The sequence below is a fragment of the Eublepharis macularius genome, chromosome 14 (assembly GCF_028583425.1).
Source record: "Eublepharis macularius isolate TG4126 chromosome 14, MPM_Emac_v1.0, whole genome shotgun sequence".
Classification (NCBI taxonomy): domain Eukaryota; kingdom Metazoa; phylum Chordata; class Lepidosauria; order Squamata; family Eublepharidae; genus Eublepharis; species Eublepharis macularius.
Genome location: NC_072803.1, coordinates 60,393,427 through 60,653,256, shown reverse-complemented (window position 1 = coordinate 60,653,256; position 259,830 = coordinate 60,393,427). Strand labels below are relative to the sequence as shown.

Sequence of the window (259,830 nt, the reverse complement as noted above, 5' to 3'; positions counted from 1 at the left end):
TGAGAATGACCCCCAAATGGACAGTCCTGCCTTCTCTGTCCCGTTTTTGTCTCACTTCCTTCCCAAGAGTTCAGGGCAGGATTGTCAAGCCTCAGGTGGGGCCTCCCGTTCTCTTGGAGGAAATGGCAGCTTCAGCAGGTGGACCCTATGTAAGGTTGCCAGCTCTGGGTGGGGAAATTCCTGGAGATTTTGTGGGTGGAGCCTGGGGAGGGCATGCTGGGTGAAGGGGCAGGAGCTCAGCAAGATGTGAGACCACAGAGTCCACCTAGCCATTTCCTCTGGGCAAATGATCTCCGTAGTCTGGAAATCAGTGGTAATTCTGGGATATCTCCAGGGCTCACCTGGAGGTTGGCAGCTCTAACTCTATGGCGTTATACTCCCTGAGCTCCTTCCTTCCCCAAACCCAGCCCTCCCCAGGATCCACCCCCAAATCTCCAGGAATTTCCCAACCCAGAGTTGGCACCGCTAGTTCAGGGCTTACTTACTCTCCACTCCTTTGACTGGCTGCCCCTGCTAGCTGAGCTCCTGAAAGTTGAACTGCCGGGAGCTGAACCAGGGCCCTTGAGCAGGTTTACCACTACCATTGAAGTAGACACAGACTCACACCTCAAGGGCCAGGCATGGCCATGTCCATTACCGGGAAAATGTCTGGTCGGTTGCTGTCCCGTGGTGACCAGGAGCAACGAGAGCCAAGCAAGCCCATCTAAGCTCCCAGTGGTGTAGGCCATATTGGCATCACCTGATCCACCCAGTAAGGGGCTGACCTCAAGCATTCTTGAAAGGGTAATTTACCCAAGAAGCTGATTTCACAAGGTTTGTTAGTCTTTTGGACAGTCTGTTGTTTCGGATGCCAGAGAGAGCCCTGCAGCCTTCTTCAGAATGCTAAAGTGCCTGCTGCTCGTGGACTTACACATTCCTACATTAAATATAATTAACACTTTAAAAACAGGGTCCCTTTGAAAGATTCGAAATGTTTTTAATCAATGAACGCTATCTATTGATTGACTAAATATTGCAGATGACTGCGAGGCAGAGACACCAGATGTGGAAAACAGTTTCAGGTAGGGAGCCCTGTCGGTGTAGAAGAGCAGGAATTCAGTCCAGCGGCACCTTAGCGACCTGTAACAAAGGGCGAAACGTGGGAGTACAACAAAGACTAGAACAAAAGGACTGCCAGTATAGGTTATGCAAAACCACTCTATGAAAACTCATATATATATTTAAAGTGCGAAAGTGCTCAAAACATACAACAGAAATATATTTTGCATAACCTATACTGGGAGTCCTTTTGTTCTAGTCCCGCATCTTAGAGACCAACAAGATTTGTCAAGGGACAAGTTCAGGGTTTTTGTTTTTGGAGACTCATAGCTCCCTTCTGCAGATGCAGGAAGGAGCGGAGATCCCTGAGCCTTTGACTCCCCACACCCTTGAAAAATCTTGTCGGTCTTCAAAGCGTTCGGGGGACTTCAATCGAGGCATGGAAATAGTTTTGATCCCAGAAACCAGCACTGGAGGGCAGCAGAGAACTGCGAATGTTAAAAGCGACTCGAAAGGCTCCGTTGCCAGGAGTAAAGATGGTCCTCTCAGGCGTCTCCCTTTCTCTTGCCTGGGTAGGGACGTCTAATTATGCCCAAACCCATCATGGCTGCTGCGCCGACTGGCTGGAGCGCATCTCTCCAGTCACCCCAAAGCGACGGCGTTAACGACACTCGGCATACAATTCCGGATCCCGAGCGAAAGGGAGTGGTTTGGGGCAGCCACCGTTGCCACGAAACCGGAGAAGACGCCACACAGGGTCGATATCCGAGTGCTTCCCGTCCCCTCACGAGAGGAGAGTCTCACCTGCCCCGTCTTTAGGCCGCCCTCCTCCTGCTTTCGACCCCCGCCTCCCCAATCAAGGGGCGTTCGAATGGAAACGGGAAGTGATGTTTAGGCTCGGGACTCGGCTCCTCTGTCTCTACGTTGCCAGGAGTTGATATGGCGAAAACGAAGGCAAAAGATTGGGAAGGCTCGGAGGGTTCCAGTAGCCAAGATGGCGGAGGCGGAGCTGCACCAGGGTGGGAGGGGGGCGGCGAGGGCGACAGGGACCTGGTGGCTTCGTGGGACACCATCACCACCGACCCCGATACATGAGGTGAAGGCAGGGGCTTTTCCGAGGCCGTGCGCGGGGCCTTAGTGCACCCCCCCCCCCGGGGAGCGTGGTCCGTTTAAACCTCACAACAGCCCTGCTGAGTAGCCCAGGCTGAGAAAGGAGGACTCTCTGCCCAAGAACACCCACCAAGCGTCAGGGCGGACTGGGAATTTGAACCCAGGTCTCCCCGCCCAGCCCTACCTGGAACTCTAACCACTTAGGGTTGCCAGCTCCAGGTTAGGAAATTCCTGGAGATTTGGGAGGTGGGGCCTGTAGGGGACTTATTTGGGGGGAAGGAAGGATGTCTGCAGGATACAATGCCGTAGAGTCCCCCTCCAGAGCAGCCATTTTCTCCAGAGGAAATTATTTTGGTGGCCTGGAGACCAACTGTAGTTCTGGGGATCTCCAGCCACTACCTGGAGGTTGGCAACCCTAAGTGGTTAGAGTTCCAGGGCTGGGCGGGGAGACCTGGGTTCAAATTCCCACTCCACCCTGAAGCTTGGTGGGTGTTCTAGGGCAGAGAATCCTCCTTTCTCAGCCTGGGCTTCTCTGCAGGGTTGTTGTGAAGTTTAAACGGGACCCCTTTTGGAACTGCTGGTGCTGACAGGGCTGGTTGGAGTGGCACTCCTCTCTCTGTTCCAGGGTAGAGTGTGCCTGCCCGTTTGTGCTAGGGTTGCCAACTTTTAGGTAGAAAAGAGTCCAGTAGCTCCTTTAAGACTAACCAACTTTATTGTGGCATAAGCTTTTAAGAACCACAGCTCTCTTCATCAAATGCATCTGATGAAGATTGCTGTGGTTCTCTAAAGCTTATGCCACAATAAAGTTGGTTAGTCTTAAAGGAGCTTCTGGACTCTTATTATTTTGCAACTACAGACTAACGTGGCTCACTCCTCTGGATCTATAACCTTTAGGTAGTGGCTGGAGACTTCTCAGAATTACAGCTGATTTCCAGGCCACTGAGATCAGTTCCCCTGGAGAAAAGGGCTGCTTTGGAAGGTGGACTCTATGGGGTTATACCCCACTGAGGTCCCTCCCCTCCCCAAACCCTGCCCTCTCCAGGCTCCACCCCCAAAATCTCCAGGAATTTCCCAGCCTGGACCTGGCAACCCTGTGAATCATGTACATGCACAGGCAAGCAAGAGGGCATGGCGTTCTTAGAAGGGGCATTGGAGATGCCCAGGATCTCCTAGAACCTGGAGCCCAGCCCCGGTGGCAGCCTTTCCCTGTGCCTGAGGTCCAGAGCCATAGACGGCTTTCAGAGGGGATGATTTCAAGGAGCGGAGGTCTGTTGGTGGCTACAAGCCACGGTTCCTGCAAGGAATCTCCGCATCCAAAGGTGCTCAGCCTCTGGGCACCTGTGCTGTGAAGCAGCATTAATGACTATGGTTGGCCACTGGGTGGGACAGGATACTGGACTAGATGGCCCGCTGGTCTGATCCAGCAGGGCTCTTCCTTAGATTCTGTGGTGCTTCTCAGAGTAAAGCAGTGATACTCACACAACTCTTTGACATGCCACCTATGGCTCTTCTGAGCACTGTTCCCCAATATGGCACCTACCCTATATTTCAGGGAACTGGGGGTGGTGGTTGGCAATTGGTTCTTTAATGGATACCACCAGATGAATGGAAAAGCTGTAAGCCCCCTGCGGAGCAGGCCTCACACGAGGGATGGATGGAAGGAGATGGCTCTTTTGGCTGCTGGTGACTGTCAGTGTGGCTTTCTATGACCCAGGGCTTTTTTTCTGGGAAATGAGGTGGGGGAACTCGGGGGAACACAGGAGCGCGCTATGGCGTCACTTTGGGTCAGCTGGAACAAGGGGGGAGTTTTTTAAAGTTTAAATCCCCCTTGGCCAAAATGGTCATGTGGCCGGTGGCCCCGCCCCCTGATCTCCAGACAGAGGGGAGTTTAGATTGCTCTCCGTGCCACTGCATGGAGGGCGATCTAAACTCCCCTCTGTCTGGAGATCGGGGCGGGGCTACCGGCCATGTGACCATTTTCAAGAGGGGCTGGAACTCTGTTCCACCGCATTCCTGCTGAAAAAAAGCCCTGCTATGACCCATGGAATTAGTGTCACTGGAGTAGTGGTTCTGTTTAACTATCACAGTGAATAGTGAAATGGCTGGCCTCTTCCATGGGCCAGTTTGGTGTAGTGGTTAAGAGTGCGGGACTCTAATCTGGAGAGCTGGGTTTGATTCCCCACTCCTCCACTTGAGTGGGTGACGTTGGGTGACTTTGGGCTAGTTACAGTTCTCTGGAGCTCTCTCAGCCCCACCCACCTCACAGGGTGTTTTGTTGTGGGGATAATAATAACACACTTTGTAAACCGCTCTGAGTGGGCATTAAGTTGTCCTGAAGGGCGGTATATAAATCGATTATTATTATTATTATTATTATTATTATTATTATTATTATTATTATTTCTCTATTCTTCACAAACCGGTGACCACTGCTGGGTTTTCTGGCGATGATTTCTCTAAACTAATCATGCGGTGTAAAGAACCTCTTTGTAGTGTCTTTCTTGAACCTACAGCAGTTATCAATTTTATTGGATCTAATGAAAGATTTTTGTGTATGCTGTTCATAATTTTATTACAGAATTCTATTTATGGCTGGTTTTAGTTATCTACCTTTTTTTTGGAAAGTAAAAAAACCCCATAAACGTTAAGCAACATATAGTTTTAGAAATAGAAAATTTTATTGTGGGTGACTGAAATGTTGCAGGATCTTTGTTTAGAGTGTGGTCTTTTCTATTCCTCAGCAGGGGCCAGGGTACACGTATCGGCAGTGAGAAACTTGTGGTGTCCACGGCTGGTTAGAGGACACGGTGAACAAGCTGGTCTGCATGAAAGCTTTGAAAACCAGGCGAGGCTTCAAGTTCCTGTGGGCAGGGCTGGATCGAGGGGGGGGCAGGGGGGGTAGTCTGCCCCCGGCGCAGCCAGGGAGGGGGCACCGGGAGCAGCTGCCAGCTGCCAGGAGCGCACGGGCGGCAGCCCGGGCACCCTCGCAGCCTCCCACACTGCCTTTCGCCTGCCCCGCAGGACAGGGCAGGGCAGGCAAAAGGCAGCACAGCCATCTGCGCCATTCGCCTGCCCCGCAGGACCTGCATGATGATGTCACCGAAATGATGTCATCACACAGTGCCGGGAGCGCACGTGTGCACCGCGCGCATGCGAGCGGTCAGACTAGGGTTGCCCTGGGCACCGGCAACCCTAGATCCGGCCCTGCCTGTGGGGTAACTGCGTTGATTTCTTACAGCAAAGTTTTGTTATGACAGCTAACAGATGTGTTGGGGTATCAGTTTTTGTGGTCTGGACTCTGGAGCTCTGTTCATCTGAGATGCTGGAATTCACACTCTTTTGTTGGCAGATTATATGTATATAAGCAGGCCCCTCCAAGGATTTGGGGAGGGGGCTCATTTTTCCCTCCTCACTGTTTCCTCTTTCTCTTCCCTGAGCCTCTCTTCCTGCTTCCTTCTGTAGCACAGTGGTTAAGTGGTTGGCCTGTGCATCAGGACTCTGCCAGTTCAAATCCCATGACTGCCGTGAGCTCTGTAGGTGGCCTTGAGTAAGCCCCTCCTCTCAGCTCAGCTCCCCACCTGTATTGTGAGGATAATGACAACACTGACTTTGTTCACCACTCTGAGTGGGACACTATTCTGTCTATATATAAGCATTATTATTATTATTATTATTATTATTTTCCACCCACCAGCGAACCAACTTTCATCTGCCTCCACAGTATGGGAAAACTATTGCCAAGCGTTGCTGGCCTCCGGGCATAGCCCAGTTGCTCAGAAGGGAACTTGCTAGGGCTTGTGGAGGACCCTCAGGTTCCCCGATATCCCCCTTCCCATTATTTCCTCTTTCCTACCTCCTGACAACCTCCATTTCCTCACCTTTCCTTGCTTCCTTCTCTTCCACCTGCCAACCAACCTCACTTTTTATCTAGCCTGCATATTCAACGATATTTATTTATTATTAATTTACTTCATTTATATCCAGCCTTTCTTTACAATTGGATCCCAAAGCAGCTTGCATCATTTTATCCTCATGACGACCCTGTGAGATATGTTACGGGCCTAAAGTCGCCCTGTGAGCTTCACTGGCAGAGGTATGATTCAAACCTGGACCTTCCAGATCTTAGTCTGAGACTCTGACCACTGCACAACACTGGATTTCATGGGGTGGCGGCTGTTGGACACTAGGAAGCAGCCTGTGCAGGGTAAGCTGCACAAGTTGCATGGTAGCAAGTTGCCCTGTGCTTGCTGATAGGCCCTGCACCAAAGAGTCCTCCCACAAAGGCCAAAACAGCCTTGGAAAATGCCCTGTCACCTCCCCATGCCTTTTACTGACAGAAACCAAGGCTAGAAGGCTGGCAAAACTGTTGTGGTAGCCTAGCAATGGCCACTGAGGGCATTGGTTTCTTAAAGCTACAGGAGCTGCTTCCAGTATTTTGGGATTTTTAACACCTTTTTTTTTTTAGATTTTTCTGCAAACTTGGAATGTGTTTCAGATTTGTAGAAAGATCTGCCTTGTCTTTTCATGGCTCTAGTTTCCTGATTTACGTATCCACAGGCAAAGCTCACCTCTTTCCAAGAAAAACACTGTAATTGTTGACAGCAGTTGTAATTCTGTTCACTTTTTACCTTTGCTATGCCAGCTTAACACCTGCAGAGAAATTAAACCTTCTTGATTAAGTGCTAAGTGCATAGAATCAAACTAGCTCATAAGTTTTAATTCGGTAGTTTATCAGTTGATAGCATTGAGAACTTTTTGGCTGTTAACTTCCTTGCATGCTTTGCTTGGCCTTCAGCCTGTATTTGAAAAACCAAACAAACAGTTGTACATTCAGTCAGAGAATGAGTGCCAGGCGCCCTCAGGTTTGTGTGTTCCCTCTTGCTTTTTTTGTGCAGTGCGAAGGCAGAAAACTGGCCGCTTTGAAACAAGCCACAGTTTGGTTGTTGTGGGTTTTCCGGGCTGTATTGCCGTGGTCTTGGCATTGTAGTTCCTGACGTTTCGCCAGCAGCTGTGGCTGGCATCTTCAGAGGTGTAGCACCAGAGGTGTAGCTTTTGGTGCTCGTTCTCCGGCCGTGAAAGCCTTCGACAATACATCAAGCCACAGTTTGCTAGGATGAACTGTGGTTTCTTCTCTTGCCTTGTTTTCCTGTCCAAGCTAGGACATTTTCAGTATCTGCACCATGGGAGTACACAAACCTGAGGACCTTCACTCAGTGGGTTGTGGTTGATTTGTGAATGCCGTTTGTGGGTTGTCTCTGCTTTCGGGATGTGGGAGTGTTTAATGGCCAGCGCTCCAGTCTGCCATGGTCTGTGCCAAAACCTCTCATAGCTTCCCTTTAAGATGGGTGAAATACTGTGTTTTGTAAGAACATGTGCTAGTGTAACAGCCTTTTAAAATCACTTGATAGTTGGCACAATGGAGCTTCAGTTGTACAAACATGATCATTTGGGATGGAGCTTTTATGGCTTTCTCTGTTTTTGCTCTGTTTTAATACCCGCCATGGTATACATAAACACTGTTTGCAGAGATGGTGGAGAGATTGCTGGTGCAGGGGGAAGCTTGATTTGAGGGTTCTCTTAGAGCCAAACTACACAAGATGCCTGACATGTGTCGGGTTATAATAATAATAGTAACAACAACAACATATGACTTACATATCACCCTTCAGGATGACTTAACACCCACTCAGAGCAGTTTACAAAGTATGTTATCATTATCCCCACAACAACAAACACCCTGTGAGGTGGGCGGGGCTGAGAGAGCTCTAGAGAGCTGTGACTATGGGGAATCAAACTTGGCTCTCCAGATTAGAGTCCCGTGCTCCTAACCACTACACCAAACTGGCTCTCACCAAACTGGGTTCTTGCAAGTTTACCTGGTTAGTGTAGTTGGCGGCAGGACGGGAGGGAAAGAGTCAGCAAGGGGAGCCCGAAGCGGCTGGGCTGTTTTTCTGCATATGTAGGGAGTCCTTTGAGTACGTAGAATCCCCTTCCTCATCTGTTGGTGGCCCCGTTACACTGTTGTTGTGATTCCTGGGGGGGGGGGGGGGCTGGCCTCGTTCCTATTTGGATATAGTGACCTAGATTTTAATACGTGTGTTAAAAATGTATGCTGTTTTAGTAAACACTCATTTAAATACCTGCTTTCTATGCTGCCTCTAGTAATTTTTTCAGAATGTCAGCATACATGTATGTGTCCCAAAGTGACTAGTTGCATGTTTCTAATAAAAATACATAGTTTTAAAACAACAATATATCAAAAGCATTGGGAGCCTAGGATAGTAATACTTTAATATGAGGCTTTAAAGGTTCAGAAAACACACACGTTATCTTGTGAATCTGACAACAGATATGATTAGCCACATATATGTGAGAAGGAGTTAAGTGGCTTGCTAAGGCCAAATGCTGCCTTTGTGTGCAGAGATGAACCAGGGACTTCTGAGTTGTAATTCAGTTTCTTAGCCACTGTGCTACACCAGCTATGAAAACGGAGCAAGAGTCCTGTGAGGTCTTAAGGAGTGAAAGATTTACTGTACCACATGCTTTCTTAGACTCTGTGCTGATGCCACAAGGCTTTAAGCACTTCCATTCATTGAGGTGACGTGGGGCCGATATTTGACAGTTCCCTTTCCCTCTCCCTGCAGACTTCCATTTCTCCCTGCGTGCCGTTCCAAGGGTCCACTAGCCCCCAAGAGCAAAATTTAAGGGTTGTGTATTTGCCACTGTGATGCTTGCATGACTCAGAATCTGTACCAGTGAAGTGAATATTAATTTCATCAGACCCCCCGACACACACACACACACACACAACACCCCAAACCCAGAGAGGACATCTGTGGATTAGAACTAACTTTAACATCATCTTTCCTCTATGAATCTTCCTGGAGCAGAGAACAAAGTCAGTGTATTATTATCCCCACAATACAGCTGAGGAGCTGGGCTGTGAGTTGTGGCTTCCCCAAGGCCACTACCAAGGAAGCCCCACTGAATCCCATGGGACTTGCTTCAGAGTCAACCTACAGAGGTTTATGCTGCTGTAGCTCTCCAACAAAAAGGGCAATCCTGTGTGTAAATCCCGTGCCATTCTTATTTCCCAGAAGCTGCAGAGAATTGCAGCCCTGTCAGATAAAAGGTTGGATCCAGACGAAATTGGGAATGTCCCTGCCTCCGGTGTCAGTCTCACAGCCAGCCCCCTGTCGTCCAGGAGTAGCACTTTGTAGAGATGAAGGGGGGGGGGGGCCGGGAAATGCAGGGAAGTTCAGTTCTGCTGTTGAAAAATGTAGTCTGGATCCAACTCAATCCTTTAGGCTGATTTTTAAAAAAATAATAATAAAAGCTGTGATGTTACTTGGTGGCTGGATTCGGGTAACAGAAGTGCTGGTGATTTTTTTGTGTTTTGCAGAGGTGAAGATCGGTGGAGGATGAGCTCACCATGAGAGACCAGCTGCAAGAAGGAGACCTGATTAGTGTATCCTCCCTTGGACTAGCTGTGGCTCGGTGGGGGAGTGCATGCAGTGTGTGTGTGTGTGCGTGCGCACGTGAACATGCACAAAAGGCCTCATGTTCAGGCTCCGGCCTCTCCAGTTTAAGGATCTCGGACAGCCAGTACTGAGAGAGACAATTCTCTGCTTGCAACCCAGGGGAGCTGCTTCCAAATCTGAGCAGGCAGTGCTAAGCTGACGGACCTTCCTTAAAGCGGCTTCACAGACTAATTTCATGTCACTCAGGAGGAAGCACAGGAGACTTATCAACAAAGGCTTGTTCTCATCTTGCGGCATTCTTGTTTTTCCTTTCCCTAGCTGTGATTGTTCAGAATTGGGAATACATTACCATGGAGGAGTTACCAAATAATGTGTCATAGATGTGCATTTGACAAAGAGAGCTGTGGTTGCCAAGACCACAGCCTTACAGCCCGGAAAATCTACAACAACTGAGAGCTGTGGTTCTCGAAAGCTTATGCTACAATGAAGTTGGTTAGTCTTAAAGATGCTGCTGGGCTTTTTACTGTTTTGCAAATAATGTGTGAGCACCCTTTAAGGCTGGTCGTGGTACTGGAGTTTGCCTTAGCAGTGGTAGAGGGCCCTAGGAATGGATGGATGTCCCCTGGGGGATGGAGGCAGGCCTCCCTCTGAGGCTGCCTCAGTCAGGGGCTTTAGGGGCATGAGGTGTTCAGAGGTGGTTTGTCTCTGTGTCGCAACCCTGGACTTCCTTGTTGTCTCCCATCCAAGTACTAACCAGGGCTGACCCTGCTGGGCTTCCAAATCTGATGAGATCAGGCTAGCCTTGGGCCATCCCAGCTTGAATGGCTGGGGGTGTTTGGGCAGCGCAGATGTTGAGCCTTTCATTTCCTTAAGTGGCTCTGACAGGCAGAGGTCCAGGCCGTGTCCCCTGATGGGGCGCTATCACTGCATACTCTTAGTCTGAAATACGGGAAGGTAAGTGAGCTTTTTAATTGCTTGCTGGAATTGGGTAGCTGGGACGGCCTCTGAATGCTGATAGGTACTTGGGTGCTTTTTAAAAAAGAAAAATCACTATTGGATATCAATAACAATTCCCAGAGAAGAAACTGTGTTAATAATCACAATAACTGTGCTTATATACTGCTCTTCTAGACAAATTAGTGCCTCACCCAGAGCGGTGAACAAGTTAGTGTTATTGTTATCCCCACAATGCAGCTGAGGAGCTGGGGCTGAGAGGAGGGGCTTCCCCAAGGCCACCTACTGAGCTCATGGCAGGAGTGGGATTCGAACCAGTAGAGTGCTAATTCACACCTGAAACACCTTTTGAACAGTTATCTTACTGGGCTCTGATTCAGGCGCCAACACCTGACACACCTCAGCCAGTGCAGTGTAGTGGTTAAAAATCTGGCAGATCCGGTTTCGAATCCCTACTCTGCCACAGAACCTTGCTGAGTGACCTTGGACCGGCCATGTACTCTCAGCCTAACCCACCTCACAGGGTCGTTGTGAGGAGAATGATGTTTGCCGCTTTGGGTCCCCATGAAGGGGGAGAAAGATGGGATAAAAATGAAGTAAAAATCCCAGTCAGCAACCAGTTCTTGCTTCTGCTGCCAAGTTCCTCTGACCCCCACCCTTTCCCTAAGATTCACATTATGGGATTGGAGAGGTCTTGGGTTTCATTTTCCAGCACAGGTTGCAGTTAGAGATTATCCTGTGCAGGATATTAATACTTAAAAGATGAAGGCAAAGAAGGAAGGGTGGTTGGAGGGCGGGAGGGTTTGAGCCTGGCTAAACAGAGCAGCTCAATCACAGCTTTCCTCCTCCGGAAGGGGCACACATTTCGGTGAATGCAATCCGAGTACCATTTCGTGCTCATCATAAGTGCTGTCGTGTTCGTCCTCTTTAGAGCACTTCATAGGCATGAACCAGTACCACAACAACAAAAAGGCATCAGGAAGGACTGGCACACGTACTGAATACAGAGGTCCCTCTTCTCAAAACATGAACAACAGTCAACAATTCAGCAAGTAAATATATTAAGCTGTAAACCAATTTCATGCAAAGTGCTAACATTCTAAGTAGCAATAAATATATTTTCTCAAATTACATACAAATAATACAAAGCATTAATATATACACATACTCCCATCGGCTGTTAGAGTAAAGAATTGCACGTAACCAGTATCATCTAATCATAACGCGCCCGGAAGGATAAGGCTGTGTGAGTCTCTTCAGAATGCAAGTCCCTTTCCAAGGTCCGTGGTGTTAACAGTAAGATAAGCGATATGTTTTCCAAGTCTCAAAGAATGTAACCCTCAATTCAACGATGCTGTATAAAGTTGGTGTGGAAAATATCCTGCTTTTATTCAAGATGTTTAATTAGCCCAACAAAACGCCAGCAGGAATTGTTTCGCTTATTCCAAGCTTTCTCAGGGGCTGTAACTCTGTATGAATAAACAATATACACAGGACTCTATCAGTTGTTCTATAAAACTCCACCCTCCTTCATTACCAAATGCATAGGGTATACTCACAATCAAGTTCACACATCTAGGTTTCAGACGTGCATGGAAGGAATGCAACGGCTACAATGTCCATACCACCCTATAGTACCTGCCCTCTTTATATCACAGCTAATTACCACATTATATGCTAACAATTCTGGTCTTAAAGGAAACAAGACAAATCAAGCTCACTATTCAAGCCTTTTGGAATTAAAGTGTCCAGGTGGAATATCCAAAACATTTCTCTCTGTAACAACTGAGTCCCCGTGAATATACCTTCCCTATTTCTGACCACTTCTAGTATAGTAAATTTTATGTCAACTTCTGTATGGTGGGCCTGGATGAAGTGGGCAGTCAAGGGTGCCTCCATGTTCTGTCTTCTTATCTTAGATTGATGTTCTTGAATGCGTATCCGCACTGCTTGTGAGGTGCTCCCAATGTAATATTTCTTACATGGGCACACCAGCTTTGAGGATTACATTCTTTGAGACTTGGAAAACATATCACTTATCTTACTGTGAACACCACGGACCTTGGAAAGGGACTTGCATTCTGAAGAGACTCACACAGCCTTATCCTTCAGGGCGCGTTATGATTAGATGATACTGGTTATGTGCAATCTTCCACCTCTGAAACAGCATCACGGCTCTGGTTGTGAAAAAGCTGACGCTCTACAACACCAGCGTCCTCTACTGCTACGAGGCGTCCCTGCCTCATCAGGCAGTGGCTTCAGTCAGTGGTTTGTTGGCCTTTGTCTGGGCAGGAGAAGGCCTCACTGGCTCAATGACATGCTTGCACACGCACACACACGTCTGCCTTTCAAGCAGAGCACAACAGCTACTTCAAAAGGGACTGCCCTGTTTTGAGATAGGGGGCCCTTGCAGCGTACGGGGCATTGCCGCCTTGGCAGTTTTTCGTGCAAGGTGTAAGCTTGTAATCCTCACAACTTGCACAACCTCCACAAATGCCCAGGAACAAAAATGGTAAGAGATCTGAAGATTCTTCCCCATTTTTGCAACTAGTAATCTGTGCAGTAACTTAGGTCAGTTCCAGTGTCCCCGTGTAAAAACTCTGTCCCAAGGAGCACGTCAAAAGCTGGCTTATGTTGAGCCAGCCTGAGGGTCCGTCTGCTACTATCTGCTTCCGGTGGCAAGCGTTCTCCAGTGGGGGAGATGCTTCCCAGTCCTCCCTACCCCCTGAGATCCTTCTGCTGGAGAGGCTGGGGACTGAGCCTGGTCACTTCTGCATGTTGATCAAGTGCTTGCCCCCCCCCCCCCCGGTAGAATATGTTCGCCAAGAAGGTCCCGGCGTCTCCGTTGTATAAACTTCTTGAACTGCCTCCTGCTATGGCAGCTCCTTGGCATGGTTAGCTCTGACGGGCAGTGGCTCTCCAAGGTCTCAGGCAAGAGGCTTTCCTAGCTCTGCAATGGGATGTTTTTTAACTGGAGAAGGTGGAGCTGAACCTGGGATGTTTGCATGTCAAGATTGTACAGCAGCCTTTTAAATGTTACCAATTAGCATAAAAGATAAGACACTGAAGGACTGGCAAAGACAAATCAATTTTAATAACTCTTGTAGTGCAGAATCTTACTGTTCCTTTGACCCTGTTATCCCCCCTCTTTTTTCTGTACCCCTCTTTATTCTGAAAAAAATTAAAAAAATAATTAAAAAAAGATTGTACAGCAGCCCACCTTCTGCTGTCTAAAAAGATTTGAAGCTCTCAGTTTTTCCCAAGTTTCTTTTGTTCATTAAACAACCACCACCACCACCACCTCATTTATAGCCCATCTTTCTCACTGAGATGCAAGGCAGATTGCAAAATGTGAAAAGCAATTCACACAGCACGGACTTCCAATAAAAATGCAGTAGGACCAGGGTTACAGAGCTGGAAAACCATGCAGCAAAAACCTGTCTCGACACATGACATACCATACTGACGAAACGGTAGAGGACATTGCAGTAAAAAAGGAGGTGATAAATACAATAAACTGAGCAGTTGAGTAGACTACAATACTATCCCTTATAGAAGCAAATTCTTGAGCTATTCTGTTGTACCGTGGTTGTAATTGTAGACAATTTCATGGGTATGGGGGGCTTTGAGCAGTCCACAAGCCGCTTGCTTTTGTCTGCTGTAGCTAATAAGTGGAGGGTTGCCAGCTCCAAGTTGGGAAATTCCTGGAGATCTGGGGGGTGAAACCTGGAGAAAGTGGGGTTTGGGGAGGGAAAGGACCTGGGCATGACATAATTCCATAGAGTTCACCCCAAAAGCAGCCATTTTCTCCAGGAGAACTGATCTCTGTGGCCTGGAGACCAGTTGTAATTCCGGGAGATCTCCAGCCACTACCTGGAGGCTGGCAACCCTAAATAAGTGGAGCCCTGTTACAGAATAATTCATTCCTAATTAGAGGTTGGAGTTCTCCAAATGACCAGATTTATTGTAGGAAATGTAGGCGTCCTGGTCTTGCAGCTGTAATGGAGAGCCAAGCTGTAAAACCAGGATGCCTACATTTCCCATCAAAACTTGAGGGAAGCTGACAAGTGTCCAACCTGTGTCAGGCGTCACTTGTAGCTTGGCTCTAAGATTTCTCATCAGGAAGCTTGCTTGCCCGGCTGCCTCCCTTCCCTCCTGCGCTCTCCATTTCTCAGCAGTGTAACAGTAGAGGAGGGCTTTCACCATGCATTCTGCAGTTATGAGAAGCCTTGCTGGGGGCGGGGGGGGGCGGGAACAGCCTCTGGAAAAAACTTGTTTTTTTCCTCTTCAAACATAAAAAGGGCAAAACTGTGGTCAGGAACTTCACAGCGCCACTTGCTTAGGTAATGATTTGATCATTTTCAGGGGAGGGTGTTTAAAAAATTCCTTTTTGGCATGAGATTTTTAAACGGCATGTAAGAGATCCCATACTAGACAGAAGATTCTTCAAAAGCAAGAGGAACTCTCGGACAATTTTCCACACCATGGAATGTTTGGAAGAAGCTGGACCGTGCCGAGGAAGAGAGCCACCGCTGCCTTGGGGAACCCTTTGGGTCATTTCCTGCCTCCCCTTTTGCAATCATCCCTCTAGCTCCAGGAGTCTCTGCCAAGTCTGAAGCACTACCTCCTCCATCACCTCTGGCTTGAGAAGGTCCTTGATCTACAAGTTTATATATAACTTGTATATATATATATAAAGAGGATGGCATAAGTCTTGGCAACACACTCCATGAAAGCAGACCCAAAATTGGTAGAGGTCTGTAGATGGCTTGGAAGTGCCCTCGTCATGTTAACTCCAAGCACATATTTTCTCCTCCTGTACATAAGTCCTGAGGGGAGAAAAAAAACCCTCTAAACCTTTTCTGGATGTTGGACGCTAGCCAAGAATGGTGTCAATTGGCTAGCAGCTGTAATGTAACCAACTCAGGGTAACTGTTTTTCAAATTTACTTGGAAGTTTCATTTTTAATCAATGGACAATTTTTAAAAGCCCAAGTTTTAAAAGGCAGACAGCCAACATAAAGCAAAGGGGGGACAAACTGAAGGCTGTATCAGCATTTGATTTGTTGATATATGCGCATGCAACTTGTGCAGCGGAGCCACATTCAAGTTCACAAGTGAAATACCAGCTGTGAGCATTGTTAAGATGCTACGTAATGACATGACGCTGTTCATTCATACTATTTGGACTTCACACCAAACATTCATCCTCCTTACAGGAGAATGCAAAACTGCCATTGATCACATGCTGTCAACATTTGCATGTAGTCCGGAGTGGGGTGAGGGGTTCAAATAAATCTGGGGCTATTATAGATTTGAATCACACACACTCAAGTTATACATATGTGTTTTTGTAAACTTTGTATGACCTTTAATGTAGTTCACTAGCAGGTTATAGGGAAATACAGATGTCTTTATCTTTGGCAACCAATTAAAAGTAGCTGGAAAAGAGCAGATAATTGTTTTTAATTACTAGAAAAGACTAACTGTGATATGTTAATCAAGTTTGTAGCAGCCTCAAAGCTTTATAAGAAACTAATCAGAATAAGTGTGCACTGATGTCATAGGTTAGCTTTAGCAAAACATCACGTGATGAAAAATATGAAGAACCAGCTAGATTTAGGACCAATTATACTTTTATATTAGTGTCACATTCTTTCTCTCTCTATCATTGCTCATATGGCTATCACTTTACATAGAAGAGTGTCACATGTTAAAGGTCTTTCAGATTTATCTATAGATAGCAAATGTCAATGAGTATAAATAGATGCAAGGAATTAGGGTTTTGATGAAGGAAATCTCGCTCAGAAAATTTTAGGTAAGAAATGTATGCATCTGTGTGTCTATAAAAATTCCAATACATTTCATAGTTAATTATGATTTCATTTTAGATCCCTTATATTTATATTTAGATCACTTATATTTAGTTTTGATTGAGAAATGTTAAGAGATTTAATTCTCATTGCAGGCATAATTTCATTACTAGTAGGATTCTGTTAAACCTGCATTTATCTTTTAATATTCTGCTGAAATAAAAAGAAGTCTCAGTGTACACCGATGGGAAGGAATTAAACAAGAAGAATCCATATACATATTTTGTACTAAGAAATGGGTTTTCTGAAGAGAACTTTGTTGTTAGACCCTTTTTTGGAGTCCATTGAAGCCGTCCAGTTTCAGAAATAAATCTGGTCATTTGGAGAACTCCAACCTCTAATTAGGAATGGATAAATTATTCTGTGACAGGGCTCCACTTATTTAGGGTTGCCAGCCTCCAGGTAGTGGCTGGAGATCTCCCGGAATTACAACTGGTCTCCAGGCCACAGAGATCAGTTCTCCTGGAGAAAATGGCTGCTTTTGGGGTGAACTCTATGGAATTATGTCATGCCCAGGTCCTTTCCCTCCCCAAACCCCACTTTCTCCAGGTTTCACCCCCCAGATCTCCAGGAATTTCCCAACTTGGAGCTGGCAACCGTACACTTATTAGCTACAGCAGACAAAAGCAAGCGGCTTGTGGACTACTCAAAGCATTCCCGATTCCTCTAAGAGCCAAGCTACATGTGATACCTGACACAGGTTGGACACTTGTCAGCTTCCCTCAAGTTTTGATGGGAAATGTAGGCATCCTGGTCTTGCAGCTGTAATGGAGAACCAAGCTGTTTAACTAAATTCTGTTTAACTGAAACTAAGAAGAAACTTGATTCTTGTCTAGCAGGTTATTTTTCAGTAAAAGAAATACGCTTTACACTAAGAATTTATTTGTGGCTTTTGATGAAGCTGTGAGCCTTGCGAAACGGGACAATTTAGCCAGGCAAACCCGTTGCCAATCTCCCGCCGGGAGCAGCTAGCGGGAGAGTGTGGGCACTCCCCTGTCTTCTTGATTTGACTCCCGGCATTTGTGAATAAAGCTTTGGTTTGCAGCAGCGGTCTTTTGGCGTGTCCTTAGTGTGCCTTTGCCTTGTATAATAGCATAGTACCAGAGCTTCACAAAAGTGTTTGAAAAAAGCGAAGCATGTTGATGCCTAAAACTGATGAAGTGAATTTCAAAATGTAACATTTATTGAAGAGATTTTTAAAAGGAAAAGATTGTAGTGCAAAAAATAAAGTGAAAAATATGTACAGCCTTATTTTTCTACTGAAGGACCTCTTTGTAGACCTCATTGGTGGTTTCCCCCCACTTTGGACCCCCACTTTGAGGAGAAGCTTGTGGGCTTGGAAGGCAGAAGGGTTGAGCTTGTTGAGGAACTCCACAGGGTAGTGGACCGCATCATCCATTTGCACCACTGAGTCCACAGATCTGTACTCCATTTCTGCCCCTTCGAGGGGGTTTCATTACTGATGGCAGCCTTGTCGTTCTTGGGGGTCAGAATGGCACGCTTGCACAGCCCATCCATGGACTTCTTTGTGATAGTGATGGTATCAGGGTATATCGTGGCTGTTAGGTCTGCTGGGGTCGTCACTACTGTGCCCAGGCCTGCAGGGATGGTCACCTTTCCCTTGGACTCAGGACTTGCTGGTACTTGCCCACTGCTGCTCAGTGCACTGCAGGAGTACGATGTGCATATTTCTTTGCTGCATCTCTAAGTTGCTTCCTTCTTTTAGCATCGGTATATCTTGCACAACAACTGCAAGGAGGCTTCTTGGGGGCAGTAAGAGGTGATGGCTGCAAGAGGTGTGAGATGGAGTTGGACTGAGGGAGGGGTGGTATGGTGGGCCCTTCGGCAGATTCATGTGAGAGGTTCACATTGAAATTACCCCTAGAAAGGTCGCACATCATCTCCCTGTGAACATTTAAAAACTCAGCTGCCATACTGACTTTTATATAAAATCCCTTTTCAGGAGTCTTGTACTGTCTTTCTTCAACTGTCTGCAGTTTCCTTGACCTAATTTTTACCTCAGAACACAGTTCTACAGCTAACCCCTCAGAACACAGTTCCACAGCTGACCCATCAGCCTGCCAGCCACACAGGAAAGTCGGGCCTCACAGGGAGATTGGCAACCCTAGAGGGGAGGTGTACCTCAGGACACATTCAATGAGCAGAACCACAAGTGACAAAAGGCACAGATTGGACACTTGTCAGCTTCCCTCAAGTTTTGATGGGAAATGTAGGCATCCTGGTCTCACAGCTTCACTCTCTGACTGCTGTCCAATTGCCTTTTCAACTGTCACTTGTCCAACATTCCGCCAAGCTGCCTACATTTCCCATCAAAACTTGAGGGAAGCTGACAAGTGTCCAATCTGTGCCTTTTGTCACTTGTGGTTCTGCTCTATGACTGGGAGTGCATGTGTCCTGCATAGTGTTTAGAATGTTGGGATGATGACCAATCAAGGCTGCATATGCAAATGACCTCAGGGCAGAGTGTCTGAGTTGGCAGTTGGTGGGGGGGAGGGGGATGAGCAGCCTCCCAGCCATACAGGGAAGCTGTATCCCTATGAGAAAACACATTTTACCCTTTTTTTACCCCCTTAGGGAGCAAATTTCTTAAAATCCCTTCTTAGTGAGCCTCTACACCACAAAAGGAACGTCCTCCCCAAATTTCACGCTTCTAGGTCCAGGGGTTTGGGCTGGGCGTTGATGAGTCAGTCAGGACACTTGTCTTTAGATAGATAGATAGATATGATATTTATATGTTTATTTTTATAAATTACATTTATATGTATTACTATGTACATGTATGTATTGTATAAATTTTACAGTTTATACTGAATATTATTAAAAACATCAAATATAGCTCATGTTGTCATCCTTGGACTATGATTTAATATTTATACAGCAATATAATGCTTAACATTCTTTAGATTTTTATTTACATTATTTTTAGTCCATCTTTCTCATGAGGTCTCATGGCAGCTTATACAGAGCAAGTCAATACAATCAACAGGACAGGACATCCAATAAACAATGCAGGAACTTGCTATTAAATTCAAATCTAGGGACTGGCAGCAAAAGGTAATGTGGCTAGATCAGTTAGGTGAAGCTCTGCTTGTCACCCCCCCCCCCCAGCATTCACCCCACTGTACTCCCTCCAGAATGTTGCCCTTGTTTCATCCTGTCTTATCTAGTTTCCCTTCAAGACAATTGTTTAAAATTGTGTGTTTCGATGTTCATGTGTCGACTATTCCCTAAGCAGAGCGCATGTCTAGAAATTTCACTGGATGTCTGTATTAGACATGGGCACGAACAGAAAACCCCCCGAACATGGTGTTCTTTGTTTGTTGCCATCCACAAACAACGAACAATGAACACTGACGAACATGATCCTGTCACGAACATGTTCGTTGTTCGTTGTTTGTGGGGGCCAGCAGGCTCTCCTCCAGCCATCAAGATCCCTACTGCACCACTCCCAGAAACCCTACCTAAGCAGGCAGCAGGAAATGTACCAATAATAAATAATAGCTTGGCCCCAGAGCCTGGCAGCAGCCCTGGAACTTGAAGGGGTAGATCCTTACTGCACCACTCCTAGAAACCCTACTTGAGCAGGCAGCAGGAAAGGTACCAATAATAAATAATAGCATGGCCTCAGAGCCTGGCAGCAGCCCTGGTACCTGAAGGGGTACATCCCTATCCCACCACACACAAAGAAAATTCAAGCTCCAATGCACTCACCCTGTCTCTCTAACAGCAGCTGTCTCTCCCTGAAAGCCAGAGCCGGGAGCCCCCCTCACCTCTGGTCTTTTTCTCTTGTAACAAATTTGGAGTTCCAGTCCACACTTGGAAGGAAGACCTGCCTATCAAGCTAAATTGGGCTTAGATTGGGGTTTCCAGGGCAACAGCAGGAGTTCAGACAGAGTTCACACAATCTCTGCCTGAGTTGCCAAGGGAATTGATTGCAGGTGCCAGACTGTCTGGCTTGACGAACAGCAACAAAGGAGGCTTGCAACGACCACCTGTTCCTTTAGACTGGGGCCTCATGAACAGCTTGTTTGCGAACAGCAGATTGGGATGTTCGTGGCTTTTTTTAGTTTGTATTGCTGTTCGTGCCCATCTCTAGTCTGCATGTGCGAGTGTCCGTTGCCATCATCACACAGTCACCAGCGCAGAGTGCCATTTTTGGTCTGTTTCTGCTTCTCTCTCCCATATTGCTTCCTCGTTTTTTCCCCTCACTACATGCAGATGGCGCTCAGTGGGCCTCTTTGTGAGATATTTCACCATTCCTCTTCTGCCTCTGGCACTGCGTGAGCTTTCTTCTCACTCAAGTTGTTGTTTCTCCAGCTGTATCTCTCTGTTCCTCAAGTTGTGTTCATGTGGAGTTGCTGAATGCTCCTCTTGGGACCCGGCATGACTCTCTGCAACAGGATGGGGCTCATTGTAATCTTGCACTGCACCCCTGGGGGACTGCAGGGTGGCAAAACTGTTCTGGTTCAAGGCATCTTCCTGTTGCTTTGGTTTCGACTTGGAAATCTCCTTCTCGTGAGATTGAAAATATCAGTTTATGATATCTGTTTTCAGCACAGATTAGCACAAAGCTGAAGTCAGTTCTAGTTCCAGTTCTGCGCCTGGTCTCCTCAGGAGTCAGTCACTTGGCCTGCTGGCCTTTGAAGGAGCTGGAGCCAGAACACGGGGTTTGCGCTTAGTTAACCAGCAGGTCCAGCAATGCAGCTCTTTCAAGCCTCAGCCCAAACAGGCTGAGGGGTGATCTGGCTCAGCTGTATTGTTAGCAGGTGTTGGAGCTCAGGAGGCCAGGTTTCGTTCGGGCCAGGATCCTGCAAAGAAGCTTTTCCTTGGTGCTCAGTTCTGCGTCTGCAGGGAGATGTCTCGCTGCCAGCTTTGCACTTCGCCTCCTTTGTGCCATCTTTGTCTGGGCCCTTTGCCACCACTGTTCCTGCGCGGTGGGAGGTCATCCTGAGGGACTATGGGCCCTAGTTCATGTCCTGCTTGGTGGGGGCCTCGTGGTGATCTCTGAGACAGGGGGCAAAGACTCACTTCTTGCAGGTTCTGGTGGGGTTGCCTCTGGTGCTGTTGGGGCATGGTCGACCAGTGCCTTGCTTGCAGGCTCTGGCAGGGTGGTCTCTGGCATTGCTGGCCTCTGCAACACCAGGCCTGTCCTGACCCTACTGGTCCTCAGGCTCTTCCTCTGAGCCCTAGATGTCTGAGTCACTGACCTGGTCAGAGGGGGCAATGACAGTTCCTAATTCCTAATTCTTTATTTGCAGATCCAGACACAAATGTTGGGGGAAATTAAAAAGTTCTGCACCTCACAATAAGGTTTGGAGGAGCACATATCATACACCTCCATGTTCAAGGGACCCAGCATTGGCCCTCCAAGTGGACCTATGCTGGGCCCTGCTGCCAAGCCCATTTCTTGTGTTAACAGTTTTAAAGTAGGGTACTCCCAGGACAAATGCACAGGCAGAGAGGGGGTAAGATGCACCCCAAACAATCTTTGGATCACCCCAAATCACACAGCCCCATACTCCAGAGACTTTCCCCTCCAAGAAGACATGAGCTGGTACCAATTCAAAGGCTGGTTCTGGATTGAAGTGCTCTTATTTGGGCTGCCACCAAACAGCTTGCATTGTGAAAGAACTGGAATGGCTCCATGGCCTCTGCACCCCAAAATTAGGCTTAGACCCACCCCCATATACACCCCACAGTCAGGGGGCTCTGCCCTCCAGGTGGACCTATGGGGCTTCCTGCACCAAAGCCCAGGAACTGGGCTAACATGCTCCAAAGTGGGCTGCACAAGCAGAAAGAAGGGAAGCTGTACCCCTAAACATTTAATAGACAAGTAGGATGCAGACAAGAGACTTTAAGCACTTCAGCCTGATGAAACATTCTGGCAAACTTTAAAGCAGGTTTATGAGGCTTTTAGTTTTGGATTTTGCTTTGGATCAACATGGCTACCTGCAGTTACCGGGGAGCCCTATTTAAACGACCCAGAGCTCCCCCATGCCCATCAGAGAATGCTGGTGGATTCTTACTCCCTCTTTTAGGATAATATTTGTCACTCATCACATATTGACAGGAAAGTATCAATACTTCCTTGCTCCAACAGGCATTAACAGTGACTTAATTTTCCAAGTCAAATCTCAGAGCCTCATGCAAGACTCATTCATTGGGAGTCCCTATCCTGGATGCCGAGCAGCAAAATAGAACCCAGCTTGTTCCTGGCAGAAACATGAAAAGAGCTAATTGCTCCATGACACATACTCAAATGATCTTCGTTTTTGCCTTTTTGCAGCAATACATCTTGCTGTGTTTTCATTTAGCCATAAAAAAGATAAAGGAAGGAAAGAAGAAATCCATTCCCTATAGTAAAATCGATGTCAGGAAAACAAATTTATAAAGCATTGAGGCAAAGAGACGTATGATTACCTGTCTGTTGATTGCTTGGTTGAAGTACGCAAGAACTTTTCATTTCTAAAGGATGCTACCATGCTGGCCCTGTGAAGTCAAGATTCCTTTTCCGCTCTTGGCACATGGCAGCATGAGAAGCTAAATAAATCAAATCTTGTGCGTTTTATTGCCACTTTTATTGGGCTCTGGAGCTATTTTAGTGTCACGTTACATGTGTTGCCTGCTTGCACTAATAAAGATGGAGAACATTTTTATGCTTGCAAAAGTCTTTTTCTAGGCTCTTTAAAGTTTGGAAGACTTTGCGCAGCCAAGACCTGTGCTAGATTAATGATCATGCTAAGCAAGCTACAGAGCAGAGCTCTGGCCAAGTTGGAGTTCTTGCTGGCAGTGGGACACAGTTGAAATGAAACCCTGTCCTCAAGTCATAGTTGATCTATGGCGACCTCTGGTGGGGTTTTCATGGCAGGAGACTAACAAATTATCAAGGCATTAATTAAAATGGAGAATACCCACAAGTTGGTCTTTCTGTTACTATTTCTTGCAGTTTAGTACATGGAAGATGCTAGAAGGTGGGGGCACTATGTAGGGGCTATATTCTTAACAGCAGAATATCTCTCACTCTCCGCCATCCTTGGATGTTGTCACACAGTTCTCAATATTAAAGGGAAACATTGTTTTCTACAAAACAAAACAACCCAGTTATAATCTGGGACATTTTTGAGGGGGACCAAGGGCAAAAGTAGTACAATGAAATGACCAGGGCTTTTTTTTCTGGGAAAAGAGGTGGTGGAACTCAGTGGGTTGCCCTTGGAGAAAATGGTCACATGGCTGGTGGCCCCGCCCCCTGATCGCCAGACAGAGGGGAGTTGAGATTGCCCTGCACGCTGCCGAGCGGCACGGAGGGCAATCTCAACTCCCCTCTGTCTGGAGATCGGGGCGGGGCCACCAGCCATGTGACCACTTTCAAGAGGTTCTGGAATTCCATTCTACCACGTTCCTGCTGAAAAAAAGCCCTGGAAATGACAGAACAAACAATAAGATCTTATTTCTGTTTGTGTTTTGGGCCTATTGCTTCCTTTTTTTAAAAAGATTTTTTATCGCTTCCTATGTCCTTGCAATGAAAGCAGCCTGTCTTCTGCCTGAAAGCAGTCTCTGTTGCTTAACCTGATGGTTGCAAAACTGCTGCAAAGCTTCTTGAAACTGTTAGTGTTGATAAAGTAATGGAGAATTTACCATTTAGAGACATTCTCTTATATTTGACGAAGTAGCTGGCTATTTGTTACCTTGTTCTAAGATCAGATGCACTTAATAGGATTACTGTCTCTGGCTAGAGGAATTCTGGGAAATTTGGGTGGAGTGTGAGGTGGGGAAGAGAGCTCACCAATGATATGATGCCCAGCCCCAAAGGCTGCCTCTTCCATCTTTTCCCCTTCCAGGGAGGCCAGTCACTTCTTCGCATCAAAATTCAAATTTCTCACCTCCTCACCCTTGCCTTTTTCTCCCATCTTAGGTCACTTGTAGACTTCTGTGTGCATGTATTCTGTATATTATACTAACCTTTCAGTGCTAAATATTTGAGCTAGTACAACTGGCTGCTATCTTTTAAAAACCCTCTTCAGTGAAGAAGAACCCACCCAGAAAACCCATAGGAATGCCAGCCAGCAGCAGCTCCGTTCCCCAACTGCTTTCTGGTCTTCTGTATTTGCAGATTTTTCTTTTAGCGGTGATGGTATGTAAGGCCTCTTCTCTTCCTGCTGCCACTTGCTGGGGTGGTGGCAAACTTGCCAGAGCCCCTGCCATGAATATGAGACCATTCTAGTTGTATCTGAAGAAGCAAAGCTCATACCCTACCCAAATTTTGCTAGCCTTATAGGTGGACTTGTGAACTTTTCCACTTAGGATTGCACTGTAAATTAGGAATAGCTCGGTAGACCAGGGCCACTTAAAGCCCTCACTTGGGGTCAGCAGTGAGAGACCCACCACGTTGGCACAGAGCTGTATTGACCCATGGCTGGACTCCTAGGCTTTCAGGTATTTTTGGCCCCAATCTTTCACCCCACTACAGCTGACAGCCTGAGCCTGGCATGGTGCAGTGATTGAGAGCCAGTTTGTAGTGGTTAAGAGCGCAGGACTCTAATCTGAAGCACCGGGTTTGACTCCCCTCTCCTCCACTAGAAGCCGGCTGGGTGACCTCGGGTCAGTCACAGCTTCTCAGAGCTCTCTCAGCCCCACCCACCCCACAGGGTGTTTTGTTGTAGGGATAATAATGACATATTTGTAAACCACTCTGAGTGGGCATTAAGTTGTCCTGAAGGGTGGTATATAATTATTATTATTATTATTATTATTATTATTATTATTATTATTATTATTATTATTATGGTAGATACTACCATAATACATAGCCCTATGTACTGAATAAGTGACTAAAGTAAGGTGAATACAATTTGTATTATTTATTAAAATATGTAATTTATGGATAATTGTTTAAATATAGATCCAGGGGAGTTAGCCTTTAGTCTGTAGTAGCAAAATAGAAGAGCCCACTAGCACCTTTAAGACTAACCAACTTTACTGTAGCATAAGCTTTCGAGTGGCTTAAGTTTTCATGCATCTGACGAAGAGACCTGTGGTTCTCGAAAGCTTATGCTATAGTAAAGTTGGTTAGTCTTAAAGGTGCTACAGGACTCTTTTCTATTTTGTTTTCATATAAGAGACAATTTGTTTCACTTCAATAAGGAAGCAGTTAATTGTCTTATTAATAGAGATTATATAAGAGAATCAACGAATTGTAACGTATGTGCCTCAGCAAAAAAAAAACCTGACGGCCGCCTAGTCCCTGCGGGGCCCCTGGGCTTCAGCCGCGTCAGCCTTAGGAGTAACGCGGCCCTGCCTCTGCAACCAGGGCAAGGAGCAGGAGGGCACCAGGCGCTGCCGCCTGACCAGCCGCGGTCCGCGGCCTCGCTCGCTTCTGCGCCCGGCGGCACTTCCGCACCGCAGAGCCGCCCTCAGGGGCAGGCCCAGGCGGAGGCGGCCCGGCCTCCCGCGCCCCGGTCGCTTAGCAACAGCCCCGCCCGTCCCTGCGTGCCCCGCCCCTCGTCGCGGAGGGGCGGGGCCAGGCCGCCGGGTTCCCTTCCCGTCATGGCCGCCGGGCGGGCGCTGCTGCTCTCCTGGCCGCCGCCGCTTTAGGGGCCCGCCTGCCTCTCACGGGACGGCGCCGGGCGCGCTGAGCTGCGCCTCCGCGGGAGGGCGCGGAAACCGGGCGGGCGGGAGGCCTTGCTGCTGGGGGCCGTCCCCGTCGCCCGGGCCTGCTCTGACGGCTGTCCCCTCACAGGGGCAGAAGACGAGGGCGGCGAGGAGGGGCTCTCCCTCCCCTCGGGCGGCCCTTCCCTTCCCAGCAGCCCGGGGCGCCCTCAGAGGGCCTGCCGTGCCGTGTGTGCTCCCCCCTCCCCGGTCCAGGCTGAGCCCCCCCCTTCCCTCTGGCACTCTGGGGGCAGTTTCGACCCCCCCCCCCGTATTATTCGGATTTCTTCCCTTTGTGGTGTGCGGTAGTCTGCTTGGTGTTTTCAGTCTTCCTGTCCCTTCTACCCCCACCCCGCTCCTTTTAGGTTTGAGGATTTTGATTTTAAGAGAAATTTAATCTCCATCCCCCTTTCCATCCCTCTCCTTTTTCTTATTATAATTTAAAAAGGGGTGTGTGGGGGGGGGCCGTTTCTCTCTTTTCTTCCCTCCTCCCCTGCCAGGGTTTAGGATTTTGATTTCCACGCAGCTCAGTATTGTTTTATTTGGCCATTCCAATTTCCGTTTTAGTATGAATTTTATTTTTAAACTGGAGGTTGGTGCACTTTTTTGTCTCGCCCTTTCCCCATCCTCCATTAGACCTGCAAGCCTTTATTCCTTCCCCCCAAGGGAGCTCTAATTTGCACAGACGTTCTCCTTGTGGGAGTCCTGACCCATCTTCTCATTATTTGGGGTTTGTGTGTTGTGTACTTTTCAGAGTCCTGTTCTTCTGCACCGTACTGTACCCCTTGGGTGAAATTTCAGTTCTTTGACGGCCCTTCTTCTCTGGTGTCATGCATCCTTTATGACTTATTTTTCTCTTTCTGGCTCTTTCTCTCCCTTTTCTTCCCTTGTGTCCCTAAACACAATGCACACAGCCCACTCTGATTCCCTCTCTTCTATCCTTGTTGATTCAAGCTGGAGCAGGCCTCTGCAGTCCTTCCTCTCATTTCAGAGGTGAGTGCACACCCTGGCCTTAGAAAATAAGTTTTGATTCTCTGGATGGTAGGACTTTGTAGGTGTCTTTGTGCCTTCCTTGTTTCTGCTACTGGAGTGATCCAAAGCATCTACTTTCAAGGAACCCCTCCCCCCCAAGAAAGCCTCTCTAACACTAATCTGGAATGAAGCCAGCTCAGTCACCGCACCTGGATCACTTCTGGCTGCTGTGCAGAAATCTTCCTCCTGGAGAACAGATTTGGACTAAGCACCTCCTTCCATCCAGGAGTTGTGAATATCCTGCGTCAGGTGCCGTTGGTGCCATTTATGTGACCAGTAAGGAGCAGGGCAAGGGGGTGTTTATCTAAGCCTCACACTGGTGCAACCGCTACTTGCTATTTGCTGGGACACTTTAATGACTCTTTATGTTTCCTTTTTCAAAATGACTCCCAGATGTTCGACTTCCCATTTTACTTCCTCCGGAACATCAGAAAAGTGTTAGTGGCAAGCGTGACAGGACGCTTGCTATGGGACAAAGAGAATTTGGGTGAGACTGAGCTCCACCAAAACATTTGCTACCTGTCAGACCCTGTATGGAGCCTTAGAAAGTGTGAATTCTTCATGCCTTTGTTTTTGTTTTGGATAAAAACTCTGGCACGTGTTTCTTGCATTTGAATAATACTTGAAGCCAAATGTTTGTCAGTTTGGCCTGTGATGGGTAAATGCTACGCAGAAAAAAAGAGAATCTGAATACCAGCTTACAAAAAGATGTCCATGCCCTAAATGACCTGTATGTAGTTTGCTTCTTGGTGTAAGATGAGCTAGTACTGGTTTTCCCTGTGGAAGATTAAAGACAAGAACGTTAAAAAAAACCTTTTGGATATCTTTTCAGCTACTAAGTGAAACTTTTAATTCATTATTTGCCAAATGAACGTTAATTGTTTCATCATGGAACAAGTATTGTGCACCGGAACTGTGCCTTGAGCGATCTTGTTTTGCCGGGCACAACACATCTCCTGTGAAGCTTGCTGCCAGTCTTGAAGATCGGTGTCTTGTTGTCTTGAGGATACTTGCCTTTCCATACTTTATGGGTCAGCAGCCTGGAAAAGTTCTTGGGGACCAACGGAGGCCAAGTCTGCCTGCCCTGCACTTTATCAAAGGAGCTGGGAAGAAGGAAACATCCAGGCATGGGGGGCCTCACTGTAATGTCTTCCTAGAACATGGTAAGAAATACAGTTTTTGTTTGCTATTTTCTAGGCATGGAAAAATGCCTCTTAATATTTCTCAAGGCTGTATTTTTCAAGTGTGTGTTTGTGAAGGGCTGTCAAGCTTAGCAAAATCTATTAACTGAACAACTAAGGAAGATTGTTGGCACTTGAGATCTTTGGATAGGTGAAAGTTGTATGAATGGATGTGCTCTTTGAAAGTGATGTAAGAAACTACATGATATGCTTGAGGAGATTCGAGTGACAAATCCTGGTGGAGGACTTGATGAAAACATAACGCATGTGTTACAAGTAGGTACAGGAGGGCATTTCCATCATTTTCATTTGTATTTCCAATCCTGTGAAACAATATGTTACAGTGCAGGAGAAAAAAAAATACCTAGAGTGATGATGTCTGGATGTCCTCTCTTCAGGGGACCCTCCGTGCATGGTCGTATGTGCCAAGAAACCCATCGAACCCTTGCTTGCTGCAGAAGATTTAGTGGGACATTTTGGGGTTCACACAGAGTTCATGTGCAGAACTAGCCAGGCCTGGTGGGCAGCACCACGAATGACAAGTACACAGTGAAGGAGAAGATGCATGATGTAGGACAAGCTGGTCCCGTGTTAGGATTAGGAGGCATACAATCCAGGCACCTTCCTGAAACTAAGCAGGCCTAGGTCTGGTTAGTTGCCTGGATGTCTGACTGTGGAAACCATGCACATGCCACCTGGATTTCCATAATGGAGGAAAGCTAGGCCATTAAAATAATTAGTGTTTAAAAACTGAGAGAGGCTTACCTGTCATTATTGATCTTCTAGTTAAGGGGAGGGGGGCGGATCAGCCCCTGCAGGCCTCAAGTTTCCCCTGGAATGCAGTTTGGAAAATACTGGTTGAGATTCTAATCGGAGGGGGGGCGGGAAGTGTGAGTAACTAGAACTTTTTAAGAAGAAGTGAATTAGATTTAAAAGTGTGCTGATTAAAGTGAGGAATTGTGTCTGTAGAATGCTAAGCAGGTTTTGATGTAGTGTTTTCATGCTTCTGTGAGGAGGGATTTTTTCCCTACAAAGGTTATCTGAACTCCTTGCGACACTGCTTGAAAAAGTTTAAGCACGTGGCTTGTGAGATGGCTTCTTGAATCGGCCCGACATAACTGCTGGTCAGTGCAGCCTTTCCGCCCACTTCCCCATGTCCTGATTACTGGCCCGCTCTTTCTGTCTGTGAAGGCATCAAGACTGGGATGTGGCTGATGCTGGATTCTGAATGGGACGGATTCTTGGGAGGGGACTGTGAAAACTTCCTGGTTATGTACTGTGGCAAGGAAGGTTTGGATAGTTGGTGGAGACGCTGCATGGCCTATCTAACTGATTGGCATACTGGGAAGGATTTTTCCCCCAACTGTCTTGGTGGATAGGGCTTGGGAGTTCAGTGAAAGTCACACTTGATGTGATGGGGGTGGGTTCACACTTGCCACCCTGTTCACATCTAAAGGTGGGGCGAGTGTATTTAAAAACAAAACAAAAATAAAGTCCCTATTTGAAAGGAGCTAAACTTAGTTCTGCTTGGAATTGTGGAGCGCTCCTGCCAGTTGGTGTGAGGACAGAACTGAACTGGAAAGACTAATGGTCTGAGTTGATGTATGTTCATAAATCCCGATAGTACTTTAAAACTCCCATGGACTGATAATGGCTGCCAGTTTAGCCTCTGAAAACATGCATTCCTCTTAAGCTGGCTAGATTTTTCAGCTCATGGCAGTCCTTGAAACGTGAACCACCGAAAGATGAGTTTCTGAAACATTCATCTGATTCCCAGAATCTCTTCCAAAGTTGTTCCTGATGAAGATACGCCTAGAACTTGAGATGCACATTAGACTGAGTAGCTCCCAAAGGCTTTCTGAAATGTGTGTCTTGGTGAAGCAGGCACGTTTATTTGTCATTCTTAAGTTGTGCCTGTGTGTGTATCAAGAGGTACTTCAGTGATAAGAAAGTTCTGTTGAAAGCAACTTTTCTTTCGTCCTGTGCATATTTTGAATTGTCGGAAGACAAATGCATGCTGCTACAATGTCTTTTTCAGGATGCAGTAAAACTAATAATAATAAAAAGTGTTTATATATCATTGAGACATGTTCAGACTCTTACGTATTTTGCATACATCATCTTATTTCTTACAACAATATTGTAAAGTTGGTCAGTATTATAACCTCCCACTTCAGACTGAGAGTACCTTTTTTTAGGGCCACCTGGAGAACCTGTGACAGACGTGAGATTTGAATTGGGGTCTTCCTGGTTCACAGCTCAGTTTTGATCCTAAGATCATTTTTGAATTGCTGAAGAGGGCAGCTAACTCCTGTATCAATATAACATGGAGATACAGCATATGCCTATGCTGCACTGGTATAAACTTGGCCAACATAGAGGCTGCATCAGAGTGTGCTGGGGGAAGAGTGGGACAATTGACACCCCAAGTTCCCCTATTCCCCTAATGCTATGCTGGCCCCAAAAGGTGATGCAGTATTCCTACTGAACTCACTGGGAGTGGAAATCAAATCTCTCCATTCCCTGCCTGCTACATCTGCACAGCCTGATGTGGCCTTAAAACATTGACTAAGTCTGCAGCCTCTTGCTGCACACCTAATCACTGCATAAACCCAGTGATGGCTCCCATATCTCAGGTGATAGGGTACAGAGGATGAGGCTGTGTGTGTCTGGCCTTATGCCATACCTATCTGGAATACACAAATGGTAACTTTGGAGACTCTAGAGAAAGGACTCTTTGCACAAACAGCCAAAAATGAGAACACACATTATTACAGAATGTGGTTAATTCCGCCCTGCTCAGGACCTGTACAGGGCTTTCACTTCAAGACCACAAACACCAAATTGGATTGTCCGCTCCACGTACAGATAAGCAACACTTTGCCCCCCACACATTGTATATTGACTCAACAATCCTTTCTCCCTGGTAGTGCTTCCCACACAAGGTAAGTGTGCACAGTGCAGTAAGGGGGTCCCAGGGGAGTTATGTGAGCAGTATACCACTGTGATGGTGTGATGTCATGTTGGCGTAATCTCATGTGCAAGTAGTGTATGAAACGAAGGGCGCAATGACATTTCCAAGTGACTGGCCAACAGTAAGAGTGGTTGGAATGAACTAGCTGCTAAACTACTGGACTCTTTTTGATTTTGCTACTACAGACTAACACAGCTAACTCCTCTGAACCTTTACAGAAGCAAACTGATCTCCATATCAGAAGGAGCTGTTTGCATCTCCATATCAGAAGGAGTTGTTTGCATCTACTTCGCCCTCCCCTCTCCTCCTCTATATCGGACCAGTTTCTTTTGGCCCTCCATGCATCTGACGAAGAGAACTGTGATTCTCGAAAGCTTATGCTACAATAAAGTTGGTTAGTCTTAAAGGTGCTACTGGACTCTTTTTGATTTTGCTACTACAGACTAACACGGCTAACTCCTCTGGCTCATGACACTGTTATCCTCACAGGATTAGAGCCCCAAGGAGCAACATTATCAGAAATTGCACAGAAGATACTTGTGCACCTCCCTACAAGAGGTGGCTAAATATTGGTTTGGTGACTGCACTGTCTTGCGCCCAACCAGTGAATTCCAGAGTATGAGAAACATCAAGGGGGGGGGGGAAGGTGCAATAAACACTTGGAGCGTTTAGGTGGTGCCACTCTGGTAAATCCATAACGCCACTATACGCAGGTTGCCTGTGCTCACGTTCTTATGGTTGCTACTGCTGAACATTATTCATTGCTGTTTGTCTGCCTCTCTTGGCTTTTTTTCCAGATAGCCCTTCAACAGGAATAGAGGGGATAATAGAGTGCCAACCATTTGATGGGTTGACAGCATGAGCCATAGCTGTAGTGACTGTTATGCATCTAGCTACTCTGCTGTGGAGTTTGCCAATTCTCTTGCCTTAAGTGGGTTCCTGCACCATTCTGAGCTGCTTAACAAACAATTATTTGACCAGCACGGTTGTAACCTGTTGTGCTCATACAGTGATAGAAATAGCTCTACCTGTGCATCTGCAATCTGTTAGTGCCGCTTTCAAAAGTACAGGAGTCTTTCTAGCCCAAGAGCTGGCATCCCGATGCATTCGACACTTTCAGAATTCTATTCCTGATACTATTGTAAATGTCTGGATTTGTTTCAGAGCTGTCTCTTTGTAGCGGGAATATGGATTAAACCACAGGATACTCTAGTTATACACGTGTATTCTAGTGAACTGCATATGAACTTTAAAGTCGATTGTTAGCAGATTGTGTAACAACACATGTTCCTTTTATCTTTTGACAACGGATTAAAAGTAGTTGGACAAAGATAGATTAATTAATTGCTCACTGAACTTTTGTCTACTTTTAAAGATTTATGAAGTTTATCATGCACCTGCACTATACCATCACATTTGGCTTTGGTAGATTGTCATATGATTGAAAATCTGCAGAATCACCTGCCTCTAAGACCAATCATATTGTTATTTATTGTCACACGTGAAAGAACTTAGATATGTCTTTTATAGATAGCACATGTCAATTGGTATAGAAGATGTCACCCAGATAAGAGATTAGGATTTTGATGAAGGAAATCTCGTGAAAAAGAGTAAAGTCAGGAATATGTGTACCTCTGTGTGTGTCTCCTGAAAATCCAACGCATTTCATAGAAGACTGGCATATGATGTGATTTTAAATCATTACTAGCTCTAATTGAGACATGTTAACAGATTTAGTTTTAATTGCATGCCTTTATTCATCATCATTGGTTTCATTTTTAATTTTTTTTTATTCATTAACATAATAATAAACAACAGTAAACATTAAATGTTAAACAGTGAATATAAAAGGTAATGTTGCAGAATAACAAAAAAGTTGATTACAAATATGTTTCAACAACAAAATACAGTGGTTTTCAATCTTTACAACTAGAAGTAATATATAGGTTTCTTTTGAAGTAAATTTGCTTGTGGAACTAACGATCCAAAATTTTTTGGTATAGATGATTTGGGGGATTTGCTTCTGCCCTGTCTATATAGCCTAAAAAATGCCACCATTTTTTGTAGAAATTGGACGTGGGTGAGGTGCTGGCTAAATTTTCTGTTATTTTGTCTATGATAAGTTGGTCCCATACTTTAGAGAACCAGTAGGAGATTGGTGGTGGTGTTTGTTTCTTCCAAAAGTAAGCTATTGAAGATTTTGCTATAGTTAATAAATTGTTGATTAACTCTTTCTGTGAAGATGGTACGTTTCGATTTTGCCAAAGATTTAAAAAGATTAGTAGGGGATCTAATGGTATATCATAATTCGTTATTAGTTTTATTTGTTTTAATATTTCTATCCAGAATGCATTTATTATAGGGCATTGCCACCAATCATTGGTTTCATTTTAATAAGCCATTATATTTTAGTATTTTGCTTAATTTGAAAAGTTAGTTTATTTTAATAAACTATAAAAGGAAGTCTCTGCATGTCTTGGTGGAAAGGGTTAACAGAAAGAACTCATGAATAAATTGTACAAAGAGGCAGCTGCTCTATAAGAAATACCTGCCTTTAGGTCTAATTTGAAGCTTTTGAGCTCACCAGAATTTGATATAAATCATGAGAACTGGGCAGTTTAGAGCTTAAATGAGGCACAGGTACCATTACAGCTTTGTTTCAGGGATCTGCCCCCACTTCCTGCTTGTTGCTAACCCCAGCTGTTTTCAGAATGGGACCTGCACTTGGAGAGGGCAAGAGGGGATCCCCCAGTGTCTACAGAACTGCGCTCTAGCCAGGGGGAGGGGGCGTGCTCCTTAGTATTCCCAGTCCCCTGATCAGTGCTGCCGTGATAAACCATGCAGGCTACTTTATGGGCTGGGGAGATGGATAACGAGGAACGGGTACCAGCAGGCAGTGCTAATTAACCCCATGAATGCAGCAGAGGGAAGCGTGCCTGGGAAGAAGCTAAGCAAAACAAAAAGATCCTGGCCAGCCAACCAGTAATTGGGACCGGTGGTGCAAAAGTTGGGCTTGAGGCTCCTGCTGGGGCTGTCTGATAGCTAGCCCCATTTGGGGCTTAAGATTTGGGGGACTACTGTACATCAAGCCTTCGTTATTCCACAGCCATGTGCCTTTCTCTGCCTTTGTTCCTGCCCTGGTATATATGTCTGGTGTGGGCAGAAGGGCCAGTTGAGACTCCCACGTGCCCATATGTGTGCCCAGTTGGCTGTGTGGTAAGAAGAAAGCTGGATTCTAGTTCTACTGCCTCCTGCTCTTCAGCTGCTGCTGGAATTGGATCTTGCTGAAAATGAGTTTTGCCCCGTCCCCTGTAGTAGTAGGACTCAGGCTAGGACCCCCTGTTTCCTCAACAGTGCTTTTCTGTAACTGTGAAGTTACAGTTATTACATCTTTGCTAAAAATTTATCTCAAGGGAACGTGTGAGCGCATATGGTATTGGAGCAGCTCCAGGGGTTCCTAGATGATTTATCTGCCCTTGGTGCATTTTAATTTGCTTCAACCACATGTTTAGAATTGGTTTTGCTTTAGTTACAATGGTGGGCGATCTTCATTGAGAACAAGACAGAGAACAGTCCTCCCTATTAGATACCGTTAGATTATCTGTGGCTTTTGATACGTTGACCAAAGAGCTACCCAGTTAATGGCCCCACCGAGCCCATCTTTCTCTGAAGCTACTAGGAAACTCGCAGAGTCACTGGGGAGGTTCTCAAAACCTGCCAGAGCCAACTGGAAACCAATAAGATCTATCGGTCTCCCAGGTCAGACTGCTGAGCTGTTGCAGAGGTGGTAGGGACGTGTTCTGTGAATGTTACCTTGTGGCTCCTGGTGTTGCTTACCTCGGGTCCCTGCTGCTTTGCAAAAAGTTGCTCCTGAAGACCACCTTCTCCCTCTTCCCCCTGCCCCAAGCCTGTGATAAAGCGTAGCAAGACTGTACTCACGAGGATGTGACAATTTTGTGTATTCTGTAAATGGATAAGGTTCAGTGTCCTAAATGAGTGACACCAATTTATTTATTTTATTGATCGCTCACCTTTCTTGCTGCGTTTCAAGGTGGATTACCAAGTGTAAGACCGTGCAATCAAATAGCATGAGACATCCAACAAGCAATGCAGTATCACTAGGATCACAAACATTAAAACAGTGCAAAAAAATCAGACATAGTATGCCATAACCACTGTCAGCAAAAAAGCCCTAGAATTACGAAGAAACAAAACAATGAAGTAAAAGTAAGATAAACAGTGAATTTGACTGCAGTTCTGTTCCTTTTATTAAATAACCCTCCATTCTGTTATACTACAGACTTACTCCCTTGATAGAAATGCTCTCCTGAACAACAATAACAACAAGTATTAGTCAACAAGTATCAATAACAACCATATTGAAGTGTGGAAATAGCTTTCTTCAGAGTTCAGGCCTTATCGTGCATCGATGAATCTACTCAGGAGAGAAATCTCAAAAGTTCTAAGAATCTGGAAGAAACTTGCATTTAAAAAAATCACCTTGTCAAATATCAAAGAAAAGAGAAAACGCAGAAGGGCTTTTCCCAGGGGTCTTGAGGGGGTGAAAGGCTGGCATCTTTCAAGGGCAGTGGAAGGGAGAGATATTGATATTGATATTGGTATTAATTTTGGATTTTTAAACCACCTTGAACCATATGCAATAGTGGGGTATAAATGCTTTAATAAAAGTAACTCAGCGGATGTCACACGTACGGGGTTGGGGAACAGAAGAATAGTTTCTAGACCTGTGTTAACATTTTCACAAGCATTGCATTAGTTACTGGAGGAAGTTTCCTCGCTTTGAATTTTACAGTGTGCCTGAGGAATGCGGTTGGACATTATGTAGTAGTATGCAGCAGCCACATTCTGCAGATGTTAGTCAGAATCTTGAGCGTGGCTAAAGAAACCTTTGTATTTGGACATGTTGGAAGGGGAGAAGTAGGTGAGTCAGTAGGTGACGGGGAGGGGAGTGGGACTGTGGCTCAGTAGCAGAATACATGTTTATTCTGACAGACGCTCAGCTGGGGATTCATCCAATATGGTGGCTTCATTTTTCAAGGCATCTCAGCCCCTCCCCACTTGTGTGTTTTGGACCCCAACCTAGCGATCACGGTGGCAGACAAGAGTGCTGGATTCCATCTTCCTGCTTTTATAACGCTTTGGCGTAAAAACACGGCATGATCTCAGCAAGATTCAACATCTTGATCCAAGCTGTGGCTTGATCATCTAACAAGAAAAGGCAGATGGGAACTTCTCCCCCCACTCCATTTTACTAAACTGATGACCTCCAGTCAGGAAAGCTGTGCACAGTTGCAAGGGAAAACAGCTTCTATAGTGTTCCTCTCCATATGCTTGTGGAACATCTTTGTGCCTTAATTGAAAAGGGTGGGTGTGGGTTGTGGGGAAGAAACGTATATGACTTGAAAGGGAACAGTGAGGCCCATACATTTGTTAAGGGAGGAGCAATAGTTTAGCCTCGCTTATCCGTATGAGGAAAACTCTCTCCCTTTATAATTGTTTTTAGTGGATGTCGTCCTCGAGTGCAGCTTGTTAGCTGGGAGAGAGCATCTCTAAGCAAAGTTGCACCCATCTGACCATTGACTTCAGTGGACTTAGAAGGGAGTATCTCTACTTAGTAAAACTGCATGGCTGCATGTGGGTTTGTTTGCCTCTCTGTTTTATGGTTCTTTGTACTCTAATATACAAGCAGAGAGCAAAAGCTTGGTCTGGTTGCTCTTCTTTGCACCTGCTCCAATTTGTCCACATCCTTTTTGAAATGGAACCCCCAGAACTGCACACAATACTCCAAGTGGGGCCTGACCAACACAGTATGTAGTAGGACAGTGACATCCTGTGATTTAGATGTTGATGCACCCAAGATTGTGCTTGCCTTTTTTGCTGCTGCATCACGCTGACAGCTCATATTTAGCTTCCCATCTGCCTGTATTCCAAGATCCTGTTCATACACACTGCCACCCAGAAGTGTATCTCTCACCCAGTATGCATGCTTTGCCATTTTGTTACCCAGGTGGAGAACCTGCCACTTATCCATGTTAAAGCTCATCTTCTTCAAATCTGCCCACTTTCCCAGTGTGTGCAGATTTCATTGAATTCGATCCCTGCCTTCAAGGGTGATTGCTATTCCTCTCAATTTAGTGTCATCTGCAGATTTAATGAGTAATCCCTTCACATCCTCATCCAGATCATTTATAAAAATATTGAAAAGCCCTGGGCCCAGAACTGAGCTCTGTGGCCCTCCACTGGACACCTCCCTCCAATCAAACATGATGGAACTGACAGCTACTCTTTGGATGCAGTTACCCAGCCAGTTCCCTATCCATCTACTATCCTAGAGTCCAGTCCACCTGTTCACCCATAAGAACATCATGAAGAACCTTGTCAAAAACTTTACTGAAATTCAGATAAACGACATCAACAGCATTCCTGCAATCCAGTAAGCCTTTCAGTCATAGAAGGAGATGAGGTTGGTCTGGCATGATCTGTTCAGGAGAAATCCGGGCTGACTTCCCCGTATCACCATGTTGTTAATACCTGTTCCAGTATCTTCCCTTGGACAGAAGTCGGGCTGACTGGCATGTAGTTCTCAGAATCATCCTTTCCCCCTTTCCTGAAGATTGTGGTGACTTTTGCCGTCCTCCAGTCTTCCGGCACATCCCCTGTCCTCCAAGAGGCCTGGAAGATGATAGACAAAGGGTCTGCAAGCTCTTTTGAAAGTTCTTTAAACACTCTTGGTGCACCCATCTGGCCTAGGGGACTTGTACGCATCCAGTGCAGCTAGGTGCTCCTCCACAGCTTCTCTGCCCATGTCAACCAGCAGCCCTGAAGCCATGCTTTGCCTGCTACTGTCCCTAGGTGGGCCTGTTCTCTTCTTCAGGGAGAAAACTGAGGAAAAGTGATTTTTTAAAAAGGTGCTGCCCAGTCACTGCTGACACGTGTTATGTCTGTGCAGAATCAAAAACTCCTGTTCTGCTTCTCGTGCCCCCCCCTCTTCCTTTCCCCCAGGAGCTGATTGGCCTGTCTGCTGGTAGCCACTCCCACCCTTCCTCAGCTCTCTGAACTCCTTTTCCGCCATTTTTATCAGTAAAGCAAAGTAAGGGTCATAAGGCTGCTTCTCCATTCGCTTCCTCCCAGATATGCATGTACGCTATTCCCCCCCCCCCCCCAAGCCAGGAACAAGTCCTGAGAGCTGCTCTAGCACAGTGGTTAAATGGTTCGGCTGCACAGTGGTTAAGTGGTTCGGCAGCACTCTGCTGGTTCGAATCTCACTACTTCCGTGAGCTCAGTAGGAGGCCTTGGGTCAACCACTCCTCTCAGCCCCAGCTCCCCAGCTGTTTTGTGGGGATAATAGTAACACTAACTTGTTCATTGCTCTGGGTGATGCACTAATCTGTATAGAAGAGCAGTATATAAGTGCAGTTATTGTTATCATCACCATCACTACCATCATCATCATTCGAATTATCTTAAACTGCTGCTGCTGCTATTATTATTATGTTTCTGCTTATTCCCTCCTGGCTTTAAAAGCCAGGAAAAGGTTAAATGGCTGTTTTTCCCTCCCGCCTTCCAGGTGTGTTTGAGGCTTTTCCTACTGCCATTTGGAGGCTTTGCCTAATGCCTCCCCTATTTCCTTCCCTTCCCCTGGATAAAGCAAAGTTACATGTATTGAAAACACTTGCTGTTAAATAGGCTGCAGGCAGATCATGAAATATAAAAGTATGGTTTTACATCAACATACAGTTTGTCCTTTTGGTTTTAGTTGTTTGTTACAATCCGGGTGAACAGGCATGATACCTCTGGTGTTGAACTCTGTCCCCATAAAACTCTAGTCAGCAACTTGCTTGGTCTCGGGTAGGATGGTGGTGTGGTCCAGGGTCCTATCTGCCTGCTCCAAAGCTCTGTGTGATATAAGAGGGCTTTCCTGAGTTCTGTGCAATTCCTTGAGACGCCAGGGGAGGAGGGCTCAGTGTGCTACTGAGCTTCCTTGCCTTTACCATTGCAAGTAGAGTGGTAAAGTACATTCGGAAAAGTTGGGCTGTACTGCTCTTCCTGGTTTTGAAGATGCCTTTCAAATAAGAAAAGCACTTTAAAAATTCCAAATTGCCAGTGAAGCTGGTTCTTTAGAACCCAACTCACATGACCATCTTTTAAAAATAAAGATCCAGAGGAGTTAGCTGTGTTAGTCTGTAGTTGCAAAATAGAAAGAGTCCAGTAGCACCTTTAAGACTAACCAACTTTATTGTAGCATAAGCTTTCAAGAACCACAGCTTGCTTTGTCAGATGCATTTATCTGATGCATGCATCTGATGAAGAAAGCTATGGTTCTCGAAAGTTTACGCTACAATAAAGTTGGTTAGTCTTAAAACTGCTACTGGACTCTGTTACAATGTTTAAAATAAAGCATTCTAACTTGAGAGTTAACAACAACAGCAACAGTGTGCTTATATGTCATCCTCCTGGACAGATTAGTGCCAAGGTCAGTGTTATTATTGTCCCCACAATACAGCTGGAGTGAGAGGTGTGGCTTATCCAACACCTCCTACAGAATTCATGGTAGTAGCGGGAGTCGAACCAGCAGAGTGCTACTTTGGAGCCCAGCCACTTAACCACTATGCTATAGCAGCTCTCTGTTGAATCCTAGCAGCAAATGCCAGCTCCCTTTTGTTCATGACATGAATGAGTTTAGCTTTTCTTTGCATTTGAGCATTATCTCCTTCCCTCCCCCCCCCCCAGCCCCCAAATCAAGGCCAGATACTTCCTGGTTTGGAAAAAATTGGTAGTTGGGCCTCTTTAACAAACTGCAGTTTGTTTCTTACCTACAAACTGGAATTCCAAACCACACTTTAATTGTTGTTTAGAATATAAGTTTGTAGGCAAGAAAGAAACTGCTGTTTGTTAAAGCAATCCTATAAGAATTCCTTATAGGTGATCCTGGGGCTTGCACAGAGAGTAATTTTTTGGGGGACAGGTGTTCCAGGAGCAACTCCTGCCCCTGGTCATGAGAAGGTCTTACAGAAATGTGGTGGGATGGGGGAGATTGGGGGAAAGCTTCTTCACACTCTTTAAAGACCAAATACGTAGGAAATGAGTGCACGGGGAATGCACTTCTTTCAGAGGGAAAGTAGAATGAGTGGGGAGTTCTGAGTTGCCAGGGCATTGTTTGGAGGAGAAAGCAGTTGTCTTGTTCATGAGCAACTTTCAAAACAGCTTCAGAAATCCCAGGGTCAGGCTTGTGTGTGTGGTATGGATGGGAGTTGCATTATTCACCTATGGCATTATGCATGCTGTCCAATAAGTGCTCTGGCAACTGTACATCTGCAGAATGGGGGGAATTGTGAGGAGTGCTTATCTGCAATTTGAATGCTGAATTACCTTCTCCAGGAATGCCACCAGGAAGAAAGGCAGCTGCCGCCCCAGTTCAGAAAGAATGACACAAGCATTCATTCTCAACAGAAGTTTGTGCAAAGCCTGACTTTCTGCTGGGCCCAGCTTAGTTTTTGTCCAGCACAGGATGTGGAGAAGACATCTCCCTGCTGCTCCTGTGAAATGCTGAGCTCATGTTTTCTTGTAGCTGAAGGCTGAGTTCAAGGTTCCACCGCCTGGTCTGGAATCCATGTCTTACTTGGCAGACAGTGGTCTAGTTCTGAGAGGGGGTAGCTCCCACTTCTTGTTCGGTACTGAAGATCACTCTGTTGTGCTCTCTCAACCTAGCCTCCCTCACAGGATGGTGGTTGTGAGCAGGGCTTTTTTTCTGGGAAAAGAGGTGGTGGAACTCAGTGGGTTGCCCTCGGAGAAAATGGTTACATGGCCGGTGGCCCCGCCCCCTGATCTCCAGACAGAGGGGAGTTGAGATTGCCCTCCGCGCCGAGCGGCGCGGAGGGCAATCTGAACTCCCCTCTGTCTGGAGATCAGGGGGCGGGGCCACCAGCCATGTGACCATTTTCAAGAGGTTCCGGAACTCCGTTCCCCAGCGTTCCCCCTGAAAAAAAGCCCTGGTTGTGAGTATAAAATGGGGAGTCAGGGGAGAACCACATGTGCCATCTGGAGGTCCTTGGAAGAAGGACAAGATGAAAACCCTCTAGCTAGATAGACAACTACCAACCATTTAATGGCAAGGGGCAGGAATGAGCCCGCGGTGGATAGTAGCCCAAATGTTGAGCGCTGGCTGGTGTTTTGAGGTACTAGGATGGGAGGAAGATGTGGAGGAAGCTTGTGTGCTCAGCATCAAGCGATGCTGGGAAGGGAAGCAAGGGAGGAGGAGATAATGGGAGCTGCCAGCTTGATGGTACGCAGGTTGACCTGAGATTGTGAAATAATCACAAGTTTATTTATTTCTTTTTAAAACTTCATTTATACTCTGGTTTTGTCCCCAGTGAGGACCCAGAGTAGCTCACACCTTTCCATTTTATTCTCACCATAACCCTATGAATATGTGACTAGCCCAAAGTCACCCAACGAACTTCCATGGAAGAACGGGGATTCAAACCTGAGTCCACTAGATCCTAGTTTGACACTCTAACCTCTCCCTTAGGCTGGTGAGCTAATGTTTTCCAGAAGGAGCAGGGAAGTTTACTCTCTCAAGGAAATCTGTGAACTTATAACCACCGCTGGGTCCTGGTGAATATTTTCTAAATCTCAAGAGTTTCTGAACCAAATGAGAACTGAGTTGATGCAATCCATTTACTGTGGTGGTGCTGTTGGATTTAAAGCAGATGGAATGTAAAGGAAATGGGCAGTCTTCTTAAGAAGTAATTCTAGAATCGTGCAACGTAATCCTAAGCAGAGTCGCAGCCTTCAAAGGGCACTGATTCAGGAGGATTCCGTTGTTAGTTCACTGTGATGCACTTGTTTGTGTTACGATGGCATAACAATTAAAGCAGCTTTGCTTTTTGGCTGCTCACCTGTGCTTTTCACCTGTCCTGGTGTGTTTGTGTGAGCGTGTGACTTTTTGTTCTCTAATTGGATGAAGAAGCTTGCAGGTCTTGCGGATGGCTTATGCTCTACTTCTTCCAGGGCAGCATTTGTCTGTTTCACCAAGCGGCAATATCTTGCTTGCAAATCACGTTTTCTATAAAACCAGGGTTGTTCAAGGATTTTTGTTGCTCCAAGCAAGGCTTAACTGTTGCTGCCTCCTGTGCTACAGCCAGTTGGGGCCAAGCCAAGCTCCTGTCATGCCAGGGGTAAGCTGCGAGCTGAGACCCTTTGTGTTGTGCCACCCCCAGAAATTGCTCGGGTGGCTTGGTTGGAGAACCAGCTTTGCTGAAAGCCGTTGCTTTGGCTGATGAAGGCGTTTGAGAAGGGCTGTGGCTCAGTAGCAGAACGTCTGGTGTTTGGTGTGCAGAAAGTCTGACGTTCAATCCCTGGCACCTCCAAGTAAAAGGATTAGGTGATTGGCGAGGTGGAAGATCTTTTCGAGACCCTTGAGAGCCACTGCCAGTCTGGGAAGACAGTACTGACTTTGAGGGACCAAAGGCCTGACTCAGTATGGCAGTTTCATGCGTTGTTATGTGCTTGATAGGGTCTATGCACATTCTCACAATATTTATAACCGTTAGTGGTCCTTGAGAGATCTAGTTATGAGGTATCTAGAAAACTGCTCTACTTCCTTTATCTTGTACACATACCCTCACCCTACTAACTTACTGTGCTTCCTCTGTATGATTTCCTACTGATGGGGAAGGAAGCACAAATACGGAGTTCTACCTTTCCCTCCTGTGAAACTTGAGCATTGCTGCAAGTGAAAGTGACAGGGGCGGAGTGTGTGTGTTTCCCACACTTCCAGGTATTTCATGACTGATTTATGCAGTTTAACACCAGCAAAAAACCCCTTCCATTTATGCTGGGGGTTCCAAGCTTCTCTGGAAGACCTTGCCTGCTGCTGGAGTGTTGGTTGACTTCTAGGTCTCTCTCTCTGTTCACACAGGTTACAGCCCCCCCCCCCTCCAAAATGGCTTAAGTCTTGCATAAACCAGAAATACAAATGCATAATTTTGAAAGCACACGTTGAAGTGTTCATTTGTGTTGTGTTTTATTAATTTGGGAACCCAACGCAGCATACATCTTTCTTCTCTCCTTTATTTTATCCTCTCAACAGCCCTGTGAGGTAGGTTAGGCTGAGGGAGAAAGTGACCAGCCCGAGGTCATTGAACGTGCTTCCATGGCCTAGTGTGGATCTCACTCTGGGCCTCCCAGATCCCAGTCTGACACTCTGACCGCTATACCACACCAGTAACGTGCATTGATTTTCTTTGAGTTTCTAGACACTAATGCTGAAGTAAGGTTTTATTAGCCTTTAATATGTCCCAAGACTTGTTTATTTTTGCTACAACTTTTAAATGTTGCTGCCTCTCTATAATTATTGGACATCTCTAAGTTATTGCTTGTGGTTTGCAATTTCATGCCTTTCTTCAGAGATAAATATGAGATGTTCCTTGGGGATGGGGGAAGGTTCTCTCCCCCCCCTTATCACACCATTTGAGTCTGCTGTAAGCTCAGCTGTCACCCAAACAGGTAATCTGTCACAGCTGGCCATAGTGTGTGAAGGGGAACTTGCCGTACTGTGGGTTCTGTGCTACTGGGGAGCCACAGTTGTGCATGTTTCAGCCTCTTTGATTTTCTTACAGTATCAGACTCCATGTATCTCATGATTGACTGCTTCTCACTAATCTAGTTTTTCTATGATCCATAATTCAAAACAGGATGACGTGTGTTTTGATTCACAACTGTCCCTGGGTGAGGTAAGTTCTGATCAATAAATAATAATAGGAGCGCACATTTGCACCCTGCACATTTGCCTTACAACATGTTCCAGAATTTTCTGCTATGTGCAGGCTCCCTGAAAGTAGAAAGTGGAAAAGTCATCACTTTGCATTACTAGAGAAAAATCCGGTTAACAGTTCTCCCCCTCCCTTTTTTTTTTTTGTAGACAGAACAGTCAATGGAATTAGTAGGCGTGGTGGTAGAATTCATTCTCCCAGGAATGGACATTGCGCTTTCCCTCTTCCTCGAAGTATTTGGAATTCACATCTTAGGAGGGCAGGACAAGTTTCTGGAAAGAATTCTTTTTATGCTGGCGGAAGTTGCATGCTTTCTGAAAGTCATCTGGGCTGATGGTGATATGTTTAATGAGCCAGCCCCTGTGCCACCTGTTGAATTCCTGATTTCATTAATTTAGTCTGCCACGGCCTGTCATTAAGGAGATGACACAGGACAGGCAACAGTAGATTTTAATTTTTTTGTTTAAGGTTTTGCTTTCCATTAAAAAACACATCTCTGAAAACTTGCATTATGTTTTGTTGACCACTAGATGTCTTCACTGAATCTTTATATGAAGAATGAAAGTTAGTTCCTTCTCTTTTAAACTGCATGTTTGGAGCCTTTTAATGAGAGGAACTTGCCGGTTCAGGAAAAGCAAATGGGACTATTTTGGATTAACTGAAGGCCTGAATTGGGAAGTGAATGGTATAAAATTCTCCATCTCTTACTTTGTATTCATGCTGGAACTAGGAATTGGAGTAAATGTGGAACGGTCACGAAAACCACAGATGAGTGTCTCTTCCGCTCCTCTCCTCTATGTATGCTGAATGTGTGGAAGTTTTGTTGTCCCCACAAGCAGCAACCAACGAAAGCAGAGCATGGTGACCATGCTGCACATGGGGTATGCCAGGATGTTAAAGACAAGGAAAGAAGTCGTGCTGTTTAACTTCCGTGAAAAACTGTATCAGTCATTTGTCCCCTCAAGATGAACAACTGGACCAACACTCATTTCCAAACACAAAGGGAGCTGGAGGATCCTGTTGATTGATCTAGTATGTTTTTATTCTGCCCCCTCAAGAAACTCAAGATGGCATACGTGATTCTGCTGTCACTATTTTATCCTCACAACAACCTCGTGAACTAGGTTAGGCCGAGACAGAAATGACTGCTCTACGATCAGGCGTCAGTCTATGCTCCATGGTTGCCCTTGGCTGGCCGCTACAAGGCTAACACTTACCCTGTAGGCTGAGGGTAGATTTGACCCCTGACAACGTATTTGCTTCTCTACACTATAGCTTTCTGAATTCTTGCATAGTCTTGACATGCAAGCCAATAATCAGACTGTGAGATCTAGTGACTTCTTTTATTTGCTCAAGTGTTTCTGATTCTTTAGGGGTTTTATGGTCTCTTAAAGCTCATCTTCCCCCCCCCCCCTAAGAATCTTCTGCAGTGTTATCAAATGCCTGTACACAAAAAAAAGTTAAAACTCGTCTCTGTAACCACGAGGAGTTGAACCTTCTTTCTTTTTGTACCCGAAGCGGAGGGACTGTCCGGTTCTCTTTAAAAGCTGGCTGGACAGGCGTATATACACCTGGTAAGAATGTTGCTCTCCCCTGTTTACCAGACAGCCCACAGTAATGATGAGTTCTTCGACTATTTTTAAAAATGTCTTTCTGATGATGAATATCCCTCTTGACGTTACCTGCTCTTAGTGATTGAACTTCCTCATCTCTGGTTGGCAGACAGCTATGATTCTCCCTGTGCATCAATTTAAGTACATCTTTCTCCATTAAAAAGTCTAAAATCTCGCATGCTGTGCAAATGCTTTTACCTGACCACCTTTGTTTTTTGTCTCCCTCCCCTCCCCCAAAGATACTATTGGTCTGCTCTGTAAATGTATCCCCTCTACATTTGTCAGTACTGATCTTATTTTGGCAAGCTTGTATTTAAATGGTCAAAAAATGTTTGTGTGTGTGTTTCAAAGAGAATGCAGTGTTATCAAATGCTTGTACAAAATCTATTATTTTGGGAATTGCAGTTGTGGTGTATAGTTTAAATTGTTCAAATTTGACGTCTTGTGTATTGAGCGTTATTTAAAGCTTTCCCTCTGGCTGTTTTGAAAATGTCTTCTTGATGAGAAATCTCTCTCTTGATGTGGCCTAATTAGAAGCCAGTGTAAGGTTTCTTAATTAAGGGCAGTGTTAACCGTTGAAACAAGTGAAAAGAGTCACTATCTGTTTTGTTCTTTCTGTAAAATGTGATAAACTTTTCCAGAGATGTATCTTGAGAGAGCTGCTTCTCTGTATTGCTTTTAAAGTGATGGCACGTTTTGGTGTGGAAAGAGCAGGGTTTTTTTCTGGGAAAAGAGATGGCGGAACTCAGTGGGTTGCCAGCACAGGGGGCAGCTCCTGGTGGGAGGTGGTGCCCCTGGTACCACATGCGCACATGCAAAGTGTGCACATGTTCCCGGGACCGCACAATCACGTCACTTTGGGTCAGCTGGAACAAGAGGGGAGTTTTTAAAAATTTAAATCACCCTTGGCGAAAACAGTCACATGGCCGGTGGCCCCACCCCCTGATCTCCAGACAGAAGGGAGTTTAGATCGCTGTCTGCTCTGCTCGGCACGGAGGGCGATCTGAACTCCCCTCTGTCTGGAGATCAGGGGGCGGGGCCACCGGCCATGTGACCATTTTCAAGAGGTGCTGGAACTCTGTTCCACAGCATTCTGTCTGAAAAAAAAGCCCCGGGAAAGAGAGATGTGCCTCCTTGCATGATAGTCACAATGGAACTAAAGATGATATATTTGTAAGTCTGTTGGGGGCAGAGCTAATCGAATGATGTCCTGTCAGTGCAGGGAAAGGAGGTAGCTTTGTTGAGTAGCTGTTTATTTCTGGAATACAGTGGCCTTGAAATATGTAAAAATGTAGACAAAGTCCCAAAACAGTGCAGCAGTTTGCAAAAGGGGATGTTGTGTAGCTCATGATCGATGATAGCATGGCCCTAGCCAGTCGAAACGGCACAGATTACCACATTAAATGTGCGGGCAGTGAGGATGCTGTCTAGAGTATGGTCCTGGCCTCCTTTAATCATTTACCAAAAATTTGCCCAAGAGCCTGTCAGATGAGGGCAGAGATGTAGCTGCTTTTGCTTCCAAGCGATCACCCCCAGAGCTGTAGTAGGGTAAGGCTGGGGGAATGATTACTGAGGGCTATGAAGGCTAGACTGTTTCTCTTGAAACTGAGGCTATGATATTCAGACCCTGCCAAATTACACCCGACCCTGTATTTCATATGTACTCTCAATGGCTTAATTGAGGCCCCCATAATAAACGCTGTGATTAGTAAACATAATGTTACCATAAACACTGTGGTGGGTCATCATAGAAAAGGAGATTGCCCCTCTTTGCTCTTTGTAAAGCCCGTTAAGCATTTGGGTTCTCCCTCTTCTCTGCTGTGGTGCAGTTGAATGAACGTATTTGCCAGATGGGATCTTCGTGAAGTGCACCCTGAGGGGGCGGAAGATGCTTACAGCCTTTTTGGACCCACAGTTGAAACCGAGCGATGCTATCCGTGTAACGGATTTTTTAATCTATTTCTAACTAAGGCTTCCGCTGTCTCAGACTAAAGATTTGTCTTTACTCTTGGATAGCTTTAGCACTTAGTTAAGACCTGCAAAACAGAACTAGCTTTTTAAACAAGGCTTCTTATCAGTACAAATTATTTATAGGATTCTTCTTGCAAAACTTTTCCCCATCAAGACACAGAAAATCCTTTTAGAGCGTATTTATTTTATTGAAATACGCTCTAGTTTTTTTAAAGAAGCTAGCTAACAAAACATATATGATTATTAATATAAATCCTACAAAGATGGAACACAGAAAAGCAATAAGAATTAGGGTTGCTAACATTTCCTAATTAACTCTAAAACAATCAAAATTTCTATGAAATGCATTAAGATTCCCATAGCAACGATAAGATTCTCACCTAGGTCTCCATGAGATTTTTTTCGGTCAGAACTCTGACATACCATCTGAGCTGGCATTTTTATATGTTATATGCAAAAATCTAAGGTGTTTTTCATGTGATCGCATAGATAAACTATGATTGGTTTAAGGCTTAATTAATTATTCTTATTTTCTACTGTATAACATTCTAATTAGCCGAAAAGTGACGTTATATCCAACTTGCAAAATAAAACCATAAATCTGTGAAAAATGACAGGAAGACTTAAGTGAGTAGATCAGCATTGGACAGTCTATGATTGGAGGACATTAATCTAGTTACTGTCCACTACTTTTAATTAGCTGTCACAAATAAAAGCACACCTGTGTTGTTATTCAGCAAATTAGAAAAAATTACAACAGAGTTCATGGAGAGTTCAAAAAGTTCACTAGAATACATGTGTGTTGCTGCTTAGTATAAGGTGCTATAATCCTATTATCTGTGACATCTGTTCTCATTCAACAAGCCCCTTCCGTTCCACAGCATATCAAATTAGAATAATAATAGTTAGATTTTTGGTGTGTACTGCTGGCTCTCAGCACTTTTGTGTAATTGTGTCTGCTGCTCTTATTAGCAGTTACATCTCTGCACAGTCCAGGCAGCATGAACTTCTGCTGCCAAACTGCTGACGAAGCAGCGGGCAAATGTCGTTTGATGGCATTTAGGATCTGGAAGAGAAGGATGGCTTTGCATCGCCTTTGTCACACTACTGGAAGTTAAAAAATAGTCGGCCCTGTGTTTTCCTGGCATGTGAAAATTTTAGGGACTTCAAACTTATGTTCTACTCATTGCAGTAAGTAACAATAAGAGAAGACTTTTAGTTCTGCATTACATATTAGTAATTTGCTGTGCATTTGGATATCAGGGCAATTAAATCTGGGCACAAATACTGTTTGTTGCACTTCTCACTCACGTAACTTGAGATGATAAGTACAAACTAAAAAGAATTCCAAGACCCATCCACCACACTCCCTGGTTGAGATTATCTTCCTGAAATGCCAGCCTAGAAACAACCACCCCTCAATCTGGATGATATTTTAAAAAAGATCAACCCATGAGCTGCTGGTTTTCAGCTAAGGTATGTCTGTAACTCCAAATTAGGAATCTAGGCTCTTTACAAATCTGGGTGATGTTTATCTCCTGGTATGATGCATTTTTAAGGCTGCTAGCCGATTTTTGAGTCATCTAGCCATACAGACGTGGTGCTGTCCTAGTCAGAGTGAGTCAGAGGAAAGATAGTGAGGAATGCTGTTTTTTGGGTAAGAACAGGTTTTGTGGCTAAAAACAAGAGGGCTTGCAAAGTATCAGTTGTCATGAAAGGAAACATTAGTTGCTGGCTTTCATTTTTTTTTAACCTTTAGGAAGAATCTTTTCCACATTGATTTGTTTGCCAAGGAGCTCTTGTACATTGCAAAGGGTTCTGGGGCCATGCAGGCATTTCTCATGGTGATGCTGACCGGGCCCTCTGGGCTTTGTGACCAAGTGCCCAACCTAGAAGTCAGCCAGAGCTCTTGTGCAGCTGTATGTTGCAGCTGTATGTTCAGCTCTTGTGCAGCTGTATGTTGCTGGTGGTGGTGGTGGTAATGATTGTCTTTCAGGGAAGCTTCTCTGCCAGCACCGGCCTTCTGATGGAGAGGAATCCCTGGCTAAGCTTCGAGGGAAATCACCTTCTGAAGCTATACTGTATCTCCACCTTGCTTTTGAGGACTAAAGAATCTGCTCACCCTCCCTTCTGCTTATTTGAGCAGCTTGGCATCAGCTACAGAAGGCATACAAGCATTGTCGTTGTGCTTAGTTCACTGTCGAGATGGTGACTTATTTATATCGCTGGTATTTTCACGTACTTATTACCCAAGCCTGGCATTCGAGCTGTTTTCTAGAAGTATAGCTTCAAAATGTTTCCCCCATGATGAAGTGCCCTTTGGTGGGGTTGGGATGACTGAGGATTGAAGCCAGCCAATCAGGCATTTGTATGTTTCAATTATTAATATGGTATGCTTTGATTACTTTCAAACTGAAATTGCTAGCAGCTGAATTTTTAAAATGCACCTTTTTTTTTTAAGTACAGTGGACTAAAGTGAACTGAACTGCTTAAGGTAAAGGCCAAGCTTGTCAATTTGGAAGCATGTTATAAGTTTATGTAAACTGCTTTGGTTTTGTCCAGGAATTACATTCATCACAGTTCTGCACACACAAGTGTTAGTGCTAAATTGCTTCAAGCTGAGGAATCATGTGTGAATCTGCATCAGCATTCCTGTAGCCTGGTGTGCAGATGCCTCAGTTTGGTGTAGTGGTTAGGAGCAGCAGCAGGACTCTAATCTGGAGAGCCAGGTTTGATTCCCTACTTCTCCGTTTGAAGCCAGCTGGGTGATCTTGGTCAGTCACAGCTCTCTTGGAGCTCTCTCAGCCCCACCCACCTCACAGGGTGGTTATTGTTGTGGGGATAATAATAACATACTTTGTAAATGGTTCTGAGTGGGTGTTAAGTTGTCCTGAAGGGTGGTATATAAATTGAATGTTGTTGGTGTTATCAGAGGCAGCCTGAGGTGGCAGGTTCTTTCTGGTAGAATTGGAGGCAGACAGGACTGATGGGTCCACCGGGAAATTTTCCTGTGCTAACCTCATGAGTGGAATCTGTGCAAAGACGAGCTCACATCTTTCACAGTAACATCTACGAAGTTTAAATTTTGATATCAACCCTGCGAGTTGGTTTACATGCAACACAAATGGGAAAATGGGTGGGAGGGCAGATCTTTAAAGCTGTTGTTGGGCTTTTTTGTTTGTCTCTAGCTGTGTGGGTGAGCATGTGGCAGACAGAAGTGCCTGGTTTGTTGTTTGGTAAAATCAGATAAGAAAGATTTCCCCCGCTCTTTTTCTTCCTCTTGTCTCTGTGCCCCCCTCCCCAGCATGGCTTTTCTGCTGTGCAGACCTTACACATGAAAAATGCTGGACAGAAGATAGATTGATGGTTATTGTGGGTTTTCCGGGCTGTATTGCCGTGGTCTTGCTCTGTCTTTTGGTGCTACACCTCTGAAGATGCCAGCCACAGCTGCTGGCAAAACGTCAGGAACTACAATGCCAAGACCATGGCAATACAGCCCGGAAAACCCACAACAACCATCGTTCTCCGGCCGTGAAAGCCTTCGACAATACATAGAAGATAGATTGCATTTAATTTTTCTTTAATTCCTTTATCTAGCACAAGCTTAATCATAATTCTACCCCTCCTTGGGGCCTGCCTTGGAGTGAACTTTCCTTCCTAATGAAGTACATTCTACCTGATGAAGTAAATTCTAGCATGTTGTGTACCCTGAACAGGAGTTTTTCTTCCATACACAAATGTATTGGGGGCTAGCTACATGTAACACACAAATGTAGTACAGCGGTTAAAATGTCAGGCTGGGATCTGGGAAACTCCTGGGCTGTTTCCACACGGCTTACCTTGTTCCGGAAAACAGCGAAATCTTTCGAGAAGACGCTGATATCACGTCTTCTCGCGCAATTTCGTGCAAGATTTCGCTGTTTTCCAGAACAAGGTAAGCTGTGTGGAAACGGCCCTGGTTAGAATCCCCGCTCTGTCTTTGACATTTTGCTGGGGGGGGGGGGCACGCTTTGGCCAGTCACACATTCTCAGCCTAACTTACCCTCACAGGGTTGTTGTGAGGATGAAATGGAGAAGTGAAGGATGTCAGCCACTTTGGGTCCCCATTGGAGAGGAAGGTGGGGTATAAACAAAGTTAATAAACAATCTACATAAGGTAATATTGATATTGTTTTTCTTAAAAGGGCTTGAAAGGCAGAATTAGAAGTGGAGAAAAGGTGGGTGCCTAATGCTTTCCTTCCTCAATGTTTGCCTTCTCCATATTGTACTCCCCTTCCGTGGGTTTCAAAGTACAAGTTTGCTTGGGTATTGTAAGCCCAGTGGGGTGTTGCAAACAAGGAAAGGGGTAAGCATCTTTTTTCTTCTCGCTTCTCCATTCCATATTCCTGCCTACTGAAGCTGCTGTGCTTAAAAAAAAAACTCACATAAACACAAACAAACACAGCTCTATTGCATTGAGACTACCTTATGGATACTGAGCTGTCTAATTTGCACCTATTAAAATAAAAATTCTGTAACGGAGTGTCCACTGCCCCACCTGAATCTGATAAAAACTGAATAAAGTTTGGAGTTATTGCATGTGTTACCATGCCAGGGATACATCTGTGCTCTACATATGTGTCACTGTGATTGAGACCCATTTTTCCTATATTAGCTTAACACATGCTCCCCTTTATAAACTTAATTTCTATTTTCACTCTCCTCAGACTCTCAGTATTCATTCCAAGCTTGTAGAAGCACCTTCGACTTTGTTGAAGATCCTGTATAGACATCTGTGTGGGCCCCTGCCTGGATTGAGGGTGTTCCTTTTAGCCAGGTGTAGAATTAAGCCAGCAGCTCCATAATGCAGGAGCAGGAGAAGGGTCCCCAAACGGGCACTGAAATAGTTTAATAAAAGGAACCCCTTTGCTGCCTCTCGCTCCTGGGCTGCAAAGTTGCTGGCTTAGTTCTACACCTGGCGAAAAGGAACACCCTCAGTCTGGACAGTGACTCATACAGATGTTTGCAGTGGATCTTTCACGAAGTCAAAGTGCTTCTACAAGATGGGAAGGAATATTGACAGTCCGGAGAGCCAGATTCGGGACCAGTAGCATCTTAAAGACCAACTAGATTACCAGGGTATGAGCTTTCAAGAGTCAAGGCTTCCTTTGACTGTTGGTTACAGGGCAAGCGGTAGGAGTATAAATTTTTTTTAAAAAGATGTTCTTCCCAGGTTTTGAAAGAGAGGAGAAGGAAAGGGTTGAAGAGTAATCAGGTATGAGCCTAGTTGAAGAGGAGGAGTGGGTAGTTCAGGGTCCTGAGAAAACTTCAAAAGAATTTAAGGAAGAGGAGGTTGGAGGTGGTATGTGTGGGGTGGAGTTCTTGCTCCTAGCGGTAGCTTTGGCAGGCAGGTCCAAGTCTTAATTAGACCAATCTGAAGCAAGAACCTTCTGGTGGGAAATTATGTTGAGCACATTATTTCCATGGCAGTGGCTGGCGAAGCAAGTTTCTTTCGTGGATAAAGGCAAACTAATCAATGAGGAAAAGATCCTTGTGGCACAGAGTGGTAAGCTGCAGTACTGCAGCCCAAGCTCTGCTCACGACCTGAGTTCGATCCTGGCAGGAGCCGGGTTCAGGTAGCCGGCTCAAGGTTGACTCAGCCTTCCATCCTTCCGAGGTTGGTAAAATGAGTACTCAGTTTCCTGGGGGTAAAGTGTAGATGACTGGGGAAGGCAATGGCAAACCACCCCGTAACAAAAAGTCTGCCAAGAAAACGTCGTGATGTGATGTCCCCCTGTGGGTCAGTAATGACTTGGTGCTTACACAGAGGACTACCTTTACCTTTACCTAATCAATGAGAGGACTCGACAAACATACTGATGTTCAGCTGCTGGGTAGATTTGGCCTTTCCTGGAGACTGAGCTTAAACTACACGAGACAAATTTCACGAGGATGCTCAAGTGAAGGGAGATGCAATTTTAGCCTCAGAGGGTTTGTTAATTTCCTCTTTGCCTCCCCCAAGGCTCTGTCAATTGTTAACAAATCCTCTGAAAAGGGATCTTTGCTGGCTGTGTAGTGAGGTGAAATTAACAAACCCTCTGAGGAGTGATCTTTGCAGGCTCTGTAGAGAGAGGTTAAATTCAAACTATGCTTCCCAGATAACATTGCGTCTCCCTTCATTTGAAGGACCTTGTGTAATTTGTCACGTGTAGTTTAGCTCTCAGTCTACTCCAGTTAACACGAGTCATTTAGGTTCTGTCTTTCTTACTCTTTCTTTTGTTGTGCAAATGGACAGAAGCCCTGTTTTTGTCTCACTGTGAGGTCTTAGTTCTTCTAGTTGCTTCATCCAAACTCATTCACACAGATCTCTTGTAAGGCTTCACACACAGTTAGCCTCTTTCTCTAGGCTCTATATTTCTCTCACAGAGAACCCATCAGACAGCACACAGCTAGCCTGTTTTCACTCTCAATTCTTTCTCTCTCAGGCGCACACACAGTTTGCCTGCTTCAAATAGAGTGAATATATAGTCTCACAGACACACTCAGTTCAGGCTTCCACTCAGGTTGCCTTTCCCTCACAAATACATGAACACCCTCAGGCTGCACACAGCTCGCCTCTCTTGCCCTAACTGAACCTTTTTCTCTCCCTCAATAACTGAAAACTGCCTTCACTCCGCCCACTCTCTGTCATCAACCAATCATATCACTCACTCATCTCTCTCACCCCCACTCTTCACCTATCTCACCAAACATTTAAAGACGCATGCACCCATTTCTTGAAATCATTACAAATCCCCCCCCTTCTCCTTTAAGCGGAACACCTCTCTTTTCCAGAAGAGTGGTGTGCAGCTTTCTCCGGCTTAGGGAATGTTTTATTGTCTCTGCAGTTCCAGTTAAGTCCACTTCTCACTCTTCTGTGGTTTTTGGTTTAAAGTCTTGGGTTTCTTTAACTTGTGTTCCTCCTCTGCTGGGGTGTCATCTTCCTCTCTGGGATGCTCCACTGCTGGGCTGAGGTCATCTCGGCTTTGGCCTTCTCTACTAGGTCATTGTTTGCTTCTTCTGGTTGTTTCTCTATCAATATTCTGTTCTTTCCTAAACAGTCTATTTCTTTCTTGCGAACAGGGTTTGAGCTCAGTTCTTTACATACTCTCTTCATGTTTGATGCACTGGGTGACTCATTTAAAAGGCTAGCATCCTTCAAGAAGTTTCCTAACTCTTTATACTGTTTTTTGCACAAGCTGAGCTTTTCTAGTACTTTCCATTTGTCTTCAATCAGTTCAGCAACTTTACTATCAAGTTGCTTCTCTCCTCCAACATAAAGTCTGTTTCTAATTGACTGATAGCTTCTGTACGTTAGTAGAAAGACAATTAAAAAGGCAACAACGGCAAAATAAATCACCATTTCTAAATGCTGCATTTTTTGTTGCCGTTTTCTAGGGCTTTCTGCAGCCTTTGGTTTTCTATATCCAAACCTTGGTAACTGACTTCTAAACGTTTAGCCTTCTTAAAAGAGGTTTTCATAAGCTCTAGACTTTTCTGAGGCTGTTGTTTCTCACTTTCCAGTTCTTTGTTTTCTAATTGTAACTGGGCCATCTTGAGGTTCATACTCTTCACAGATTCAACTGTTCTGAGTTCTAAATTCTCTTCATCAATTTGTGTATTCTGTTTCTCTAAGGACTCTAGTTGAAATCTGAGGTTTCTCTGGCTAGTTAGAGTCTTTTTTTGGCATTCTGTTTCCTATATCCAGATAAGAGTTTTCTTGCTGTGACGTATCTATTTTTTCACAAATTAGCTTTAGGTTAGTAACCCTTTTCTGTAACAACTCATTTTCCCCAGCCATCACATTGGGGTGGGAGTGTGAGAGAGAGAAACCAAAATGGAGGCATGCAGTCAAAAGTACCGTGCGCCAGATCCTTGAGCTGCCTCGCCCACTAACTTTGTGTACATTTTAAAAAGCAACGGGGATCAGAGTGAATCCTGCTGGACCCTGGAGCAGGTAAACTGCAAGCTTGAAAGGATAATTGTATATGTCTGACAGATGTGCAGAATGCTTGTTGTCCCTCATTCTCCAAATGATGTGGCATGTTGATATTTCTGTAGTATGTGGAACATCCGAAATACTCAGTGTATTCTGACTTCACTATATTGTACTCATGTCTGTCCTACCACACTCTGTGTCTGCCTTGGGACCTGTTACCAGATAATGTTTCTTACTTGGAACATAATGCCCAGTCATGCAGGGCCCCCAGTTTTGGATTGGGACTATGACGTGTGAAGAGGAGCGGGTTAAGCCTCTCCCCTGCATTGTTTCCTGCCTGAAAACGGCCTCTAGGAGCTGTTGTTTGCCCTATGGGGGAAACTTGTGTGTAGTTCGTGAGTATACATGTAGCTCATCAGTACACATAAATGTTCCCAACAGGGCAAACAACAACAACAACAACAACAACAACATTCAATTTATATTACCCCCCCCCTTTCAGGACAACTTAACACCCACTCATAGTGGTTTACAAAGTATGTTGTTATTATCCCTACAACAATCACCCTGTGAGGTGGCTGGGGCTGAGAGAGTTCCAAGAAGCTGTGACTGACCCAAGGTCACCCACTTCCCTTTAGTATGCTATGGTTGCCTGGCCTGCCAAATATGTAGGTTTCTAATCTTCTTATGATGGGGTTCTATGATTCCATATAGTTATGTCACTTTCTGATATCAATACATGGCTGACCTGAACAGTAATGAGGAAAGATGCAAAATTAAGAGGAGCTCTGCTAGATCACATCAGAGGTCTAGCTTGCCTGGTTTCCTGCTTCATGCAGTGACTGACCAGATCCCCAATAAGTCCTACCAGGAGGGGTGAAGAGGCTGAAGCCTCCCCTTCTTGCTGCCTTCCACCAACCGGTATTCAGGGAACACTGACTCCAGTATGAGGTTTTTCCTTATGGCTACTGATAGATCTATCCTCCATTTATTTGTCTATTCCCCTTGTGCAAATACATCCTTTGGCAGTGAGTTCCACAAGTTGTGTTATGGGATTAGTACTTCTTTTTGTCTGCCCTTCATTTACTGCCCATCAGCTTCATTGATATGGGGTGGAGAGAAGCATTTCTTTTGATTCCTCCCTCCAAGCCAAGGGTATATTTGAAGAGCAATTGTGTCTTACTGTTTTTTGACCCAAGGGAACACCAGTTCAGTGGCCAGAGCTTGTTCCAGAGCAGTAGCTGTCTCATTGTTCCAGGCTAATTAGCAAATCACTGCTTTGGCTGCCAGTTGCCGAACAGTAGGAGGTTTTTAGATTCTTCTTCTTGATGTGTGGTTGCACACAGATCCTGTCGTTCTGGATTTGTAATTGAGTCTCTTAGCGCCTAAGCTATGCTGGATCACAATTTACATCAGTTAAATAGCTTTTGGGGGGAGGACAACCCCCGTTATGTTTGTATCTGTTCTAATTTGGATCTCCCAGTGGCTGCTTTGTAGTTGAAAGCATTTCCTGCTGATTTCAGCAGTTGCCTTTTGCCTGGATCTTCTGCAGCCACCTTAGAGATGACTTACCTGCCTATTGTGTTAGCTAGGGCAAATATGGGACACTAGAACCAACACTGTGCTCTTTTCCCCCCTTTTGGCTTCACTTTTGCAGATGGGATTCCCGGGTGTGTGGAGCTGTTCTTCTAGTGGTGGTGCTTTCCTCCGGAGCAAGCCTTCTACTCTTTTAAGAATGATAGAATCATAGGGTTGGAAGGGATCTCTAGGGTCATCTAGTCCAACCCCCTGCACAATGAGGAACTTCACAACTAACCCTCCCCCCCCCAACTGCCCCAGTGACCCCTGCTCCATGCCCAGGACATGTTGAAACACCTCCAGGATCCCTAGCCAAACTGGCCTGTGGAAAATTGCTACCCGACCCCAAGGTGGCAATTGGCATTACCCTGGGCGTGTAAAAAGAGCCACGAAAAGCAAGCACTGATGCAACCCCTTCTGCCCTTCCCCTCACGATCTGCCCAGGTTCACAGAATCAGCATTGCTAAGAGACTCTTCTGCCAGAGGAAAGTGCTGTCATTAGTGGGAAAGAACTGGAGGACCATCCATTCCATTACTTTTGTTCTTTCTAGTGTTGTGGTGAGAATGTTGGACCCAGGTTCATTGGAGTCACCTAGGCTCCAAGGGTCAGTTCCTGGGTTTGACAAAAGGGTTGATCACCTTGATCGGTAGCTGCCGGGGTGTGTGAAAGGAAATGCAAAACATGTTCTAGCACTGCACAAAAGGGATAGTTTGTCAGTGAATTCCACCAGAGCTAAGTTGATGGATTTTAGGTGGGGACTGTACTTTCTCAGGAACAACTGTATAAATTTATGAATGTCATTTGATTAGCTCCTCAATCAAGGACAGGAGATTTCATCACGGAAGAAGGGAAAGGAATGTGTTAAGTGGGAGTGACTCTGCGAGACCTTTGTTGAGCTGGACTCCTATGGGGCCAGAGGGACTGCAAGTCCAATCACCTCTTAATCACGCAGCATTCCATGCATGCCGTGTTCTCCTGGGTGGGACTCAGGCTCTCTGGTGGCAATACAGCAGCCATTTTAAATCCAGAGGCCTGGTGATATTTTAATATCACAAGCAGCCATATTAAAATGGCTATTAAAATGGCGGAGGCCGGGCCGACCGCTTACAGGAGACGGCCATGAAACAACGGAGTAACACAGTTGTATGGCCTTGTGTACATGAGACAAGTCTCATATCAATATATATGATGTACTAAGGCCCAAGAGCAGAGTTAGGGATAGAATTCAAAGATGGATGTAATGGTGGAGGGCAAAAAGATAATCATATGTATGAGAAACTTGTAATTGTTAATTTTACATAGCCTTTGTTCAGATAAGAGTTAGCAAGAATGAACTATTTATATATATTTTAAGAAGATGTTTTAAATATGGATAATCTTGTCTGGTATTTGGAGTTATAAGATAGTAAGTTAGCCAAGAATGTGTGTGCCTTTAAAGCGGGACAGACAGCTGTTGTTAGGAGAAGGTCCTGAAACCCTATAAATATGTCAAGCTGAATTGATGGGGAGCTTCTTCCTAGAAGGGGCTCCTTGCCTGTGACCTCCTTATCTTTGGGTAAGATACTTTTTTGGACTTACGTAATCACTCTCCTTCAATGATCTTTGTATTTGTTATAATGGATGGTATGAATTTCTGTTGATTGAGTTGATTGGTATTAAGTATGTAAAATAATCACGTTGTAATAATAAAGGCTTAGAATGGAAAAATCTGTGGTTGTATTACTTGTGTACTGTACCTGGCAGAGAACCTACAACATTATCTCTGGTGTTCCTCTTGCCAGGAGTGAAATTATTTGATATAGGATAGCTTACTAAATGCTCAGGGCTTTTTAATTGCATGCCTGCATCTGAATCAGTACAAAAAAGAAAATACAAAAAAAGAGAGAGAAAATACAACCGTGAGGACTATGTATACATTAACAAAGAACAGTAAACTTAAGTCTTATTACAAAAGTCATTTATGTATCAAAAGTTATAAGTAAAGTGTGATTACATTCATTTTATTACAACAGCCTATAGAATGATATCACAGTTCCATTAATCCAAACCATGTGTAGTCTCCAAAAGTAAAAAAAAATGCTAAAGTCCTTCAAGAAGTACATCCAAAGGAATATCTACTGCATAGCTCTACCCTGTATTCCAGCTCTGTTTCAAATAGTATGTCCATTATATTTAACTAATCTTTATCTGTGAGGCAAGAGGTGAAGTATATACTTAATGAAGACGTGTAGTGTATTATCCAACGGCAGCTCCGTAGCCTGACAGGGAACCAGTTTGAATGCCCTATTTCAGAAGTCCTTTTTTCAAAGTTATGGTCGCTTAAACAAAAGCCTCATTACCACTCTAAATATAAATATTATAACCAGCAATATTATATCCAAATAGAGTCGACTCAAAACACCCAATTACCAAACATAATGCTTACAAATGCTCTTCCAGTTTACAGTCTTTCCAAAAGCAGCTTGAATACACAATTAAAGAGACTGGTCCTTTTATCCCAAGTCACCTGCTATTACGGCATCAAGAGACTGTGAATTAAAGTGATACCAACAAATTAAAGGAAACTGCCATTTGTATATACTTTTCAAGCATAGCTGCCTTTTGTACATGAATCATAAAAAACAAGAGTGATCTATATACATACTAAGGCCCTGTGGAAAAACAGTATTTAACTTAAAGGTCCAATAAGCCTCTTGCTTAAGAAGTTCCTTTCCACAAACCGGGGTTTTCACCTAAGGGTTGTCCAACTGTATCGGGTTCCCACTCTGTCTTGGAACCCTTGTCTAAATATTTGGATTTTAAGAGGATTTGTTTTTAAAACTATATGTGAAAGAATTGCCATCTTATTTAAATCCAGAGGAGTTAGCCGTGTTAGTCTGTAGTAGCAAAATAAAAAAGAGTCCAGTACTCTTTTTTATCATCTTATTTAAAGGATACCAAAGATTTTATTTTGAAATTTGAAGGAACCCGTCTTGCTAAAAAGGCCATCTTTTTAACAGTGGACATGACCACACTTTACACTAGCATCCCCCATGAAGAAGCACACTCCATGGTAGAGTCTGCATTAAATTTCTGGAACATATCTGACCCTCCTACAGGTTTTCTGCTGTCTCTATTAGACATTATTTTGAAGAAGATGTACTTCTTTTAGGACTTTAGCAGCTTTTAAAAACCTTTAGAGACTACTGAGACACATTCTATAGGCTGTTGTTATAAAATGAATGTAATCACTCTTGAGTGCTGTTGGAATGGATGGAGGCAGGGCTTTTTTTCAGGGGGAACACGGGGGAACGGAGTTCCGGAACCTCTTGAAAATGGTCACATGGCTGGTGGCCCCGCCCCCTGATCTCCAGACAGAGGGGAGTTGAGATAGCCCTCTGCGCCGCCGAGCGGCGCAGAGGGCAATCTCAACTCCCCTCTGTCTGGAGATCAGGGGGCGGGGCCACCAGCCATGTGACCATTTTCTCCGAGAGCAACCCACTGAGTTCCACCACCTCTTTTCCCAGAAAAAAAGCCCTGGATGGAGGGTTCCACAGATAAGGTGCCACCACCCAAAAAGTTCCCGTCTCTGGTAGCCCTCCACCATACAAAGGCGATGAAGATCTTATTGGTTGGACAAAATTGTGTAGGAATGGATGTCCTGGTCCCAGGCTGTATTAGGACTTGATAGGTTTAAACCAGCACTTTAAATTGTACCTTGAATTGTATCTTGAGCGGCAGTACCCAGCACTGGCAAAATCTGGTCATTCCTGCTTCTTCCAGTTAAATAACCTCACAGCTGTCATTTGGACCTGTTGAAGTTTCAGTTTGCATAATGCCTTCGGGCAGGGATCCCCGATGTTTTTGAGCCTGCGGGCACATTTGGAATTCTTTCTTAACACAATGTGTAGCCTCAGCAACAAAATGGCTGCCACAAAATGGTTGTTGCAGGAGATGGAGCACGCCACAAAATGAGTGCTGCAGCTTACCTTCAGTCACACAGTGAAGATCCTTGTGCTGTGGAAGCAGCTTCTGCCAAAGCAGTGTTTTTAAAAATCTGTACAGTCAATCTAATCTCCAATTGGCAATCAGAAGCCATGCTTAGCGAAAGCTCCCCCTACCCCCATGCACTTTCTACAAACATTTGGCAGGCACTGGGAAAAGTGTTGGCAGGCACAATGGTGCCCACAGGCACCATGTTGGAGATCTCTGCCTCAGGGTAATCTTGCCTGGAAGTTACTAGGGTATGGATAACTGTGGACAGTTATGCATTGCTTGATTCATACTCTGATTTTACTTTTGACTTCCTCATGGATTTGGAAAGAACAAAAATAAACTATCATGGTTTGGGGAGGGCAGGAAGGGTTACATCAGTGCTTAGTTCTCGTGGCCCCTTCTTACATGCCAAGGGTAATGCCCAGGGCTTTTTTTTTGGGAAAAGAGGTGGTGGAACTCAGTGGGCTGCCCTCGGAGAAAATGGTCACATGGCTGGTGGCCCCGCCCCCTGATCTCCTGACAGAGGGGAGTTGAGATTGCCCTCCGCGCCATGTGGCGCAGAGGGCAATCTCAACTCCCCTCTGTCTGGAGATCAGGGGGCGGGGCCACCAGCCATGTGACCATTTTCAAGAGGTTCCGGAACTCCGTTCCCCCGCATTCCCCCTGAAAAAAAGCCCTGGTAATGCCTATCGCCACCTTGGGGTCAGGTAGCAATTTTCCCCAGGGCAGCTTGGCTGGGGATCCTGATGGTGTTTTGCCATCTTCTGGGCATGGAGCAAGGATGTGTATGGGCGGAGGAGATATTTGTGAATTTCCTGCATTGTGCAGAGGGTTGGACTAGATGACTATAGAGGTTCCTTCCAACCCTAGGATTCCGTGATTGGATCCCATGCATCTGCTCTGCTAATTTGAGCAAAGAGCCTCCCACTGTTGCCAAGAGGAATCGGTGGAAGTTTCCTTGCAGCCATGAAATCAGCATCATTAATGAAACAGATCAGTGGGATCAAACCCCTTGTATTCTTTTGAGGAGTAGCTTGTTTCCATTATTCGTTTTAGTAAAGTCACTTCTTAGCTTCAAGGAGATGTCACAACAGTGAGATTGCTTATTCCATACTCTGAAAGGGGTTTCTTGACTGCCTGTTGGCTGGCGTCTTTGGGAATATGTTCTGGAACTACCCCTAGAAGAACACCTTTCTGTTTTATTTATATGAAGGAAATGGTAAAACATATGGTTTCTGTTACAAAGTTAGCCTTTTGGCCCAGGAGTATTGACCAAAGTTGTTTCCTTAACTTCTCTGTGTGGTTCGATCATATCCTCTAGGTAAAGTTCAAAGAGTCAGGCTGAAAAAATCATGTTGCATTTCACCATTAAAAAGCCTAGATTTGAAAGCCTGTATTTTGCTTTCAGATTTCCATTATACTGGATGAGTCTTTGATTTGTACTTTGTTCTTTCCAGTTGGTGAGACTTGACCCATGGCTCACTGTAAGGACGGCAGTGTTACTGCAGCATTTTAATGTAGGACAGCCACTTGGAAGCTCTGTGACAGGCACTTTTTCTGTATTTGCTCCGTTGATTTTTAGAAAGGACCAACTGCAAAAATGGAACATATTCTATCAGCTGTTTCTTATTGCCTGCCACCAATACAGCGCCGAATGGCCCAATTGGAAAGAAGCTGATCTAGATGCTGAAGCAATACAAAAATTAGCTGGCTCATTTTCAGTGAAATCATTTGGTACCTGCTTTAAAGAGGGACATCTTCAGACATTCCTCATCTACAAATTAACTTTTAAGAGGTCCCAGAGGAATATCCTTTCCTCTTTACAGAGGTCAGTACCTTATCATATGCTTTCGTCTGGCCCACACAGCAGCCCTGCGATTATAAAACTGTTCCTGAATTGTACCATGATAGGTGATAGTTTGCATGGTTGAATGTGCCTCCCATGTTAGAGACGAGGGTACCTAGCTTTCTCCCTCATTTATATGTGTAGTGATTCCCCCCCCCCCCCGCTCATGGAGAGTACATTCACACATGTGATTCGTCCACCTTGAAGTGATGTAATCCAGGAACAGTTTTATCACCTCCTCTGCAACAACTTTATCTCCTTCTCTGCTTTGCATAAAGTGTGCTGTAGATTTTTTTTCCAGAGAAAAAGGGGTAGGAGGAAGAAGCCGCCTTGAATGTTCCCTTTGGGCTTTGGTACTTTGGTTCGTGCTGGCTGGTGTGTTTTGTACCTCATGTCTAGGGATATTTTATCATCTTCCTTCCTGTTCCATGCAATTACCATTTATTTTATCTTCAAGCAGCAGCCGTAGCAATAAATTTTTTAGGAAATTCGTTCCCACCCTTTATTAAGCCCTACATAATAGCTTCCTCAGCTCACTCATACATTCATTAAGAAGAATTAAATGAGTGCTGGCAGCCATTAGCAGAGAGCTAATAACCTCGCTGCAGGAAGGTGCAGCAGATTGGAATAAATGAACAGGAGCAAAAACAAATGCAATAACTTCATGGAATTATGCACAACTAATTTGCTCCTTTTTAAAAAAAACACACAAAATGACTGATTTACATGGATTTAGCACTTGTGAAAAGAGCTGGATTGACAGCCCTTGAAGACCAGTGTTGACTCCTGTCAAAACAGGTGCACAAACCTGAGAACAGGCCAGGAGTTGCCAGTATTTCTCTATAACAACAGGTTTCATCCATGCCACAGGGCTGCCATTTTAGGCATCTTATATCTGCTCATTTAGCTCACAGCTGAGTCTGTCACAAAAACAGTAGTCGTTTTGTGTGAGATGTGTGTGTGTTGTAATGTGCTCATTTATTCTCTGTGAATTAGAGCATAGATGCCAATGTGTTTTCTGCCTGTTGCATGCAGGATTCTCAGCACATTGTAGCATTGGGCCACTTTAAACATGGTACCAATGTGAAGAGTGGTGTGGTAGGGGAAGGTGAATGCCACATTAACAGTTTGAGCAAGAGAGCTCTGTTTATGTTGTAGATCCAGAGGAGTTAGCCGTGTTAGTCTGTAGTTGCAAAATAGTGGAGTCCAGTAGCGCCTTTAAGACTAACCAACTTTATTGTAGCATGAGCTTTTGAGAACCACAGCTCTCTTCATCAGGTGAACTATGCATCTGACGAAGAGAGTTGTGGTTCTCAAAAGCTTATGCTACAACAAAGTTGGTTAGTCTTAAAGGCGCTACTGGACTCTACTATTTCGATTAGAGAGGACTCTTTTGTTTCTCATTGGGATAAACTTATAGAGCAACAACTTCAGTTCCTTAATCTTTCCTTGGACTCCATTCAGTCAGCAGACAGGAAGCTATAAGTATGATTAAGAAAGGTTTATTTAGGTATGATTATAATAGCACAATTTATAGAGTATGACATGTTTGCTGTACTCAGCTTCTTGGTATTCTTCCATCTGGTCAACTTCCTGATTGTTGTTCATATCTGACTGTTCCTCGGTATAGGCATGAGATACTTACACTGGGCATTATGGAAGGACATCTGCAGCTTGAGAGTCTTGCCAGTTTTGAACCACACAAAAGGTTATCTTTGGAAGGAAGTAGTTTAGTAGCTAAGAAGAACAGCTTGAGTTGGTCAAGAGCAACCAGAAAGAAGAAGAACCGGAACAGAAGCTTTAGCTTTCATTTCTATTTTAAGGAGCTTTGTGAGATTTTGTTAGTTGTTCTTTGAGAGTTGTTGGCTAGCTTGTTCATAGAGGGTGGTGCTTATAGTGCCTGAAGAAGTGAACTGTTGCATTGTGCTTTGTGATTGAGGGCCCATTTGGATATTACTGTGGTTGGAGGAGAGCCAGCACCACACACGTTGCCTTTCTGCACTGCTGGGGTAGCGCCAGAAGCCGTGAACCAAATGGGAGGAGTACCCAGCACAGCTCCTTTCATGCTAGTGTCTTGTCTCTTCTGCTGTGGTTTAAAGGGCCTCTGTTCCTGTCATTTTTGGTGTGTGGGTGAAATGCCTCTTAGGAGCTTGGGTCTACGTACCCTACCCTTTTACCTCACTCTCATTCTATCCCTAGGTAAGGATAAGAGGGGGATTTTGAACCCTGGTAGGAGACTTGCATGCTGTCTACTAAACTACTCGGGCTCTCAAACTATAAGAAACAGGAACCTGGGGTTTATAGGGAAGAAGTTATTTTCAGCATGGTATACAAATCACTTGTTCTAAGATGTCTCGTTACTGCATGTCTTTTTTCAACCCACAGTTAGAAAACTAGTGAAGTCTAGATCGGGACCTGCAAGGATGGAGGGGAGGGGTTCATTTCCCCCTTCTCTGCATTCTCCATCTGGCCATCACGGCCTGCGCTTAGCTGCCCTTGCTAGTGTTCACATATCATAATTTGGGGCAATTCAAAATGCCACCTGAACACCGGTGGGTTACTTAATGCATCTCCAGGTGCTTCCTGTAATATTTTTTGAAGGCTTCACTCCAAAGTTTGCTTCCTCATTTAAAAAAAAAACCTTGGATTTTTCTGCAAACTGGGGGATTCTCATGAGTGATACTGTGGGCTGACTATCTTCAAGGTATATCTGCAAGGGAACAGCTCTTCGCTGTCATAGATAGTGATGCTCTTATTGTTTTAAAGACACATTGATCCAATCCAGAGGAGTTAGCCGTGTTAGTCTGTAGTAGCAAAATAGTAAAGAGTCCAGTAGCACCTTTAAGACTAACCAACTTTGTCGTAGCATAAACTTTCGAGAACCACAGCTCTGATGAAGAGAGCTGTGGTTCTCAAAAGCTTATGCTATGATAAAGTTGGTTAGTCTTAAAGGTGCTACTGAACTCTTTACTATTGAGCCAATCTGATTTGTTACATAGGTCTGTCTGTCTGTCTGTCTGTGATGTTTCTATTCTGCCTCTTCAGCATCTTGCTTGAGATGGCTTACAGATACAATTAAAATAATAAATAAATCAAGCTGATGAGACAATAAGGTTCAGGCTAGACAAGACTGGGTCCTTCTTTGTGCAACACATAATTATGGAACTCGCTGCTGTAAGATGTGGTGGTAGACCAACCAGTAACTTTGGATGGCTTTGAAGGGGTTAGGCAAATGTGTGAATGGTAGGATTATTGACAGATACTGATAAATGAAGCTTCCATGTTTAAAGCAATGACCTGTGCATAGTGGTTGCAGGGAGAGGACTTGGCCCTTTCTCATGGATTTTCCAGTTGACTTCTGAGGAAACCAGAATGGTGGACGAGGTGAACTTTTTGGCTTGGATTCTAAGGATTGCTTGAGAGTGGATTTCTCCACTGTGGATTGTGTTCCTCTAGTACTAGGTGCTTCTTTGGTTTATTGAAAGGCACTAGTTTGGTTTATTCTTTGGCACTTCTTTGGTTTATTGAAAGGCACTAAAATCGGGGAGTTGGAATGCTTAGTGTTGGGGAAAAACATAGACGTTGTGGGCATTACAGAAACTTGGTGGGATGAGGAAAATCAGTGGGATACAGCAATTCCTGGATATAAATTATATTGTAAGGATAGGGAGGGAAGGGTTGGAGGTGGGGTGGCTCTGTATGTCAGAGAGGGTATACAGTCCAGTAAGATTGAGAAGGTAAGAGAATTAGATTCGCTTCTAGAAATGCTATGGATTAAAATAGTGGGCCCAAAAGGAAACTTAACTCTAGGAGTTTATCGCCCGCTGGATCAAAAAAAGAGAGGATGATTGTAACATGATGAAGGAAATAAGGATAGCAGCTAGACGAAATAACTGTGTAGTAAATAGGTGATTTCAATTACCCACACATTGATCGGGCCAACCTGTGTTCAAGTCGGGAGAAAGAGACTGAGTTTCTAGACACTCTCAGTGACTGTGCTGTGGAGCAGATGGTTGCAGAACCTACCAGGGGAGAGGCGACCCTGGACTCGGTCCTAAGTAATGCCCAAGATCTGGTGAGAGACGTAAAAGTGGTTGCGCTGCTTGGGAACAGTGACCATAATGTTATTGAGTTCAGCATTTGCATAAATAGGGCATTGCCCAAAAAGACCAACACAACCACTTTTAACTTTAATATAGGGGTAACTTCTCTGAGATGAAGGGGCATGTGAAGAAGAAACTGAAAGGAAAGGTCAAAAGGGTCAAAACCCTTGGGGAAGCTTGGAGACTATTTAAAACTACAATCCTAGAAGCTTTGATAAAATATATACCGCAGGGTAGGAAAGGCACACATAGGTATTTAAAAAGGCCTGCATGGTTAACAAACAAAGTAAAGGAAGCTATAAAAGGTAAGAAGTCTTCCTTTAAAAGGTAGAAAGCAAGTTGGAGTGAGGTATATAAAAGGGAACACAGGCTGTGGCAAAGAAAATGCAAGTCTGTGATTGGGCAGGCAAAAAGGGACTATGAGGAACACATTGCAAAAAATATAAAGACCAACAATAAACATTTCTTCAAATATATTAGAAACAGGAAACCAGCCAGGGAGGCAGTGGGACCCCTGGATGATCAGGGGGTAAAAGGATTACTGAAGGACAATAGAGAAATGGCTGAGAAGCTAAATGCATTTTTTGCCTCTGTCTTCACTGTACAAGATGAGAGATGCTTTCCCACTCCAGAACCGCTGATTTTGGGAGGAGTGTTGAAAGACCTGAGTCAGGTTGAGGTGACGAGAGAGGAGGTCCTACAACTGATCGACAATTTAAAAACTAATAAATCACCAGGCCTGGATGGCATACATCCAAGATTTCTGAAAGAACTCAAATGTGAACTTGTGGATCTCCTGACAAAGATATGTAACCTTTCATTAACATATGCCTGCATTCCTGAGGACTGGAAGGTAGCTAATCTCACCCCCATCTTTAAAGAGGGTTCCAGAGGAGATCCAGGAAAATTACAGGCCAGTCAGTCTAATGTCATTGCCGGGTACGTTGGTGGAAACTGTTATTAAAGAAAGAATTAGTAGGCACATTGATGAACAAAAGCAATTGAGGAAGACTCAGCATGGGTTCTGTAAGGGAAGATCTTGTCTCATGAGCTTGTTAGAGTTCTTTGAGGGAGAGAACAAACATGTGGACAAGGGGGAACCAATAGATATTGTCTGCCTGGACTTCCAGAAAGCTTTTGATAAAGTTCCTCATCAAAGGCTGCTAAGTAAGCTCAGTAGTCTTGGGATAAAAGGACAAGTCCTCTTGTGGATCAAAAACTGGCTAATGAATAGGAAACAGAGAGTGAGTATAAAATGGGCAATATTCACAGTGGAGGGTGGTAAGCAGTGGGGTACCGCAGGGTTCAGTATTGTGTCCTGTGCTTTTTAACTTGTTCATTAATGATTTGGAGTTGGGAGTAAGCTGTGAAGTGGCTAAGTTTGTGTATGACACTAAATTGTTCAGCGTGGTGAGAACCAGGGAGGATTGTGAGGCACTCCAAAGAGATCTGTCGAGGCTGGGCGAGTGGGTGTCAACGTGGCAAATAAGGTTCAGTGTGGCCAAGTGCAAAGTAATGCCAGTTGGGGCCCAAAATTCAAAATATAAATACACAATGATGGGGTCCAAACTGGTGGAGACTGACCAAGAGAGAGATCTTGGAGTTGTGGTAGATAACTCGCTGAAAATGTCGATACAGTGTGCTATAGCAATAAAAAAGGCCAACGCTGTGCTGGGGATTATTAGGAAGGGAATTGAAAACAAATCAGCTAGTATCATAATGCCCCTGTATAAATCAGTGGTATGGCCTCATTTAGAATACTGTGTACAATTCTGGTCACCACACCTCAAAAAAGATGATATAGCACTGGAAAAAGTGCAGAAAAGGGCAACTAGAATGATTAAAGGGACGGAACACTTCCCCTATGAAGAAAGATTAAAGGGCTTGGGGCTCTTTAGCTTGGAGAAACGACGACTGAGGGGTGACATGAAAGAGGTTTACAAGATTATGCATGGGATAGAGAAGGTAGAGAAAGAAGTATTTTTCTCCCTTTCTCACAATACAAGAACTCGTGGGCACTCAATGAAATTTCTGAGCAGTTGAGTTAGAACAGATAAAAGGAAGTACTTCTTCACCCAAAGGATGATTAACACATGGAATTCACTGCCTCAGGAGGTGGTGGCAGCTTCAAGCATGGACGACTTCCAGAGGAGATTGGATAAACATATGGAGCAGTGGTCCCTCAGTGGCTATTAGCCACAAGGTATAGATGGAACTCTCTGTCTAGGGCAGTGATGCTCTATATTCTTGGTGTTTGGGGGGGGCAATCAGTGGGAGGGCTTCTAGTGTCCCTTCCCCACTGGCAAACCTCCTGGTTTTTTGGCCACTATGTGACACAGAGTGTTGGATTGGATGGGCCATTGGTCTGATCCAACATGGCTTCTCTTATGTTCTAGTTCTGAATGAGCAAATATTGGAAGCAAGACTTAGAATTCAGCCATTGATGTGATTCAGGGCCTTTTCGGTCCTGGCTCCAACCTGGTGGAACGCTCTGTCTAAAGAGACTAGGGCCCGGCCGGATTTGTTATCTTTCTGCCAGGCCTGCAAGATGGAGCTGTTCCACCAGGCGTATGGTTGACGCTGTTTGGGCCTCTCCACCGGGTGACTAGAAGAAAACATACCTTGTAAACCGCTCTGAGGGGGCATTAAATTGTCCTGAAGGGCAGTATATAAATCAAATGTTGTTGTTGTTGTTGTTTTCACGGATGAAATCACAAAGTTGGATGTTCCAGTCCTCCCCACCGTGAAGGGGAGCAGTAGAGGAGGGAGCGCATTAATTCATGTGAGCTTGAGCATATTCCTGATTTCTCCATGAGGATAGTTGCAGTGAGAAATAAGGTTAAAGATGCTGCTTGCTACAAATCTGGTGTTTATTTGAGAAAGGTTTGTTTCAGCCCTGTGTGTAGTGAATTGTGTTGTAATCATAGATATTTTTGGATGCTGGTCCTTCTAAAGAACTCCTAATTGTAGTGTTCAATGCATTTGGAAATGAGCCTGCGTGAAGTGCTTTAAGAGTCCAGGAGGCTGTTGAGGAACAAGGGCGAAGCGTGCAGTGCATCTCCCCCCTCCCCATTCTCAGCTTTCTCCTAACCTTTACTTTAAAAATAAAAACTAAAGTACAAAGCAACTGCTGAAGCTTGCTAAGGATGTTTTTATGGCCAGCGTCTCATAAATGGAAGTACTGACAACCTCAATTTCCTTTCGCTTCTCTTCCTGTGTTCGGGGTCTCGATTCAGAAGTAATTCAGGCTCCGAAGATGAGTTTGTGTGTGTAGGTTTTGTTGTCTTTGCCGCATCGTTGCTGGCCTTATTTGAAGCACTCACGGATCTGAGAACAATGACACAATAATTGCCGCTATTGAGCAAGACTTGCAGTATTGAAGCTTCTGCCTGGGTCACTATGTTTGATTGATATTTTAATTTGTTTTTTTGGCAGATGAAAGATAATGAAAATTGGTTTGTGGCTGAAAGCAGCTACCCTGGGGAATATTTAATTTTTTTTTATTATTCCTTTACCCCCTTTCCCAATACGTGCTGTTTCCCCTTCTTAAGCTTTTACATGTAGTTTCTTAACAGTGTGTATCGCATTAAGATAGTTAATATATGTAAGTCATTTCACTCTTCAGTGCGCTGTTAATATATTCATAAGTAACTTCCTTTAAGAGGTGATTCTATAGATTTTTATTTTTCCTTCCCAGTTAATGTACATTGAGTTGGAGGGGGGACTTGGAAATTCACATCCCGCTACTGCTATGAGCTCAGTAGGTGGCCTTCGGTAAACCGCTCCTCTCGGGCTCTGAGTGGGGCACAATCTGTTTAGAAGAGCCCTGTATAAGCACTCAAAAAGAGTCCAGTTAACACCTTTAAGACTAACCAATTTTATTGTAGCATAAGCTTTCGAGAATCAAGTTCTCTTTGTCAGATGCTCCTGGACTCTTTTTGATTTTGCTACCACAGCTAACTCCTCTGCATCTGTATAAGCACTTTTGTTGTTGCTATTGTTGTTATTGTTATGTATGAAAACTAGCCAGGCCAACTTCTTACAAAGGAAGGGGTGCTGGTAGGGACCAGGAGAGGCTAGGATGGTCTGTAGCACTTGAGGCTGTGGCTGTTTTTGTGTGTATTGCTTGCCCTTTGGTGCTGCTGGGAAGTGGGCTTTTTTCCTGCTCTCCCCCCCCCCCCCAGCATCATGGTGGATTCATAAACTTCCTGGGGTTTCCATGGCTTTTCTCAGATCTTTCCTAAATCTACTTTGCTGTGAAGTTTTAGGAGAGATCTCAGAACCACTCTTGGCAAATTGTTAAAAACCATGTGCCAGTTCTCTCCAGAGGAAATGTCGGCCAGACACTCACCCTAAGCCATCCTATCCAGGCTACATAGAGCAAAGTTGTGAGCTATGTTTGCTTTTAACTGATTCTCAAAGCTGTCTAGATTGGTGGTCAAGCTGACCACTACGATAGCAGAGCTCTGGATCAGACCTCCCATTTATGGGTCTTGCTGAGCTATACGTGGGTGCAGTGCAATATGACTGCTTTTCAGTTTGTGATGGTTTAAAAGCATTACTAGGCCACCTGTGGCACATGTAGCAGAAGTGGCACTGTTAAGGGGTTTCACCCCCACCCTCCTTGTAGGAGAAGCATTCCTTTTGACACATGGAAACTGAGAGTCTCTTTGTTCGAAACCAATGCATTAACTACTACTGAACCAAAGGGCTGTACTGAGAAGACTAGTCTCTCCTTTAGTGTATCTCTCCACAGAGAAGCCAGAAGTTTATTGTTTATTTATTCCAGGTGTCAAGTGAAAACCGTGCATCCCAGCCAAAGATCACTCAGAGTTATTTTTTTTATTATTTTTATTTAAAATCTAGCTTAATTTTACACTTGAAATTAATAAATACAAAACAATCACAGTGATACAAAAAGCACTTGCATATGTCAATGAGACCAGAATAGAAAAGCATGCATGTCATTTCTTATCCTATCTATCTTAAATTTAATAGATAAAATACAATTTCTATGATTCTTGCCTCCAAGTACTTCCAGAATTATTCAATAGTCTTACACAGGGCTTTTTTTCTGGGAAAAGAGGTGGTGGAACTCAGTGGGTTGCCCTCGGAGAAAATGGTCACATGGCTGGTGGCCCCGCCCCTGATCTCCATACAGAGGGGAGTTGAGATTGCCTTCCACGCTGCAGCGCAGAGGGTAATCTGAACTCCCCTCTGTCTGGAGATCAGGGGGCGGGGCCACCAGCCATGTGACCATTTTCAAGAGGTTCCGGAACTCCATTCCACCGTGTTCCAGTTGAAAAAAAGCCCTGGTCTTACACAACCCAAGTCTGAGAGATTCAGAGGTGTGGCTACCTTATATTGGCCCAATTTTGTAAAACTCACCTGACTGCATTAAAAACATTTAATTTGTTCTCTTAGGCAGAGTGAGGTTATATGCTTCTGAGCATAGGAGGAAAATCCCATAGAAATAGTGGTTCCAAACTGGTGGTCTGTTTGTTTAAGATTTTTTTCTGGCCATTTCCCCATTTGTTCATAGTTACCTCTCTCAAGGATGTGTCAGCGACAACATTGCTGGAACAGCGAGAAACAAACACAGTTTTGAAATCTGAGGGCTGCTCCTCTATGCCATTAACAGGCAGGGCCTGTGATAGCCTAGATGGCAGAGGTTTGTGCCGTGCCTGAGACACAGGCCCAGCTGTGGCGTAGAGGCAGGCTTGGTTTGCTATCTGCTGAGCTAGGGAACCAACCAGAGCTAAACCATAGGACTGGACTGTTTGTGACATATTAAGCCATGCCCAGGTGCTGCAGGGGAGTTTGGGGTTTGCTTTTTGCTTGGGAGAGTACCGGGAACTGGTGAGGACCTGGCTGGCCACAGTGTGTTTGGCATGGTGGGTCACAAGTTTTGCTGACCTGCAATGTGCTGGGCCACATTGTGGTACATATACTGCAGTGTACCCTAGTAGAGAGGCACTGACTTGGGGCACACTTGCCAGAAAATGTTGGCCACCATGAGTTTAAGGGGTGAGCTGACTTGAGAATCTGAAGGCAAGCTGTTGGCTGATCTGGGGAACGAAGGATGGGCAGCCTGAAGATAGCTCTGACTGTGCCTGTCGATTGAGTTGCTTGGCCAGAATCAGCAGCTGTATAAGACCGGGTGGAACCCTGTCGGCCCTTCTGAGCTGCAATACTGTCCATGGGCCAATCAATAAACAGCAGAGACCATGCTGCAGTTCTTTCATTTGGGAAGCTATAGAAGTGGTAGAGGACCTAAGGTGCCTGGTTCCTGGTAGCTGAGGACCTGATTTGAGAGCCCTTGCCTCTTTCAGACTAGTTACCAAGTAGAATAGATAGCACAAATGGAAAATGAATTAAATTCACATGCATTTTGAGATTTTGGTAAGAGCCCAGTGATTCCTAATGAGAAGCGGTTCCCCCTGTTCTTTCCCATGCAGCACTATCTCATATGCACTCTTGACATTTGATCTGGCAAAGAGACATCCTTGAAAGCAGACGGCGGCTTGTTAATGGGTTTCCATCTGCATTCCTGGCCCATGCTCACATTTAAATAAATGGTACAGGTGCAGATTGCAGAACCTGGCAAGTTTCTAAAAACCCTTTACCATTTTGTCATTAAATTACAGAGGGAGATTGCAGTGGGTCAAGTGGCTTACTGGGCTTCTCAGCTAGGTAGAGATGTATAAAGAACAGAATATACGTATATATTCTTCCCACGTACAGGTGACATTCTCACTTATTTTACAAAATCAGTTGCCTTCCAAGTGCTAAAACAGAGCACCTAATGACTATTCTGATGCCTAATACATAGAAAATATTCGATTACATTCAGATATCATGGTTAAACTGACATGTACACAAATCTGGACTTGCATGTCTCCTTCCCTTCATTCCAGTGACCCATGATGTTTGAATGCCGGCATGTGGCTTAACTGGATTTATTCACACACCCCTCTGGAGCCTAGGATTTTAAGGCTGCAATCTTATGCATGCATACCTGAGTACGCTTCGTTGAATAAAGTAGGATTTTACTTTTGAGTAAACATACAGAAAATAAAGCTGGAAGCTAGAGTTTAACACTGGCGTAGGATGGCCGTTTACTGGGGAAAATAACTCTAGCTAATCCTCCACATGTATTGATACTTCAAGGGTAACTGAAAATGGATTCTTTTGTATTGCTGTGCTTGAGAAGGGAGGGGGATGTATGTGTGTGCAAGTGCAACAACTACTTGGATTTGGGTACACATCAGTTTAATGTTGGTTAAGAGTGATGTCTGAATGCCATCTTAGTCTACAAATGCAGTCTACCATGAATTTTTGCAAGTCATAGTGTCCTTTTTTTTTCCTGGCTCAAAAGCTTGCTATTTTGCCAAACACTTTTTCTTTGTTCTATTTTTAAAAATTATTTCTATCTTTCCCTTCCATTGAAAAGATCACCTGGGACAGTCAGAAAACAGCAACAACCCCATAGAAGAAAGAGCATACCAAATTTGCTCAAGCACATATCAAAGGCAAGAGATTTAGGACACAAAGGCTCTCTGAAGGAGAACCATTGTAGTTATGATGGTGGAACCCTGGTAACGGGGTCAACAAACCTCTCTGGATTCAGTAAACATCTTGCTACAAACTTCAGTTAGTGAACTAGTCACAGGAAGGCCTCCAGTAATGACCTGAGAAAGTTCTTATAGGAGCAGGCAATTCTTCAGAGATCTTGTGTGTACGTTTATTTTTTACTTAGGTAAGGTAAAGGTAGTCCCCTGTGCAAGCATCGAGTCATTACTGACTCATGGGGGGGATGTCACATCACGACGTTTTCTTGGCAGACTTCTTACGGGGTAGTTTGCCATTGCCTTCCCCAGTTATCTACACTTTACCCCCAGGAAACTGGATATTCATTTTACCGACCTTGGAAGGATGGAAGGCTGAGTCAACCTTGAGCTGGTTACCTGAACCCGGCTTCCGCTGGGATCGAACTCAGGTTGTGAGCAAAGCTTGGGCTGCAGTACTGCAGCTTACCACTCTGCGCCACGGGGCTTTTACTTAACTGTGTTTATAGTCCACGTTTCTCAAGGCAATTATACAGTGTAAATCCATGTGATCAATAAGATGTGACATCTGTTAAGCAAGGTGCCAGGAATAGGATTAGAAAGGGTTAGATTCAGAATGCAGATACAATGCAGAAAAATGGTATTGTGTCATGGTAGAAAAACAGTATAACATCAGTAGTTACACCTTCTTTATAGAATTCCATTGACAAGAACTTCTTTCCCTTCTCCCTCTACCTTTTCTGGACCTGTTCAGGAGAATTCCCGCTTTGGTATGAATCCCGGGCCCTCTTGCACCCCCCTGAATCAATCTGTCTGCAATACTGTTTGACGACCTGCCCTTGGAAAGAGTGGAGTCTTAAACTGGGTTTCCATGGAGATCACTGCATTCAAAAAAGTAAATCAATTGGCACAACTCAATTCCAGCCATTACTTTGGGGAGTAGATGGGTTTGTGTAATCCCAGACCTCATGCCAGGGGAATAGTTGATCCCAGGCTGCTCTGCAGAATTTGTAAGGATCCCAGGAACCACATATTTGGATAACTGGCTTAACAGTCTGTGGCCAAGGCGTCCTTTGATACTCTGAGAAATTGTGATCATATCGAAAAGGGAGTTTATTCTGCTTCCAAGCTCTTTAGAGGATTTTAGAGGCCAAAACTTTGAATGGTCGGAGACTGTGAGCAGCCAGCAGAGATGCTTTGCACATGGAATATCCCAGGTTCAATCCATAGCATCTCCCAGCTATTATGTGTTGGAAAAGGCCATTCTCTGCCTGAGATTATGGAGAGCTGCTACCTGTTGGAACAGACAGTATTGTATTAGGTAGATCAGTTATCTGACTTCACATGAGGCAGCTTCCTAAGCTCATAAAAGATGCTGGAACTCTTTGCATGTTGGAAGTATTGCATAAGAATTAATGTCTCTCTGAAATTTAAAGCATTGAAAAAATGTATGCGCTGTCAGGTATCTCTTGTGGCATCTGCAGACTACTACAGCAGTGATGCAGCTTGAACTGATAGGATTCTCTTCTGATGGGAAATGAAATGTTACGTCTGGAGAGCTTTTGCTTCACTTTGCTATGTTCCTGTTTTAACTTTAAATGTCTGGTGCTGCTGATCTGGTGAGAGCTATTCCTGGTGGTGAACGGTTGTTGAAGAGACAGCCAAAACTGTTGCTGATAGCAGGCTGCCGTGCTCTTTTCCCACGCAGTTGGAGAAGGAGGTGTTAGGGTAGCCCAGCTTTTTAAAATGCTGTTCTGCAGAAACTCTTCCCAGACGTCTTTGGGGCAGCCTTTTCTCAGCGGCAGAGCACACCGTTTGCATGCAGAAGGGTCCAGGTTTAATCAAGTTCAAAGGATTTCCAAGAGCAGATATGGGGTTCTGAGGAGCTATTCCCCTTACGGCAGTGCTTTCCTCTGATGCAAGCAGACTTCTGTTAGCCATTAGCAGAATGGATCTGTGGGATCCGAGTCTGACTTCTTAACTCAAGTCTTTCAAGAACTGCTTCCGGTCAGAGTAGACAGCATGAGACAGACGGGCCAGCGGTCTGAGTCACTACATGGCAGCTTCATATGTTGATTACAGACATTACGATTGATGCGGTACAACTTCTGCACACGCACCCCTTCACCCAAACAGTGCTTGTGATAAAGAAACCAATTTTGTTATACTCCTGGCTTATATTGATGTTTGATTCCTCTCTGCCTCCATATATTTGTCTGTCTTCATCTGTGAGTTGCTCTGGATTCCTCCTTACTGTTTTTCCTCCTACTCTCCCTTCGTCATGCTCATCCTCTGCCCTCCTCCAAACATAATAGAAAATCCTGTAAATACTGACTTGTCTGGTCCTGACTCCTGACCCACTGGATAAAGACGCAGACCCTCGATGATGTTCTGCTTCTGTGTTTTGATTTTTAATACTGAGTTTTTAAACCATCAGCGTCGCCTTGCTTGTGTCAAACCTCATTCTGGTGTTTTAGTTGCTATCAGTCTAAGTGTTTTATGCATTCAGATGTTTTGGAGACGGTGAGTTTCTTTTCTTTGAATCCACAGAACTGGGAATTTTCTTGAGCCTTTTAGTCCCAAGGGCTCTGCTGTCGCTCATGTTTACATTTTGCCATCCGTTTTGCAGCATTCACATCTTGGCACAGTTTGTTCTGGTTTTCTGTTTGTTTTTGAAGGGCAACAGCAAAATTCATTGCCAGTGTGTTCAGTCTTCTGCCCAGTTCCTGGTTAACAAACTCATTTTGAGGAGAATAAAGCTGACGGCCGGGCTCACCAGGTGACATGGTCCGTAACATGGCTTTACGGTCATTGCTGCCTTTTTTAAAGGTCATATTTTCCTTCGGGCATAAGGTTCTGTGGTGCCTTCCCCAGGAGTGGGCTGTCTTTTCCTGTTAGGCTTCTAGTTGTCTGTTTTATTCCCATATGTGCTGTTGTAGTGGGAACACAGCAGATCTGCTTCTCGCAAAATGCTCAGAAAACCATTTTTGTGTCTGTGGTCCTCTCCCCCAGCAGAAATGATGGCTTTGTACTTGATCTAAAAGCAAATATTGGCAAGATCTCTGACTTCAAGCCACAGGCTGCATTTAATTGCAACAAGCTGCAAGTTAATTGTGACTGTACAACAGCGCAGATTTTTGCTTGCTCACATGAAGCCTTCATTCCTTTTATCTCCCATTGTGCTCTGGGAACATCCTGGCTTGATTAAACTCTAGTTGATCGCAATGCCTGAATGCAGGCTGCAGGGCAAATTGAAGTCTTATTCCCCGTAAACTAAGATCCTTCATACATTTTAGAATCCGGATTTGTGAACTTCAATCCCCCTCATTGGCTACATTTGGTTGTCACAGTGAATTGGAGCTTGATCAGACTGAGAAATGTTGCATTGAGCTCTGTTCACAAAAGGAGGAGGGAGGAGAAAAAAATGTGCAGAGCAGAGCACCAGAGGTTCGTCGTCATTCTTTTGTGCAGTCCCACATTGGGACTGCGCATGCGTGCAGGCCTGCGAACAGGAGAAGTTTTTCAGAGCTACTTTATAGATATACTTTATAATGCAGAAAAACTCCGCAGTTATGGGACAGAATGCCGGCTAATACCCCATTTCGAAATCTTCAGACTGTGACCTTGTGCTTTGTAGCTTCAAACTGTGACCTTGTGCCCTCTTATTCCTTGTTTAGTGAATTTCTTAATTGAACAGTCAGCTCTTCAGCTTACAAAAAGGACACCTGACCTACCAGGAAATTCCATTTCTAGGATCTTCAGTCATTGTTAAAGGCAGAACCCTTAGCCCGCATCCATAAACATCAATAAAAGGAAGCAGTGGTTCAGTGATAGAACTTGCATGGAGAAGGTCCATGGCTCAGTCCCTAACATCTACAGCTGTAGGAGTGTAGGAGGCTAGGAAGGAAATCCCAGAGAGCTTCTGTTAGTCACTGTGGACAGTATTGGCCTTGATAAGTCAGATGGTCTGAATCAGCTTCGTGTGTTCGCTTTTGTTTTAACTGTGTGTGCGGGAGGGGGCATAGAAAGCCCACCTTTCATAGTTTGTCCTTTGACATGGGGACTGGGAGTTTGTCTCTGGCTTTCTGACAGATTTTGGAGACAATTTCAAGGCTGGATCTGAGAAGTGACCAGGATCCCACAATGTGTGCACAACTGCATAGGAGAATATTGGGATTCACGAGGTTGCCAGATCAACTTATACTGGGCCATAGCCTTTTTAAAGATGGGCACATCCACTTACATTCCTCAGCTGTAGCTTCCCCAGTCTGCTTTATGAGGGGAGGTGACATGGGCCTACCTTGAGAGCCAGTGTAGTATACTGGTTCAAGTGTCAGTCTAGGATCTAGGAAGACCCTGATTTGGATCCCCACTCTGCCATGGAAGCTTGCTGGGTGACCTTGGGATCCATCAAACACTTTCAGCCCAGCCTATCTCACAGGGTAATTGTGAGGATAAAGTAGAGGAGAGGAGAGCCTGGGTCCTTTTCGCACTGAAACTTTAAAGTGTTTCAGTATTTGTTCTGCTTCCCGTGTTTGCTGGAGTTTCACACTTGCATGGTAGTTATGGGATGCAATACTGATGTTTGTCCACAGTATCCCTGATTTTCCCCCCCTGTGGACATACGGTGATTTTATTTTGAAGCCTCTGCCAAGTTGCATGTGGCCTAATTAATGTCAGTGCCAACTCTGTACTCCCCGTCTGCTTCTCTTCTCCCCCCTCTCCTTTTCCCCGGGAATAGATTGGTCTGTGTGGAATTAACCACTCCCACCCTCCTCAGCTCTCTGAACTTCTTTTCCACCATTTTTATCAGTAAAGAAAGGTAAGGGTCATAAGGCTGCTTCTCTGTTAGCTTCCTTCCTCCTGGGTATGCACGCAATCTCTTATTTTTTTTCCAAAGCCTGGAATGATTCCTAACGTTGCTGCTTATTCCCTGCTGGCTTTAAAAGCCAGGAAAGGGTTAAATGGTTGCATTTCCCATCCTCCCTTGGGGTATGCCCACACACTTTTTTTCAAAGGCAAGAATGAGTTGTAATGTTGTAACATTGTAACATTGCTGTACATTCCTCCTGGCTTTAAAAGCCAGGAAAGAATTAAATGACTGCTTTCCCGTCCCTCCCAGGCATGTTTTAGGCTTTGCCAAAGAGTAAAAAAACCCAAGAGTTTTGCACAGCACTTTGGAAACAAAGTGGCAGGGACGCTGCCAGGAGGGAATAAAACAGCAGCATTTTAACCTTTTTCTGGCTTGGTTTAAAAAAGAAATAAATGAGAGTGGAACAAGCACTAAAAGTACATGTTTTCCACTAGAACTCTACCACCAATTTCCACTCCAGTGGGCAGGGGACAGCCCAATCAGCAAATACACGGGAGGATGGGTTCCAACATTGCAACATTACTATGCTGGCTCAAAGTTTTTTTTTTAAAGTGTAATGTGAATGGCAATGCCCTGAAAGCCCGAAACTGCACCGAGGCTTCAAAACCAGTCTAAAATGAAAAACAAGACACCAAATTAAAACTGCCTTGGACAGTGTGGAACATGAGTGTGCCATGCTGAAGCCATTGCGATCACAGCGAATGGTCATAAATGGTGGGTAAATCTTAAACAAGATCCAAAATTCCTGGGAGCAGGCCAAATATCTCTTGGTAGAGGAAAGCTAGATGTCAGAGGCTTTCACTGCAAAACTTGATAAGCTTTTTGGCATCCTAAATTGCAAGTGCAAAATTGTTCTCTGCAGTGAATTGGGCTGCCCCGCAGATGCTGGTTGCAAAAAAAGGAGTTCACATTAACTGTGCATGCCCTAAGGAGATGAAGATCCCTGCGAATGAACTTGCTTTCATTAAAGGTCAGAGAGACAAGACTGGTTCTATTGGACCACATCAGATGGGCTTTCCACGTCTCCCTGAGCGCATCAGACAAGTCAAAAAGCAGAACCAGCAAGATGATGAGAGAAGAAGGCTTTCTGAATATAAGCAGAGAAGTAAGCAGGACGTTTCAATACCATCAAATGAAGTAATTCTTACAGATGATGAAAAGGAAGAACAAATAGCTGATGCTCAAGATGGAAAGGAATGTATGAAGCGACATTAGACTTACCAACTACGCCTTCCACTTCAAATAAAAAGGCAGAACACAACACATTAGAAATACGTAATGTTGCTATGCAGAGCATCAGATATGGTGTTGGCCTTCATGCCACAGCTGCCATCACAACTGCAGCCTTTATAGATGCTTGCTTGATCACTGAAGAAGACAAGAGATTTGTAGTTGATCACGATAAAGTCAAGAGGGCCCAAGAGAAAGTTAGGAAATCCCCGGATCAGCAATTTGATGATCTTTTTAGGAAGGGTGAAATTGACTGCTTCTTATTTGATGGCCATCGAGATACAACTAAAGTTATGCTGAAAGAAGACAATTCAGATCAGCATTTCCCCATCATTATCAAAGAAGAGCATTATTATGTGTGTAGTGAGCCAGGTGGAAGATATCGCTACCACTTCACTCTGGAGAAAGGCTGATAGATTTCATAAAAAAGAAGGGCATTGATAAAAGCCTGCAGGCCATTGGCGGTGATTCTACAAATGTTAACACTGGCTGGGAGGGTGGTATCATGCATTGGGTAGAGGTCATGCTTTGCCGTAAGCTGATATGGTTGGTTTGTGCCCGCCGCACCAACGAGTTACCCCTGCGACACTTGATCACAACACTAGTTAGGAAGAAATTGTCTAACAACAAGCGGACAGGTAAAATAGGCAAGATGCTAGACATTGCTACAGAACTTGAAATCGATCCTTCATTCCCCAAACTCTCCATAGGAGAGACTCTTATTTCACTGACTGATAGTGTTGTAAAGGATCTCTCAACTGATCAAGCGTATGGGTATAGAATAACACAGGCCATAAGCATAGGAGAACTTGAAATTGGTCAGCCATTCAGAGTGGTTGACGACAGCAAACAGGGTTTGCCACATATGGGTTTCAAAACAGGGTCTTATAGGCAAAACTCTCAACAACTTAAGACTGATAGTGGAATACATCGTTGGTGTATTCCCCTGATGGTTCAAGATCAAAGTAAAACACTCTTGGGTGGAAGGCCCATGCCACACCTGGTTTCAGCTGTGGCTACTTAGGCTTACAAAGAAGGCTGTAGTGGATGCTGTTTTGCCAGCCATCCAATACTCAGCATGCTGTGCATTCAGCGAAATGATAATCCAGACACTCTTGTGCCCCAATGGCAGTGAGGAGAGCAGTTTTCAAAAGGTTGTTGACTTGAGAGGTGGAGATGATGACACACTGGGAGATCTTTCTGTACATTCCAGGAAGACATCTTCCATCAATCCCAGCACTTCTTCCCTGTTGGAGATGATAGACTGGTCTGACGGGGTTTATGAACCTCCTTTGACATGCAAGCTGACGACAGCTGAAGTTGATGAACTTCTTTACTTCAGCTGTCGTCTGTTTGCATGTCAAAGGAGATTCGTACAAGCCCATGCAAGCTCCACAGTGGCCCTGTCATGGTCAGTCTGTAGAGAGGTGTGTGAAACAAGTCACAGGGGCAGCAGGCAGGGTGTATACACATGAGGAACGTGAGGACTATATTAGAGGCCAAGAAGCAAATCGGCAGCTGATGTCCAAGAATGAATCAAAGCAAGACTTGATGAAACTGGTTGTTTGAATATTTTTAACTGATGTCATTACTTTCTCATGTTGTTTTATGATTACAGGGATATGTTTTATGTGTAATAGGATAGATTTTATGCAGAGAAATTTTTTTTATAGTATTACCTGACTTTTCCAGAAGCTAAAATTATTATATGTTGTTTTCTGAGAGTGCCCTGACCTGGATAGCCCAAGAGAGCCTGATCTTGTCAGATCTCAGAAGCTAAGCAGAGTTGGTCTTGGTTAGTAATTAGATGGGAGACCTCCAATGAAGACCAGGGTTGCAGAGGCAGGCAATGCCAAACCACCTCCGTTAGTCCCTTGCCATGAAAACTGCACCAGGGGTTGCCATAAATCAGCTGTGGGCATGATTCCATTTCATTTCTCTGAGAGCTGTGCATGTGCATTTTACTCAAACTTAGATTTACCAGGCTAAATGTTGTCCAATAAAAAAAATTGCAGATTTGAATTCTTGACATCAAAAAACTTATTTGTAAACTCCCTTACTAAAACATTTTGTGAAAATTAATTTTCAAGCCCCCCAAATGACACGCCCTACTGGGTCATGTTTGGCTTGAAGGGATTACAAGCAGGCATGGGCACAAACAGCATTATGAATGGAAAAAACCCATGAACAGCCCGTTTGTCTGTTCGTGAACAAGCCTTTCGTGAGGCCTCATTCTAAACGAACAAGTGGTCGTTTCAAGCCTCTTTCGTTGCCTTTGTCAGCCATTCATCAAGCCAGACAGTCTGGCACCTTTCGATCAATTCCCCTGGCAACGGCAGGGACTGAACTCTGTCTGAACTCGTTCTGGCTTTCTTTCTGGCTTTAACTCTTCAAAGTACTTCCAGCAGAGAGTCCCGTTTTTGCCACTGTGAAGAGAAAATGTCAGCAAAGGGGGGGACCCATGGATCATGCCTTTCCCGGGGTGCAATCTTTCTGAAACTTGGGGGGGGGGGGCGGGTCTTCGGAGGACAGTGAGAACTATGTCCCCTGCAAAGTTGGTGGGTATTGGACATTGGGAAGGTCAGTTTGTAGCCCCTCAAAGTAGCTTCCAACAGAGAGTCCTGTTTTTGCCACTGTGAAGAGAAAATGACAGCAAAGGGGGAGATCCATGCATCATGCCTTTCCTGGGATGCAGTCTCTCTGAAACTTGGGGGGGGGGTCTTTGGAGGACACTGAGGACTATGTCACCTGCAAATTTGGTGGGTATTGGACATTGGGAAGGTCAGTTTGTGGGGTGTTTAAAGGGCCCTGCCCCTTGCACATGGCAGGAAAGGGCCCTTTAAGCTATCAGCTGACAGGCAGCAGGGGGGAATCCCCTCTGCCACCTGCCAGCTGATAGTTTAAAGCAGGGGTCCCCAACCTTTTGGCACATGGGGGCCGCATTAGAGTGCCCAGTGCCTAAAGAGGGCCACAGCTTAACTCAAAATGCAACAAAATTGCAGGGTGATAGCAGCAAATAAGCAGGTTAGAGGGCCGCACAGAAAGAGCTTAGGGGCCGCATGTGGCCCATGGGCCGCAGGTTGGGTACCCCTGGTTTAAAGGGGTCTTTAAAGGACCACGAACAACGAACATGTTTGTGAACAGGGTCATGTTCGTTACTGTTCGTTATTCATTGTTCGTGGATGGCAATGAACAACGAACAGCTTGTTCGGGGTTTTTTCCCCGTTCGTGCCCATGTCTAGTTACAAGTTGCACATTTTTCATGAAGACTCACTCTGATTACTTGGAGTCTTTCACTTTTTTTCTGTAGTCTTAATTTTGACCCAATTTTAAACATGTTGCTGGTGGGCAAGAATATTTTACTCGTGATGTTTCATGCACCTGGCATCTTGCTTAAACTTGGCTGTTTTACTTGCACTGGAATCCCATAGGCCAGGGGTTAGTTGCACAGGTATCCCAAAATAGCACATGTAGCAGCTCTATATAAACAAGGCACCGGGCATCTACAAGATCACATGAGCAAGTTGGTCTTGTCTGAGGGCATCAAACTTAACTCTGATATGCAAACTGGAAGAGGTTAAGCAGGATTGATGACCAGACTGGTGGGGAAAGCAGGCTGAGATTTGCCATGGTTGCACTGAGGCCCGTTGTGTTTGCTCTGGCCAGCCACAAGTGGCTTCCTGGGGGCAAGGGTTTTTATGTGGTCTTCAAGTGCTGAGCAGAACAATAGCAGCGTAGGCACAGACCATCTCGCCTGCACCAAGTTTCCCAGGACTTTGGAGACCCTTCATCCCACAAGGTTTGCAAAGTCAAGCAGTATACAAAAGAGTTGGCATGTGGTGGTAGTTGCTTAGGAATGTGACCCTGATGCATAAAACAAGCTGATTCCAGGCATAACTTGGCCTAGACTGTCCTCTTGTGGCTTATTAATTGGCTGGGTTTGAGAGCTATGGAGATTTAGAAGGGCATATTATGTAATGAAATGTATCATGAGAATGAGCTTCATCTATTTAGTCAGAGATTGCCCTTTGGTGCGGAAAGGTAGTGAACTCTTTTTTTAAACAAAAGAGACTATGGATCAGCTTCCGAAAGATGTCCTTCAGAACGCTGTGGGAAGATGTCCCCGTGTTCAGAGCAGTCGTAAAATAGTAGGCAAGCTTGCTAGTTCCAAGGAGTCTTTGGGCTGGCTGCACAGTTAAAAAGGGGTGGGAGTAGGGATCAGGGCACGATGGAAAAGCTCAAAGCCTCTAGTTAGTAGCTTTCTTGAAATGGAGGCATGGAGGTGCTGCAGACTAAAAGAGATTAGATAATAATGCAAGCTACAAAACAACTCTCAAAACAGGCGCCAAAGGCATTTTGCCTGTGGGGAAGTAAATAAATGGCCACACTCTGTTACCAGAACTGCTTTTTATTATAAGGGGGAAATTAGCTTAGCAGTCTGTAACTTAAAATAAGCGCGGATCTTAACCTATGTTTACGGAGGTCCCGATCCCAGACACTCTAGTGTAAAAGAGGCAGACTACAAATAGGTTCAAACACGTGTATTGTCTAACAATGTGGCGTAAGCCTGAACTTGCACAAGCATACAAGAAACACACAAGATCTAGGAAATACAGAGTATGAAATACAGAGACGTTCGCATTAGCTGGTTCCCAACGATGATAGGGGGAATACTCACTTATCCTGAAGCGAAGCAGAGACACAACAGCAAGGGGGGTGGCCCAATGCCAGCACTGGAACCACAGACGGACAGCAAGGAGGTCTGGATAGGGAATGGCCTGAGCCACGGACAGCAAGGGGGGGGTCTGGATAGGAATGGCCTAAGCCACAGACAGCGAGGGGTTCTGGATGGGAATGGCCTAAGCACCGAGTGGTCTGAGAGACCAGTTTAAATACCCCAAAACGTACCCTGGGGCTGGTGCTGTACTTGGTGGCTCTCACAGATTAAAACAAAGGGTCTAATGGGCTACTGAATGGCTTGGATGGGCCACTTTGGTAATCAGATCGTGATAAGTGACACCTCAGGAAGAGGGGACAAAAGAGGGTGGGGGAAATCCAAGTGGGCTGAAAGGATGTTCCAGCGGACAGGGCTTGTCCTGATGTCATCAGCTCTGGAATGCAGAGGTTTCTTTGAGATGCATTCTCTAAGTGCTTGGGATGGTCGGCACTTAGTTCCTTCTCCGGGGCGGCTCCTAAGATATGCAGAGCGGGGCGAGGTACTCTCGCTGCGGACGTGGTGTGCCCGCTTCGCCGAAATGGCTTCCCAAAGCAGTCTTCCTCTCAGGGTCTTCTGGCTGCCTGAGAACATGGATGCCGGCTGGGCATAGCTGGGGCTGGTTAGCAGGCTGCCCGGTAGCGAGGGCAAGTTCGGCGGCCGGCTCGCGGGAGGCTCCAGGCGGGAACTGACCAGGGAGCGCCTAGCCAGGCTCGCTGGAGGTTTCCCCGGCAGGCGCCCGGCTGCTAGCAGCGGCTTGGGCCCATATGAGGCAGGCTTCCATGGAGGCAGCGGAAACAACACTTTAAAACACAGTCCAAATCAGGGAACAGGCACGGTCCGTGGCAGATGGCAATGCAGGCACGGGGCATACTTGTAACACAGTCCAAACACACACTGGAAATCCAGATACAGGTTAGGGCAGGGTTGCCCAGAAAGAGAGTCCTTTGTGCAGTTATCCAAACATGGAGTCAGTAAACTACACAGTCTATAGCAGCAGCAAGGCAATTGACACGCAGGCAGGAAACTGACACGTGTATCAGAACACACACGTGCAAAGTAATCTTTGTGCAGCAGTGAAACAGTAATGCAGGAAACTTTAACATAGTTCATGGCAGGCCTTAAAGCAGGGGAGGGGGCCTACTTGGCAACAACTCTTCCTGAAAATTTAAATGATAGCATTTAATCAGATCCTTCCTCAACACTAATTGGGAGAGTTGGGTTCTTTTTGGGGGGGGCGGTAAATTTTTATTTAAACAATAAACAGTAAGCATAAAAGATTAAAAAAACACAACCATCTAAAAAACCACACTAACAGTACATATAAACAAGACCAAACAAACAGGACAAGTTACTACTACTACTAATAAAAACACAACTTAGAAAGATAGGAAAGAGAAAAAAAAAGAAAAAAGAACTAAATTACAAGCTGAGTTCTGATTTTCTCCACGATAAATATATATCATTTTCAAAGTCTCACTTATTCTGTGTTAAACGTAAGAGTCCTCTTGTTTGTATTATTCAAGATTCTTAATCCAAATAGCATGAAATCATTGTTATCTATTTCACGTTTCCATTCAGCCAAAAATGTAGATGATGTCTTTTCTCTAATCAGTGAAGCAAATTTTGCCATTGGTCAGTGGAAGAGATGGGTTCTGTGTGAGGTAGGGAGTACATGAAAAGCATGTTGGTCCTTTTATTTTAATAGTTGGAGATTAATTTTATGTGAAGGTGTGAGACCTGCTCTGTTTGGGCCTCCCCCAGTCCCAAAATCATATCTTGCAACAAGTAGCAATTTAATTCCTATCATACGTTTTAGCAGTTTGACTTTCTTAATTCTGGAAATGTTTCTTATTCTGATTTTAACATACCCTTCAGCAGAGCAGCTTTCTCTTATGCAGAATGAAAATGTTTTGTTTCAAAGAAGCTTTTTGCTCTCTAAAATCCCATGAAGGAATGGGAATTCTCCTTTCAAGAAAAGGTTAGGTACTTCTGTTTGGCGCTTACAACACCACCTCTGGAGTTGCATAAGTTATGAGATCTACTGGTTTATCGCCTTAGGCAAGTCTTTGGACCACCTTGTACATTACTGAACTCAGCTGGAACACTGAATAAAAACGGCAGGGAACTAGTCAAGAATCACAAGCCCTTTCTAAGTAGTACAGAATCAAGGGAAACAAAAACAATTTGTGCGTGTGTGCACATGCATGCCGGGGTGGGATGTGTGTGTCTTCCCCATATTTCGTGTGAAGCCACTTCATAGTGAATTGAATCATTGGTCCACCAGGTTGAGATTTGGTCATGGTTCTTGGGTGAAAGTCTTTCCCTAAGATCCTTTTGGAGATGTTGAGGACTGAACTTAGGATCTTCTAAATGCACATATATCCCTCTCCTTTTACTTAAGACGATGTGTACCAGAGCATACAGAAAGCCTAATCTCATCAAACGACCAAACCACAAGGTAGAGCTCAGTAGACAGAACTTTTCCAAGAACACCAGGATAGGGCGGGCGGGGGAGAGGGAAGGCAAGCTGAGTATCTAATTTAGCTTGAGAGCAAGAATGTGTTTTTGTGCTGTCCCATCTTTTAGTGCCATTTCTACTCTGTTTGTGATGCCCCTCCAGTTAATCAATACTTCTATCAAAAGTATGTTTGGGCTTCATGCTACACACAATGATTTTCAAACTCTTCAATATTGTATCATTTATGGAGGACACATTGTCAAGAAATGTTGTGGCACTAAATATTTTATCAGTCTGCCAGTGTTTGTTCCAGAGTGCTAGATGAAATCGTAGTTGGTGTCCTGAGGAGCTCTTTGTCAGTGTCTGATGGTTTGATTGTGGTGGAGAGGTTGCTCCAGAAGAGATTGATGCTATATAAGTGTGACCTTTCTATTTTAACCTCTTTGCCTGACTTTTTGCAGGGCAGTAAAATATGAGAGCCTGATCTTATCCTACTACTGCCATGAGCTTCGTGGGTGGTCTTGGGTAAGCCACTCCTCTCAGCCTCGGCTTCCCAGTTGTATTGTGGGGATAATAATAACACTAACTTGTTCACCGCTCTGGGTGAGACACTAATCTGTCTAGAAGAGCACTATATAAGCGCAGTTGTTCTTGTTATCTGGTCAGAACATGGAAGCTAAAAAGAGCCACAGTTAGTACTTGGCTCGGAGACCAGCAAGAGGAAGGCAATGGCAAACCACTTCTGCTAATCTGTTGTCTTGAAACTCTATGGTCCTTGTGTCACCACGAATCAGCTGCAAGTTAACACCACACAATTATTATTCACATATGAGAACTGCTACTCAAGAAGCACCTTTCAGTTGAAGCTGATTACTTCAAGCGGGCCCCAGTCATATTTTACCCATGCCATTGACTTTGCAGTAACAGTAGACCCTCTCTCAGGGTGTTTTCCCGTGGTGGTTTACGGAGGCAGCTATTCATCTAGTAATATAATATGACCTTTCTGGGCACGGTAATTGAAAGAATAGTTGCAGGACAACCTCAGGTCTGCCCTAGACCCCTTTCAGACTGAGCTAGGAGATTGAAACGGTGTTTGTGATTTAGATTATGTCCGTTTTGAAAATAGATAAAGGCCGTGGCTTTTTGTTACTGTATTCAGTTCATTGACACCTTTTGATAAGGTAGACCAAAGCATTGTATTGTAGGAGTGGGCATCAAGGAATGTGCTTTAGCCTTGTTGAACTGAGTACAGATTGGACTTGGAGAGCTGCTATTTGAGGGCCAGTTGTCATCACTTTGGGACTTGTCTTGTGGGGTCCCACAAGGCTTGGTTTTATCCCTCAGGCTGTTTAAGTAAAGATTAAAGCTCCCAGGAGAGGTCATATATGGAGTCAGGTGTTATGAATATGTTGGTGGCACTCAGCTCTATATTTCTTTGTCCAAATGGTCCTGTGCTGCTGTAGAGGTCCTGAGGCAGTGTCTGGCAGCGCATGTTAAATAGTTAAAGATGAACCAACTGAAACTGAATGCATGGAGATGAAACCAGTCAGACAGGTGGAGGTTTTCGAGGATGTTGTGCTTCCTACATTCAATGGGATTCAGCTGACCCCACTGATTCAGTTAAGAGCCTGCTGGAAAAGAAAGTTAATTCAGCTGCAAAAATTGCTTTCTTTCATCTTCATTTAGCCCAGAGGATACTTTGACCTATTTGTCCTGGGCACACAGATCCATGCCACGATAACCTCACAACTAAACTACCGTATTGCATTCTACATGGGCCTGCCCTTGAGGATGATGCAGAAACTACAGCTGCATTATTACATATTACAGCTCAATCACTGTGAGAAGTTAGGGAGATAATGCACATTATATCAATCCTACAGTTGCTCTGTGAGCTACGAATTAATTAACAGGTTCAATTCAAGGTGCTGGTCAGGGCCGGATCTAGGGTTGCTGGCGCCAAGGGCACCCCTAGTCTGACCCCCTTGCACGCGTGCACAGTGTGCGTGTGCCCCTGGCGCTGCATGATGATGTCATTTCGGGGACATCATCACTCAGGGCAGAGCTGCAGAGGCAGCTTGTGGGGCTGGGAAGCCTCCCGTGCCATTCGCCTCCCCGCAGGAGAATGGTGTGGGCGGCCTTGCAGCCCCCCACGCTGCCTTTCGCCTGCCCCATAGGACTGGGGACAGCTGGCTGCCCCCTGTCCTGCAGGGCAGGCAAATGGTGCTGGCGGCTGTGCTGCCTTTTGCCTGCCCTGCAGGACAGGGGCGAATGGTGCGGCCGGCCGCACTGCCTTTTGCCTGCCCTGCAGGACAGGGAGTGCACGGCAAGCCAGCCACCCCCTGTCCCGTGGGGCAGGCGAAAGGCAGCGCGGGGGGGGGGGGGCTGTGAGGCTACCCGCGCTGCCGCCAGTGCGCTCCGGCAGCTGGCAGCTGCTCCTGGCGCCCCGTCCCTGGCGGCACCAGGGGCAGACTACCCCCCCTGCCCCCCTCGATCTGGCCCTGGTGCTGGTTATCACCTGCAAGGCCCTTTGTGGTCTGAAACCCATATATCTATAGGATTGTCTCTTTCAGTGTACTCCACAGCAGCAGTACTCTTCTTCTGACCAAAACCCTATGAAGGTGCTACTTTGCAAATGGGTAAGATTGACAGCTGTCTGTACCCAGGCGGTCTCTATTATCATGGCTCTCAGATGGTGGAATGGCCTACCTAATGAGGTCAGGAGAGTGCCCATGCTTTTATCTTTCTGCAGAATGTGTAAAACAGGAAGTGGTCAAGAAGGTATTTTTATAATGGGTAATAAGGTATCTTTGCAGATTGGTGAAATTGTCAGCTGTCTGTACCCAAGGTCTGATGAGGTCAGGAAAGTTCCCATGCTTTTATCATTTAGCAGAACAGGTAAAATGGAACTGGTCAGGAGGGCGTTTCTATAATGGAGATTTTTTTTTTAATGTCTGTGAAATTTAGTCAGTTTTCATTACTTTGTTCCTCTATATGGACGATTCTATTTATTGCATTGTTCCAGAGGGGTAGCCGTGTTAGTTTGTTGTAGCAATATAAAACAGAAGTCCAGTGGCACCTTGAAGACTTGCAACATTTATCCAAGCATGAGCTTTTGTGAGTCACATCTCACAGTGCGCTCTGAGTCACGAAAGCTTATGCAGACATAGTTCGTCTTCAAGGTGCCACTGGATTTTTACGTTGTATTGTTCACCAATTTTCAATCCACCTCTGTCACATGATTTGGTTGTATTATGCTATTTTTAGGGGATTGATATCTAATTTTGTCACCCAGTCCCATTTACTTTTTTTTTATGTTCTCTGTTGCATAGTGTTCTTATTGCGTTGTTTTAAATTGTGTAATACACCTTGAGCCTCAGTGACAAAGATGGACTATAAATAAAGTAAGTACATTAATAGTTAATAGGTACCCTGTCTGCTGGTATTATTATTATTAGCAGCAAATTTTACTGGTGGATCAGTCACCTGGATTTTCGTTCTGGGGATGGGAAGAACATCTTGTTTGCTGTATATAAAAACAGATCCAGAAGAGTTAGCCGTGTTAGTCTGTAGTAGCAAAATCAAAAAGAGTCCAGTAGCACCTTTAAGACTAACCAATTTTATTGTAGCATAAGCTTTCGAGAATCACAGTTCTCTTCGTCAGATGCATACATCTGATGAAGAGAACTGTGATTCTCGAAAGCTTATCTACAATAAAATTGGTTAGTCTTAAAGGTGCTACTGGACTCTTTTTGATTTTGTATATAAAAACAATACCTTTGAGGGTGTGTCAGCTGTGCAGCAAGCAGGCAAGTTCCTTAGCTCAGCCCCACCCCGGAGTGGCAGTCTACCAGTTATAAATGTTCATCCATGAAAGCCACCCTCCTAAACTGGGGGTGGTGGTGGTGGTCCCCCACTGCAGATGTAACTAACAGCTGTTGGAACTGTTCTTGGGACAATGCAGGGCCTTCACTGTAGCAGCTCCAAGTGTCCCGCTGTTAGTGGTTTTGACAGAAACACGGAGCCTTTTCCCATAGCTATTTGGGGAGATTTTGTTGGTTATTTAGGCTTTATTCCCATTACTGCTGTGCTTTGGGTGCCCAGCTTTGATTTCTGGCTTCACAAGGCATTTGGAAAGGAGTGGGGAACTAATCTGCTTCTACCAAGGGGCATGGCTGTGGCTAGAACTAGACTCAGGGCTGCCCCGCAAGGCAGCATTGAGAGGCAACAACCAGGTATGGGAGAGCTGGAGATGCCAGATGTCAGCCGAAGTCAGCAATGGCCAAATCGGGAGTGATGGGATGCGCATCCCACAGTGCTGGAAGTAAACCGCTGCCAGGAGCAGGAGATGTGAACAGCCCAGGAGTAGCAGTGCAGCTGAAGGGTGAAGAGAGGGAGGAGGAGCTTGGAAGTGGCTTCTCTTCCCATGCAGCACCCAAAGCCCTGAATGCACAGCGGGAGAGGTGGAGCAGTCTGGGAGGGGAAGCCCCCATCCCTTCTCCACAAACACAAGGACTCCCAGAGGGGGTACTTGTGTGAGGCAAAGAAGGCATTTCTGCCAAAAATTACACAGATTTCAGAAGTCTCGGGGGGGGGGGGGCAACCAGGTGCCCAAGAAAGGGAAGAGTGATGGGATAGGGTAGATTCAGGCTACATGCCTGGTGTGTGTCCTTTGTCCCCATCTATAGGGTTGCAACAGGCAGCCTAACTACTTTGCCCAGTAATGTCTAGCTAAACAAAATGCATGATGCAGCGTTATTGTTCTGTGACTTCTCATCCTTTTCTCTAGCACCCCGATAGCATGTCATGTATTTTGTGTCATTTCTGCATGTTACTGGGGGAGGAAGAGAGCAAGAAGTGGGGTGGTTGGAGGGTTGGTGGCAATCCCATGTTGGTGGCAATGTCTAGTTCCAACCTTGTCCTGTTGCGAGATGGTTCTGGGCAGTTGGGTGCCTGTGATGTGGTGGTTGGGGAGGTACCAGGGAGAATTCGCCTGTTGTTGTTTCTTGGTGGAACTCTTGGGATCCTGTGAACAGGAACTCTTGAAATCTTATGCTGGATTTGGGGAGTGCGTGGTGGTCAAATAAAGCTTTTTGTCTAGTTATGGGAAACCTTCAAGCAAGTGGGTTCTTAACATTTTTGAAGTCAGGATATTGCGCGTTATGACTGTGTTAGGAACTGAATGGTTATGCCAGCAGGAAATGGCTTCCTATAGCATGTTAAATACAGTGTGGTGCCTTATGAATGGAAACTTGAGTTGGAACAGAAGTTGTTTATGTATGGGTTGATGATAGGAGCAGATGCTGGAACTTGCACAATCCATGCTGTGTTGTGAGGCAAGCCCTGGAAATGGGGACTTCTTGTGAGCTTGGATGTATTAAAATCCCAAGTGATAACAACCAGTGCAGAGTTGGGATCATCCCAACTTTTACTATGCGATGTGTGTAGAACTTAGTTTGAAATGTCAAAGTGCTCATTTCCAGAATTGCAATTTTTGACTTTACCACATGGTGGCATCCTTCCAAAAATTATTGAGAACATTGTGGGCTGAGGACAAGCGTGAATTGAAACATTTGTAATAGGGCAAAGGGGTTGTTTTAAGAGTTGCAGAAATTAACTATGTATCATGTTTACAATCCCAAGAATTTAAGCTGTGTTTACTTTTATGTCTTAAGTTCAAAGGACTAAGGGTTTACAGTGCTGTGGTCAGTAGCATCAGAAAACAGCAAGATATATCTGAAAGAATTTATTATAAATGATAACGGACTTATTTCCTCAATGGGTGGCAGGATGAATTGGTTTCAGGTTATAATTGGATGGCCAGGTTACCTAAATCAGAATTGTTCTGCTTACCCATGTAGTCACAGGTCTAGTTCATCGTCGAGTCTTTTGTGCAGGTACACATGGAAACTGCGCATGCAGAGCTTGGCCTGCACATGCGCAGTTCCCATTTGTGCCTGCACAGAAAAACACTCGATGAACAACAGTTAAAGGTAGGTGCGACCACGTTTCCTCCTTCCAGCAGGTTGGCACAGGAGGGCCCATGGCTCAGTGGCAGAGCATCTGGCATTTCCAGTTAAAAGGATCAGGTAGCAGGTGATGTGAAAGAGCTCTGCCGGGGACTCTGGAGAGCAGCTGCCAGTCTAAGTGCACGACACGTGGTGGGCCCAGTGGTCTGATTCAGCATAGCAGTTTCACGGCATGCACGGTTCTCCCATCCTCCATTTTACCCTCACAAAACCAGTCCCGTGAAGCACATTAAGCTGAGAAACTGTCTAGCCCACGACCACCTCTTGACCTTCCTGGCAGACGAGTGGGGATTTGAAATTAGTCTCCCCGGTTCTAGCCCTCAAACACATTTGATCCCCAGCCTTAGGCTTCGTCGTAAGATCCAACATTCCGAACTCCCAACATTTGCACTTCTTGCTTAGGTGCTGCAGCTGAACCGTCCATTCAGTAACATCTGAGGAAGCGCAGGAAGCGAAGAGGATGGGATAGGTGGGGAGACAAGGAAAGGCTGAGATAAAGTATGGTAAAGTTTAGGAATGTCCCACACTGGCAGTGGGCAAGAGTGGCCACCCAGATGGAAGTAAGGCTTTTGAAGAACCACATGCTAGAAGTGAAGGGTGGGACTCCTTCCTCGTTTCCAGAAAGATCCAGGTCTGAATCTTCAGCTTGCTGTGAAGCCTGGCTTTCTGGATGCTGTCCTAGGTGTAGGGAGGCAGGTCTGATTCCTGTTACCAGGGCTTCTTTTCTGGGAAAAGAGGTGGTGGAACTCAGTGGGTTGCCCTCGGAGAAAATGGCCACATGGCTGGTGGCCCCGACCCCTGATCTCCAGGCAGAGGGGAGTTGAGATTGCCCTCCGCGCCACATGGCATGGAGGGCAATCTCAACTCCCCTCTGTCTGGAGATCAGGGGGCGGGGCCACCGGCCATGTGACCATTTTCAAGAGGTTCCGGAACTCCATTCCACTGCATTCCAGCTGAAAAAAAGCCCTGCCTGTTACAACCACTGACTTGTTGGGAGGTCATGAGCAAGTCAGTTTTTCTTCCAGCCTCCCCCTCCCATTTGTAAAGTAGGCATGTCAGCACCCTCCTTTCTGGGATAAATGCACAAAGGAAATGTTACTTGTCCTTTCTGGGTTGGGGCAAGCATCTGCCATGATTATAATGTAAGCCCTTCGGTTTCCCTCTTCTGTTTTCCACTGAAATGTAGGTGCATCTGACTCACCTGAATTTTCCAAGGGTTTTGATGCTCCCAGAGTTCTCCCTGTTTAGTCCTGGCCATATTGTTTTAAACCTGCAATTGCTCTCTCCCCTACCTTTCCTAACTCCTGTGTCCATGGCAAATCTTCCCTGTCTCCTTAGCGCGGTGATATCGTTTGGCCTGAGCAGTTGCCAGGTGAACGAAAGCCGATCTAGGGCCGGGAGCGAGTGGAAATAATGTGGCTCAAGACATGTGTGCTCAATTTGTACAGATGAGTCAAGGGGCAGCCATGGCAACCAGCAATAACAGAGGAAAAGAAACTGGAAAAGCAGCCACAGCAAGGGCCTCATTTTTTAATAGCGCCGTGTCCATGATACAAAATGGCTTGGATATTTTCCGTAGCGTCTCCTTCCCTGTGCCATCTTGATTTCCCCCTAAATCACAGGATCGGGTGGCTCCTTGGCCCACTCAAAAGTGGGGGAAGCTGTTTTCCCTTGGGTGGACAGTCATGACCGCAGAGTCATTTTCACTCCCAGAGTGATTTTCACTCCATGCAAACACGACACTATGTAATATGCTTTACGCCCGAGAGCAGAACAGTCTGCTTCCTAAACTTGGGGCATGAGGAAGGGTTGCCAGTCTCCTGGAGATTTAGGGGTAGGGCCTTGGAAGGGTGGAGTTTGGAGAGGGAAGGGCGTTCAGCAGGGATGTGATGCCGTAGAGTCCACTCTCTGAAGCTACCATTTTCTCCAGGGGAACTCATGTCAGTAGTCTGGAGATCAGTTGTAATTCTGGGAAATCTCCAGCCAGCATCTGGAGATTAACAACCCAAGCAATAATCCCCGTAACAACACTTTACCTACTACCAATCGATGTTCTTCATTCTTCACACAAGTGCAAATGCAACAGTATAACTATTTATGATTATCATACACAAGCCCCTAGTCCCGAGCAAAGAAAACTCAATACAATGTTTCAATGTTTGCAAATTTACAGAACAGAGAACAGAACATCATATACATAAACATATAGGAGGTTATTCACAAATAACAATCTTCTGTTATGTCCCAATATCTTAGGGAAAACAATATATAGTCCCATTGTATTGAGGTTTCTTTGCCCAGGACTAGGGACTTGTGTATGATAAACATACGTAGTTACACTGTTGCATTTGCACTTGTGTGAAGAACATTGATTGGTAGTAGGTAAAGTGATGTTGCGGGGATTATTGCTTTGGTTGTTATTCCCTACCTGTAACTGCCTTCTGTATTGTTAACCATCTGGAGACTGGCAACCTTAGGCATGAGAGTGTATGCTTGCGGTTGACATACAAATATAAATCTGAACGTTTCCATCTGGGAGCTCTGTTCTGTCTGTAAAAACTCTGGATAGGATGAATGTATTTAGCACAAAGTAGAGTGAAGACAAAAACCCATTGAGATTCTTTTGCTGAGCTTGAAATTATCATTGTTCGGTGAATGAAATTCACTTGAACGAGTTTAAGAGCTTTGTAATTTGGGTACAAAAAATGAAAATTGTATTTCTTTATTCAAGATTTGGTTGTTTTTTCTTTTGATGATGAAACAAGTGACTGAAATTTTATATCCTTTTGCATTTGTGTTTTTGGCTGCATGACTGTCCCTGTTTCCTTCCACCCCTCATATTGGTTTCAGTCCTAGAGCAGATATTTTAGTTGTTGTTATCTCTATTTGTTATAGTCCACCAGATGCTCAGGCTGGAATTTTTGGTCCTTCACCAACTTGGATTATTATTGCTGTTGTTATCATTAATTTTATTTATAGTCCTCCTTTCTCGCTGAGACTCAAGGCGAATTACACAGTGCAAGAAAAATACGATCAATGGCTGAGATATCCAATGAACATGCAATAGGGTTTGGATATCAGAAGTTTGAAAACAGAGCTTAAAAACTCTCTCTTGTTTTCTGCAAAAGGAATTAAAGCTCTTTCCATGGCCCAAAGGAGTCAAGAGTGCAAGGAAGTTTTTGAGCACTGAAAGTACCTATTGTCAGGCTTGAGGAATCTGGACCCTAAAACACTTGGCATGGTGTCATACTTACGGAAGTCTTTGATGCTGTTAACTGTTGGTGGTTTCTCCGCTGGTGTGGCAGCCTCTTGGTTAGCGCAGCTGGCCCAAAACATGGTCGTGTAGCAAGTCATGCCCTTAAGTTGGTTCTCTGTTTTGATTCAGGAATATGGAGAGGGAATTTTGTTATTATTATTATTATTATTACTAGCAAAAGAGCAGGTTACTGCAATTATAAATACATTTGAAAAACATAATAAAAACAACATTAAAATTAATACAGAACACAGTTCCCAGATAGCGATGAATACATCCCACCCCTGCAACCATGCACAGGGGCTGGGGACAGGAAAGGGAGGGAACAGTCGTTAGTCTCCACACGATCAACTTGTGTAGGGACCAAGATTCCCCCACCCTCCATGAACTAATTATTGCCTGGTGAAATTTAGACTGCCGTAAAACGATACTTGCAAAAAAAAATGATGCATGTTTAAGAAACTTTTGATTAAAGAATGGTTTAAGAAAGTTTGACAAATGGTAAAAATGGTCTAATTGAGCAAAAGTGGACATTTAAACTCATTAAAACTCATGACAAACAGAATCAAATGCAGGCTAGAGCACACACTGTTCTGCGTCCGTGATCATGGGAAGGCACCGTTGTGGTTTCCACACCAAGCTGCCTGGTGGTTCTTTTTCCATCTCCATCTGGCCCCTGGGTAATTCTAAAGCTCACTGTGACTCACCTGTTGGGCACTTCGTGTGGATAAGATGATTCAGATGCATTGGGATATGGATTCCTCTGCTCTAGCAGGTCACTCTTAGGATGTCAGCAGAGCACAGGATAGTCCATTGATCAGCTGGAGCAGCCAGAAGATGTGTTCAGGTTGCTTGGAGAAGTGTGCCCAGCTGTCTGCATTACTGGACCATTCTCCCTTGGCTTATGACAGCTGGCTGAAGGGGGCTGCCTTGCCGCGTTCGGCAGGTCAGCTAATGCTTCCCTATTGCAAAGGCTGGTTCCATCTGTTTTGAAAGAGGCAGTTGTGGTGAGAGCCCATCTTCTGCAGATGAGTGGCAGGGCAGGGCTGTGGCTGTTGCATGGCTGCCTGCCTGCCTGCGAGCTGCTGGGCAAAATGGTGCTGGGCTATATCAACCTTTGGCCAAATCCCTCAAGACAGGTTTTTGGTTCTTATTCAAGGGAGCCCCGGGAAAATCAGAAGCTTGCTGGGGGGCCAGCTGCTCTGTGAGCAAAGTGTTTGCCTTGAGTGAGTCTAGGAAGCCCCTTGAGAAGGCCGAAATCTAAAGGCTGCCCAGGCAAAAATCCAGGCCTGGCCTGGAAGCATTCACACGATCAGTGAGAGCTGATAGTCTGCTTATAGGATGGAGCCTTGCCTGGAGACTGGGTGGGGACAGCACTGTCCCTTTCCCCTCCGCAGGGTGCCTGCCGTCTGGGATGGCCCGGCTTAATTTGCTGCTTGGTGGCCAACAGTTGACTGGAAATGTTTTCAAGCTGTGCAGGAGCGCAAGCCTGCTTGCGTCATCCCAAAAAGGCAATGAGTCAACCCCTGGGAGTTCACGAGGGCCTCGGACAGAAAACTTGGCATCCGAAGGGGAGGGAGTCTTAAAGATACAGTGATCTCTGCTTAGGGGAATGTCACAGATTGTTCTTGGTGAATGAGTGTTTTGCACTTGTCGTTTCCAAAAAGGAAAGGGGATCTCCTTGCTAAGTGACACTTCAGAGCAGAGCTGGAAGCTTAGGAGGGAATTGAAACTTTGGGTCGTCCAGTTGATATTTCTGAATCAGAAATCTTTAAGAATTCTTTGTGTGTGTGTGTGTGTGTTGGCACGTAAAAGAAACATCTTATTCTGAGGTTGTGGAAAGGTGTTTGTACAGCTAACTTATCCGCCTCTTCTGCCGTGTGTAACTTTTTCATCCTTCTGTCCAGTTCGAGACTCTGTCCTCAGCGTTTTGTATGGCTGTTCTGAGATGGTAGGTTATGACAGGGAGATAAGTGTTGCCTGCCCTGCAAGAGAAAACTGACACGGAGATGTATTTTTAGGCAAAAAGCAAAGGTTTGTCAGTCGTACTGGTTTTGAAACAGCACAGATGCCAGATTGCCCTTTGGGGTTTTAGTGATGTCTTCCACTTGACTGATTTGATGTATTCCTCAACATGTTTTTGAGGGTTTTTTATCCTACTTATTTATTAGTTATAACATTTTTGTCCCGCCTGTCCTCCAAAGAGCTCCACTCACTCCATTTTAATTCAACAACAGCCCTATGAGGTGGGTTAGACTGAGAGACAGTGACCAATACAATGCATATAGTTACCTAGTAATAAGTGGGGGATTTGAATCTGGGTCTCTTTGATCTAGCCCAGCTTTCTAACCATTAAACCACATCACAGGAGAATTGGTCAGACTTATGATACCTTTTGTACAGGCTGCAAGATCTAATCAATATGTTAACCAGTTATGTTAACCTGTTAAAAAGTGAGAGTTGATGGAATGGTGGGTGCCATTTTAATCTACAGTTTTAGCGAGGGTGGCTGTGAGTTAAGTATACTGTCGTTTCTCTTTTGTGGCTATTTTGCTTCTGGTGTTTTGTTGCATCATGTTTCGAAGTGGTCTTTTTAACAGTAGCTGGTAACATTTAATAAAAGCTAGCTCACATTTTCATTACAACTTCAAAGGTGTTGAGATTTGCCTAATATGCACATTTATTGTGCCAGCTAATTAATCAATTTATTGGCTAAAAGCTCTGCATTTTGGAAGAGCAGTGAAATGATGTTCGTGACTGATAGGGTGGAAGTGGGGGAAGACTTGCGGTTGTTGATTCCCAGAGATCTTAGATCTAAACTGTAGGGTAATAACCTGGACCTAGCTCTGCCTGGACCTAGGGCAATATTGTCTGGTTTGGCTGAATGGGCACAGTTTAAAGAAAGGGCATAGGGCTATTCCTGCATGCTGATCACTGAAATCCCATTGACGTTGCCCAAGGCAGTCTTGACAGGCTGGGCCACAGCTGAAAGTAGGAAGGGACGTGGCAACAGGTGCTGCCCCATCCACATTTATCTAGCCGTGGCTTTTGTCTCCCGTGCCCCAGCTGGGAGGATTTAAAAAACAGCAACAACACTATGGAAAATATGCAAAATTGCTATTTAAGTGAAGTGAAAAGTGTAAAAGTCCAAGCTTTCAGCCAGGAATTCCCAGGTTCAAGTGTTACCGTGACTATATTTTCACAAGATGGTCTCTGACATCTCTCTCTCTCTCTCTCTCTCTCTCTCTCTCTCTCTCTCTCTCTCTCTCTCTCTCTCTCTCTCTCTCTCTCTCTCTCTCAGTCTTTGGCATGACAAAGTTATAGAGTTCTTGCAAGCATTTTGAATGTTCAAAAGCTTAACTGTTAGACAAGAATCCTGATGACATCTATACAAGTAAATGAAAGGCACAGTAGCCAGACATCCCTTTTTAAAAAAAACTTAGATACTCTGTGCTGGGAGGAGGTGATTGAGAGTTGGGGAGCAGCAAGGAAGAGAGGTTTGTGACACTTTCTCTTCTACAAAGGGAAAAGTGGACTTTAAATGTTATTAAATAAATAAATAATTTCCATTTCTGTGCTTCCAAGAACCCTAAGCAGCATTTTATTTATGAAAATCTCTAATTTGAGTGTGAGAGCATATTTAAAAATCTGGGCAGGCATGATTTAGAGTGAGCAAATGGCTGGTGAGGAGAGATTGAAGTGCTCTTTCTCCATTGCCCCTTCTGCACTCGTGAGTTGCCCCCTCTCAAATGGGTTTTTCATGAAGGAGAGAGAGGTGTTTGCATGTAATGTGGTGGTGACCTCCTGTCCATAAAGCAAACTAGATTTTGTTACGTTGTACCCTCATGGTTTGGCATTTTGATAGGCAATGCTTAGATCTGTGTGGTGTGTGTGTATATAAGATGGCTTTCAGCTCTAAAAATGTGCCAACTGTATAAATCTAAAATAAAAAGGGTATGCTTTTGGCCTCTGTGTTTCAAACAGTTTTGGTGAAAACAAAAGAATCACAGCTTTCATTTTCACCATCATCTTGCTCTTGATTTTCAGAATGATGAATAAGTCCCCTTTTGAAGCCACTGCCTTTGATTACAGCCCCAACTGCCCAAGTGAACCATACTGAAATACTTGTGCTGTTAATTGGGCATTATCGGCTCTGTGTCACACCATGGAAAGGCCGTAGGTTGCCAGTTGGAAATCCAGCTAATGAGGGAAGGTCTTGGCAAAATGACTTTTCTCTGGTTTAAAGTGGTATGCGCTGATTTGAGGTGCCTAACCACTGTCATTTGGATCTTTCAGTATCTCCATTTCATGAGCATATTTTCTAAGAGATTCTGTGCCAGTAATTCTCGAACGATGTGCAGGGAGAAAGTTCTTTACACACCATGGAAAGTAAGCTAAACGATTAAAAGGCTCCTGCCAGTCAAAAAAGCTCGTACACAAGATGCTGCCTGCTGCATCTCTGCATAATTCTCTTCTCTGGCTTGGTCTTGTTCCACTGCACATCCATTGGCCTTGGTAATGTTGTGCCTGGCTCATTCAGTCAAACCCACTTGGAAAATCACTTGTGATGCAGAGATGTGTTAGAATCTGCCTGTTCATCGCTGCGTCTGTATTCTCCCCCCTCCCCCCGCCTCTGCTGGGGACAAGAAGTTTTACCCAGGGCTTTTTTTCTGGGAAAAGAGATGGTGGAACTGAGGACTGCACAATGACGTCACTTTGGGTCAGCTGGAACAAGGGGGAGGGTTAAAGTTTAAATCACCCTTGGTGAAAATGGTCACATGGCCACTGGCCCCACCCCCTGATCTCCAGACAGAGGGGAGTTTAGATCGCCCTCCGCACCGCAGCACAGAGGGCGATCTAAACTCCCCTCTGTCTGGAGATCAGGGGGCGGGGCCACCGGCCATGTGACCATTTTCAAGAGGTGCAGGAACTCCGTTCCACTGTGTTCCAGCTGAAAAAAAGCCCTGGTTTTACCCCATCTTCATATTAGTTGTGTTTGGCTCATTCAGTCAGTCCTAATGCAGAACTTTGGCGATGTTACTTCCCTTCTGAGGAGGATGCTCATCTTCATGATTCACTGCTCTGGGCTTCTCTATGGCTTTAGAACAGTATCTCTGGTAGAAACACAGGGGGTTGACTTCTCTTGAGATGAGGGATACTTAATAATTAGTGGCAGTTCTGGAAAAAATGCCCTTTAGGTTTGGCACTTCTGTAGCCCCTTGCTTGTAGTCCATCTACTAGTCAATCTTCGACGGTGTCAAAAAGCCCTCTTTAAAAAGCTTCCTTTCGTACTCTTTCCAGCAGCAGTGGTTTTAGGGCCCTGAGTAAAAGTCAAGGATGGGATAGAGTTAGGGCTGCCACACCCCTTTTATTCCCACCTCACTTCGTGAACAGGAATACATGGTGTGGTGAAATGCCTTTGCCAACCTTTGCAGCCTTAAAGGATAATTCGTGGGTTTGCATTCTGTACTGATTTAGAGATCATATCAGACTCTTTCCTGGTCAGCTGGAGTAAAGATGGGGGGCAGGAAGCAAGTGCATATGAATTGCTTTTGTTGGACAGAGCCATACGATACTATAGAAATGCAGATGACCCTGGCCAGGAGGACAATGGGCGTCCCGAGTCACACCTAAACTATACAGTCCATGAGGCCAAGGCAAGAGGGGACCTTTCAGCAGACAGTAAAAAAATCCAGCCAGCACCTGTAAGACTAACCAACTTTATCGAGGAGTAAGGTTTTGAGAATCATAGCTCTCTTTGTCAGATGCATGAGCTAAAGAAAATAGAAGTATTTTGAAGTAGTTTAAAGTAGTAGAAGTAGTTTAAAGGTTTAAAGTTGGTTAGTCTTAAAGGTGCCGCTGGACTTTTTACTATTTTACAACTACAGACTAACACGGCTAACTCCTCTGGATCTTTTAGCAGCCAGGAAGAGAAGGACAGTCTGCTGGGGTGGGGTGGGGAAGGCAGAATAAAATTTTACATCTTACTGAAGAAAAGGCTGTTTTTACATACCTTCAGAAGGAGGAAGAAGTCAGTCTTAGCTCAAGTCAGCAGCACATGAGCACATCGTCTTGAGGAAACGGGATGGTTCCAACATATTGAAACCCAGATAGCAAATGCGATTTTGATTTTGAAGTGTCTATCTCCCATTAACATTAGAGAGGTAAGTTATTAGACCAAGGGACAGGAGGAAGCATTCAAGGTACTTCTATTTTCTTTAGCTCATTCTGTTGTATTTACCCACAGTGTGTGCTTTTAATTTACTTCATTAAAATACTTTTGATTTTAAATGTGGTCAAGCTGATTTCTGTGCACCACATTTAACCTCATTTGGTCATGTTTACCAGAAGCAGAAGGGGGGCGGAGATACTAAATTAGTGCTGTATTTAAGTGACCTAAAAGAGAAAAGAGCTCAGGCTAATTCAAGCCTCTTCGAATTGGTTTGCTGATGGTGGCAGAAGCCTGAGCTGGGGGGAGTGGAGGAAAAAGGAGACTTTTTGGCAGATGAGAGGCAGGAGACCCTGGAAAATCAAAAAGAGTCCAGTAGCACCTTTAAGACTAACCAACTTTATTGTAGTATAAGCTTTCGAGAATCACAGTTCTCTTCGTCAGATGCATGGAGGGCAAGAAGAAACTGGTCAGATATATAGGTGGAGAGGGGAGGGTGGAGTAGATGCAAACCGTAGCTTCTGATATGGAGATCAGTTTGCTTCTGTTAAGGAAGTCAGTTACTTCTGATAATGAGATAACCATTCATAGTCTCTATTCAATCCCAGCTTGACTGAGTCAAATTTACATATGAATTCCAATTCAGCAGCTGGGTTAGCTGAGTGACCTCCTCATTCCGGTGATGCAGAAATGGTTGCTTCTGAAGCTTCCCTCGCCAGACAGGGGAATGATTTATCCAGGGACTTGGCAGCCACAAGGTTTTCAAAGGCTCACCAACAACTTTGCCCACTGTCGGTCACACAAAGAGGAGTAGGAAAGAGGCAACGTCAGGATCTGCTCCAGTGACCTCTTGCTCCCTCGTTCTTGGCTGGCAGAACTGCAGGTGCTGGCCAGCAATAAGATGGTAGGGGGTGCTGCACGGCACAGCCATCTTGCTTGGCTGCCCAGGGCAGGGCTGGCTGATCGAGCAGGAAACTGGGTGCAACCCCCCCTCCCTCTTGCTTGGCTCTTGGATCTGTAGGTCCTGGGTAGGATAAGGCCAAGTGAGGCAGGCCAGTGAGCGAGGGAGGGAGGGAGCAAGCAGGTAGAGTGCCTCTCTGTCGCTCCCTCCCTCGTGCTTGGTATTGGTTGGCTGCAAGAGAGAGCTTTGCTGTCTTCTCTTGAGTTGCAGTTGCAATAGCAGCGGCCGCACAATGGTCACCCCCTATGTAATGGACTCTCTTATCCACACCGCTGAACGGCGCGGAGGCCAATCTCAACTCCCCTCTGCCTGGAGATCAGGGGGCGGGGCCACCAGCCATGTGACCATTTTCTCCGAGGGCAACCCACTGAGTTCCACCACCTCTTTTCCCAGAAAAAAGCCCTGCTTACCACTAAGCTGAGACTGAATTGAGACCCAGGGAGCTTCTGAACAGCAGGGAGCCAGAGTCGATTATTGTGTACTTTCCTGAGTGCACATAAAAAGCTTTCAGGTCCATTTAAACCCTGCTGTTGTCCTCTGTGACAGGTGAGCCCACCTTGGGCTCACCTTCTTCTCCTTCCCCCCTCCCCCCGCACATTATGCTTGCTAGGAGCTGACTCAGATACGTTAGTTTATCACGTCGGGGTGCCGTTTAATGGCAAAGGCTGATAATGCAAAGTATATGATACCAGACACCTTTCCGATTGTATCCTTGGCTTGAAATTGAGAGCAAGCCTAACTTTGACTCTTTGAATTGTAGCTGGGGATTGTCAGGCTGAGGCAACACAACAAATCTATGACCTTGAATATTTTCTTGCTAATATTTGCAAGTGAGAAGTTATCCCTCTTCCTCTCCCAAATCATTTACATTGGAATAGTCAATATTCTTAAATCTCTGAACTTTCATAGTCTCTCAAGTCAACATACGTGTTTTGTTTGTTTTCAAATCTCTTCGGTGCCACTTCTGGCCTGAGCATGTCGTTTGTTTGTTTGGTTGCTGGAGTTTCAAAGCTGTTCTTTCTACATATTTATGACGGTCTAATTTTAATTAGCCGCTGTTTTTGAAAGCAGGGGCTCATGTGGCTCAGATCATCTGATCCGCTGGCACTGGGAGCCAACCCAGTCACCAGAGACCAGCCTCCTCTCCCTTTTGGCAAAATGTTGCCTAGCTGCTGCCTCCTTTGTATTTTTGTATTTTAAAAAAAGCTGTACTGAGGTGGTGATGAAGGAAATGCCTTTTAACCATTCAATGAGAATTCATTCTTTAAAACCTTGAGTTACTGAATGTCTTGTTGGCCTTTGTGGAATTCACAACATGTGGGTTTGACCGTAGATCTCGGTTAGCGGAACCCTGTCCTGACTCTTTAATGTTAAGTAGTGAAATACCATCACCCGGCAATTGCTGAAGAGTTGGTTGTAAGCATCTAGCACCAGATGGCACCAGCCCCTTCAGTACATCTGTTTTCACTTAATGTGCTCTCTTTAAACAAAACCCTGTTCCTGGAAGTGGTTTCGAAATAAGCTGTTCTCCCTGTAGCTTTTTGCCTTCTCTTTTGCTTATGAGCGGAGAAAGGGGCTCTGGAAGGATTACGCTACATGTGGAATCTGTGCTGGGAAAGCATTGGAGGATGTTAGCACAGTTCCAATGATGCTGTGTTGCTGTTCTGATGACCACATTGCACCTTTACAGCAGAAGGTATCCAGAGCAGCTGAGTGGCAAGTTGCACCTGCCGTGTGGATCCCTTGGGGCATCCCTCTGTGGGAACTTCCACCACCTTCTCACTTGTATTTTTAAGATTCCCAGTCTGGGGCAGGACAGCTGGGGGGAAGATGTGAAATTCTAGGAAGGTCGAGAATTCTGAAGCCGGCAGGGCCTTCTCTGGTGCCCCATTAGCAAGACTTGGGCAAGTATGTGGGACATTAATAATAATGCTCGATTTATATACCGCCCTTCAGGACAGCTTAATGCCCACTTGCAGCGGTTTACAAAGTGTGTTATTATTATCCCCACAACAAAACACCCTGTGAGGTGGGTGGGGCTGAGAGAGCTCCTACAAGCTGTGACTGACCCAAGGTCACCAGCTGGCTTCAAGTGGAGGAGAGGGGAATCAAAGCCGATTCTCCAGATTAGAGTCCCGCCGCTCTTAACCACTCCACCAAACTTCTGGCACAGCAATGTGGGGTGAATTTAGTTATTTAATTCATTTTTACACTATCCTACAGCCATAGTTCAGTAAAGCAACAGGACAAGCAGTGAATGATATTAAAACAATGTAATAGTGACAATCAAACCCAGGTAAACTTCAAAATAACAGCAGATGAAAACCTCAATATAGAGAGAGAGAAATGAAAATTAGCAGCAGTAAAATTCAGCAGTAAAACCTTAAAAACAAGCAAAAAGCTGGTTAAATAAAACCAGGATCAGTAAAACTTACAACAAAGCTAAGCAGTAAAAGTCTGAGACCACAAAGCTAGCCTCATTTTGATGCCCTTCCCCTGCTGCCTCCCTGTAGCATTCTAGTGCCTTTATGTGCCACCTGGATTTTCATTGGTTTTCAGAAGGTCTGGATTTTCCTGGTCCTACCTACACAGCAGACATTTTCCATGCTCCCATAGCAGCCATACGTACCCCGATGCCACCAGGGAGCTGTTTTGAGGTTGTAATTAGGGGTGTGCACCAAGAAAGTTTCCATTTCCGTTTCAATTCCAGGGGTTCCAGAATCATTCCGTTCCATTAGTAGTTTGTTCCAGCTGGACCGGTGCTGGCTTAAAACGGATCCATTTGGTTTCTTTCGTTTTGGTCCCTAGCATGCATGTTGGCCACACGTGCACAATCACACTCTGTTCTTCTCAAGGAGGTGAGGTGGGGAAACGAAACTCCGAGGCAGCTGTTTTCACACTTAACCAAAACCAGCATCAACCATTAGTCCCTCTCCTAGTCAAAACCATTGATCCACTGTGTTTTTCCTCAAGCACAATAACATACAGCAACAACAACAACAGGCCCATAGAAGGCGAGTGTTGGTGAGTGGAATAGCGGGGCATTCCCAAGTAAGATAGTGCTCCACCCAGTGCAGTCCAGCAACATTAAAAACAAGCCTGCTTCATGTTCACTTTTTTCCTTTTCTGTAGTGCTGATTTTATTTTATTTTATTTGGCTTCTATTCCACCCTCCCTGCAAGTGGGCTCAGGATGGATCACACCATTTAAAACACAATTCATTATTAAATACAGTTCCATAAAACACATAAAAGCATTATAAAATCATACAAAAATTACAGTAGACATACTACCTTTGCATTCTGCTGCTGCCTGTTGGTTTCATGTTTCTTTGTGCTTTGTTCCCACAATGAGGGGCAAATCCTTTTGATGTTCAGCATTCTGCAGCAAAACAGGGCATTCTCCCTGCCCATCTTCTCCATTGCCCAAGTGAAGGCAGGCAGGCAGGTAGGCAGGCATACAGAACGATTGGCTGAATTCTATCCCCCCCTCCCAACACAACAGATCTAAGTTTTCATTTTGCTGTGTGGGTAGGCAGGTTTGTTTTCGAAAGGGAGGAATTACACATCTGCCATTTGACTCAGAAAAAGAGACCCCTGAAAGACTATAGAAACAGTCATAGACAGGTCTACTTAGATGTAAGTTTCATGTTATTCAATAATGCTTAGTCCCAGGGAAACGTCTTTCAAATTGCAGCATGTGATTGAAGACTCCTTTCCAAACGTTTCCAAAGATGATAGGGAAGGGGAGGGGGGCTCGCCTTGCAAGTACTGGATTGGCAAGTAGGGAGACCCATTTCCCAGGCAGCTTTGGGGTGTGGGGTGGGGAGATGCACTCACGGCTCAACCATTGGTCTCATTCCTCCTCCCCACCAACAGAGTTAATTAATAATGTGCAGTCTCTCTTTCCTTGGAATCTTTTCAGGAAAACAAGTGAACCTGGTACCTTCCTGCCATTGGAAGGCACGACCTGAAACACACAAACTTTTTAATGGGAGAGACTTGTTACAATATAGTTTCCCGGATTTGATTCAGCATTCCAGAAGCTACTTTAACAAGCTGAACCAGCAAGTTCTGTTTGTAATTTCAGCTCTTTTTTCCCATTATGAACACCCCTCGTGTTAATTAGCATGTTGATATAATGGTATATTGGTATGCCAGTTGCAGTATCTGGAAGCCCCCTTGCTGCTACGCTGCATTGGCAGATGCGACAGCAGGGCTTCCCAAGGAAAGTGCTGCTATGTGGAAAAGACTCAAGAATCTTTTTACCAAATCTTACCATTGAAGCTGCCAGATCTATAGTGATAGAGTGTGGAGTGCTCACTGTCATATCGGGCTGATCTGGAAAGAAACAATGCTGCCCTGAGCATAGTTTTAGGGAAAGGGTAGAGGTGTCTGATTTACTTTCTTCATGCTATTGGTGGGTTAGTGTTTCAGTCCCCCGGATCCCTGTGGGGAGGGGCCATGGCTGAGTGCTAGAGCACTTGTTTTACATGCAGAAAAACCCAGGCTCAGTGCCTTCGTTGCAAATTAAAGGGTCAGGTAGTCAGTGATGTAAAAGACTTCTAGCTGAAACCCTGGAAAGCCGCTACCACTTGGAGTAGAAAATACTGAGCTCGACCTAGTATAAGGCAGCACCAGGGCTTTTTTTCAGGGGGAACGCGGTGGAACGGAGTTCCGGAACCTCTTGAAAATGGTCACATGGCTGGTGGCCCCACCCCCTGACCTCCAGACAGAGGGGAGTTTAGATTGCCCTCCGCGCCATGTGGCGCGGAGGGCAATCTAAACTCCCCGCTGTCTGGAGGCCAGGGGGTGGGGCCACCAGCCATGTGACCATTTTCTCTGAGGGCAACCCACTGAGTTCCACCACCTCTTTTCCCAGAAAAAAAGCCCTGGGCAGCACCATATGTCCAGGTTGCTGCACACAACCGTAGCTAAGATCTCCATGCTTCTTTGCTGGCTCAAGTTGGGTTGGTGGAGTCCAACAAAGAATATGTTTAGATGTAATCAAGAGTTCAAGATTTTTGAAGAAACATTGCCAAAAGTTAACTTTGTAGATGAATTTTTCATTAGTACTTAGCTTATAGCACTGCATATCGTACGTATTCTCCATCGGTTGTAGGCATTATCCTGCTTTTCCTGTATTGTTTTATACTGAGGTAATATTGTTTTCTGCGTTGTTTGATATATCATGTCTAATTCTTTACGTTTTGTTTCAGACTCTTTAGTCCTAGTCCTATTACATTACTTAGTAGATACTTCTACCTACTGATTATATTGAGAAAGGTGGACTTTAAGTAAAGCAAATAAAATAAAGTCAAATTAGTTTTTTGCTTTTTAATGTATATACAAGTGATATGATCCCTTACATTCAAAAATCAGCATCTCACACGTACACTGGCTGGATATGAAATCCCTGTCCTTCTCTATGCAGACGATACAGTGCTGCTATCCAGAACACAAGGTATTAAATGTGTCATTCAGGGCTTTTTTCCTGGGGAATGAAGTGGGGGGACTCTCACCTGGGGCAACTCCCGGGAGGAGGTTTTGTGCCGCTCCTGGGACTGCATGATGATGTCTCTTCCGGGAAATGATGTCATCATGCAGGTTTGGCTGCCACGGGAGCACTCCTGTGCTCTATGGGGGGGGGGTTGATTCGGCCTGGAACGGGCTGCTCTGCTGCGGGGGAGCACTCCCCTGCCTGGCAGTGGCTGGATCTGGGCCATTTTGAGCCCGTATTGTGACAAAACAGGCCCCAAACGGCTCAATTCAGCCTGGAACAGGCTGTTGCCAAACGGGAGAGTGCTCCCCCACAGGGTAACAGCCCTAACCTGGCCGTTTATGGCCCGATTCAGGCCGTTCTGGGCCCAAACTGGGACAAAACGGGCCAGAAGTGGCCCAGATCCACCTGGAACAGGCTGCTGTCACACGGGAGAGCTTTCCCCTGCCGGGCTGCTGCCTGATCCTGGCTGTTTTGGGCCCAATCCTGGCCCTTTTGGGCCTGAATTGAGCCCAAAAGGGCCAAAAGGGGTCCAAAATGGCCAGGATTGGGCAGCTGCTGGGTGGGGGAGTGTTCCCCCACCCAGCACAGGCCCAATCCAGGCCATTTCAGGCCTGATTCTGGCAACTCCCGGGAGGAGGTGTTGTGCCTCTCAATACATGCCAGACTCCTGGGACTGCATGATGATGTCACTTCCATGAAGTGATGTCAGCACGCAGGCGTGGCCACCCCAGAATCGCTCCTGTGCTCCGGGGGGGGGGGAGGTCCAATTTGGCCCCAAAAGGGCTGCACCGCCACGGAGGAGCACTCCTCGCCTGGCAGTGGCCGGATCTGGGCCATTTCGGGCCTAAATTGGGATAAAAAGGGCCCCAAACGGCCCAGATCAGCCTGTTACGGCAAGGATCAGGCTCAAAATGGCCCGGATTGGGCCTCCAAACTGGCCTGGAACGGGCTGCTGCTGGGCAGGGGAACCCTCCCTCGCCCAGCAGCGTCCTGATCCTGGCTGGTTCGGCCCTGATCCAGGCCATTTTGGGCCCTCAATGGACCCAAAATGGGTGAAACAGCCTGGATCGTGGCCGAAACAGCCCAGAACAAGCTGCTGCCGGATGGGGGAACCCTCCCCGCCCAGCACCGTCCCGATCCTGGCTGTTTTGGCCTAAATGGGCCCCAAATGGCCAGAACAACCCAGATCGGGGACACATTGGCCTGGAATGGGCCGTTGCCGGGTAGGGGAACCTTCCCCTGCCCTGCAGGAGCCCGATCTGGGCCCAGAATAGTCTATTTTAAAAATATCTATGTGACACCAGTCATGTGGGTATTTTAAAGAGTTGCTGGAGCGCCATTCTGGGGTGTTCTGGCTCAAAAAAAGCCCTGGTGTTATTGATTACTGTACTCATGAGGGGCTTTCTTTAAACTATAATAAATCAAAAATAATGGTCTTCTCAAAAAAGCCCTGTTCTAGTTGGAGGACATGGACCCTTAAAGGAGAACTGTCACAGGCAGGGGGGCGGTGAAGCTCTCTGCAGGCTGCCACCACTCTGGTGCAGGTTTCCTCTGAAGGGCCCAGAGCGCTCAGCCGACCCCTTTTGTCCACTCTTTCCCAGAAGGTTTTACGTTATGCGTGACTGTATGAGCCATGAGGACTTGGGCAGAATAATAAGCAACTTTATTTAAAGGGTTTAGTAATAACTGGTGTTCAAAACTTTGTAGAATAAAGAGAACAGTAAAGGTAAGTGAACAAACAAAACAGCCTAATGTGCCTAATTAGACTGTTCCTAGCTGTCTCCTGGTGATTAGTTTTAAACTGTCTCGCCCCTTCTGGATGAGGAATCCCTCCATCTACAGCAGCCTCTTCTCAGCTCTGCTCCTTAGCAGTGAACCCCCTCCCACTGTGGGCAAGGCCTTTTATCCCTTCTCAGGCACCACCCCCTACTTCTCTGTTGTAGCAGTTTTTCCTTCCGTATACCCATTACCCAATCACAGGGGACCTGGGAAATGTAGGCCCTGTAGTCAATCTGGTACAGGCTTCCCCGGAGCCACTAGGCCGCCCTGCGTAGGCCCAGGCACACAATAAGGACAAATAGCGCAAATAACTCTTTTTAATTACTTGGAAATGGTATTTATCCATAATTTTTTTCTGGAGACCCCACATTCGTACAGCAATGGAAATCGCTAGAACCAGAAAAAGCTCTCTTAAGGTTCTTTTACTCAAAAGGTGGCCAATATATACCATGGCTATTACTACCTTTAATGCTAAAATAATCCCCCAGATTTTATTTGGGGCTGGCATCTGGCTAAGCAAAGTCTCTGAATCCTTGGACTATATGCTCCATCTATTCTTACATTGGTTGGCAGGAGAACAGTAGCTGCATTGCTAGAACCTTCCTTAGAGCAGAATTCGCACAACTCTCCTTCCAGTCTAGGGCCTGGATTGCTGCCTTCAAATTGAGACTGAAGACTTTCTGTTGGGCACCCAGTGCCCAAGGGAAGACAGCTATAGAAGTACATTGGGAAGATATATAGGTAATAGACTCAAATTGCTTGGTCTCCCTCACAACGCTTAACAACGCAAATTATCAAAATAGTAAAGAGTCCAGTAGCACCTTTAAGACCAACCAACTGTATTGTAGCATAAGCTTTCGAGAGCTACTACTCTCTTCGTCAGATGCTTTCGAGAGCTGTGGCTCTCAAAAGCTTATGCTACAATAAAGTTGGTTAGTCTTAAAGGTAATACTGGACTCTTTACTATTTTGCTACTACAGACTAACACAGCTAACTCCTCTGGACAAATTATCAAGAACCAATGAACCTGATTAGGTCGAGGGTGGCCAGTCTTGACCGGGCCAGCACATTAGCCTGTGCAAGACGGGTATGCTTCGCCCTTTCCTCCCCTCTCATGACCCTTCCTCCAAATGAGAGATTCTTTACAACCCCTAGCCATAAACGTGCCTTCATGCTTGCCATACTTTCCTGACAATAAACAAAGCAGTACCCAAAGAAGATACTAGGGCTTATCTGAGCTACCACATTGACTAGGGGTCAGCATAGGCTATGTGCAAGTGCTCTGCTACTGACAGGGAACTGAGGCACCAGATCAGGGTGTTGGAACCTTGAGGGGAAAAGACATGAAGTTATGCCCACCTGAATAATCTGATTGATTTATTCACAAAATTTATATCCTACCTTTCTGCCCTCATCAGGACCACTAAAGTGGCTAACAGATTAAAAACATATGTAATAAAAACTCAAATTAAAACAATTAAAACAAAAATGCATCATTAAAGCAATTAAAACCTAGCTAAAATACATATACAAAAGCATAAAAACGACATTTAAAACATAGGGTAGGAAGGAGGGATCACTGAAGGAATGGCGAGTGGAACAAAAAAGTCTTCACCTGCTGGTGGAAGTTGGCAACAGAAGGGGACAGGGGAGTCTCTCTGGGGAGAGAGGTCTCAGAGTGTTGGTGCCGCGACCGAGAAGGCGCTCTCCCAAGTGACCATTTGTCTAGTCTCAGGAAGTGGGGGCACGCAAAGAAGGGGCTTGGAAGATGACCGTAGTGATTGGGTAGGTTCAGGGCTCATTTTGAGGGGGAACGTGCAGGAACGCAGTTCCGGTAGTTCCCCAAAGAGGTCACATGTCAGGTGGCCCCGCCCACCTGACTCTTGGCCATTTTGGGCCTGTTTTGGCCTGGATTGGGGCTGAAACAGCCCGGATTGGGCCTCTGATGGGTGGTGGATCATTCTCCTGCTCAGCAGCGGCCTGATTCTGACCATTCTGGGCCCCTTTTTGGCCATTTTCAGCCCCTTTTTGCCATTTTGGGCCCAATTTCAGCTCTAAATGGCCAAGATTGGGTCCAAAACAGCCGGGATAGGTGATGTCAGGGGGTGTGGCATACGCAAATCAGTTATGCTAATGACACATTTCAGGTGATGTCAAGGGGTGTGGCATATGCTAATGAGTTAGATAATGAGTTATGCTAATGAGTTCCTCCAGCTCTTTTTCTACAAAATGACCCCTGCGTAGGTTTGCTTTACAAACTCAAGGTGAGATTCTCAGAATGATTTCAGAAGTTTTTGCCATCCAGTGGGCTCTTTGATTTCCTTCCCTTCCTGCAGATGGATCGTGTCATATTGCAACACAGGTCTTGAAGCTCCTCACAGTTTTAAAAGCTGTTTGCTATACAGCAAGAGGGTTTGTGTGTGTGTGTTTTCGCACGTGCACATGTCTTTGTGTGTATGTTTTGAGAAACACAAGTATGAAACCATCTTAGGTATGTGCATTACTCTTCCTCCTGGCTCTAGCATGTTGCCTTCATAGATGTTCAGAAAGCTGCAAGCAGATAGGTTTTTTTAATTTTTCTACACATGGAAGGTGTGTTTGTCATAGTGAATATCTGTAATGAAAAATATCTATATAATAGCCAGACATGTAGGCCAAAATATTCAGAGCCCTGGGACAATCCTGAAGGGTTGGCTGTTACTGGGCCATGTTTCCATGGAATATTTGGCTGATCATTGTCAAAGACAAATCTCTCAATCCACAAATACACCCAGGCATATTTAGCTGTGAAGTTTTATTAAGAATCATACACACAGAACTTGTATGAAAAGAGAGGTGCAGGAGTCAGCTGTGATCCCCAGCAGAATTCAGAGTTATGCAAAAAGGGTTGTTGTGGTCTGATAGCGTTCAAGGCCGGGCAGCTTAGTGATGGGAAAGGTAGGAGTGCAGGCTGGGGAGCAGGGAAGGCCAAGTAGCTTGACAAAATAGCTCAGTTTGAAAGACGCAAGGCCTATGGTGGAGCGATTGCTTATGTGACGGTCACTTGGTATCAGTAGTGCAAGATTTTGGAGTTTGTGGCTGTAGTGGTTGCAGTCTCCTGTTTTTGCCACAGAGAGCAGCAGTTCATGAGCTGGAACCCTTTGGAGGCATGTTGGTTTAGCAGCAAAGGGGAATGGGTCATCTGGAATTCCTCCACACTTTCAGTCCCCTGGCAGCAGCCTAAGGGGTCAGGCATACCCCATAGGCATGATTATAGCAACATTAGGATTTTCTTTGCAACCCTGAGGCCTCCAGTCTTTTCTAATTATAATTCCACAAGGCTAGTGGTAACCATCGATCATCTGTGGTGGAGCTGCCCAGCGTTCTAATGCACAAGATCTGTTATGGAGCAATCCGCTCTGCAAACATCTCTCTGGATGGCTTGAAATTTTGTGAAACGTTCACTTGCCTCAGATTTTTAAAAAATGTGCAGTTACTTAAGTATGTGAATGGTTTCTTCCTTTTATTTCTTTGGGCTGTGTACGTAAATAGAATCTCATCTATGGCTTGAAAGGGCTTTCCTGCTTTAAATTTGTTTGTCGTTTCATGCTCAGCTGAGTGTCCCCCCTCCCTTTGCTTGTTCCTCGTTATTTTTGCCCGCACTTGAGGGGGTTGGCCTTAGGGCAGGCTTTTGAAATGGGGTCATCCGACACCCTTCATAAATCTTCTCTAAGAAGTTCTGGGGTTGAATATCTCACATGTGGAATGTCCTTTGCTGCCATCTTCCCTTTTTATTAAAATGAAGAACCAACATTTATAGGGAAATCTAGGCTTGCGGCTTAACTGAAGAGCAACCAGCCTTTAACCTTGGATTTCCTCATATATACTCTCTTTTTTCTAGTGGTTAGTAGTGACTACTAAAGCCCCTCCCCCCATGTTTCTTGTGCGGTGGAAATCTACGTTTCACTCCACTTGGGGTGTGTCGAAAAGCCCCTTATTGTTTAAAACAAGGTTTTTTGTCACTTTAGGAGATGCGGTATAAAATAAACATTGGTATTCACGCTCAAGATGAGCCATTACTTCCTGAATCCAAAGATAGCATGGAGCTCCGGACTCCTTTGGTGTAAGGTAAAGCTGTGCTCTGTAATTTGTCTAGACACCTGAGGGAAGGACATGCTTTTGTTTTCATGGATACAGTAAGAAAATAATTCTTGGCTGCTCAGAGATTAGGGCACTGTATTTTTGAAGCTATTTTATGGCTCATTCTCCATGAAAAAGTAAGTGGTGATTCAGGACCCCAAGGAAGCAATTTTCTTGACACAAGTCAATGCTTGTGGGTGGTTTTTTTTTCCCGTCTGCGTTTTTTTGTGGTTAAATTGAACGTGGCCCACAGTCACCCGCCGGCTTTAGCTCCAATGCACACCATCCCAAGCAGTTTAATGCTCTGCACTGGGCTGGAAATTAAGGCAGAAGCCTTTCACGTAGAATGACTTGCTGGCACTATTCTCAACTCAAGATGGCGTATTTTAATCTCCGTTTATATGCAAGCTTTGGAAGAGAAGCCTGGAACCTCTTGAAGATTTAAGAATCTGAATATTTTCTCAGCTGTTTGTAAGTCAAGAGAGGCAGCTTCGATTAAGAGAGGGGTGTCCTGCAGAGATTGGGGCATCTAGCCAAGGTTAGGCAGAGTTGAGCAGGAGGGGAACTGGTTGAGCCCAGGGGCCGCGTTACACATTATGCTTTTTAAAGTTAAAATGTGAAGTCAGGTGGCAACCAACTCATGGTGACACCGTGAAGTTCCACCTCATGGGGTTTTCAGAGCAAGGGATGAGCAAGGTGATTTGCCATTGCCTTCCTGTGCATAGGAGCCCCACCCTCAGGGGCGGCGCAAGGGTTTTTGGCGCTCGTGGCCGGGCGCCCCCCCCCACGCGCGTGCAAGTGCGTGCATTCTGGCCTGCGTAATGACGTCATGTGTGACGTCATCACAGGAGCGCGCGCCCACCACCAGCCCAATCGGTGCAGCGGGTGGCTCTGACGGCGCGCGGGTGGCCTCCGAGCTCTCCCGCTTGGTTGCCTGCGCTGCCGCAGATGCCTGCCTGCGGCGGCTGCGCCCGGCCAGGGGCGTGTGCTGGTGGCCGCGGCGGTGCAGGGCGGGAGGGATAGGAGGCTGCAGCTCTGTGGCACGCGCTCCCGCCCCCCACACCTCCTCCGGTGCTCCCTCTGGCACCCCTCGCCTGAGGCCACCGCCTACCTGGCCTCAATGGGTGCACCGGCCCTGCCCACCCTTCCTTTGTGGCCTCTCATCCAAGTACCAACCGTGCTTAGTTTCCAAGCTCCGACAAAAATCAGACTAGTCTAGGTTATGAGGCCTGTAACATTTCACTTTTTAGGCGTACACTTGAGACACCACTTAAGTGAAAACCCCATTTTTATAAGTGTCAGGTATCCAATGTATTTTATTTTTTGAGATGCCCATTGGTTCCCCCCCCCCTTTGGCAGCAGTGTTGTTTTTCTACAGAGGGCCAAAAGTGGTGACCTGCTTAGGCCACTAAAAATGGTTTTCAGGTGGCATCTGAAGTTTAACATGTTGTGCAGACTGCATAAGGAGGGCATTTTAATGCTTATGTGCACAAAGCCAAACTTGAATTCTGATCTAAATTGGCAAGCAGCGTCATACAAGAAAGCGGTCTGCTTCCTGTATGGACATCAGGGAGGCTGGAGGGAGTGCCGCTCCTGCAAGTGTGGAAGCCTGTCTAGCACCCCACCCTGAACTGCTTTTCCACTCCAGGCTGTTATTTTCTGAACTCAATCGCTGTTTTGCACACGTGAAACAAAAATGCCTTGTTCTCAGATGACTCAGTGTAAGAGCATAGAGAGCTATCTATGGGCCCAACTGGGCCATTTTTCTACATGAACCTCATTAAATAACGGGGAGCTCTGCAGGAGCAAAGAGATGAGGCTTGAGAAGGAGTGAGCTCCCCAGCCGATTGTGCTCCAGGCTAACTTGTAGAGGGTTTTGGGGGTGGGTGGGTGGAGGATTTCAACCCCCAAGTACTAAAGTCTTAAACTGGCCCTTTGGTTGTAGATATGTGGAGGTAATTTTCTGCTAAAGGGGTCGTATTGTCTGTGGATGTGCGATAATGTGGTTGGAATCCAGCTTGTCACAGTTGCGTTGAAGTCTCTGCAATACTGCAGGCAAATGAAAAAAATTAGGTTAGTCCTTGAAAAGTCTATTTTCATGCTTTCTGCTCTCACACTCTAGATGATAAAAGTTCAGCTGTTCATCATCAGCTATCTTTACAACTTGCAGAACTGTTTTTAAATGAACTCGTGCATGCTACAGAATGTGTGCATTGAGTTTTCAAAATGATGTAATTCTGGACTGAGGCTCACAGACAGTTGATAAGTGAAGGCGGCTTTAAATCATAGCCTATATTGTTGGGGAACAGGTTTAACTCATGCTGGGCTGCCAAAGGGGGCAGGGGGGGATCTAGAGGGACAAAATTCTAGTCACCCATGAGGCATATAGAGTCAGGCAAAACTTGTGATTTGTTTTCATGGGGTGATTGGAATAGGGGTCAGAGTTGCCAGGTCCCTCTCACCTCCCACTGGGAGGGTAGGGACACCTGGCCCTCACCTTCTGCCGTCCAAAGCGTGTGCACACCCTGGGGCTGATGCAGTGACATCACTTCTGGATGTGATGTCACCGTGCTGGCCGCATGAGCACTCCTGCGCTCTGCACAGGGCTGATCAGCCCATTTGGTGCCTAAATTGGTCCCAAACGAAGCACAGTAATGCTTTGGTGCAGGAAGTGATGTCGCTGCGCCTGTTAGGAGCGCATGTATGGCGCATGTTCCAGAGGTGCCTGCTGGTGGTGGGCAAGCTCTGGTTGTTTGCAACCTCCCACCGATCTCTGGGCAATCGGCGGCAGTAGTGGGTACCTGGGAACCCTAGGGGTCTGGTTGGTGAAAGGTGGCCCAGAGACAATCCCTACCCCATAGCTTTCAGTGGCCCTGGCCCCACGTGTTTCAGGATGGTATGTGTAGGGTCTTAAACATTTGGGTGAGTCTCACTGAGTCTGATATAAGGAAGTGTCTTGTAGTATCTTAAAAACAAAATACATTTGTTGTGGAGTACGCTTTTTTAAAGCCAGAGCACGTTTCATCAGATGCAAGTCACACTGATTCTGACGCAGCTTAGATATAAACAACTGTGTTTGAGTACTCTGCAGCTATAAGCTGAAGTTACATTAGTCATCATGAGAAGCTGGAGTTGGTATAAACCATGTAATGGTACCTGTAATAGTTTGTGCAACAACATCTGATTCATCTACCAGATCTAAGTAACAGATCCTTGGGTGCGAGTAAATCCCAGGCTTGTCTGCTTCTTGTCCCTACTCCATCTTGTTTTAAGTAGAACATCCTCTTTATATTGCCAAATGGCCCGGAAGAGTGGTGTTGTTCAGGTAGTGGCTTGTGAATGCAGATGTTGCAATAAATCGCCATTTGTCCTAACTGTGAACAAACCAACTGCAAACCCTAGTTTGCGATCCTGGTTTGGTGCTAGCTAAAAGGTGTTCTGGATTGTTTGCATTCAGATGTTACAATGCGTTTGGTTTATGATCAGGCAGCAGCTGATCTGATGCTGTTGGATATGAAACGGCCAGGAGACATTGCTGAGAACATCAAAGTTGCTCCTAAGATTTCTGTTGGGAGAGCAAGTCCCTTAAGTATGTGGCTCTTCAGCCATGTAAAAGTTTAAAGACAAGAAGCATCATCTCGAATCAAGCCTAGAAATGTTTAGGTAACCAGGTGAGCAGTTTTAAAATAGGCCTGATATGGTGGAACAACATATATGCTCCAGTCAACAGAGAAGCTGCTGTATTTACAGTTGAAGTTCCTGAGCTGTCTTCAAGGGACGCCCTACGTAGTGTTCGTTACTGTGGTTCAGCCTCTAAGTTCGGGTGCATGAATCACTTGGGACAGGAAGGAGCCGTGTGTTCTCATGTGTCCTCCTGCCCCTTGCTCCCCCTGTTCACCTCACACAGCAGTATACAGATCTCGCTTTATTTTCCATCTGAATGCAAAGAGGTAATAAAAGTGCTGTGAACCTGTGTCTGGAGACGGTGAAAGACTGGATGAGAGTCAATAAATTAAATTTTAATCCAAACATAACTGCAGTGCTATGAGTGGTGAGTAACACTGAATTAGGAGTATGTATTATGCCCAGGGATTTTTTTCTGGGAAAAGAGGTGGTAGAACTCAGTGGGTTGCCCTCGGAGAAAAGGGTCACATGGCTGGTGGCCCCGCCCCCTGATCTCCAGACAGAAGGGAGTTTAGTTTGGCCTCCGTGCCGCTCAGCGGCGCGGAGGGCAATCTCAACTCCCCTCTGTCTGGAGATCAGGGGGCGGGGCCACCAGCCATGTGACCATTTTCAAGAGGTTCCCACTTCTGTAGAAAATAGTACTCTGGCTTTCAGGCGTGGTTGCCAGTCTTCCTCCCTAAGCAAGTTTAACACTAGTAACTTCTAGGTGGGGGTACTTTGCATCCAGGGCTTTTTTTCTGAGGAAAGAGGTTGGGGGAACTCTCACCCGGGGCAACTCCCGGGAGGAGATGGTGTGGCTCTCACTACATGCATGCACGCTCCTGGGTCCGCACTGTGATGTCACTTCCAGGAAGTGATGTCATCATGCAGGCTGTGGCCGCCCCGGGAGCGCTCCTGTGCTCCATGGGGGCCCCGATTTGGCCCAGATAAGGCTAAATTCTGCCTGGATAGGGCCTGAATTGGCCCAGAACAGGCCGCTGAACCACAGTGGAGCACTTCACTGCCCAGCAGCGGCTGGATCCGGGCCATTTCGGGCCCAAATTGGGCCAAAACAGACCTGAAACAGCCCAGATCAGCCTGGAACGGGTTGCTGCCACATGGGAGAGCACTCCTCCACCCAGCAGCGGACCGAACCTGGCCGTTGAGGGCCCAATCCTGGACATGTTGGGCCCAAATTAGCCCCAAACCGGCCCTGATCGACCTGAGAATGGCTGCTCTTGCATGAGAGAGCACTCCACTGCCTGGCAGCAGTTCAAACCTGGCCATTTAGGGCCGGACTCTGGCCGTTTAGGGCCCAAATTGGGCCAAAACGGGCCTGAATTGGCCTGGAACAAGCTGCTGCCACATTGGAGAGCACTCCCTTGCTGAGCAGTGGCCACTTGGGGCCTGATCCTGGCCATTTGGGGCCAAAATGGGCCCCAAATGGCCAGGACTGAGCCTGAAACAGCCAGGATTCTGTCGCTTCTGGGCAGAGGAGTGTTCCCCCACCCGGCAGAGGCCTAATCCTGGCCATTCGGGACCCAATCCTGGCCGTGTTGGCCCCGATCTGGGCTGTTTCGGGCCCTAAATGGGCCCAAATGGCCAAAACGGACTTGAAACAGCCTGGATCAGGCTCGAGTCGGCCTGGAACGGGCCACTTGTGGGTGGAGGAACCCTCCCGCCTGGTAGTGGCCCGATCCAGGCCATTTCGGGCCCAAACCGGGCCCAAACAGGCCCCAAATGGCCAAAACAGGCCATTAAAAAATATTTTAAAGAGGTGTCGGAATGCTGTTCCAGGGCGTTCTGACTCAAAAAAAGCCCTGTGTGTATCCCTTCGTTTTGGTTTGGAGGAGCAAAAGCAAGCTACAGACTTGCATGCTCCCCTCCTGCCTGTAATTGAGGTTTCGCTTCAGGTTTTTTGTTTTGCACTAACCACATTTTGCCATTAAGTCTGAAGTGCAGCATGCAGCTGGTTCATGATCCTCTGTACAGATCTTTTCATTCTTCTTTGCCCTTCATCGTATTGTATAAAAAATGAAGAAGAAGAAAGAAAAAATAATGAAAAGTGGGTCAAAAGGCCATGCAGTGCAGCGGATGCAGCTGCAAAATGCAAAAAATGGTCCTTTGCAGCAGCTGTAATTGATGATAACTGAAGTTTATGTTCATCTCCTTAACACCTGTACTGAATTAAGAGAGATGCCCGCTCTGTTACAGAGCCCTTCTGTGATGCGCTTATTTCCTTATCATCCCTTGATGTGATATAGCTGTCCATGGCCTTTTGCTGTCTATGTAGAAGAGTTTAGTCTCTGTGGAAAATAATTGGCAACATTCAGGCTGCATTCAGACGTCACAGGCAGCTGCACCCAAGGAAAAAGGTGCATGAATCTTGCTTGTTGCCAGGCGTGTGTGAGCGTGCCTTGCGCCCCCGCCCCCTTGCTGAGAACTGTTGTTAAACCCTAAATCCAGCTTCCTATGATGTAAGAATGACAGGCATGCAGGTTAACTGGAATTAGTTTTCTCCCTAGTAACTGGGATTCTAAACCTGCATCTACATATAATGTCTGAATACAGCCTCAAAAATCTGTGGACTGAACATTTCAGGCGACCAGGACACTCTGTTGCTAACTTGAAAGTCATCATTCTTCAACAAAGTATCTTCAAAGCGAGACTTCAGTGAAGAATTAGAATTCATCAAAGGCTTGACTGTGTTAAACAGAGACGGCACCTTTCTTAGTCACTACAGGTGTTAAGTGGATTAACGTAAACTTAGTTATCACCACTTACAGCTTCTGAAGGGTAACTGTCTTTTTCTTGTATACATTTGAATGTCACAAAAATGATACCAACTTTATGTTGCATTTCATGACTTTTTAACCCACTCTTCACAATTCCACCCCCCTTTCCCTCTGCTGTGTCTTCTGTTAAGTAAGATCTTGCTTTGTGCATCTGACAAAGTGCATTCTAGCCTACTGCTGTTTATGCTTCGCTGTATCTGGTAGAGCTTAGAGTGCCGCAAAACTATTTTCTTTTGGCTGTAGCCATGTAACTCTGCTGGTGTCCAGATGGGGCCAGGCTTGTGTGGTTTCCCTGTCACTGCTGTGGCCGCTGATTTCCTCGCTTGGCCTGCCCTGGTGTCCTGGAATTGGTCATCCCCCCTTCCCGAGCCTTCAGTCTTTTAAGGGTTTTTTAATGGCAATTGAGTATCTTTATATTGATATAACAATGGGTGTACCAGGTTCTGTGAATCCCCAGCTTTCGTTTTCTTTAAAGTAAGTATCTAGCCAGTTGTTGCAGAGATATGCCTTTCCCCTTATATCTCTGCAACAAAAGGAGTTATTGACTTACATTTAAAAAAAAATGAAAGCTGGGGATTCACAGAACCTGGTACGCACATGTTTATAAGGTTACATTGATATAATGAAGTATTATAAAAAATGATTATAAAAAAAGGTGGGGGAAAGAAATGGCCTCAGTGTGCACAGGGTCACCTAAAATGGCTGCTGCGTGCTCTAGAAATTCTGAATTTTCCTAACCACGTGGCAATGCCCAAACTTTACTGCAAAATTTTGCAAAATTTCGCAGCAAAGTGGGTGTGAGAAAAATCAGAGAAAAGCCAGGGAAGTGCACAAATGCACCATGATGCGGTGGAAAGGCAAGGAAAAAAACCACTTTCCAGCAGCATTGAACCCAGGGCAAATAACGCATGGAGAAATGGCTTCTGCTATCCTTCTGGAAATAGCATTGTGTGCATCAACTGATCTCTTCTGTGTTTTCTTGACTTTCAGTTCCACTGTGTAACACATTTCCCCCTCCCAATTCCCCATTTCTGTGGTACACTGAATGTGTCTGAAAATTAAGAATCGTATTACACCGAAGGCCTCCCCTTTCTTCCATTCCGGCGGTGTGTGGGGATTTCCATGAGATCTATGCAGGCATTGACCATATGTCTTCCAAGCATATCCTGGTTGGGTCCCATTCTGGTGACTCAGCACTGCTCTTGAGTTTTGAGACATTCACAACATTCATTTGGGGTTGTCTGCATTCACATAAGTTTGGACATTCACTGTAGCACATGTGTATTCCTAGGCTATGCACCTAAAACCCCTCACCCCGAGGAAAAGTTAATCTGCGATCATTTTCCTTATTTGAGAGAAAAAGCAGCGTGTATTTATTGAACTGGTAGCTGAAACAGAACTTAACTCAGGGTCCTTTTTCTTTTGTTTGCCGTCTTCTGTTGTCGGTCTCCTGGTGTACCACGTGATTGAAATCACAAGAGGATTCTGGTAGACAAAAGCCATCCGTTGTACAGGGAAAGTGTGGAAAACAAAACCTTCTTTCTTGTGCTACTACTTTGTGTTTGAGGGCTCAGAGCAGGCTGAATTGATTAAAAAGATCTTTTTCTACCTTGGAACTTGCATTCCTCAGAGCTTCTGGTGGGCAGCTGCTTCGTTGCCCCAAGTCTGCTCAGGAAAGGGGAACTTGCCTCTTTTGCCGTTTACCTTTGTTGGTGGTAAAGGAGCTGCAGCTTCCCTCAGATTTTCCCCTCTTAACCACCAGCTGAGCAGCATCCCCAACCAGAATGAAAGACAGGGCCGTCTGCCACCCAGCACGAGTCCTTAAATACTTGCATTGTCTCTTCTCAACGGATTTTTAATTTTTTTTTAAATTTCAAAGCACTTGAAGGACAAATGAATGCAGGCAGGTCTGTTGAACTGGAAACCACTTCTTGCCTGTGGAATATTCATTTTGTGAAAGTAGGAGTTATGATTTCAAAGATCAGTCTTGGCCTGGGAAATAGGTTTTGTTTTTGTTTTGAATCTAAGGCTTGGGGAACGATCCTTCAAATGATGCCCTAGGGCAGAATGGTTCATACTTCCAAGGGGCAGTCCTCTGACCAGGCATTTATATAATGCCTGTCAAGTGTTCAAAGCACTTCATGTACCTTAATCTGGTATTCTAAAAATAGTTCTGTAAGGTAGGCCAGAATTATTATAACCATCAATTGTGTCTGGGAAGATATCCCACTCTGTAAGGCACACGTGTTCAGCTTTGGAACCGGGACAGCTATCCCAGGAGAATCTGATAATGGTACATTGGGAATTTGGGTTTAATCAACCATGCTATAGGGGAGAGATTTGGCATACATCCCCCCAACCCATTTTCTCCTCCTCCTAAGATTCTTTAAGTCTTTTTGCAGCATAAATAGTCTTTGAGGTATTGGGGGGGGGGGGTTGGAGAACAGGGGATTATTCTGGATCTGAAGAAGCTCTTTCCTCTCCAATTCACTGCCCCTAAAAGTCACTTGAAGTTGTGAAGGTGGTCCTGTTTAGCTGGTCAGGGCCACCCACTATGCTATCAGTGAGGGAGGGTCAGAGTGCTGCTTCCAGCAGGCCACCCACTAAGTTTGTGGCGAAGGTCTGGGGATCCAAGACTTGTACCGGGCACCACCAGGGTACCCCTAGTAGGCCACCCAGGACTGTGTGCATTTGAGCTCTCTTCAGGCACTGTGTGGGCAGCACAAGGGATCTACAACGTGGCCTTCCTGCTGTTGCTGGCTGGGCTAAGCTCCAGCTTGGAGCCCCCCAGCTCCTGACGGCAAAGAACCAACATGGAAGAGCCACACACTCCGGGTCTGCTTCCTGTTACAGCGTTCAGGGCCTCAGCCCAATTCTGCCATTGAGATTGGTTCCGGGATTCCCCAAATACCCTCCCACGTTGTCCAGGTAACACAGACACATTGTTGTACTTTCTGGGGCTGGGCAGTCAGCGCTATGCCCCCATTTGAAGGTTCCTGTTCCAGGCTTTATCACTCCCCTTCCCCGTGGCGGCCACTCTCCCGCACTTCCCCACCTGCCTGGAGATGCTCAGGCCGATGCCTTGAGTCGTGAGCCAGCCACCAGCAACAGCTCTCGGCTGGATTCTTCTTTCCCAGCCAAATGTTTTGTTTTGTTAACCTTTGGGACAAACAGATGGTAATTAAATATGGGTTGGGAAGGGAAAGAAAACTCCGGCTTTTGATTTATTCCCTAATAATTTTGCAGCTGCTATTTGGGACCCAGCCGGGGCGAGCAGGCGGTTTTTATTGCAGACAGTTTGGTTGAAATGCATTTGCGAAGTTTGCTGGAGAGAATCAATGGCTGCATGCAGTTTCTTTCCAGGACCCCAGAAATCTCGGCTCCTCCTCTTTCAACTTGTATCCCTGCTGGGTCTAGTATACTTGGTGCAGCAGTTCAGCATACTTGCCTTTCCCCCTTTCCTTTTCTCTTTCTTCTATTCTGCCCTCTGCTCAGATGTAATTTGATCCCACAGGCCTGGTTCTGGGCTTTGGGGAGGACTTGTAGTAACTCTTTCCTTCCCAACGAGAGTGGAGTAGTAGTTCTCTTTAAATCCTGCTGCTACACCCTGCTCCTTAACATTGGAGCCGGTCTCCTTAAAGAAACATGGGCTGCTGTGGGTAGCTCAGACATCACCCACCCTTTTGGGCTCTTTGCATCCTTCCTTAACAGATGTGGTTCTTCCTAGAGTAACACCCACAAAAATGGATATCACGCAACCCCTCCCCTCTCCAGGAGCTTGCAGTCAAAATCAGGCAAATGGATACAGAGGCAGCCGCGTGGGGCAATTATAGGCATAGGCTGGAAAGTTCAGGAATTCTTCTCCAACCAAGAATTTGCTTTAAAAGAATATATTAATTTTTTCAAACACAACAAAAAACCCACGATCTAAACCACATACATAACATAATATTACATATAAGAACAAAGAAAGGAGCATGTAATACAACTTAAAAAAAGGATTAAGTAAAAAAGGGAAGAAAAATAAGAAAGAAAAAAATAAAAAAGAAAACAGGCAATGTTGAATCAAACTGTTAATGGAGAACTTTTCAAATTTATCTTGCAAAATATAAAACATAGGAAATTTTTTTAATGGCATATGAGAGGTTTTTTCCCTCAAAACATTTCTCCGTATACTACGAGTCTAATCTCTTTTCCATCGCTTGAGGAAGTGTTCAGATAGATGTTGGTATTGGGTACTGTTCTGATCCGTATGTGAAATGAAGTCTTGCCATGTTTCATAAAAATCTGACATCCAAACAAGAATTTGTAAATCCAAAGGGTGGGTAAACTGATGCTGGCTGGAAGGTTTTAATTAAAAAGGAGTGAATCGGGGCTTTTTTTCAGGGGGAACGCGGGGGAACGGAGTTCCGGAACCTCTTGAAAATGGTCACATGGCTGGTGGCCCTGCCCCCTGATCTCCAGACAGAGGGGAGTTGAGATTGCCTTCTGCGCCGCCAAGCGGCGCAGAGGGTAATCTCAACTCCCCTCTGTCTGGAGATCAGGGGGTGGGGCCACCAGCCATGTGACCCTTTTCTCCAAGGGCAACCCACTGAGTTCCACCACCTCTTTTCCCAGAAAAAAAGCCCTGGAGTGAATAGTAACAGCCGTTGGAGAGAGATAGTAGGGAGGGAGGAGCTAAGTGCCTCTTCATATGTGCCAAGGTTAGCATGTTGGAGAAAGACTGAGGAGACCCAAGTTCAAATCCCCGCTGTCATGGGAGCTTATTGGGTGACCCTGGGCCCGTCACTTGCTCTCATTCTGGCACATCTTCTGAAGTGCTTGTTGTGTGGATGAAACGCAAGAGGGGAGAACTACACACAGTGCCTGGAAAGGCAGGATAAAAACGTGATATCCAAAAAGATTAGTCCGGTGCACATGAAATGTGGAAGGTGGAAGGCTTACTTGCTAATCCTGAGAACTGGAAAGTCAAGCAAAGAAATTTCCTTCCTGCTCCAAAGGCTTTTGGCTTGTCCAGCTGCTCATGGAGACCGTAAAATATGCTTGGCCATCCTGGAACTTCCGGCCATCCTCAGCTGAGGTGTGAGGGCTTGTGATTGGCCTTGGTAGGAAACGACCGTAAGTGGCTGCATCAGTCCATGCAGAAACCCAACATGAGAACAAAATCTGTGTACTGCTCTTCATTAGGCCCACCCAAATTTACAAAATATTGTGCAAACTTTCAATCTCTTCATCAGGCTGGATGTCACAAAAATTAAAAGAATAGAATGATGGGAAGTAGAGTTTTCAGGCCATAATGTTAAGATCTGTCCTTACAAATCAGAAGTATGAGGAGATGGGCTGTGGCTTAGCAGCAGAGCCCCTGCTTGGAGGGCAGCACTTCCCAGAGTCGTTCTCTGCCACCTCTCCCCGGCAAACGCCTGTCTCCCTGAGACTTCGGACAGCCACTACCAAGGAGAATAGAAGGTACCGAGAGAGATGGATCAACAGTTGAGATTCAGCTCAAGGCAGCTTTGCATGTGTTCATTTTCTGGCTCAGATGTGCTTATGTCACCAAGAAGGCCAATGCCTGCCTATCAACCTGTGCTTGTTGGGGCTGGCTGACTCTTGCTTCAGCTCCTGTCCATTCCTTGAATTGTTGAACTGCTAGCCTGGGGAGATGTTGATGGATGCTTTGTACTGGTCTGCTCTGTCCTGTTGGTCTTAATCATCAGCCTTAATCATCTGTCTGTGTGTCTGAATTCTCCTGTTGAGGTTCTTCTCCTGCATGGAAACCTGAAGGCTCACGTCAGTGTTAACCAGCACTACGAAAATGCACAGAGCAGTGGTCTTCTCGATGCCTGGGCTGTGGTGGCTAAGGTGGGCCAGGAAACTAGCAGGTGATCTTAGCAAAGCCGCCCTGTGTCAGCCCCTATCGCATACAATATGGGCTAATAATACTGATCAGCCTTACTGGGATTGTAAGGATTTCAACAGGATAATGTATGTGAAGTACTTGGAATGTGAATAGACTGAATTAGATGTATGGTGATACACAGGGGCCTAGGAACTTTGGTTGTTACTGGACAGGGAGAGACAGTATGGCATAATGGTTGTGAGAATAAAACGAAGGAGAGGAGAATTGTGTAGGGCTTCCAGGTCCCTCGGTGGGGGCAGGGGATCCCCTCCTCCCAACCTGTGCCCCCCACCTCCACTCACCTGGCCAGCTGGGGGGAAAGGCCCAGGGAACGGGAGGCAAAAAACCTCCTGGACCAGCGCACAGTGGGCACGCTCCCACTGGGCACGATGACGTCACTTCCTTAAGTGATGTCATCATGTATGGCAGCTGGCATGCTCCCACGCTTCATAGGGGCCAATTTGGGCCCTTGTGAAATGCAGGAGCATGTCCACTGCCGGGCACAATGATGTCACTTAAGGAAGTGATGTCATTGCGCCTGGTGGGAGCCCACGCACACAAAGAGTGCATACGGGGAACTCAGCCATGGTAAGTGCCAGGTTCCTTCCCCCCCCCCCCCCACACACACCAGGAGGGAAAGGGAACCTGGCAACCCGGGAATTGTGTAATCCACTTGATGTATTCTCCCACTGGGGAGAAAGGTATGATATCAGTGAAGTCAATGAACAAAAAGATAGTTGCAGGGGGAGAGGGGGACAGTTTGCAGGGCAGAAGTGGTGGGAAGGAATGCATAATCCTTCCTCCTGACCTCTTCTCTCTTAAACTTGACAAATGTGCATGGAGTGTTGGTGGTTGTGAAATGGCCAGCCGTTTGGCACCCAGTCATAATTTGATGCCACCTTGAACCAGCTTGGAGGCCAACATCCACTGTTCTTTTAGGTTTGTATGCCAAGTACAGCCGTTGCTCTTAATGGCTGGTTTATAAAACTTGAAAACTGTACAATCACCAGCTCTCTACCTTCCCCTCCTGTGACTAGTAAACTGCATGTATGGTGAGATGCAACTTGCTGCTTTTTGTGCAGTGTAGTTGCGTGGCAAGCTGGGAAAGTGTAAGCGTTTGGAGGGATTCAAGAACCATGAGATACGGGGTTTGCATGGTGTCAGGGAGCCACGATTCTAATTGGAAAGCAATTATATTCAGCAGCAGTGCTAAGGTGGTTTTAACTGGTAGAATATGTCTCTCTGCCAATTTTTTAACCCCCAAATTACAGCTAGTAAAGTTTGAGCTTTTTCAGTGATTTTTACGGGATGGCATAAGTGAAGTTGCAGTGAATAATAAATTAGATAGTACAAATTTTAAGGAGTGTGGGTTCCCTGGACCTGACTTGTTTTCTCTGTAGTCACGCAGGAGCTGCAGTAAAGACTCTCTTGAAGAGCCACGGGGGTGGGGGGGGGGCCTGATTCTGCTCATGATTCCTGCCTGCCCCCTGCTTTATTTTCCCAATCATATGTGGCCCCATGGGGAGTTGTTTGCCCCATTTTGGAGCTTCATGTATTTTAATTACTGCAAAAGGTGGGGCAGATTACTACCCGTGAATGCCTTTTTAAGAAGGTGCATTGTGAGAACTTTTTCTCCCTCCCCCATAATACCAGAAGTTGGGAGGCGAATCAGTTTCACAGGCGATAGATTTAGGATGGACAGAAGGAAACATTAAGCAAGGTTGTAAAACAAGCTTTATACCCTGGATTCAAATCTTTGTGATAATGGAACCAGAGGCTGTCTTGACACATTTATAATGTTGATACTTGGTGGCTGCCATATTTGGTCAAGTGACTAGATGGTGCATAGATACCCTCTAGGCAACCCGTTCCTATCCTTATACATCCAACTTTTTACTTTAGTTCAAGAGTTGGATGAGCTCAGCTGCTGTTGAAATGGATTCGCTACATGGCAGTGCTGACTTAGCGGCATTCCGTCAACAATTCTGCTAACGTGTTTATGATGACATTCACTCATCTGCTGTTTCAGGGGGATTTTATCCATTTCAGTTTTGGCTGGGAGCACAGCATCCTCCCGGGGCTTTCGTTCCACGACTGGCATTATCTTCCTGATAGTGCCACTCACTACCAGGCACTGATTAACGGAGGAAGTCTGTCTCCAGCTTGCTGTGCTCAAGGGTTTCTCAAAGTCATCTGGTTGAACATTCTTGGAGACAGACTGCCAGACGCGATGAACTCTTGGTACCATCCAGAAAAGGCAGTACTTCTGGTTCTTATTATCCTGAGCTTTTCATGTAGAGCAAGTGATCAAACCAGTGCAGGTTACAAAATCACGTGTACTGTGGGAAACACAAGTGGATTTGTTCTCCAAGCAGGATTGATTTGAGTCAAGAAGACATCACTTCTGAGGTCCTAGCTGGCTTGCTCTTTAATTGAGAAAGGCTGATTCCGCACACCTTGGATAATGCACTTTCAATGCACTTTATCAATCGTTTGAGGTGGATTTTTTGTTCCGCACACAAAAAAATCCGTTCCAGATGATCTATAAAGAGGATTGGAAGTGCATTATCCAACGTGTGCGGAATCACTCATTAGTAGGTTTAACTTGGGTTAAACTTCACTTTATGTGGGAGAGCCATGATCCTCCAAAGCCGCTTTATACCAAAACATCTCTTCTGACTGACACCAGCTCTTCAGGGGCTCTGGCAAAGAAAGGTCTTGGCCAGCCCCTGCCCCTTGAGGTCTTTCCAATTGGAGTTTGAGCCTGAGACCTTCTGCGTACAAAGCAGGTGCTCTTCCACAGCCTTCCTGTGGCTCGAGCCACAGCCCGTCCATCACTAGACTGGAACACCACATTTATTTAACGATAAGAAACAGCCCCTGTGACTGGTTGGGTCCTGCTGCGCTGGGGCAGAGAACGGTAAATCCTTTCTATTGTGCTGTTTCTTATAAATCACCTTTCCTCAAGCTGCTGCTGACTAGGGAAAAAAGTGGGGGAACAGTCTGTCTTTCTTTCCTGCTGGGGCTGATAGTTCAGAATAACAGCTTCAGGGTTGAGCTGGTTTTTGTTAGGTCAGTGGTGCCAAAGCTGTGGCTGTGCATGGACACACACCCATCCTTTTTAATATTAAAGAAAACATTCGGCGTTTCAACCACGGATCTCCCACATAATGTGTAGTTTGACCCTCAGTGCCTTAGGTAAAGATTTGTGGATTCAGTTTTAAGAAACGGTAAGAGCATATTATTTAGGTTGAGCATTTTTGTGTTGAACTCAGATGTAAATACTGGGTCATTTTAAAAGAAAACCCAATACAACTGCTTTAAAAAGTCAATTGAATATTTTAAAGTCTACTTTTCTTCTCCCTGTTTAACTCTACATGCTTTATGCATACATACCTACTTAGCTGCGTGTGTGTGTGTGTGTGTGTGTGTACAGCAATTACTAGATAACTTGGAGACAGTGTCCTGTCCTTGTGCAGAGTGTGCCTTTCTGATCCTAAACCAGGGCCTGGTTAACTACAGGCTGCCTCTTGCCTCCAAAACAATTCTGTCTGGCCCTGTCTGTATCTGAAGAAGGGAGCTGTGGCTCATGAAAGCTCATACCCTGCCACAAATTTTGTAAGTCTTATAGGTGCTACTGGACTCTTGCTCTTTTCTGCTGTCTGGCCCTGATTGTGTTTCGTCATGCATTCTGGAGTGGCCAAGGGCCAGAGCTGGAGCAGTGTAATGGCTAAGAGCTGTATTCAGCAAGAGCTCCAAATCTCACCTTTGCCACAATTTGTGAGGTAGCCTTCAGCAAACCTCTCTAAGCCTCAACCTGCAATCTGCAATATGGGGGTAATAATACTGGCCTACTCTACGTGTGATCTGCTGTGAACACTGAAAGTGCTACATAAATGCTAAGTATTACTGGCTGTTTTTGTTAACCTTCCTCTTGATGAGATTCTTCAGCAAGCGCGTTTGTTCCTCAGCCGTCTCTCTCCCTCCCCCACCTGCAATAGCAAACCTTATAACTTCTGAGTGCAGGCCGTCTTCGTCTTTCTCCTAGATCATGTAATTCTGTAGAGCTTCATGTGCATAGCCATGTTGGTCTGCTGTAGAAGAGCAGAATTCGAGTGCAGTAGCACCTTAAAGTCCCAACAAGATCTCCAGAATATAAGCTTTTGAGAGAGCTTCGACTCCCGAAAGCCACTGCCCTGGAGCTCTCGTTGAACCTTGAATCTTGTCTTTTCTATGGAACTTGACTCATCCAAATGGGTAGTGGCGTACTTTGACTTCCAAGCTAGTGTCTGGAAAATTAGTGGACCCCAACAATGTAGAGTCTAGCTGTCCATGTCCTGAAAGGCATTTTAAGAGGGCACCTTTGGATCAGTCACACAGCTAATGTCTCTGTGGCTGAATGAATTATAAAACGGACTAGGGAGAATCTGAATATATCCTGTGGCCAAGAGACCAGATGGAAATATCTGCCTTCTTGTAAAGGAAAACTGAAAACTAAAATTGACCCACCCATTTCTAAATTTTCTCATTTGCTTTTCAAGCCATGGAAACATAATGTTCCGCCTTGGTATCTGTCCTAATTTTGCAAAGTTCAGAAAAGAAGCTGGCATTCAAATCAGAAGCTGTTCAAATAATTAGGCCTTCTTACTAATTCCTGTGGCATTCAGTGAGTTAATCTTTGTTGTTCATCTGCCCCCATTAGTGCTCAAGAGAGCCACTCTTAGTAATCCCATTTAGTAATTCCACTGGAATTCTCCTGGAATGCCGCGTTCTGGCCCCTGCAGTTCTGGAGACGCTTCATGCTATTGAAAGCAGAAGAGTCCAGAATTGCTCAGTTCCAGCTCTTGTGACACTCACGATAATATGACTACATTGCAGTTTCCCAGAACTGCCTTCCCATCAGAAGTGGGCTGCAAGTGTCCTGTGCTATACTACAGAACCCTTGGTTCTTGTTTAAATGGTCTTGCTCCTTGCCCCCCTTTTTGCTTATCCCTGTCTCTTGGTGAAAGCGTTGCAGTAAATTCATTTGTGACAGAAAGTATGACAACCATTTTAAGTCTAGGAATAATGCACTCATCGTGTTTTAGGGATTTATTTTATTTTTATATCCTGCTTTTCTCTCCAATGGGGACCTAAAGCAGCTTACATCATTCTCCTCTCCTCCATCCCTGTGAGGTAGGTTAGGCTAAGAGTACATGCCTGGCGCTAGGGAGCCAATTTGGTGTAACGGTTAAGAGCAGCAGGACTCTAATCTGGACAGCCAGGTTTGATTCCTCACTCCACTCTGAGTGAGTGTTAAGTTGCCCTGAAGGGCGTGATATAAATTGATTGTTGTTGTTGTTGTTGTTGTTAAGGCCACCCAGTAAGTTTCCATAGCAGAGTGAGGTATCAAACCTGGGTCTCCCAGGTCCTAGTCATTCACTCTAGCCACAACACCACACTACTCACACTGGAACGAGTGTTTCATTGCCTCAAAGGTTATAGATCTAAGTGGCAGCCAACTAGTCCTGACCTTTTTTGCCCATGGATGAGGCTTGCCATTGGGTGGTTGTGGCAGTAGATAGAAAAGGAGAGAATGAATTAGGTGGACAGTAATTTGCTTCTTGGGAGCAGCAAAAATAAAGAAAGATGGAGGGCTTGATGTCCTTTATGGAGAAGCAAGGGAGGGTCAGACAGAGATCTAATGTGGTGATAATGGTTGGAGTATCAGACTAGGAAAGGGAAGACCTGCGTACAAACCCCTTCTTCATCAGCATGGAACTCATTAGGTGATCTCTGGCTGGTCACACACTCTCAGCTTAACCCTCTTGGCAAAGATGCTGTTAAGGATAAAATGGATGAGAAATTAACTATATACATTGCCTCGGGTTTCTTGAAGGAAGGCCGTTCTCACACATCTTACCTGCCTGCGGAACATCGCGCGAAAGACCCGGAAGACAGCATCTTCTCACGCGAAATCGCTCCAGGAAGACACTGTTATCCGGGAGTTTTGTGTGAAATCGCGCAAAACTCCCGGATAATAGCGTCTTCCTGGCGCTATCTCGCGCGAGAAGATGCTGTCTTTCAGGTCTTTCGCGCGATGTTCCGCAGGCAGGCAAGATGTGTGAGAACGGCCGAAGTCTAACATTCTGATCACTGCAACACACTGGCCTTGGCCTCTGTGTTCTCTTCATTGGCCCCAGGGCCCCCGCATGGGGGGTACATTTTACTGGGGCCTGGAGGTCCTGAGTGGTCTGGCCCAGGCTGCAGTCTCTATTACCATGACAAAACAATTGAGGATAAACTGTATACTATGCCTGAGGATATTTATAGAACCTTATTTCCTTGTGTTTCTGTTATCCAGTTCTTTGAGATTTGCTGGAGCCAATCAGAGGCAGTATTAGAGCAGCAGTCTCAAGCTGAACCGCTGAGCCCCCAGGGTCTTTTCTAGCAAGAATTGCCAGTTCCAGAGTTCCTTTTGCACAGGCAGGAGGGAGGGAGGGAGAGAGGGAAGGATCTCATTCCCCCAGTGAGTGCAGGGGATCCCCCACTCCCCGCTCCCACTGTTCACTACCTCTCACCTGGCTTGTGGGGAGGGGAAAGGGGCAGAAACAGGCTCGGGAGCCCTGTAGCGTCTTCCCATGCTCTCCGGAGCACTCTGGAGTGTGAGCACAAGGTAAATCCTCCTGGCATGCCCTCCCGGTAGCCTCCATCCCCCAGTTTCAATCCTGAGGGACCTGGAACACCAGAGCCCGGTGGGAAGGGCAAAGCAAAGTACTGCAAGGAGACAGCGGGAGCAAGTGCTGCTGCTTCTTTTGGTGGGGTCTTCAAGCCCAAAAAATGTGAGAAAGTGTCTAATTCACTCACAGACACACACTCTGTGCTGCCATGTCTGTTGGTGGCTATAACTACTAACCCCGAAGCCAGAAAGAAACGTGAGGAGGTAAAAGAAAGGGGACAAAAAGAAACCAAATCTGTGCTCCAGTTTTCAAACCAGACAAAGCCTTTCTGCAGTCAAGCAACAATATAGTCGCTGGAGAAGCAGAACAAAATCAAGAGGAAAGTTATTTTGATACAGTGTTTGAGCCTGTGGCAGCTCATTTCCAGTGAAGTGTGCCCTGTGGTTTTCTTGCACGCTACCAGTGACTGTGGAAGAAGCAGAAAGAAGCCTCAGCAAACTAGTACTCATCAGAATTGTAGGTGTTCTGCCATAGAGCAAGAATGGTTAAGCCACCCAGCCATTTTGTCTACTGAGTGTGAACTTGCAAGAGAAAATGACTTTAGGGGGCTACCGCATGAGTTTGCAATGAAAAAGGCCAGAAAAATAAAGCTTTAATTAGCCTAATCTTTGCAGCCATTCGATATTTTTAAAAAGACATTGGCAGGAGAATCCCTTTTTAGTCACCAAAAAAACTACAAAATATTTGCCAGACTTGTAGGATTCTCAGATTGGGTGTTCTTATTAAACAAAGGTTGCAGAGTTGCAAAAGTGGTCATTTTTCAGACATGCTCCATAAGAGAGAGAGAGAGAGAGAGAGAGAGAGAGAGAGAGAGAGAGAGAGAGACTTTGCCCATGTACAGGCCGGCACCTGCCAGCGACCCTGTTCAGATGAGTGAAGTAGCCGTGGAGGGACATAAGGAGTGAGGGATATGGGATGAGGGATTGTGTTGGTGTGGAGATCAGGGGGCGGGGCCACCAGCCATGTGACCATTTTCAAGTCACATGTTGGTGTGGAGGGGGTAAGGTCACCAGCTTCCAGGTGGGGCTGGGAGATCTCCAGACTACAGAGATCAGTTTCCCAGAAGGTAACGGCTGCTTTGGAGGATGGAGTGTCAGGTATCGCACCCCACTGAAGTCCCCTCCCCTCTCCAAACCCCTGCCTCCCCAAGCCCCACGCCCCAAATCTCCAGGAATTTCCCAGCCTGGTGTTGACAACCCTGGCCGGGGGGGGGGGGGGGCTATTTTACAAGTTTGTATTGGGACCAAAAAAATTGCTTGGAGCCTTACTAGGCTTACAGGTCAACTGTAGTGTAGTGTTTCACCGTGTGGATTAGGTAGTGTACATAGGTACACTAATCTAATCCAGCAGGGCTCTTTTTATGTAAGAACGATAATTAGAACATAGGAACATAGTGCTGGAATGTGCACCCCAAGGTCATCTAGTCCAACCCCCTGCACAATCCAGGACATTCACAGCTATCTTCCCTCCTCACCTCTCCCAGTGACTCCTGCTCTAATAGGGGTCACTGTGGGAGGTGGGAGGGGGGAGATAGCTGATCTGTGACTGATGAGGGGAGTTAGCTGATCTGTGCCTGATGAGGAGAGATAGCTGATCTGTGACTGATTTGTGGATTAGGGATACAGAATTGCTTAGAGTTAGGGAAGTCCAGCTTTACCACTAGAATGAACTGCACTTGGTGTATGAAACCAGGAAGCATCAAAGCCAGAGCCCCTTGGAATAGCTGTCAAAAGTAGCACATCTGCCATTTGAGGTCCTGCAGGGCTCGTACTGCCTTGAGATGCAGTTTTCCACTTGTGCCTTTGCAAAATGAAGCCTTGCCCAGAGTTGGGGCATGTGTCTTGGCGCATGCAAGGTCCCCGGTTCAGTTCCTAAGGTCTCCCTAGTTGAAAGGTTCTTGGATAGCAGAACTGGGAAAGGCCTTGCGTGGAGGCTGCTGGTGGGCAGAACATACAGTATATGGAGCAGTGGGCCACTTCCTGTGAGTTAGAGACCAGGGGCCTCTTAGTTTCTTGACTTTCATGAGAGCCAGTGTTGTCTAATTTTAGAGCATATAGAACAAGTCCTCTCTTCTGGTCTGTGCATTGTCCAGTAAATGAGCACCAAGTTTAACATGCTTAGCAAGAACAGCACCATGGTGGTGCTGGGTACCCAGGCACCAATCCTGTCTCTTCTCCGTCAGCAGCGGCAGCATCTGTTCTTCAAAGGAAAGCAGATAGACCTTCTACATTCACAGGCTGCATCTGTGCTGCCTCTGAGTTTTGAGACCTTAGGGAGGCTTTCTCGGGGAGTCTTCTGAGCCAGCAGGCAAAGGAGGAGGATCCCTCCCCCAGAGGGGTTCCAGAGAGCCGGTGGCATCCCGAGCAAAGTCCCCTGCTTGACCCTGAGCCACGGGCAGGCGGAACAACGAGGGGTTAAGTGTGCAGGGGGCGTTCCTGGCGTTCCTGATGTCATGAAGTCAGACAAGCAGAGCCTGAAGGGGGCCCTTTGTTGGCACTTCAACAGTGAGCAGCCTCTGCCTGCAAGGAGTGCCTTTCGGAGCTTGGGCTGGGGGTCGGGTGGGCAAGTCTTGAAGCCCCAGCTCTTAAGGAACCGGTCCCGTCTCTTCTAATTTATTTACTGGGGCGGGGTGGGGGAGGCGGATTCGTCCTCCCTGTGTTAAGCAAGAACTTTGAAGAAGAATGTCCCCAAAGCCTTAAGTTACATTTTGGAGCGGGAGAGGGGGAGAGAGAGAGCATGGAGCGTGTCAAAAATGGATGATCTGCTGCTTTGGCCGAAGTGCAGCGAAGGGTTTTTAGGAAGGCTGGCTTTGTAGGCTTTTCCTAACGGGAGAAACTTTGTGTGCGAAGTTTTCAGAAGAGGAGGAGGGGAGGCCGAGTGCGAAACCAAGGGCATTGCTCCAGCAAATGAAAATGTTGGAGATTTGCCTGAAATTAGTGGGTTGCAAGTCGAAGAAAGGACTCTCCTCATCCTCCAGCTGCTATTTGGAAGGTAAGTTCAGCGTTGGGGCTTTGGAGACAGACTTGGGGGGGGGAGTGCAGGAGGGCTGTGCCTGGAGGCCCTGCAGCTGGATTTCATGCCTGGAGTCCCCATGCTTAGGCCTTGAATACATTGTGACTTCACATTGTTTGGGAGCTGAATGGAGACCCTTCTGCTGTGTCCCCGTACCCCAAAGTTTGCCTGTGTTTGACTGTTTTCCATCCTGAAATGGGGGCCGGGAGGAAATTGGTGCTCTAGGTGGGACCAGGGTGTCTGCCAACCCAGGTGATTTTTATTAACTACGATACACAAAATGTGTGCCTGATTCTTCCATTTATGGTTGGAAAATATCTAGAGGTCTTACTGCCGATCCATTAAACAAAACCATATCTGCGTGGCTCAGCTTTCCGTTTGTGCCTAGACCAGGATTCGACTTTCTTTGAGAAGAGAAAGATGAAGCAGTAAGGGCCTTCAGAAAGAAATGAGCCTTAGTTTCAGAAAGAGATTTGCATTAAATTCTCCCCAAAGAAATCTAACTAATACAGAAAGAGTTTTGTGTTTGTATATCTTTGGGTTTCGGGGTTTTCTTTGTGGCTTTCTTTTTGTTATGGGTATTCTCTTATATTTTAAAGCTCTCTTGTGGTGTTCATCTTCCCACACTCTGGATTTCTTGCTGTGTGTGCCTTTTTGTGGGTGACCTTCAAAGTCCCATGAGAGAGAGGGAGGTAGGGAGGGAGTAGGGTCTGTTGAATATATAGCAATTCAAGGAAGAATTGGTAATATAATGACGGTCCTGAGTTCAGAATCCTAGAGGACAAAACTCAGTTTTGTTTCTGCCACAGAATTTCCATTTGAACTTGGGCAAGTTACTTAATCCCATTGTCCCACTTCCCTATTTCTGCAGTGGACAATATTATATATTTTCCCTCTATATTTTCTACTGGCAGCCTTTTCTTGTGGCAATGTTCAGTTCTTTCAGGCCGGCCATAGATTTCTTTTTTTTTTTTTCACGACTTCAGACAGTAAGTTGGCAGAGACCCTGGATGCCGCTCATTTGCAAACATCACGTGCACCAGAAGCTCTACTCATTTTGTCAGTTTAGCAAGCGGAAATGGGTGCACGTGACTGACTTGAACCAGTCATAAGTATCTGTTGTGTGAGTGATGAAGTTTGGCCGGCAAATTGTCCTCTAATATGTAACTTCGGAATTATGTTCTGCTTATAAATTTTTGTAACTTGCTTTTTTGGATGCGTTTGTTGTTGAATTGTAATGTGAATATGAAAAAAAACAGCAGTAAGGTTCTTTTCTCGCCATGGAGATTTGGGTTCAAATCCCCACTCGATCATAAAGCTCATTTTGTGACTTTGGGTCTCTCAGCCTCACAGGGCTGTTGTGAAGATAAAAAGGAGAGGAGAACCCACGTGCACCACCTTGGAGTACAGGCAGGATAAAATGGGATAGAACTTCCATCTTTTCAGTTTTGCTTTAAGCAGCAGCAGCACTATATTGTCAAACAGTTAAGGCTTAAAAAGTACAGGAAAGACCAAACTACATCGGTAATTGGAGCTGGGGGGAAAATACCTAATGTTCTTAGACGCCAGAATCAAAAGAAGCCTAGAGAAAACTTTTAGGCAGTCGGATTGAGGAAATCCCAAGCATCTAGGAATGCAAAGCTGATGCCTAAATATGCCCTAGATAGCGGGATAAAGTGTTCTGACACTCCCCCCTCCCATTATAGATGCAACAGGAAAACATTTTCCGATATTAGAAAAAATTATGTACTCTGTATTTTTGTGGGAGGAGTTGCTTTGAGGAAGGGGTGGAGAATGGCAAGCGAGAATCCCTTCCTCAGTCCTGCAGTGTGTGTCCCTGTTCACATAGCTGCAAAGAGAGCTAGTGTGGTGTTGTGTCAGACTATGAAAGAGCCAGGTTCGAATCCCCGCTGGAAGCTTGCTGGGCAACCTTGGGCCAAGATACACACTCTTAAGCCTAATCTTAGGGTTGTCCTGAGGATAAAATGGAGGAATGTTCTAAGCCTCTTTGAGTCCCCATTGGGGAGAGAAGTGGGGTATAAATGAAGTCAAGAAATAGCCATACAGTGGGGCAAGCAGCCAGGCTCCTCAAGCGGTTGGTTTAGCCAGAGCTCCCACCACTTGTCAATCCCCAGTATATTGGATGTGAGGGTTTGTGAGTGAAACAGTTTCACAGTTTTAAGTTTTCATCAAAAAATGCATCCGCCTTGACAAAAGGAGTTTGGGCCTCTCCTCATTGTCTTGGGAAGGGGGAGTTCATAATGCCTTTGGGCCACTGCTGCTTACTACATATGTCTTCCCCCTCCATGCCTGTTTGGGGTTCTGAGGCTTATATGCGTTTAAAAATATATAGTGAAAGTTTTGATTTGGCAAATGGATTGTTATGTTTGTGTTAAATGATTGTATTATACATTATCTTCATTGGTAAAAAAGGTAAAGGTAGTCAGTCCCCTGTACAAACACCAAGTCATTCCTGACTCATGGGGGGACGTCGCATCACGACATTTTCTTGGCAGACTTTTTACGGGGTGGTTTGCCATTGCCTTCCCCAGTCATCTACACTTTACCCCCAGGAAACTGGGTACTCATTTTGCCAACCTCGGAAGGATGGAAGGATGAGTCAACCTTGAGCCGGCTACCTGAACCTGGCTTCCGCCGGGATCGAACTCAGGTCGTGTGAGCAGAGCTTGGGCTGCAGTACTGCAGCTTACCACTCTGCGCCACAGGGCTCTTATCTTCATTGGTAGGTAGTTCATAATAGTTGAATTGATGTTTTAGATGTTTATGATCTGATAGGTAATTTTTAGCTTTATTAATCATATGGATTAATGACTGTGTTATATTTGTTTATCTGAATTTATTATAGCTGTATTTTACAGGTTAAATGTTTTTTAAAAAATATAGTGAAAGTTAAAACCCACAGAGAATAATGTAGCCGCAGGAACAGCTTATCAGCACTAATAAAATAAACAGCCATGGCTTTTTGAAAAAGGTAAGTCTTTGCCTCCTAAATGGGAGCAGAAGGGATGCCAGCTGGCCTACTCGAGGAAAAGTGTTCTTTAGAACAGAAGTTGCCACTTTATTGTGGTCACCCTCTGGGACAGATCAGGAGGCAGGATGACATTTCTAAGAGATCTCCGAAAGAGGCAGCTTCTCTGTATGCTTTTATTTCTTTACAGACATCTTGGAGAGCTGTTAATGCTCTTCAGGGGCTGAATTTCTCGTTTTCAGTTGTCGATCTTTAGTGCAGCAAGCTAGGGCCAAGTTCAGTCAGGGCTACAAAGTTAAATAAAGCCCAGTGTTTTAAATGCGGGCTCCTTCCCTTGTGGCAGTAATGCTCTGCAACAGATGGCCCCACTTTCTGAAATTTGTTGGAAGGCTTCTTGTCTACTAGCTACAGGACCTTTTTTGCGGCAGCGCTCAGACTTCGGAATACCTCCCCCCAGTCGCATTTGTCAGCTTGTAGTTTCTTTTAGTGGCCAGTTTTAAAAGTTTTTATTCACTCAGACCTTTGTTAGTGTTGGAGTGCTTTTTTTTTACAGCTTTCTTACTGAGGACTCTAGTTTTTGTATTTTTATTATAATAGGTCCAAACTGTGTTAAAGTTTTTGGCCACAACTTGCCTTCGAGGCCTGGATTGGGTAGAAAAGGAGGCTATAAACATTTTGGTTAATTAAAACCACGTGAGCCAGGAAGGGCCATGCAACAGCATCTGATTTGCATGCCAATGGTTCAGTCCTTGGCACCTGAAAGTCCTCAAGTAGCAGGTATTGTGGAGGGCCTTCCTTGGCTGGAGACGTTGGAGATCAGCTGCCTATCAGAGTAGGCAGTGTCGGACTAGATGGACCAGTGGCCTTTTTGTGTGTGAGAGGAGGCTTCAGATTAAGCTCTCACACCTCCTGCAGTTGCCAAAACAGAGAACTCTGCCCTCCGGTTGTCACGGGTGAGATCCATGAGCTGCTGGCTCAGTTCACTGTGATACGATAACCGTCTGAGGAGGTGATATGATAACCATCTTCAAGTACTTGAAGGGTTGTCACATGGTGCGGCGTTGTTTCCGCTGCCCCAGAAGGTCAGACCAGAACAAAGGGGTTGAAATGAAATCAAAAGAGTTTTCAGAACTTCCTGATAGAGCGGTCCCTCAGTGGAACAGGCTTCCTCGGGAGGTGGTGGGCTCTCCTCCTTTGGAGGATTTTAAGCAGAGGCTAGATGGCCACCTGACAGCAATGCAGATTCTGTGAACCTGGGCAGATCGTGAGAGGGAGGGCAGGAAGCATTACATCAGCGCTTAGTTCTCGTGGCCCCTTCTTACATGCCCGGGGTAAGGCTGGTCAGCACTTTGGGGTCAGGAAGCAATTTTCCCCAGTCCAGTTTGGCTAGGGATCCTGATGGGGTTTTGGCATCTTCTGGGCATGGAGTAAGGGGCACTGTGTGTGCGGTGGGGGTGGGGAGAGGTATTTGGGTATTTCCTGCATTTTGCAGGGGGTTGATGACGCCAGAGGTCCCTTCCAGCGCTGTGATTCTGTGATTCTAAGTAAGCTCCTGAGTGAAGTGAGAGCCTGGGAAGAAGGCCTGAAACCTTCTGCGAGACTGCTGTGACGAGCATGCATGTTTAGCGTGTCTTGTGGCACCAGGAGCTGCCTGCAAGTACTGCTTTGGACAAGCCCTGGCTCTCCTGCATCAAGCAGCAGTTACCCTCGACAAGCAGCTGAGTGTATCTACTTGCCCCGGAACCAGCAAGCCCTGCAGGATTGTGTTTTTCAGGTCATCCTCTAAATATATATTTACTCTAGATAAGCCCTTGGGATTTGGGGATAGAACTTAAGGCATCTATATCATTTGATTGAAATTAAGATTCTGGTGCTGGGGGTAAAACTGGGGTGCAAGGCTGCTGATTCTCACATTTGAGGGCTCAGCCAGGGACTGTCTGGAACCAGGAGCCCCATGGTTTAAAGCTGGGGCCTACTGCCTGTGTGTATTCTGACTTCAGGGCCCTCTTCAGACATAGAGATGAAAAGAAAAGCACAGCTTCGGTTCTTCCTTGGCAGGCCAAATGAAACTGGTCTTTTCACCTCCTGTCCCTTGGCTGTGTCCCCTGCCTTTTCTTTCTGGAACGTGGGCTGTTGCATCAACACATAACAGTGACAACCATATTGATACTCCCTTTGTTGCACCCAGTCCAGTGTGGGTTATAAAACTGCATGCGACAGAAGGGAGCTTTAGCGCTGTGCAATAACCCGTTCAAAACAGAGCTGCCTTCAGAGATCAAGTGCCACCGCTACACCTCAAGAATTTTGTCTGTTACTGACTGTCGGAGATAGTTGACCTGATAAGGTTTAGCAGCCAAGCATCTGCCAGAGTAAATTACCCGTGCTTTAGTCTGAGACCACTTACTGAGCCTTCGTCCTGCATTGTCTACTCCAGGGCAGAAATCTCATTGCCTCTTCTCCTTTCGTTGCATCTGTGTGCGTTTGGTTATGCTGCATCGCTGGGTATGTCGCCAGGTTTGCTGGCCTGACAACCACTTAGAGGAAATTTTTAAAGAGACAAAACTCCGTAACAGAAAAAAAATAACTGGTAGGGGAGGGAGGAAGGACACCATCAGTCAAGTGGGGGAAACTCAGTTGAGCGTAGCATCTTGGATAACATACCTTTCTCAGATGTCTAACTGATGACCTCTCCTAATGGAAGTATTTCATCTGTGACATCATGACGTAAATATAACTCTTCTCCTTTCCTTCAAGCAGCAATTTTTGCAGAAAATCTGTCTACTGACTCAGTTTTGGGCTAGCTTGGGTTGTGTGGTATTCCTTCAAGACTTGGTGTTTTTGCTGAAGGCTTCAAGTGTTTTCAGTGCATTCATTCATTTTGGGGGAGGGGCATGCACAGTACATACTTTGTATGGAGAAGGCTCCGGGTTCAGCCCCTGGCATGTCCAGCTAAAATGGCCTCGGGTAATAATACTGGGGAAACCTCTGTTGAGATCCTGGGGAGCCATTAGTTAGTAGAGACAATACTGAGCTCGATGGACCCGTGATCTGTCCTGGTATAGGGAAGCTTCCGATGTTCTGATGATGTTTCTGTGTTTGCTCACAGTTGCCAGGTGTCATGGAGATTATGTTCTTAAACCTGCAATACGTGCAGTTGCACTGCATTATAAGCACTGTAGTCTTAAGCATGTCTTATGCGCTTTGTCTTCTCACATATTTCACCCTATATTTCAAATATTTGCAGTTAAGGTGACCTGTTCTTAAAATTGTATAGGTACTGTTCACTCTAGGTTTTGCCTGCTATTGCAGGAGGAGATGCAAAAGGATTAAAATGTTGCAAGCATACGCTGTTCTGACTGATGTGAACATGAAACAGCAAAAACGTTCTGGCCCAGGACTGCAAACTTATGGAAGTAATTTGGGGAGAGCGGAAGACAAGATTCAGAATTGCTAGAATCTTGGTTTTGCGTGTTTTGATTGCTAATTCTGATGACAAATCTGGTATCCAAGTACCAAGCACCTAGCTAGAATATTAGTCTGGGGATGGCTGACTGCAAGTATCTATTAAAGAGGCCAGGGGCTGGGGGCCTGACTGCTTGGCTCCCTTTATCTCACTCTTTGAGCTATCAAAGAGAATGTTATTGTTGCCTCTCTTTAGATGTTCTCTTTATAGCATTAGACTATTACTATATATTTTTACAAACAATGCTAATTGTAGAGAGAGTTTTAATGGTGGTTAATGCTACACATCTGTTTCATCTGTGCTTTAACTGGTATTTTCATGCTATATATTATTCTATTCTTATAACCTTCAGAACAGAAGTGAGCCCCGCTCAGCTAAGGAAGGGTGGAGTGAGGACCAGTGGTAGTACTTTGACCAAATCCTCAACCCTGCTCACTAAATAGTTTTGCCCATCATTGAGCCTTGTGTGTGTTATGTGCCGTCAAGTTACCTCCGACCTATGGCAACCCTATGAATGAAAGACCTTTAAAATGTTCCATCATTAACAGAATTGCTCAGATCCTGCAAACTGGAGAACGTGGCTTCTTTTATTGAGTCAAGCCATCTCGTTCTAGGCCTCCCTCTTTTCCTACTGCCTTCCACTTTTCCTAGCATTATTGACTTTTCCATAGTCTTGTCTTCTCATGATGTGACCAAAGTGCGATAGCCTCAGTTTTATTGTTTTAGCTTCTAAGAAGAATTCAGGCTTGATTTCATCTTATTTGTCTTTTTGGCCGTGCATAGTATCTGCAAAACTCTCTTCCTCCAGCACCACATTTCAAATAAATCAATTTTCTTCCTGTCAGTTTTCTTCACCGACCAGCTTTCATATCCATACATAGTAATGGGGAATACTGTAGTTTGGATTATTTTGATCTTGGTTCCCAGAGAGACATCTTTATCTTTAAGGATCTTCTCTAGCTCCCTCACAGAGAAGGTATTTTGCAGGCATGCTGTTAGACCATGTGGAGTATTTCCACAAAGTGCTTGTACTTTTCTCTTTGGAGCAATTCACACTCTTAGAACCCAAAATATTTTCATTGTTATTAAACTTGTTTTAGGGTTGTGCAAATATGCCATTTTTCACTTGTTTTTGTTTTCATGCTATGTTTTGTCCCTCCTGTTTTCGTTGCTGTCTTCCTTTTTATTTTATGTCATTTTTAAAAACACTATGCACAGTTTCAACAGAAAAACAGACATCAATTTTACTGTCTAATATCTTAGTACTGAGAAATCATTAAAGAACCTCCAACTTTTGAATCAGACCAAAATTGTGTAGTGTAGTAGTTCAGAGTGTCAGACTAGGATCTGGGAGACACAAGTATAAATCTCCACACTCCCGTGGAAGCTTGCTGGGTGACCTTAGGTGAGTCATACACACTCAGCCTATTCTACCTCACAGGGTTGTTGTGAAAATAAAACGGAAAATAAATAACAAAGTAATGAAATTCAGTAATGTCCTCTTCGCATCTAGAAGTTGCAGACTTGATAGTTGAACAGTGAGCATGGGAAGAACGAGATTTGGATAACAAAGCTGCATTTTCCCAATTCACGTTTTTTTCTGATATGCTCCCTGCTTGGAGGGGGCGGGGGGAAGCGAAGGAATATAAAACCAAACTTTAATTTGTAGTTGAACGTCATTAAAGAGCACATCATGTTGGAGGCAGAGCTGGAGTCAGCGATGGCCGTGCCCAGATCCATACCTGGCAAGTGTTTTCTGAATCCCAGGGGCTCTGAGGTTACTCACTGGAGCATCGAGTTCAGGAGGCAGAAGGTATTGCTCTGCGGGCCGATCATGAGGAAGGACAAAATGCCAGGCTTTCCCTCTTTCTGCCAGGCTTGTCCAATCCAGAAACTTTGCACTGACTGCCATTCATCGAAGCTGATACTGTGCTTTGGTGTCTGAAGAGGGTTCTAAGGCCGGAACACACACAGTTCCAGGCGGTCAGTCCAGTAGCCCAAATTTCAGGCCACGAGATTCCCCAATTCAAGCCTTAAAGTTTCCCAACATTCCAGTGGCAGAACTTCTTAATTAAAAGCCTAGCAGATACCCACTGTAGAGAGAGAGTTAAACAGGAGGGACGCCAGGGGTAAGAGGATACCTTTTCTTTCTTTCTTTCTCTTCCACCTCTTCAAAAACCATGCCTGGTTATGAAATAAAATGCAGAACTCCCCAGCCTTATCAGACTGTTCTGCAGGCAGAAATGAGAAGCAGAAAGGGCCGTGAATTGCTAAAATATGAGCTTGCATACCAAGCAAGGTCTGTAACTGTTCAAGTATCTGGCACTCCAGTTCTATAAATCAGCTGTAGTTCCAGCAGTGTAAACAGTGACTTTTGCCACTGAAGCTGAACTGTCTTACTCAACTGCGTTCCTGACAGTGTGACTTGATCCAGCAAATTGAATCACCCAAGACCAATTTCAATCACTGATTTAAAATTTTAAAATGTCCATTTTTAAAAAATACTCCCTAAATAAAATGTGTGTCCTAAGCTGTCATTATAACCATAGCAGTAGGCTTGAAACAGTTAATATTTTTGCTATTTCACGGTGTACAGTGCATTGCTTGTTTTTACATAATGTAATATTCTTGACTCCAAATAAGATCTATCCTCCAACCTGCAGCCGCAACAAACATTAACAAAAGGCAAAAAGTGACTTCAAAAGTCAGGGGGATTCGCATGCTTGCTTATAAGGGCGACGTCGCACAAAACTCGCACGAGAAAACGCGATATTTCGCGTTTTCCCCGGCACGATCCGAAACGTGGCGCGACGTCCCGGGTGCAGGTAAGCCGTTTGGAAACGGCCCTTAATTCTGTGCTGTGTTTTTGAGACCTCTGTGGTTGTCATCCTCCACTTCCAGTCATTTATGCTTAAGAATCTGTTAATCTACAGGTTCTGTTTTGACACAAAAAGATAAATCAGCAGCAGGAAATTCTTACTGGGCGAAACATTTGCATGCAGGCCTTAATTTTTTTTTTAAAATTACCGTTTGGTTCTGCTGTTATAGTTAGTTCCGGAAATCTATATACGACTGTCTGTTCAAGCTGTCGGCCAAATAGTATTTGTATGGAGAATTATATGCAAGATTTGAAGCTAAAGTCTTATAAGATGTTTTCAGATTTTTAATTACTTAAGTGGAACTAGATACCATCCTGGACACAGGGCTGCCAGTAAAATTGGCAGCCAGGTGTAGAAGCCCTCCTTTCCCTTCAACAAACATTACAGGTGGGAGGGCTGTAACACATTTTCGGTAGCTGCCCTGTTGTGAGGAGCTTAACTACAGTAAAGCCTAGGCTGTGTTTTGGGGTTGTATTACTCTGTGTTTCCTCACCAGTGGCAGCCAGTGAAGTGGGGAGAGAAACACACGGTGGGGAGCTTATTGTGTGGCTGCTCCTTTTGGCAGACAGCCAACATTTCATTGACTAGTTCTGTCCAGAGAGAAGCTATGCATGGAGCTGGGCTTTAAAGGTACACCTTTGAAGTTCCGCTAGAGAATGCATTTGGGGAGCTGGGTGTCACATCCTCTTTGCTGGCTTCATAGTACCCGTTTGTAAGCACGACTGGGGCTTATTGAACTCTCCGTTTGTTGCTTCAGCAGGCTAAGTTCCTTCCCTTTCTTCCCACTTGATTCCACCTGGCAAATATTAGCTTAAGAAGCAGGAAGGACCAAATGTTTGGCAGCTGCAGTCCATCTACTATCCTTCTCCTCCTTGCCAGTTTGGGGAGCCCCTTGAAAAGACAAAAACGAGAAGGTTCGGTGGGTGGGTACCGTGTGCTCTCAAACAAACCATATTCACACGTCCCAAATGGGGATAAAACAATCTTGCTATTTTTCAAGACCCTGGTTTTAAAAAATATATATCTTCCTTAAAGCAAAAAAAAAGTTTTGAAAAAGAAAAATCTATCCTAGTAAAAGTTCACTCAGATAAAAATGGAGTGTGTGTGTGTTTGCGGGGGGGAGGGGGGGGCGCTATTCAGCAATACTAGTAAAACCTTTTCTTTGTAAAGTCACAAGAAAAGAACTTCATTTTACTCGTGGACATCAGTGTTTGTGGACAGTGTCTTATTGCAGTAAACTTGGAAGGGTCCCGCATAAGCAGCAGCCCAGAGATCCTGCTGCAGTTCTTGGAGTCACTTCTTTGTGTATGTTGCCATTTATCGAGCTGGATTCTGTTCCCAGTACAGTTTTGGCTAACTGTGAGAGGTTTTTCCTTCCTCGATGATGTCTTAGGTTCCGAGCAGATGACAGGATATTCTCCAATTCCAAACACACACATTTGGTAGCATGTCAAAAAATAGTGCCAATAAATGTAATTATTCAAGTTTGTACCAGGCTATTTGATGATACACATTTGACAATTATGTACATTAGCATTCAATATTAATTTTGAATGTGATTTAAAAAGCATTCAGAGTCAAGACCAGGGCTTTTTCCAAGCTGGAACGCGGTGGAACGGAGTTCCAGCACCTCTTGAAAATGGTCACATGGCCGGTGGCCCCGCCCCCTGATCTCCAGACAGAGGGGAGCTGAGATTGCCCTCCGCGCCGCTCCAGTGCGGAGGGCAATCTAAACTCCCCTCTGTGTGGAGATCAGGGGGCGGGGCCACCGGCCATGTGACCATTTTTGCAGAGGGTGATTTAAACTTTAAAAAACTCCCCCCTTGTTCCAGCTGACCTAAAGTGACGTCATTATGCAGTCCTGAGTTCTACCAGCGAGTTCCACCACCTCTTTCCCCAGAAAAAAAGCCCTGGTCAAGACCATTTTAAAAAATAAGGTCTTAAAAATGAAGGCTCTTATATGCAGCCTTGCAGGTGAGCCCAAAAGGCTACTGGCTCACAGAGTTCTTTCCCAGAGCACCACCTGATGCCTACCTAAGCACCTTTCCTTTCTAGCCCAGGCTTCTGTTCCTCCATTTCCACTACCTCCAGCCATCTGAAGGTCTCTGGGACCCTCAGATAATAGTTGCCCTTTCTCCCTTGCTTCCCTTTATGCAGGGCAGCAGCAAATTGGCCACTGAACTTACTGGTTGGTGGCTAGGAGCAAGCCAAACCCTGGCAGCTCCAGAACCGCCATAAGGGCACTTGGCTTGAACCTTGCCAGTGAAAGACTAGCTACCTGAAGCCACCCCTGTCAGAGTCTTCCTCAAAAAGCCATCCTGTGTACAACTTGCATCTTGTTTCTCCTGACACCTACCCCCTCTTCTTTTTGTTTGTTCTATCCATGGCAGATTATAAATTGTGTTTTATTTTATGACTTGCTGCTTGTATTGCTCTAAAGTGCTGTATTAGTTATCACAATAGTCATTATTATTAGTTACAACAAGTGGGGACCCTCAGGCACTTGCGGGGGCATCTCGTTTCCTCCTCAACAACAACAACATTTGATTTATATACTGCCCTTCAGGACGACTTAACACCACTCAGAGTGGTTTACAAAGTATGCTATTATCCTGTGAGGTGGGTGGGGCTGAGAGAGCTCCGGAGAGCTGTGACTGACCCAAGGTCACCCAGCTGGCTTCAAGTGGAGGAGTGAGGAATCAAACCCGGTTCTCCAGATTAGAGTCCTACGCTCTTAACCACTACACCAAACTGGCTCTCTCATGTCCTCTTTCCCTTCCTTCCCCCCATAGCCTCTTCCGCTTTTCCTGCTTCCTTCTCTCCTTCTCCCCACCCTCCCACCTGTCTTCACCTTTCCCTCCCAGCAGCCTCTCCCCTGTGGCCCAGTTGCATGGTGCGGGCTGAGCTGGCCCTGTTGTATGGTGGGGAATCTGCAAGGTGTTTTAGGGGGTACTTCACTTTTCCCTGTATCCCCTTCCCCACCCTATTTCCTCCATATGCTCACCTTTCCCTACATCCTTCTCTCCTTCAAACCCACTAAACAACTTACCTTTTATCTGCCCCATTCTCATCTATATTTCTTAGTGTACCTCATTTCTCCACGATGGGGACCCAAAGCAGCTTACATCATACTTCTTGCCTCCATATTATCCTCACAACATCCCTGAGAGGTAGGTTAGGCTGAGAGTATGTGCCTGGATCAAAGTCACCCAGTGAGCTTCCACAGCAGAATGGGAATTTGAACCTGGATCTCCTGGATCATACTCTGCAACTCTAAGCACTACACTACATTGGCTTGCAGGGCGGGGGATGCTGTTGAACAGTAGCAAGCTGCTGGGCCTGAGTAGTCATGCAAGTCACATGGTATCAAGTCCCCCAGTGGTTTCTCCTGGGCCTGGCCCCAGTGAATCCTCCCTCGAAGGTCAAAAGACATCTACCCCTTCCTCATGCCTTTTACTGAGAGAAACCAAGCTTGTAGTTCAGGTAAACTGTTATGGTTGCCTAGCAACAGCCACTGAAGGCATCTGTTTAAAGCTACAGGTGCTCCTTTTATCATGTTGGGATTTTTATCCTCCCATTGTATTTTTTTTTTTTTTAGGATTTCAGATTTTTCTGCAAACCTGGGGCATTTTTCAGGCATGTAGGAAGATCTGCCTTTTCTGTTCATGGCTCCAGTCTCCAGATTTAAGTATCCTCAGGTCCGGGCTGCTTGGCAATCGGTGTATAAGATGAGCAGTTTTCTTGGGCGTAAAAGGGATAAAATCTAACCAGTTCCCTTCCACCTTATGGAAGTTTGCCTAAAGGCTGCTGGTGACCCTGGTGAATGGCTGTTTCCAAGCCAGTGATAAATACACAATCCTGACAGAATAAAGTACCTTAAAGAAATTTGGATTTCAACAGGAATGTGAAACAAATACTTACCATTGAAGGTCAGGGATGAGGGAGAACATCCAAGCTTGTTTGTGGCTGGATCATGGCCATGAATATTCCTTTCCCTTATTTATTTACTCAAAGGATTTGAGCCTCACCTCTTTGCCAAAATGTCTACTAGAGGCAGCTAACAAAAGATAGAACATCCAAGAACAAAACCTGTAAAATCCATGTAATGAAGCATCAACTGATAGCATTGAAAAATCAGTCGCCTACAGCATCAGGTGGAAAGTAACATTTTGGGAGGAGTTCTGGAGGAAGGACACACAGCCACTAAACCAAAGCCCTATGTGAAGAACCTGGTTTCAGTCTGGCATCTGAAGAAGACCAAGTTTTATTTGCTGGTTTGAAGTATTTTTATGCTACCTCTCCATCAAAGTGTCCAAGGCAATATACAAAATAAAAATCATCAATCCAACAACAGTACAACCCTAAGACTATAATAGACACTGAATGCCATGAGGGAGGTAGCGCAAGGGGTATAAGAACATCGCATGAAGGCCTCGGAGGTGGAGGGGCGGACCCGGGAGTCAGGGGCTGGGAGACTGAATTGGGCTACACTGCATAGAAATAAACTGACTCCCTACAATGAGGGGAGGTGTCTCAAAACCACACTATTGCCTTATCTCAGGTATCAAATATTTCCCATTTTGACGTTCACCACTAGGTCTGTTCCCTATGCCCTGAGAGATGTACGGTGGAGAGCCTACCATCAGTTCTTTAAGTAGGGCCTACTACCTTCAGAGCCCACAGAGACCAACAGCAGTGCCCAAGGGTAATCTGCAGGAATTTGACCCAAGATGCCCTCAAAACTATCCCCCGCACCCTTAAGGAATGCGTAGCTGCAAAAAAGCAATGGGCAGGGGTAGCCAGGGTGTTGAGGTGGCCATTTCTGATCTTTCAGACGTGGGAGACTATAGTCTCTTTAGAACCCAAGGAATACAGGAACCCCGGATGGAAACGGAGATCAGAAGGGAGGGAATGGGATTTCCTGGGAAAGAAGATGAGTCTTCGTAAGGTTTCCTGGTCCATAGTTCGCCTAGTGAACCTCATCTTTATCAGCAGTGTCATGAAAAGATATGGGGGAAAAGAGGTACCCCTTTCAGACACGGTACGCCACGTCACCACATATTTGGCTATAATACAGAGGTGGTAAAAAAAGGGGTCAAAGGCTAAAGTGTGGCTGAGTAGATGGCAGTGGTACAGGGAAGTAAACCCCCCTGTTCATTGAGAAGTGTTCTATTGTAATCTTGTCCCATAATTTTTCCGGGGTAACTCTGTATTATAACCTTGTATTCGAATCCTTTTAGGTGTTTAAAGTGTTTTGAAGTGGGTTTATAATGTTCTTACAATGTTTTCATAATGTTTCTATAATGTTCTTATACTGTAGATTTTTCAGGGTGTTTTAAGTGATTTTGACAGATGTTTGAAGTGTGTGTAAATAATAATTCTGTAATGTTATTAACTTTGTGGATTGTAATCATTTAATCTTTCAGTCTTCTGAACTGTAAATATGTTTTGTATGTCGAAAGGATTTCTTTAATAAAAATCGTATTTTCCTTTAAAAAGATATTTTTACCTAAAACGATAACAGATTTCAAATGTTGGTACCAGACTGGTTGCATTGGTGATGGAGGTGCTTTCCGTAGTCAAGGGGCTACTTCAGAAAAGTGCATGTCTTTGGCCATCTACTTCATGTGGGGCAGAAACAGCACAGAAGGTTTTAATTGTCGGGCAAGGTTTTGGGGGACAAACGGTCCCTTAAGCACCTTGATTCCAGACAATATATGACTTATAAAGGTAATGCCCACCACTATCAGTTGTGCCTCAAAGTGAGTTAGTACTCTGTACTACTTTAAGAATCGGCAAGGTAAATTCTCTTTAAGTGTGGCCCAATCCTATCTTTTTCTTGTACTGGGAAGAGAGATTTGCTTTAAAGAACCCCAAATCATAGAGTAAATTTTTCAAATTTTTGTTTATTTTGCATAGAATTTAACTGATTTGCAGTCTTGATTCTGATCTGGATACTTATAGACTATTTTGGAAGATACTGGGAATCAGGGCTTTTTTTCCTGGAAAAAGAGGTGGTGGAACTCAGTGGGTTGCCCTTGGAGAAAATGGTCACGTGGCCAGTGGCCCCGCCCCCTGATCTCCAGACAGAGGGGAGTTGAGATTGCCCTCCGCGCCGCTCGGCACACTCCCCTCTGCCTGGAGATCAGGGGGCGGGGCCACTGGCCATGTGACCATTTTCAAGAGGTTCTGGAACTCCATTCCACCATGTTCCTGCTGAAAAAAAACCCTACTGGGAATAAGCAACTTGGCAAATTGTGCTGGAAATACCTGAAAGCTACAAGGGAGAGACATGCAGAGTCATTTTTCACATCATCCAATCTCAGCAGACACAGAATTGCCGCAAATGATGCCATTAAAGAGAAAGTGAGTCCTGAGTTTCCCTAAGTATATCTGCGCCATATATGCATTTTCAGAGGTTTGTCTGTCACCCAGCCCTGTTAGACAGGGCTACACTTAAATGCCTGAAAAGGCCCTCCGATATAGAAAGACACCGACCCCCTCCCCTGATCTGGGTTGGCAGTGCTTGCATGTTTTCTCAGTGATCGTGAGGGCTAGTATCTTGATTTTTTTTAAAAAAAGAACACGTCAGTGGTCACAAGACAGTGCTGCCTTTGTAAGTAGCTACTGCAGCCCAAACACAAAGCAAAAGAGCCTTTGTAAAAGAGAAAGCAGCCAGGTGTGTGTTGCGTATCCTCCACGATTCTTTTCCAGTTTAGCCTGCCAAAGCAGACCTCTGCTGTGCTTGGATCCTGACTTTGTACTGGCTGGTTATTTCCCCATTGTGTCTAGCCTCTTACTCTTGGATAAAGGTTTGGCCATCATTTTAACAACCCTGAGTTGTGATGAAATAGGAAACAGAGTTTCCTGAGGATATGCGTTTGTCTTTGATCCCACACTCCGTTCATCTCCTGTGAAAAAGTTGCCTGCCTGCACAGCCTCTTTTTTTTCAAAAGAAAAGCTAGTGCTCTGTCATGTTTAGAAATGATAAAATTAGGTGATGTTTTTGTGGCATGTTCTTGCACACATGCACCGTGAACATGCATGGTTTTCGTTTACCTCCAAGAGAGAACATGATCTCTTAAAACAGATACACTTTGAAAAAAACAAATACCCTTTGTAAACTGCTGAGCTATCCCAGCTTCCATGAAGAAGCTTACCTGTTTCTTGTGGGCTCAGAACTGGAATTGGGGGGCAGGTTACAAGTCTCCTTGTTGTTGTTGTCAGAGGGTTAGATCCTGTGGCCATCTCCCACCGAGACTTTCTCCAACAGAGAAAGACTTTTCCCAGTGGAGGAATTTGACAGAAGGGAGTTGTAGGATCCAAACTGCAGATATATGATAATGGGAAATTATGCCCTTAAGGCTTGGGGGGTTGGCCTTTGGATCCTAGTTTTTATGCTGGCTTATGCATTCTGCATATGCAGGCTTGGGTGATATACATATATACATGCTGGAGTTCTACAAGCAGGCCAAAATGGTCCATATTATTATTATTATTATTATTATTATTATTACTACTACTACTACTACTACTACTACTACTACTACTACTACTACTACTACAACAATAAAAGTCGTCCTTCGGGACAACTTAATGCCTACTCAGAGCGGTTTACAAAGGGTGTTGTTATTATCCCCACAACAACAATCCCCCTGTGAGGTGGGTGGGACTGAGAGAGCTCTGAGAGAGCTGTGACTGACCCGAGGTCACCCAGCTGGCTTCAAGCAGAGGAGTGGGGAATCAAACCCGGCTCTCCAGATTAGAGTCCTGCACTCTTAACCACTACACCAAACTGGCTTGAATTCTATTTCTTTTTCTTTTTAAAGCAAGTTTCTAATTCTGATGGTTGCATAAAATAGTTGTAGGAATGAAGATGAATGATGAAATAATGCCTGATAAATGGTCAGAAGCCAGAAGGGCTGGGTGTAGCACTTCAGATCAGTGCCCCTGCCCACAGTTATCAGAACTCAAATCGTTTTTATGCTGTTGTTTTGTAACTGTGGTACATTTAGGTCTCTTTGCTGCTTGTTTTTATTTTATTTATAGACCACCTTTCTCACCAAGATGGCGAGACCCAAGACCAATTACACAGAGCAAGTCAATATACTCAACAACTAGGATATTCAATAAACAAAATACAATATGATCAACAGCTAGGACACACCGCGAACAAATACAATAGGGTATGGGTTGCAGAAATTTGAAAACAAGCATAAATCCAAACCCAGAGATGAAAGTGTAAGTAATTAAACATGGCGTCTTTAATGAAGCGGAAACAACCGCTGGCCCGCTCACCTGCCCACGTGGCATCCTGTGCGCCTGGAGAGTGGCTGGCTGGCTGCCCAGCCCTCCCAGCCTCTTGTGCACCAGTGGTGATGTCACTCCCGAAGTGACATCATCACGCTAGGGCCAGGAGTATATGTGCGTGCCATGCACACACATGAAAGAATTTAAAAATAAGCGGCAGAGCCCCATTCAGTTGGGTGGGGGTGTGATCTGGTGACCCTAGTGTGGAGAGAGTTCAGTGTAAAGAAAAATGTTTTTTAAAAGCCTTGTTACATTGTTGTGCATGGTGGGAAGGGAGGGGTGCAAATTCCCAGCAATGGAAGCGCTAGCTGGAAAAAGGGTCTTTGAATTCCAGCCTTTGCCTGTTGCTGCATGGGCTTGTGCTGGGAGCTCATGTTGCATAATGACTGGGAAGCCCGCAGCAGATCCAATACAGCTTTTGCCACAATCTCATTAATTGGCCCAGGCAACTCCCCCCTCCCATAATTGCTAGGTACCCCTATCCTCCTGGTTGCTAGGTCCTCTTATCCTCCTGGTTGCTAGGTCCTCTTATCCTCCTGGTTGCTAGGTCCCCTTATCCTCCTAGCAGGAGGGGGAGACCTAGCGCCCACCTTCCACGCGCACATGCTCCCGGGATGATGTCACTTCTAGGAAGTGACATCATTGTGCAGGGGCTGGGAGTGCACACTCGCATCACAGCGGTCTGATTTGGGCCCCAAACAATGTATAATTCACTTATGGCATTCAAAGCCCCAGGATACAATGATGGCTATAGACTTGGGCGACTTTAAAAGGAGAGCAGAGGACAGGACCAAAAAGAGGCATGCCTCTGAATACTAAACAGTTGTTGAGGGACAACAAACAGAGCATTTGCTTGGCCACTGTGGAAATCAGGATCCTGGTTTAGGTGTGCCTCCAAGTTGGATCCAGCAGATCATATAGAGCCAGATAGCTGGTTCTCACAAAGAACAGGATAAGGGGAAGAAGAAAAAAAGTCTCAGCAGAAGTCTTTGCCCTGTACTTACTTGATAGTACTAGTTAATCTGAAGTGTAAATCTTAAATCCTGTCGGTCAGGATTTAAGGATCCCAGGCTCCCCAGTGAATTGTCTGAAAAAAGTACTTCCCATCGTAAATCTACTGACAGTCAACCTCACAGGGTACCTAGAACAATGAGAGAGGGAGAATTTTTTTTCTTTCAGTTTCTTTCTCTGATAGGATGAAATTAATTCGCTGCCCAGGTAATATTAACCCAATTGAGAGGTTGCAAGTTCAGGGTGCCTCTCTTCAGTTAGTATCATGAAATTACTGTTTTTCCTCCATTAGAGTTGTGGTGGTGTATGTGTGTTTCGGTGTGTCCTTGGGTTGTGTAAGCAAAGCCCTTAAGGGGCAGCAGCGGAAACAGCAGGGCTACATTAGGATGTATGCCTACGCTTTTGAAGCCTATGTTGCGAGGAAGTGATGGTGATAGCCACAGGCCATAGCTGTGATTGTTGGTCCTGAACAGCAGGCAGATTTCCCTTACTGTTTTCCAGCTCTGCATTTAAGTTAATATGGATGAGCTCACAGCTTAGTACAGAGGGGAAGGTCTTCTTATTCAAGAATCTTCCTGTTATCTATGAGTGACATCTTGTAGTTCTGGAGAGAGAAGTCCCAAAAGCAAAATCGCAATTTGGCAAGCTCCAACAAATGGCAGTTACACGAAAAGACTGTCCTTTATCTCCAAGTTAGCATTTATCATATAACACTTTAGAGGTCAAACAGTATCTCAGCAATCCATAAATAGCCATTTGGGATAGGCCAGTGTTGTTGTCCTTCCATGTGGCAGATTTTATTCATTTAGAAAATGTAAATATTACCTCTCCAGAGTGCTTCTTGAGGGGGTTCACAAAAGTAAAAACATTACAATAAAATCAGTGGGAAAAATTCAGCAGCCCAAAACAATATCCACAATATCCACTGTAACTCACTCTACGCTGGGCTACCCCTGGGCCTGATCCGGAAACTACAACTGGTCCAGAATGCGGCGGCACGGGTCCTGACTGGTATATCCTACCAGCCACATATCACACCTGTCCTGCGCCAGCTGCACTGGCTTCCGGTTGAATTCCGAATCAGGTTCAAAGTGTTGGTTCTTACCTTTAAAGCCCTGAGCGGGTTGGGACCGGCATATCTTCGGGACCGCCTCTCCCTGTATGTTCCCCGGAGATTGCTTCGATCAGCGAATAAATATTTACTTGTGGTCCCCGGCCCTAAGGAAGCCCGCCTCGCTTCAACCAGGGCCAGGGCCTTTTCAGTCCTGGCCCCAGCCTGGTGGAACGCTCTGTCAATGGAAACCCGGGCCCAGCGGGACATATTATCATTCTGCTGGGCCTGTAAGACAGAGCTGTTCCGCCAGGCTTGGTGATTGAAGGGGGCGGTGCCATGTCGGCCTCCCACCTTTGGGGTGGGGAAGGTTCTCCCCACCACTGCACCTTGTTAATTTGTTTTATTATTTGTATATTGATTTTAGTTTTTGTTTTTATCGATTTTAACTGTTCACCGCCCAGAGCCCCTGGGGATGGGCGGTATATAAATTGAAAAAATAAATAAAAATAAATAAATAAAACAGTCCTGAAGCTAGAAGCATAAAATAGCTTTACAAGATGAAATCTCTCAGTTAAAAACATGGATAAAATGAAATATTTTGAGCTGGTGCCTAAAAGGCTTTAAAGTAGGTGCCAGGCAAGACTCAAGGGGGGGGAGCAATACTGAAGGTGAGGTGCCACCACCAAAAAGCCCTATCTCTGGTCACGACCCACCTTACCTCTGCAGGGGGGCCATGGAAAGCAAGGTGGTGGTGGTGGTGGTTGAAGGCGGAGGAGACTGAGGTGCTTAAGTCCATGGCAGAGTGAGGATTTGAACCTGGTTCTCCCAGAGCTTAGTCTGATACTAACCACAACACCACACTGGCTGTCTTGAAACTGGCTCTGTCTTGATGGCACATTTCTTCCTGGAAGTGAACAAGAAAAGGCACCACGTGGTAACAGCAAATGCAAAAAACTGCGGTAATATCAAAGTCAAGGTACTGAAAACACTTAAGCAATTATATACAAAACCTTTATGACTAGTGACACACAATAAGGGATCACACAACACAGTCACAAGTTCTCCAAACAGTTCAATAACGTGACAACGGACAATTCTTCCTTCAGTCTCTTGAGGGGATCCCAGAAGCCGCAGGCAGGCGGGGAAGCCAACTCCCTGGCTGAAGATCCTCCAGTGGAGAGACAAGACGTGCTGTGAGAAGGTCGCAGCTATCAACAGCTCAACAGGGCGCAAGCTGGACTCCTGTTTCGGTGTTTGAACGAGTATCTGGGTTACCCATTTGGAATTTGAGAGGAGAATTTTGCCCTTGTGGAATTTGTCTTGGGAATCAATTATGAATATGTTTGCTGGTAGTCAACACTCTTGAAAAAGCAACACCGAAACAGGAAGGAAGAATTGTCCGTTGTCACGTTATTGAACTGTTCGGAGAACTTGTGACACTGTTGTGTGATCCCTTATTGTGTGTTACTAGTTATAAAGGTTTCGTATATAATCGCTTAAGTGTTTTCAGTACCTTGACTCTGATATTACCGCAGTAGGTTGTTTTTTTTGCGGTACATTGCTTTCTGGCAATGAAAACACACTATTCCTCCTTTCCTATTTAGTTCAGGAATGTTCTGCCTTGCAAGGCTGGCTTTAAACGGCTGAGTTTTCTCCGAGTTATCCCAAACTTTGTTTTTCTTTCTTTTTTTTTGAAAGTTTTTAAATTATTTTTTAATATCTAACATAAAAAAAACTACAAAAGACTACAAAAGTATAAGGGGGGAGGGGGAAAAAAGGGAAGGGAGGACTGGGAAAAGGGAAAATCAACATACAAACAACAAACACTACACTACAGGTCTTGTATTCCCTTCATGCTGCAATTTTTCTTAAAAGTTAACTTTCTAATATGCTATCAGATTGGTAGGTCTTATACAATACAGATTATATTCAGGATCAGGACTTCTTCCCCCCCCCCCTTGCGTCTCGGTCTCAATTCTCTCTGCGCAGCTGGAGCAGCTGCGCCCGCTCTTTCCAAACTTTGTTTTTCTTGATGGGGGGGCAAGTAGAGATTCTCCCCTTCTGTCTCAATCCATTAAAGTGGCAGCCTCGTCAACCATCTTTAACTTTTCATCTTCTCTCCTTCTCCTGCCATTTAACATTCAATAGAAGATGGGAGCGCTGTCATCTCGGTATGACACGTGTGTTGGGGGATGTCTTGTGGCTCTGCAGATAGCTTTATGATGTACGTTTGTAAAAGAGTGTCTAGTAGAGAAAGGAACAAACGGAGTAAGGTAGAAGATGGTAACAATAACCCAGAATAAACAGTCTGATTTATACAAGCAGAGGCAGAGACCAAGACGGACTGGGCAGGCTGAGAAGAATTGTTGTGGTCTTGCGTTGCTTTTAACCTGCCATTGTTGGTTCTACTCCAGGGCTTATAGTTATCTATGATGCAGCAAGATGTAGGCTGTCCCCAAAGGAATGTGCGTGTGTGCGCGTGTGGGTTTCTTTTCCAAGCGAGATTGGAATGTGGTGATCTAAAGAATTTGGCTCTCCTGTTTGGAACCGATACTCTCTGCAGAAGGAAGCAAGGGCAAAAAAGTTGGTTTTGAGATGGGTGGATATGGTATGGAGAGGCCGGTTACCAAGTTTAGGAGGGGGCAGCGGAGCCAAGCAAAGATGATCTCTGAAGCAGTGGACAGGCAGCTGTTTGGAGTTGTTCCCTGCTCCTCTGGCTAAATACACAAGGAAATCAGTTGCAGGCCTCAGGCTCCCTGACTTCTGCCTAACCCTCTCATTTCTCTCAACCCACATAGAAGGAAAAGCCCCATCCAAGACACCCTGCGTGAATTTGAATAGGAAGTCTGTCCTGGTCTTGGACACTGAAGGTACTAACATGAAGAAAGGTGCAGGATAAAGGGTATGAACCTAAGATCTGCTTACAATCTCACTGTGTGGCAAGGGGGTTAAAAATCCCTGATTGCTTTATGCTGAATTCTTGATGGAGGATTGCATTTTTCATGGAGAGGGTTTCCTCTATTCTGTATAGAATAGATCAAAGGATCATGGAAGGAGCCTAATAGACCATCTAGTTCAACTCCATGCAGGTAATGCTAAACTAAACCATCCTTTCCAGACAGTTGCCCAGCCTCTGTTTGAAGATCTCCAGCAAGGAAGACCCTACTGCCCAGGCAGGTCAGTTAAAATAACAGAATCACAGAGTTGGAAGGGGCCATACAGACCTTCTAGTCCAACCCCTTGCCCAATACAGGATGAGCCTAAAGCATCCCTGACAAATATTCATCCAGCCTCTTCTCGAAAACTGCCAGTGAAGGGGAGCTCACCCACCACCCTAGGCAGCTGATTCCACCTTTGAACTACTCTGACCGTGAAAAAGTTCTTCCTAATATCCAGCCGGTACCTTTCTGCATGTAATTTAAGCCCATTGCTTCAAGTCCTACCCTCTGCTGCCAACTGGAACAGCTGCTTGCCCTCCTCCAAATGACAGCCTTTCAAATACTTAAAGAGAGCAATCATGTCCCCCCTCAATCTCCTCTTCTGTAAACGAAACATTCCCAAGGCCCTCAGCCTTTCCTCGTAGGGCTCAGTCTCCAGACCCCTGATCATCCTCATCACTCTCTTCTGCACCCTCTCAATTTTGTCCACATCCTTTTTGACATGAGGCCTCCAGAACTGCACACGATACTCCAGGTGTGGCCTGACCAAGGCAGTATAGAGAGTGGCTATGACCTCCTGCGATTTCGATGCAGTGGCCCTTTTGATACAACCCAAGACTGAGTTTGCCTTTTTTGCCACCGCATCACACTGACTGCTCATATTTAGTTCACAGTCCACTCTTACCCCAAGATCCCTTTTTCATACACAGCTACCCAGAAATATATCCCCCATCCAGTATTTGTGCTTCCCATTTTTGTGGCCCAGATGTATGTAATACTGTGCACTTATCTATGTTGAATTGCATCCTGTTCACAACTGCCCACTTCTCCAGAGTATTCAGGTCTTGTTGCTGTGTTGTTTGCCAAGGACCCAGAAGAAAACCAAAGAATCGAGAACAGCAAGCTTCAAGGCCAGTAGCACCTTGAAGACCAGCACAATTTTCAGTTTTCAGGAGTCAAAGCTTTGACCCTCAAGAGTGCTTTGACTCTTGAAAGCTTATATCCTGAAAATCTTGTTGGTCGTCATGGTGCTACTGGACTTGAATCTTGCTGTTCTACTGCTGACCCACACGGCTAACCACGTGAAACTACCAAGAAGTAACTGTGACCTTGTATTGGCACTAGTAACTACTAGTGGTCCCTGGCTCCAGGGAGGCTCGACTGGCCTCGACCAGAGCCAGGGCGTTCTGGGTCCTGGCTTCAACCTGGTGGAACTCTCTGTCTGTAGATACTTGGGCCCACCAAGATCTTTTATCCTTTCGGCAGACCTGTAATACAGAGATATTCCGCCAGACATATGGTTGAAGCCGGTCTTGTGTCTATGTGGTGAGCTTCCCTACCGGTCTCCTGTGTAGGGGGGAGGGAGAACTGTATGAGTCATCATCTGACCAGAATGGCTGTTTCCTCCTTCCTTCCCTCTCTTCCCCCCTTCTCCCGTTCACTATCAGCAGGAGTGGATGATATGGACTGCTATCTTGGAAACTGTATTTTACTGTATTTTATGGTTGTTATCAGGGCTTTTTTTCAGCAGGAACGCAGTGGAACAGAGTTCCGGAACCTCTTGAAAATGGTCACATGGCTGGTGGCCCCACCCCCCGATCGCCAGACAGAGGGGAGTTGAGATTGCCCTCTGCACTGCCGAGTGGCGCGGAGGGCAATCTCAACTCCCCTCTGTCTGGCGATCGGGGGGCGGGGCCACCAGCCATGTGACCATTTTCTCCAAGGGCAACCCACTGAGTTCCACCACCTCTTTTCCCAGAAAAAAAGCCCTGATTGTTATGATTTTATTGTGATTTTAAATGTACTTATACTCTGCTGTAACCCGCCCTGAGCCCATACGTGGGGAGGGAGGGCTAGAAATCAAACAACAACAACAATAAACAACTGATCTAGAGTCTCACAAGACTTGCTTTCAGGCTGGAAGTTCATGCTAAACAAAACGGGGGAGCTTCCTTGTGCACATTGTGGAGGGTGCAGACAGAGTACCCATATTTTAAATAATACAATGTATTGGCTCAAAGCAGAGCTGTGATATTTATCCATCTCCCTTAGTCTCGCAAGACAGAGCCAGTGATCTAGAGCAGATCTGCAGGACTTGATGTCAAATATTGAGCTTATACTAAAACCTTCCAGAGAAGTCCTACCTATTGATGAAGCTGATGTTGTCACTCAAAGATTTCAGACTATGAGCTAGCAGGCCTTGAGATCATGGGGCATGCCCACCCCAGTGAGATAAAAAAGATGCTGCTGTGGGGAAATTGTCTTCCTAGATTTCCATGCTGTAGCTTTGCTGTTCCCTTGAAACTTTGGCAGCCCCCCCCCCCCCGCCACAGCCTCATCTTATGGTCTGAAAAGAGAACAAATAAGTTCACCTAGCCCCCCTCTCCACTTCAGTTTTGACGTAAGCATGGACCAAGCATGAGAGGAAGGTCGTAGCAGCAGGGCTTTTTTTCAGCAGGAACGCGGTGGAACGGAGTTCCGGCACCTCTTGAAAATGGTCACATGGCCGGTGCCCCCCCCCCTGATCTCCAGACAGAGGGGAGTTTAGATAGCCCTCCGCGCAGTGGTGCAGAGGGCTATCTAAACTCCCCTCTGTCTGGAGATCAGGGGGCAGGGCCACCGGCCATGTGACCATTTTTGCCAAGGGCAATTTAAACTTTAAAAAACTCCCCCCTTGTTCCAGCTGACCCAAAGTGATGTCATTGTGCGGTCTTGAGTTCCACCACTGAGTTCCACCACCTCTTTTCCCAGAAAAAAATCCCTGTGTAGCAGCATATAGCGATTCAGGAACTGGCTTGAGTTAGTTAATGGCTCTTCTCAATCATACAGTGCAGTTGGAGGAGATAGCTTTGGACATCTGGTCTTTCTGTTTAATTGTCCCTGCTGGCAAACCTTTTCCTTTCTGATTGAGGTTACATGATGTCTCACTGTGTACAGTTTACTGTATGTTCTGTGTTTGGTGTGTGGGGGGGAGCAGTTTTTCATCACAGCGGTACTCCTTGCTGAGCTTGTACCTCCACTCCATCAAGCTGTTTGCTGTCTGTTTATTCCAGGTGTTTACCCAGCTGACGATGTAGCTTTTGGGGGGGGGGGGGCTCCAGTCTCTATGGCGCCTCTCGCTCGATAAGAGAGCTTTAATGGGCTCGACAAGATCAAAAGCATTCTTCATGGCAAAATGATTAATCAGCTTAATTTTCTCCAAGTGGTTTTTCTGTTTCTTCCATAATTGTCGCCATTAAAGCATGGCAGGGATGACGAAATGCATAATCTGTGGGCACAAAGGGGAAGGGGGACTGAATCTCTATAATGCATTTAAAGTCTTAATTGTTTTATGGCCTTCAGGCATCTTTTCGGAGAACTTTTGCCTTGGTGTATAAACACTCTTTGTCTGTCTTGGATAGCTCCCAGTGGCAATTTAAGTAACCAAAATTGTTGCCCAAAGCATTCTGTAGTTGCACAGAAGTATGTACTTGGGCTGAAGAACAGCTCTCAGATCTCTGATTCCCCATCCTTTTCTGCGTACAGCACAAATTCCTTTCCCCTCCTAGAAGCTTATGCCCTAACTAGGCATGCTATGTGTTAGAATGTGGGTCTGTCCCACAGCTGTAAATCAAGGGAGGAGAGATGTGGAAAACTTAAAGCAGAGGAGTAGCGGGCAGGAAATAACCTCGGGCCCTCCTCCCTCTGCCCACTGTGGGTTACCCATGCAGCCTTCTTCCTAGCCGTGCCCCACTCTACAGTCTCACTCACCACTTCTATGCAATTTCACCCCTCCCCTTTAAAGGACCCCTATCCCCGTTTTAGAGCTGTGTGCAGCTTAGACCCATGTTCTAAGGCAAGATATGTCGCAATCAGTGGTTCCTTGGGGTAAGTTTAATTTTCTGTTTGCAGTACAGATAAGAGCATGTCTGAAGTTTGCAGCATCCTAGGTTCATTCAAGTGCATGTGCGGGGGGCAGGGGGAGTGACCAGTTCACAGAAATTAATGCAGAGGCAGACTTGCTTGTCCAGGTGGGTTGCATTTAGATGAAAGTGATGCATTAGGGCAAGGAGCGAAGTGACCGATAAAAGTTGCAGGATGACGCGTGGTGGGGGAAGCCATTTGGTCTGCTTTGGGAAAGTTCCTGAAGATATCCGTCTGCCCTGAGTGTGGAAATTCCAAAGGAAAAAATGAGTGGGTAGGCAGGCTAGATAAGGAAACTTTTTTTGTGCAATGCAGCGGAAAAGAGAGAGCCCCAGACAGCAGCTCTGTCTAAGCATTTGTGTGCTTGTGTGTGTGAGTGTGGGAGGGAGAATTTAATTCTGACAAAGGTACAGATAATTGGAAAGATAAGCGTCCTGCTGGATTGGACCAGTGGTCCATCCAACATCCCGTCCCTATAGTGCCCCTGGAAGACGAACAAGAGGATGCTGAGGACGAAGACTCCCTGTGCTGCTCCCCCCCCGCAAGTATCTGGTATCCAAAGATACATTGTCTCTAAATATGGACATTTCTTTAAGTCATCATGACTACCCATTGATGGACCTCTTTTCCTCCATGAGTTTTATCTAATCAGATTTTAATCTTAAAGCTATCGTCTACCACATTTTATAGCAGCGAGTTCTGGCTGGCATCTTCTGTCATTGGGTGACCTGGAGTTATAAGAAAGGGAGGAAAATGTCGATCTCCAATTTCTCCACGCCATACTTCACTTTCATAAACCTCTATCATGTTGTCCTCCTCCAACTCCCCAGTTGTCTTTTTCCCCCCTCAAACTAAAAATCCCCGAATTCGTTAGCTTTTTCTCAGAGCATTTTCTCCCCTGTTGCCAGGCTATCGATGTCTAAGAATGCAATTCAGAACTGAAGTAGGATAGGGCGATTGTGAGATTTTTTTAAAAAAATAGGCGTGACAAATAGCAGCACATTTGTCACATTCCGTGAGGAGGCAGCACAGTGAGGTAGAGGCAGCAATACAGGATGGGCTTGGCTGGCTCGCAGCTCCCAGTGGCAGAGGCAGCGATGGCCTTGCCTCTGGGCCCAGGTTGCTGCATGCCAAGGCCAAGTCAAGCAAGGACTTGGCTCAGATCCAGCCGGTGGCAAGACAGTCCCAGGAGAGGCTAGTATCCCGGGCCGGAGAAACCGAGTATCTTGAACCAGCCCTCTGTCAAAACAGAAGATAACTGAAGACACATGCTGGTCTCTTAATCTGAGACGCGTGTTTTTTCCTGAAACAAAAGTGTTCATCCTGGTATAAAGGACCCCAGCAGGGACACGGGAATACCCCTGTGGCATTTTGCTACCACATGTGGCAGGGAGTAGGCGCTCCTGGTTATTGATTCCAGATGTTTGGGAGACTGGAGGTGGGAAGGGCACTCTTGCCTCTGTGGTGGCACGCAAGTCTGGAACAAGGATGTCACATCATGCCATGCATCTTGACTGCAACAGCTGCCCGTTCTTGCTCTCTTCCTGTGAGAGTCCCCAAAAACTCAGAAGTGCTTGGGCTGCGTCCCACTCCCTGTAGCTTCATTCCGCCCCCCCCCCCCCCCGTTTTAGCACCGCATCTCATTAACTCCATTTTCCCCACACTGCTTCTCCTAACTAAGCCATACAGCTTTGTGTGCGTGCATGTGCACATGTGTGCACATATATGTGTGTGTGTATCCTGACCTGTCCTGAAGATTTAGGGCAGGGGTACTCTGCAGCTCACAGGCAGCCACATTTGCAGTTAGCAGCAACCAAAAAGGGCCACATTTACTTATTTATATTATTTATGTTTCGCCTTTCTCACTGAGACTCAAGGTGGATTACACAGTGTGCATCAGTACAGTCAATTCCAAAGACATTTCAATAAACATGTAATAGGGTACATGAGGGTGTGTGTGCATGCGCAAATTTGCAAAGATTTAAACCAGCAGAAATCCAATACGGAGTTCAAGAAATGCTATAACAGAGCATAAGCAGTTCTAAGACTGACATATTAAACAGCATAGGAACTACCCTGTAGGATCATACTTAACAGCAATAATAGTAAAGTCTATAGTCTATCATACTTACAGCAGTAGTAGTAAAGTCTGTAATCACTCCCTGTCCTTTTACTGATGCAACTTTTTGAGACTGCTTCCTTACCTTACAGCCCTCCTATCTGAGTAAAAAACGCTCTTGTGTAATTCAGTTTTGCATAGTTTGCGGAAAGCCAGGAGAGCGGGAGCTTTCCTGACCTCTTCAGGTAGGCTATTCCATAAAGTGGGGTCACCATAGAGAATGCACGTGTACGGGCGGCTGTCAATTTGCCTGTGTGCAAGGAGGCACCTACATAGGACACTGTTCAGATGGACAAAGCTGCCATGGTAGAACGTAGGGGGAGAGGTGGTCCTGGAGATATACTGGGCCAAGGCTGTGAAGAGCTTTGTATGTGATAGCCAATTCCTTGAATTGAGCCTGGTAACTGATGGGTGATCCAATGGAGTGACTGCAGAACGTGGAATAGCTTCCAGTAATAGCTGAGCTGCAGCATTCTGCACCAAAGGAAGTCTCCGAGTTAACTTTGAGGGGGAGACTTGTGTGCAGTACATCTACCCTGGCACAAAGCCCGGTTTCTTAGGAATCCGACTGCCAACCACAAGCCCCACCAGGCCAAGGCCTTGCCCACTTTCCTGAAACGTGGGGCAGATGCCCAGACTGGGCAGTGGTGTTCAGAAGCACCACAAGTGGCTCGTCAAAGGCCGCATGTGGTTCCTGAGCCAGTGAGTGAATATCACTGATTTAGGATACAGCTGACAAGCGAGACTGGCCAAAAGACTGCGCTACAGAAGTCCCTCGTTGAAGTCTTGGCTCTGCCATGAACTCTTCCTCAGCTCCGCACAGCTGCAGTATGGTGGATAATAAAGCTGGCCTACCTTACAAAGTTGATGTAAGGCTTGGAACAAGATTTTGGCTTCATTTAGACATGATAAACTTCAGTTGAACCAAACTTGGCATTGTCCAGCACAATCATAGTTTGTTTGCAGTCCTTGCGCGTGCCTCTTTTTCTTCCCCTCTCCTTTAGCATCAAGTGCTAGATTCGACACCTCCCTGTTTGATCAAACTGTAACATCTAAATGCAGGTGCCTGAGGGAAGTGAAGATTCTTGACTCCCTATGAACTGAGCATCTAACCCTCCTTTTAATCCCAGTTTTGAATCCCAGTTTTGAATCTCTGTTTGTAGGGAGTAAGACTCCAGCTTGCCTGATCTTCTTCTGCATTCGGATGTCCTAGTGGATTAGGACATGATCGAAATGGGGAAGTTTTCAGTTCTGCATACAGAGAGAGAGAAACAGGAGCACTGAGGGTGGTGCAGAAGCACTGCAGCCAAGATACCATGGCAGGCAAAGCCGTCTTTAACTGCAGTTTTTTTGTGACATCTGAATGCAGCGCATGTATACAAAGCATTTGAATGCACTATACAAATGCACAGTAATATCCTTCATGTTCTGCCCTCATGAAAAGGGGGCAATGTTAAAAATGGGACCTGCAGTGGGTTCTGTACGAGACAAAAGAAAAGTTGGGTTAGGTTGGGTTGGGTAGCTCTTGGAGCAGGGAGGAGGTAGTAAATGAAAATGTTAGTAGTAACCAGTAGACACTGCCCCACGTGAAGAACTGTAGCAGAAGGAGGCACTGGAGGGAGCAATTCCAGGCTACACCTGGAGCCTGCCTGCCTGCCTGCCGGCCAGCAGTGCCTTTGTCTGGCTCCCTCAGGTGGCAGCTGATGTTGTATGGTCACTGTGGCAGGGCAGGGGCTCAGTTCCTGGAATGATGGTGTGGAGCTTTACTATACAGATGGAACAATAGGGGATTCTTAAATTTTAATCAATGGCAGATGTGCTTAAAATGATATGCTTAAAAAAAAACCGTTTCTAACAAAAGATTTTTTGTTTAGAAAAAGGACTTCAAAGTTATAGTAGATTGGAGATGGGGGGGAAGGAGAAGAAAATATCAGATGGTAATAATTGAGAGTTAAGCTTCTTTCTCCGCCCGCCACTTTTCTTTTCCAGAAGCCCTTCAGAGGCCAGTAGCGTCCGAATTTGAGCCCCAAGGACTGAGTGAAGCTGCCCGCTGGAACTCCAAGGAAAATCTTCTTTCCAGCCCCGGTGAAAACGACCCCAACCTTTTTGTTGCCCTCTATGATTTTGTTGCAAGCGGGGACAACACTCTCAGTATCACTAAAGGTAAGAGCATGTACAAGTGGAAACCTTGGATCTGGAGTGTGAATTACCCTGAAAGCAATGGATAATTATTGTTTGTTTGTTGAAATGCCCCCCCTTTTATGAGCCCACATTAAATAATTTTTAAGTGTAAGATTATTTAATAAAATCTTAAACCTACCATCAGTAACAACACAATATCCCTCACCCCCAGTACACATTTTTTTTTTGAAAATTTTTTTTATTGGGTTAGGATCATATATTTACACATCACAATCAATTTTCCCATTTCCCAATTTCTAACCCCCTCCCTTTCCCCCCCCTTTTTTGTTGACTTCCAACAGTTTTCCAACCCTTTGTCCCTTTTCCCTTACTCTTTACATATTCCTCTATCTAATCAAATGTATATTCTCCTTTTATTCTAAGCAATACTTCTTTAACTATTTTTAATACTCTGTACCCATAATGGATAAACAATTTATCCCATAATTCCGTTTTCAAATATTTCTATATAACGTAAACTATATAAACTATATAAGCCATACAATCATATAAATCAACCAACTTAACTTATACTCTATATATTATTCATTCTCTCTTCTTCTTTCTGTTTTAGTTATATTTGTTTACATTAATATTTTATATATGATGTCAATCAATTTGACTCATATATACCTTCATAGTAACATATTCAATTTGGTACATTGTACAAAATCAGAAAGAAAATATTATTAGTTAGTCAAACCTTATAGTTAACCCTTATAATTAATTATTTTCTATCAATATTCTATTTATTATTCTATATATATCAATCTAATAACATAATTGCTTAGAGATTCATTTTTATGTCGTCTCCCCCCTGGTAAAGTCACCCCCCTCTACATTTTATTATCCTTCAATAGTTCTCAAACTGCCACAGTTCTCCTCCCACCTCCCATTTCTTCTCCAAATATTGCTTCAGCTTCTCCCAATCTGTGTTAAACTGTCCTGGGTCCAGATTTCTCAGTTTTCTTGTACCCCCAGTACACATTGAATCCCAAGAGCCTTTCTGAAAATAGAGGTTTTACACAGCTTTTTAATACCCTGGGAAGGAATTCTTCAGGTGGGCTTCCCTGGGACGGGAGTTCTAAAGGCAGGATGGAACAAATGAAAAGCATCTAAACAATATCGCCCCCACCCCCTGCCAGGCAGGCAGAGCAAAGTTGTTCATAAGGCCCCAAGAAGAGAGGAAAGGTAAGGAAAGAAGCCCTAGAGGGACACAGGAGTCTTCCGCTGGCCAAGAACACTGAGTGGGACTTGAAGTTCTGGAGGAGGAGGAGTGTCTCTTTAAAAGATTAAAGTTCTTACCCCAAGATTTAAAGCTAGATCAAATTTAATGTTTGTAGTTCATCTCAAGAGTCCAGCCTATAGTTTTAAAATGCCATGTATGGTTAAATATAAATTTTATTATGGTAGAAGCTGCTATTACAAATTGAAATTGGGTGCAGGTGGAGATCATGCAAGTTGTCATCGGAATGAATGATGGGAATATATAGTTTCAAATGGTATCTACATACATTCAATTAAAACGAAGCAAGCATCATTCAGTACAATAATTTCTCTTTGACAGAAGACCTTTTATTTGCTCTCAGAAACACAGCACTTTTTTGCTACAAAAACTGCTAAGGCAGCAGCCTTCTGATCGGTGCTGAGCTCAGAATCCAGTTTTTGAAAGGTTGCTGTAGAAAATAGAACCTTCTTTGGTTATTGCAATCTAGGGGTGTGCAGCGGGGAAATATTCAGTTTTCCCGCTTTGGGCTTACCTGAAGCAGGAAAATGATCTGGAATAACCCAAAACACGAGGTGGCAAGCTGCTTTGGGTTCAGGTTGTCGAAAATCGCTTCGGTATGCTTCGTAATTATTCGGAACATACCGAAGTGAGATTCCTACCTCCCCCCTGAGCCCCCCTTCCCCCAACCCCACTTACCTTTGGAAGGCCAGAGCAGGCGCCTCTGCCGCCACCGCGGCCAGCAGGGCGGCGGGGAAGGCTGCAGCCGAACCTCTGCCCCCCGTGCCGCTGCTTTGGCCTCTGTGGCGACTGGCAGGGCAACAGCGAACGCCAGTGCCTGCACTGCCCACACCGCCGCTTTGGCCTCTGTGGCAGCTGGCAGGGCAGCAGCAAACGCCGGTGTCTGCGCCACCCAAGCCACCGCAGAGGCCGAAGTGGCGGCGAGCAGGGCAGCAGCGAACGCTGGCGCCTGCGCCGGCTGCGCTGCCGCTTTGGCCTCTGGGAAGGCCACTGCTTCCACCACCAGAAGGATGCCCCAGGTAACTGGGGTGGTGATGGGAGGGTGGGCACCCTTTAAAAAGGCCCCAAAGCTTCCTGAAGCAATCCTAATTGCTTTGGGAAGCTTAGATTTGGTATTTCTGAATCAGGGCCATCATACTGGCCCCAATTCAGAAATACCAAATCTTTACGAATTGGGCCTGGTTCGGGTTTTTTTTCCGAACCGGGAACCCAAAGTGCACACCCGTACTTCAGTCCTCTGAATTCATCTGTGCAACCAAAGCGCTGTTGGATTGAGCTTGTTTCTCTTGCAGCTTTCAGACTACAAAGCATGCCTTGACCCAACCTCTTACAAAACCAAGTGCGTGTCTTTCTGGACATATGGTCCTTTTGCTTGACCTGCTTAATGCTTATGGGAAGCTGGTTGGCAGATATGTGATGGACAGTGCCATCCCGTGCAGAATTACTGCCGTCTAAGAATATTAGTTTCAGTGGGCTTAAACTGGAGAACATTGCAAACGTCCTCTAATAGTGGAATCCTAAGCAGAGTTACTCCAGTCTAAGCCCATTAATGGGCTTAGACTGGAGTAACTGTGCTTAGGATTCCACTGTATGACTCTTTATCAGGAGGCAGTTGCAAAGACCCATGCATCTGCCAGCTGTGCCTTAATAGTGTGTGTAGAGAAAAGTAACATTAAAGCATCTTGCCATTGTCCACATCATTGAAATTCACGCATGCTTTCCCTATGTGTGCACAGGCACATTTAGATGATTTGTTTTCCCTCTTTCCTTTAAACAGACCGTAAGTGGCTTAGAATAAAATCGATAAACACTAAAATACATTAAAACCACAAAAATAATAATTAATAACAGAGTAACAATTGCAGCGCACAAATCCAGAGAGGAAATAAGCATTTTTTGTCTCTGAGATTACATTTTTTCTGTTTTCTAACACTTTTAATAGTTATTGCTGTGGTCTGATTTTTGTAGTTTTCATTAGATATGGAAGGCTTGGGAAAGAAAAAATCAGGTTGAAAAAACCCTTCTCCTGGTTTTTTTTTTTTTTTTTTGTCTTTCAGCACTTTTTCTGGTTTTCCAACGGAAGAGTTGGAAACTTCAGGGGGCTTGTGTATTTGCACACACACTCACAAGCTCCAATTAACTATTTTCTCTTTTAAAATGAGTGAGATACAGGGTTAGAACACTTAAATGTATAACATGTAGATTCTTATATAAAACATCCTACAGTATTTGCTGCTACAGACCAGCAGTCCCCAACCTTTTTGAGCCTGTGGGTGCCTTTGGAATTCTGACGCAAGGTGGAGTGAACAACCACAAAATGGCAGCCACACAAATTTCAGGAAGTGAGGATATGCATAAGTCTAATAGTAACTCTTCAACATTTTAGGCAGAAGCTCTGCTTTCTAAGTTGCTTTTTAAAATGAACATACTGTTTTAAAATATTTTCTTACATACGCACCGCTTACCTTCAGTCATGCAGTGAAGATCCTTTGCTGTAGTGGCAGCTGCTGCCAAAGCAACATTTAAAAAAAATCTGCCCAGAGAATCATCTCTTCCGTGGCCATTGAAAAATCCTGCTGGATAAAAGCCCCAACTGGCCCTGTCCACTTTCTAAAAACACTTGGCAGGCCCAAGAAAAGGTATTGGTGGGTACCGTGGCGGGAGGCCCTGCTGTAGTTGTATGCATTTTCAAGACTCATGTGTGACTTTTGTTTGCAGTTAATTTGCAATGGTGTGTACAATGACAAGCTATCAAAGAGTTTAGTTTTCTCAATGCTATAAAGTTTAACTCATTATCCAAATATGCTACAACAACCCAAAATGCTGCTTGAATGACATTTTTCTTGTTGTCTTAACCTGTTGTGACTGTGTATGAGATTGTTTCTGTCTAATACGCTTCCTTTTGTTTGCTACAACATTTATCTTTTCTATTTTTAGCTATTGTTTTTTCCTGCTTCTCAGATGCATGTGCTTCAGAGATACATGTGCTAAGGTAGCATAGGCTACAGCAGTTTGCAGCTCTCTCTTTAGTGTTGTTCTTTAGTGATGCAGTTTTTCTTGTAGGATTAGATGTCAAATTTATGGTATGTGGCCATAGGCCTTTTACTTACAGCTCTCAAATTTTAAAAATTCTAAAATTATATCTGGCAATAAAAATTCACATCCAGACACAGAAATTACATTTCATTTCAACACACTGCTTTTTAAAGAACCACATTTGCTCTAATTTTTCTTGTAGAATTCAAAGGAGTGTACACTTTTGCATTTCATAAATATGCCAAATAGCACAGTTAAGTATGATGAGCAAGTTATAAATGATGCATTTTATGTTGTTAAAGCAGTGAAGTAAGTTTAGATTTGATAAGAAAGGAAGTATTCCATATACTGCCAACGCTTCGTCATCTAGCCCTTGATTATCCAGAACTCTCCGTTAACTATCATTGTCCAGAGGGTGAGCTCCTCCTGTTCACCCACTGTACCCCTGCACCTGCAGGCATGTACCCCACTCGTGCCTTGCCAGCCTGTCACTTGATGCCTCCAGCTGTTTGCTGAGCTGCTAACATCTGGTGTTGTCAGCGGACAAACTCAGGTATCTCCTTCCAGCTCAGCCTACCTTGTGCTATTGCAGACCACCTCTGCCAGGGGGCTCTTAGACAGCTGGCCTGCCTTCCTGCCTGCTACAGAAGGTGGGGGGGAGGGGAAGGGTCCCATTAGGTGCGGGGGGGGGGCTGCCACCAAAGCATTCCCAAGGCTTGGTGGCTGCAGATTCTTCTGGATAGGAGGTGGGGCAGTGCAATAAGCTCGAAAATCCAGCACATTTCGTGAACTGGCAACCGCTGTTGCTTTTGAGTGCCAGATAACAAAGGTTTTACTGTATTCCCCCTACACTTGTTCTCACCACAAGAAAAACCTGGAAAAATGTTTTCTCCCCATGGCTGCAAAATCTCCAGAAATTGTACTTCTCTAGTTTTAATGTATTAGTTTTATTGTCATTCTGATTCCTTGTATGTTGCATTGGAAATGTACCTGTAGGCACACAAAGAAATATTGATTATGACCTTTTCTTTAATGGGCAGGTGAAAAACTTCGTGTCTTGGGCTACAATCATAATGGAGAATGGTGTGAAGCCCAAACCAAGAATGGTCAAGGCTGGGTTCCAAGCAATTACATTACCCCTGTGAACAGCTTGGAGAAGCACTCTTGGTACCATGGGCCGGTTTCACGGAATGCTGCCGAGTACCTCCTCAGCAGTGGAATCAACGGCAGCTTTCTGGTGCGGGAGAGCGAGAGCAGCCCAGGGCAGAGATCAATCTCCCTGCGGTACGAGGGAAGGGTTTACCACTACAGGATAAACACTGCATCTGATGGGAAGGTGAGCACTGAACCCTTGCTGGCTTTCAACTAATAAGCTGAAGCTCCAGCCCAAACAAGCTTTTATCCTCTTGCCACACATATCTGTGTGTTGCTAGCTGGGTCAAATAAGGCCAAATTCATCATCCAAACTTAATTTATGTTTTCACTGTGTGCTGGAACACATTTTAAAGAATATATATACAACAAAGGCCTAGATCCTGTTGACGGAGGCTGGTATGACTGCGCCGCAAGCTGTCTACATATTTTTAGCCTTCCTTTTCTGCATGGGGCTCAGGGTGCCATTCATGGTTCTCCCCACCCTCATTGTAACCCACAACAACCCTGTGAGGTAGAGCAAGCTCCCCATTACACACTGCTGTGTGGTAGTCACCCTATCTTTTAAATAAACAGAGCTCTACAGTTCAACATCTAAAGGCAGATTATGCAAATGAAACCATTCTCCCTCAGCATTGAGAATGTGGATTTTTAAAAATATAATGTGCATTTTTACAGAACCTGGGAGCGTTTGTCTTTCGCTTTTTGCGGTGTAGGATTTCTGTAGTCCCCCTCTCTAGTGAATCAGATCCTCTTTCTGCACCGTGAAGTTAACAGTGTTGCTTTCCAGACTGATTAGCAGCAGACAGGCAAATGCTTGGGACCCAGTGCCACCATAGACATAAGTCAGCATACTCTACGGGACATTAGCTGCAAGATGTCCCACCATGTGTCGCCTGTTGAAGCTTTGCTGCTGGGGGTGTGGGGTAAGAGGGGTGGCTGGGTTGTACCCCAGCAGTGCCATTTATTCCGGGGAACACTCAAGCAGTGCTAAGGTAATCAGTTTAGATTTGCGCTAAGCAGGTTAATAGCTTCCCTTTCCCCAGAGCTGTTGTAATCGGCGTTTCTGAGAATAGATACTGACAAGGAGAATTCATTAAAGCAAACAGCCAGTGGCCTACCTTGAGAAATATATCTATAAAATAACAAGAAAGGAAGGCGAAGGGAACAGTGGTAGGATAATGAGGCTTACTGCAAGCAAATGAGCCTGTTTCTTGTGTTCAGGGCTGCATCATTCAGAATGGCCCTGTGTGTCCGTGTGTGTAGTCTGTCTGTGTTTAGCTGGAGGGGAGAAGGAGCAGGCAGAGCTAAAGGCTGGGTCCCTTGACTCCTACGGTCTGGGCACTTGGGGCATTTCTGACAGATGTATTGTTAGCTTGCCTGCAGAATCCACAAGTTAGGCTGAATAACGTACATCAGTGTAGATCAAGATGAGTAGTGGTGTTAGTCTGTAGAGAAGAGAAAAGAGTCCAGTAGCACCTATTAGACTAACAACATTTGTGGCAGGATAGGAGCTTTCGTGAGCCACAGCTCGCTTAGTCTGTAGAGAAGAGAAAAAAGTCCAGTAGCACCTATTAGACTAACAACATTTGTGGCAGGGTAGGAGCTTTCGTGAGCAACAGCTCACTTCTTCAGATACAGCTAGAATGTGAGTCCATCTGTCTTTATATCTTGGTCAGTGGAGTGATTACAGAAGCTGAATGATGATAGTTGGTGAATGACAGAGGCAGGCATGATAGAGACTGCTGAATTGCAACTGATAATGAAGCTCAAGACTATGCATCCATCTGGACTAAATCGAGACCTAGGCTTCCTGTCTCATTGCTGATTTCTCCACACCCACTACCCCTCTCCATACCCCACCCTATCCAATCACGCCTGCTATTATCATTCGGCTTCTGTAATCACTCCGCTGTCCAAGATATAAGGACAGATGGTCTCACATTCTAGCTGTATCTGAAGAAGTGAGCTGTGGCTCTTGAAAGCTCATACCCTACCACAAATTTTGTTAGTCTTATAGGTGCTACTGAACTCGTACATCATCATGGCACTGAAAGAAAAATGTGGGGAGAGATTGTGGAACAGCTTCCACAGCTTTTTATGGAAGGTACTCCTTGTATGTTAGCAACAATTATTTCACATTGAGCTTTCAGGGGTCATGGCCAACTTTGACAGTTTGATATGTGATGGAAAATCATACTGGGAAACCTTATGGGGTGGGGTGGGGGTGGGGGTCAAGGCTTGGCGTAAATTACACTTTGGCTAAGACTCATAGTATGATTTGCACCAAGCCTTGACTCTCCTGCCCCCAAACTGCTCCATAAAATTTTCCAGCACAATTTTCTATCAGGCAAAGTGGGGTGTGACCCACAAAAGCTCATATTGAAATAAATGTAGTTGGTCCTGGACTTCTGTTTTGTTATAACAGACTCGTGGCGGCTGTTCTTTTGCAAACTACTTGTACAGCCACAGCTGTTAACTGAGGTGTATACAGGTTGGGGGTCCATGAGGAATCCCATTGGAAGCAACGAGTTAGGAGGCACCCCCTGCCCTTCTCTCAGTCCAAACCTCTCCCTCTCTGGAGCTGCAGCAGAACAATTTCTCCGCCTCCCTCCTTCCCCTTCCTCCCTGAACTGAGAGCGGGACCACAAGTGACGCCTGACACAGGTTGGACACTTGTCAGCTTCCCTCAAGTTTTGACGGGAAATGTAGGCAGCTTGGGGGAATGTTGAACAAGTGACAGTTGAAAAGTCCATTGGACAGAGTCGGAGAGCCAAGCTTCACGACTAGGATGCCTACATTTCCCATCAAAACTTGAGGGAAGCTGACTAGTGTCCAACCTGTGTCAGGCGTCACTTGTGGTCCCGCTCTCACTCTCTGCTGCTGCCAACATTCCATGCCTCATGGACTGCCCTCGGTCCTCGCCAGGCCAGTTTGGGGGCGGGGATGTTTTTTATTTGGTTAATTTACACAGTCAGGTCCCCCCCCCCCGTATACCACAGAGGAGTCCCCCTTGAATGTGTCTTATCTGTGGGTGGGCCTGCTATGCTGCTTCCATGATTTGGTGCAAGCAAGCGACGTAGTGACAGGCAAGGGAAATAAAATGCTATGGGCTGTTTTTAGCTTCTTTCTTATTTGGCCCTTACATTCAGCCCTAGATGTAAGCTGCCAGGAAGGGGGGGGCGTTGAACGGGGCTTGCTGTAGGACAGCCCCCCTCCCCTTGAGGCAGTGGGCTTCTTCTGCTTGCTTCCCTCCAGCCCGCCAACAGACTAGGAAAGGGCGTGCAGCTGCCCCCTCTCTCCTGCAGTGTGCAGGCTCTGCCCTCCGTCTACTTTGGGGGTGCGCCCTCCCCTCTGTGGGGTGATTGGGGGCTCTTGTGTTTTCCTGTTTAGCAGGGGGGGCCCTCCTTTTAGTCATTGATCCCATTGGATTATTTTGATGATTGGCTTGGGGGGTGGCAGCTGCTTAACTATAGAGGGGACAAACCAGCCCCCCCCCCCAACAAATGGCAAAACGGGAATAATTTAGAAATTCCACACCACAAATCTCCCTCCCCTGGCTTCCCTAAACTTGAGATTTAGTGGTCATGGCTGATTATCTAATATGAAATAGTATTTTAATGACATATTTATATCGATGGAGACGAAAGCCAGCTCCCAATATTGTGTCACTCCATAGCAAAATGAAGAGGGAGACTGTGGGGTGGGACTTGATTTCTCAGTAGCTGAGCTCAGCAGGGAGGGGAACAGATCAAGCGATTACCTCAGAATATACCTCTTTGTTGCCTTCTTCATAAGGACATGGTTTCCATTCCTTTTTGTAGGGAAAAGGAGAGTACTACACGTGGGAGCTCAGCTGTTGGGAAGGCACAGTCAGCCTTCCACCCTGGACAGTGGGTATCCCAGCTCTTCGTGGCAGGCACACACTCTGTCTCTCTCTGGGTAGACTGCGCAGAAGAATACAGAGTGCTCCCCAGAGGTTCCTACAGCATAACAGTTCTCACTTTATACAAGTTTTGCTCTGCATGTGAGCAATTAATTCCCCAGAGAATGTGATGAATCGGTAGAATGATGCTGGCTAGTTTGATTTGGAGCCACCAAGGTTCATCAGCTTGCATGTTTATTATGAATTTTTCTTCTTGCCTTCCATTTCTCAGCCAGTGGGTAGACACTGAAGAGCCATGCAAATGCTGCAAATGGGATGTTACAGAAACCAATTGTGATGTGGTTTGTGGAGAGTGGCTGTTTGCGTGCGTGCGTGTGTTTTACAGGCTGTTTGGGAATGGAAATGGTGTGGCTGGTTGTTGGGAAGTGGAGCCTCTGGGCTACCATAAGAGGGACCTATCATGTTTGCATGACTTCCAGATGTTGCTTTTACTTTTTCAAGTGAGGCTGATGGGACATTTCGTGTTAATGCAGACCAGTTGGCAAAGACACTTGGCTTGGTTCGCAAGTTGTAATCCATTTGCTGGGCCTTTGCTGCTTAGACTAATGAATCCACAGGGGAGCTCTACTTTTTGTGTGGATCTGGATGTTTAGCTCTTGCAGTGCATCAGAGCTGGGATGTAAACAGCCAAACCTCAGGAGAGCTGAAGATGCAGATCCTGTCAGGAGTGGGACCAGAATTGAGATGAAACTCCGGGTAGATCCACAGGGGAGTCGCTCCAGAGGCTGAATTGATCGCAGGCCAAGATCTAATGTGCAGACCAAAGTGGAGGGAATCAAATGGTGGGCAGATGAGAAAACTGGCAGATTAGAGAGGAAGCCAGAGGAAAAGTAAGTAGCCTGATGGGCAAAGGTCTCTAGAATCAGACTTGGGAACTATTCAAGAAGTCTAAGACTGCTGTTGCCAAGAGAAGACACAGCCCTTGCCTGGGACTGTTTATGGTTATGCCAAATCAGAAAGAACCAAGAACTGCATCGTATGGCGGAGTGCGAGCCAAGTTGGAGCTTGGGGGAAGACCTTTCGCCTTAGCTGCAGAAGTCTAGGGTGACAGTGGTTGTCAGCGCTTCCAGTCTCAGATAGACCTGCCTTTCCGACCTATATGACCTCTTTACTTAGAGATCCCGTGGCCTATAGTCGTGCCATTCTTGTGCCTGCGATGGATTGGAGCCAGCAGATACGCACTTCTTCCATTTTTGCCAGAAGTTCTGGCCCTCTTTCTGTCTCTCTGTGTAAAGGCTCATCAAGTTGCAGCTGACTTAGGTCAACCCTGTGGAGTTTTCAAGCAAGAGATGCTCAGAAGTGGTTTGTCATTGACCAGGGTTGAAAACTCTTATGGGGTTGACCTAAGTCAGCTGCATTGCAACCCTGGTCTTCCTTGCTGGTCTCCCATCCAAGTGCTAACCATGGCCAAACTCATTTAGCTTCCGAGAGCAGACAAAACCAGGCTAGACTGAGCCATCCCTCCCTCTCTCTACTACTTTTCTATTTTCTGTACGTTCTTCCTGTCATTTTCAGTCTTGAGTAGCTCCCCACAAAAAGATGATGGCATGCAGGCTAGAAAGGTGCTCCTTCAGGTCCCTGCAGGACCATAAGACAAATGTGTTTTTGTCTTTTAAAAAAAAAAAAAACCCTGCCCTTGTTTAGAAAGCTTTAATGCAGTGGGAAGATACGTAATGCTTTAGAGGCCATTGATCTGAGCGAGAGCCAGCCTCCAAGGTAATAGGCACAACCTCAAAAGCATCAGAGAGAAAATCGGGCCTTTTAAGTCCTGCAAAAAACAAGGCAGTTCTGATGCTCTGAGTTTCAGAAAAGATGCTGATGACCCTCATGGGCAGAGGCCAGTGTCTCCCCATGGTCTGATTAGCCCGCAGGCTGATGAGGTTGGTAATCCCATCTCCCTACACGCACACCCCACAGTTTACAAAGGACAGGATTTCTGTTGTTCAGGTTCAGGATCTGATTAACATGCTGGAAAAGTGATAGCTTCCAGGAAGGACTGGAACTGGGTGACCTGGAACTGGGTGACTAGAACATGTACAGCTTGCATTCCTGTAGAGTCAGCGGGAGAATGCAGCTCATTGTGTGGGGGTATCTGTTCCAGTTTGTGCCATCCCTTCATTTTTCCTCTGATGGGTTCCCCCCTCCCCGAGCTTTTCTTCCCATTCCTATGTTGTAACTTCTTTCACGGTAGAGTGCAGGGCCTTTTTTCTGGGAAAAGAGGTGGAGGAACTCAGTGGGTTGCCAGCACAGGGGGCAACTCCTGGCAGGAAGTGGTGCCCCCGGTACCACATGTGTGCGCAGAAACTATGTGCACGCTCCCAGGACCGCACAATGATGTCACTTTGGGTCAGCTGGAACAAGGGGGGAGTTTTTTAAAGTTAAAATCACCCTTGGCAAAAATGGTCACATGGCCGGTAGCCCCGCCCCCTGATCTCCAGACAGAGGGGGGTTGAGATTGCCCTCCGCGCCAAGCGGCATGGAGGGCAATCTCAACTCCCCTATGTCTGGAGATCAGGAGACGGAGTCACCGGCCATGTGACCATTTTCAAGAGGTGCTGGAACTCTGTTCCACCACGTTCCAGCTGAAAAAAAGCCCTGGTAGAGTTTAATGTGCCTGGAGTTTCTGCCTCTTCTAGCCATTGAGCGTTTCTTCAACTAAGTTGTATACTGACTGTATTACGCACGGTAGGTCATGCCTATTTGCTAAGACAGCTAACTGAAACCTCCATTTATAGAAGCAATGAGAGGCCAGGTAGCTGGGGTGAGACAACAGGGAATGGCCATTGTCTCAATGACTGGCTAGCTGCTGTTGTAAATGTAACACTGGACTAGATGGATTTTTTAAAAAACTTTTAATTAAACTTTAATACATACAAACTTAATAATTTTAAAGATCAACACAAATATAACAATAAATTCAAGGTATGATAGGAAAAGGATACAATATATAACAATACAACATAACGAGTTTCTCTCCATTATATTAGGCTAAGAAAACAAGAAACAAGCAAAGTGAAAATTTAACAATGTAGTAATATCTCATGGAGAATATGATTGTTACAGTAATTTGGTTCAGTTATATTGGTTGCCATTTTCTCAATTAGAGGAGACCATTTTTCAGAAACGTTGGAACAAGGTTTGCGATTCTCTGTTGCTGTCAAGGTGTCTGAGATTTTTTTCCAGTGCCAAATATCCCCATAGCTTGTTATGCCACTTAGTTAGAGACGGTGGCTTAGGCTCTTCCCGTTCAGAAGCTTTTGCTATCTTGGCTGCAGAGAGGAGGCTAGCTTGGTGGATTTTCGGTATTTCTGAATCATGCCAAAGATTTAACAGAACAGTTATTAGATTATTTGGAACTTCGTAACCTGTGATAATTTGTATCCGACTAAAAATTTGATGCCAAAATTTCCTAATCACTGGGCAAGACCACCAGCAGTGAAGAAAGGCCCCTTGTATTTCACAAAGCTTCCAACAAAGTGATGAAATATTAGGATTTACTATTCATCTAAAAAGAATTCTGTAAGATTGAGCTTGGATATTTAGAGATTTGGAGGTGTAAGTTTCCAAGCAGCATATCTTTTTCCATTGACATAGATCCAGAGGTTAGCCATGTTAATCTGTAATTGCAAAATAGTAAAGAGTCCAGTAGCACCTTTCAGACTAACCAACTTTATTGTAGCATAAGCTTTTGAGAGCCACAGCTCTCTTCGTCAGATGCATCGTCAGCTTTCGAGAACCACAGCTCTCTTTGTCAGATGCATTGTCAGCTTTTGAGAACTACAGCTCTCTTTGTCAGATGTATCGTCAGCTTTCAAGAACCACAGCTCTTCATCAGATGCAGAGCTGTGGTTCTCGAAAGCTGACGATGCATCTGATGAAGGTTGCTGTGGTTGGTTGTTGTGGGTTTTCCGGGCTGTATTGCTGTGGTCTTGGCATTGTAGTTCCTACAATGCCAAGACCACGGCAATACAGCCCGGAAAACCCACAACAACCATCGTTCTCCGGCCGTGAAAGCCTTCGACAATACATTGCTGTGGTTCTCGAAAGTTTTTGCTACAATAAAGTTGGTTAGTCCTAAAGGTACTACTGGACTCTTTACTATATTTCCATTGAGACTCTGATAATTCAGCTTTACAATCCTTTTGCCAAGATTGTTGATATTTTAGTATATTCTTGTTAGCAATTGAAATTAAAATTGTTTATAGTTTCAGGATTATCCTTTTGTGTTGATTAGACTCTGAGTTTAAAAGAAGTTCAAAATCTGTGAGGGATCTAGATGAGAGTCCCTGTTGAATGCATGCCTGATCTGGAGCTATTCAAACCAGACCAGATGGATTTTCATCTGATTCTCCAGAGCATGTGCCTCTGTTATGGTTCCAAGATTTGGGGGCAGGTGTACATAAATACTTACGTGACTTTTATATTTAAAAAGAGCATCTGTATGTGGGGGTGATTTTGGGGTTGAATTAAATACCTCCATCAGGCAGATTGGAAAGGTACTGCCCCATCTCAAGTATGCATGAAGGCACTTGCGTTTTTTAAAAAGCTGTTACAGCTTTACTGTGGTGCTTGGAGGAATCCCTACAGCGGATACCTTAACCAGAAGGATGATCATAAAGGCCTGAAGGAACTCTGTGTAGCACAGAGGCTTGCCTTGTTTCTGCATCAGCAGGAATCCAGCAGGGGAGTGGTTTCTTGCGCCTGTGACATGGATAAAGCTCACATCTGAGAAGAGGTATGGGGGGCTGCTTCCTCCTGTTATCCCCACTCTGCCATGAAGCTCGCTGGGTGACCTGGGGCCAGTTTCTCTCTCTCTTTTTCAGCCTAACTTCTACCCCAGAGGGTTGTTGTGAGGATAAAAAGAAAAGGGAAGAATCATCTATGCTGCCCTGAGCTTCTTGGAGGAGAGGCAGGACAAAAATGCAGTGGCTGGATAGTAGTGCCTTTACTCTCCGCATATATTATACACATAGTACAGGTGGGGAGCATAGGTTGAGAAGAGAGCGGCTTGTCTAATGAGTTCAGGGCAGAGGCGAAATTTGAACCCAGGACTTCATTTCGTCATCATTCTGTATCACAGCTGCTTCAAAACTCACCTCTGTTACAAACTTGCTAAGTGTTCTTAGCAAACTTTCTTTCACTCATCTTCAGCCCTTATGGTGATAAGTGACCCACTGTATGTGACTGTTGTCCTGCTGTAGTTCTTACGGTGTGCACAAAGCACTTTGAACACTACAAGTAGTATATAAATGCAAACTAAGAGGAGCATGATTGCAAGGATGACACAGGCAGCCCTCAACCCTCTAGCATTTGTAGGAAAGGGTAACTTAGAGCAGATGGTGAATTCTTTCTTTGCCGTTGCTTCCCAGCTGTATGTCTCCTCTGAGAGCCGCTTCAACACTTTGGCTGAGCTGGTCCACCACCACTCGACGGTTGCTGATGGGCTGATCACCACTCTCCACTATCCGGCCCCCAAGCGGAACAAGCCAACCATCTACGGCGTCTCCCCAAACTATGACAAGTGGGAAATTGAGCGAACCGACATCACCATGAAGCATAAGCTGGGAGGGGGTCAGTATGGGGAGGTCTACGAAGGAGTCTGGAAGAAGTATAACCTGACGGTGGCTGTGAAGACCTTGAAGGTAGGCTCCAAAACCCCACTCTTAAGTCCCTGTCCTTCTGGTTGGATGCAGCTGCCCTTTCAAAGTATCCAGTGTTTGGTGGCAATTTTGTGTGAGCCTTACAACCCCTAGGGAAACTTTTTTTAAACATATATTTCTTCAGTACCAGACGCTAGAAATGGCTTAGCTGCCTCAGTCTTCCGCAGCTGTAGTGGGACTAGTAGCAACAAGATGGGATAAAGGCGTATAAAATGGTGGTGGGGAGAACTTTGTATATCAACCTTAACCTCCTTAGAGGAAGAGTAGTATAAAAACCATGGAAGAGTTAAAGGCCTAATCCTTCTGTTTTGTAGAGGGAGGGCTGTTCATATCCTCAAGCAAAAGTCTTTTGTGTGTGAGAGAGATTGAGAGTAGTTGACAGGGAACAGTGGAGATGAGAAGCAGTAACAGATGAGATCTTTTTCAAGGAAGTTTGGAATGAATTGTCAGGGAAATGTATATAATGTTCTGTTCAGCTATAAAGAAAACCACTTTTTCTGTGCCCAGGGAAAGAGAAGATACTTTGCTTGCGGTAGCTGATATTTGTTAAAAATGCACGTGTGTATACACACACAAACCCTGGACTGTGAAACTGATGCTCCATAGTATTGATGGATTGTGTTGTGGCTTCTAGAAGGATCGTAATGCATGTGTTGTGCCCTGAAGTCTAATCTTCCTCGTTTTACGTTCTTGTTGCTTTCATGTTTAATTTTGCTCAAAGATTTCCAAGACGCCTTTCTTTTTTTAACCTACGGAGAGACTGACACCTAGTGTTAACGATGCTGATTATAATGCATTAGAGGTGGAGAATTTTTCCCTTTTCGTGCTTCTCAAGCAGAGCAAATCTGTGACTGCAGTATGGAATTGGCTAAGAAACATGGGGTGACTGGAGGCTGGCTTTTGGTGCAAAAAATGAGGGTGTCCAGTTGGTAGTTTATTCTTTCATCAGGACAGACAAAAGGAAGTATTTCTTCATACAAGGTGGAATTGAATTTTTGTCATGGGATGTGAGGATGAACAGGAGGGGCTTTGATGAGGGATAAGACCGGTCCGTGTAGGTGCCTGCTGGCTCCTCATCGCAGCCTACCACTGAATTCCAGCTGCTGGAAGAAGCAGCAGCAGCAGAAGAGTGCTGTTCCCTTTTTTCCCTGCTCATGAGCTAGGACCAGATCTGCTGTTCGTCAGAAACAGACACGGCACTAAATGAACGTTTGCTCTGATCCGACATGGCTCTCCTTACGCTCTGAAGCTCTCTGTAATTGGCCTCTGCTGTAGATTCCTGCTACTTTTTACCATGTTAACTCCTCTTCTAAGCCTTGTCTAGATTATATACCTACCACCTTCCCAGACCAAGTGAGTGCCTCTAACAAAAAGGCAGATGAAAGCCCACCTACGATAAATACTTAGGCTTTCACATTGTTTTCTCCTTTTCTCTTCATTGCTGCTCCTCTGAGGGAATTACAGAATTTTCTGCTGCAGAGGCCTTCGACCTTTCCAGGCCAGAGATACACTTTTAAAACCCCAACTGGACATCTGAGAGCCTCTTCTAATTTTTATGCACTGTCACACTTCAGAATCACCAAAACATGACAGAAACTGGGGTGGGATTGGTCAAATGAGTGGGTAGGGCTAGGTCAACTGGAGTAGGCCTTCAGGAGTAGGGAGCGCATTAAGTCCCTGGCCCTGCTAGATCCCAGAGCACCTCTCTTTAATTTCTCCCAAATAATCAGGTGATTGCCGTTCAGTTTGATGAGGAGATTTACAGTGTTACATTTGGGTACAACACACAAGTCCATTTTGTTGGGTGTGAGAGAAAGAGAAGAGGCCTACTCTGTACGGATACTTGGTCATGGCCTGGGGGAAGATCCCATGCTTTGCATGCAGGAGATACCAGGGAATTGCCTATTCATGCACATGGAGTGCAGTCTCTCCTCACATCACCACCCATAATGTTGCTAGTTTTATGTAAGAACCACTGCAGGGAGTGCCCGACTTCGGCTAAGGAGAGCTTGGTTTGAAATCTCTCTTAGCCATAAAACTCCCTGGATTGACCCCCCCTGACCTGTCACATTCTCTCACTCTAAACCTCCCTTGCAGGGTGATTGTGAGAATGAAATTACTATGTAGGTAGGTAGGTAGGTAGGTAGGTAGGTATTTCATAGAATCATAGGGTTGGAAGGGTCCTCCAGGGTCATTTAGTCCAACCCCCTGCACAGTGCTGGAAATTCACAACTGCCTGCCCCCGTGACCCCTCCTCCATGCCCAGAAGATGGCAAAACACCGTCAAGATCCCTAGCCAAACTGGCCTGGGGAAAATTGCTTCCTGACTCCAAAGTGGTGACCAGCCTTACCCTGGGCATGTAAGAAGGCACCATGAGAACTAAGCACTGATGTCACCCTTCCTGCCCTCCCTCTCGTGATCTGCCCGGTTCACAGAATCAGCATTGCTGTCAGATGGACATCTAGCCTCTGCTTAAAAGCCTCCGAAGAAGGAGAGCCCACCACTCTTTCTTTGGAGGCTAGACGTCCATCTGACAGCAACGCTGATTCTGTGAACCTAGGGTTCTTATTATGCTGCCTCATCCGAGTCCTGCTCAAGGCAGCTTACAATTCAAACCATGTCACAATATTAAAAGCCATTGGACATGAGCAGTGTGAAAACTTATCCATAAAAGACAAGAAGGCCATTAAGGAGCTAATAAGATGAACCCTCTAATTAAAAGCCTGGGCAAAACGATGTGTTTGGGCCTGGCCCCTAAAAGAAAGTGAAGCAGGGGCCAAGCGAGCCTCCAGGGGGAGGGCATTCCCAAGGCAAGGTGCCACCGTCGAAAATGCCCTGTCTCTAGTTGCCACCTGCCTCAACCTCCGAAGGCAGGGGCACAGGGAGCAAAGCTTAAGAGGCAGGCCTTAACTGGACATTATCCCTCCTGGGGCTAGTCCAAGCTCCTTGAAAAAAGGGTAGGATGAAGTTGCAATAAATGGTGAGATCACAAAGCAATCTTGTGGTACCTTATAGACTAACAAATCTTTTATAGCGAAAGCTTATTCTTTGACAGAGAATAAGTCACAAGATTCTTGTGGTGTTTGTGCTTCAGCAGACTAACAACAACAACATTCTATTTGTATACTGCCCTTCAGGACAACTTAACGCACGCTCAGAGTGGTTTACATAGTGTGTTATTATTATCCTCATGACAATCACCCTGTGAGGTGAGTGGAGCTGAGAGAGTTCCGAGAAGCTGTGACTGCTGGCTTCAAGCGGAGGAGTAAGGAATCAAACCCGGCTCTCCGGATTAAAGTCCTGCCTCTCTTGACCACTACACCAAACTGGCTCTCAGCTGCCCCCCCTGAAATGTGATGAAACCATTTAACTGATTTTTTCAGTCTCTGCTGGCTCTGTCATTCTGCTTTTCCCTCTTGATTCTCTTTCCCCAGCATTCTTTAAAAGATCTTTGCAGTCTGCCCAGCCCCTCTTAAGAGCATGTGCCACTTACAGACCAAGGCTCCACTCACCGTAACGACAAAGCTAGGCATTTACATCGGTCCGAGTTAGTGTTAGAATGGCCTGATTGAGCCAGCACCTTGCAGCTTCGGAGTGGTCAGGAAGAGGTGCACCTCGGGGTAAGGGTCCCCCCTCACCCTCCATAACTGTGGCGCCCTCCCCCATCCCAAGGGCGTCCAGATGCTGGATCCGTTTTGATGGATTCCAGGGCAGAGCCTTCATGCTTTTCATGAGCCAGAAGCAGGTATTTTGACACGCTTCACCGCCAGTTTCAAAACGCCAGATAAATACTTAATGAAGGATGGCTGGGAGCGAGGGCAAAAATAACGCCAAGCAGGGCTCTCCGTGGGGGGATGCGCTCTGAGCGGTGCGAAGAAAAGGAGCAAGTACGAAACTATGAATGCTAAAAACACACTTGAAAGCAGCTTTCTAATCCACCTTCCTTAAGTCCATCAATGAAGCCTTTGACGGGCAGGATTATGACTCTCTTCAAAGTGTGGGGAATTTTTTTTTTTACCTCCCCTTTAAATACCCTCAAATCTATATTTAGAGACCAGCAGGGGGAGACAGTCTCTCATCTGTCTCTTCAGGGAAACTCTGGAGAACTGTAATTGGCCTGCCAGTAAAGTGTTTGCAAACCACTTTGGACATCCCTTGCCTCTGACCCTCCTAGGGAAGAAAAATCAACACATTAAAATAATAATAGGAAGAAGGCCGTCTCACTGGTTCTTACGGACTTCGCTCTTGAGGAATGATTTGTACTGCTGTCTTATTTATTATCCTGTTTCAAAGTAGTTGCAAGCAACTTCAGAACCGGCTTGACAAAGTAGTTTCCGCAGAGAGGAAAATGAAGGCCAGGATGCCCCCATTTGGTGCTTCTCTAACGCTAAGCTCTGCGTGCCATTAAGCCAGACTTCCATTAGAGTCCTGCGTTTGCAGAGAGAAGAATGGAGAACGTTATTGAAATATCTGAAGAGCCTGAAACAGCAGGAGTCAAGGGAGCATTCTGCAAATCTTCCTCCGTATTGTTGAGGACAGTCTCCAATTAGACCCAAACTTTACAAGCTGCTGTTCTATGACCTTGCAGAGCCCCCAGTGTCTGAGCTTGCATTCTACATATTCTATGTATGCCCACAACTGTTTTAAACCACTAGCCTACAAACCAATACTTGGCTGGCAATTTTGGTTCAGTATCAGCATTTCCCTTTCTCTCTGTACCCCTTACAATGGGTGCATCTCTGCTCTGCCCAGGCTCCTGGTTATACTTTCTAAGCTTTTTCACACACGCACACCCTTTACTTTATTCCTCTGAACCACCTTCTCTTCCCATTCTCCTGCCAGAGACCTGTTTCCCTCAAGCTGCCTCCTTCTCTAGCCTCTGCCACCCCCATTTCCCAGACCCCCAATGCTTCTGTTCCCCTTCTTCCCTGCTTTAACTCCCATCAAGAATCGAATAAACTTAGCCAATGGTAGCCAACTATTCTAGGGCATTATTCCTCCGCTAAGGCCAGTGTGCCCGTTCTAAAGACCTTGTGGCCATTACGAGGATCATCTCTGTGCCTGGAGGTCCCTGCTGGGAACTAAATATCCAGGTGTGTGCATGCTCAATGCAGATTGGGGCCATGGCATGTAGAGAGAAGGGGCTTCAGCCTTCCCTGCCCCCTCCCCCAATTTTTCCTACCTGAAACAGCCCCAGGGAGCCATGATTTACCCCTCTGTGGGGAAACTTAAAGTGCAATGATAGCTGAAGGTAGGTTTCCCCAGTTGGGAAAATAGCGGCTTCTTTGGGCTTTTTCAGGGGTTGGGGAAATAGGGGGGGGGCACACCGTAGTCCTGCTCTGAATTGGGCTTGCACCCGGGAATGAAGCTGTTTTGTTTTGAGATGATGCTTGCGTGCAGGCCCCGTCTCAGAAGAGCCAGTCCTTTGACCCTGTGTGTGAGGGGATGAGATACTAATTTGCAGGGCACCTTTTCAGAAACTCGGGATGCCTCTTCCAGTACGGCACCTGGCACCTTCGAGTTTAAAAAAATGAGCTGCCTAATAGGGATCATCTTTTTTTAACTGAAGAAAAGGGTTTTTTTTAACCAATTTGATTAATCAACTAAATATTGTAGCTCCGGTTTCTCAGTGCTGCGAGTAGATGATCTTTCGTCTTGGTGACATTTTGCTGCCCCAGCGACTTTTTCTTCCACAGAAGGGAACCCAGGAACAAAAGGCTTCCTTGTCTGTAGAGGGACGGCCTTCCTCTGCCCTTCTTTGAAATGACCTCTTGGTCATCCAGCCTGAGTTTATTTTGGACCGTCTGCCCCACTGAGCAGGAACTGCCCTTTTCCTCAGCTGGCACCGTGCCAAGCAGCAATGGCTTTCAGTAAATAGCATCGTAGTGTGGTTTCTGTCAGTAGAAAAGAAGAGGCCATGGGGCGGGGAAGCAGCAGCACGTTCTTTGTCCAACAAATTGGAGTGCACTCTTGGGCTGAGACTAGGGCCAGAGTTCTCCAGCAGTCTTTTGTGAGCCTCTCTTCAGAGTCAAAGTGCTTATCACAGTGAGGATCTGCGAACTGGATGTGTAATTTCACTGCAAAAAGCAACAGCCACGGGTGGGGTGTGTGGAGACAGGCCGATCTGGATTGAGGCTGCAGGACTACAGAATGGGGGTTTCATTCTTTGTCCTCTGTGCCATTTCCCTGGTTGAAACTGACCCCTGCTTTCGCACAGTGAGTTACTTCAGGATAATACGTGCTTTGTTTGAACCTTCAAGGACAAAATGAGGCAGAAATGAGCTCAGAGCTCAGATCTCCTGGTGAGAACTGGTGTTCAACTTCAATCACATCCTTTGCTAAGGATATTCTTTGCAGATTCCACAGGTCCTTGGAGAACCGCAGGGACCTTATAAATGACTTAGGAGTCAGTAAGCGAGTGTGAGTGTTTATACCCTGGAATTCCCTGGCTCCGTGATGTGGCACCTGCTTTGCATGCAGAGTGTCCCAAGTTCAATTCCCAGCACTTCCAGTTAAAAATGGATCCAGCAGTAGGTGATGTGGGACACCTTGGCCTGAGACCTTGGAGACCACTGTTGGTCAGAAGAGACAAGATTGACCTTGATATATCAAGGATCAGACTTAGTGTATTATGTGTTCCTTGGTGATACACAGGGCTTTTTTTCAGCAGGAACGCTGTGGAACGGCATTCCGGAACCTCTTGAAAATGGTCACATGGCTGGTGGCCCCGCCCCCTGATCTCCAGACAGAGGGGAGTTGAGATTGCCCTCCGCGCCGCTCGGCAGCATAGGCTGTTCCAGGATAACAACCACCTCTGAAGAATGCGAGGGGCAAGCAAAAGTCTGTACAGTTCAGCAGCTTGTTTCCAACAACAGATATCCAAAGGCCCCTGGGAGACTCACAAGTGTGGCATGCTGGTGATGGCCCCCCCCTCTTGTTTTTAGTCAGTGTCTCATAATCAGAGAGGATCCTGTAAGGTCATGGTTACCAGGTGGAAGAGCCCTGAATATCAGGCCAGCTCTATTCATATGCAAGATGTCTTGTTTGATAGAACCCCTTATTCAGGTATAAAATAGTAAAGAGGCCAGTAGCGCCTTTAAGACTAACCAACTTTCCCCCCAGACCAATGGGAAAAAATTTGGTCTTCTAATATAAGAGATTCTCGCATAATAAACAACAGAATTCAAGCTTATAAAATTATCCACAGATGTTATTTGACACCAAAGAGACTCTCATTATTTTCACAAACTCAGTCACCTTATTGTTGGAAAAGATGTAATTTGATAGGTTCTTTCGATCATTGCTGGTGGAATTGTCCCCTAGTTAAAAACTATTGGATAGAGATTTTAGAGAATATAAAAGAAATAACAGGTTATGAAATACCCTTTGATATTAAGCTAATTTCTCTAAATCAATGGGACAACATGGATATCCCAAGCATTAGGAAAGAATTAATTAATGATCTCCTAATGGCCGGAAAATCCCTTTTGGCAGCTAACTGGAAGTCCCCCAAGATCCCATCTATCGACAGTTGGTTTTCCAGAGTCTGGGATTATTATATCCAGGAGAAGGTTTATGATTCTATTTATATATCTCAGCATTTTCCAAAAGAAACTGATTTTGTGACAAAAGGGCTCCCTTTCTTTGACTACTTATTAACCAATGATATACACCCTCCAAAGCATTTATTGTTTGTCTCATGGCGTTTCTGAGCAATATGTTAGGTTCCATACAAACTGTAAAGAACCTCCTTCTCTGCTTAGGTATATTGCAATTCTCTAAGCAAATCTTCTTTTTCCTTTGTTAATATTATATTTGAAAACTGGTAGTATATTATAAGCTATCTGTTTTTTCTTGTATTATAGTTGACTTTAATATTGTGTAATTTGTTTTCCTGTTTACGCATTGTATGTTGTTTTTTAAAGTTAATAAAAAGTTTATTTAAAAAAAAAGACTAACCAACTTTATTGAGGCAGAAGCTTTCAAGAACCACAGCTCTCTTCATCAGATGCACCTTGATATATCATCTGACAAAGAGAGCTGTTGTTCTCGAAAGCTCATGCTACAATAAAGTTGGTTAGTCTTAAAGGTGCTACTGGACTTTTTACTGTTTTGCAACTACAGACTAATACGGCTAGCTCCTCTGGATCTTATTCAGGTATGAATCATATCAGGATAGCTCAGGGAGCACCTTCAGCCACATGAAGATACACATACGTATTGTGTGCTTATTAAGACCCTGCTCCAAGTTGCCACGGCAGCAAGAGCTAGACTGGTGAACATGACAACCACAGCTGTTTCAGTGGTGACCCTATACTCTGGAACACCATCTCTGCAAAGATTCACCAGGCCCTGTGAACATGAAAAGGCATTTGGAACCTGGAGAGCTGGTCGTTTAAAATTATTTATTTATGGCATTTATACCCCATCTTTCTTCCCAACAGGAACACAAAATGGTGAACAACATTCTCCCCTTCTCTATTTTATTCTAACAACCCTGTGAGAGGGGTGTGTGACTGGCCAAAGGTCACTCAGCAAGCTTCCATTTAAAAAAAAAATTGACCTACACAGCATGGTTGCTTTAGGGTGGGGTCTGCATGTGGAGGCTACCAAGATTGGACAGCTTTAATTTCCTGTGATTCCTTTTCTAATCCATGTGCAGACACTGCTCCCCCCTGCCGAAGACAGTGTCCTTGCTGACTGTTTTCTTTCCTTCTCTCCCCCTTTTGCAGGAGGACACCATGGAGGTGGAAGAATTCTTGAAAGAGGCGGCAGTAATGAAGGAGATCAAGCATCCGAACTTGGTGCAATTACTGGGTAAGTGACAGAAATACCAAGCAAGGCGACTTGAACTAAAGCCCCGCACTGCGATAGGGATGTTAAGAAGCAGATAAGCTGCTTACCATACCGAGGCATCACATAGAGACGTCCCAGTACTCTGGCAGGAGCCAGCAATTTATGAAAAGTAGAGCAAGGCTTTTAATGAGCCCCCTTTAAACTTGTATTTAATATGTCAGAGACCTAAAGCTTAGACATCTTTTACTAGTTTCTGGGGAAACTGTTTCCTTCTCTGCCCTCCCTCACTCTTTGCAACACAGTTGTAAATGCTTCCTGTTAACAGCAGAAATTGAAGACCAAAAGCACATCATTATAAGCACATCGGGGTAAGAGCTTTTCTGCCTCTTTCATTGTCCCACAGGGGTGTGCACCCGGGAGCCTCCGTTCTACATCATAACTGAATTCATGACCTATGGGAACCTGCTGGATTACCTGCGTGACTGCAACAGGCAGGAGGTCAATGCCGTGGTGCTCCTGTACATGGCAACCCAGATCTCCTCTGCCATGGAGTACCTGGAGAAGAAGAATTTCATCCACAGGTAAGGGGGAGAGAATGGAGCACCTGCCCCTTCCTCCCCCACACACGCTTAGCAGCCCATTAATAATGTTTTAGCAGACGGAGCCTTGCAGCTTTGCATTGTGACGTGCCGCCTCGCAGAACGCGCAGGCACTCCTTGGGGACCTGCATCTTGCTTGGAGGCTGTTTTTTCTGCCGAGGCCACTTTTCGCATGAGCAAAGCTGCTATTTGGCAAGTTCTTGCTTTTCAGCTGCCCCTTGGAAACCAAGCTAGAGGCTGTACTGCAGCCATGCACAGTCCTAGCTCCCACAGTCCCTATAACGCTTCAGAGCGTCAGGGGGATGGGGAGAGAGAAGAAGGGAGCGCTGGGATCCTTCCGTTAGCGGATGTATCTCACCTGAAATCCTGCCGTTAGCAGCTTCCCCTCTCCCTCCACGGAAATGTGATCCTAGCAGCCCATTTTAAACTCATAGAAACAGGCAAAGAGCACCAGAAGGAAAACAACAGCTGGAGAACTGGACATTTCAGAGAAAACTGACTGACAGGGGAGAGACCCTGCATTCCTTCCCCTTTTAAAAAGGGTTTTTATTTTAAGGAAAAGATTAAAATCCCATTAAGGGGAAAAAAAGGAAAAACAAAAAATTGTATAAGAAGAAAGGAAAAAAAGAAAAGTAAAAGAAAATACATACACACACACACACACACACATGTTGAACCATTTTTAGTTTTCTCTACAACACATACAACACCATTACAAACAATATACTTGTAGTCTTACTAATATAAGTACTTAACCTTTTCTATATATCCCCTCTTTTGTTTAAATTTTCCCAAATTTATTTTCTTGTAAGTCAGATCTACAAATCATCAGTTCATTTTGTTGTTTCTTGCAGGAAGCCAATAAGGGGTTTCCAATTCATAATAAATGTAGATCGTGTTTTATCTCTAATCTTAGCCATCTCAGCTAACTCCATCATTTTCACAATCCAGTCATCTATTGAAGGCAGTACTGTACTTTTCCATCTTTGTGCATATAAAGGCCTTGCCACCGTTGGCATATATAAAAATAAAGTTATTTCCCCACAGTTTGTCCATTAGTCCCAACAAAAAGGCTTCCGGTTTAAATTGTATGTTATTCTTCAGAATTTTCTGTATTACCATATGGATTTGTGACCAAATTTTTTTTGCTTTATGACTGGCCCACCAAAGGTGATAAAATGTCCCTTCATGTTATTCATATTTCCAACATTTATTTGAAATACCTTTGGCCGTTTTAACTAGTTTATCTGGGAACGTATACTACCAATACGTCATTTTATAAAAATTTTCTTTGAGTGTGTGGAACTCAAAGTAAATTTGAGCCCCTTTACCCACATATTCTCCCACTGATCCATTTGTATGTTATACCCAAAATTTTTAGCCCATTTATCTTTTAACATATTCTTACTCTGGATCAAATTTCAATAAAAGTTTGTGCATTTTACAAATAACATGGTCACCATTTGTACATAGTTCTTTATCAAATTCTGTCTTTTCTTGTTCAGAGCCCCACAGTTTATCTAGTTTAAATCTTTCTAGTAACTGTGCATAGAAAAACCTTTTGTTATTAAGTGTTGCGTTGTCTTCAATTTGCAATCTCCTTGAGATAAATCTATTAAATCTCCATAAGTCAACCACTTCTGTTTGGTTATCATTTCACGCAGGGCTTCTTTTTCTGGGAAAAGAGGTGGCGGAACTCAGTGGGTTGCCCTTGGAGAAAATGGTCACATGGCTGGTGGCCCCACCCCTGATCTCCAGACAGAGGGGAGTTGAGATTGCCCTCTACACCACTGAGCGGCGCGTAGGGCAATCTCAACTCCCCTCTGTCTGGAGATCAGGGGGCGGGGCCACCGGCCATGTGAACATTTTCAAGAGGTTCCGGAACGCCGTTCCACCGCGTTCCTGCTGGAAAAAAGCCCTGATTTCACGCCTATAAAACGCTTCCTGTGCTGGAATCCAAAGCAGTGTCTTCTGACACAGTCTCGGATTATATTTGTTCCATAGTCTCAAGATGGCTCGCCTGATATAATGATTTTGAAAGTCCTCGTTGACCTTTACTTCATCATACCATAGATAATCATGGCATCCAAATCTCCGGTCATGTCCTTCCAAAGCCAGAAGCCTATCATTTCTCAACATTTCTCCTTCATTTTGGAGGTTGGACGAAATGACCCTAGAGATCCCTTCCAACCTTATGATTCTGTGATTCATCCACATTAGACAAGAGGCAGCAAAGTAAAGTTTCAAATCTGATAGACCCAGTCCACCCCTCTCCTTCGCATCTTGTAATATTTTATATTTGACTCTTGTTTTTTTCGCTTGCCATATAAATTTTGAAATATCCGTTTGCCATTGTTTAAATGGAACCTCTGATGTTAGAACAGGTATCGTTTGAAACAGAAACATCGTTCTAGGTAAAACATTCATCTTAATCACAGATCATCTCCCCAACAGAGACAGTTGTAACCTGTCCCATCTTATATTCTTTTTAATTTCTTTCCATGTTTTATTATAATTATTTTGGAATAACTATTCCATTCTTCCTCTTCTTTACTGCACACATTGGGCTCACATTGCATGGGGCTGCAGTGTAACAAGTAGTTTGGCTCTTGAGCATAATACTTAAGAATACATCATATCCAAACCTTGCAACCAGTTTACACACATTACACACATTTACACACATTACACACATCCATGTTTTGCTTCTGCCCCTCTTCATAGAATCATAGAGTTGGAAGGGGCCATACAGACCATCTATTCCAACCCCCTGCCCAGTGCAGGATCAGCCTAAAGCATCTCAGACAAGTATTCATCCAGCCTCTTCTTGAAAACTGCCAGTGAGGGGGAGCTCACCGCCTCCCTAGGCAGCTGATTCCACTTTTGAACTACTCTGACTGTGAAAAAGTTTTTCCTAATATCCAGCCGGTACCTTTGTGCATATAATTTAAGCCCATTGCTTCGTGTCCTACCCACTGCTGACAACTGGAACAGCTCCTTGCCCTCCTCCAAATGACAGCCTTTCAAATATTTAAAGAGAGCAATCATGTCCCCCCTCAACCTCCTCTTCTCCAAACTAAACATTCCCAAGGCCCTCAGCCTTTCCTCGTAGGGCTTAGTCTCCAGACCCCTGATCATCCTCATCGCTCTCCTCTGCACCCTCTCGATTTTGTCCACATCCTTTTTAAAGTGAGGCCTCCAGAACTGCACACAATACTCCAGGTGCAGCCTGACCAAGGCAGTATAGAGAGGGGCTATGACCTCCTGCGATTTCAACGCTATGGCCCCTTTGATACAACCCAAGATAGAATTAGCCTTTTTTGCCACCGTATCACAGTGACTGCTCATATTCAGTTTACAGTCCACTCTTACCCCAAGATCCCTTTCGCATATACTACTGCCCAGAAATGTATCCCCCATCCAGTATTTGTGCTTCCCATTTTTGTCGCCCAGATGTAATACTGTGCACTTGTCTTTGTTGAATTGCATCCTATTCACAGCTGCCCACTTCTCCAGAGTATTCAGGTCTTGTTGAATTTTAATTCTATCTTCTTGGGTGTTTGCTATCGCTCCCAATTTGGTATCATCAGCAAATTTAATGAGCAGCCCTTCCACTCCTTCATCCAGATCATTGATAAAAATATTGAAAAGTACCGGGCCCAAAACCGAGCCCTGCTGGACACCTCCCTCCAATCTGATGAAATGCCGTTGACCACCACTCTTTGAGTGCGGTCCTCTAACCAGTTCCCTATCCACCGAACTGTCCTATAGTCCACTCCACAGTCTTCCAGTTTGCCCATCAGAATGTCGTGGGGGACCTTATCAAAAGCTTTACTGAAATCCAGATAAATCACGTCAACAGAGTTCCCCCGATCCAGTAAGCTGGTCACTCGATCAAAGAAGGAAACCAGGTTGGTCTGGCAAGATCTGTTAGGAACAAAACCAGGCTGACTTCCCCGGATCACTGAGCAGTCTTCAGATGCTTACAGATCCCTTTAAAATCTGTTCTAATATCTTCCCAGCAACAGAAGTCAGACTGATGGTTGTTGTGGGTTTTCCGGGCTGTATTGCCGTGGTCTTGGCATTGTAGTTCCTGACGTTTCGCCAGCAGCTCTGGCTGGCATCTTCAGAGGTGTAGCACCAAAAGATCTCTGTCTTTTGGTGCTACACCTCTGAAGATGCCAGCCACAGCTGCTGGCGAAACGTCAAGAACTACAATGCCAATGAATACCTGTGGTTTTGGAGCTGTGGGAAAAAGACACCATCGCGAGACCTGCTGTGGGAAGACGGGAGACAGGAAGTGCGTAACAACAATAGAGTGGCTGGAGGGAAGCGGCCCTTGCCGACGGACAGGAAGTAGGGAATCGCCATTTTTGAAAAGGGAAGGGTCGCGGCTTCAGCGGAAGAGGAAGTAGGCCATCTTGGATTACAATAACATAGAGAAACCATAGAGAAAAGACGCCCGACATTTTGGATACAAAAAATTAATTTTGGCAAAGATTGGGACATTTGAAAAAAAGGAAAACGTTTAAACATACGCCACGGAGCTAAGGAAGAGAGCAGATTCGTGGGAGCGAGCTAAAGCAAGCCCCACGATGTCGAAAAAAGAGTGGCAATCGGCAATAGAAAATTTGGACAAAAAGCTTATAGACATGATGAAAGAACTTAAGGACACGAAATTGGAGCTTATTAAAGAGGTCAAAGAAGTTACACAGACAGTAAAGTCGGAGCTGTCAGAAGTGAAAAAAGGCGTGGAAACGATTAGTAGTGAATTACAAGGAACGCAGCAGAGAGTTAAAACAGTAGAAGACGCGATGGAGAATTTAATAGAAACGCAACAAACAGAGATGAGACTGGTGAAGGGGAGGATGTCAGTTGCAGAAACTAAACACATGGAGAAGCAGCTTCGTTTTCGTGGTCTGCCAGAAGTGGAAGGGAAGTCAGCGCAAGAACAGATGACTGAGGTGTTGGCTGATTACCTGGGGAAGGAGGAGGAGGAAATTGTGGCTATCCTAGATGTGGCGTACCGTGTGAACTCGAGAATTGCAACCCAGAGGAAACTACCAAGGGATGTGATTGTGCAGTTTACAACTAGAAACATGAAAGAGAGGATTGTGACAAAACAATTTCAAGATCCATTGGAGATTGATGGCAAGACGATTATCATAATGAAGGAACTGCCCAGATCAGTGTTACTGGACAGGAAAAAATATAGAGTGCTAATTCAAACTTTGAAGGACATGAATATCAGATACAGATGGGAGTTACCGGAAGGAGTGTCCTTTGAGTTTGGAGGGGCAAAAAAACGCATCAGATCTGAGCGGGAGATGGAGAGATTTATCAAGGACAATGAAAAAGACTTACCAACAAAACCATGAATATGGAGTGTAATGTATTATCTTGGAATGTAAATGGACTAAACTCACCGAATAAGAGGAAAAATATTTTTCATTGGCTACTAAAACAAAAATGTGATATTGTTTGTTTGCAGGAGACCCATATTAGAAAACAGGATGTAAAATATTTAAAATCTGGAAAATTGGGCAAAGAATTTGTAGCGGCCTCTAACAAGAAAAAAAGAGGAGTGGTGTTGTACATAAAAGAGGAGCTGCAGCCAAAATTTGTTATGAGAGATGTGGAAGCTAGATTTGTAGCGGTGGAATGTAATTGGAATTTAAAGAGAGTGTTGGTAGTCGGACTTTATGCACCTAACGGTGCAAAGGAAAGCTTCTTTGAGGATTTAAGGAAGCATTTAGACGATCTTGTATATGACCAGATAATTCTTGCTGGAGATTTTAATGGAGTGACAGATTTGGAACTAGATAAAAAGACTACAACAGCACAAAAGAAAAGAGGACTATTGCCAAAGCTTTTTTTTGAGTTGATTCAACAAGAGACTCTCGAAGATGTATGGAGGAGAGAATATCCTAAAACCAAACAGTTTACTTTTTATTCTGCAAGGCATCTTACATTATCAAGAATTGATATGATCTGGGCCTCAAAGGACTTAGCGTTATGGACTAAGGAGGTAGAAATAATGCCGATGGTAGGCTCAGATCACAATCCAATTATGTGGAAATTTGGAAAAAGGAGAAAAAGGAAAGCCTGGAGAATAAATGAGGACTTGCTACAGGAAAGTGAAAATATGGAAATATTGAGAAGAGAGACAAAGTTTTTTATACAATATAACGTGAATAAAGAAGTACCAACCAGTAAAGTTTGGGACGCGTACAAGGCGGTTGTAAGGGGCATACTAATGGACTTAAATGGCAGAGCAAGGAAAAAGAAAGAGGAGAAAAGACAAGAGATTGAGGAGAAAATAAAGGCCAAAGAAATACAGTTAAAAAAGAGACCAGGGAAAAAGAAAATACATCAGGAAATTAAAATTCTTCAAGAACAGTTAACAGCAATGAGTAATAAAGAATTGGAGTGGAACCTTAAAAGACTGAATCAAAAAGCTTTTGAGGGTGCTAATAAACCTGGGAAATATTTGGCATGGCAATTGAAGAAGAAAAGGGAAAAGAAAATAATAAATAAAATCTGTGAAGAAAATAAAACGTACCTGGAGCAGACTACCATTAGTAGAGCCTTTTATAAATTTTATGCTAAGCTGTATAATAAAAAAGAAGTAACCAAAGAATCAATAGCATCATATTTGGAGAAAACCAAACTTCCAGAGATCTCGGAAGCTTGGAGAAATAAGTTGAATAGTGAAGTAACTGATGAGGAAATAAGTAAGGCAATACAATCTGCAAATCTAGGAAAGGCGCCAGGGCCAGATGGACTTACGGCTAAATTTTATAAGACAATGGCCAACGAACTGGCACCATTCCTAAAAGAGGTGATGAACGGAGTTTTTAGGGATCAAAGAATTCCAGACACTTGGAGCGAAGCGAATATATCATTGATCCCAAAAGAGGGCCAAGATTTGACTAACGTGAAAAATTACAGACCTATATCACTACTGAACAATGATTATAAAATTTTTACGAAGATATTGGCGGAGAGACTGAAGGGGTGGCTCTCGGAAGTCATAGAGGAGGAACAAGCAGGCTTTTTGCCAGACAGACAAATAAGAGACAATTTAAGGACAGTGATCAATGCTATTGAATATTATGATAAGCGTTGTGACAAAGAGGTTGGTTTCTTCTTTGTAGACGCTGAAAAAGCGTTTGACAATTTAAACTGGGATTTTTTGTTTGCCACTATGGAAAAGCTACAATTGGGAGAAAGATTCATCAGAGCAATTAAAGAAATTTATAGAGACCAGACTGCAGCAATTGTAGTGAATGATGAACTGACCAAGAAATTGACGATTAGTAAAGGAACAAGACAAGGTTGCCCGTTATCTCCATTGTTGTTCATTTTAGTATTGGAGATTCTGATGATACAAATACGACAAGACGAGGAAATACGAGGAATAAAAATAAAGGACTATTCATACAAGGTTAGAGCATTTGCAGATGACATAATGTTAATTGTAGAAGATCCATTGGAGAACATGCCAAAAGTGATAGACAAGATCAAGGAGTTTGGTGATTTGGCAGGTTTCTTCATTAACAAAAAGAAGTCAAAGATATTATGTAAAAATATGACTAAGCAGAAACAACAATTGTTAATGGAAACAACGGACTGTGAAGTAACTAGTAAGGTGAAATATTTGGGAGTTGAGCTGACTGCAAAAAATATAGATTTGTTCAAGAATAATTATGAAAAATTATGGACTCAGATAGAGAGAGACTTGATCAAATGGAATAGACTGAATTTGTCATGGTTGGGCAGGATTGCAGCAGTTAAGATGAATGTGTTACCAAGAGTAATGTTTTTGCTACAGACAATACCAATCATCAGAGACTCTAAACAATTTGAAAAATGGCAGAGGAAAATATCAGATTTTGTTTGGGCAGGCAAGAAGCCTCGAGTGAAAGTAAAAGTTCTACAAGATGCAAAGGAAAGAGGCGGAATGCAACTGCCCAACCTGAGACTTTACCATGATGCAATCTGCCTAGTTTGGTTAAAAGAGTGGATGACATTAAAGAATAAGAAACTATTAGCCCTAGAGGGATATAAAAAATTTTTTGGATGGCACGCATACCTATGGCATGACAAAGTAAAGGTCAACTCGATGTTCCTGCATCATTTTGTAAGGAGAAGTTTATATACAATCTGGAAGAAGTACAGAATTTACCTACAAGAAGGAACCCCTTTGTGGGTGGTTCCATACGAGGTGATAGATCCGAGAGCTGTTGATAATGAACAACAATGTTTAACGTACAAAGAAATAACTAAAACTGAAGTGTCTAAACTTAGAATAAAGACGCAAGAGGAACTATCACCGAACTACGATTGGTTCCAGTATAGACAGATCAGAGATTTGTATAACTCGGACTCTGTAAAGGGAGGTATACGAACAGAGAATTCGGAACTAGAGCAGACCCTTTTTAAAGAGGACAAGAAAAGAATATCCAAGGTATACCAAGTACTGTTGAAATGGTATACCGAGGATGAGACAGTTAAAACACAAATGGTGAAATGGGCTATAAATTTTAATAAAGAAATAACAATGGAGGCATGGGAATACTTGTGGAAAACTACAATGAAGACAACGACATGTATTAATATTAAAGAGAACATTTTCAAAATGATCTATCGTTGGTACATGACACCAAAGAAGATTGCGCTAGGAAACTTGAACACTTCTAATAAATGCTGGAAATGTAGAAAGCATGAGGGCTCCCTCTATCATATGTGGTGGTCGTGTGAGGTAGCTAGGCAGTTCTGGGGGGAAATAATAAGAGAAATGAGTGAAATTTTACAGTTTCAAATAAATAAGAACCCAGAACTCCTGCTGCTAAACTTGGGAATGGAGGGAATCCCAGCCCACCATAGGACGTTGATATTTTATATGACTGCAGCAGCTAGACTTTTGTATGCGCAGAAATGGAAAGTACAAGAAGTGCCAACTATTGAAGATTGGATCTACAAATTGCTGTATATGGCTGAAATGGACAAGATGACAAGAAAACTGAGAGATCTGGACTCAGGGCAGTTTAACACAGACTGGGAGAAGCTGAAACAATATCTGGAGAAGAAGTGGGAGGTGGGAGGAAAACTGTGGCAGTTTGAGAACTACTGAAGTACAATAAAAGTATAAAAGAGAGGGGTGACTTTACCGGGGGAGGAAGAGAAATGTGAATTTATAAGCAGTTAGATTAATTAATTGATTGAGATATATATAGATATGTAAAGGTTAATTGATAGAATATTGATAGAGAATAACGGTTTAAACATGAGGATTGAGTAATTAACAATATTTTTTTTTTACTTGATAAGACTTATATGCACCAAACTGAATGTATAGAAGAGTTAAAATGACTGACTATGTGATGAGTTATATAGAAATACTATAAAAAGAAGAAATGATTAATATAGAGAGAACAAATCAAATTGTTTGATTTAAATGTGGGAAATTTTTATGGTTTATGACATACAGAAATATTCAAAACTGGAAAATGGGATAAATTGTTTATCTAAAGAAGTATAGTTTGGATGTTTAGTAAGTAAAAGAGTTAAAGATGTACTGCTTAATATAATGGAGAATATATATTTGTTTTAGATAGAGGAAATTAATAGAAGTAAGGGAAAAGGGACAGAGGGTGGGAAAGCTGTTGGAAGTCAACAAAAGGGGGGGAAAGGGAGGGGGTTAGAAACGAAAAATTAGGGGATAATTGAATGCAATGTAATGTAAAAATATTAATGTTCTAACCCAATAAAAATTTTACAAAAAAAAAAAGAACTACAATGCCAAGACCACGGCAATACAGCCCGGAAAACCCACAACAACCATCGTTCTCCAGCCGTGAAAGCCTTCGACAATACATAGAAGTCAGACTGACCGGCCTGTAGTTTCCCGGGTCATCCTTCCTCCCTTTCTTAAAGATTGGGATAACATTTGCTGTTCTCCAATCTTGTGGCACATCCCCAGTCCTCCAGGAGGCCTTGAAGATGATGGACAGGGGTTCTGCAAGTTCTCTGGAAAGTTCTTCCAGCACTCTTGGGTGCACCCCTTCCGGCCCAGGGGATGCACACACCTGCATTTTGTATGGCCACAGTGAGCCAATATTTCTAACTCGTCTGTGATTTTACAATAAGGCTCATTATGAAACCTTCTTTCCCTAATCATTGGGGTTCTTTGTGAAACAAGAGATCCCCCCCAGTGCTCCTTCAGAAGCTGACAAATCGCCTATAATGACACCTTTTTCTCCAAACTGTCAGGGCTGCTTTACACTCATCTGCCTCGTCCTCTTCCTCCTCCTCCTTCCCCCCCCGCCACCTTTTTGTGTGCCTTCCCTCTCTCACCATGTCATCTTGTGCTTTAGTGATTCTTTCCCCACTATTGTCTGAATTGTGTGCCTCTCTGGCTCTCTATTAAGCATCTTTGCAAGTCTTGCTGCCTGGAGGATTTTGACCTTTAAGTGGGCTGCAATTACAGTTAGTGCGTTGCATTCTTTGTCTGGGGAAATGGCCTCTGAGCAATGTAACAGTAGCTCTTGGCGGGAGACTTGATCAACTATGTTGTATTGTCTGTATTTCGCATGCGTGGCGAGATTCTCGGGCCTTACTTGGTGATTCACAGAAGTTACCAAAACCCCATGAGAACTTGAATTGGCTACACATGTATCCCAAGACAACTCAGTTACTAGGAACCCCTGAAACTATGGACATTGGTGTATCTGTCCCTCACAACAAAGAACTCTGGGATATACTCCAGAATGCTTTTGGAATGTTCACACCCCTCGATAAGCTATGATCTATCAGTGGAAGACACTGCGAGTGATGGATAATTTTTTTTGTCTCCTTTCCCCCAGTAGTCCTTTCCAACCCTGAAAAAGTTTTGTCCCCGGGGATGTGGGACCCAGGTGCCGGTAGTCACATGGGCTGAGAGGCTGCAGTGGAGGGGAAGAAGGGGATGAAATTGCTCTGCCCTCCCCAGTACAGCCTCCCAACCAGCATGGCTGGTAAGCACACAGTCCCATAACCCCAGGGTCAGAAAGAACTGCTGGGGGAGGAGATTATGAGAAAGATCCATGATCCTTGCATGTGCAGATCGTGGGATCCAACCCATGTAGTCAAAAGATTACCTCAATTGCTAGAAGGTTCAAGTCCAGTAGCACCTTAAAGACCAACTAGATTTCCGTGGTACGAAAAACAGTTGGTCTTTAAGCTGCTAGTGGACCCGAATCTTTCTCTTCTACTACAGACCAACACAGCTGAAACAACCTGATTACTAGCAGAGTCTGGAAATTGGACAGGACATGGTGTTTAGTTCAATACAAAATGCAACACTTGTCCCACAATACAGACAGAACTGCACCAGAGACAGAATGTTGTGTGTCCCTTCACACTCTTGAATCAGCCTGTGTGTGTGTGTGCATGTGAGTGAGTGCGTTTGTGCATGGGTGTGTTAGAGGTGTAGAATTTAAGTATGTGTTTGCTGTCTTTTGAGGGGGGGTTGCATGTGTTCGAGAGAAAGTGTGTCAGTGTCTGTCTATGTGTGTGTGTGTGTGTGTGCTATACAGCTCGAGTTTGTACATTTTCATGGCTGTGACCTTTTCTGCCCAATCAGGGAGCGCCTGTCAGTTGCCCACATGACTCGTTAGTGACAGGCATAATGATCATGTATGAAATGCCAGCAGTTCCTTCTGAGGCCTGCCATGCCCTCTGCTGCTCTTGCAAGGCTTGTTCAAGCGCCTTGGTCAATTCTGGCGTGGCGAGCGGAAGCCTTTCCACCGATTCGATTCGGCTCTTTGCTGAGCATCTCTCCTCAGCTGCCTCTGCAGCAACTTGGACTTTGTTAAAAAAACAACAACAACACGTCATGCCGTTTCTCATTGCTCCTGTACTCTCAGGCACTTTGTTCTCTGTTTGTGCTGCGCTGCTGACCCCCAGATCTCAGGAGCAAAGAGCTGCTTTCCTCCCTTCCACATTTCTCTGTGAGCTGCCCACCCCCGCAGCCTCCCACCCAGTCCCTTCTAGGGGGCTGTTGCTGTTCTCACCGAGGGATTCAAACGCTGGGCTCTGACCTCACCGAATGAATCAAGCGGGAGGTGGGATTGGCGCTAATGACAAGGTGCTTTTCTTTCCGCGCATGTTGCAACTGCGCCTGCTGATGAGAGCAGGACATGCCGGAGCACCGGGTGACAAATTAATGTGCCCTTTGGTGTGATTCTCTAGTATTGAACAAGGAGTTCATTACTAGTTCGGTGAGTGACTTTTCAAAGATCAAGAGCCACAGAGAGAGAGATTCATATCTTTCGCTTAGATGCGAGGGCAATGTTGCCGTTGGATCAATTTCCAATTTAGCGTGACATAGTGTGGAGACATTTCCTTCAGCTGTTCCTCATACGTTACAAAGAGTTCTTAAACTCTTTGCTGGTTTTGTTGCCTTCTCCCCTACCCGCCCCAAACCTTTCCCGTATGTTTATCATCGTCGGGTAGGCATTGTCAACTGGTCTGATCCCATTGGGAAAAGCCTTGGCCCCCCTACACCTTGTTTGTTGGTCCTCCGGGGGAACGGGCTGGGTGAAATAGGATGCTGGGCTAGATGGAGCCCTGGACTGACCCAGCAGGGCTCTTCTTACGTTCTTAATGGTCATCCTTGAACCAAGCCACTCTGTCCCAAGTGAGGTAACAGAACGCTCCTGAATGTCATTGGACTGTATGCTGCCATTTTGTTTGTTTAGCACCCAGGCAAAATGAACAAAATGAGAGTATGCAACCCATAATACGCATTTGTGTGCTGAAACCGTTTTTCTTCCATAGCGCTACATTTTCCTTTTTAGTAACCACACGAGATTTGAAAGCTCTTTAACAACCTGTGTTCCTTCCCTGGTGTGCTAGGGATCTCGCTGCCCGTAACTGCCTTGTAGGGGAGAACCATCTAGTGAAGGTGGCCGACTTTGGCCTGAGCAGGCTGATGACGGGAGACACATACACAGCCCATGCTGGAGCCAAGTTCCCTATCAAGTGGACTGCACCGGAAAGCCTCGCTTACAACAAGTTTTCCATTAAATCTGATGTCTGGGGTAAGAATCTGTCCATTACACAGACCCTACTTTGAAGCGATGAGATGAAAGTTATTTACCACCAGGGTTGACAGTGTATGCAGGCTCAACAATCTGTGGCAAAGTAACCTTAGATAATGCATTCTGGAGAAGGTCTGCAGCATGGCGGCTGAGCATTCGCTTTGCCTGCAGGACGTTCCAGGTTCATTACCTGCAGGGCTTTTTTTCTGGGAAAGAGGGGGCGGAACTCAGCGGGTTGCCCTTGGAGAAAATGGTCACATGGCCGGTGGCCCCGCCCCCTGATCTCCAGACAGAGGGGAGTTGAGATCGCCCTCCGCACCGCATGGCGCGGAGGGCGATCTCAACTCCCCTCTGTCTGGAGATCAGGGGGGCGGGGCCACCGGCCATGTGACCATTTTCAAGAGGTGCCGGAACTCCGTTCCCCTGCGTTCCTGCTGAAAAAAAGCCCTGATTACCTGGCATGTCTAGTTAAAAGATCTCAGGTAGCAGGAAAGCCTTTCTCTGCCTGGGGCCCTGGCGGTCTGCAGCTGACCAAAGTACACAGTACTGGACTAGGTGGACATAAGCTCTGACTGGTAGAACCAACTTCATATTTTCAGTCTTTTTTAGGGGATGGGCTGTAGTTCAACAATAGAGCTTGTGCTCTGCAGGCATCCCAGGTCATTCCCTGATGTCATGGGGAGTGCATGTGGGAAAGATGTCTGACTGGCCACTGCTGGTTCGGGCGGAGAATCCTAAGCTAGACTGACTGTGTAAGGCAGCTTCATATTGTGAATAAATTATATGCACCTTAAAGACTTGCAGGAATTTGCACAATCTGCTTAATGGTGGGAAAGTAGCAAATTTCCCTCTCTGTGCAGTTCTCACATTATCCATCATTTTGTAAATATCTGTCTCATGTTCCTTCATAGTCATCCTTCCCCTCTAATTTTGTATTTGTAATAAATAATGCAAGGTAGCCAACCACCATACAGAAGCTGCAGCTCAAATTGGGGTTAAAAACCCAGCTGACTTTTGTGTGGCTTACCTTCGGGTCCTTTGGGGTAGAGAATTCATCATGATAGTGCAAGCCCTAGTACCTCTCAAGCGGAAAGCATCTTTGCCGCTGTGCAAAAGTTGGGTTCCCTCCTCTCTTCTTCACCCCTGCGTTTCACCCTCTGTCCCCCATTGCCCCAAGGACAGAATTTCGAACAAAGGCATTTCTGGGAAAGGCTAGCCTGCAATGGCTGCAGTTATTTCTTGAGTAATCTGATGTGACATCCCTCTTCGCGCTAGATGGCCGTGGCTTTCTCTTTGCATTAAGAGACAGCACTTGGTGACTGAAGTAATTATGCCCAGGTGGCAGAAATGAGGGCAAAAGTCTTTGTTCTGGGGAGCTCGTGTTGGTTTCATTTTCTGTTTTGGTGACCTCCATTCCTCATGTCTCCTCGTCCAGTTCGTGAACACCTTACCGAATCACCCTCTACCGAATCAACCCCATCGGCCCATTAAGGCCAGTATTGTCTGCTCTGACTGGCAGTGCCTCTCCAGGGCCTTGGGGGAAGAAGGGACTTTTCTACCACCACCTACCTTAGCTCCTGCAATGGGGTGTGTGTGTGCCATAGATTGGACCTGGGAACTCCTTTATGCCAAACAGGCACACCTGTAGCACCCAGTCCCAGCCTGGCATGCAAGATGGGGCCTGGACTTCAAGATGGGGCCTGGAGTTCTCCTAGAATGATAACTGCTCTCCAGAAACATAAACACATGAAGCTGCCTTATACTCAATCCAACCCTTGCTCCTTCAAGGTCAGTGTTGTCTACTCAGACTGGCAGTTGCTCTCTAGGATCTCAGGCAGAGGTCTTTCACATCACCCACCACCTGATCCTTTTAGCTGGAGATCCTGGGGATTGAACCTGGGACCTTCTGCATGCAAAGCAGATGTTCTACCACTGAGTCACAATCCCTTCCAAATAATACAGAGATTACTTCCCCTAGAAGGCAGACTCTGTGGTATACCATAGAGTTTAAGAGAAACAGAAGTTCTAGAATGACGTCACATTCCCCACTGAGCTCCCTCATCTTCCCAAACTCCACCCACACCAGCCCTGTGGGATTTGCTCTGTCTAGCTGGAACTGAGTTAGGGTTGCCATTTCCCTGGTGCAACGGGGGATCCTCCGCTCCCCCCCTCTGCCCCCCGCCACCACTCACCTGGCCAGCAGGGGGCGAGGAAGGTGGGAGAACCGGCCTCCTGGGCACACTCCCCGGGTGGCACAACGTTACTCCCAGGAGTCACAACTTGATGCTGCCCCAAGAGCGCTCCTGTGCTTCGCAGTGGGCCAATTTGGGCCCCAAACGGGCCTGTTTGAAGCCCAAATTGGCCCCCTTCAAAGCTTGTGCACAGTCCCAAGCCTGTGCAATGATGTCACTTTGCACACTTTGCACGCGCAAGAAAAAAAAAAGTAAGGTGAGCGCCGCTGGGAGGATAAGGGGACTTGGGACAATGCTGTCAAGAATAGCAGCTGCATATCTCCTCCTCAGTGTTACACACACCCAAGTAACACAGACTCACAAATGCATTTCTGCCATTTGGAGGGAGGGACTAACCATGTGATGGTATGGGTCTTGCATTGGATATCTCTAGACTGTTAGTTACAGGTGGTAGGACATGATCTGTAACCAGATCACACGCTTGCCTGGAAAGACCACAGCCGTGGCTCTAGCACTGTTTTGTCTTTGGTTTTTTATACAGAGAAGGAGAAAGAGGGTTGGATTCAGTCATATGGTTCCATGGGTGCAAGGGTTTCTCCCCACCGAGCATAATTTCCCTGCTCGTCCTTCCCAGAGCAGCCCCAAATGCTCCCTCTAAACCGATGGAAGCCCCGTCTTCCCCAGTAGCAGGATTTGGGGGAGCATTTGGGGCTGCTGCAGGAGGTGGCAGTGGGGAACTCACGCTCCGTGGCCAGGGGAGACGTGGAGAGAACCAGGGAGGAAGGGCAAGAAGGAGCAGAACAGACCCACGTGGGGAAAAGCCAAAAACCGCTCCCACGTTGTAGGCTGAGGTTAAAGATGGGTTCACAGGATCTGGTAATCTTAAAGATGGCTACTGTAAACGTTCTGGGGTAGGTGAGAGAAGGAGGCCAGAGGCCACCATTGGGAGCAACGGCAGCCCTACCCGTGGCCCAGCTCCTCGTTTCAGCCTCTAGGTTGCCCCTAAATTATGCCATGCCCTGAATCATTCTCTTGTTCCTGTGGTGGGAAATTCATTGGGATAGTATTGCTCTCCCCTCTCCAAGTTGCAGCTCTGTTAGAGTCCAGGGCTCCCCAAAACTCTGTACCTCTGTTGCAGAGAAAGCTCTGGTGAGGGAGGAAGGCAAGGGGTTGTGTGGGGTGGATGGACATGAGATACAGAGGAGCACTCTGATCTACACACCAGAAAAGAAAGTTTCAATTAATCAGCTGTGACATCTCATAATCGTATCTTTAAAAGGACTTGAAGGAACTCCAGGCGTTTGAGTTAGAAACAAGCTAGTAAATTGAAAATTAGGCTAATTCTGTCCTGTCATATCTCAGGAGGTTTTTCTAGATGGATGGAGGGCCTTGTTACTCTTCTTCAATGTCTCGGTGACTGAGCTTCCCCAAGCAGACGCCGACAACGGGGAAGTGCTCAATTTACACGCAACCCCACATATAGATGTTCGCAAACCTTTTGAGCAGGGTTTTCAAAACTTGTAGCCACCAAGGCATGAGGCCAGCTCAGTGCATTGAGACACACAGAGATGCAGCAGGCAGCATCCCCTCTGCGCTTGAGTCTGTTTGGGTTATGGGAAGTTCGGATTATTTAATGCTCTCACAGTTATGTCACCACACAATGGAGGATGCCCTCACACTGTGCTTGAGCATCGCTGCTCATAAAGCATTTTGCTGTCTTTCCCTGCAGCTTTCGGTGTCTTACTGTGGGAAATCGCAACGTACGGCATGTCCCCTTACCCCGGGATTGACCTCTCACAGGTCTACGAACTTCTGGAGAAGGATTATCGTATGGAGCGCCCGGAAGGCTGTCCAGAGAAAGTCTATGAGCTCATGACAGCATGTAAGTGGAGACAAAAGCTCGCCCCTGACCTTTTCCTCTTTAAGGGATGGGGACAGATCACCTCTTGGACCCCAATTAAGCCTAAGAGGGCCCTTGCACGTAGGCCTGTCTGGGGGATTATGATGGACTCACTGCTGCAGATTGTCACTGCTCAGATAGGCCTTTTCTGCCCAGGCAGCGAGCAGCAGCAGGCCTGAGCCTAACGTGTCTTCACTTTTCTCCTTCCTGCACCAATGGCATTATTTGGCTCAAATGTGCTTTACTGTCTCCGGCTGCAGGCCCTGAGCCCACAAAACACTGCAGTGCTTCTGCTGAGCCCATCCTGCCCACCTCACCGAGCCTCCGAGCGATTCCTGGCTTGTCATTTTCATTTAACTCCTTGAGAAACACGCCCAGTTATTCTAAACTAATAAGAAAGCATTATGAAAATTAATGTGGTTTTGGAGTCTGAGTATTCGCTGTTTTGAACTGGTAGCCCACCCATTATACCGGATGAAAGGGAAACGTGTCTCCCACCACTCTGACGGGGGGCTTGGCTTCTCCTGCTGAATAACTTCAGCCTCCTCCGAGTCACACTTCAGGAAATCCGGGTGCCTGTGTGCCTGCAACGGAAGGTTGTGCGCATGTGCATGCTGCGGTCTCACCTGAAGCATTAACGTGTCCCCGCCCTTGCAGGCTGGCAGTGGAGCCCTTCCGATCGGCCTTCCTTTGCTGAAATCCACCAAGCGTTTGAAACGATGTTCCAAGAATCCAGCATCTCTGACGGTAGGCTAATTCTCTCTCTGTGGGAGGCGAGATAAGTGCTTTGTTTTCCGCATGATTACTCCATCTGCATAACCCCACGCATCTTTTTTCCCCCTCTTTGCAGTGGAAAACTTTCTTTTTCAGAGTTAGAGCAGTTGATCTCCAAGCTTGGAGAGAGAAGAGTTAACTTGAGAACAGTGCGCAGCATTGTCCAGTATCCATACATTTGGGGGGAGGGAGAGGAGTACGTAAAATCATTGAGGTAGATTCTGTCTCTGCATTTAAGCTTGGTGTGCAGTTGAGTGAAGTTTTAAGCCCACGCTTTGCCTGCAGAAGGCTGCAGGTCCCAGCCCCTGTCCCTTTCATTAGAAGCATTCTGAGGCATAGAAGCTTTACAAACCCCAAGAGAGCTACTGCCAGAGACTGAATGGGCCACTGGCCTGCACTGATATAAAGCAGCATTATATTTCTGAGGAGGAGCCATAACTTTGGTGGCAGAACACAGTTTCTGCATACTGGAATGACCACTTACAAGGATTTCCAATAGCCAAGCTCTGAAAGCCACCTGCTTGAGATATTGGAGAGTGGCTGCCACTCAGAGTAGACAGATTGAGGTTAGAATGGAGCAGTGATATGACAATGCAAACCAGGTTGTGGCATGGGCCATAGCTCAGTGGTGGAGCACAGGCTCTGCATGTCTAAGATCCCAGATTCAGTCTTCAGGTAACAAGACAAGGAAAGACCCTTCCCCGAACCTGTGAGCTGCTGCCTTATTATATTTGGGCTAGACTGACCAGTAGGCTGACACAGTAAAAGCACAATGCGATTTAAAGCACATCGTCAATGTATACAGTGCTTCGCACAACACATAACCCCTCCACTGGGGTGGGTGGGTGGAGTCCTTGCCTGAATTAGCTTTCAGGATTTCAACAATGTGGAAGACAGAGAGAAGAAAGGCTAGGCGGATGAAATGGGTGCTCTGGTCTGGTCCGGAGACTCTTGCCCCACCCCGTGCACTTCTGGCCTTCTCTCCCCCCAGCCTTTCCCTAAATCGTCAGCATTCTTTACACAAGGCACCCATAGGCAGTTCCAATGGCCGGATCCAATGGCATCATTTAGGCAAATGTTCTGAGCTTTGGGTTGTTTGGGCCTGGAGCACAACCAGCTTCATGGAATAAACGTCAGTACCGATCTCGAGGGGAGAATTTGCATCCATAAACATCTGCAGAATCTCCAGCTGTGCAAAACAACAGCAGCTTTGAAGCCCACATCATTGTGGAGAAATGAAGGGGCGTGGTGGGGATGTACCTTATTTACTTCAAAGGAAGATGACCCCAAATGTAAGACAACTCCCCCTTAAGAAAAGGTTATACACACAAAAAAATTCTTACTTAACATGGACTGCAAGACAACCCACTCTTTTTTTGATGGCCTACCTTGTGGGGTGAGACTCGTCTTGTCTTGGGACATATACTGTATGGGAAGCATATTTTGAATGCCTTACAGGGTAGGACTAGGGAAGATACCACAGATCAGAATTGGGTGGGGGGTGGGGGGTGGAATGGAAAGAACGGGGGCGGGGTTAAGAAGCAAAGTGTAATGCCTGTCACTAGAGTTGGTTACAGCCTGCTGATCTTTCCCCCCTCCCCTTTTGTAACAGAGGTGGAAAAAGAGCTGGGGAAGCAAGGGACGAGGAGCGTCGTGAACACTTTACTGCAAGCTCCAGAATTGCCCACGAAAACCAGAACATCCAGACGAGCAGCTGAGTGCAAAGACGCCAGTGAAAGCTTGGAGACTGTGGCCCCCAAAGGCCCGGGGGAATGTGGTATGTGCCAATGTGCCTTGCAGGGCAGGCCTGAGGGGAAGTGGAGGCAACTCTGGCCAGAGACGAAGTCCACGGAAGACGTCGCAGCCAGGCACCGTTTGGATCCCTTGCTTCTGGTTCCCCTGGGCCTCCGCAGGCTTGCCTGTGACTTTGTGAAGCATTCTGGGCCATTTCCCTTTTGCACCCTGTGCAAGGAGGTGGTTCTTAGCAAGGCCAGTTCTCAGAGAATGGTGGTGTTCCGCAGGGACCCAGCTAGCTTCCAGCCATCAGTGGCTCAGGAAACGACTGGTCCTCTGAGCCCATGTCTCTGCCAGCTGTGTTCAAGTGGGCAGCGTTGCAGGCCCTGGAGGCAAGAGGTGCCCCTGGCCAGGGGTGAGAAAATGCCTTGAACTGGTCCCGGGTCTCAGTCAGTGAGAGGACAAATGATCCAAGAGCCTGGGGCACTGTTGGTGTCAGTAGGACTGTCTTTCTTTCTTTCTTTCTTTCTTTCTTTCTTTCTTTCTTTCTTTCTTTCTTTCTTTCTTTCCACGGAGCAGTCCGTGCTGGGCTAGACAGGCCAGCTGAGTGCACCACACTTTACAGAGTGAATCAGCCCCTTGCCCCGAGAGGCTGACAGTCTGGATTTTGACAGAGGGGAAGGAAGTGCCGTGTGGTTTGCACTGCCAGGCCAAGGTTTACGCCAGTGAAGAAAAGGAAAGGCTAGAGATGCCCACAACAAGTTTTAAGGGACCTCTGTGACCGTGCTCAAGACATACACATGAGATGCCTTGTCCCTGCCACCACCACATCCAACCAGTGCAGATGTTTTGTGGCACATTGGCTGAGAGGGAGGGCAGAGTCAAGTCTGTACCACGTAACTTCAGCCAATCAAGACAGGCTCAGGGTTGAGGCTGAGTTTAAACATTCCGGTATCTCTAGGCAGGCTCACCTGACAGTCCGTTGCGTTCTTTTGCGTCCCGTTACCTCCACTGGATGCAGGCAGGCAGAGAGTCTCTCCGCAGCTCTGTCTCCCTCATGGGCAGAAGGCAAGGCTGGACATTCCTCTCCCCCCATCATTGTTGCTGGGTGTCTGTTCTGGGCGTGCAGAAGAGTGTCACTTTTGGCAGGTACCAAATACCACTTCTGTGAGGGGCACGGGAAGGTTATTTGCAAAAATCTACCGTGAAGTTAAGCAGCCTTTCAGCCAGTTGCCCAGAGCAGAGGACAAACACAATCCAGAGGGGCCCGAGTGTGAAGACTGCAGCGGCAAGTGCAGCAGAGTCTGGCGGCACCTTAAACACTGCCGGATGGATTGTGATGGAGGCTTTTCAGGGACAGGGGCACGGAGTGGAAGGGTCTCGGACAAAGGGGGATCTGCCCCACAAAAGCCCCCCCCCACTATGCAATTGATAATCAATAAGGAGCTGTGAGACTCTTTCCCCAGCGTGTGGAAAAATAAACCCATTCAACAGTATGCAGAGCATATGAAATACTGGGAGGGGGGGGACTGACCGCAGCAGTGAGGCCTTTATCCCTGCTGGATCAGTATGCCTGTTTGATTGCGGATGCAATTTCCTGCATGCTCAAAAGGAGGCAGGCGGTGTCCAAGGTTGGCAGTACAGCCTCCTCTGCCTGCCTCTCAAGTTCTCAAGGCTCTTCCGTCCTTGACAGAGACGGCTGGCTTCCTGGAGCCCCAGGTGCTCCTCGGTGGCCCTGACAGGTGCCTCTTGCATGACCGTCGCCCTGGGCAAGCAAACAGTATCCTCGTTCCTCAGCAGTGTACTTAAAAGTCCCCTTTGTGCTCAGCTGCTGTTTGGTGGCTCATCTTTGTGGTTTTGAGGCTTGTCTGATTAGCAGGGAAGGCCCTCATTTTGCTGTTTGTGTATTATGTATTGCGTATCACTGTGGTCGTGCTCTGCCTAATGTGTGGAAAGTCAGTGAGATTTTAGTTAGTTGTCTGCGCTTGGGTTGAAGCAATAGGCCCCTGCTCTGCCACAAACCAATCAGGTGGCTTCAGCCCACTTCTAGGCATGTCCACCAGGCAGAGCTTTTTTTCAGCTGGAATGCAGTAGAACGGAGTTCCAGCACCTCTTGAAAATGGTCACATGGCCAGTGGCCCCGCCCCCTGATCTCCAGGCAGAGGGGAGTTGAGATTGCCCTCCACGCCGCCAAGTAATCTCAACTCCCCTCTGTCTGGAGATCAGGGGGCGGGGCCACTGGCCATGTGACCATTTTCTCCAAGGACAAACCCACTGAGTTCCACCACCTCTTTCCCCAGAAAAAAAGCCCTGCCACCAGGTCACATGGGACTAGATTTTAGTATGATGTTGGCAGCCAGGCAGCACTTACCCAAGTGACATTGCTGGCACCTTGCGCCCTGCGGAAACTGAGCCCGTAGGCACGGCACTTGTAATGGTAGCGTGCCAGAGATCCGTAGCCTAGGCTGAGCATCGCGCTGCCTTACTAACCTGGCATTTGTAGTGGCATCGCTTATGTGGACGCCCACTTCAAATGAGACGTGTATGTGAGTGAAATCACAGGAATAAATCTCTCCTTGCTCTCCAACACCCTGTTTGAAACAGGTCTGAATTGGCAAGCCCTGTCCAGGGGATAGTATTAAGAGTTGTCATGGTGTGGCAGCTATGAGAATGAGTTGGGAGATCCCAGATTCAAATCTTGCCATAAGCAAGCCACTCGCTTTTGGCCCTGTTTCCCTCACCACCACTGTCAGGGGGTGATAATCCAGGCCTACCTTACAAGGTCGTACAAAGCCTGGGCAAAATGTGGAGCACTTTCAGACTTTGGAAGAGCGATGCCAATCATAAACTGCCTTATTGCAGTGAATGTGAACAGTGCAGATGCTGCACTGCTAGTCCCCAGCTAGGCCCGGCTATCGTAAGAGGCACCCGCCCGCCTTGTAGATATTGAAGGAGAGAAAATGGGTGTATTCTTTGAGGAAAGTGTAATCTGATTCTCTCCCTCCTTCCCAGATTCCTCAGAGCACGAACCGGCTGTTTCTCCCTTGCTGCCGAGGAAGGAAAGAGTCATCACAGAGAGCGTTCTAAATGAAGATGACCGCTTGCTCCCCAAGGACAAAAAGACCAACCTCTTCAGTGCTCTGATTAAGAAGAAGAAGAAGATGGCCCCCACCCCGCCAAAGCGCAGCAGTTCCTTCCGGGAGGTGGACAGCCACCTGGACCGGAAGGGAGGAGGGTGCGAGGATGAGAACCGGGATGCCAGCAATGGAGCCGTGATCGTGCACCCTGCCGACATAGAGGATCGTTCCAGGTTTCAGAGCCCCAGCGGTGAGGCTGGAGTCACCAACGGGAGTGTGGCTGGGAACTCAGGATTGCTGTCCCCCCACCTCTGGAAAAAATCCAGCCATGCGACCAGCGGCCGGCAGGGGGCCAACGAAGAGGAGGGCAGCTTGAACTCCAGCAAGCGCTTCCTGCGGTCGTGCTCGGCCTCTTGTGTTCCCCATGGGGCCAAAGACACGGAGTGGAAGTCTGTCACGCTACCCCGGAACATGCAGTCCACAGGGCGTCACTTTGATTCATCCACCTTTGGTGGGCACAAGAGCGAGAAGCCCGCCCTGCCTCGAAAGCGAACCAATGAGACCAAGGCGGACCTGGCCGTCAGGGGAACAGTGACCCCGCCTCCTCGGCTGCTCAAGAAAAATGAGGAGGTGCCTGAGGATGCGCTCAAAGATACCGAGTCTAGCCCTGGCTCCAGCCCGCCCACCTTGACGCCGAAACTTGGAAGGAGGCAGCCCCTCGTCCCTCCGGCCACAAACCTTTCTTACAAAGAGGATGCTGGGAAAACCAGTGCCCTGGGAGGTGGCTTGGTGGTGGAGCAGGGCCCTAGTGCCAAAGCTGGCATGGGCATCTTCGTTAGCAAGGCTTCTGCCGATGAGCCCCGAGGGAGAAAGATTAAGCAGGCCTCTGAGAAGGACAAGGGGAAAACAGCCAAGCTGAAGCCCGCTCCCCCTCCGCCTCTTTCCTCAAATGCTGTTGGCAAAGCGAGCAAAGGAGGCCTTGGCCCTGGCCATGAAGGACCTGATGCATTCGGGACGAAGGGTAAGCTGCCGGCTCAGGCTATGGACGCTGTGAATGTTGAGACCCCGAAGCCTAACGCGATAGTGGAGGGGGTGAAGAAGCCTGTGATCTCCTCCGTACCAAAGCCCCCTTCTTCCACAAAGGTACTGCTGACGACAGCAGCTCCCACCGCCGTTTTCTCTGTCCCCACCACCTCATCTGCCCCAAGCATGGACCAGTCAGCCTCCACTGCCTTCATCCCTCTCATTTCCACTCGTGTGTCCCTGCGGAAGACCCGCCAACCCCCCGAAAAGATTGCCAGTGGCACCATCACGAAGGCCATGGTCTTGGAGAGCACAGAGGCCTTGCGAACAGCCATCAGCAAGAACTCGGAGCAGATGGCCAGCCACAGCGCTGTCCTGGAGGCCGGCAAGAACCTCTACACCTTCTGCATGAGCTACGTTGATTCCATCCAGCAGATGCGGAACAAGTTTGCCTTCCGCGAAGCCATCAACAAGCTGGAGAACAACCTCCGGGAGCTTCAGATCTGCCCTGCCACGGCTGGTGGAGGACCTGCCGCCACCCAAGACTTTAGCAAGTTGCTCAGCTCCGTGAAAGAAATCAGCGATATTGTCCAGAGGTAGCAGAAGCCAGGAGTTCTTTTGTTCTTTAAAATTTGTTCCTGGGGGTCAGAATTGACTGCGGAGTTGACTTGAGGCATTAAGGGCAAAACAGTCAAGGATGTATAAGAAGCCCTGGCAGAGGGCGGGGGGCATCACTGGGGGCTGGCTGTTTCGGTGCCTAAGGTGGAAAATCCAGGCGGACCCCATGCGTTCTGATTAACGCAGGATACGTGCTCTTGCGCCACTCCTTTGCCATTGGCCTCGAGCAGGAGAGCGTCCCAGCAGGTTGTGCCTCTGGATCCTGCGTTGCTGCCTTTCTGATGGCATTGCCAACCCACTGCTTGAGATGGCTGCCTTACCTGCCCCTCCTGCCCCCCACCAAGGTGTGGCAACATGCCTGGCTGTTTGTCAAGGGCCAGGGACTCACAGGGGGGGCTCTTCCCCCTCCTCTCTTCCCTGCCACCTCTCGCATCCTCAGAGTCCTCTCATAGTTGATGAGTTCTTGCCTTGGGGATTTCCAGGTCTTAACCCATTGATGTCCCCTCGCCTTCATATTCTTACTAACGTTGTATTATTCTTTGGACTGAGCTGCCTGATGGATGTAATTGCCCTGCCCTTCTGCCCTGGAGAAATCCCTTCTGTTTTCTCTCTGGATGGAGCACTTTCATAGCAAAATTCATCCAGTCTGCCGTCCTGTTTCCCCTTTTTTTGCCCCAGCCCCCAAAGATGTTCATTTGTGGTGAGGCTGGTGTTCACGCCACATTCCAGGCAGTTTTTACAATTGTCTTCCTTAGCATTAAGTTCTTTCTAAAAGCCTCCATGAAACATTTTGGGATTGGGAAGAAACAGCCAGGCCACCAATTAAAGCTACAGTTCCTGAATTATGTTCTGGAACAGGGGTCAGTGGAGAACTTCTAGACTGCTTCTAGAAATAAACTTACAAAAAAGATTCCAGTGAACCTGAAACGCTCACCCACAGAGGAACCTGCGTGTTGCCTCTCTGCGTGACTCCCTGCCTTTCAGCCAACCAGCACTGCAGGCTAATAGTTTTGCCATGTGTCTACCATGATTGATACCGGGCCCTTTATTCACACCTGAGGCAGGAGCATGGCAAAATTGACCGTAGGGGAGGCTGCCAGCTGTATCTCCATCTCTCTTCCGATACCGGTAACTTTTCCGTGACCTTCCCCCTTGTAGTTCAGGACAGCGTGCATGGTTCTCCTGTCCTCCATTGTATCTCCCCAACAACCCTGTGAGGGTGGGTTAACTCATCCAGTAAGCTTCATATCTGAGTTGGGGGTGTCCCCCCCCCAAGATGACCCTCTAGCTACTATTCCCCACAGGCAGGTTAGTGCATGAAACCCTATTCTGGGCTGGCATTGTTCCTGTAAGGGAGATATGTTCAGGACAGCGACTTGAACTGAGGCACAAGAGCTGGGTTCCTCTGAGGAATGGCGAGTCTTGTTGTGGCACACTTAAAGATAGACCTTGAGTAATGGTGGGGAGATAAGAATGAAGGCTGCCTCCATTTTAATGCTGTTAAAAGTGTTCTTAGTGACCCGAAGCAAGGGAATGCAGGGCAGAAGTGGCCAGCCAGTTGTCGCTGAGAGCTAAAACACATGAGACTAATTACACGAGGATGCTCAAGTGAAGGGAGACGCAATGTTAGCCGGGAAGCCGAGTTTTTAAAAGACCGATCGGAAGGCTTTGTCAGTTTCCTCTCTCTCCAGAGCCACCAAGATGGATCCTCAGAGGGTTTGTTTATTTCCTCTTCGCCTTCCAGCCACCAAGCCTCAGTGCGCAGCCAGTGAATTGCAGAGGAGCCCATCATCCTTGCACACTTGCCCGTCTTCCCCATTCGCTGCCCTCCATCACCACCGCCACTAGTTTCCTAGTCCTGGTTTCCACATTCCTTACAATTTTGCTCACGGGCCAGTTATGGCCGAGCTTTCTCGGTAACCAAGTAACGCTATTTCAGGCTGTTAATGGCCATTTAGCTCCTTCAGTTGGAAGGCAGGTGAGAAAGAGCAAAATGGCCTCCCCATCTTTGTGTTTGTCTTCAACGCTAACCGCTTTTAATTGATGACCCCCCTCCCTTTCTTTAAACAATTCCATCTTTCAGCCTCTTCTCCCACTTCTTTGCCAAACCGTCACAATCTTTTCTGTACGTGACGAACAAAAATATGAAACACGACCACAGGCTGTCTTTGAAAACACATATGCACAGTAAAAGAAGGACCCCCCCCCCAAAAGATTCCGTTTCCTCATGGACTGTACTATTTTCAAAGGGTGCCGTTCTCATTTGGTTGATAATCTATTCTTGCCACTATAGTATGCATTTGTATCTCAGTATTACACCTTTGTGTAGGCCTTTTCTTCTTTTCTCTTTTGCCATTTGTAAATAGCTGCTGTCTCTCTTTCACTTCTCTAATACCTGCAGAGCCTGTTTTCTCCTTTCTCTGCCCAGCTTTTGATTGTCCAGCACAGACACTCTCTCTCTCTCTCTCTCTCTCTCTCTCTCTCTCTCTCTCTCTCTCTCTCTCTCTCTCTCTCTCTCTTTTCTGTACATGGCTTTTTCTGTCTCTGACTTTGTGTTTGTTGTTTTAAACAATTCCAGATTTTCTTCCTTAGTATTTTTTAAAATAAATCAATGTCAAAGAAAGGTAGAGTGTTTTTGTCAACAAACCACTTTCTCCAGTTTAGGTGGATATGCTCTGGTTTTCTTGTTAATAATGGACTGTAGGAAGAAATAACGGTGCAGCTGACGCAGCAGGCGCAGCATCTGGGCGACTGCCGCTGGACAGATCCACCCGAGAAAGGCAAAACCAGGTGTGAGCAAGGAGGCAATCTAGAGGGGAGCTGGAATAATGGGGTAATTGTGCACATGGGGCAGACATGGTATAGTCCAGCCTGGAGGGAGCGCTTTCCCTCGGCCGTCCCTGCTTCTTGCTTATGGGGGACATCTATCCGCTGTAAGGAGTTTCCGAAGCATAGGGTCGTGATTGGAGTGACAAAACTGATGTCGGGAAAGCCTTTCCTTGCCCCTAGGACTGAATTTTCTACCTGTCGGGTCTCCATTGCAAGCTGCACTTCTCACCGGCAGCCTTTTAAAAGGGAGGAGCCCCACACAGGCTGGTTTACGATTCTTTTGATTCTCTCCCAAGTGAGCTGGGAAAGGAACAAAGGGGCAAAGGCAAAGCAGAGGAACAAAATTCAGCCAGTGTCAGTCTGTGGAGACAGCGGTTCCATCTCTCTCCACTTCTGCTGATAGAAGTATTTCGTCAGTTTGAAAACTACCCTTTTAAAAAAATTAGGCCAGTTTAGACTAACAGCCCCTGCAATGGGGAAGCTTCATGGGACATACCACTTTAGTGGAGGGGCGTGTGTGCTAGTGCCCCCCCCCGAAAAACAAAATTCCTGCACACACAAAACTGACATATTGAGGAGAATTTAGGGTCTGAACCTTGTTTCATCTCCTCTAGTTATGAGCCGTGCATAAGGGTCTCAGCATGGTTGCCACCCTCCAAGTGGGACCTGGAGATCAGTTCCCCTGGAGAAAATGATTGCTGTGGAGGGTGGGCAGACTGTATGGCATTACACCCTGCTGATGTCCCTTCCCTCCTCCAACCCCTCCTTCCCCAGGATCCACTCCCCAAATCCAGGAATTTCCCAACCCAGAGTTGGTCATCCTCGTCCCCAGAATGTGCACCTCGATCTTCCTGTTCTGTGAGCTGGGGAGAGGTTCCCCTGTGGAAAAAGAAGAATCCTTGTGCACGTCCTGCTAAGATATCCATTCTTGGGAGAAATCGCTGGGAAACCCCTGCATGTGTGCAATTGGCCTTCTGCAGATAGTTGGAAAGAGCTGGGGGCTGAAGGGTGAATGCCAGCTCTCAGAGACTTGTAACAATGCAGGTTATGCTGAAGAGGTCGGCTCCGAAGGAATGCTGGAGATTTGTGCTTTCCAGTTGGCGCTGTCTTCTGAGGCGTAAAGTTCTCTGAGTATGGTACGATGGGGCTATGTCTAGAATTATGATATGGTGACCCCCCCCCCCCACACACACACCATGGGTTTTTTTTTTTGCAATTTAGGGTTCATGGCTGTGCCAGGAAAAGGATTTAGGGTCAGATAAGCTATTTAAGGAAGGAGGTGGGCGATTTCTGAGTGTTTGGCACACCTTGATGGGGACTGAGTTTGCACAAAAAGACCGAGAACCTCTCCATGTAAGGAAGAGTTGGCTCAGGACAAAAGGCCACCTGTTGTAACTGGGAGTTTATATTAAGATCTAGGAAGAAATCTTATCCAAAAATCTCCCCCCCCCCCCCAAGGTGATTCTTTTGTCTTGGGCCAGCTTGATTCTCTTACCAACATATTTGCAAGGAGCTGAGAATCTAGAAGAGACTATAGCCCATATCTAGTGGGGGCGGGGGACGTATGTGCCAATTGCAGTCTCTGGAATCTCCAGATGAAAATAAGCCTCAGGCAGTGGGAAAGACACATTCACAAGGAAAAGAGCCACTGGTGCCTATTGGCCATGATGGCTAAATGGGGCCTCCATGTTCAGAGGCAGTGTACCTTGGAATACTAGTTGCTAGCGAATAAGGACTGTAGCAGGGAAGAAATCTGGAAAGCTGCTGTTAAACAATGTAGATAATGCTGAACTAGATGGAGCAAAGGTCTGAAACAGAATCAGGGCAGCGTTATTGGTGTTTTATGTAGTGTGTGTATGTGTGTGCATGCATGGGAAATCAAAAGTTCAACAGAACTCTTCTACAGGCAAAATGCCAAAGCAGAACCCCTTCCCTTTCCGATGACCCAGATATGCCTGCTGAGCTGGAGAAGCAAGGGCTTTGAAACACCCTTGAAACTACAGGAATGAGCGATCACAACCCATATCTGGGTCCAGTTGGAACTTCACAGGTAACTTGGAAGGCAGAAAACAGGGCCAGAGAATGCAGCTGTTCCAGTCTCATTAGAGCTGGAGATGAATCTTACCAAACACACAGTTAAGGGTCTGTAGAAGTGCAAACAGTAACATTGCGCTGCTCTTAGGAGCTGCTAGTCAGAGAGAAGAAGTTATTGTTTCTTACTTGGAAAAGGACCCCACCCAACCTGGCACAGAAAGGACAGTGGACAAAGCAATAGATTTCTTAGCTGCTTTGTCAAATTCTGAATCTACTCCCCCCCCCCTCTTTAATGTGTATTGTTCGTCATCTGGCAAAGAAAATAAGATGGGTTTGGAGCTGTCTCATGCCACTTCCACTTTGAGAGCTCAACAGCCAGAAATGATTTGCATTTTACATCTTGGAAATAAAAGATTTGTACACAGTCAGCAGCCATGCATGGGTGAAGTTCGATGCTGTCTTGCGTCTCACTAGCTGGCAGGAGGTTTCCAGGCGGCCTGGTGGGAAAGAGAACTTGAGCTGCTCCCAACAACGTGATCATTTCAGGAGGCCTCGTTAATGCGGGGCATTAATCTTTGGCATTGGAGGGCAGATCGGGGATGGGGGTGGGTGGGAGAAAGATTCTGATCCCAGGCTCAGCTACAGCCTGACGGCAGAACTTGGGTTGTAGACTAAACTTAGCCTAATATAGTGGGAGTTGATTTAACAGATCGATGCGTTTAACAGTTTGATAGCTCCAATTTTCAGGGTTATTGAGCCTGAACATACGAGCACCCAGGAGGGGGGAAATAGCTTTAGTTTGTTTGGAGTGGTGGTGGTTGAAGTGGTAATGTTTACTGTCAGGCCTGCCTTGAATGCCCATCAGGTTTTTTGGATGCCGCTAGGCTGAGGAAGCAACTTCAGCTCCTAGCTGGAAAACTTAAGGAGAAAAACAGGGAGAAAAGATCAAAGGAGAAGGTTTGCTAGGTTTTTATTTGCATTTGCTCGTGCTTTCTGTTCCATAGATGCTAAAAGAGATACAATGTGGTATAGTTGTTAGAGTGTTGGACAAAGATCTCAGAGACACAGGTGAAAATCTCCACTCTGCCATGGAAGGTAATTGAGTGACCTTGGGCCCGTCACACACTTTCAAACTATCCTACAAGGTTGTTGTGGGCATATACTCATAGGGCTGGAAGGTACCTCTAGGGTCATCTAGTCCAACCCCCTGCACAATGCAGGAAATTCATAAATACCTCTTCCCACTGCCCCAGTAACCCCTGCTCCATGCCCAGAAGATGGCAAAACACCTCCAGGATCCCTAGCCAAACCAGCCTGTGGAAAATCACCACTCAATCCCAAGGTGGCAGTTAACACCACCCTGGGCATGTAAAAAGGGCCACGAAAACCAAGCACTGATGCAACCCCTTCTGCCCTAACCCTCATGATCTGCCCAGGCTCACAGAATCAGAATTGCTGTCATATGGTCATCTACCCTCTGCTTAAAATCCTCCAAAGAGGGAGAGCTCACCACTTCCCGAGGAAGCCTCTTCCACTGAGGGACTGCTCTGACTGTCAGGAAGTTCTTCCTAATGTTTATCCGAAAGCTCTTTTGACTTAATTTCAAGCCATTGGTTCTGGTCCAAGCATCTGGGGCCATGGAAAACAACTCCACTCCATCTTCTATATTGCAGCCCTTCAAGTACTTGAAGATGGTTATATCATCTCTCAGTTGTCTCCTCTCCAGGCTAAACATTCAGAGCTCCTTCAACCATTCCTCATAAGACTTGGTCTCCAGACCCCTCACCATCTTCATTGCCCTCCTCTGGACACGTTCGAGCTTGTCTATATCCTTCTTAAATTGTGGTGCCCCAAACTGAACACAATACTCTAGGTGAGGTCTAACCAGAGCAGAGTAGAGTGATACCATCACTTCTTGTGATCTGGACACTATGCTTCTGTTGATAAAGCCCAAAACCGCATTTGCCTTTTTAGCTACAACATCACACTGCTGACTCATGTTCAGTGTATGGTCTACTAAGACCCCTAGATCCTTTTCACACATACTACTGCCAAGACAAGTCTCTCCCATCCTATAATTATGCTTTTGATTTTTTCTTCCTAAATGCAGAACTTTGCATTTATCTCTGTTGAAATTATTTTTTTTGTTTTAGCCCAGTTTTCCAGCCTGTTGAGATCATCCTGTATCCTTACTCTGTCTTTGACCATATTTGCCACCCCTCCCAACTTAGTATCATCTGCAAATTTATAAGCATCCCTTCTATTCCTTCATCCAAATTATTTATAAAACTGTTGAACAGAACAGGTCCCAGGACTGATCCCTGAGGAACTCCACTTGTCACTCTTCTCCAAGAGGATGAGGAACAGTTAACAAGCACTCTTTGGGTGCGATCTGTCAACCAGTTACAGATCCACCTAATAGTAATAGGATCCAAACCACATTTTACCAACTTGTCGACAAGGATAGTACGTGGAATCTTATCAAAAGCTTTACTGAAATCAAGATAAACTTTGTCTATAGCATTCCCCTGATCCCGCAAAGTAGTAACTTTCTCAAAAAAAGAGATAAGGTTAGTCTGACATGACTTGTTCTTGAGAATCCCGTGATGGCTCTTAGTAATCACAGCCTTCCTTTCTAAATGCTCAAGGACTAACTGTTTGGAGATTTGTTCTAAGACTTTTCTAGGTATAGATGTCAAGCTGACAGGTCATTAGTTACCTGTGTTGGGTCCACATTGGGGAGGAAAGGAGATATAAATGAAGGAAATAAACCATAAGTTACGTTTTATACAAAAGCTTGGTTAAAGGTCTTGAGAGTAGTACAGGTGCGGTGAATGGACTCCTTTTTCTCTCTTGAACTCTGTTTATTCTGAATGAGGCCTTTTGGTTTAATGATAGCCATTCAAGTTGATTACAAAATAATGGGTTTTGAGACACAATCATGTGCCGGGATTGATGTAAGAGTTTGGGTCAAAGAAAACATTCTGATTGCACAACTAGAGACTAGACAAATGCAGGAAGATGTGATCCATCAGTGCCTGCTAGCTGTTAGGACTAAAGGAAACCTCTGCGTTCAGAGGCCCTTTTCACACCCAGACTTTAAAGCATTTCAGTATCTGTTCTGCTTCCCATGTTTGCAGGAATTTCACACTTGCAAGGCAGTCATGGGATGCAGTACCGATGTTTGCCTGCGGTAGCCCTGATTTCTCCCCCTGTGGACATACCGTGATGTTATTTTGAAGCCGCTGCAGAATTGCAGCTGGTGCGATTAATGTCAGTGTGAACTCTATACTCCCCTTCTGCTTCTCTTCTCCCCCTCCCTCTCCTTTTCCCCAGGAGCTGATTGGTCTGTGCAGAATTAACAACTCCCACCCTCCTCACCTCTCTGAACTCCTTCTCCACCATTTTCCCCCCCAGTAAAGCAAGGGAAAGGCCACAAGGCTGCTTCTCCGTTGGCTTCCTTTCTTCTGGGTATGCATGCACTCTTATCCCCCCCCCCAAAGCCTGGAACAATTCCTAACGTTGCTGCTTGTCCCCTGCTGGCTTTAAAAGCCAAGAAAGGGTTAAATTGCTGCTTCCCTTCCTCCCTCTAGGGTATGTGCACACTCTCTCCCTCTCTTTTTTTTTAAAGCCAGGACTGATTTGTAAAGTTGCTGTGTTGAAACATTACTGCTTATTCCTTCCTGGCTTTAAAAGCCAGGAAAGTGTTAAATGGCTGCTCTCCCCTTCCTCACTCAGTGGTATGAGCACACTCTTTTATTATTATTTTTCAAAGCTAGCTCCCTCTGGTGTCTTCTGCCAGTGTAAAAAAAAAAAAGCATTTTGCACAGCTGTTTGCAAATCAAAGTAGCAACAAGGGAAAGAAGCAGCAGCATTTTAACCCTTTCCTGGCTTGGCTTTAAAAAAAATGAGAGTGGTACGTGTTTCCCCCCACTCTGCTTCTCCAGTGGGTAGGGGGACAGCCCAATCAACAAAAATGAGGGCACGGGGGCAGGGAATGGGTTCCAACATTATCACACATGCTCCAAGTTAAAAAAAAGTGTGATGTGAATTGCAAAGCCCTGAAAGTTTGAAACTGCACCGAGGCTTCAAAACCCGTCTAAAATGAAAAACAAGACGCCAAGTCGAAGCTGCTTTGGACAGTGTGGAATGTGGGAGTGCCCTGCTGAAGCCACTGCGATCGAGGTGAATGCTCATAAATGGTGGTTTAAGCTGTAAGTGCAAAAAGGACCAGAGACAGTCTACCAATACCAGTTTCTCAGGAGCAGGCTTTGTGCCCTTACTGTGAGTCTTCAAAGGCAGTTAGACCTAGGGCTTTTTTTCTGGGAAAAGAGGTGGTGGAACTCAGTGGGTTGCCCTCGGAGAAAATGGTCACGTGGCTGGTGGCCCTGCCCCCTGCTCTCCAGATAGGGGAGTGGAGATTGCCCTCCGCGCCAGTCAATCTCAACTCCCCTCTGTCTGGAGATCAGGGGGCGGGGCCACCAGCCATGTGACCATTTTCAAGAGGTTCCGGAACTCTGTCCCACCGCGTTCCAGCTGAAAAAAAGCCCTGGTTAGACCTTGTGGGAAACACATACTGGCCTATATAGACCATGGTGTGCCCCAGCAGGCCTGCTCTTTCATATATTTTTCTGACTAGACATGCCGTTGCCACTCAAAATGACAGCCTGGTGTCTAGAGTTTATCCACATCTCTGCTTCACAATGATCTGTTTCCTTGTCACCACCTGATCGTGGTGGCCTACGATCAGGTGCAGGGCAGAGAATTTTATTTATTTATTTATTTATTTATTTATTTATACCTTTCCGACTGAAGGCAGATCAGATGATATAAACAAAACAATCAGACAGCATAAGATGTCTGGTAAGTAATGCATTAGGACTAGGATTAAAAGCTAGAAAAACAATGCAAAAGGAAAAACATATGTTATGGACAACGCAGAAGTGGTATTTAAAAAGTAAAAGACAATGCAGTAAGAGCAGGATAAACGCAATAAACATCAGAATGCAATCTCGTTCCTTTTATAAAGAAATGTCCACAAGGCACAATATTATCCCCCGTGGTATTTCTTTAGGAGAAATCATTTGTAGTTATGGAGTTGGATGTCATCTATATATGACACTAAATTCTATATCCAGGCACCTGGTGATGCAGTAGAGATCTTTGGTCACTGACAGCTGTGGTCAAATGGCTGAGAGAGAACAAATTGAAAGTGAACCCAGACAAGATGAGTGATGCTGGTTGGGAAGGCAGAGATGTTGAAGGACATTGTGCTCCCTGCTTTCAGTGGGGTTCAACTAACTCTTGTAGACTTAGTTAAGAGCTTAGGGATTATACTGAATCTACTAGAGAAGCAACTAATACAGCTGCAAAAAAGGCCTTACTCCAACTCAATCTAGTCCCAAAGATAGCTGCCTACCTTGACATGCCAATCTGGCACCTGGATCAATGCCATGGTAACACTGAGACTAGACTACTGTAATGCACTCCACATAGGTCTCCCCTCAAAGTCAACTCAGACCCAATTGGTTAAGAGCATCGGAGTCAATTATTATTGGGAACTAGGCAGAGCATGCATATCACTTCCATTCTGCAATCACTCCATCGGCTGGGCTCAATTCAAGTTTTTGGCTGTCTCATACAAATCCCTTCATGGTCTTCTATCGGACCACCCATCTCCCTATGCTCCATCACAGCAGCTTCGCTCTTCTGAACAGGTTCTTCTGCAGGTGCCGCCCTGCAAATTGGCAAAACCAACAACTGCCTGTACGCATGCATTCTCTGCTGTGGCCCCCACCTTGTGGAACGTTGTGCCTTAGGAGGTCAGAAAAGTCCCCACTCACACAAATTACGTGCAACTTAATTATTCAGGGATGGGGGTATACAGGATGGCTGTGCTATAAGGAAATGGTTCAAAGAGATGCACAGGTAAAGGGTCAGAGACTGTATACTACTGTTTACTGTCTGTTGTAGTAATATGTTCTTACTGGGTAGTTTCTGCATTTTTAAATTGCTTGTGCTTGTTTCAACACGATTCTCTGCTCTGTATTAGATTTCTGCTTCTTTTCAGTTTCTGCAAATTTGCATTTACATACTCCTAGTGCATTGTTCATCGAATGCCCCAGCTATTGATTGTATTAACTTACACTGTGTAATTCCCCTTGAGTCCCAGTGAGAAAGGGGGACTATAAATAACATTAAATAAACAAACAGCCTCCTGAACTGTTCCATTGTACTACAGCCCTATTACCTTTATAAAAATGCCCTTCTGAACAATTCTGTTTTGTACCCTCTGTGGGAATTATAGAAATGGCCTCTTCAGACAAGGCCATTCCACAAGGTGCGAGAACGGATTGTCTCAGCCAATTTGCAAGGTGGCATCTTCCAAAGATTTTGCTTAGGTGATGAGTGAATCTATCGGGGCAGAGCCAAGCAGGAGAGGCGGCCCTGCAGATGTGAGGGTCCAAGGCCATGCGAACAGCTGTGTGGCTAGTGATGCTCTTTCAGGAAGTTTAGTCGGGCCCCTGCTGGGTTATCTTCCATCCTTTCCTTCCTGGCAGGCTTCCATTGTTGTTGGGAAAGTAGAAGGTCATACAGCGGGGGATGCTGAGAGGGGATTTGTTCTCTGCTGCACAGAAAATATCACCTGGAATTGCCAAAAGAACTGAGCCAGCAAAATATTCTGCTCTCTTCCCTTGGCAGCTCTGTCCACCCCTCTCATGTGAGAAACACCTCCATGAAAGTGAGCTTGGCTCTAGGATCGAGGTATATGAAGAGGGGAGAGAAGAAATATGCTGCCTTCTGTTTCCAAGAGGGCTGTGCAAGGGAACGAAGAGCTTTTGCCTAGTTTGATTCTACCTAGATTCGTATGTGCCTTAGCAGTGGTGGAGGAAGTTCTCCAGACACTGTGACAATGTGCTCTGGCCCAGAGGTGGTCAGGCAGCCATTTAAATTAACAGGCCCTGTCCGTGAGGAGAATGCAGAACTGCTGTCCGCAGGCCTTCACCCTTCAAACATTATTTCACCTGTGAGTCCTCCTTGAGTCAAATCTCGTGGCTATTTTTTTTTTTAAAAAAAGGGGGTAGCAATTGACTATGGGAGAGGTGGCTAACATACAAACTAAATTAGAAAGTCAGTAATCCAGTAGGCAAGATCAGTTAGAAGGTGTGACTTGCTCTCTTTTTAAAAAATCAAGTGTTATAAGCCTCCACTGTTTTCTCCAACCGGCTCCACCGCAGTTCCCGGACCTTGGCCCTGTCTCATGATGCTGCCTGTGGAGAATTGGCAACATTTGATAACCCAGCTGGTGGTCATAGTGGCTTACACAGCATAATCCGCCTTGAGTCTCAGTGAGAAAGGTAGAATATAAATAAAACGAATAAACTCCAGTGCCTCTCAAATAGGTTCAGTGGTTACTAAAAGGTGGGACTACCTCATCCCTGTCTTAAAGGAGGCTACCTCACACTCCCCCCGCCCCCAGTTTTGTCACTAAGGAGTCCTGCCATCACTGCAACCATTCCATTTTATTTTACCAGACTAGCAACAGAGCCTGTTGTGTGGAAAAATACAACAGGCTCTAGAAAACTGATTTGGCGGGTCCCCGCTGTGGGGACTTGGGAGGGCTGCGCTGCCGTGCCAGGCCTCCCCACTCCTCTGCAGCCGCTGCGGGGTCTTGGGAGGACTGCACCAGGCCTTCCCACCACCTCTGCAGCCACTTCAAGGCCTCCAGAGGGCCTCACCGCCACGCCGGGCCCTCTTGCCACTGTGGCAGCCTTGCTGGGGCCTCCAGAGGGCTGTTCTGCCGTGCCAGGCCTTCCTGCCATTGCAGCGGCTTCTTCAGGGCCTCCGAGGCAAGCCGTGTTGGCAACAACTCACTTTTTATCCTCGTGGAGGGGCCTGCGAGTGTGCCTGCATGGGAATAAAAAGTGAGTCATCGCCAATACAGCTTGGCTTTTATATAGTAGGATTCCCTTTTGCTGTCTTACATTTTCTGTCCTTGCTTAAGAAAGATCAGCATTTTTCCCCAAATACCCCGATCAGCACCACTTCCTTGATCTTGTGAAGTTTGAGAAGTCTGTTCATTTATTGTGGCTCGATAGAAAATTGATGGGTTGAATATTTATTAAGGATTTCAACACTTAAGGGAGAAAAAAATCAGTCCATTCCCATAGCAACGTCAATAAAAGCTCCTACAGCTTTGTTGTTCAATCAAACCGATGCACAGATGTTCTCCAAAATCGAGGCCTTTGGATTAAAACAAGGGCAAAGGGTGCATTTGTACAGGCCCCCATTGCTTGGGCCTCTGCTCTCCAGCTCTTTACCAGTCTTTTCTTGCAGTTTTGGTGCAGCTGGGTTGCTTTTCATTTATGCTTAAATATGCAAAGGACCACGTGCATGTTGGAAACGGAGATGCTTTCAGTGAGTCCATGGAACAGATGGAATCCAAGGTGAGCCTTGAACTAGCAACATGAAGGGTTCAGCTTTTGCGCTGCTGCTCAAGTCTGACCAGATAAAGGAATTGTGGGGTGCTGCCCAGTTCCAGACAAGGAAGCTTCTTTATAGTTGATAAGCCAGAGCAAGTCAGGTCGTCCTCCTGACCCCCTCCAAAGGCTTCTGGGTCAGGCTAGCTCACTCACTGGTCAGCACGAAACAGAGGATTTGTGGTTGAGTGGAAGGGCACCTGCTTTGCATGCAGAAGGTCTCAAGTTCAAGACCCGCATCTAAAGATAAAAGGATCAGGAAACAGGTGATCAAAAGACCGCGGCCTGAGACCCTGGAGAGCCACGGCCAGTTTGAACTGACAGTACTGACCTTGGTTCAGAATAAGGCAGCATCGTGTTGATGTGAGACTTAACACAGACTCCTTCATTATACATATGAACAGGGCTTTTTTTCTGGGAAAAGAGGTGGTGGAACTCAGTGGGTTGCCCTCAGAGAAAATGGTCACATGGCTGGTGGCCCCGCCCCCTGATCTCCAGACAGAGGGGAGCTTAGATTGCCCTCCTCGCTGCTGAGCGGTGCATAGGGCAATCTGAACTCCTCTCTGTCTGGAGATCAGTGGCCGGGGCCAACAGCCATGTGACCATTTTCAAGAGGTTCCGGAACTCCGTTCCCCCGCATTCCCCCTGAAAAAAAGCCCTGCATATGAATCACCTTTCCCCTGCCACAGGTACTTGGTCTGACCCAATTTAAGAAAAGGTATGTGAGGATATTGTACATATTGTAGTAGGGCATTCTGTTTAGTTTACAGCAGGGGTCCCCGACCTTTTTGGGCCTGCAGGCACTTAGGAGCTCTGGCAGAGTATGACGGATGCAGCAACAAAATGGCTGCTGCAGGAGGCAGATCCAACCACAAAATGGCTGCTGCAGCTTACCTTCAGTCACACCGTGAGAATCCTTGTGCTGTGGAAGCAGCTTCTGCCAAAGCAATGCTTTGAAAAATCTACACAGCCAACTCTCCAATAGTCAATCCGTAGCCTTTAGGGGTGTGCAAAGGCACCCTGATTCGTTTTTTCCGAATCTGCTAAATCAGAATCGAGAGGCCGTGCTTGGAAAAGAACCACCTGGCCCCACCCACCTTCTAAGAACACTTTGGGGCACCAGATATGTTGTTGTCAGTCACAATGGTGCCCACAGGCACCATGTTGGACCCGCCCCTGGCTTACAGCAAGTAGGGTTGCCAGGTCCAGGTTGGGAAATTCCTGGAGATTTTAGGGGTGGATCCTGGAGAGAGTGGCGTTTGGGGAGAAGAGGGGCCTCAGAATGGTATAATGCCATAGACACCACCCTCCAAAGCAGGCATGTTCTCCAGGAACACTGATCTCAGCCACCTGGAGATCAGTTGTAATTCTGGGAGATCTCCAGCCACCACCTGGAGGCTGGCAATCCTAGATTCCATTTTATTTTAGGAGACTAATTTTATACAAGCACTGAAAAGTTGAGGATGTAAATAAGCTGGCTTGAATGAAAGCTTTTGTATGCCTTATTGGCAGCTGCTGGGACTGCCACCCTGGATGTTGTGAGCAGGCAAAAGAAAACAAATTATCCCATGTGAAAACCTGAAAATTTGGGGTTAGCCTCCTTGAATAGCTGCCTCCAAGCTTTATGCCCAAAGTCGACCACATCTTTTTTTGCTGCTCTCTAGGCAGGTGAAGGGAAGACCAGTGCCTAGCCTCCAACTTCAATGTCATAAATCACAATTCATTCGCAACAGGCACAATTGCTGGCTGCACACACTCCCTCCTTCCTTGTATGGTGTGCAGGCCCGATGCATCCATGGAGGCAGTGCTGGCAGCCGCCTCGAGCACTGAACTCTGAAGGAGGTGCCATGCCGGCCCCCAACAACCTCCCCCCCCAACCCACAAGCGGTCCACGTTCCCATTCACCTCTCCTCCCCTTCGCTGCTGCCATCTGCCTCCGGTGAGGGGATGCTCCTGCGCAATGACATCACAAGTGACATTGCACAGGGCTGGAGCGCGCACACGCTTTGCGTGCATATGCAGAGCAAGGGGCACAAGTAGGTATCTTACCTCAGGCGCCAGAAACCCTGGCACCGGCCTTGATGGTGTGCTGAGCAGGACGGAAGTCTCCAACTAACTCCAATTAGTCGTGGTGTCTGGATGTTGGCATTTTAAAGGCAGGTTAATTTATTTGCCTCAATAAGAAGCGTTCTCTACTGGGATTAAAAATCCTGGTTACTGGGAAAGAAAGTAGGGTTGTTCAGGGTACTCACATATCACTGTTACAAGTCACTAGCATTAATTGAAGATTTCCTTCTTTTATTTTGTTGTAAGGGGGGACAGTGTGGAACAGGCTGTACCTCTTAAAATAAACAACAGTTTGTGGCTTTAGAATTAAGCTGTGGAGGTTTGTGAATCTATCACTTTTCTTCACTTTTAGCTGGAAGAAGGATTGTGTGCTTCATTTTGTGTAGAATATATCTGGTGGTGGAGACTACCCTCAAGTCATAGCTGGCTTATGCTGTCCCCTGGTGGAGTTTTCATGGCAAGAGACTAACAGAGGTGGTTTGCCATTGCCTGCCTCTGCAACCCTTGTCTTCATTGGAGGTCTCCCATCCAATGACTAACCAAGGCGGACCCTGCTTAGCTTCTGAGATCTGGCAAGATCAGGCTCACCTGGGCTACCTGGGTCCAGGTGGGATTTCTCTAGACAGCCTTTATTTTCAGTATTTATTTTCTGCACTTCCTTTTCTCCAAAACTCAAAAAACACTCCTTTTTTGGTAACATTTCAGCTATCATTCACTGAAAAATTCCCAGTTTCCATTAACGAAGCCATTGCATTTGAATCTCCCAAAAGGGATTTTTGACAACGTTTTCCAAATACACTTAACTTTGACTGATAAATGTGAAGTACAGATTAAGTAATGAAGAAGGTGGGGGCTCTGGGCTGACATTCTAACACAGTTTTTAAGTTCTAGTATAATATACAGCTGCAGAGAAGATGAACACCTTTAAGAGAATGGTTTGAAAGCAGCTCTCTAGAAAGATGGCATATAAATTCCCTAAATAAATAAAATACTTTGTGTAATTATTTTTTCCGCCTTTGCTGCTCTGGCTAAACAGGCTTGGCTGGTTTTTCAAAAGAAATTGCACCTGAACAACCTGCCTAGCAGAGCCTGAACTGGGATGAGTGTACAAGAAAGGTGACCTCTTTTAAATTGCCTTCAAAAGCAAGGACTGTCATGCTCCCAGCAAGGCGTGGCAACATTAGTTGGGGCCAATTTTGGCCCCAAACGGGCCAGAATTAGCCCCACACAAAATGTGGGAGCATGCCCGTGGCTGGTGTGATGATGTCACTTCCAAGAAGTGACGTCATCGCTCCTTTTTGGGAGAGGGCACGTGCACAAGACTTCAAAGAGTAAGTCCCAGGTCCCCCACCTCCTTCTGGGAGGGTATAGGAGCCCAGGAACCCTAGCTGAATTAGCCCCACCCGTAGGCTTTCCAGTTCCCTGCCGGTGGTGGACAATCTCCTGGGGATCTCTGACAGTAGGCGGGAGGTGGCAAGCCCCCTGGAGATCGCCCTCTACTGGCAGGCAACCCAGGAAAGCACACACCAGGCACGCTCCTGGCAGGCATGATGGGGTTCCCAGATGCCCACCAGCGGAGGGCAAACTCCTGGGGTTTGCCCCCTTGTCCGCCGATCTGCCAGCAATCAACGGGAGGTGGCAAGCCCCCTGGGGGGTCACCCACCCCCAGCAGGCATGCTGGGAATGCACATGGGCCGTTTCCACACGGCTTACCTTTTGCCGGAACACAGCGTGTTCTCACACGAAATCATGCCAGGAAGACGCTGTTATCGTGCGATTTCACGTGAGAACACGCTGTGTTCTGGCAAAAGGTAAGCCGTGTGGAAACGGCCATGGTGCACACGCTCCCAGGGGGACGCAACGATGTCACTTCCGGAAGTGACGTCATCACATCAGATGTGGGGGTGCTCCCGCACTTTGTTTGGGGCCGATTTTGGCCTAAAATGGCCAAATTGGCCCCACACAGAGAGCAGGAGAGCTCCTGTGGCCAGTGCGATGACGTCACTTCGGGAACTGATGTCATCATGGACGTGGGCATGAAGGGACAGCACATGACCAGCACAAGGTAAGCTCCGCCCTCACCCCCCGCTGGGAGGGTACAGGGACCTGGCAACCCTAGGGCATGACAATGTCACTTCCTGAAGTTGGCGTCAATGAAACACTGGAGCATGTCCCTGGTGGCACGATGATATCACTTCCTGGAAGTGATGCCACTCCCTCACCTCCCTGGACAGGAGCGCGTGCATGCAAGGAAGCCAAAGCAAGCCGATCCTGGGTGTGTCCCCCCCCCCCCGGCAATCCTGCCCGCACAAAGTGATGCCATTCTGTTGATGCCAGGAGCACGCACGCGGGATTGAGCCTGCAAGGCGCCAGGTCCCCACCCCCGCTCCTGCTGGGAGGGCATATTGACCTGGCAACCTCTGAATCCTGGGCTTAAGGCTTAAAAAGTAGCTGCCTGTACGTCTTGGGGAAGCCGCTTTTCCTCACAAACCTGAGGTCGTGTGTCCATTTTTGCACTAGGCCTACGTTTTCCAGGCACCCTTCAGGATTGGACTGGGGGGAAATGGAGGGGAAACGGGCACTAATCACTGCCAAGGAGGCGGGAGCTCTAACAGAGAGCCCCGAGGGGGAAGGTGATGTTTACTCCCTGAAGCTGGGCAGCAATGAGGCTGTTTCTGGAGGGAGCTGATCCCTCGCCCTGTGGTGGGGGGTGAGTCTGGTCTACTTGGATCAGGTATTGAAACAGAGTAGGGAATAAGTAGGTAGCCTGCCAACTCACGGCTTGTGGCAGACAACCTGCCAGTCCCCTCCCATGCCTTGAGCAGTGGTGGTAGAAATGGGGGGGGAGAAGGGGTAAAGGCCAGGCATGTCACTGGCGTGCTGGTTCAACTTCCACTTTAAATCAGATGTGACAAAGGACGCTCTGGCAAAGATTCTACAGTCACGCTCTATTGTAAACCATAGAGATTTGGTGGGGGGAAATGTCTGGGTTCATGAGAGTGACGTCAGTGCATCGCTGGTGAGGTACCTTGCCTCCGGTTGCGATGGGGGACCTGGAAACTCTGTAAGTAAGGCAGTTGCATTAGGGAGCTTTCTTGTTTTCTGGCTGGCTTCGTTATTTGTGAGTTTTGCCCTGTATTAGTTCTGCCCCATTTCTATAATAACTTTTCTCCTGTTTACTTACTTGCTGTAGCATTTGTTTAATACACTGTTTCTTGTTCACTTTGCCTGCATTCTTCACACTTCAAATTTGTCCATAGATTAGAGCACACCTTGACTAAAGGGGAGGGGGGGTCTGTCATTGCAGAGAGAGAGAGAGAGAGAGAGAGAGAGAGAGAGAGAGCCAAGGGATGCGGGGTGCTCAGAAGTTAACTTGGGAAGAGGTGCTCTGAGCCAGAAGGTTTAAGAAGCCTTGTGCTGCCATGGTCTTCACCTGTGACACGGAATGTCGCTTTCCCTCGGCACCCATGTACAACTCGGCCTTCTTCGCAGCTGTCCCCCATCCTGCCCTATACAAAGACTGAGACTCACTTAAATTGTTCCTCAATACACAGCTGAGCATTAATGGGGAGGGGGCTTTGCAGGAAGGAGGAGGGATTCCAAAGTCTCCGGTATGCTTTGGAGCTGTAGATCTGAATGCTGAGTTGGCACAAGACCAGATCTGATTGCATCTAAGTTTCTTTGTCTGTGCAGTGGGTCTGTCACAACATCCTAAGGGGGAAACGGTTAGAATTGTCACCATTGAATGGGCTGGCTCACTTCAAGGGGCCACATTTAGCCAGTGGTTTGCAAAAGGGGCCCAGGGAGAGCTGGTTCACTGGCACAGAAATTGGAGCCTTCCCTAAATGCATGCTGTCTCCCAAGGGGCAGCGGCAGAGCCCTTGGTGTGCATGCGGAAGGTCCTGGATCTCCAGCTAAAGGATCTCAGGGGGCAGATGTTTGGAAACATCCTTCTCTGCCCGAGATCCTGTAGGGCAGCTGCCAATCGGAGAAGACGATGGTGAGTTCCAGAGGCCAATGGTTTGACTGGGTATAAGGCAGTCAGGGCCATAGCTCTGCCGGAGGACCTGTTTCGCATGCAGAAGGTCCTGGGTTCAATTCCAGCTCCGTCAAAGAGGTAGCAGACGCTAGAGAGGCTAGGGGGAAATAGTAGGTGCTTGGGAGGCCCATTTCTGCCTGGGATGCCCGAGAGCTGCTGCCGCCCACCAGCAAAAGAATCCTGATCTCCTACTGTGGAAGGCGATTTCACATGCACGCTCCACCAGCAGCCACTGAGAGCCAAGCTACAAGTGACGCCTGACACAGGTTGGACACTTGTCAGCTTCCCTCAAGTTTTGATGGGAAATGTAGGCATCCTGGTCTTGCAGCTGTAATGGAGAGCCAAGCTGTAAAACCAGGACGCCTACATTTCCCATCAAAACTTGAGGGAAGCTGACAAGTGTCCAACCTGTGTAAGGCATCACTTGTAGCTTGGCTCTAATATTTGAGGTCCCTTCCTGGCTTCCCAGAGACATTTAGCTTCCCATCTGCCATTTCGTTTTTAAAACACGGAGCAAATTCCGAGGCAAGCAGAAAAGCTGCCCTATCACTGGTTAAAGGCAGATGCAACCCGACAGCTGAGTGCAATTGGCAGAGAAGGCTCCGGAGAAAGTGTCTGAGACACTTCGTCGCTTGCAAGCGCTTTAATAACATTTAATAAAAGGCCTCTTTCCCTAATTAGATCTAGGAGCCAGCGGTGCAATCTACAGGTACGCTGAGCTTGCGGGAAACAGAGACTCTCCAAGTTGTGGGGGTGGGGGAAGAGAGCCGGGATCCCGATTTATGTTTAATGGGATTTCAAGGGTCAGCGGTGGCCTCTCTGGTCATCCTGGTTTCGGCTTTGCTTGCAAACCACCAGGTCCTTTTCTAGGTGGCAGGTGCTCTTTAGGGAGCTGACGGGTGGGGGTGGGAAACGTTCCTCCCTCCCAATATATTCAGCGTCAGACTTCCTCAGATTATTACTTCTCACGTTCCTTACTAGCCAACTCATTTGTCCTACATACTGAGTGATTACTTTCAATTATGAAATGGGCCTCTCTATGAGAGCGGTATTTCAAAGGCACAAAACCTTAAAAGGAGAGTAGAGGTGGGGTTGGAAATGGTTGAGGTTTGATGCATGTTGATACGTAACATTTTAAAAAGCAGCTCCAGCCAGTGTGCTTCTAATGCACTGCTAGATTGGGGTGTTGCGTCTTTTGTTTTCTTTCTTTTTGCAATTTAATCTCTAATGGCCCTTAATTTTATCTTTCTAACAGCCTTCAAACTCTGGCCTTTAAATCTTGCTGGGAAACTGGTGGCCCCCCTCACTGAGCTCAGAAAAGATCCCCTCGCAGGTTTGATCGTCTGGAGCCAAGTTTGTTGCTGGAGGCATGTCAGTGTTAATGGGACAGAGAGCCGGAATCCGGCAGCCCCTCGTTCTGGATGTCAGCTGTAGCCAGTCCCCTACGGAGACTGGCAGTGCTCTGATTAGCAGTTTTTAGCAGCTCCGTCCACCCACCTGGCCCTGAGCGAGGCTGGGGTAGCTTTCGCCCACTCTCCCTCTCTTCCCCTCTCTCCGGCCCTATGTCTGAGTGACACGAGTGCGGGCGACTGGTCAGAGCTGTCAGGACGCCACTTGCTATGGGGAAGACAGATTGACAGCTCTTTAGCGAAGCAGGGCTTGCAGAGGCGTCGGACGCAGGTAACATTGTTCCATGGCAGTGCAGATGCCTCCTTGGGTCCCTTTTCTGCGGAGTACCCGCACGCAGTTTGATATTTGGGGCAGTTGCCACAGGCTGTCATTTTGCTGCAGGAGCAGATGGGGGGCGGGTGGGGATGTCATTCCGCCACCAGCCCAGTTGTCCATGCTGCAGCAGAACCTCAGTAAAAAAAGAAAGACTCGATTCTTTAGGTCTGTGGTTTTCGGCCCCTTTCTCTCTCCTCCCTGAGGAGCCCTGGTCCATGTGCAGAGGATTTGGGGGCATGGCCTAGGGGACACTCTCAGTTCTCACAGGGGTCCTAGCCAGGTTTCTTGGCCCTTGGTGCTGGCCTATATGAATGAAGAAGACCATCTAATGCGCAGGTGACACACACAGGTAGCTGTGTTTGGGCTTTTTCAGGGATGCTTGTGCTCCATTCCCCGTTTCTCCTTGAGGAGTCTGTGGAGCCCCTGAAATTCCTCAAATGCTGTTGGGAGGGGACTGTGGATCATCTTCGCTTTCGGATCTGGGGGGTGGGAGATCAGGGTTTGTGCAAACAAGATCATGAACTGAAGAGCCCCAGCAAGAGACAGTTGTCAGGAGGAATGGGGAAGACTGAAGAGATGAGCCACCATTTTCATGCAGAAGGTCTGGGGTTTGAGGCCAAGCACTTCCAGTTAAGGGGTGTCTAGTAACAAGGCAGGGGCAGACTCTGTGGGCGCTTTTCCAGCCAGTCCTGAAGGACAGCCCTGTTTTGCACAAATACCTTTATAACTTAAATTTGCTTTACTTGTAACCTGATCATGGGTTTTTGTACTTTGGGAGCAGGGGCTGGGGCTCAGAAGCTTGGAAGGTCCCAGGTTAATTCCTTGCCTCTCCATCTCAAGGATTTCTGGGAGCAAATGCTAGGGATGAACTGGCTTTGGACTCAGAGCCTTTGCCCAGGCAGAGCAGAACAGACCAGCAGTCACGCTGTGCATGGCAGCTTCATGTGTTCATCTGCCAGGAGGCCGTCTTTAGGGCTTTATAAGCTTGCGCAAGACAGAAAGGGCTGTCCAAGCCAGGCAGTCCCAGAAGGTAGCGTGTTTAATAAAACTCCTATCCACCCCTTGTACTCATGGTGGAGAGTGCCCTCAAGTCAGAGTTGACTTATGGCGACCCCTAGTGGAGTTTTCATGGCAAGAGACTAACAGAGGGGGTTTGCCATTGCCTGACACTGCAACCCTGGTCTTCGTTGGAGGTCTCCCATCCAATTACTTACCAAGGCCGACCCTACTTAGCTTCTGAGATCTGATGAGAACTGGCTCACCTGGGCTATCCAGGGCCCTTGTACTCATATTGGGTGCAAAATACAGGACTGAATTCCCACACTGTGGAAGAGTTGCAGGAAAAGGAATTTAATCTGTTTCTCTCGATCTCTCCCCGTGTTAAGCTACGGCAAGGTGTCTGTGCTCAAATCCCCTTTTTTACCCAGCTATTAAGAGCACACGTTACTTTAGACACGCACATTTCAGTTTCTCAAAGGAAGCAATTTCTCAGCTTTCTACGTTCTGGGAACCTTCTTCAAATCAACTTGCCTGCTGAAGAACACCTGTGAGTTGCAGAGGATTCTGGGGGCTATTCCAGGTGGCCCACCGTGCGGGCAGCGGCCAGGCCTCCGGGACCTCACCATTGCTTTGCATGGACCAAGTGCAGAAACAAGAATACACTCAACTTGTCCCTGTGGCCCAAAAGGCCTTGAAGCCCCCCCCCCCCACTCAAACAACCACTTTTGCTGGAGGAAGGAAAGAAGATGGCGGTGGAGGAAATGAGTCTGTCTACTTCCTTCCATGGAAAATTGTAACAGACACAAAAAGGAAAGGGCAGGTAAAGTTGAGCCATTGGATTGGAGCAGCAGGCAGAAGATGTGTTGGGGCTGTTGGTCTTCCTGGAGAGATGTGTCACAGAACAGGACAGAGCAGGGACTCAAGTTCCAGAAGGGGGAGACCTTCAGAACCGTGCAACCCTCCTCCCAAAGCGGAAGCTGAACCCGCCTTTCTTTCGGTTATAGCCATTCAACTCCTCTGCAAGGCTCCCTAAGGCGTCCTCCCGTTTCATGCTGTCTTCTTCTGGAAGGTAATTAATGACTTCATTCTCATCTTCCTTGCCGTCTCGGTCCCTCCCAAATCGGAACTGGATGCCAGCTCTCTCCTTCCCAAAGCCTTGGAGCTCCTTAGCTATGCTGAAGAGGGAACGGAGGTCTTCCGCCGAACGCCTCCACTTTGGGGTGTCAATGACCCAGGGACCAGGCTGCTCTTCTGTTGCCACAAACTCTTTTCTAGGGTATCTCCAGGATGTCTGACCATCATCTGGAGGGAAGCAGGCACCAAAGCTCAGCAGGAGAAGGCAGGAGAAGGAACAGGAAGTTTTCATCTGGATAGCAAAGATCAAATAAATATCACTGGTTCGTCAAGTCACTCCAGACAGTCCCTTGTGTTCGTGATCCGCTGCACTTTAACATGAGAAACAAGCACCAAGCTGCATGCATTCTGCACTTTAAGAATAAAAAAAAATCTGCACCCCAAATTTGTTACAGGAAAACAAGCAAATTTGCTTGATTTCTTACTTTGCAGAATTTATTCTGCATCTGCTAATCCTGGAAATCTTATTCAGCTGCCCTGTTTACAACAACGAGGAAGCCTCTGTGGAGAAAAATAGATGTGACACAGAGGGAGTTGTGTCTTGGAGTGTCGATTTTTAGTTTTGTTTAAGTGCAGGTGGGGCAGGAGAGGGAACACCAAATAACATCAAAATGTTTGGTAGGGGTTTGGGGGGAAAAACTGTTCCAAAGGGAGGACTGGGCGTTTGGAGAAAAAATAAAATACAGCCTATATTTACTTTCATTTTGATCCTAAAATTTTAATGCATTAACAACCTAAGAGGCATGATTTATAACATACATTGCAATTCTAAGCAGAGTTGCTCCAGTCTAAGCTCATTGATTTCAATGAACTTAGACTGGAGTAACTCTGTTTCGGATTGCATTGTTTGTTTATAAATGTGTACTTTTTGGTATTGTTTTGGAATTTAGAAGTATAAATCCTTATTTCTACTAGAAACTAATACTAATGAGAGAGATAGCTACAAATGGCTCCCTGTGCTACTTTAGCACTCATATCTTAGTTTTGGGCATCAAAAGATGTAGGAAAAAAATAAAAGCTGAAAATGAAAAACAAACCTTTTTGTCGTACACAAACTGAAATAGATAGAAGTGGTCTCATTTTGTGACAATAGGACTTGGAGCATATATGGCTCTTGGCTGAAAGTACCAAACTCTTCAATAGCATATTATCACACATGTTATAATATGTTCATTTTAGTTAAAATTAGTCCCCTTTAAACAACAATACAATCTTGAAAATACTGAGTATACTGCAGGTGCATACAGGAATTAGAATTCTCTAATGCTGTAGGTTTATACATAAAACAGTCTTCATACTTACCATTTTGAGGGAGTAAAACCTTGCTTTAAAAGCATTTACTAATTTCCAAAGAGAAATTATATCAGGATTCTTTTTCCAGTGGGAAATTGGAGAACAGGGGAGGGCTTTGGGGGAAATGGACGGAGGGAAGCTTCCCCTCCACACACGTATTTTTCAGGACTTTTTTCTGGGCTGCCACAACTCTACTTTCTGGGCAGTGCATGTTTCAGACCTGAGACTGGGCTGCAAACTGGAGCTGCCCAGCAAACCCCTTAGGCACAAAATCACACCATTCATTGAGTCCTTCACTGAGGACCAATCTAGATTTGACCAAGTATCATGGCCACCCAAAGGATGTTGCCACCTTTTTAATGTGTTTTTAAAAAGCTGTGCCCGCAACACTCTCCCTCCCCCTTTTCAAGTGCTGATACAGTTGCAAGGAAGGGACGTTTGGGCACTTGATAAAGAGGGGGGAACAAGAACACCTCAGCCCCCACCCCACCCCCATTGCTGTAGGCCTGATCAAGATTATTTTAAAATAACTTTAAAATGACAGTGGGCAGCCACAGGGATACCATCATGTCCATTTGGCCCTGACTGACTCTGTCTAGTTTAGTTTGTTAATATCCCCACCACCAATCCCTCATGTGGTCTCGAAAGGGCAAAAAAACCCTCTCCCTCTAGCTATTTCTCTTCACAGGAGAGAATTGTGTCTGAATTTAATGAACAGGCAGCCGGCTTCTTTGCTCTACAAGGAGTGGGGCCAACTAGCTAGCCGTTTATGGTGACATGGAACAAGATTGCGTTTCCTTTTTTACTGAGCACCCCTTCCTGAAGATACCCCAGACTTAAAAAATGTACGACGTTTCTAACAAATTGGTCCAATTTGTTAAAAGAAGGGGAAGGGAGCCAGTGTGCACGTCATTCCAGTCTTATGATCTTCTGGAAATGTACAAAGCTCACCGGCGCTGTCTAGACTAGCAGGGCTGCTCTGACTGGCAGCAGCCCTCAAAGACCTGGGACAGAGCAAAGGCCCTTCCCGTCAGCCACCACCTGAGATGCTCGGGCTGGGGGCTGAAGCTGGGATTCTGGGCACGCCCCAAGCGAGAAGTGACGAATGACACTTGAATGGCAAGTGAACAGACTCACGTGTATTCCTCCCTGTTTACTTGCGCTCCACTTGCACTCTACGTGCAAGTGGAGCACAAGTGAACAGGGAGGAATACACACGAGTCTGTTCACTTGCCATTCAAGTGTCATTCGTCACTTCTCGCTTGGCCCTCAGTCACAGAGCTCTGGCCAGTTTGCTTAAAAAAAAGGACACACTGAAGCTGCCTTTTACTGAGTTAGAGGTTCCTAGCCCAGGTCAGTCTTTCACTGAATAGCAGCCAACCTCTTCAGTCTGGTCTTTTCTATCCCAGCACCTTGGAGATGCTAGAAATTGAACTGGGGATCTTCTCCATGCGAAGCAGGTGATCTGCCACCCATCTACAAACATTTAGAAAGCTGGTCCAGTGCAACCGTAGAGACAATCTAGTTAAATGGCCAAATTCTGGAGACAGGCTGCCACACTCGTCTTGGTGGGGGCACGAATGAGAGATATTTGGCTTATCGGATTTATCCACATTTTCTACATATGCTTATAGATGGAGTGAGGGGATCTAATCTGAAAGCGGTATTGCCTAGGTTTGAAATCGTGTCATAGCTATATTACTAAAATCCAAAATTACAATATAAAAAAGGACATCCTGGTGAAGTATGAATCACATAGCATGCTACAGTCTCGTTGCTCCGCGTATGTCAAGATGAGGGGTGGGGCTAGCAAAATTTTTAGTTTGCCCAAGGTGGGGGTGGGGGAGATAATTTTGGGGCTGGGCCATACCCTGGTCATCATTGCTAGGTAGGACTAAACCCTCCCTAGCCAACTTGCACGGGGGTGACTAGTCCCGAAATAGCTTAGCTAAAGAGGCTGCAGAAATTCAGCAAGTCTGCTTCCAGCTGGTCCGTGAAGCACTGGCAGCCCAACCTTTTATGCAAGGGGAATTTTTTTCTGCCTTAAGCCAGAAATGTATTTATTTATTTAGGGAATTTTTTTAGTAACATAATAAAACATAACATTAAAGAAATAAATTAAAGCCCAGCATTAGAAAAACCCAGGCAGAGAATGAAAAACAAATTGCTGAACTACTTAAAATGAATTTAACAATCTCCAGATTAAAAGGACACTTTAAACTTCAAAAGATCGACACTTTAAAATGTAAAAGATCGACCCTTAATTAAAACGTATTTGCTCATGCCCTCCCACTTGTTAAATGGAAACAATCCCAAATGAAAAGCCTGTTTTAAAAAAAAAAAAGATAGTGTGTCCAGTGGATTCTTCAGTCCTACCCTTACTTAGCAAGCTCCCGTCCAAACCCTTAATCCTAGATATACTGAGGTTGTTGAGCAGTTAAGAACGCTTTATTTCTTTGCGTAAATGAAATACGAACTCACATATTTAAGCCAACAGGTTGAAGAGCTGAGCCCACCTATGCTGTTCTTGGGAGGGGTTCAAAGAGAGTGGCCTCCATTCCCTCTGCCGAACACTAAGACAAAGACGCCCCAGTACTTACTTTGCTCCTTTGGGATCCGTCACTCCTCAGTTTGTGTGACTGCTGGCCACGAATGAGGTGGCCGTGTCCCCCCTTCTTTAAATAAGACCCCTCATTAACAGTTGCTCCCCCCTCCACCTCAGCAGGATTCATTCCCCGCATTCCAGAGCCTAGGATCCCATTGTGCCCCCCCCCGAGTCGGAGGCAACAGGAACCTGAGTGGGGTTGTCTGAGCTGCCACAATGGGAGCCGAGGATTCGCGTTGATTAGCGTCTTGGGGCTGGTGTTTTATTTTGCTCATTTGTGATTTTTTAAAACTTCCCAAGGGCAAGTTTGCTACTTAGCTGTGAGTCAGTGTTGAGTGATCGCAACTGGGGAACATGAATGGCTGACTTACAACCGTGTTTGTGTGTCAGTTTGAGGTGCTGGTTTTGACCCTTTCGAACTCTTTCATGACCTGGGGCCAATCTAGGTCTCCCTGTATTGACCCACATGCGAGGGGTGGTCCACACAGCGGTGAAGCCTTGCCTTTCCCCCCCTATTGCTTCCCGTGGGAAGATGTGGGTCTCTATGCAGAGGCAGGCAATGGCAAACCACCTCTGTCAATCTCTTGCCTTGAAGACCCCAGCAGGGGTCGCCCTAAGTCAGCTGTGACTCAACGGCACTCTCCACCTCCACTTGTGTTGTGGACTGGTCTTCCATAGGCACTTCTGAATGCCTAGAAGGCCATCCCTTTTTCAGAGGCCAGTTGTCAATGGGCAGGTGTCCTAAACCGAACATGGACCAATTCTCTGAGAGAAGGCAAGGACATAACTGATCCGAAAAAGGGATCCCAAGCAGACAACCCCATAATACCATTAAATGTAAATAGTACTCAGGGTTTTTTTTGACAAACTAACATTTGATCTGCATTTGGCTCAAAGCAGCTGGTTCCAGGGAAGATCTGGAAATGTGTAAATGCTCTAGCAGAAATTGGACTTACGGTCTCTAATTGCTCCCTTCCATCCTGGTGTCAGCCATCCAATAGACAGACTGACGGATCTAGATCTGAGAGAAGCCCCCCCACACACACAAGTTTCTACTTGAGACATTACTGCAAGTCCCTCCCAGAAGTCCTGCTGATGGGTGTTTCCAGTGGTGGCTTCTTCATTGCCCTTTTCCCAAGGAGATAAATCAGGATGGGTAGCTGTGTTACTCTGTCTATAGCAGTAGAAAAGAGCAAGAGTCCAGTAGCACCCGTAAGACTAACAAAATTTGTGGTAGGATATGAACTTTCGTGAGTCACAGCTCACTTCTTCAGATAGTTAGAATATGAGCCCATCTGTTCTTATATCTTGGCAGGGCTCGTTTCGAGGGGGAATGCGCAGGAACGCCCACCAGACTCTCGGCTATTTTGGGCCCATTTCAGCCTGGATTGGGGCTGAAACAGCCCAAATTGGGCCTCTGACGGGTGGTGGATCACTCTCCCACTCAGCAGCAGCCCAATCCTAACCATTGTGGGCCCCTTTTCGGCCATTTTCAGCCCCTTTTTGCCATTTTGGGCCCAATTTCGGCCCTGAATGGCCAGAATTGGGTCCAAAACAGCCAGGATAAGTGATGTCAGGGGGTGTGGCATATGCAAATCAGTTATGCTAATGACACACTTCTGGTGATGTCAAGGGGCGTGGCATATGCCAATGAGTTATGCTAATGAGTTCCTCCAGCTCTTTTTCTATGAAATGACCCCTGTATCTTGGAGAGTGGAGTGTTTACCAAAGTCGAATGATAACAGCCAGTGAATGACAATAGCAGGGGTGATTGAATAGGGTGGAGTAGGCAAAGGGGTAGTGGATGTGGAGAAATTAGCATTGGTAATGAGACAGGAAGCCAGTGTCTTGATTCAGTCCAGGTGGATGCGTTGTCTTGAGCTTCGTTATCAGTTTCAATTCAGCAGTCTCTCTTTCTAATCTGTCTTTGAAATTCCTCTGCAGGATAACTGCTACTTTTAGGTCAGCAACTGAATTTCCTGGAAGGTTAAAATGTTCCCCCACTGGCATCAGACTTATGTCTAGTAATTCTGTAATCACTCCACTCTTGAAGATATACGGACAAATGGACTCACATTCTAGTTGTATCTGAAGAAGTGAGCTGTGGCTCACGAAAGCTCATACCCTACCACAAATTTGTTAGTCTTATAGGTACTACTGGACTCTTGCTCTTTTCCCAAGGAGTCAGTCGGATCAGTTTTTTGGATTTTGAAGAAAATTGGTGAAGAGTCCATGTTTTTAATTCAGCTGACTGGAGCATGTAGAAGAATGTTGCAAATGGCCTTCAGGCTGGAAAATGGCTGCCTTTGCTGTTTTTTTCGCCTGACGTTTAGCTACGTTGCTCCGAGCACTCTAGCCCAAATGATGCCCTTTTAAATTCCATCCACTTTTTCTGTGAAAGAGTTAAGCACGTCTTTGGTGATATTTCATGAAATCCCAGTCATCGCCGATCAATATACGCTGCAAATTCCAGCCCTTGCATTCCTTTTACGTATCTTCCTGAAAGATCAAGAATGCCTGCTTTGTTCAGGACTTATCTTACATCTTTTCGCCCCAGCCAAAGCACTGTAGGTCTCTTACTGGAAAGCTTCATCCCATAGTCAATTTCTCAGAGGCACATTGGACCAGTGCCAAATTCTCATGGGCAAAATGGCACATTGGAAAAAACAGCGATAAAGGCAGATTAGTTTACGGTGCTGTGTATCTGCTCCTGATCTTAGGGATAACTCTTCCAAAATCACCTCACCCTTGTCCTATTAGAGGAATGTACTTATATTATGGAGGTTTTTGTTGATCCCATTTAACCCAAGCCTTCCTACAAGGAGCTCATGCATGGTTTTCCCTTCCTGCATTGTATCCTCACAACTCCAGAGGAGTTAACCGTGTTAGTCTGTAGTTGCAAAATAGTAAAGAGTCCAGTAGCACCTTTAAGACTAACCAACTTTATTGTAGCATAAACTTTCGAGATGCATCTGATGAAGAGAGCTGTGGTTCTCAAAAGCTTATGCTACAATAAAGTTGGTTAGTCTTAAAGGTGCTACTGGACTCTTCACTATCCACCGAACGACACCGTGAGGTAGATTACACTATAAGTAATTAGTCCAAGGTCACCCAGTGAGCTGCATGGGTAGGAGTTCGAGCCCTGGTATCCTCAATTGTGGTCTAGCACTATAACCGCTAGACAACAATGTCTTTGAGGAAGATCTATATAAATGCTATGGAAAATCTACTTTCCCATCGACAACACCACTGCAAGTATCTTTTCCAGGTTTTCTGCTGACAGGAAATCTTGTCTGCATTGACCTAATTTACTGTGGAACCTCGCTGTGTCTGTTGCAGATCCTTTCGTACTGTAAATTATTCTGGAGACCTGGTCTAGGGTACACACTTGGTTCACACAGAGCATTAAGGATTCATTATGAAACACTTCCCTTGCTTTCACAGAGCTGTACCTTGCAGGGTAAGCTGAGCAACTATTGATTGGGGAGGAGGTCCACCATGGCTGATCTTCTCATCAAGAAATTCATGGAAAGCTTCTGGGAAGTTCCCCTTGGGGTCTCCAAGATGCAGTTTAAAAATTCCAGCTCTAAGGGAATGTCTACCGTTAATGTCCTTGGATTGGTACCACACCATATGAAAAGGATATTTTCTCCCTGGATCAGGGCCAAAATTTGAGATGATGCTAAAAATGAACAAGATGTGTCTCCTGTACTGTCCAGCCCGCTAGTTAAGATCTCTTCCCAAGCTCTGCAGCCTGTGCCCCTACCTGCAGAGGTAAGGTGGGTTGTGACCAAAGACAGGGCTTTTCAGTGGTGGCACCTCCCCTTTGGAACACCCCCTCCCCCGAGGTTCATCTGCTTTCTGCTTTCCTTTCCTTTAAGCGCTAGGCCACAACATTTTTATTTACCTGGGCTTTTAATTAAGAAGCTTTATATTTTTCTTAATCTGCTCTTAGCCTTGAGGACAGTTTTAGATACATAATTTTAGACAGCTCTGCTTTTTTAATGTCGGTAGGAAGATAGATAAATTTATTGTATATAGCCGTTGGCCTTTACAAAACAAAACATATATGGCAAATTTACAACCATAAAATTTAAAGATATTCATTCTAAAATGACGGACAACATTAAAATTATTAAAATCACAAGCAAGACCCAGATTTACTGCTCAGAATTATGAGATGCTTTCTAAGAGCAGAACCACAAGTGACAAAAGGCACAGGTTGGACACTTGTCAGCTTCCCTCAAGTTTTGATGGGAAATGTAGGCATCCTAGTTTTGCAGATTGGCTCTCTGACTGCTGTCCAATGGACTTTCCAACTGTCACTTGTCCAACATTCCGCCAAGCTGCCTACATTTCCCATCAAAACTTGAGGGAAGCTGACAAGTGTCCAACCTGTGCCTTTTGTCACTTGTAGTTCCGCTCTTAGATACCGCATTTGTTATATTTTCCTAGCAGCCAAGGCAAAAAATGCTACTTTATAGGATACAGAGGCATCTACATCAGATAACGTGTAAACTAATTTAATTATTTATTAACTAATTTTTAATGTGCTTTCATGTTCTGGTTGTATTTTATTGGCTTGACTTGTTTTTATTTATTTGTTTATTGGTTTGTTTTTATTTAGAGAGCCAGTTTGGTGTAGTGGTTAAGAGCACGGGACTCTAATCTGGAGAGCCGCGTTTGATTCCCCACTCCTCCGCTTGAAGCCAGCTGGGTGACCTTGGGCAAGTCACAGCTCTCTCAGAGCTCTCTCAGCCCCACCCACCTCACAGGGTGATTGTTGTGGGGTAATAATAACACTTTGTAAACTGCTCTGAGTGGGCATTAAGTTATCCTGAAGGGCGGTATATAAATCGAATGTTATTATTATGTTATTATTTATTGGCATGATTTTTGACTTGATGGTCTTGGTTGGTATTGTTTGAGTTGTGAGCCTCCTCAAGTTGGTCTGAAGAAGCTGCAAACGCATTTTCCACATACCTAACAAATCTCCAACTAGTTTTTTCCCCCCTTTTGAAAAACAGGTTCGGGGGCAGCCCTGATTTGGAAGGGAACCCAGTGTAGAGGGTGGGAGGTTAAGTCTTCCTCCACTCTTTTCCCAGCCTTAAACAGCCCTGTAGAGGTGCCATTTGCTCAGCTGGAACAAACAGGCAGGTCTTTGTACAGGTAGCAAGAAGGTGCCTTTGCAAAGGGCACATCCCACCTGGATCCTGTTGCTGGACACATGCAGGCTTAGATGCCTTCTACATGTGCCCTGTGGGGATTATATGCGCCAAAATGAATGCCTTTAGCTAAACCGTCCCTTTCACAATGATGACATTTGAATAGGGTCACAGTCTTCCATGGTTTTTCTCCGAATGCTCATTAACTTTGTAGCCTTGATAGCTTGTGCTCAAAGACCGGCAACTCATCCCAAAGAAATTGCGCAGGATGCTATGTTAGATGGATGTGGCCATTGTGGGGGTCTTGAAAGACTTTTGTGACAGAAGGTAGCCCACAAAAGCTTCTGTCCCAATAGATCCATTAGCCTTGAAGGAGCCACAGGGTTCCTGGCTGGTTTTTTGTGATAGGGTAGGAGTTTTTGTGAGTCACAGCTCACTTCTTCAGATGTGTGACACACAAAAGCTCACACCCTACCACAAATGTTGTTAGTCTTACAGGTGCTATGGGACTCTTGCTCTCTTCTACTGCTGCAGACAGACTAACACGGCTACCCATCTTGATCTTCAGATATCTGAAGAAGTGAGCTATGACTCACGAAAGCTCATACCCTACCACCAATTTTGTTAGTCTTATAGGTGCTACTGGACTCTGGACTACTGCTACAGACAGACTAACATGGCTACCCATTTTGATCTGGCCTTTTGTCTCATTCTTGGTGGCGCTCCTCTGGGTTTGATCCAAAGTTCATGCAGCCCCCACTGGCAATAAGTCGTTTTCAGAGCCAGATAAAGTTGAACTTGGGCAGGCGAAAGCAGGGCTCACATCTGGCTTATCCACGAAGCTCATGCGATGACTTGGGGTTGATTAGTTTCTCTGTCTCTCTCTGGCTGACCTATCCCATAGAGTAGCTGTGGGAGACTAAAGTAAAAGAATCTTCACCTTGGTGAACAGTAGAACTGAATAGGATGTGAGCATTATGGGAAGTGTTTTGAGGAAATGCTTAAAATGAGGGCCCAATAGGGGCACACCACTGTGATAAGAGAGACAGAAAATCCCTGAAAACTTTTGATTCCCACTTGTAATTAGGTACCAACTTGGGCCGTTTCCAGATGACTTACCTGCACCCGGAACGTCGCGCCACGTTGTGGGGAAAACGCGATATTTCTCGTTTCCCCCGCAACGTAGCACGGCGTTCTGGGTGCAGGTAAGTCATCTGGAAACGGCCTTGGTGCCTCTCCCATATTTAGACTGTTTTGATGCCACCTCAAGGAAACCTGCCCAAGGTGTCTTATCTTTCCTGCCCTCTGATTTCACTGTCAAGAAAGAGGCTGAATGAAAAGAAATGGGACTCAGACTGCTCAAGAGATACTTAATAATGAGTTCCTTTTTATTAAGAAGTTTAAACAAGTCCACATGTTACAGCATTGGACACCGACAACACGCTAGATCTACTTCACCAGACTGGTATATAAAATGTGATCTGGCCAGTTAGTTGAGACACGAATGGTCTGGGTCTCAACTCCAGCACTGATGCTCCCCCTGGGGGTGCCATTAACTGGTCCTAGGAAAGTCAGTCTCCCCCCTCCTTTTATCCCATCCTTGGAAGGCAAATATAGCAAGCCCTCCAGTCTCTATTTCATTATTGATGAAGGTCAGGCAGCATATGAAAATAAATCCAGGGGCTGTTCTTGAATCACAATTGGCAAGAAGTCAGTGTGGCATCTATTCAGACCATAACACAACAGAATATATGTGGAGGCAGATCTTAGCTTTTGAAGCCTGGCCCACCCTGCCACCATTTTTACATTTTTGGCATCCTGCCTGGTTTTTCTCTTTCAGAAAAGACCAGAGACGGTTTTCTGTGCCCTTAGCTGCTTCTTGGGGTTCAGTCAGGCTGGAGGACTGGAGAAAGGGGTCCAGGAGACCCTCTGGACCCCTGGTCAGTATCTACTTGTGCTGGAGGGCCACTTGTGAAGGAAGAAAGGACTGTTGAGATAAGACCTCAAAATGCCTCGCTGGCAAATTCCATTTTTAAAAACACAAAATACCTCCAAAAGGCACCTCTGTGGGCAGTTGCATGGCCTGGTGATTTGCCTCCTGAGGACGGATTTTAACCAGGATCCAGTATTTTCTGACCTTCTGACTACGTCCTCTCCTGAAGAAGGACCTCATCTACATGAAGTCTTTGCACCGTACAATCTGTCTGCCCTCACCTTGAAAAACACCATGGAAGGAAATTACACACAGCCACATCTAGAGAAAGTTAGCCGTGCTTTTAGCCCCATAGGAATTAATGGAACTGCTATTAGTGGAACTGTTAATGATCCCATTGATTTCATGACTGAGTTGTGACTCTGAGAAAATGTCCATAAGGCTGTTGTCCTCATCTGACCCATTCTTAGCTGGCCAAGTTTCTTTTGCCTGTGTCTCACCCCCACCCTCATGTTTGCATCGGAGCAGTAGAAAAGATCAAGAGTCTAGTAGCACCTATAAGACTAACAACATTTGTGGTAGGGTAGGAGCTTTCGTGAGCCACAGCTCACTTCTTTAGATACAGCTAGAATGTGAGTCCGTCTTGAGCTTCGTCATCAGTTATGCATTATCACTGATAACAAAACTCAAGACTACATATTCACCTGGACTGAATTGAAACAAAGGCTTCCTGTCTCATTTCCAATGCTGATTTCTCCACACCCACTACCCCTCTGCATACCCCACCGTATTCAATCACTCCTGCCTTTGTCATTCACTGGCTATTATCATTTGGCTTCTGTAATCACTCCACTCCCCAAGATATAAGGACAGACGGACTCACATTCTAGCTATATTCGAAGAAGTGAGCTGTGGTTCACGAAAGCTTGTATCCTACCACGAATTTTGTTAGTCTTACAGGTGCTACTGGACTCTTGCTCTTTTCTACTGCTACAGACTCACACGGCTACCCATCTTGATGCATCAGTGCAGACATGTTTCAGCCTGGATCACAGAACCATCAAGGAGCTAATGCTTGGCAACTGGGATCTTCAGATGGCTTTCAACTCAACCCCTTTGTACAGTACAAAAGAAGCTCACAGAGTAAAGGTTTCTGGTGTGATGTGGGTAGGACTTCTGTAAGACAAGGTCTCTTGCTTAACAATGTCTGTCTTAATGAAACAATTACTCAGTGGCAAGAGAAAAAACAGAAAAGTAATAGTGATCTTTCTTGAATGGCCTGTTATGGCGCCGTTGTTTTGGGCTGACCGGATAGGCTGAGTATGAATTCTCTTTTATTGCAAAAATAGAACACTATCAAAAACTATCTACATATCATTCTGGCCAATTATGTATAGTATACATGATGTATACAATATAAAAGAGAATATTCTGATTATACCCGGTCACCTGCAGATGTCAGTGTGTGCTCTAAGACCTGTGGGAATGTCTGTCTACAAGCTCTTTGACTATCCGCCAAAGGCCAAATAATTGGGAGGAGGGGTCAAACAGTTCCAAGGCTGAAGTCTCCTCCAGTCCTGTGAGCTATACTCAAACTCCTGGATTCCTGGCATCCATAACAAACTGTTTCTGGACAATGGCAGGTCTTGTCTGGGCTGGAATGCCCGTCACATCACTTAATAAGGGCAAATAAAGTGGGATGGAATTTGTTGAATCTGAGGGCTTTAATTCCTCAGTCAAATGTGCTGTTTCTCCCAGCTGCAAAATAAAGATAACCACCCCTTTTCCCTTTTCTCTCGATTACAAACGTACAAGGCTGTTTTGTGCGTTGTGCGCAAGGCCTTCCATTGATGGAACAAGAGCAGTGGAGTCTTGTTGGGAGAAAGCTCTCGGTCTTAAGCTCATCATCAAAACAGAACCCTAATATTTCAGTTGTGCAAATCTTTCCCTTCAAGCAACTTTCCGCATCTTGAGATGCTAAAACAAAGGCTTGTTCCCTCCTCTCTCCTATACATTATTTTTTTTAAATAAAATTGTTTCAGTCTCTGGAGAATTGTAGAAGGCTTTTCCAGACCATGTTTTGTGAACTGTTCTTCATTATTGTACTTGGTTCAGTGAATGTCCTTGCTGTTGATTATATGGTATTTTTACTCACATTGTTGTAATCTGCCTTGGATCTCAGTGAGAAAGGCAGATAAATTAAATAAATAAATAAATAAATAAATAAATAAATAAATAAATAAATAAATAAATAAATGCCCAGTTGTTAGTTATAAGGCTGAAGGGAACGAGGTCCTAACTTAAAGATACACATCTGTTACAGGCAGGGCCGTTTTTCAGCTGGAACGCGGTGGAATGGAGTTCTGGAACCTCTTGAAAATGGTCACATGGCTGGTGGCCCCGCCCCCTGATCTCCAGACAGAGGGGAGTTGAGATTGCCCTCCACGCTGCAATCTCAACTCCCCTCTGTCTGGAGATCAGGGGGGCGGGGCCACCAGCCATGTGACCATTTTCAAGAGGTTCCGGAACTCCGTTCCCCCGCATCCCCCCTGAAAAAAAGCCCTGCATTGTACCAATAGTCATACAAGTATCTGGTGTGACCTGGTAGAGAAACAGATGGTGGCACCTTGTGCGGATCAGAAGAGAAGGAGATCCCCTTTCGGATCTTTCCCAGGTTATATTGTACAAACTGAAGGTCTAAGGAATTGTGGGATGGCAAAACCATTCAGAAATCCCAGCCCTTAAATTCTCCCCTTCCAAAATTTTATTCTCACAAAGGCTTGAGCAGGCCATCTTCTCCATTGATTCTCAGCTGCTCTCAACACTCTTTGCCTCTGGGAGCATGCTCAGTATTCATGAGGCCATTTTTTTCTTTTGGCCAGTTTACACACTCATGCTTCCTACACACTTTAGAGGTCCTTCAAGTTACATAGAGACGCCTTGGGGTGGCTCCATTGTGCTGTTTTTATTCGTCATGTGGCAGGCAGTCTAGTGTTCCAGTGATAGACTTTTCCTCACGCTGCTATCAACACTGGAAGAAATAATGTCAAGAAATTTATCTTTAGCAAAAGCCAAACAGAAGTTGCTCCACTTTCACCATAGGAAAAGAGAACCTACTGCGGTATGGTCTAAAGACCTGTAAATCCTTAAAGAGCACCGTGCACCGTGTAAGGATTTACTGGTCTTTAGACCATACCACTGTAGGTTCTCTTTTACTATTGTAGTTTACTACATGGGGTTGCCCCTCTTCTTGTTCTTAGTTGCCACTTTCACCATGAGCTGGAAATGCACTCCCCTATGAACCTGCTCAAGAACTCTGGTCTATTGAGCAGTCTTGCTTTGCGTATCTCCACCTTCTGAAGCGAAGCGCAACTAATAGCTACTATGAACAAGGTCTTCTCAGTGCTGGCACCCTCTCAAGGGAATGGCCCCCTCAGTCATTTTAGGTAGGCACCCTACACTGTTGGTTTCTTAGGCCTCAGCTGAAATATTTATTTACTCAGGCTTTGGATGATTCCTAATTTTTACGTTTTGGACCAAAGGCATTTTCTAACACCTTTAGTCTCTGCCTTGCTGTCGTTCTTCAGATTGTCTATTTTTAAAATTTTGTGTTACACATTTCTGTTTTAAACTGTTTCAGAAAATGTTTTAAAATCAACTTGGGGGCCACTATTGGTGGACAGATGAGGTATAAATAAAACGTTTTTAAGAGCGGTCTTGGTGATACAGATGCCGCATCTTCTACAGGATACACACGTCGACAAACAGATTTTGCAAAGTTTCTGAAACAAACATACAAATTACTTGACCAGTGAGACAATGACTCTTGGATCTGCAAAAAAAGATGCAATTGTCTTTGGCCTCCAGTGTTGGTTGCAATGTTACTAGTGTTTTTTAAAGCAACAACGAGAATAGAACCATAAAGGCAAACACCACAGCACTTAACACGTAAAGTCAACAAAAGTGTAATATGGTCACATCATGGGCTTAAAGGTCATACCAACCCTCTGCTCCCCACCAGGTGCTGTTGAAATGCTGCTCCCATGCAGCTCTGGCACGATCGGATGCCCAGGTCATGGCTGCAAACCTTCAGGTGGGAGCTGGAGGTGTCCTGGAATAATAGTCTACAGAAATCAGTTCCGCTAGAGAAAACGGTTGCTTTGGAGGGTGGACTATACAGTGTTAGACATCCGCTGAGGTCCTTTCCCGGGCTCCACCCCAGCTCTCCTGGAATTTCCCATCCCGAGGCTGGCAAACCTAGCCACTACACCCCAATCCAAATCTAGAGCTGAGCTCTCTGGCTGCGGTCCCTGGATTCTGGAGCAGGAGCATGGAGTAGATCGGGTGAAAGCAACGGCCCACCCGTGTCCCAGGCAGAAGCGGCAAACAGCTGGGCCCGAGGTCTGGAGCCAGGCCTGGCCTGTCTAAAAGCTTCATGCTGCCTGCCTCTTTCCAGGGCTGAAATTACACACCCCTGTTCATTTCTGCACCTTTGGAGGGGGGAAGGGGGAATAGGCACAAAGCAGCTAATCTGAGACGTTTCACACAGAATTCCTCAAGTCTCATGGGTATGCACATCCCGTTTTTTGACAGCCAAAGAAGCAGGTTGGGGCAGAATGGAACCTTCCCCCAGCCCCATTGTTCATCTCCTCACATCCCTTTCTCTCAGCCAAGGTCACTTCCAGCCCCAGAGCCACAGCTGGGAGAGAGGGGTTGCAGAGAGGGGGTTTCTGCTTTCCTCCTCTGGGTGTCCTCTCAGACCCGCACCCCACCCTCTCTCTCTGTACTGTTGGGGCAGCTCTGTTTGAAGCACCACCACCTCTAGTGCAGCCATCAGTCCTTGGAGTTCCTCACTGAGGGCCGAGCTAGAAGTGACCAGTTACACTTGAATGGTGAATGAACAGACTCGCGTGTATTCCTCCCTATTAACTTGCGCTCCACTTGCACGCCACTCGATCACATCATTCGTCACTTCTAGCTTGGCCCTAAGACAGCAAGACTACGTGATTGAGTGGAGCGCAAGTGAACAGGGAGGAATACACGTGAGTCTGTTCACTCGTCATTCAAGTGTAACTCGTCGCTTCTAGCCTGGCCCTTAGACCCTAGATATCCTGACACCATTGTCTTCAAATGACCCCCTTGGGAGAGAACCCGCTTTGAAAGCATCTTTTTGTGAGATCTGCTGAAACGGGAAGAGAATGAGTTCCTGGCTAGTGGCGAATCTTGGTCCTAACGTCTTTGGACCTGGCACTAGGAGAACAAGGCCAGCCTTTAGGACAACATCCAGCCAGCTGTGGATGCGTTCGTAACATTTGTTAGCACTATAAGTTTTCCGATACACACACAAAGCAAAAGAAGGCATATGCAGAGACAGGCAACTGTTCTACAGGGGAAAAAAACCCCTCTCTGCATCCCTTGTGTACTTTGTCCAAGCCCTGCATATTCACCACTAAATTTTGTTTTAGGCAAACCTGGATGGTAGCTTACAGAGCTTCTGCCAACGTTTCAAAAATGTCATTTGCTTTCGCAGAATGTTCTGCTTCCCTCAAAAGTCCCGGGCAGCAACTTCCAAATGCACTTTGGCTTTCAATGAAGTCTGTTGGCAACTCTAATCTCCTGCTCTGCAGAATGGAAATGGGGGCTCTGCTGAGTCATCAACCTTCAGTCAACCTCAGGAATGCTCCCCCCCCCCCGCACTCATCCCTTTTGCTGGAAGCTCTTCTACCTGCTAAATTGTTTTCTGCGTAACCAAAGCCTTTCTCTGTCCCCTAAATGCTACGGGGAATCAGCCACAGCAAACCTGGGCAAACGTCCCGCTTCGAAACATCTGGCCTTGATGGAGAACAGCTTGGTCTGCTAAATATCTCCCTGGCAGGGGGACAAGAGAACCTGGAGCTGCTTTACAAGCTAGGCACGCAGATGGGATGGCAGCGCCACTTTCAAGCCTCTTTGGCAATCCTGATCTTTTTTTCATTGTATGCGGCAAGAACCCAGGACAATCCTTCAAGAGAGGAAGCGATTCTTGATGTTTCTTCATGAAAACCCCGCCACTGTTTCTGGCACGCAGGCAACAGCCGCCACAGCAACCGAGAAGGGTGGCGGGAGCAGAGACTGGCATTATCGGCAACCTCCAGATAATCAGCTGCCTTGATTGCTTTGGTCACCCTTAATGGGACAAGAAGGAGTGAAAAGCAAGGAGAACCTGCGAGGGACAAAGCTCATCTCTGATGGGAGTAAGTCCAAAGAAACTGGTCCTTGGGGAGATGTGGGGAATATTGCTGTCGTGATGCAGTCTGGTTTGTATATTCCAGCCCAGATGGAAGGTCAGGACGAGGCCCTCTAGGTCAACCATGGGAGAGGTTAGATATGTGGTTTGCACCCTCAATTTATTGGGCGGCAATTTGGAACTTGGCCTGACTAAACACATAAGAATTGAGAATTCACATGCATGCGTGTCCTCCCCAGCTGGCAAAACTTGGAATTTGGTCACCTCTGTCCAGGGATGGGATTTCGATTTTTGCAGTCTCGAGCGTTCCTTGGTGAGGGTGTGTCTGCTACCTCCATGAAAATTGAGCCTTCCAAGATTCATGGGCTTTTCAGTAGCGTTGCAGAATAGTTGGGCTGTTTGGCGATCATCACCCTTCTCCTTTGGAATAGCTCCAGTTATTGCAAGCTGAGTGTGGCCATTTATAAAGTCTGGATGTCGAATTAATGTGATGTTAAGGCGGTGAAGAGCCACCCAGGGAAAAGGCAGCAAAACTAGAGCAGATTTGGAAGTTGAGTGGGAAGCAAATCCATAGCCCAGCTGCAAGGAATATCACTGCTCCTCCTTTCTCTCCCCCCACCTCCACTCCATGATAGCCCATTGAAAGCTACTTCCTCACCAGTCCTGGAGATTTTGGAGCTAACATCTCCCTGTTAGGGAAGAAGGTAAGCAAAGTGATAGCCAGGTTAAATGCTACGCCATACACTCCTGACAGCCGTCTCACTGGAAACAAGTTTCATCTTCCATTTGTATAGCGGAAACGTGCGTAAAGCAGTGGCATGCATTAAGTTATGAGAAAACTACCCGATCCTTGGAATTACGTGAGAGCGATTTGTTAACTCAGATCCATCAAATGGCCATTTGCATCTAACTAAAAGGGGATTTTAAGAAACCTATTTGTCTAACTGCTGTGTGACGTCGAGGGTTTTGCTGGACTTCTGATACAACAACCGGGTGAAGATTTTTGTCCCGGCAGGACCAGTTGCTGAAATGTGAGGCTGAAGGGGAAGAGTCTGATGTGCTCGGAGTTTGTTGGATTCTGAGGCCTGAGTTGATTCTGCTTTCGGGTCAGCGCTTCCCTGGCCACTTTGCTGCCTTTGTGAGTCCATCTCAACCGGTAAACCTCCAAGACCCTCCTCCAGCAAGGACTTGACGTTGAAGACACGGCCCTGAGAGTTTTTTGTCTCCTGGGGTCACACCAGTGTGAACTCCTACCAGAGTAGCTACTGAACAACAGACACCGGTTTGTCCCCAGAGCCATGTCAGCTTAACTCTTCATGGTCCAGCTGCCGTGTTCCCTGCCCCTCTCTCTCATCTGCTCAAAGGGCCCCAAGTTAGGCCGTTTGCTCCTTGTGCTTAAAATTAGCTTATCTAAGAGGAGATTCGGAATGCCAGTGAAGTCTGAACAGCAGGGAGAATTCCTCAATCTGCAGCGACCTGATCTTCAGCCATTTTGTACGTCAG

General features: G+C 45.8%; 2 protein-coding genes across 3 annotated transcripts; one reads left to right on the top strand and one right to left on the bottom strand.

The window, feature by feature from the left end:
* Positions 1-26,044: 26,044 nt before the first annotated feature.
* On the top strand, positions 26,045-220,376 carry ABL1 (ABL proto-oncogene 1, non-receptor tyrosine kinase). Of its 2 annotated transcripts, none has more exons than XM_054997578.1 (11): positions 26,045-28,316; positions 168,768-168,941; positions 174,282-174,577; positions 183,709-183,981; positions 192,733-192,817; positions 193,200-193,377; positions 206,296-206,480; positions 210,402-210,554; positions 211,230-211,319; positions 212,959-213,123; positions 216,093-220,376. In XM_054997578.1, the coding sequence occupies exons 1-11, from the start codon at positions 28,181-28,183 to the stop codon at positions 217,778-217,780; spliced, it is 3,423 nt and encodes a 1,140-aa protein (XP_054853553.1). In that variant the 5' UTR covers positions 26,045-28,180; the 3' UTR covers positions 217,781-220,376. The 2 variants fall into 2 exon arrangements, with proteins under 2 accessions (XP_054853553.1, XP_054853554.1); XM_054997579.1 differs by lacking the exon at positions 26,045-28,316 and adding an exon at positions 137,443-137,871.
* A 20,538-nt stretch (positions 220,377-240,914) lies between these two features.
* QRFP (pyroglutamylated RFamide peptide) lies at positions 240,915-241,337 on the bottom strand. Its single transcript, XM_054997328.1, has one exon. It carries the CDS (start codon positions 241,335-241,337, stop codon positions 240,915-240,917), a length of 423 nt encoding a protein of 140 aa, XP_054853303.1.
* Between the last annotated feature and the right edge of the window lie 18,493 nt (positions 241,338-259,830).

What these genes read in the sequence shown, in the direction of transcription:
- ABL1 (XM_054997578.1), top strand. Translation starts at nt 28,181, where the DNA reads ATGGGTCAGCAGCCTGGAAAAGTTCTTGGGGACCAACGGAGGCCAAGT. An exon ending in CTATGAGCTCATGACAGCAT is followed by an intron (nt 210,555 to 211,229) that starts GTAAGTGGAGAC and finishes CCGCCCTTGCAG; the next exon opens with GCTGGCAGTGGAGCCCTTCC. An exon ending in CAAAGGCCCGGGGGAATGTG is followed by an intron (nt 213,124 to 216,092) that starts GTATGTGCCAAT and finishes CCTCCTTCCCAG; the next exon opens with ATTCCTCAGAGCACGAACCG.
- QRFP (XM_054997328.1), bottom strand. Translation starts at nt 241,337, where the DNA reads ATGAAAACTTCCTGTTCCTTCTCCTGCCTTCTCCTGCTGAGCTTTGGT.